The following is a 288358-nucleotide window of genomic DNA, read 5'->3' on the forward strand; positions in this document are numbered from 1 at the left end:
TATTTCAAGTCATATTTTAAGTAGACAAATGTCTTACTACTAATTTTTACCAGTTAGAAGAAACGGTTTCGGATTGTAAGTATTATAATGAAGTGGTAGAAAGTGTTGAATCTCAACTGGAAGAAATTATTGAGCAAAGATTGGAAGAGGAAGCAGAACGAAATTAACAGCATAAGGAAGAATTGGAGGAGAAAAATCTTTAGCAAATTGAGTTGGAGGCGAAAAATAAAAGTGACAATCTGTGTAGTCAGGGCTGTGGTGGCTCAGTTGATATTGAATGAGGTGAACCGAGTTTGAATTCCAGCGATGGCTGGTTGATATGAATTCCCGGCTCGCACCGACTCGCGCCGACTGCAGTGCTGACGCTAAGTATTCTCAGTGGTACACGGATTATGGGTTAGACTCTCCTTACCGTCAGGCTAACATGAGAGATTTTAGTGATTTTCTTCTCCATGTAACACAAATGCGGGTTATTTCTATCAAAAAGTCCTCCAGGGAGGCAAATATTATTTGATCCATTTCCTTTGTCTTCTGGATTGGGTTCAAAATTACAAGACTACGGAGCTTATTAGTAGTCGTAAAACCAAAATTAGGTCGGTTATTCAATGACGATTTTAAAATAAAATTCAAATCTGTGTAGCCAGAACTTAAAATTAAAAAACTGTGAACAGGAGCTCTAAGAGTAGCGAATTCGAACATTTTGTAAACTCCCAAAAATTAATAAATTACAGAATGAAATTAGTAAACATGTTTTAATAAATTTGCATTCACAAGTGTGTTAATCAAATAAATATATGTGATCTCGAAACTATATTATCTGTCTTATTCTTCTCTGTTTTACTACATTTTGATTTTGATTTAGTTCTAAATTACGAAACAAAAATAGTTAGCACAAATAAAAATAGTTAAAATATAAACAGTTAAAACAAAAATAGTTGTTTCTTTATTATAATGTAATTCAATGATACCTTAATACGCTACAGTTTAAGATGAACTTATTTAAATGAGTGTTTTAATTTATTAACCGTTCTACAATTATTATTTTTCGTTCCAAATTATATTAATATAGAATGATAAATTACAGTTAAAAAGATATTCGTTGAATGATTAAGAAATTCGATCAGCTTCCTGCACAATGTGATGCATGCAAAATTGTACTAAATATATCAGCCTGTTTGATAAGCAAAAATATTAAATTACGGTGCACTCAACAAATTTGTAAACACTATACCTTTATTTTAAATGTTATAAATTTTGATTGCTGAACAAAGTTATTTAGGTTCTCTAATGGATCTTAATAGAAGCATCAGGGAAATGAGAGGGCATTAGACGTGGGGACACAAACGTAAACAAACAGAATTAACACAACAAACGTAAACAAACAGGAAGTTATTTTAAGTAAATAATTTCAACCATCGTAGAAAAAACTAGTTCATTTAAACGATAATTATTCCGAAACAATCATCGGAGTTGGTGAGTGGCAGAGAACAGGGAGTTATTTTAAGTAAATAATTTCAACCATCGTAGAAAAAACTAGTTCATTTAAACAATAATTATTCCGAAACAATCATCGGAGTTGGTGAGTGGCAGAGAACAGGGAGTTATTTTAAGTAAATAATTTCAACCATTGTAGAAAAAACTATTTTATTTAAACAACAATTATTCAGAAACAATAATCGGGATTGGTGAGTGGCACAGAACAGGGAGTTATTTTAAGTAAATAATTTCAACCATCGTAGAAAAAACTATTTTATTTAAACAACAATTATTCCGAAACAATAATCGGAGTTGGTAAGTGCAGAGAACAGGGAGTTTAGCCCCAAGTATCTTAAAAAATATGCAAAAAAATAAGAAATCTTTTAAAGCAAATCTAAGAAAAGATTTCGAAAAAATAAGAAATCTTTTTTAAGAAATAATTATTCTAGCTATATTTAAAAATAATGATAATTTAACTCACAAATATATCGAATCATTGACAACTTATTTTAATTTATTTCCATCCGGGCAATTAACTAATCTTTCAGACACAACTGAAAAAATTGATTGAAGAACAAAGATCCTAATTGATAATAATTATTTTTGTCTTTAGACGTACTTAAAGTAAGAGTGAAAACAAAAGTTGAAGTCGTTACTGAGAAAGTACATTTTTTTCCTGATCTTTTAATATGTCATTAATGCAACAAGTCGACACTTCCCCATTCTGATGTCAATTCCAAAGATTTTTTTCTACTTTTAAAATGAAGGGCAGTTCTTTCCAGACACAATAACCATTTCTGTTTACTTTTCATGCATTACTTGTTTCACTATCTGGCTATAGGGGTTATCGTTTTCTTTGCTTTTTTAATGAAAATACAATGGCACTTTTTGGTTAGCCGGAAGCACGCGAAAAGTCGCCAAAAAAATGAAAACTTCCTTCAACTTTATTTATTTTTATTTTTTTACTTCATGAAAATTAAACAAACCAAGTAATATAAAATTTTTTAAAGTCAATTCCTACTTAGGTTAGCAACGAAAAATTTTACTTCCGTTACTTTTTTTTAAATAGTTATAATTTTTCTCCCATATAAAACTGAAATTAATTAATTAAATTTAATTATGAATTAATATTGAATAAATTGTATTAACATTAAGTATCATCCACTACAAGTTTAAAAAATGTATATAAACTTGAATGAATGAGTAAAAAGTATTTTATTACCGATTGAAAATTTGAACAAGATATATAAATATATACAAGGAGAGTGGGAACTAATAGCAGAAATTGAAAAAAACAAGGTGTGTGGTATCAGACAACTATAAAAGTATAAATGTGGTGACGTGGACCACACGTGCTACCACGTAATGTTCCAAAAATTTATCTGACACAGCGAATATAAAATAATAAAATATTTAAATGTGCACAATAAACTATTTTTGTTCAAATAGAGTTAGAAATTATCACTGATGTTATCTTTAAAATGTGTGAAAACTGAATCGCTTAAAGTAAAATTTAAAACAATGACTAAAGTTTAACCATTGAGAAAATTCAATTTCGTTTTTTGCTCATCCCTATTTTCTTTTTGTCGTATGCCTGTTCAGACAGTGGGGGTGCGATTCTTCCTGTTTTTCAGTGGCGCCATCTATGGCCAGGAATTCGACTTCTGCCACGCCATTCACACAGCCACAATTCGTTTATAGGGCGGGTTACATTCACACACAAAGGAGAAAGGACATCCATGCCTAGCCCGGGATTCGAATCCAGGGCCTTTCTGATGCAAGGACTGTTCCCTGCCCCCTACACAGGCCAGTCGGCGCTCATCCCTATTTAATGAATGAATTAATATTTGGAAAAACTCCACTACAAGTCATCAAGTGTCCCCCAGTACAAGTTCAAAAAATGTATCTGAACTTAAGTACATGAATAAAAAGTATTTTAATAACGATTGAAAATTTGAACAAGATATGGGGAGAATGTGAACTAATAATAGGAATTGTATAAAAAAAAAATAATTTAAAAATAGTTGAATTTCTTTGCGACCGGCTAATTGAAAAGTATCTTACTGTTTTATCTATGGCAGGCAATCAATATTTGTAGTGAAATTTTAACACGATAAGTAAATTTATAGTTGGGTGGTCAATTTAATATTCTTTCATTGAATAAGTATTTAAGTACCAATGAGTAGTAAGAAATGTATTAATTACCAATTTTTTAGTATCAGTTTTAAACTGATTCAACTAAGTATCAGCTACGAAAACCTTGATACTTTTAGTATTAGATGCACACCAATCTTAATTTAGATCTTAAATATGATATCTGAGTTTTGCTATCGAATTTCATTATTCGTCATGAAATTTTAATATGATTAAGCAAAGTTAAAATTGGGAGCTCATTTTAATATTCTCTCATTGAATCTGCAGTAAAAAGTGTATTAAGTATCAATTTTTTGGTATTAGTTAACTGATGCTAAAACAATTAAGCATCGGTTATGAAAACCTTGGTACTTTAAGTGTCAGATGCACATTAATCTTAAATAAAAGCGTGGGTGATATTATTATTAAGCAAAAATTTCTTTTGATTTACAAAATGTACAAATTGAATTTATAGGCTGAGCTTGAATTTTAATTCACTTATATTGCAGGCTTAAAAATAATTTTGGGAGTAAAATGAAGTGAAAATTTCATTCAAATCGATAATAAAATTAAAAACATTAATTAAAAAAAAATAACATATTTAACAAGTGAATCAAGGGAGAAGAACGGTTTGTGCCTTTGAAAGCACATTCTGAGAAAAAACGAATTTGAAGGCCAATAGGCACCATTTTTTCATACCACGGCTCATCTGCACTGTGTAATAACTCTAGGGAAGAACAGATTTTTTCGTTATTGATTCGACACGACTTTAATAGTTCTAAAAATGAAACAGAAAAAAAAAGGAAAAAAAAAAGGAGATTGTTAAAAAAAAAGGAGATAAACCGTTCTTTCTTCTAGATTTTCAAGTATTACATGTAGAAATTCGAAAACCTGCATTTCGAATTGAAATCAATCAATGGCAGTTTCATTATTATTATGATAAAAAGTCAACTAACAAAAGAAACATACAGTTAGTTTAAACAAAATTTGCTCAAACAACTATTTCAGTTCGAAATATTTCATTGTATCATGTATAATATCCATCACAGTAAAGTATTAAAAACATTTATTCCCTTAATGTTTGAAATCTTTTAATATAACTGTATAGACTAGCATGAATAGTTAAGCATAAAACGCATTTTAAACAGTAATATTTTTGAGAAGTTATAATAAGCAAGCACACTAAATGAATCAATAGAATTTCACAGGCGTTATATATTCTTCTAAGAAAAAAAATATGTTTGATGCTTAAAACTATCAAATTAAATAACATAAAAACACAATAAAAAAAAATTTATAATCAAAGTAAATATTATAAAACTTATGTAAAATTAAGCATAATGAACTAAAAAGGTAATCTAAGCATTAGCCGCCTTTGGCGAACAGCTTGTCACCTTTCAAAATTATCTTGTACAACATATAAACTTTAATGGTATTCAAGCCGAATGCACAACCCAACTGTAACACCATAATTAGTTTCAAACAATTTATTAACCAAATTTTCTCACCTTCTAGATGTTGCCCAAGGCTTGGCCCGGGTGGAAGTATTTTGATTTCAATTTTATCTATTTTCAAGAGATGTTGTAATAATTTTCTATCCTTTGAAGTTCATTAATAATTTAAAATCTGTCCTTCTTAAATCACCATAAGTATGAGTTCAGGATATTTCAGCGTAGCAGACAGCAGAAATTTTAAAATTATTTCCATATATTAAAGAGATGTTTCAAAGAGCTTTCTTTAAAATTAAAAATGTAAAGTGAGTATGAGAATGTCGATGTTCACTACTTTCCAGGGCTCGAAAAAACTCAGAAATTTTACCCGTCCCCGAGGACGGCTTGTCCAACAATGTACCCGTCCTCCTCCTTTGAAACTAACCCGTCGCTTCTAAATAAATAAAAATGTAATTTTCTCTTATTTATTACTAACAATTATATAAATTGCACAATGAATTAGTAGTTACTAGGATTACAAATACTAGGATAACATTATACAGTAATAAAAGAAGTACTAGGTTACTAATAGTAAAACCTAGTATTTCTTTAATGAAATAATTTATTTCTTTAGTGAAATAATTTAAATAACAAAGGTCAAGTTATCTGTCAATTATCATGTCAATTTATGCGATGGTACTGCTTTTTTTAAATGAATCAAATATGACGTTTGCCAGTTCCACAATCAAACCAATGATTTACAGAGGTTTTTGCACAGAAATCTTAAAGAGGTTTTTCATTTAGGTAGATGTTCATAATTGCGGTTGACGCTTCTTGTTTAAGACCAGTATGTAATGTGGTTTTTGTAAGTTCATTGCTGAAAAGCCCCTTTCAACCGCTGCAGTACTCCCAGACAGAGAAAACATCAATTCCACCATGCGCAGTATGTTGCTGTATTTCGAGATTAGAGGGTCATTTTAGAAGTGAGGAGCTAGACTCTTGTAAGATAGCAAAAATTGAAAATATATCACGAACATTAACGGGAAAATGGCCGTCCGCGCGGACGTTGGATTCGAGAAATTTGTTGTCCGCGGAGAATTTTTGACCGCCGAGGACGGGCGGTTTTTCGAGCCCTGCTACTTTCAGTATTTATTTGTAGAATAGATGCAAAATGTTGATGCACATGTCATAGCGCTCTGGTGCTTGTTAAAATCTAGTTTTGATAAGATCTTAACAGCAATTCGATAAGAATATCATAGAAATTAAAACCAAATTATAATTCGAGGCAAAAAAGAGCATATTTTATAGAATTATCTTTAAAAAAGAAACAAGATCTGTAAAGCGACTATAAGAATATCCATATTCAACAGAGATGATCAATATTCACTACTTTCAGTATTTCATTGTAGCATAGATAAAAAATGTCGATGCACATTTCATAAAGCTCTGGTGCTTGCTAAACGACGCCAGTTTTCATGAAATCTTAATGGCGATTCGATAAGAATTTTAGAGAAATTAGAAACAAAATTATAATTTGAATAAAGAAGAACATTATTTAAAGAGTTTTCCTTAAAAAAGGAAGAAAAAAAAATCTGTAAAGTGTCTATGAGAATGTCGATATTTTCCGGAGATAGCCGGTTGCTACTTTCAGTATTTCAATGTAGCATAGATACAAAATGTTGATGCACATTTCATGACACTCCGGTGTTCCGTTTGCATGAAATTTTGCGACTGCTCTAATAATAACATCAGAGAAATAAAAAGAAATTAGAAGTGAATATAAGAAAGAGTTAAATAAAAGCTATTAAAAACAAACTATTTAAAGAAAATATATTTAAAAAAGTTTTTTGGTATACGTATAGTTTTTAATACGAACAAAATTCGCTATCATTTGAAATTTTAAGAAACAGTAACAGACATATTCCTATCTACTTTTATTTATTCAATAAATAGCATTTCGTTATGGCGATTTCAAAAACTACGATTTGCGAGTTATACAAAATCAAATATTTATTTATACATGATATTTATTTGCATTATGTCGTGTCTAGTTGACCATGGAAGTATATAAGCTGTCTATCAGGTTTTTAATAAAAATTCCAATTCAAATTGAGTTGATAATATCTTTTAGCAAAACAATGCTACGGTAATATTGCTTATAATTTCTGTAAAGTAGGTATTTTTTGTCTTACATAAAATCCTTTTGAAAATAAAAGCTTTCCTAGAATAAAAATTATAAGAAAGTATTATACCAAGAAATTGTATCAAAGAATCAAGAAACAGCAAAAAGCAAACTGGTGGTTGCCTTTAAGGTTTAAATAACAATATTTGCTTTCTTGGCATAAATATTATCTTACCATCAATATTGAGAATAAACTTCCTTATTTTTTTATCTTTCAATACGGTTGTTTTTATTAACAAGAGTTGAATTTATTTTCAGGCAATTTTATTTTATCATCCACAAATAGTTATTTTTTTAAAATTATATTTTTTGACTGAAAAGTTGAAAAAGTTTATTAAAGCATTTTTCGAGAGCAAAAAATGCTTAATAACATCCATTACAACATTGCCTTTCATCTTAAACGAAAACACAATTCCAAAATATTTAATTTTATCATAATTGTGTGGAAGTACATAAATAAACATATTTTGAATACTACAATTTATAATGAATAAACAAACTTTATAAATAAAATTAAAAAAAATTGCGACAGCCAATTCACCGTTCCATAAACCATACTTCACAAACTGATTCACCGTTTCTCTGATTATTTAGTCAGAAAATTAATTTTTCATAAAGCAACAATTTCCTGATTATACATACATATACATCAAACTTCGTAATTTATATGATAGGTTCCTAAAACTTTAAAAATAGCAAAATGTTGAAATTTATAGCATTTGAAAAATGAGGGTAAAAATTGGCAATTAGGTTCCCCCTCTTTGGCAATTTTGTCGCCAAAATCAACACCAAAAAGTAATAGATTTTTGATATATTTTTAAAAAAAATATTTTTAACACAACTGAAATGCATTAAAAAATGGAATACTGATGCTAATTTATCAAATAAGATAAATTTATCAAAATTTATCAAAATCTTTTTTTCAAACATAAAAATACATCTCGAGTTTCTGCAAAATTGAATGAAATTTGTCGTTAATCGAAGGAGTACTTAAATTTACATTCTGAACTCTACACTCTAGTTCAGTGTTTCCCAAAGTGTGATACGCGTACCCCCAGGGGTACGGGAACAGTTTAGCGGGGTACTCGTTCTTATGCGAAATATCTTGCAACATACGAAAATTTCAAAAAATTTTACTTAAAAGCAAAGCTAGTCATAAAAATTTAAGATTACGTAGTTTTCTATTGGCTATTTTTTGCAGAGTTAACAATGATTAACTAAATTATGTTAATAAAAATAAACATATTTCAAAAAAAATACAATCATTTTTTTATTAGTGATACATAGTGTTACGAAAAATTTAGAAAGGGTACGCAAAAGTTAAAAGTTTGGGAAACACTGCTCTTGTTCAATCATGAACGACAGCCTTATTCAGGCATATAATTTTTTTTTAATCTTCTATGCAGATCGGGTGAAAAATGGACATCAAAATTATGAGAAGTATTTTGCTAATTGTTTTGTAGAGAAAATATAGGTTTCTTTGAGTCTTGTTTTCATTTTATAATTTAGAATTTAAAAAAAATCATTAAATTAAAAAATAAAAAAGTGAGATAGGATAAAGAAAAAATGCGAAATTGGATACTTTTTAATTTATTGTTAAAAGTACTGGTGTGGGTTGAATAATAATGTCATTTAGTTTTGCTGCCACTTTTAGAAGGTGTCCAGTTGAAAAACAATAACTTAAGCAAGTTTGTCTTTTCATGATATTATGGAACTTAAGAGTTTAAAATTACGAAGAAAGTGAAAATTTTTTTAAAAAAACTAATCTATTTAGTATTTCTCAAATATCGGTGCATTTCCTAGAATTTCGTTAAAATATAAATAGATAAATGAATTAAATAAAAAGAAAAAACGCAAGCGTGTTTGCACTCTAGCTTTACACAATGTTTATAAAATTAAAAAAACAAGTTTATTTAGAAATATTTTACATGGACTTAAGTGAGTGCTATAGAGGATTTGATGCTTGGCTTTGTAATAATCAAAAAGAATATAACGTTTTTAGTTCATTTAAACAAAGTAATTTAACTTATAAGATTTTTAAAACACGGCCTTGTAATAATCAGAAAGTATACAACGTATTTATTTTATTCAAACAAAATAATTTAACTTAAAAGATTTTAAAACTTAAAGTTAATCAGTGGTATCTAATTTTACATAGAAATGAATCAACAAGCTTAGAAGAAAGTGAAACTTGTTTAATATGTTGCTCGTAACAGGTATTATGACATAGATATCAATTATGATAATAATATTTTACATCTTTAGATTTTATACATATTCAAAATACTTATTTCATTTTAAATTATTTTCGAATTAAAACAGCTTTCAAAATCAAACAATACTGCTATCGATTAGATAATGATAATAATAATGCACAAATGTGACAATTTAATTTTTCTTTATAATTGAAAATCAATTTGCGAACGTCATTAGATAAAAAAAAATTGAATAAAAGCATACTGAAATGACCCGAGGACAATGCCTTGTCAAACTTTTATCTTATCTCTACTCGGTCAATTAAATCGCATTCATTGCATGAAAATTACGCTATTTATTTTTCTCCTGACTTAACTATTATAAAATGTTTGTTGGCAATAATAAAGCTGAGAGGAAATTGAAAGAGATAACACCCTTGCAATGATTGATTAAGCAAAATTAAAGCTTGAATGAACTATTCAGCTTTTCTTTCAACTTCAGGCTTTGAATATTTGCATAGGAAATAATATTTCGGTAACGTCGTCGTACAGGCTGGCCATTCACTTTTAGTGGAGAGCTTCAGGTAGTTGGAAAAGAAAAAAACCTTTTTCATAGTCGAAGAGTTTTATTAGTTATGTCGCGACAGAATCTTGAAGAGTGTCAACAGTTGATGAGATAAAGTTAAAGGTCGTGCGAACGTCTGATCAAATCAGTTTTAACGATATATCGAACTTGGAAAAGAAAATGAAAGTAAATTTCGTTCGATGGTTTATTCGAGTTCCTTTTTTTAAAAATGACTGAGACATTACTCTTCGCTCTAATACTAGAATAAGATCCCTCTGTGTAACTAGTAAGTTAAGGGGGGACCCCACCCTCAGATGGTAAAATATTAACGTTTTTCTTGAATTAAGTAACAGAGACAATGCAGAGACTCCTTGTTTTTTTAATGTTAATTATCTACAATTTAAGTCTACTTCAAAAATTTTTCCTTTGCAAAATAATAAAAAATAAGTTGGCGGCAGCTCCGTGTGTGGCTGGTCATCAAAAAGTAGCGCCTCACTGGCCTCCTAAGTTTAGAAGTCCTGAAACATAGGAAAACGATTTTGTTGAGATTTTCTGAAACATAAAGACATTATCTGAAAAGTATCATAGCGGTTTTTTGATATTCGCAAAATTACCAAAATAGCGGCAACTTAAAAAAAAAGTTAAGTTTTTCATTAAAAAATGTTCATTAAAAATACTAATATTATATCGAAATATAAAAATATCAAAAAAATCTTATGCTACTTTCTAAAGAATATATTTTTACGAAATTTAAAATAAAGAACAGCTTATTTCGTTGTATAGATCATGAGCAAAACGTTAGGCCAGGTCAAAAAACAGCGTTTTGAGAAAAACACGTTTACAGTTTTGACTTATGGTAGGGGAAAAGCGTTTAATTTCATATATATAATGGTCGATAAATGAAATGCCTACAACAAGTTTCTATATACAGTCAACAGAATGGATGAGACACAAAAAGAATGTCGCCCCTCCTAATCCGGCCGAACGGGCCTTTCTACCTGCTTAGCGACGACTCTCTATTTTTCGGTATAACTTCCAAACAAAGTTAGGTACCGAGAATTCGTTCCAGACTGACATTAGAAAGGGTACAAAGATTCGAAAAATGCAAGAATTTTTTTTCTTCGAATTTTTGAAATATTCAGGGTGATGCCCTCCCTTAAGGGTAAACGGTAGCTTTGACAGATGCGAAATTTAATATCTAAGCTGGTGCAAAACCAGCCATTCTTCACGTTGAAGCTTGATTTTCGAATTTTGCATTAAAATTTTTCTTGTGAGTTCTGGAGCTCCAGAGTAAACTAACAGATGAAACAGCCTTCTCCTTCCTTATGAGAAGCATCGAGGCAAGAAACTTTAAGAGAGCGTAAGTCCAGGAGTAAAACAAGCAACAGAAATACTATGAATTAAAAATTAAAAAAAATGTTATTTTTTGTTTATTTTAGTTTCATTATGTTAGATTTATCAATACATTGGTAATGTTTGGTTCAGAGCATTTTTTTCGCTTTTGCAGTCTTTTCTATCTTTTGACTAGATAATTGAACATTTTATGATGAGATGGCATCTTCATTGACTGAATCGCAATTTTTTTTGCCTCGGTGTGGAGTACCCATGAATGAGTTTCAATCCTTTCAGTTTGTTTTAAACTATTGAACAACCGTTAGGTTGTTGTTCTGAGTACTTTCTCGTCCGGACATAATTGCATGATACTCATGGCAAAACTAAACATTGATCAATACCACAGCAACAACAGCCTGTTTAAATCCTTTTCTAATGGTTTGGAAAATTGTGCTTTTTTATCACTAAATTTGGAGATTTTAAAGATTAAAAATAGTATTGAGTTAGATTATATTTAACAGAAATATAACATTTTTTAAAAACAATTATCCAATATCAATATATATTTACTACTTACATTTATTTATTTATTCAGAGAGTTCATTTGTTGTTGCTTTCAAGTTAAAAGCGTAAATCTCGCATTTCTTTTGACACTGATCAACAGGGAGGGGTAAGGTGGTGAGAAAGAGCATGCATTTTTACCCCACCGATTTTCAGATAAAACGATACTCGTACTATAAGACAATATTTCTTTTAAACTTCTGTACGTGGTTTATAAATAGTGAGGTGTAAGGAGGAAAATTAATGACGGAGAACCTTAACTTCTGATTGATTAATCCAGCAGATTGATCAAAGGCGAGACACCAGCCGTGAATTCGAAAAAAAAAATTGGCCTTAAAAATAATGCGAACACGTCACGGAGAATGTGACGAATCGAAACTATGAGTTTTTGAAGGCGGATCTATAGTTTGTTTATGGAAAGAACTCCCCTTTCCACAAAGTCTAAGGCTGTCTGCTGTTGTGGAAACAAGAAATAGAGCATTTTAAAGTGGGACCTTCTCTCACTTTCTCTCATTCTCTTTCCCTCGCCGACCCGTGACAAAACCTGTCTTAAATATATATTGACTAATCCATCTAATAGTGACTAGTAATCTGTGACTATGGCATCTAATAGTACATTCCATACTCATCACCACAGTGTCAGATGAAAGGCGAGGAGAGTTCTTCCCATAGACAGACTATACTGCCATGCAATTGAAAAATCAACGTAAGAGACAAAAAAATTCAAAATTTAGATTTTTATATATTTGGCATCAGTGGCGTAAGCAGAATTTTTTCAAGGGGGGTGTTCACAATTTTCTGAAACTACTAAAAGAATTTCGAGTATGTAATAAAGCACTATTATTTTCCTAATTTAGACAGCTAGATAATTTGACTTTTTATTTAGACAACACGGTTTAGTTAAATTTTGATTTGATTTTTTAAGTTTAAGAACATAATGTAATATCTTCTCGCATGTAATATCTTCTGAAAAAAGTCCAATGTCATATGGGTGGGAAGTAACACTTTGAGGGCCACTTTCACATTCATCAGATTTTGATGTGCTAGAAACGTTTTCTTCAACGGAAGCGTCACATTTCTGTTCAACAGAAAAACTTACATTGGTACTAGATGCTGTCACCTCACTAATTTCAGGTCGTGATTTTTTCTCAAAATAATTAAAAATTGTTAAATTCTTGCGTTTCGACATCCTAAAGATCCAAGAACAGCAAATATATATATTGGCACAGAAATATCCGCTATGCTACGATCTTAAAGCTTCGAGCTGGAATGAATAACTTCAACGAGATCAGTATCTCCAATAGTATTGTTACTGATTTCTTCACTAGTCGAAATAACGACGACGACGGGTTTAACGATTGAATAAACTTTTTGTTAAGACAAAACAAATCAGATTTAGCAACGAGCTCCGAAAGACAAACGGCAGAGATAACTCTTAGTCTGACTAACTAACTCCACTGTTCTCCGTTCCCTCTTTAATATAAATTTTCCCCGCAACTCAAAAATTCTCGAATTGTCTCAAACACGACAGAACGTGTAGGATTCCAGATGCATCGCGTAAAGACCTCGCAAATGAAAGCCAGTCTCGAAAACTATCGCGACTGGCAGGACAGAAAGAAACCAGTCCGTAACAGTATCACGTGAATTTGGTTTCAAAAGTACAACCCTTTTATAGTAAATGTCTTTTTAGTGTTCTGAGAAATACCGTGAGAAAAAAAAGTAGGCATAAGGCAAATAAAAATATATAGTCTTAAAAAATAATAACCCGCATAATTTCTACTAAAATTTTCATTTTTACCATTTTATCTGAGCTCAAGGGGGGAGTTTAAACCCCTAAACCCCTCCCTTGCGTACGCCACTGTTTGGCATCTTCGAATGGTAAGCTATAATATTGCAAATTTTTTTTTCTTCCTAAAATAAATTTTGTTTTATCTGTTTGTTGAAATTATATTTTAAAGTTCATAGCATTAAGAATAGAAGGAAAATAGTTGTCAAGCCACTTCTCTCGGAAGCATATGTGAAACACTTAAGTTACTTTTTGAAATGTACTGACCAACGATTACTGCAAACCAGAAAAACTAAACACTCATAATTCATTAACTACAGCTTTAAAGACTTAAATCGAGCCATAATATAAGCTAGTAAAGTCAGTGAAATTTACTTCTTAATACGGTTCAACTAATAATGTAGCAAATTTGCATGACTATATGATCTAATGTGCACCATTTTTTGAGCTGAGGAAGGATATCGTCAATTGTCAGAGTTATAATTGCGCATTTTTCTCTTTTAACGAATATTTATCAAGAATCTTCACTATCTTTAATAATCACTTTGGTTTAATCTTCTATTACAACGACAATATCCAGAAGGAAAAAAAAAAAAATACACTGCAGTCTGCAATCATTGAAATTGCTACAATGCCCTAATCGCTATACTGATAACATAATACCATTAAGTGGCGAATAAGACATGTTAAAAGAGAAAGAAAAGAAATGATATCTTGTAGTTATCAGATGACACAAAGTATAACGAAATAAGGTAATCATGAATAAAGAGTAACGAAATCTTTTAGAAAAAAAGATAATCGGGATGGAGAACTAAGAAAAGAGTTGTTCTTCTTCATTATAAATGAATTTTTCATTGGATAATTCGTTAATTATTGCTTTCTTATCTCATTTGCTTTCGAGAAAGTTGTATGCTTGCAAGTTTAATCCTCTAAAAATTACTCTGCATACCTACTTCTGACATTTTTTAAGGTAGGGTTGCAAATTATAATTTTTTTTTTCCTGCTGAGGGATGGTAGAGAACATTGTTTATCAATTACAAGATTTCTTCTAAATCAATTCTATAGTAGTTGGATTTGTTGTTTTATTTGGCAAAAATATTTAAGCTTGTATATTTTGCCTATAAAAACTTTCCCTCATTATAGCTAGAAGTGTACATTTTACGTATATCGCTTAAATCCATCTTCGAAAAGATAATACGATTTAACAGTTCCACTGGTTATAAATTAAAAAAAAAATCATGGATATTTTTTTCAGAAAAATCCTTTCTAACACTATATCATAAGACTAGTTATTTATAATTGAAATTTTAAAGTTGAATAAATAGCAAAACGAGATAAGGGAAATTTTCACACTCCTTGTTATTTTTGAAAAAAAGTGAAAATAATAGTTTTTTAAAAAAATGTGGATTTGTTTATAAAAAATATATGAATAATAGAAACTGTAGTCAAACTGGCCCAAAAGATGTATTAATTTTTATAGTTCTCAAATAAAATATTTAGGAGAAATTTTTGATCTTTAAGAAAAGACGAGAAATGTTTATAATTAAGAAAGATTTTGTGTTTTATAGAATCTTAGAATTAATAGGTCATTGTAATAGTTTCTCAGCAAATATATTGCAGATACTACCGAACTTATTATTTAATGTTACTTGTTTCATTTTATTCATTGAAGCAACCCTAGCAATCGAAATTTTAAAAAAAAATAAGTAAGTTAAAATAATTAAAACATTACAAAATATTATTAATTTAATGCTCCCATTATATATATATATATATATATATATATATATATATATATATATATATATATATATATATATATATATATATATATATATATATATATATATATATATATATATATATATATATATATATATATATATATATATATATATATATATATATATATATATATATATATATATATATATATATATATATATATATATATATATATATATATATATATATATATATATATATATATATATATATATATATATATATATATATATATATATATAAAATCATAAATAATTATATTTTGCTCTGAAGTTCTCTCTTTTTTTTTCTTTGCCTTTTCGAAAATTGAATACAGCGTAAACCCTTCGGGAATTGAATAGAACTAGCTTCCCGAAATTGCGAAATTTACAGTTGAGATTAATATTTAAATTATTTAAATAGTGTTTCCTAGCAATAATTGTTTTAAACTAGTCCCTAGAATATAAAGCATTTTAAGTAAAGCTTCCCTAATAATATTAAGTTGTGTGAACTTTTAGTGCGATGAATTAGTTGAAGTTATCGAGACTAAATAAACATATTTTGCTTAATTGGTCATTTAGTTAGCTGTAAATCTATCTCTCACTTATTTATTGTTTTGTAATTTTTGAAAACGAACTAGGTTTCTCTACTTGCTTAGTTAATTGTTATTAGGGTTAATAAAATTGTAATACATTTATTAACGAAAATCATTAAATTTTTTAAAATTGAAATTAATGAAATTAAATTTCTTAAAAATTTATTTAAAATGAGTTCTTTAGTTATAATTGTTATGAAACATCTAATCAAAAACATCGCATCCTAGGGTCATTTCTTAAATAACATATTAAGTATTAATTTTTAAGCATGATAACTTAAAATAAATGACTGAAATTTATCAAATTAAAATTTTTTTAATATTTTTATAAAAATTATAATTGATTATAATTTTTGTACGAAGTTTTATTCCTTTGTCTTACAGTTGCAAAATAAATAAAAACTCGCTTTTCTAAATTACAATTGAAATGGTTCCTTAAAATATTAAAAAAATTTTTTCTGATATAATTATTTTAAACCAGCTTTTCAAAACTATCCCATTCCAAGGTAATTTCTCTAAATAATATATGACTTTTAGATTTATTAAGTGCGTTAAATTAAATGAAAGTTTAGGAGCTTTATTAAATTTTTTTAAACTGCTATAAAATTTATAATTGAATATAGTTTGCTATAAAATGTTCGCTCATTTTTCATTACTTCAAATTCTTAAAAAACTCAGTTTTTCCTTCTGTTAATTTTACATTTAAAAAAATTAAACTTAAAACTAAAAGCAATTCTTCAGAAATAATAAATTTCCTGGAATGTTTTTTAAAGTAAATATTTATTTAAGCAGTTTTACTTCAAATGCATAATTTTTTTAAAATTTGAAATGGTTTTAATCTGATGATAAAAACATTCTGAAAATAACTTTTAAATATTAACCGCACTTGAAAACTGCATTAAAATTGGGAAAAATCAAAAAAATATACACAAAGAATATTACCTCTTTAATATGTGGGGGAGGTCACAAGTACATATATCCAAGTTCAACATTTCTATTTACGTTTACTCAAACAAGGGTTGATATGGGATCTCTACAACAATTTCTAGAAGTAGCCACCAGCAAATTTTCTGTAACTGTCGAAATAGCTTTTATCTGATTTTCTTCATTTTTTTTATTTCTTCTTAAAATGTAGTTTATGAACGAGTTTTTAATGAAAGCGTATTGTTGTTTTATACTTATAGCCCGAGGATGAATTATGGTCCTTTTCGAGAAATTGAATTTAGTCAAAGGAAAAAAAGGGCCGTGCACTTACAGATTTTCTTCGTTTTTCAGAATATTCTATTAAATTAAATTATTATTCTCCAGTCTAGTTTTTAGTCTAGTCAAGTTCTTAAGGAGTCTATTTTTAGTCCAGTGTTCAGAAGCGAGGCCAATAACTTCAATTTCTATTTTAATCGTACAATGCCTTGGAGCTGATACAGGATCCGTGAAAAAAATTTCGTAGGAGTTTTGTGGATAATGAAATTGGTATTTAAAAGCATTAATGTCTAACTTTTCTTTTTTACTTGCATTTTATTTCTTGAAAAAATATTCTTGAATTAGAAATTCAATGAGAAATGTTTATTAAATAATTCAATACTTTACAAAAATATACTTTGAGGAGCTGTAAATTAAAATACTCTAAATTTTATTTCATTTATTTTCCACATTTTAAATTTTTTTAGCCCTGACATAGCATTTCAAGCTGTACTTTAGTATAGGATGTCCAAAACGTGTGAAAAATTCAAACGTCTCGAGCAGTACACATAGGACCAAAAAGATGTATTTAAGGATTCCAAACTCCTTCTCCAATCTCTTGGATCGAGCAGGAAAACTTTCAAGACTTAAATAGAAATCCCTATTTTTTATTGCAGATGATTTGGATTTTCCAGAAAAAAGTACCCATTTTGATTTAAATATCGTTATATTTAGCTTTATTTTTCTCCAATGCACTCCTAGGGAATGACTTAGGTCATACAGGCATCTGAAGGGCAGAGATTGGTTGGCCACTCTTTCAGGGGCACCATATTAGATGGATCAACGTTGCTCCCACAGTAAGTCTGAACCAACTTCTTTTTAAATCGAGCCACTCAGTTATTTAATAATAACTATGGCAAAAATATTTAAAGAGTTTTCAAAGTAATCAAAAACTACATAAGACTTTAAAAAACAAGCTTGTGAATGAAGTTGTAAAAGCTACCGCGAAGAGTGATTGGATTTAGGTTCTGTTCTAATAGAATCAGGAAGGAAATTTATGTTAATGGAATAAAACAGTTTGGAATCTTTTAATGTTGATTTATAAATTAAGAAGCAAAAATTATTTCGAAACATTCATGGCATTGGTGAACGGCGGTGAGCAAAGGGTGAAACCCCCTTCAGAAATTCCTCAAGAGGCAGAGTTTCAATGAATTGGCCAGACAAAAATTTGCTTTCAACTTATTTTGCTTGCTCATAACAGTCCTCTTACTTTTAATTGAGCCGCGCATTGCAACATGCAATATTTCATTCACTCGTAATGAAAAGCGACAAAATTGATTTGGTGTGGGCGACTACTTCCCTATTGCAATTATTTTACAATTTATTTTATTTTACTTTCCCCTTGCAGACACCTTGCAAGGGTGGGGTGCATGCAGTCATAACTTTTGGTGACGGGACACCTGCCGTACCTGCTAACCTTTCCAAGAAAGAAAAAAAAAACCTTTCATTACATATACCTTGAGATTAGGTTCAGAATTTATCAAACTAAATTCTAAAGATCTCTCACTGATTTAAAATTCTTTATTAGTATACGTTGTATAAATGTTATTACAATATATATTTTTTGTATAGTTTTTTTTGCATTTTTTGTTAGAGCATTTTTATTAAAAATAAGTTATTTCTTTCTGAATAAGAGGGAAATTACTTTGTCAACAGCTTCGAAGAGATCTGTCATTTATATTTCGTTCTTTTAATGCATAAATAAATAAATAAATAAATAGATAAATAAATAGATAGATAGATAGATAGATGGATAGATAGATAAATAAAATAAATAAAATAAATAAAAAAAAATAAATAAATAAATAAATAAATAAATAAATAAATAAATAAATAAATAAATAAATAAAAAATAAATAAATAAAAAAAATAAATAAAAAAATAAATAAAAAAATAAATAAATAGATAGATAGATAGATTGATAGATAGATAGATAGATAGATAGATAGATAGATAGATAGATAGATAGATAGATAGATAGATAAATGAATAAATAAATAAATAAATAAATAAGTAAATAAAAGAAAATAACTATAGGTATATTGATATGAATTTATATAAATACATTGATTTGAATAAATATGAGTTTATTTGTATCTCGACCAGCCCTATTTAAGGGCATACGAGAGAAGATACATACACAAAACATACATTAAAAATACTTATATCTCTAAAAGTTACATCAACAGCGAGTATAAAAATCAGAATATCTAAAATAATGATCAATATAATTCTATTAAACAAGTGTAAACAAATTAAAATAGTAAAGTAGTAAAATGGTTAAAACACAAAATCATCCCCAAACCAATAAATGTTAAAACTTTACAGAAGCATGTAAAACAGTAATGAAATATTAGAAGTTAAAATTCGGTATAAAAGTCAAAAAGCAGAACAAGTTAAGAGTCAAAACAATCAGTTAAAAATTTATAAAAACAATACAAGCTAAATCCTAGAGATGTTTAAAACGATGGTAGATAAAAACACAGGACACCAGCAATAGTGTTCGCAGGCTCCGAGCAGAGTTAAATGTGGTTCAGAATGTCCTCCAATGTTGCCTTTATAATTTTTTTTACAATGTTTCTACAGACCAACTTAGCAAAGCATTGATGCAAATTTTGTCCTGCAAGATAGTTTCCACGGAGTGTCTGGAAGTGTGGACAGTTCATAATCAAGTGTTCGATTGTTTGATTGTCCCCTCAGTAGGTACAGTTTGGGTTTTTATTGAAAAGTCTATTTTGGTATTTTCCAGTAAGTAATTGGTTCAGGTAAAAGTTGGCCTGCAGTCGTTTGGTGGAAGGGTCTTTAAAAAAATATAGGTTTGTCGATCTCTCTCGGAGCTCTGCCACTCTGATTTCCATCTATTTAGGTTGTTGGATTTGATGATTGTTTTGATCTGGGCCTTGGAACTTGGGACCTCTAAATTGATTTAGCTGGGACTGACGGCTTCCTTGGCTGCCTGATCCGCCTCCTCGTTGCCTAGGATACCAGATTTGAATAAATATACTGTGCGCAAAGAAATAAACGAATCACCCTGAATAACTTTGATCAAATGATCGTATCATCACGTTTTTGGACTCAATCCTAATGGTAATCCTAATGGACCTCAAACATGCTATTTAATTAGTGAAGATAATATTTTAAGCTACGAAATAAGACATAAAAGCATAATTGAATGATAATTATAAATATATAAAATTGAATTTCAAATATACGACTTTTTTTGAAATTTAAACTTCGGGAACTATTCGACCATTTTGCTTTGTAAACTTTCATTATTTAAAATAATGTAAAAAATTGCATACCTTACAATTCAACATTTTTTTTACTATTGTTAAGTAAAATAATAAAATTTTTTTAAATATTTACTATAAAAGTTATTCTTCGTAAGGAATTATTTTTGGTTAAATAAATTTTATACTTGTGTGCAAAAATTATTCAATGCGATTGACCCTTGAACAAATAAAGACGATGCAACAACTCAAAGCCTGAATGGACGAAGTATGAAAAATATTATTTAAAAGCTTTCAAGTGAAAAGAAAAGGCATTGACTGTCTTACGAACTGTTCTCACCAGTTGTCTAGAACAGTGGTTTCCAAATGGTGTTCCACGTGACCCTGGGGTTCCATGGGAGACTCGCAAGGGTTCCGAGATTTAAAAGTTTATAAACCAGTAATGAGTTTTGAAACCTGTCATTTAATTTGCGTGTCATAACTCGACTTTTGAGTAAAATAACACTCCGCGTTCCTGATAAAACAACCCTTTTTGAGTAACAAACGAGTAACAAATGAAATTTCTGGGCAAGAGATAATCAATACCGATTGCAATACATTTGAAACATTACCATCTACGAAGACGAAATCGAAATTCAAAGCATTTTCACGAATTAACCATGTATTTACACTGAAGAGCCAAAAAAAAAACTGGTACAGGCATGAGTATGCAAATAAAGGGGTATGGAACCAAAGTACAGAGCTGCGATCGGCAACGCGTATATAAGACAACGAGTGTCTGGCACAGTTCTTAGATCGGTTACTGCTGCTACAATGCCAGGTTATACAGATTCAAGTGAGTTTGAACGTGGTATTATAGTCGGCGCACGGGAGATGGGACGTAGCATCCCCAAGATAGCAATGAAATTTGGATTTTCACGTACGACCATTTCACGAGTATACCGTGAGTATCGGAAATCCGGTAAAACATCAAATCTACGACATCGCTGATCGACATCGCTACGACATCGCTGACAAAAAGATCATGCAACAAGATGTTCAGAAGATATCCCCACCCCCTCTTACTCCCACTGGTTTATGGACAACCCTGCAGGATTCATGGTGTCAATTATCTCCAGCACTACTTCACATATTGATCGAATCCATGCCACGTCGTGTTGCGGCACTTCTGTGTGCTCGCGGGGGCCCTATACGATATTAGGCAGGTATACCAGTTTTTTTGGCTCCTCAGTGTATAAGCAACACACCATGTATATTAGAATTTCAACCCATCATGTATTTAAGGATACTCCATGCATTAGAGCAAACACCATGTATTTAAGAACAAACCATGTAATTAAGAAATATGTATTAATAATTTTATAAATTGATATAAATTTTTAATCTTAAGTAAAGCCGTTTAGAAAATGCTAACATAACTTCACTACGATCTTATAGGCTTTCTTGAATAAAACAAAAAGTTTTGAAATAATTTTTAAAATGCGCAACATTTATAAATTGCCAATATCATTAAATAAAGTATTTATCAATGCGCAGTTTTTCTGTTTCCTAGGTCAACTTAAAAGAACTACGCTTTCTGAAATACGCGATGGCTTAATACCTTTTTATTGCCCTGATTACAAATATTTTTGGAAAATACATTGCTTTAGTGCGCATGTATCATCACGTATACTAGACAATCATTACGGATTGCAATACAATCGAAACATTGCCATCTGCGAAGACGAAATCGAAATTCAAAGCGTTTTCACGAATTAACCATGTATTTAAGCAACACACCACGTATATTAGAATTTCAGCACACCATGTATTTAAGAATACTCCCTGTATTTAAGAACGCACCATGTATTTAAGAACAAACAATGTAATTAAGAACGCACCATGCATTTAAAATTTTATAAACTGATAAAAAATTTTAATCTTAAGTAGAGCCGTTTAGAAAATGCAAACATAACTTCACTAAGATCTTTTTAGGTTTTCCTAAATAAAACAAAAAGTTTTGAAATAATTTCTGAAAATGCGCAACATCTATAAATTGCTAATATCATTAAATAAAGCATTTATCAATGCGCAGTTTTTGCATACTCATTTGGTAGTGTAACGCTTTCATTCAATTTTTCAAAGTGACAAAAAAGATTTAGTGTGGGCGCTCCATTTCCAATCGCAATCATTCTGCAATTTATTTAATGTCTTTTTATTTTTATTTTATTCGTTTCTTCGAAACACCTTGTTAAGGTGGATTCAGTCGTAGATTTTGATGAAGGAACACCTGCTGTTCTCGGTAACCGTTCAGTTTGTAAGATGGAAAAGAATACTTTCATTACATAAGTTTCGAGGTCAGCTTAAAAGAATTGCGCTTTCTGAAGTACGCAATGGCTTAATACCTTTTTATTTTTTTGATTGTAGATATTTTTGGAAAATACATTGTTTTAGTGCGTATGTATCATCACGTATGCATTTCTAAGTTCTCTACAATTTCAATTAAAATCATTCTTTGAGAATAATTACTCTCAAACAATGAACATTGGTAAATTTTTTTTTTTGTGAGCGTTTGCCGCCTAAGTTGGAGATGATAATGTTTTGATGCAATCTATTTTTTTTCACAAATTTATTTCAGGGGTCTGTCCAGGCTAAATTTACTACCGTTTATCGGTACCTTCACAAATTCAACTTAAGGAAAAACTGTAGTCTCACAAAATTCTTTCTCTTAAAAATTTATTTTTGTATCCTGTAAAAAACGATAAATCCATATTTTTACCATATTTTTGTGTTGATTTATTAAAATTTTTTTTTAATTTTCACAAATTATGTCAAAATTTTTACAAAATGGTACCTCTCAGAAAAACCTAAACAGATCCCTGATATGCAAGCTCAAACCATTCAAGTTTCACCGTTATTATCTTTTCTGATTCATATGTATGCATGCTCCAGTACTTGGTTAAGGTGTCGCTCTCAGCACTAGTTGGAGATCTGGGGATAGTGAGTTCGATCCTGACAACCGATGTTTATACACAATAAGGATCACGTTTAATCTTTCGTGGCTGTGGTGCGGAAGTTTGGAGAGAGGGATACCAGCTCAAGTGCTGTCAACGTCATCTGGGTGAAAATTACGTGCCATTTCTACCTAGAACGTTGATAGATAGAACTCTAAAAACGGGTCTAGGTGCTCGCCTATGGTTGGATGGTGTGTACAGGTATATGCGCTCGTTGTAATGCCAAGCATATGTCTCTTAAATAGAAGACGATTTAAAAATCATTTTTAATTTGAGAACTGGCCTTAGTTGTTCCAGTACATTAGTATCGCATAAATTTAAATTTGCATAAAAAAAATTATAATTATAACAATAAAGCTTGGAATAGGGCATCAATGCACTAAGAAACTGACAAGTTTTCAAAATATGATTTTTGATTTTTATGCATTTAGATCTCCATCAATGATAATGATGATTATAAAAAAAATGTAGATTATTACATCACTGTAGAGAGATAGGTTTGTAGTAGATTATTTTTAGCACTCTGAACGAAACAATAAATGAAACAATTTTCAAATTGAGGAGACATTTGTTTTATTTCACTAAAAAATCAACAAAATTTTCGCTAAATGTGCAATAACGAATACTGATGGCAGAAACGCTTTAAAATTTAAGCGATTTTTTGTTTTAGTTCAAAGTTTAATTCAGCAAATAAATATCTATCTTAACTACTTGTAAAGTGATTTGTGAAGTGACTTGTAAAAAGATTTATGCATCAGTTTACTTCTCAAAAATATATTTTATATTTAGGTTTTTAAATTTAATCTTTTAATTTTCGACTTTTAGAAATTCGATTTAGGTGCAGAAAATCTTGAATGAAAGCAATATTTATCAGACAATGTACGTCTACAGGATAAAAAAAGTTGGGGTTGTTTTTAAGGTAAAAATTTGCAATTCATAACTTAATAATTACTTCGAAACTCATAAAAAAAATTTAACATACAAAAACAAATATTATTTCCTAACTTAATCTTCTTAACAAATATTTCGCCCGATTTTCATGTGTCTCTTCGTGATGTTTTTTTGTAAGTAAAATATTATTAAAAAACGTTTTTTTTTTTTTTTTTTTTTTTTTTTTTTTTTTTTTTAACAAATTGCTTTGCTGAAAATCAGAATATTTTTTATATTTTTTATAATACGGCTTAATGCTTGTTAAATTAGAACATATTTAATATCATATAGGAGCTCCTCTAAAAATTAATTTGATTCCATCGAAAAATATACGCAAACATACCTTAGAGCATGGCATAAAAATCATTTATTCGGTTATATTTAGCCTCCAGTTTGTAATTGTTACAAAATGCGTGTTAATATGTGATAGTGGTGCTACCTGTTGAAAAAGAAACATAAGTCCCTTTATTCGAAATAAATTGCAAATATTGATTTCTTTTTCTTTTCTTTCAAGAAATTAAACGAAAGCAGAGGGTTGAAAATAAATAAATTGAAGTATTCAAGTTATTACTTTTCGCTTTAATGTATTTTTACTGTGGTAAATAGTTGGTACTGAGAAAGATTGAGATCTATAGTTTTGAAAACAGTTGCAAAAATATAATTTTGAAACAGAATTTTCGGTAAATAGTTGCCATTCGAACGGAAAGCATTACCAAATAAATAGTTTAAATACCATATATTTTGTTAAATAAACTTAAATTATGTTTTTTTTTAAAAAAAGTTCCTTTAATTTTTTTTTACCAGAAATGTATCGATCCGTACAGTAGTTTTACCATAAATTTTCTCTTCTTGTAAGATAAATGTTCCTATAATGAAAAGTGTAATCACTGATGGAACCAGGAAAAGCCAATTTAATAATAATAATAATAATAATAATAAAAACACTGAAACATATATATTTATAAAAAACAAATTCCATCTCTTAATTCAAGCTTATGTAAATGTAAGCGGAAATTATATTAAATAAACTTACTATTTTTCTTAAGTTTGCCTCATAAGTAAAAAATAATGAAACTTTAGTAAGCATAAATTTTATTATTAAATTCGATTAAAACTCCTATTTTATTCATCAGAAAATATTTTGCTTGCTTCAGCCATATATTTTTCCGTTGAAAAAATTAATAACTAAATCATAATAAATTTTAAGTTTTAGTATCCTTAATCGTAGAATGGATGACTATTATCACCATGTCTACTTCACCCTGTCACCATGTTTACTTCACCTGCTGTCACCATGTCTACTTCATTGTCCTTTACATCTAAATTATAATTAGGGTTCAAATAATATTTCCTAATTGCTTTCATAGAAAGTAAAATATATATTGCAAGCTTTTAAAAAAAATAGAAACCAATTAATTTTAAGTTCTACGACCTTAAAACTGGTAATTTATATAACATTTAGTATATCAACATAACTGCTAAGTCAAGGAAGCAATTTACTAAATAAAACATTTAATTTAAGACTCCTGAATAGTATTTTAGTTCTTTATTGCTTTAAAAATTAAACACCAAATCTCATTTTAAATATTATAATTAGCGCACAATTTTAGCAATATTTATCTTCACACAATTTTTTTTTTTGCTTTTAAAAAGACTGTTTTTTTTTTTAAATTTATGAAAATAAATGAATTCAATCATCTTGAGCCTAAAGTAGACAAACAACGGAATAAAAATAGCCTAAGATCAAGCAGACGTAGAAAAATCATTGTTATGCTGTTTTATTATTTTTATTTTTATGCCGACGGGATGGAATCATATATTTTGGCGTAATTCGAGCTGAAGTTTGTGACCGAATCGTTGGTTTGGGAGTACAGTAATAACCGTGCTTTGTATGGTAAAATATTTGATTAAACTTTCAATTTTAGGGTGAAAATGAATAAAAATTTTCCACAATGAGTTGGTATCCAGTAATTTAAATTCTAAAAAAATAAGTTAAGGCTATATATAGCCTTACTTTAACATCAGCTTTTAAAATCTTTAAAAAAAATTAGGTCTGGAGACTTTTATTATTTACCAGAAATATAATTATTATTTACCTGAATTATGAATTAAATATATATAATTTGTTATTTCGTAGACTTTTGTCATGTAAAATCTCCATTTACCCACATCAAATGATTCACTAATTCAAGGTTCATGTACCCTAAAAAGACTTGGACCTGCTATAAAAAATGGTGATTATGTTTTTAAATTATTTTTGATCACTTCTTGTGAAGAACTCCATATATTTCGAAAGAAAAATATTGATTTTTTAAAACCCTTCCCCCCAAGAAGTAAAGCGAAAACAATTAAATCCTTTATGATGCGTTAAGCAACCCTTAAAAAAATCATTAAACAAAAATTTTATGCAATTGTTTTCTTTTATCAAAAAAAAAATTGCAACACCCTCATTTCTTATTTCATGCTAATAAAACATGCACTCAAAGAATCATGTTAATAAAATATAATCTCTTCAAAACTCCAAAAATGAAACAAAAGATAATTTTTTCTTTATCTTATTAAATGTTAAATTTTATAGTGCTTCATTTTTATTTAGGTGAGAGATAAACATCATTCATATATGTATCTATATCTATCTAAATGTATATATATATATATATATATATATATATATATATATATATATATATATATATATATATATATATATATATGTAATACAAGAATTAAATACTTTTGTATTAATAAAAGAACTAAAACTCTTTCGTTTTCATAAAATGTCTTTGTTAAAGAATAAGCGTAGAGAGATTCTATTTTGGGAATTCAAGGCTGAAAACATACCATTGAAATATAAATAGATTTATATTTCAAGGGAAGAGTTATTTTTAGAATCGTTCCCTTTTTCAATTCCATATAAGGAAGCAGAAATGATTTTCCTTAATGCGTAAGGTTACAAGGAATGTACGAATGTGCCTTTTTACTTCAAATCTATGTTGGTATAAAACGTAAGAACGCATAGTTTTGCGTGTCCTTTTCATAATGATGTGATCCTGATAAGCTGTTCCGGGATTGTCCGGAGTCCTGTCCACTCCCCCTCCTTTGCAGGAGTGGGGACGTGAACTGTTAGCAATACCAGCCTACATTTAATAAACCTGTTTAGAACGTATGATGGCTTATGACTGCAATTATTTCAAGCTAAATACAACACTGATAACAGGGTTGGAGCCCTGTTATTACATATATATATATATATATATATATATATATATATATATATATATATATATATATATATATATATATATATATATATATATATATATATATATATATATATATATATATATATATATATATATATATATATATATATATATATATCAGCAGTATAATTACTAGCAATGTTTTAAAGAAATTGTAGTGCCGAAGCATAAATTCACCAAATATGGTTACAAATATAAGTGAAATGAGTCCTAAATTCTGCAAGATAATTTATAATCGAGTTAAAAAAAATGCACACAGGGTAAAAAATAGTTTTGTGCTATTTGACAAAAATGATTTTAAAATATGCGTCATTAATAATTATAATCGATAATTACATTAATGATTGTGCTGAATCAGCACTCCTAATAAGTATTGCAGTATAAAAAAAATATTGTAAAATAAATAAACAACTAAATAAAGCTTTGCAGTAAGTGTTAAATCATCAAGATAATTTGTTGAAGGGCTAAAAAAACAGATTTCATAGTTTCGCATCATTAATTCGACTAAATTTTTTTTTAAAAATATCAGTGTGATTAGTAATTATTCTCAAAAAGTATTGTTATAATTGTGTTGAATCATGACTCTGTAGGTGGACATCAAAATACTGCATGCAATATTACTTAGTCAGCCAATATTGATTAAACTATAGTAATTACTAACACAAGTACTTTCGGAAAATTTCGTACTGCTCATGCACGTCACTTAATTATGTTTTTTTACCAGATCAGTGCAGGTAAAACTGCCAATAGAAAATAAGTTAAAAGGTATGCGCGAGCCATACTAAATATTTATAATTTTATCTAAGAAAAGTTAACACTCTCTGTTTCTAGGAAAGAGGTATTAAAGTCACCCCTTTACAAAAACTGGCTGACTTTCGTCCCTATGACTTGTTGGTGACTAGTGATAGCATGAAATAATGCCAACATGCGGAAATAGTTTAAAAGTTACGATCAAGCATAAACTTTTACTGCGTTTTTATGCTTCTTGTTTACAATCTATAATTTTCTACTAAATCCATCAATAGCTAATAGATTTAATCATGTTAAAAGCTTAGTGTGTATTAAAAATTAAACATTCTTTTTCGGTCGTTTGTCACAGAGGTATAAAACTAACTTTTGAATTATTTCACATGCTATTCAAACGTTTTTGAAAATGCTTGAAAGCCTTTGACATCCCCAAATCATTAACTAGAAACTGGCTGAGTGTATTCTTTTTTAGGGAAGAAAGTGTCTCAGCAAGAGGAAGGTAGTAAAATGTAAGTTTCTTTGATAAAATAAAAAAAGCAACTTTATTTGTGAGGGTAATAACATCTATAAATCTTTAAACGAAAACTGCTAGATCACGAACTTTGAACTTAGCGATGGAGTTTCGTTTCTGGAAAAGATACGAAATGGCTGGGTGCGACCAAATGTTCCATCTCAAAAGGTTGGCTTTAAAAAGAAAAGGGTTTGTTCAGAATAAAAATCTATATCTGTCTATCTATATCTATTCATTTTAGTATTACGAATGTTACTTCCCAGAAAATTGGACGAGATTTATATACGTCTGCCTGGTGAACGATTAAGATTGATAAGGTTTTGTATGAGTTGTTCAAAAAAAAGTTGGAAAAAAAAAATCAAATGAAGTATATTGAGCTGTCAAAACAAAAGTTACTTGATTTCTAAAGCACTACAGTTGGTCTTAAGAAATTGATTCTGAAGATTTCGAACTATAAGCACATTTTTATCTGTTCCATTGTTACATTTTTACTAATTTTATTACAATGTTTCATTCATGAGAGAAATGAACTAATTAATTTTGTACTGTTCTAACTTAGAAGTTCAGAGAAAGGCTGGAATGGAGAATTTACTTTGGGAATTTGTACATAGGTATTACATATATTTTAAAGGGGCCCACCTCTTAACAAAATTAAGTATACTAGCCAGCCAATGCCGAGATAAACGCAGCACTTCAGAGCACTTTAATTTTTAGTTAAATGTGCACGTCGTATGCATGTATACCTACCTGACTCAAGACGTTGTTTGGGCGTTTGATTTACTTTATAGATTACTTTAATTTCTAATCTTTTACTTTTTTTAAAATAAAAATTTTTCACGTTAACAAATCTTATTAATAGAAATATAACTTAATTTCTTTCATGTATTGCATTTGTTTTGTTCTAAGACCTTATTTGACATTTAAATTACAGTAATGATTCAATTTTTCAGAAAAATGATCGAAATAATTACCATAAACAGAGATTTCAAAAATTAAAAACGAAAAGAAGGACGATTTAAACGTATTAAGTGACACATTCTTTATACTTTAAGAAAGTTTGAATATGCGGGAAAATAATTGCTGGAATTAAAAACTAACATTTATCTCTCCATTCCCTGTTATTTTTCCTTTGAAGTTTGGTCACTGTTTCAACATCAATTATCATAATTTATGTTTAAGTTCGTAATTGCTGTGATAGTGTTTCTCTAAATCAGGGGTTGCCAAACTTTTCTGATCGTCGACCCCTACATAATTTTTCGAAATCTCCATCGACCCCCTTTAAAAGTAATTTTCTGTTAATTAAAATAAAACTATTAGATACTGTGTTTGTACATTTATTTTATCATTTTGAACATTTATTAAAATAAAAGTACATAGTGTAACATAGGAATGCACAACCTTTTTGAGTGAAGGGCCACTTGAACAGCAGGTTGGCTAACGAAGGGCCGCACGTATTTAGACATGTTAATGACAAATATAGTAATGTTTATTTAAACATTAGCGTTCTATTTTTTTATCAATAAACTTAGTAATATATTTGTAAAAAATTAAAGGTGTTCCATTATTAGAATTAATTCAAAAATAAAAAAATTATACTTCTTTTTACAAAAAAATTGCTATTTTTATCATATAAACAATAGATTTATCAAAATAAATAAACATTGAACAAAAGAAATGTTTTTTTTTATCATATCATGCAATAAGAAAATTCATTTTAGAATTAAATTCTAATAAATAAAAAAAAAACTGCAATGCCCACAGAATGAAAGTAGGAAAAAATTTAGTCATAATTAAGTAATATAAATTCAAATTAAATATTTTAATTGAAGAAAATTTACAGGTTTTAAACAAAAGCCTAAAATAAAAACAAAACTGTGATAGTTCAAAATAAAATTCAATGCTTATTTTGTAATGTACTTTATTATTTCATTTTATTAATTATTAGATTTTTTATATCGTAAACATTTTCCTTTTTTTTATCGAAAAAGATCACTTAAGCAACAAAAAATTGAAATCTAAACTACAAACAATGAGCAGTTTAAAAATTCACGTTTTTCGCCATTTTATGAATTTCTCAAGTTGCAATAACATTGCATTTAAATTAGGGATGTAACTAGTATTTGGCACCTTTTGTGAAAAATTCAGTTGGTTGAATGATCAGTCAAATATTCGGCAGAATACTTTTTAGAAATGTATTTTTCTAAGTTTTTTTTATTTTTGAATTTTTATAGATATGCATTAATTTAAAAATAAAAAAAAAATTATAATCAGCAAGTCAATTTTGTCATTTCGTTACTTGGAGAATTGAGAAGGATTTTTTTTACATTTTTTGCTGTTTTTATTATATCTAGCATTTTAACAGAACGTCTCATACTATTGATTTATTATCACTCTTTCCCTGTACTGTAATATAAATAACCAGTAACTTAGAAAAGTGTGATTTTCAGTATTAAAGTTTTGTTTCAGGAACGAAGAAAAATTAGTTTTTTCTGTTTTTCTTTTTTAGGCATTTTTATTATGACTCCGCATTTTTTTTATGAATAAAGTTACTAATAAAATTTATATTATAGCAATTTTTTTTTCTTCAAAAATTATGGCAATGAGAAAAATTTAAATTGAGATTTTCAGCTTAAGAGTTTCATTAAAAAAATTAAGAACGTTTTTTCAAACTTTTTATTTTCTTTAAATAAAAAAAAAAAATTTTTAGACGTTTTTGTTATAACGCAGTAATTTTTAATAGCATTTCTGTTGACTTAATTCTTTTTTTCTTGACTTTTTCTGGTAATTTGAAAACTGAGATGTTCAGCTTTAAAATTCTCTTTCTAAAATTAATTATTAAAATTAAATTATTAAAAATTTCTAAAATTAAGATTGACTTTTATGTTCTCTGTTCGCTTTTCGACATTTTCAAAAACGTTCTTGATTGGCCTTATTTTTTAGAGTTAATTTATGAATACTTTTTTCCAGGGAATATTATTCTGAGCATTGAAATTTTAGTTTCAGAGTTGCTATGCTGCTAAAAGATTTTGCTATTTGGCCCCAAGTGTACGGCGCTCAGTCGATTTTTTTTCTTCCTTTTATTTTGCCGAATATTTGGTTTTTGACCAAATCACAATTCATTACCACATTCGACCAAATCATATTCGTTGCGGAAAAAAAAGAAAGAAAAATAACTAGGATTTACGATAAAACTGCACCGAAATACCGTATCAAAAAGTAATTAATTAATTGCGTGATAAACAATCATGTGCCGTAATATCATAGTTAAATAACTGATCGTCAAAATCATGTGGAAAAGTATAGAAATAGTTGGGGGAAAAATTACTTATATTTATGCTGAACTCAGCACGAATAAAGCGTGTCAAATGCACGGTTTAAAATTTGCATGTCGTAATATAATAATTTGAATTTTTTGTAATACGTGGGAACGCATAGCAATAACTGCCGAAAAAAAAAATGTTGAAAAAAAGGAAGAATTGCAAAAAAGAGATAAAAATTCACTTAGATTTAAGATGAAATCGTCACAAATAAAGTGCACCAAAAAGTGATTATTTAAATGGGCAATCTGAAACTTGCGTCGTAATAAAAATTCGGCATTTTCGAAATCACGTAGAAAAGCGGAAATAACTGTTTAAAAAAAATCATTTATATTTACGATAAAATCGTTTTAAAGAAAGCGCATTAAAGAATCTGTAAAAATTGATTGTGTCAAAACGTGATGACTTAAAAGTGCGATTAAAAATTGCCATTTTTAAAAAAAATTTCATTGTGTTTAGAAGCTCTCGCGGGCCGCACTTCAGTAGTCGAAGGGCCGCATTTGGCCCGCGGGCCGCAGGTTGTGCACCCCTAGTGTAACAAAAGTTTTATGAAAAATATATTAATGTTGAAATTTAATACCTTAATATTTATGAAATAATAAGTAATTAGAAGTAAGTAGAAATAATAAGTAAAGTAACTACGGATTTATTGCTTCTTAATCAATGGTGTGTCTGGTGTTTTTTTTTTTTTTTTTTTTTTTTTTTTTGCAAGGTTCGTTATATTGGGTCAATATATTGGTCAATTTTAATCTTAAATCACCTCGAAACTCCACATTTAATTTATTTCTGTTCTTAGTTAAGATTGAATTTACGTGACTGAAACCGGCTTCAACCAAATAAGAACTTGGAAATGCTATCATAAATGGCTGAGCTATTTCGTAAAGTTGTACATATTTTTGCATTATATTTATATTTGTCCAAAATTTGCTTATTGTTAAATTTTTAAAAAGCGTCCTTGCTTCAAATCCCCATAATAATTCAGCAAGCTCATCTTGCAGGTTGATGCCCACGTTTTCAATTTGAGCAGAAAATGGCACAATAATCCAATCAGGGATGTCAATGTTTTCCAAATCAACAAAACGCAGTTTAAAATCGTCGCCCAATTTTTGAAGATTACCTGTATATATTTCCAAGTCTTCTTTTATTTCTAATTGTCACATATCTGAAAAATACTGATAATCCTTCGACCAATCGACCCTTCCGGTTCGGATCGACCCCCATTCGACCCCCTGGCTAAGATCGACCCCCGCTTATGTTAAATAGACCCCTGGGGGTCTATATAGACCACTTTGGCGACCTCTGCTCTAAATGGTGAGAGTACAATTTTCTTTGACAAAAGACTTATATAGATTGCCAGTTCTGGTAATTACGTAACCTGCTGTGGTTGGTAAAAGTAATAATTCTAACGGAACATTCCTTTTTCCTAAAGAAGTTGAATTTAATTTATTACGGTACTCATAAATCTTAATTCAAATATTAAATTAAAAAAAAATTCATTGCAACCATGTAACCATAGTAATAGGTTGATGGAATAATGACAATCGATTAACAATAACAAAAGTATATAATTTATTTTCAAACGTCGTTTTCAAGTCGCAATAACAAGGTAGCAACAACGAGATCTTAATTATATGATTGTTGATACAATATAGTAATTAAGTCAGAAATAAAACAGAAATATTGTAAAGATAAGCTTCAAGCATGTGTTAAACAATTAATAATTTTTTTAGGTATTTTATTTTCACATTAAAGACAACAAGAGGTCTAACAAGCCTGCTTGGTATCACTCATCAAGTTTCAGAACATATTTCAAAATCCAATCTCACTTAACATGCTTACCAGATACCAAAACATAGTTGTCTAGCATTCTTGTTTGAGCAATATGCTAGTACAAAGACCAAGAATATCAGGCCACTAAACAATACATTGACAGCAAATGTATGCATCCTACAATATTGAAAAAAAAAAAAGTAATAAGTATGTACAAACGTTAAAATTGTGAAATAAATATCGATATTTGTCTCTAAAAAAATGCAGAACTTATCAAATAAAAATATCAAAACTCCATTTGTTTAATTTAAAAAAAAAATATTTGGATGATTGGGGGAAGGTCTTTGGACCACACAAGTTTAAGAGCCATTCTGCTGTAATAGGTACAAAACAAAATACGCTCTTCTCTTGAAAATAAAAGAAACAACAGATTTCCAAGAGAGCAACAGATTTCTTAGATTACGCAACCGTTATTTACCAGATCTGAGTAACAATGAATTACAACTTAATGGCGTGACTTAGGAAAATTGAAAGACTTTTTTTTCTGCTTAGTGCATATCAGGTACTTAGTATATGACCAGTCCTGTTTTCAACAATCTTAAAACTATAAATGGTTATTTTCAACCATTTATCTTACACAAATCAGTTATGTGACCTTGATAGAAAATAACAGCGCCTAACTTTTTTCGGTGAAGTAATAATCCAAACCCTTTTCTCGGTAATCCAAGAATTCGCCAAAGAAGATTTGCGGTTTTTCATCGTTTTCATATATTGTGATGAATGTTTACATGCAAAAAGGTGAAATATAATTAATCTCTTATATGATACATCGTGGTGTTTTTGTTTTAACATTTGCGAAATACCAAAACTGGGCAGGGTTGATTTGCAGGGTGAGGGGCAAGTTGCCGCGAGGGAAGCAAGTCAGGGTCAATTATTCAGAATTTCTATGATATATTGGAATATATTGATACATTTAAATAAAGTTATTCTTTCAGTTTCGGTTGTTGATATATTTTCAAGATTTTTAAGAAGCCCTTCCTCTCCTGACCGAACTCAACTGTCGAAGGGGTGGAGACGAGGAAAGAAAATTCAAAATATGATTTTAATCTTTTACACTTAAATATGAATGTTGACTCTATTTGGCACTATCTTTAAATGCATGTAAAATATATGGCCGTCATCCAATCAGAATTTGAGACATAAGGGATTATATGACATATTTGAAATTTTCAATAAATTTTTTTCGCACAAAATTATGCCAATGCTATTTTGCAATCAAAAATTTGTGAAAGATATTTAAATAGTGAAGAGTTATTAGCTTTTTTATAAGTATCTTTATTTTAATGCAATTTACGTTAAAGTAAGTTTTTAGCGTCATCCAAAACGTATTTCATCTATTTAAACTGTAATAAGATTTTTAAAAAAGATTTAAAAAAAATATAAAAACTGAGAAAAGTGGAGTTTTAAAGCTCAAAACCACAAATCGCATTGTTTTATAGCTGTAAAGTTTGGAGAAAACAATCATAAAAGTTCTAAAAGTTATCGAGAGCTATTTCTCCTAATCTAATATAGCTACTCCTTTATTTTCTACCTTTTTTGAAAGGTATTTTGCTAGCGTGAAAGTGTTAATAATACAATAATACTATAGCACCAAAAAATTTTTAAGTACAAAAAAATATCTAGAGAGCCTAAATTGAAAACTTAACCTAAAATACAAAATGGCGAGGGTAGAGGCATCTTACGAAATACTGGGCGATTTTTTCTGTAGGCTAACACTGGCAACTTTTTAACAGAGAATTACTAAGGGGGAATCAGTAAAAATTATAAATAAGACAATATGTTTTTGAAATCATTTTATTTTAAAAAATAACAATAAATTTAACTTTAACTTTCTTCATTCCTTATTATAATGCATTTTATTTAGTAAAAGTATTGTGCATATGCACAACAATATGGGCATATCTTTGAAATATTGATTTTTTTGCAGCACGCTTATTAACTATATTTTATGGATGGCAAGGAAACATAAACAAAAAATTATGTGATTGTAAGATGAATAAGAAATAGTTTTACTAAAAAAAATCTTTAAAAGTTGACTCCCTTGTCTTTTGAGTAGACTCAAAATCACATATTGACGAAGTGAAATTTTTTAAGACAACATAAGGCAATAGGCGAACTTCAACAATAAGTGGTAATTCACAGATCCCGGTGTCCCGACGAGTTATTTCGGCACAGAGTTGAGATGCAGCATATGATAAAAAATAAAAATGGCTATATTGATACAATATTAGGAAGCAATCTTTTTTGCCGATATAATCGCGTGAGCTTATGGCCAGATTACATCTTTTCCCTATTCGCGATCGCAACGCTCGAGTACGCCGTCTAGCGGGAGCCTGTAAATATCAGACATTAATTTATCACGTTTTCATTTAGTTCCATCAAAGTCATTGACTGAATCAGACGCCATTTTTTAGCAGCAAATAAGAAGCAAAATTTCCCTAAGGAAAAGGCCGAAGAACTTGAAAAAAAATCTCCAGAATATTAGTAAATCTTTCAGGAACAGAACATGCCAAACATTTGAAGAAAAATTCCTCAGTAATTTTTTATTTCTATTATCAACAAACTTGCAACTGATGACTTCCGATTTCGGATACTGTTACAGATGTGTGTATTAAGGTAAAATGCATTTCTTCTGTCTTCAATTCATTACGAATTAAAGTGAAGTCAACATTGCTTTCGTCATTCCAGTGAATAAATATGAATTCAGAACATACAGAATTGTAATAGTTATAGCATATTCTTCTTCGTTATAGAATAGTATATATTTTTGTATCCATATAATTCGGAAAACAACAATAAAAAATTATCCAAGTTACTTGAAATAGTGCCATTTGTGCTGATTTTTAATTAATTTGAATCGTTTTCTTGGTAAGTTTTTTTTAGTTTTGAAAGAATAGATCATTTCAACTAGAATTCAGCTGTTCTGTTTTTAAGATACATATTCAAATTCATATCAATTATAAAATTTTGCTGTGTATGTTATCTAAAAGTAATGAAGGGATAAACTATGTATCTATTATTTGAGAATAAAGTTTTCAAACAAGGAACTTATCATTTTGGAATTCTCCGGGAATTATAAATCAGGTAAGTGCAATGATTTTTACAATAAAAAATTTACTTGTAAATATTTTTTTTCATTTGATGATGGTTCTCTACAGAATGGTTTTTTACGTCTGATTAAGAACTATAAGAATAATAAAAAAAGAAACAATGTGGAAGTTTTTATTTCAATGTAAAGAATTCTTAAAATCGTTTTTTTATCCTAAGAATTCTTTATTTTCCGTTTTTTAGTTTATAATTTTTTGATAAAAATTGTTCTCAAAATACTTTTTTTGAAAAATTAAATGATATAACATTATGTGTTTAAGTATACTTCTTGTATATTCCAATGTTTGAAGTAATATGATTCAGAAAAGTATGGAATAAAAATTCGGTACTTACATATTAACGCCACCGCCGCTACAGATTTGGCGGTTTTTAAGTGCCGCCAATCTACACTTAAAATTTTTGCACAATTCATAAAATAAAACACTTTATTTAAAATCAAAATAGTCGATCGGATTTCGGTGGAAAATGAGCCGATATAGAGTTTAGCATAGATTCAAAACAATCATATCGCCATATGAACTCTGATAAATAAGATTCCAAATGAAATAACATTTCCAAAACGTACTTTTACCAAGATAAAGTTTCATGTTGTGGGAATTGGTACATTTTCGTTTTTTTGGTAAAATATTTCCCTCCTGAAAAAATAAAATTGCATCTTGTTTTTTTTTTTTCAAATCCCAAAGACGAATTTTCGTAGCACTAAAAATGGCGACAAAAAAGAATTGTTTTTTTGTTTTTGCTTCGTCAGCATTCTTTATTTTACGTTTCTTCGTTTCTAAATAATGATTTTTATTGAAACTTGAAATTTTTTGATAAAAATTGTTGTCAAAAAACTTTGTTTACAAAATTAAATTTCATAAAATTATGAAGCTTATGTATACTTTTTGTTCATTTTAATTTTTGAAGTAATATGATTCTTAAAACTATAGAATGTAAAGTTTAAATGGGCCTTTCATGTTATATCATTAAATTTAGTAATACTATTTCTCGGTCATTAGGTTTTAACTCTTATAAGAATATACATATTTTTTTCTGTTAATGTACAAATATTTTTCCGATGTGTTTTGGATATTCCTTCTCTAATAAAAAGAGATACCATTTTGTTTTCGGTTGTACAAGAAAGAATATCAAGCATTTTTCTTTTTTAAATTTAATAAGCCACATTAAAGAAGGAACGTTGCAATGCTACACGCTACATTAACGACGTCTCCAGAGTAACTGAATGATGGTTCATATAGAAATCGCAGGTAAGCGTCTCATACAACAACGCCCCCTATAGTTCGTTGCGATCGCGAATTCTGTTTTCCTGCTTTTTAAGTTTTAAATTTTTTTTATTCGCGTTGTGTGTGTGGGGAAAAAAAATTGAAATATCAATTGCTTAAGCTGTCATAAGCATGAAGACGTAAACATGCATGCTTACAAATTTCTGAAGGAAATTTCTTTTCTCGCGTGGACTACGAAAAGCTGAAACAAACTGGGCTAAAAGCTTAGAGAATTGAAAGGTTAAAAGCGAATATTTCATGTCAACAAACTGTTATGCTCTAATTGTACTTATGCAGGTTCAGGAATACTAATTTTATCATTGTTATTGTTATATATTGAAAAATAAGCATCACTCGTGTTGTTACACTTCTTAAGTGTAATAAAAAAGCCTTCTCGAATTGCAGAATAAAACGTATGGGAGTAATAAAAGACTTTGTGGTTGTTGTTTCTAATGTCACTTGCCACACGGGCACGCCTGCTTGGTGAAACCGAGCAAATTTTAAGGCAGAGTGTGCGTTTCTTGTTTTTCAGTGGCGCCATCTATGACCAAGAATTCGTTTTCTGCCACACCATGTGTCCCCTCCGTTTATAGGGCGGACCCATTCATACATCCATTCCTTCATCCACAGATCGTAATTTTAACTTGAATCAGAGAACGATCGATCTCCAATCCAGTACCCCCAGAGGTATTGATTTGTTATGAGAACACGGAGGACTTTTGCGACTCGACAGACTTAACGTGCATCAGTCACTTTACTACACGGGGAGTCTTCGCCCGGCGGGGTTAAATAAAAGACGTAATATTGAAATGCGTATAAGAAGTTCTGTTATACATGTTGTTTTATAAAGCAACATACCATTGTTTTGTTTCTTCATGCTTTTTTATGGCTTGTAATTTATTTCTATTTATTTTCTTATATCAATAACTTCTTATTTTACGAAAATTTAAATTTAATAATTGATTTCTTAATTTTAATAATTGATTTCTTAATTTTAATAATTGATTTCTTAATTTTAATAATTGATTTTAATTTTAATAATTGATTTTAAATTCTAATGATTTTGCGCTAGATCACATTTCAAATGAGTTTAACTTGATAAGAGAAGCGAGCATTGTTTGCAAAACTATTATATGATTGCATTACCATGATATGGGGTTGGGGAGCGTTCGAGAACAGGGAATCAAGCCCATTTCTTTGAAAGAAAATCATACATAATAAATATTTTTTTAACAGTAAATGTTTATTCATTTTTTTTGTACCTCCACCGCCCAGATTCTTTAAACCAGCATTCAAGCTTTAAGCTTTGAGGTTAGTCCATGTGTATCCAATTTTAAAACCCACGCAATGAAATAAATAAAGTAAAATAAACATAATAAATGCTGCTGTATACTATCATTTTCAAAATTGTTTGAAATTTTCAAGAAAGGTCAGGTTTACTATATAAATTACTTGTAAGCTGTAAACAAAATCAATCTTACGCTTGAATTAAATTGTTGTTCGGCTTTGTGAACACGATTATTCGTATGAACTTTAAAACAAACAAGTGTTTTTGTAAATGATAAATATTTTTTTAAAAAAAAATATGAGCCTTGTTTGTAGCTAACTACTTAAGCATAAAAAAATACTAGGCGCCCATTAAAAAGATGCTCTCAATGAATTTTAATTTCATGGAATCGCCTTATCTGGGCACAAAATATTTAAATAACGCCATAAACACTTTTCGTTAAGACCAGAAATCTTAAATTTACTGTCGTAATCCATCATATTTTACGACGCTGTTATCTTTTTTTATAAATGCTTATAGTCTCATTAGAAAATAATTGCAAAAATGCTTGAACAGTATTATGGAATAAGTGTGACCTCTGTTTTTTTTCTTCGTATGCAGGATAATTTTATTTTTGAAGGAAGTCTTCCCTTTATTGAAATTTAAACTTATGTAATATGCATGTTTAATTTTTTTTTGCCATGAGAAAATGTTTTTCGCACTAAATCACGTTTCTGTTTTTATTTTAATTTCATTATTATTATTTTTTTGAAAACAAATTGCACATTATAATGGGTGCTTTACCCTCCTGTCAAAAAAAGAAAAAAAACACTTCTTTAATTTTTTCTTTTAAAATATATAAAAAGAATATTCAAATGTCGAAAGCCTCATTTCAGATAAAGAGAATTGAAAATATCTATGAGCAAATGACTTTTATAATTGCATAGATGCGAGTCATCGTATGTAAGTCGTGGCATTTGTAGATTCAATCAGGTTCGACACACACGTGTGACGTAGCTTAAAGGTATCCAATTAAATCTGATTTAAGTCCCACAGTTAGAAATAATCACTTAATTTCTATTCAAGTTGCAAGCACTCAATTGACTGTTAAACAGTAATCGATTCACGCTATTAGTTTTACAGATAAGGGGAAAAATACAAAATGTAAAAAAATTGCATTATTGAGGGGCTCTAAGTTTCAGTCACTTGTAATCTATTGAGTAATCCATGTAATATTTAACTGTAATCCATTGTAAATCTATTGAGGCAAATTTTTTTTCTTTGCACTCCTGACACGTATCATCTTTTCTCAAAATAATTTTTAAGAAAAACGTTTTCGAATTTTTTGAATAGCTAATTTTATTTTTAAAATAATTGTAATGTTTTATTTCCCTTTGAAAGTATTTTTTTAACATGACTTATATTTTTGCATTTTTTTCATATGGCTTAAATTTTTGTATTTTTTTGTTCTTCAAAAGTATCTACTAATGCTTATGCAACATAGAAAAATTATGTAAAAGTTTCTACCATCTTCTAGAAAAAATATTTTTCAGGCAAGCAACAGATGACATTGAATTATGGAAACAATGCTTATAAATCATCAATCCAGGAAACGATTTGAAAATATTGAGTAATAAATTTTTATTTATAAAAATCAATCAAATTTCTCCTTTAGTTCAGGAGATAAAATAATAAACACATGTTACCGAAATTATATTCTTATGCACGGAGAAAATATTTCTAAACAAAATCACCGTACTTTATGGTAATGACGTTTCTGGCAAAGAAAAACAATATCTATTTTTCTGGTTTATAAAGCCAGAATGTATAGTATTTAAACCAGTCCCTTTGATAATTTTTCCATTAATATGGTAATGATTTACCGGAAATGTGAAAAAAAAATAATATTTATTTTTCTGGTTTATAAAGCCAGAATGTATAGTATTTAAACCATTCCCTTGATAATTTTTCCATTAATATGGTAATGATTTACCGGAAATGTGAAAAAAACAATATTTATTTTTCTGGTTTATAAAGCCAGAATGTATAGTATTTAAACCATTCCCTTGATAATTTTTCCATTAATATAGTAATGATTTACCGGAAATGTGTGGGTGTGCTGGCTTTCTAACTATAGTTCTTATTACCAAACAGAACTGAAAAGTAAATTTAATAGAATAAATGGTTTTTATGTCTAAGATATCATGTTAAAATTACTAAATTTTATCTCATTGACCAAATTTTATCATAGTTTACCATATTTTAATGTTAATTTTTCAAAATCATTACCAAAGCTCTCCGGTAAAAATAACCGCCGAGCGCTTCGGTGCTCCCCTAGTGCAAGAAACACGGTAATCTTTGCCATATTCTGGAAGATTTGACTGCACTTATTTTCTCAGTGTGGTGCTCAAATTTTCAGTTACTTTCTTAATAAAGCTAATATTATTCTATATAATAATAATAATAAGGAACTACATTTTTTTCACTGAGGTTAGCTTGGTTTTTTGAACCATAATATTGAATTTCAACTTATGTGGAATCCTAATCAGATGGGAATTGGACTATGTTTCTGTTTAGGTTGTACCATATTACCGTGAAATCAAATGGATGAATTATTATACTGATTTATAGCATAATTCTACCATTTTAAGTTTCAACAATTTTTAATGATATTATATTTATTCTACATTTTCTAACAGCGATAAAAAGTCATTAGAATTTAATGTTCAATTTTCATGCTTCAAATAATGTTCTTTTAAGATTGATTTAGCACAAAAAAAATTATTCCAAAAACAATTCACAAAAATATTGATGGTGTAATTATATATTTAGGTATTTTAATTCATTCAGTTTGATTTTTTAATATCTGAGCAGTTGTTATTGAATCATTTGTATTTTAATCACGTTCCAATGCGTATGGTTTGCAATGGAAGCAAAGGGTTAAATGTTTTCAGAGATGGCATAATCTGCCACTCATTAAATTCAATATGAGAATATATTATATTAAGACATTGAATACTGAATGTGTTATCTATCAACTTGTTCGGGAGATTATTCTCCCTCATATCATTCTAAATGTTATAAACAAGTAATAATAATAATCTTTGCATCCTAACATGTAATTTTCTGATGGATAAATAAAAATGCTTTTCTTTTAATGAAAACAAGTGTTGAAAAGTAGTGTTGAGATTAAAGTACTAAAATGAGTTCAGCAGCGCGATTTTAAATGAGCTTCAATGGCTGATAAAAACACACCCCGGATTTTTCAATTTAAGTCAGGTCACGTTTTGGTATATGTTTTAATACGCCAGGTCAAAATACACCCAGAGTATCTTTCTAGCCAAATGAGAATACAAAATGTCTTCCTGACATGAATTTTCAAGAAGCTAATTATCTCATTTTTTTGAAATAAAAAAGTTTTAATATTGAACTTGATTGGAAGCTGACAGTTCTGTATTGAAATTCTTAAGAGCCGCTTAAGAAAGGTGTGATACTTCAAAAAGTTTAATTATTTATTCCACAAAATGCGTAGATCAAATTAATGTTGCGCGCATCACACTTCCATGGTAGTAAATTGTGAACATGTCAACATGTTTCAATTTGAAGGATGCTTAAAAGTGTTTTTTAATGGAAAATAAAATGAAATTTAGGACGAGAGCGGAGAGAATTAATGTTCTTAAATTGCTATTAATGGTGCGTGAATTTGATATTTAAGACATGAATAAATTTCTCCATCTTGACTCTTTAATAAAGTAGATCATATGGCATATTTAAGACTTTAAAAAGTAGTAAATTTGGAAAATTTAAGTGTCGTGAATAGTGTAAAGGATTTGGGATTTTTGAGACTCATTTTAGTCGAATAGTTTGATTCTTGTTAGTTGTTTCTTATATACAGAGTACCAAGTAAATTCTCATATAATTTCACGCAAAATAATCCGCAGAAATGTTAAAAGTATTATGATTTTACTTAGAGTGCAAGGAGCAATACAATGTACAAAATTCTTATAGAAAATGGATCGTAATTATTCCATTTATTAGTTTTTTTAATAAGCCTTATTTTTTTCTAAAATTCAATTTGTATTCATAAAACCCTTTTTATGACATTTTTTCCCGTACTCACTCTATTACTCTCCGAAATTGTTTGAACAGCGCACTTTACATCTTTTATGTTTAGCAGTTATTTAAAAATAAAGTATTCCCGCAACAGCCCGCTGTGGGCCAGGGGGGTCATGGAGGTTAAGGCTCTACAGTTTTGTGACCAACGGCATGATTAGTAGTTATTTAGTCCATTCAAAATTTTTATGATATAAATAGCTAAGTACTAGAATTTTTACTTTACGTGTGATAGTATATAAATACTGCATGCAAACTTATTGGACAACCTGTATATTAAATATGTGCTGAATGATGAAAAAATAAGCGTACAGTATAATTTTCATTCTATTGACGATAAAGAAGTTACTTAGATTTCTTTAAAGGAATCTGAATAATTTCTTAGAAAAACTGAGTGATTTAAAAAAAAACCACACACACACACACGCACACACACACACAAATTTAAAAAAAAACTGATTAAAATAATGTATTTCGTCTTTAAAAGTTTTGAACCATTTCGAGACTTTCCTATTATGATACAGGAAATTAGATATTAAACCATCGATGTGAGAATTTAGTATTCTATTGACTATAAAATACAAAATTCACTGCTACAAATAAGTCTACTGACTATGCACTGACAATCTAGTTTACTGCCACAAGTATGTCTGAATAATTCCTTAAAAAAAGATAAGAAAGCAAAAAAAAAAAAAAAAAAAAAAAACTAATCGATTTAAAAAGTCTATTAAAGTAATGCAGTTCATTTTAAAGGTTTTGAATTATCCCGAGACTTTCTATTGGAATACAGGACAAATAAATTAGATTTTAAACCATCAATATGAGAATTTAGTATCCTACTGAATATAGAATCAAAATTTACTGTACAAGTGCGCCTGAATAGTTCGTTAAAAAATAACTAAGCGATAATCTATTAAAATAACGAATTTCGTTTTTAAAAGTTTTGAACTATTGTGAGATTTTCCTATTGAGATACATTACAATGAAATTAAATTTTAAACCATCGATGTGAGGATTTAGTATTCTACTGACTATAAAACACAAAATTTACTAGTAAAAATATGTCTAAATAGTTTTTTAAACGAATTTAAGCGATTTAAAAAGTAAATTCAAAAATTGCACTTCTTATTGCAGGATGTAAACACTTTCAGGATTTTACTATTATAATGCAGGACAGTGGTCTTAGAATTCAGATAGTCGGTGCAAGAATTTAGTGTAATTTTTATTCTACTGACTATAAATTTAAAATTGACTACTGTGAGTATGTGTGAAGGATTCTTAAAAAAATGTCTATGTGATTTAACAAGTAAATTTAAGAAAAATAATTCTTTTTTCGAGTTTTGAACTCGTTCAAAACTGAAGAAGGGGCCTAGAACTTAAATCATCAATATAAGAATTTAGTTTAAATTTATATTGTACTGACTTTGAAGTACAAATTGACTGTACAAGCATGTGTGAATAATTATTTCAAATAAATAAATAAACGGTTGTAAAAGTAAATTAGCAGATTTTGAATCTTTCCGAGATCTTCCTATTGAAATACAGAACAGGGGGCTTAAAATTTACACCATCAATGTCACAATTTAACGCAATTTTTATTGTCAAAATTGAATTAATTATTGTCAATAGAATGTCTAACTTTTACAAGCATGCCTTAATAATTCCTTTTAAAAAACTAACCGTTTTTGTAAAAAACACTTTTTTGTACAGGTTTCGACTTTTCCTTGAGATTTTGCTATTAGGATAGTGAATAGGGGGCTTAGAATTTTTGAGCATCCATGTGAGAATTCAGTATGATTTTTATTCTATTGACGCTAAATCAAAATTGATTACTGCCATCTTGTCTGAGAAATTTATTAAATAAAAGTAAGCGATTTAAAAAGTGGATTAAAAAATGCACTTCTTTTTTTTACAGAGTTTGAACTCGTTCGAGACCTTGCACTTGAAAAGCGAGTCGAGAGGAACGAAAGTTTGGATGACTTGGAGGTTGGGAATCACCCCTGCTGAGTGGCATCAGTTGGGTCACGTGACTAAAACCACCCCATCCATTTAGCGAATAAGCAGAAAGGAGGTGCAGAAAGTGAAAGGAAGATCTTTCAGTAGTTTCTTTCGAACCTTCTTCCTCGAACGAAGAGGAACTTTCTTCAGTTTCCTCCAAGCACGAAAAATCTTCTCATCCTCGTTGCCTTGGAAACGGCATCACTTTTCCCTCTCTTCATAATGGCAGGGATGCTGTAGGTAAGGATAACTTTTTTTTAAATTCTATTTCAAATTTCAGGAAAAAAAATCAATTTAATTTTTTATAAGCTCGATTTTATGATAAAATTCAGCTTGTATTTTATTTTAAAAAAAATTAATTTTAAAATTGTAATTTATAAATATTGTATTTTATTGTATTGAAATAAAAATTGTATTTTAGTGTATAAAATTTTTCTTCTTCTCATTTTTGAATTCGAAATCATATATAGTAAAATGTTGTGTTTAAAAGTTTTAGTGCGATAATAAATAGACATTTATAAAAATAAAGTTTTGATATTAATTGAAATTTATCTGAGCTAAAAGTATTATCTTTAAATTTTATTAGATTTTATTAGCCCAGCTTTTTTTCCGAATTAGACTCTCTAGAATAGAATTATTTAGATAGTAAAGTATCGACTGTTGCCTGCTTTCAAAATAATAAACACATAACTTAGTTTCTTCATAAATATTTAACTGTAAAGATAACTTTAAGGAAATATATTTTTTTGCGGGGAATTTGAAAATTATCCATAAAATACTTCTAATTTACATAATAAAATTCTTAGTGTAATGGAATATAAATTTTATATTTTAAAAAATGGAGATCAAACTAAAACTTGTTGCAGAGCATTTCTTTCCCGTCATCATATCTTAACTTATTTTTTTACTCTTGTATTTTATGTGATTCGAAATAAAATACCCAATCGCGTAAAATGCAGTCACTAGTCTATCACAGCGATTTAAACAAAAATTGTTTTAACGTCACGTCTGCACACCTGCGCTCGTCTCGGTATAGATTGAGTTAGGTTGTGAGGGAAGAGGGGCTTTTAACTATTAACCCATAAATAGGGTAAGATTTTCTTTTTTTAAATTTTTTTTTTAAGGGATTAAAATATATTTTTACAATAAAAGCATGAACTACCAAAGGAAACATTTCTGCATGCTGGATCTTTGATGTTGCTATGTATATACAATATATAGCGTTATTTTTCACTCTTTTAATTTAGTGATGCAATATAACATTCACTCAATAAGAGATTCATAGATTGCATTAGTTGGTTTAAGTTTTCACCAATTTTAGCCGACCACACATCATTTCATAAATATTGAGATTATTTTATATTAAGGTATTGACTATTCAAGCATATAATATTTTTCTTGAGCAAATCACGGTTTTTTATTTTTACTTTATACAAGTTTCTTGAAATTATACGGTTCTGAAATTTTACATTTTTTCCAAATATGAATAATACTAATTTTACAATAATAAATAAGTTTTTCAAATTTAAGGGGTAATTTTAATTTCAGAAACTTATTCATAAATTTTAAATTTATATTGCAAAGCAGATCGCTAAATGAACTTCTAATTAATTATTTCAAAAATTAATTAGGTTAAATATTCATAATTCATTGTTAAATATTCATTCAACATTCTGTGTTTAAACTGCCTAATTTAATTTAAAATCAATTTAAAATTTAATAATTTTAATTTGATTTAGAACTTTAATTTCATTTAAAATAATTTTTAAATTAAGCAATTTAATTTAAAACAGTGTTTAATAAATAAATAATTAATTCCAAATTAAATTAAATATATTTCTAACATTGTAATATTTCTAACATTAATCCCAAAAATCTTTGGAATTAAAAATGGAATATTAAAGGAAAAGTGAAAGATTTAATGGTATCAAAAACTCAAAACGTCACTTAAAAAACAAATAAAACTACTTTTTCTGCAATACTTACTTTTGTATAGTACCATGGTCATAAAAATTTGATTAATACGCATTATTTATTTTTATTATTATGCTTACATTCAAAAAAAATAAAATTATTTACATACTCTGATCTTCAACATAATTGTAATGTTATGATGCTTGCATTATCATTCAAGCATGACTTACTAATTATGTTAGTTATATCCCTTATTCTTTAACAAATCAGCTTTTGTAGCAGAAAATGATTGTATATATGTAGTTTAAAAAAATAAATAAATAAATAAATAAATAAATTAATGAAAACTAAAAATAACAATTTTATAATTTCTTTTTTATGTTTGTTATTTATTATTATTTATTTTTTTACAAATTTTCTCAAAAATGTCCACTTTTATAAGGTTTAAATTTAGAGTGATAAAGAGATGGAAACTCTGTCACATCTGATCATTTCTTATGTTGCTTCCGGATAATACTTTTCCGCAAAGCAAACTTAAAATCAATCTAAGTGGAAGACAAATTGTCGATTATTAGAGTATTATTATCATCTCGGTGATTATTTAAGGGTTTCGAGGTTTTCTTCTCCAAGCAGCGAAATTACACGTTAATTTTATTAAAAAATTTCTGTTTATCGCAATGACGTCTGCGATGAAGACGAAAGAGAGCTCTAGTTTATTTTTAAGTTGAATTCAAGAAGAAAATGTGAGCGTTTATTGACTCAAATGCACTACGCTGATAGGCTATTCGTAGATACTGATACTTTACTGTACCGATTAAAGAGAAAAGAATTTGCATCACTCAATATAAATAAAAATATAAGCATTGTATTTATTATTATCATTAGGCTGTTATGTCAGAGTTAGAAGCATTTATTACAAATTTAAGTGTGCTTAAATGATATGTGAACACTATTTGTCATTAACGAATAATAATAATTATATGATATTTTACAGACGCTCTCTCTAAACAATAATTCCCTTATGCTTTTTTTTTTTTTTTGAAAAAAAAAAGATGGAGATTAGATTGTTTCATGAAAACCAGCATTTTGCAAGGCATTGATTTTTATAACGCCGAGCAATAGGAATGAGTATTAATAATAATAATTAAAAAAAGAAAAGAAAAACTCTCTTTTACACGAAAATTTTTTACATCAGGCGTCCAAGCTCGTTTGTATGTGTTTTGAATCTTATTTTATTTTATAATCATTGTTGAACTGCCGATCCAACTTTGGGTTTACGACTACTAATATTCAACTCCGTACCCTTATAATTTTGAACCCAATCCAGAAGGCAAGGGAACTCCTGTAGCCATTACCGCTCTCTGAAACTTATTCGAACGATTTCGATTGAACTTAGTTTCTCTATTTCAATTTTTTATTCACATTTTAACCTTGAGAAGGTCGTCGGACAGGGGATAGATCGCTCGCCTCCCAATTAGTTGCACCTTGTTCGTATCCTAGTGATGGTTGGTCAATACGAATTCCGCATCCGGCTCGCACCGATCACAGTGCTAGTGCAAAATACTCTCAGTGGTAGAGGATTCATGGGTTAGAGTCCCCTTACCGTCAAGCTAACCGTGGGAGGTTTTCTGGGTTTTCGTCACCTTGTAAAGCAAATGTGAGTTAGTTCCATCAAAAAGTCCTCCACGAAGTTAAATTTCTCCCAATATTTGATATAGGATTTCCTTTGACTTCTGGATTGGGTGCAAAATTACTAGCCTACGGATTTGAACCTAAGTAGTTGTAAATCCAAAAAAATGGTGTCGGTTGTTCAACGGCGGTTATAAAATAAAATAAAAACGTATAATCTAAGTTGATGTTTTTAACTAATTCTTGCACGATACCTTGAACTTGAAATGAATATCTCTAATAATGGTACTTTTCGGTTAGCCAGACACACGCGAAAAGTCACTAAAAATATAGATCCCTGCCAATTTATTTTATTTTTTAAAACATTGAATAAAATGGACGTTCACAAATTAAGTAAAATAAAGTTTGAAAAATGTTGAATTTATGGTTTCTACTAATAATTATAATTCCATATGGTGTGTAACTTCTACATTGAAAATCTCTAGAAAAAAAATAGCTGCCTCCTAAAGCGTTTCTAAAACCAATAAAAATTGTTGCTCAAGACTATTTCTAAGTGTTTCGCCATGATATCAATAAAGTATTTTATAAAAATTGTTATCCTGTCAAAATGGTAGGGAATGACTGCTCGGTTTCTACTAATAATTAAAATTATAGAAACTTTTACTAGTAGAGTAAAACTTTTGTCTTGCTAATCGCCAAAAGTTTCAAGAATTCTCTTAAGACTGCTCCAAATCCATTGAAAATTGTTGATCCAGACTACTTAAAATTGCTCCCAAAACCATCGCCGTGTTTTATATGTAGCTAAACAGATAAGTGATTAGAACACGTTTTTTCTAACGTTTGTACATACACTTGAATTGCAGGTTTCTTTTTGTTTTATATTTGCTCTAATCGATGCATTCATTCTCTATTGAGGATCTTTTAGACAACAGGATATTAGCGCCTTGGAGAAATAGTTTCAAAATCAAATCTAATTAACATTCGCATCACTCACTGAAATTTCAGCCAAGCAAAAACTATGTTAGGAAATATATTTGGAGACAGGTCATCGCGAAAAAGAAAGTCTTCTGGCAACATTTTCAGATACCGGTTCCGAGAGCGACGCGGCCGGTATCTTTTAATAGTTCTAAATTGACTTCTTAATGGTGGGGATATTTTTACATGGTTAACATTACTACAGAATATAAAAATAAATAAAGAAATAAAATATCTGTCAAAAATTCAAAAAAAAAATTCTCTTTTTTTTCACCAGGTAATTGGTATTCTGATTCGCTATTGGAAACCTTGGCCTTCTGACAAGAGGCACTAACACAACGGAGTAAAAGGGTATTTTGCATAATTGAGACTGTGATGCTTTTTTCCCCCCCTTCATAATTTTTGCAAAAGAGTACAATAAGCCGTTAAAAGACAGGAAAGAAGAAAATGTAAGGTCATTAAGAAATCCGCTTTTTTTTCTTCTTCTCGCTATTCGTACTTTCTTTAATCAAATGTTATTTAAAATAGTTAAACCTGTTATACATAAAGAACAGTGCGGTTAGACCTTATTTTATTTTCATTACTTGTCCCGCAGTGGACTGATCGTAAAAACGCGGTTGCAGTAGAACACCGAAGTCAAACATCACTGGCTGCGGTCAGTTAGCTGGTAGGTGACCACTTTGATCAGCCTGTGTAGGGACCGAGGATGCGCAGTAACTGTCCTCGTTAAACTGTTCTACAGTAAAGTGCTCGACATCGCACGCAGGTCGTCGAGCTACCAAAGCAGGGGAGCCATCCCCTCTGCAGAGGATCAAAATTGCGATGGCATGTCTTCGGATCATCCTCAGGGATGTTTCCCAGACCGTCGATAATAGCCAATTGTGCAGCTCTAGTGTGACGTAAATAAAGTACCTACCAATCTACTCTCATTACTTATTTTACTAATCAAAATTTAAATAGCCGCATATTGCCAAGCTGCAGATATTAAGCCTGTTTTAAAAGGTCATTTAAGTATCTAATTGTAAGTATTGTCAAAGGTTACTTTTGTTACTTATTTTATTTGTCAAAATTTAAATGGGAGCATATTGCCAAGCTGTATATATCAATTTTTTTCCACAGTTCTAATAGAAAACCTTAAAAAAAAGTATTTTTATTTAATTTTTCAATCTGGCAGGGTGAACACTTTTGGTTAAGGCAGGCATTCAAACTAGTCTATGTCATGTTTCCCCCCTACCAAAATTATAAAGTCAATCTGAAAATAATTTGTAGATTAATTAGGAGTTTTGATAATGTGTAAGTTTTTTTGAACAAAATATTCCAAAACACTTCATAATAAATTCATCATAGATGAGCGATTGAATGTATTATTCCCAACTCGTTATTCAATCATTACGAACAAACATTTCGATTCTTTCACGGTGTTCTATAATTATCACCCTTAATATAGACACTTAGAATCTTGGTCCAAAATCAAGTGAAACAAATAAATATTTCAGATATCACATAATTTTTTAAATGAGTAATAAGGAAAACGTTATCAAAACGTGACGATTGTCCTCGAAGTTATGCCAATTAAATGAGAGAATTGGAAAATATATTATTAGAAATAAAAATAGGCTTGATGAAAAGCGATAGCCAAGAAAACTTATAGTTTTATTTAATAATCAAACTGAAATTACTGATTTTAATGTAAAGTAACTAAATGATGTTGGTCTATGAAAGGTAAAAATATAGGAAAACACTTTACAGGTCACTTTGTTAACTGAATTGCTGAACAGCTTTGTTTTATTTCTTATTTTAATTTTAAATTGGTTTTATCTACGATACAAATAATAAACAGAAATAAACGTAATATAAACGCATAGACAATGAATTTAATGAAAGTCTAATGACTAATTAAAGTCTTAATTTTATTTTAACAACATTTTAACAATAGATTTAAAACAATATAACTTAGTTATACTTTCAAACAAGTTCTAATTTGGAAAACTGCAGTTACGTCTACTCAAAAGAGTTGTTATTGCAAACTATTATAAGTTCAGACATGTAGAATTTTAAAAATCATACCATTTATTGAAATTCCTTTAGTTCTTGCTATCATTCACATCAGTTTAATCACTCATGAGAGTTGATAAAATCAGAAGAATTTTAAAATGACGATTCTTAGTCAGATTTTCACGATAACCAATGAAATGAAAGTTGTTTTCATAGGCGAAGTTTCAAAAATTGAGAAAAAATTTTCGGTTTCATTTCCTTATTTGCAAACGATTTTTAGATAATGCCAAGCATAAAGATAATGAATTGGAATCTCTTGCGTTCAATAGCATATATCATTTGCGTACATTAATTTTTGTAACTGTTTTAACGTTTTGAAGTAAAGTAGACGAATAATCTTCCTTTTATATTTTTTATGTTTAAATAAATATTATTTTGAAAGTAAAAAAAAAAAAAATAATAAAAGGATGTTTCCTTTTAAAAAGTTAAATTATTTTTCAAAACGTACAAGTTTTTGAAAAAATATCTTGTTCAATAATATTTTTTATTTACTATATATATATCGTGTTTTAATGAACACAAAAGTACATTTTGTTATGTAAACTACGTTTGTTTTAATTTCTCGCCATTTTTTTTTGTTTTTATGTTTATGGTGAATAAAATACATCTTTATATGGATGTTAATCTTTACCATTAATCTTTTTAATTAATGACTAATTAATCTTTTTAATTAACTAATAAGAGAATAAATACGGAAAAGCTTTATTAATATAGATTTTTTTCTGTTTAAAGTAGAATTTATCCCATCACAAGATAAAACAAACCAGACAACATGATTAAATAAAAATTTGACAGAAACTGTTTTTTCGACTAATAGAACTAAAATTTAAAAAAATATGGAATTGATTAGAAAATTTTATGCTTCTAGATAAATGCACAACATGAAAAAAATTTGAAGCACTAATATAACTCCGCATAATCCAATCGTAATTCGAAATTTTTATAGAAATAAAGCATAAAACTCAACTTTGAAACTACAAATCACAAAGAATTACTATTAATTTTATTATGCGCAAATATAATAGTACAAAAGTAAATAAAACTATGATAGAGAGACACACGTATAATAAACCGTAGAGTAACAACTATTCACATCTACTAATTCAACTTCCCGTTTCAGTTAATCATCGCTAGAGCGCGCTGTAGGCAGTTGGGCTAGGAGAAACTTCAAAAAACACGTCGTGAGGACGTCAAAGTTAGTTGTCCTTGACTATTATGTTCATGGTAACTATCTTAATATAAATTTTGAATGCGGCTCTTATCATAAGTGCGATTGATTTTAACCTAACTTTAATTTTTGACACGGATTTAGTCTCGCCTGTAAAATTTATGAAAATAAAAATCAGATTTTGAGAACTCCGAGAAGATTCATATCTTCATTTGTGATGTGCTTATTATTTGAATCTTAACTTACTGTTTATAAAGTTTAAAAAATCTTCTGATTTTAATTTTTAATTTGAAAACAATATTTCTGTACCGATTGTAAAGATATTGTCGTAGAAATGCATAAAGAATTTATATTTTAATTATAGAATATTTAAGACGGGGACAAATTTCTTTTTTAAGTGTAGCGAAATGCATTTTGTCAACTGTTCCCGGCCTAATGTCTTGCTGAGCTTTGCCGCGATAATATGCTTATTGCTCGTTGAACAATGAGTTTTTCGATTTTATTTATTTATTTTGATTAAATCGGTGGAATATTTTTATTCGTTTGCTTATTTTTTTCATTTAGTTCGATTTTTTAGAAGTTTTGCTTATTTATTGTTTTTTTAAGGATAATGATTGTTAATGGATGCAAAGTACATTTTGTTTTAGTGCCTGAAATAAGTTACGATTTGATTTAAATATTTCAGTTTTCTCCATTCACCTCATTCAAAATTCTTAAGTTTATTTTAGAAATGAATAAAATACATGCATGTTTAACCATTTTAAACTGATGGAAAAATAAATACATTCGATAAGGATTTTGCTGATAATTACTACAGAAATGTTCTGTGATATATATATTATCAAAGTATTTTCTTTTCTCTGCTTATAGAAGAATTTATCATAAATTAAAATGAAACAAACAGAAGTAAAGGAAAAATATGACAGAAGTACCATTTACGAACAATAGAATTAAATTCTGAGATAAAAGCTCTGGAACTATTTAGTATTACTTATGATGTTTGTTTTCATAAATTATTTAAAAAAAAATAGGTGAACTATTTTAAGCTGTTGTAGATAGTCTTTACCCAACTCTTTCATAATATTCACCTAGATTTAAGTTCAGTTAATGTTGGCAAAAGTTTGTTCCATTCATTTTAACGGTAAAAACAATATCTTTTGTCATAGAATGATCTTTTCCATTCATTTTTGAGATCAAAGGTCCTTATCAGTTCAAGAATATGGAAGCTCTAGAGTTGTAGGTGCGGACGTTCTTTCTTTTTCATTCTTAAAATGGAGCACACATATATAGTTTTAGAGAATACTTTGGCAACCATAAGCAAACATCATCAAGGTTCGACTACCTTGGCTAAGTTTGAGAAGATGAGAGAGTGGCACCCCTTTGATTACTATGAAGATCAGCAATATATGTGATTTTACTCATATATGTTGTAGTATATCATATCTGAAAAGCATTTTAAAATTTATACACAGTTAGAAATTTCTCGAAAAAAAAATGGTTAAATAACAATTTATTGAATGGTTATTTTACCATATATAATCAAACCAGTCAAATAACTATAAATAAAATAGTAATCAAACTGTTATATTTGAGAAAAACTGTTTTTTAACTGCTATAACCTAATACGGTTAAGCAACCAGAATTTTATCGCACCAATTAGAACCACCTAATGAAGCTACTTAGTTTTTTACAACTGCGTACATGTCTTAGCCGAGTGGGCTTATCAGTCAACCTCATGACCAGCAGAACTAGAGTTCGAGTCCTAGTAATGACACCACAATATTTCATCCATTTTCTTCACCAGATGAGGAATTTCCAGTGTCCGGCACTCTCCAATGACCCCTAAGTCTTGTTAGATAATTATTTTTTTTTACGTTTTCGAAAAATGCTAGTTGTAAATGGTAAAAAAACCGTATAGTTTTCTATTCAAAGTTTTATAACCATACTTTTTGTAACCACAACTTATCTTACCACTGCAAACACAACTTATCTTAAATCAAAATTTTAAAAAATTTCCCCTGCTTGCCCTTCATACTAAAATTTTTAACTCGAGCATTGCGTTTGATTACGAGCTTTAACTGTTTCCTAAATATTGCAAACAAAACATACCTCCCGTTTTATCGCAAATCAAAAATTTGATCTCTATCAGGAATAAACAACACATTACCAAACAAACACATTAACAGACACATTACCAAAGAGAAGAAAATACTGCAAAAAAGTGCAAATTTGAAAAATTATTGCTTGGGAATGAGCCGTGATTGGAGATTTAACCTTCAACGCAGAAAAAGACATCGGTGTTTCCGGTGTTTCATAACCATAAATTATTATAAATTATTATATTATAATATATGGTTATAATATAATAATTTATAATTATAATAAATTATTATAATTATAAATTATTATATTATAACCATATATTATTTTTCTCTTATTCTGATCTAAATTAATACAAAATAAAGAAAAATATGTTTAATAAAAATTATGCGTCAAAGAGTTATCCTCCTAATCAAGAACTGTTAGTTGCGAGAATATTTCTTAATGTCATAATGTATTCTTTGAGTTTCTTTCAAATGTACGCCAGGAATCGCAAAATATGAAACAATTCCCCACTAGTTATTCAAACATAAAAATAGAATGAACTCGTATTCTATTATATTGAAATGTTATTTTTACCCTATTAGACTCGTGTTCAGGGTAGCAGAGGTCGTTGCTTGATATTAAGTTCAAATTTATTTATTTATTCTACAACTCGAGATCGCCCCCAAATTTATTTTAATAAAAGTCACTCTTCAAACTGTTCATGCCTTATTACAGAGCCACTCCCGTTTTTGTCAAATGTATATGAGTAAGAGGTGAATGTAAGGCATCGTAGTGTATTTATTTAAATATTTTTTTTTCCTTCTTCTTTTGGCTTACATTTAATTTGTGTTTGGAACTTTTAAAATTCTCTGCTGAGGTTTTTTTATTGCTCAGGACTTTGCTGCTTATTAACTTTGTTTATTATTTTAAGTAGGTGGACATTTAATGTAAAATTGAGAGCTTGTCTTTTCTGTCTGATCAAATTTTTTTTTCCTGCTGACTAGAAAGGTTGTTGACCTAAAGCAATCCATTACGCTTGAAAAAAATAAATAAATAAAGTAATGTAATTTTTTTAAAAATCCTTAATTTGTTGGCTTAGCTAAACAAATAAGATATTTATTTCATGGTTGACTTAGAAAGCAAAGGTTATTAATGATCATAGGGTAACATGATTTGGATACTTTTTGTCTGAAGTAAATTTACCATGTTTAAAACTCAGGAAAATGTGAGAATTTTTAGATTAAATGAAATTTTCCTTTGTTAACATATAAGTTTTAATATAGGAAACTGTAATGAGGTTTTAAATTTCCAGACATTGCATTTGCGTGAGATAATTAAATATGCAGTCTTGAATATGGATTATGTTATATTGAATATGTATTATTATTTAATTTTGCCCAAAAGTGTATTAAGGGTTTTATATACAATGCAGAAAAAAGTAATTTAGCCGTAGGTGACGGAGAAAAGTTTTTACTACAGGCGACAAAAGCCAAATTAAAAAGTAAATAAATTGGCGAGCTTGACCAAATCATTAAATTACAAAAGAAGCTAGTCTTGAACCTACTTAAATGCAGTTTTATGCAATAATTACTAGAAAATGTAAAATGAAGAAAACGGCGCACACTATAAAAAATTCCGGATCAAATTATGGTATAAAATACCGACACTTAAACATGCTGGTACTTTTCACTGTAAAATCAATTTTTACTGCAACATGTTAGGGAACAAAACAATCTCTTATACTGTAGTTTTAACTGTAATATTTACTGTAAAATCACTGAATCACTCTAATTTAATAAATACTTCTGTGAAAATTACGGTGTAATATTTTACGGTAAAAATGGATTTTACCGATGATGCCTGTGTTTTATACCGTAATTTGATCTGGAATTTTCACTGCATACGACGACACATTTCTCGTCACGTTTTGCCCATCTTAATGATCACTCAATTTCAAATTTCGATAATCTATATGTATTCGAAACGAAAATGACAGATACAGATTTGAATTAATTTTCAAAACTCAAAAGTAACAACACTGTTCCAAAGAATTGCTTTCAGAAATTATAATTTTGTTGGAGATGAAAATATCTTGAATGCATTAATGCTTTAAGGAAATAACTTTTGGTATTATTCGATAATTAATCTGCGTTACAAAAAGGATGGTAGCAACGGATTAAGATGTAGAGATATCACAAACAACAATGCTTCGATGCGCTGACGCTTTTGTTTTACATATTTGTTTTGAAATAAGCGAAAGTTTAATCGACGTAGCACTTTTTTGAAGTTATTTCAGGTCACGGGACGAATTCTAATATTTCTGACTCACCTGAAAGTGAGAAAAAAGAAAGTTTTGTTCATACCCAGAAGCCATTCTAAAATCAAGTGAACGGGTCAATGAGTTTGAAACGATTGAAGCTATGTAGAATATTCATTTCAGTCAAAATGAATAGGCTATTCGATTTCATTTCAAAGCGTATATGATGAGTACATTACGAACCTGCAAATGGCATTTTTGTAAAAACTGATTACAGTGCATTTAATTATTTTTTAAATTATTTTTTTTTACATTCTCTTATGTCTTTAGTTATTTACTTCAATTTTTACATTATTTTTTAATGGTATCGAACGAAATGATAACATGTTTCTTCGGTATACTATAATTGCCGATTTGTATATTTTAGAATATTATGTGAAATTTTTGCATGATAATTTTTTCCATGATAATTCAAACGCATCAAAAATTTTAACAGCATCTATAATAATTTAAATTCACAAACTTAACAACAAAAATAATTTGAATTCGTGAACTGGCGTAAAAAAAAACGTTTTATTGGAAAAAAAGTATTGCAAATAGCTGCTAAGGTAAAGGAAGTTCGTAAACGTTATTTAAATGTCCCGGATTTGGGTATTATCCTATTATTTTGTCTCAAGGTTAATAAAATCGTAAGTGTACCACTGTCTAACTCTGGTGACAGGTATTGCCAAAAAAAGTATTTTCTTTACTGTAGTTACGTATCTTTTAGTTTATGGATCGATAATTTTTGCTCGTAAAGGTCATAAAACAATCCAAACTTGAAATGTCTTTTAACAAAGAAATCCTGTTGAATTTTCAGTATTCTTAATTAATTGAATCTAATTTTTAAGCGTGATATTTGGTGTAAAAAGCACTGATAAATTATGCTTATAATGGTTAGGAAATAACTGAAATTAGTATTGTCATCTGGTGCTAAGCTCAGATTTCAGCTATCAATCTATTTGGAAACTGATTTAGATGGTAAGATCTGTCACTGAAAACTACAGCGTTTTTTTTCTTAATGCAGTAAAATATGAAAAGTGCATTCATTCGGATAAAGGAATTGAAATGAAATTTCATTTTTATTTTGCTTAAAGGAAAATCTTCCCTCCCCCCTCCTTACGTAAGAACACTACAACGTTTTTTTCTTAACGCAGTAAAATATGGAAATTACATTCATTCAGATAGAGGAATTAAATGAAATTTTATTTTTATTTTACCTAAAGGAAAATCTCCTCCTCCCCACTCATAAGTAAGAATATTAAGAAGAGGAAAGGAAAGGATTTATTTAGTCACGAAACAACAGCAATTTCTCCGTTCATAAATTTAAGCAGAATAACAGCTTTTACTTTTTTAACGGTTTCTTCTTTCTTTCTTTGTGAAAGTGAGAACTATGCTACCACAGAATATCATTTTGCCTAGAACACGTTCGTAAACTCATATAAGAAGAAAAAAAAACATTAAATCTCTTTTATCCGAATCCTCCTCTTCTTTTATTAAGGGTTTTGGTGTCAGATAATGTAATGTTACCCGAAGTAGTTTATTCCACGAAAGATGTGTATTGTGGTCAAAAAGTAATAACAAAGACCTTTTGAGGCATAAAGAATGGTCAGTTATTTTTGCCTTTGAAAATTTAAGAGATATGCAATCACGCATAATGGCAAGTTGAAGGGTAACGCTTACGGGAACGGTTAAATGTTTATTATTCTTATTCGTGTCCTCGCATTTCGAGTTATTCAAACAATTCTAGCAGAATAATATCATTTTGTCATGATATAATGTAAACATGGTGTTACGATACCTGCCCATATTTAGGAATATTATACAGATTTATATGGAAGTGGAAACTCCATAATAAAGGACTAAGAGTTACTGATGAAAAAGTGTTAGTACTTTTATAAAATACATAGAAAATCAATCAAGTATGGATTAATTTAAAACGTGGCTTTAGAAAGGAAAGCATACCTATACATTTAAAATTAATAAATACGTGGATGCCTTCCTGTCTCGCTTGGATAAATTGCGGCATTTGCTTATGCGACGATTCAGCAGCCAATCAGGTTCGACACCCACGCATGACGTCACTTTCAGGTATCCAATTAAATTTGATCCGATAATTGATTTAGCGAGATAATAAGCCAAGCCTAAAAGCTGTAACATTGACACGTTATGCACAACCATGTGAATACGCGCAAACACGTGATTTCAGCGGTCTTTTTCTTTTCGAATTGCAGATACCCCATTGTGATTGAAAAGAGGCAATGGTATTTGACAAACAGAAAGTACCTTGTTTTTAAGTATCTTTATACTTAAGCATATTGCTTATAAAATACTGTATATTTCATTGTAAAAATAAAGTTTTTTATTTAATGGGAAATCAGAGTCATTACTTTCATAAAATTTAATTGCTGCTTCAAATTCAATAAAAGATGACATAATTCTTACCTGTATAAGACCAAGATCCGAGAAAAGAAGTTTCAACAACAATTTTCAGTAGAATATTTTGACTGATGTAGTATAATTCATCATATTGGTTTTTTCCTCAGTAAAATTTGAAATCGCGATGAATTTTTATGTAGAAATCTGATGATAACCAAGCATTGTTAGATATTTTTTTCCCCTTATAAAAGGTAAAATACCAAAAAAGGTAACATTGTTGTGGAAATGCCCAACTGTATTTTACTATAACTACGTTTGTAGTTGTTTGATAAAAATTTATTTTCAGAATTTAGATTTTTTCTTTTCCTCGCTTGGTACTGAAAAAATACTCCTTACAAAAATAAATAGAACTCCACAAAAAATAAGTAAAAACATTTATTTTTTTGCTGGTGCTTCTGCATCCATTAGCATTTATTATAGAAATAAATTTTCTGTTTGTCTAACTGTGCAGCTTTCAGAAAGAATTTTGTGGCAAAAGAACTCCGCAGCGGCCATTGTTTTGCATTCATTTGGAAAAATTATGTAATCGTTTCATTAGTTGATTAATAAAAAAAAAACTGTTATCAAAATTTTTATTCGATTTTTGCGCTAAAAAATTCTGAAACGAAAAAATTTTTTTTTTTTACATTTTTCATTGGTCCAACCCTTTTAAAGCTCATTTTAACGTGTTTTTCACTAGAAATCTATTTCTTGTATAAATTTTAGAGCACAATTTTACGCTTACATAAAGAATGTGTTTCGTGCAAGAACTTAAGGCATGTTTTAGGATAAATACAAAAGTTATCTGTGCAGCTTTCTTTCCTAAAATGTCTTAGCAATTTACGAAGAAAAACACATTCGAAAAAGCGTTTTCGTAATTTGCGAAGAAGCGCATTCGAAAAAGAGTTTTAGTGACCAACCCATTGAACGAAAAATGAAATTAGTTATTATCAATGCGGTTAAAGGTCAGTGGATAAATGGAAAATTCTAAAAAAACACTGATAGAGAAAACATTCGAATTATTGAACCGTTACTTGACTCCTTTCAAAAAATTCAGACAAGTTCTTTTCTTTTTTTTTTTTAACATTTCATCCAAGGTCCCTGGGTGTTAGAAACGAAAGAAAAATGAACATTTCGTGAGAAAAAGACGAGGTTGAGAAGAACTCAAGTCTGAAATTTGCTTTGACACCTTGCAATTAAGGTGGCGGTTACGGTTAATTCAGAGAATGTAATCGTCTGTTCTCGTATTTCTCAGCTCTTTTGTTCTGTTGATAGCAAACTCTACTGGTGGGCCATTTTTTTGTATGTATTTGCAATTGCTGACCAGAAATTACACGGATAAATAATAATCAACACATCTGAAATTGATTTTTTATTCCACCGTTCAACAGAGCAAACTCTTAAGCCACACAAGCTATTGAATTCAGAACATTTTGTTTCTTGTCTGCTCTCTGTAATTATTTCCCCGACTTTCTCTTCATAATAAAGCAACGTCAAAAGTCGAATTTATTGTTTTTTCTTCTTCTAACTGTTTTGATAGTGTGGTGAAGAAGATAAATATTGCTTGTATTTTTTGAATTTTTTAACACCACGTTCGATTTTTATTGCGAAAGTTGACGCAGCAAAATTTTTTATATCGCAAACACTGTTCTAAGAAAGAGGACATGGTAACTAAATGCTAGTAAAGGTCGGTCAATTTGCCATGCTGTTTTGCTTACCTTAAGATAATACAGTGAATTCTCTCAGGAGCAACCACTCTTGGTCGGAGGTTGGTCGTTCTTTGAGTTACGTACACTAACTTCAAAATGTTATCGAAGTTGCATGATTTTTAGAAAATGATTTTAATTTTAGTCAGTATCATTTTTTTTCCTTTTTGGCGTGGATATGCTACTTGGCGTCATGAAAACCGGATCGATTAATGAAATTTAGCATCAATAAAAATTATCCCTGTTTATATAATTATGCGTGAAAACAAATTTACCAATTATGAATTAAGTTTGCATTTATTGTAAATCATAAAAATTAGTTTTATTTTATGTTATAAAATGAGAAGAGTTTTGTTTGTTTAAAACGTTATTTTTTTCTAATTTAACCTTCAACTCGAAAAATTAATCATTGATAGCATCGTTTTTCGTTTACATGACTACAACATGAGGTTGAAGATCTTTTTCAAAGATCGTCGAAAAGAGCGCTCTGAATAAAAGCCTTATATTTTGAATACATTTTAATCTATTTGATCACATTTAAATATTTTGAATACATTTTAATCAATTTATTTGTTTTGTTAATATTTTTTGTTTTGATATTTTTTTGTGTTTCCTTATTTGACCTTTTTCGCATTTGCTACAGAGGTTTCCCGGGCGCTGGGAAGGGTTTTCATGGTCTTTTCTAAAGGTTTTTTTAAAAAATAGTCTATAGGTCAACACAATGTCTATAGAAAAAAACTTTGTGCCTCCCAAGAGTGGTCGTAAAGATATGGGGTCACGATATAGAGTTGGTCTTTTCTAGAGGTTTCAATGTATTATCTTTTTCAAATAAATTTACGATTATTTTCTATACTTGCTCTTACTTTTAAGAAATCATTTGATAGTTTTTGAACATCGCAAAAATAAAATTGCGATTCGACTTAATTGTCAAAATGATACTCTACCTGATAATTATCTAATTTTAAATATAGTTTTTCGGTAAGATAAATTGGCAGACATTTTTTTTCTTATAAAGGTGGGCTAATATATTTGCAAACGTTTTTACATTTAAATATAATTTCAATAAGTAAGACTTAAGAAAAACACAATTTAAGATTTTTCTTTATAATTAAAAACTAGAGCTGTCGAGGCTTAGGGAGCAGTGAGCACCCCGGTGATGCAGTGTTCGAATCCCGGCGCTGACTGTTAATGCGAATTCTACTCTCAGCTCACATTGACCTCAATACTGTCAAAGGTATTTTATAGAGCCGCGATGGCTCAGGGGATAGAACGTTTCCCCTCCAACCGGGTTCGATGAACCGGGTTCGTATCCCGGCGATGACTGGTAAATACGAATCCGCATCAGACTTGCACCGATCACAGCGCTGACGTGAAATATCGTTAGGGGTAGACAGATCATGGGTTAGAGTCCCTCTGCAGTCAGGCTAACCGTGGGAGGTTCTCGCGGTCTTCCTCTCCATGTAACGCAAATGCGAATTAGTTCCATCAATAAGTCCTCCACGAAGTCAAATTTAACCCAATACTTGATCCAGGTGCTCCCTTGTCTTCTGTATTGGCTTCAAAATTACGAGGCTGCAGAGTTTAGTATTAGTAGTCGTAAACTCAAAAATTTTGTCGGCTGTTCAACGACGGTTACAAAAATAAAGGCATTTTATAAAGCTTTTGTTAAAATATTAAAATTTGTTAAAAGTTCGCTTTTAGAATAATGGCACTTATCTGCTTAAAAAACAGGCGTTCGTTTTTAAATAACAGTGTGAAATAAGCAGTTTTATACTGGCACACCATCTGACAGTTTTAGTTTTTGAAAAATTAAAGACATTTTTTTTTTTTTTTTTGCAGTGTTTCAATCCAATAATACAGCGGTTACAAACAAAGAAAGATGCTATATAATAATAAAAATATATTATTGTATTTCAAAAATGAAATATAAGATAAATAAAAACTCATGATTTATTTAGACAGCTTGAAGGACCGGTGCATATAGGGGGTGGGTTGGGGTTCATATTCAGTCGCAACAGGGGGCTGTCGGCTTGTGAAACCGTAACAGAGTATCAAGATTAAATAAAATAAAATAATAAAGTGATGGCTGAGAGTTATTTTGACCCCTTTTGTGATTACAAGATGGTTCAAAACATTAATGGGTTAAAATGATAAAAAAAAGAATTGTAAAGTAAATATTGCTAAGCTCTGTTTAGTTTTGAAATAGTTTTAAAAAGTATGTCAAAGAAGCTTCTTTGTAAAACTTGTTTTTGTGAAATTATTTTAGCTGTCATTATTTGATATATATATATATATATATATATATATATATATATATATATATATATATATATATATATATATATATATATATATATATTAGTATAAAAATAAGTTTAAATAAATAAAATATTAAATATTAAGTAAAAATAAAAATTTATAAAAATTAACTAAAAAATGATTGTTTTCAAACTTGTTAAATGTTTGTTCTCAAAAAATGCTAAAAATTACGCAAGAAATGAGCATTTAAAGTATTTCGTTTATACTGCGCATGCGCAATAAAAATTTAAAGATTTCTTTTCATATTTTTGCCGTGAATCGTATGTGGCAACTAATGAAAAAAAGTCTAATTTAAATGTCTTGAAAAGTTAGGAAGTTTTAAACTATTTGCTTAGTAGTTTTTGTATTTTTTGAAAGAAACTAAAAATGATAAAGGGTTTTCTTAACAATAATTTACGGTTATGAAATACAGCGTGGTGTCTTTTTTGCGATTGAAGTAAAACACGGCTCATTTCCAAACAATAATTTTTAAGAATGCTCCCTATTTTGCAGTTAAAATCTAATAGAAATAGTTTTTCATCATTGAATTTTATTTAATTTATAAAATAAATTATTGATAAATTTTTGAACATGAATAAAAGATAATTTTCGAACTACTTTTGGTTGAATTTTATAACTTAAAACAAATATAATTCCGATAATCCAGCAACTTTTTTAGTAGGTATTAGATTGTTTCTCATAATTAAAATTACCAAAATATATTTTTGTTTGTCATTAGAGCTTAATGTATACAAATAATTGCTAAAACGAAAAATTCTAAGTCTAATTATATCAGTGCATTGTTTTCTGTAATGTATGTGATTTGCGTAGAGTATAATTAATACTGATGCGTTGATGATTTATTTTATCCCATACAAAGAACAGGTATGCATAAAAAACTTTATAGGTTCACATTTTAAATCCATTTCTAAGAAGAGTCATTCTGCAATAAGTCGTTCAATTTTTTTTTCAATCCTAAAACAGGTTTAGTTAAATTAGTTTCTATGACAAGAATATTAGATATAAATGCCTTTAATGAAGATTTACGTTTGCGTTTGAATGATTTCAAATGGTATAACCCAATCACGTATTCGTTGAAACGAATATACTCGTCGAATGTTTAAACATTTGAAGCATCCAACAAGTCATGTCACCCTTTCACTCGCTTATCTTAGGAAAATGATCACAAGATCATAAATTATGCTATAAATTAGCCTCCATTGATCCGTGATTATTAGACTTAGTTTTTTTCTTCTTCCGCCGAACAAAAAGGTTCTAATCTAAAGATTTATATAACGCAGACTGTGGGATTTCTGTCAATGTGCTTCGATATTTGCATATTCTATTCATATGTTTTTTACTAAGTTTAATTTAACATTACATAATGTTACATTATATATATATATACATATATATATATATATATATATATATATATATATATATATATATATATATATATATATATATATATATATATATATATATATATATATATATATATATATATATATATATATATATATATATATATATATATATATATATATATATATACATATATATATATATATAATAATAATAATAATAATAATAATAATAATAATATTTTTTTTTCCTAATGCACTAATGCATAACCACAAATTCGGGTAAGGGGATTTTGTTTGGTTGGCTGAATTGTAAATAATAATTTAATTAGTGCTGAATCATATTTTAATTGTTCTTTCAGACAAATTTTGTAATTTTCACAGATATAAAACTTAGTTACGAAGTAAAATTATTTAGATTAATCTTTAGGTTGTAGAAATTTATGAGATAAACGGTGCTATGGAGATGCATGCTGTCATACCTATAACTTATGACGGAGCTTCACTTTTTCGAGCAATGGCACATCTATCTATCTATCTATCTACATGTATAAAAAAGCCGCGGTGGATCATGGGTTAGAGTCCTCCTACAGTCAGACTAACCCTGTGAGGTTTTCGTGATTTTTCACTCCATATAACTCAAATCCGAATTAGTTCCATCAAAAAGATCTCCACTATGACAAATTTCTCCCAATACTTGATTCAGTTGGTCCCTTATCTTCTGGATTAGGTTAAAAATTTCCGGGCCATGGAGATGAACATTGGTAGTCATAATCTCAAAATTGGGTCCACTCTTCAACGATGGTTATAAAATAGTATTATAGTATATGATACTCAAGCTCGAATGAAGTAGTTTAGCACTCAATGAAGCTTAGGTATGAGTTTTTTTTTCATTTTTATCTAATCTCATGACAGGGAGATGGAAATAATTTTAATATTTCTTCTGCCTACCATACTGAATTTCCGAAAACTAATACTTAGTAGTAGCTTGTGTGATTTAATGATTGAGAGACAGATTTTTAATTATTACTAAAATTCTATACACGAAGACCTTTAACAATATCGTGGACTTAAAAAGATTTTAAATTGAAATAATAGTACTTACGCGGGGCAAAGCTACAGGCAACAGCTAGACGGTGAAAAATTTGGTTAATATGTTTTTTAAAACTGATTTAGGTCTTAGGATTGGAAGAGGGATTGAGGAATTAGAATGTTTCAGCTATGATGTGCATTTGACTTGGTTAACATTAGATTTTACAGGTTGCACAAAATAATTCTGAAAGGTGACCTAGCTGATCGCCAAATGCTGTTAGATAGGTTAAAATTTTGCTTAAGCTTTTGCTCACTTTTTTATTTATTGTTAGAGTTTATAATTGTTTATTAGTTTGATAGAATTTTCAGAATTTTAAAAATAAATAACGCTACGAAAATACTGCTATTTATTGCAAAAATACTGAAGGATACTGTAAAACTACTGCTATTTAGGTTTTTTAAAGGCTTTAAAATTTGATCATGTATTTCGTGCGTCTTGTAGCACTTGTAATTTCGGAAATTTCAGTCAAAATAGCTCTTAGTTCAACTAAGACGAAATATATCGAGACTATAAATATATCGAATATATCGAAATATATATAGACTTCATCGAAATATAATTTATTTTTTCTGAATTATTTTCGCTATTTTCAATCCAATTCGTTTTAGTGGAAGGCTTTTTGAATGATATCAGCATTCATTTTCGTAACTTAATATAAATTGGATTGTGAACATTTCATCACTTGGGCCTTCACTGTTGTTGATAATTTTTTTTAGAAAGGAACTTAAAATTAAAGAGATTAAAAAAAGAAAAAAAACTGCTTTCACTTTGTTTCTATTAATTGTTAAAAAGAGACAAAAATAATTTATTTAACCGAATTTTAGATGCAGAAAAATTGGTTCAATGCTGAACCATAATATCGGTACCTTGAACCTCAATATCGGTGCCTTTACAATAATAATATCGGTAACTTTAGCAGTAATATCGGCCTTAATCTATTATATAGGTACTGTATCGAATAATATTATTCCTGTTAAATTGAACCTTGTTTCTGTCTGAATTTAACCATAGTATCGTGCAATCAAATTAAAAATGTACGTTGAAGCAGCTCAACTTATCATCGCATAAAAATTGCAAAAAATTTGAACGATAATATGGGTGTACGTGCACCAAAATTTCTAACACTTTATATATTCTTATTAAATGTCTGCCAAAGTCAAAACTGCAGACGATGAAAAAAAAATTTAACCCAAAAGGCGTGACCCTAAAATCGTTCTCTCGCAATACTAACAGATTTTTATTTAACTGCAGTTCTTTCTAGACTCTATCACCCTCAGGCTACGCTGTTTGCGTAAGAACTTGACACCTTGCTCCTTGCGCGTCCTGCTTATTTCTTCTACAGCAAAACTTTCATCCAAAAACCCACGGGGATTCTATTTTATTGCTAAGAAATGTATGCTCTGCGCCATGTCTCTTTTAAACTGTTCAACAAAGCGGGGAGCAATGTAACAAAACTTCCATCTGCTGAGCAACTTGGAACACCCAAGTATATATACCTGAATAAATATACTTGCTACTAAGAAAACACTAGAATAAATATACGCAGAATTCATTAAAAATATATATATTGCTAAAAAAATGCTTGTTTTATCATATTTATAAGAATATAGCCATAATAATGGTTAGAATATAGTCATTCGCCATATTTTTCAAAGAAATCTATTTTCTGCTGAAAAATATAGTCATTGAAATATATATACAGAAGTAAAAACATAATAATGAAGTGGTACTCATATAAATAAAGTAAAAACAATGTAAAAGGCGCATACAATGTCACATAAAAGTTCACGTGTTCAAATTTTAAAATCATGGAAGATACGAATAGTTAATTAATCGATTCAAATTTTATTTTCAAAGAAGATTAAAAACATTCTTTACTTTTGCTCAGACCATAAAATGTCTATTCCCTACAAATTTTGAGTTATTTTTCTATTTTCTATTAATAAATATACCTTTATGAGCTATAATAAAAATTTGAATGAAAAACTTTAAGTTTTTGTTTAATTCTTTTTCACTGTCTTAATTTGGTTGCTTAGCAACGGAGGAAAATTAGGCATATCTCTTTTCAATTAGTTTATGTTATCGTAATTTACTCCATTTACGGAGGTGACAGTGCTTGGCTACTTTTAGGGATTATCGCAAAATATATGTAGCTTCCCAGCTCCCTAATTTTTGATTCAAGTTTTTTGAAATTTTGTCAATTCCCTTCTATTTTGAAGATCAGGATTCCAATTTTGTTAAAAAGTATATGTTTTTTCAGAGAATGCATGTTTTTACGTTTGATTTCGTAACTTCATTAATAGTTACACTAATTAGAATATTTGAGGTCGCCCCGTTGAACCCTTAACATTGAGTCCTAAAACGTGAAGGTCCAATCATTAGATCAAAACTTATTCTGGACTGTCCGTTTTTATTTTGAACTCCAAACTGCCTGTTATTGACCCAAACTGTATTTGCGAACTTGGATTCAATTCTTAAACAAATCTGTTTACACTGCATTTTGGAAGGCGTCGTTTATTTAATTTTTTTTTACTCAGTGCCAACCACTCAGGTGTGCAATATTAAGGTCAGTGACAGTTATCAAGATGGATTTGAAATCGTGACAAACAGAGGGAATTACGCGAAGAAAAAAAAATTCGCTGGAAAGAATTTTTATTTAAAAATGTCGAATGATTTTTTTGTCCTGAATTTAAAAAAAATGAAAAAAAAAATGTTTGTTTTTCAAAGTTCTTGAGTTATCTTAAGTGTATTTTCTTTGAAAAAATTTATTTACTTAAAAATATGGCTTGGTAGATAAATAGTAAACCTAGTTATTTGTCTAGAGATATTTTAAAAAGAAATAAAAAGGTTTTGTTTTCTTTAATGTTTGTTTTCGAAATTCGGATTATAGTAAAGATAAATTAAGGGGTTTAGGTCAATATAATAAAAATGCACATTTTCAAATTGTTTAGGACAATGGTGTCTGTGAAAAATAGCGTAATTCTTATGCCTCTGTAAAACGTAAAAAGGAAATGGCCCAAAACAGTTTTTGTTAATGGGGCTTTCTCATTGGTTAAAAAAATCATATGCTCGTTTTTAACTTTTTATGAATTAAAAGAAAGAAACATACTGATCTTGAACTTAAATGCTTAGCTACTAGGAGGTTTTTTTTCTCTATGATTATTTTTTAACGTTTCTTCCAATTTTATAAGGATGCATCTCAAAACCTACAAAGGATAATAGAAAAAAATTAATGACGTTTTTTAAGAACATCTATATACTGGGGAAACTCGTAAAATATTTTTAGATTTTGGTTTATAATTTTTTTTAAAAAAATAGTAAAATGGAGAGATGTAAAATTTTAATGAAGTTCATTTTTGATTTTTATAAATTCAGAAAAAATTCTGAAAACAAATCAAAGTATGAACATTTTTTTAAATTCGAAATAAACCAAGAAATTTAAATATGGGAGCATAATATTTTTAGCAATATTATGCTCTGAAACACTGAAAAATTCTGAAAACAAATCAAAGTATGAACATTTTTTTAAATTCAAAATAAATTAAAAAGTTTAAATATGAAGGTATAATATTTTTAGCATTATCAAATATTTAAAAATATCAAATTTTAAAACTTTGTATATTTTTATTTTTTTAAATGTACTCAATACAGATTTATTAGAATTTTCCGTATAGGTTCTGTTAAGTTTTGTATTAGTTCAAAGCAATGCGTGTAGTTTTTCTAAGAAAAGTCTCAAAGTTTTAAGAATGTGCCCCATTACCCCCAAACTTTTTTTTTACACTGCAAATAAATCAAATTTTTTAAAATGAAATAGTTACGATAATTACAGTTTTATTGTTGTACTTTTTCTTCAATTTTTTAACCATTTGAATTTCTAAATTATTTTAAACTTTGTATACCCAATTTTATTCAAAGATATACGATTTCTGAATCTCTTTCAAGGTCATCAAATTTTGTTAAAATAAAAAAAAATGAGCGTTTTAACTATTTATGTTAAAATTTTTTTAACCCTTAAACTTCTAAATTTTGTATATTCTTTTTTAATTAAAACGTTTAACAATTTCTAAATCTTCTTCCATGTTAAAATTTTTTTTTACGATAACCGTTTGAACTACTAAATTTCGTATACCCATATTTAATTAGGATATGTGAAATTTTTTTTCTTCTATATTATCAAATTTTGTTAAAATAGAATATAGAACAAGTAAAAGTTTTTGCAATAGTGTTTATCTGTAATTTTTTAAAACTATTTAAACTTCTAAATTGAAGTAAATTATTAAATTTTAAATAATTGATACAGTTTTAGAAATTGCATATATTTAATTTAAAGATCTATCTCAAAATCTTCTTAATGTTAATACATTTTGTTAAAATAAATTTAATATTTCACTTTAAATTTTCTTAATTATTAGAACTTATGAGTTTCGTAGGCTTTTCGCAGTTACATGATTTCCAAATTTTCTACCATATTATGAAATTTTGTTAAAATAAAATAACAAGGAAAATTAAAGTTTTACTTTAGTATAAAAAATAAAGAAATGATTAATTTTTTTTAACTATTTGAACTCTAAATTTCTCCTACCCATATTTAATTAAAAGATATATGATTTCTAAATCCTTTTATGTACGATTACAAATCCTTTTACGAACCCAATCTGAGTCGTTTATCAATCAGTTTTCACCAAAGAAAAAGTAAGAAAGTTCACGGTTGTCAGGCTCTACCTTTTCTTTAGAGAAAAATCCAAGGTTGATTGATCCTTAAAAGGTAATTTGTCTTTGGAATCTGGACTGAAGATGATCAAAGCAATGACACCGGTATCTATTTTCCATTTTACAACAAGCATAATGGTAATCGCAACAAAAACTTCACCATTTGGGACAACATCAAGACACAGAAGATGTGCCTAGAGCCTTTGCCTATGTTTTTCTTTCCTGGTAAAGAATTCATACCTTAGATTAATATAACTCTAAATTACATTGCACCATTTTGGCTCACACAAACGCAGTGTTTTAAGGTGGATTAGATATCTATGTGCCTTAGGGCCACAGTGGCGTAAGACAAATGTGACTTAAGTTATTCTGGTTTTGAGGTACGGAATTACAAGTTGTTTGTGTTAATTACAGCCGTTAAAAATGTTTTTTTTATGGCATCTTCACTCGCGTGCAAGAAAGCAAGCCTTTCTGCAGGGTCAATGTGTATTATTTTTCTAGTTTAATTCGTTATTTTTGTTGGTAGTGTGTAATTGATGATGTGACATGTTACACTGTTGGTTGTTTCATAATCTCCTTTTCAGTACGTCGTTTATACAAAGCTTTTAATGTCGCATCCGTAACGAGTCAACTACCTACATCTTGACGCGTATATTCCATTAAAGTAGGGATTTTATTATCAGATCAAAGATTTTTTATTAATTTTTATAAAAAGAGGTAAGTATTTAATAAAATTTATTTTCTTAATTTATTTCTTTTAATCGTAAAAGAATTTTCCAACAATCCTTTTTTAAATTGAAATCTGATATCGCAGTTTTGTTTTTAATTTAGTTCATGCAACATTGCTTTTTACTGTACTTAAATTGTTTTTAAATAGTTATCTGAAACAAATTTTGAATTAAAAGCTTGATTTAATTCGTTTTAATGGCAATATTTTTTTCAGGTAAATAAAGTTATATTACACCGAACTTCAACATAGCGAAAACTTCAATACTGATGGTGCTACGGCAGTGACCAAAATTCAAGCTAAAGAACTAGGACTAAAATATTGGCGGTGTTTTTAGCTGCAGCGAGATTTCGCTGTTTGCCAACGCCGCCTCACTTTCTTAACTTCCATGGCTAATCGGACTTACCTTGAAAATAGTTTATCAACGATTTTCCAAGTTGCAAACTCAACTCTTTCCACATTAGAAAAGAATTGCACAAGCTCAAGTCATTCTTTTCAAAACAGGACCGAGTCCTGGGTGATACCTCTTGTTGTGATATGTACTTTGAATGTTGTTGCCATTTTGATATTTGAAGTTTACGTTTTATATAAATCTTGCGGTGGTCGCCGTCATCTGTTTCTAGGGCAAATTCTTCTTCTTGGACTCCTGTTAAGTTCTTTGGTTGGATTTGCCTTTGTTCCTACACCGAACTGGTTCACGTGCGCCTTAACTAGGACTGGAGTTGGAATCGCTTCTGTTATAGTGTTTGCCACACTTCTCGTAAAATGTGTCTTCTTGTTAAGTTTACATATTGGTGTATATCTGAGTGCAGCATATCAAGGTTTGCTTCTATTCTTCGCTGTCGCAGTCCAAATTGTCATTGCAGTGCAATGGTTAATTTACAGACCAGCTTCTCTTGTAATCGTGGACCAGCTAACTTGCAATGCTAGATGTGCAGCTCCATCCTCTGACATTGTAGCTTCATTAGCATACAATATGCTACTAATGTTAGGGGTTGGCATACTAGCTGTGCGTGCTAGAACAGTTCCAGAAAACCATCACGAATCTCGGTTCATCGGCATAGCCATCACTATATGTATTCCATTGTGGGTTGCTTGGATTGTTGCATCCAGCGTTTCATCAATACAGCATCATGATCCATGCCTCGCATTTGGTATTGTCCTGACTGCCAGTATAGTATTTTTAGTGATGTTCCTGCCCAAAGCCCGACAACTGTCTGTAATGGGACGAAACGGTTTTTATACAGACGATGGTTTTTCTTCAGTAAATCAGTCCATCTACACACCATCTTTTTTGCATTTGAAACCACCAATATTGCCTTTTGTCAAGCAAGGAACCCTCGTAAAACCACTTACATCAAGTTTTCCAACTCATGCAGGTGAGTGAAGTTTTTAATTCTTTGAAAATGTTTATAGTTTTGATGTAGAACTCAGTTTTCAGCTATAATTAAACTTAGTTTTCAGCTGTAGAATGTTATAAATCATCTCGATGCTTCTTACAAAACATTTTTCTACTGAAAATCCCCTTATTTCAGATATTTACAGCAGTTTTTAATATGTAATTTAAAAAGTTTTCCCCCCGATGTTTTCCACACTTAACAAACAATTTAAACAAATTGATTCTTTGTTTAAATTGAACGAAATTGCTTCAGAGCAAAAATATTTGCGATACGATTAAAATGTATTAATTCTTCGTTTTAACGATTTAAAATATTTGAATTTTTTCTGAATTGAATTTTTGAATATTTGAAAATATTTGAATTAGTATCTTTTTCAAAAAGAATATTTATATACTTTTTCCTAATCTCCTAATCTTGACTTTTTATATTTATTTTTCCTAAAAAAATATTATATATGTATATATATATATCCTGGGGGGATAGTGAAAGGGCGTACAAGTTTTACTCAATAAGAAGTAAAATACGAAAAAAATAAAATTAAATTAAAAATGAATAAATAGGCACTCATGAAATACAATAGGGGAAAGAGAGGCTAGGTTAGATATTTTTTACAAATTTGTCAAAAAAAAATTTTAATATAATTTTTAATATTATTTTTAACAACTACTTAAGTTATCTTTTGTTAACAATAATTTATTTTGGTTTATATACGGAATTATAAAGTTGTTTATTTTTCCATAATATTTTTTTAAAAAAATAGGCTATTTTTGTCCACACTAGTTCCTCTGCACGGGATTAGTGCGCACGAGTTATGAGGCGGGTGCGGACAAAGCTGATAACTTAGTCGTTTATTTCAAAGGTATATCAAAAGAAAAGGAAATTAATTTCAATCTGAACCTTATTGGGGAAAGATATTGAAATGTTTGAGTTAAAATACTAATTTGTTATAGAGATTTCACTACACTGAGATAGATATTTTGAATGTACATAAGTACATTTAAAAACCGTTATTCATTTTGATTTATTTGAAACCTTGGAACCACTTTTAGATTGAATCAATATTAATAATCATAGTCTTAATTTAATTATGAAACGGCTAAAAGGGACAAAACTGGAGCAATGTACTTAAACCTTTACTGAAACAGTGTAAACAAGTCTCTAAAAAGATGAGACGTTCATTGATGTTCTAATTTAGTTTAACGTATGGCAAAAAATAAATATTTAATAAAAACGTTGTTCTCTTTTTGACTCATCTTTTAGCAAAAGTGATAAAACATCTTAAAATTTTGTTAAAACCTTTAAAAAAATGGATTAAAATAAATTTTTTGTTGCTAAATTTTTTACTGAGTTTTAAATGACTTTGGCTCCATTTAGACATCTGTTGTTTTTGCCTAATCCTGGTTTATTGAAACCAGACAGAGCAGAAGTTATTTTTATAATAGGTAAAAATCACCTAAATTATAATATATGATCGTCTTTTGTTTATATTTTGTAAATAAAATATGTAAATAAAAGAGTAAAAATAAAATCTTAAATTTACTTTCGTACCTTATTAACCTTCTTTTGCAAATTTCTACTGAAATATTCGTCCCATCGTAAAGACACGGCTCCCAGTAGAACACCGTAGTCAAGCATCACTGACTGCGGTCACTAAGCGGGTGTGTGACAACTTTGATAAGTCTGCGTGGGAACGGAGGGAGCGCGGTATTGGTCCTCTTTAAACTGTTCTACCGTAAAATGCTCGAATTCGAGCGAAGGTCATTGGGCTACCAAAGAAGAGGAGCCATCCCCTTTGCAGAGGATCAAAATTACAATGGCATGTTTTCGGATCATTCTCATGGATGTTTCCTAGATCGTCGCCAATAGCCCGTTGTGCAGCTCTAGTGCGACTTACCTACCTATTGAAGTATTCACAGTGTTATTGTGGAACTGCACTCAGTAATGTATACCAGTTTTGCAAATCAGCGATATCTCACGGAGAAAATTTGACCAATAAAGGAAAACGATGTTCATTCGGGCCCCATGCCCTTACTAGACCCCTACGTCATTGCACGAGGCAGAAATAAAAACAAATAAATTAATACTTAAATATTTTTTCAGAGAAGAGTAGAAAGAAACAAAAAAATCACAAAAATTTTTGTTAGAAACATTCAATCACGTAGAAACCTTTAGAGAAAGCTATTATTATTTGTTTCTTAATAGTGAAAAAAATCAGCAACTATAGATATTAGTCGTAAATTTTAATAAATCACGTTTCGTTAAATATGTTTTTGAAATTTGCCAAGAAAAAGACAAAATGTTTTATTTAATTTAATTTAAAAAAAGATTCTTAATATTTTTGCAAAGTGAGTTATTTTGCAGTCAAACCCTGTTATAGTGAACATGATTCATAGCGAACTCCCGGATATAGTGAACAAAATGTTCGTTCCCGTGCCTTGCTATACACATGTAATAACATTTTTTGTACATATAGTGAACCAAACGTAGAGAGGAAATTGGATATTATGGAATTTTTTCTGTCTTCTATGGATTCTTTTCTTTATTTTTCAGTAATTTTGAAATTTATACCTAAAATACATATGCCGATTTTCAAAACCATCTATTGCGTGGAATGAATCATAAGCATTTTTTTTTTGTTTGCTTCTTCTATCTCAGTTTCCCATCCCAAAATAAAGGCCACCCCTAAATTTTTTGTGCGCAAGACGAAGAGAAATTTAAAATAAAAGTTAACACATTTTTTATTACTACATATTGTTTTTTAATCATTTTTGTATTTATTTTTATTGGTCATTTATTTAATAAAAGGGAGCAATTCGGAAAAATGAGTCAAAATTGTTTGCAGTAATGATATAGTGAACTCCTGGTTATAGTGAATTGAAATTTCGGTCTCTTGAAGGTTCACTATAGCGGGGTTTGACTGTATAAATTTTGTTTATTTTCCTTTCGAACAGACTACTTTTTAAATTGCAGTTAGTATTATTTAGATAAGGGAGAAAAAAAGGAAGATAAAAATTTATGAAAAATCATAATGGCGTAGAAAGAGCATAATAATTCCAAAGATGCAAATTTTCTGATGCTGAAAATTTAAAAACAATTGATTAGAAATGTGCTAAGTGCTAGGAGTAAAATTAGCTTCGTAAGTACCAATCCCAAATATTAATGCTACTATTAAATAATAAAACATAATATTGAATCCTTACTTTATTTAAATGTGAACTAATGGCTGTAATAAATATAAAAAAATATTCTCCTAGCCAATTTGATTCTGAATTTAACTATTTTAGTACTATTCTATTCCTGAATATTTTTGCACTTTCATTTTTGTCCTTTATTAAATATTCCCATCATTATAATAAATCAATCCTTCCCATTTCACGCCATACTACTCCATCTAATTGAATCCAATTTTCAACCGAAATTATCACCGTGACAAATAGAATCTAATAACACATTTGATGTACCATAATGACCCAACTCAAATTCTTTTATTATTTTTCTCAACAGAAATATTTTTCGCTGCGAGTCTTTATGGCAATTACAGCAACATAAAAGCGTAATTTTTCTTCTTATTTCGCTGCCTCAACCATATGGATCTATCCTTGTCCAATAGAGAGCACGATCATAACCATAAACTATCTGCATCATTCTATTTTGAAAACATCCATCAAAATTATGCGACCGCTCCTATGCTTTCTAACCAATATTCTACTTAGCCTGTTTATATCCTCCATTTTTGACATATTACTATGATTTGCATGGACGGAACTCGCATACTCATTCTCCTGACAGCTGCTTGCCTCCTAAATAGACCAGGAAATTGTTGGTTCTCTTTCTCAGCCCTTTATTCACCCCTTTTCATCAAAGACACCACATGAACTAATGACCCTGTATTTCTTTTAATGGCATCTATGAATCTGTTTTGATTTAGTTATTCTTACGAGGTTCATGTACCTTTGCTTTTTTGCTTTGAATGTAATATTTTTGCTTTAGACATAAGGTTCCATACTCTTAGTAATTAGTCGTATTTCTCAATATTTAGTTGGTTTTTTTTAACGCTTAGAACTTTAATCGTAGTTGTCATTTTGAACCTTAAATTTTTGACAACTAATAAAAAAACGTGGCACGTCTCTGAAATTGAAAATTTTTAGCTTACTTTCTTAGAGGGAGCAGAAACTTTTTTTAAACGTCTTTCGTAACCATTTATAGACCCTTATTTATGGAAGTCACCGTAATAACTGATGACTCTAAATTTTATTTAATAGCATGTCTTAATTTGCTTTGATTTAGTTATTCCTATGAGATTCATGCTACTTTGCTTTTTTCTTTTTATTTAATATCTTTGCATTGGTGGTATAAGATTCTGAAATCAAAGTCATTAGAAGTAGTATGTTTTTAAATTTATTATTAATATCATAATCTTCATTAACAGAGCTTATCATTAGTACAGAAGCGTAGTTTTCATTGTTTTAAACTGTAGCCTTACTGAGGCTTCTTGCCTTTTGAATTTGATTAAAGAGTTTTTAGTTATCTTTAGAATTTTCAATTATTAAATTTACTACTTTTTTAATGACTTCACATGAATCGATGTTTCTATTTCTCAACAGACATCACTGAATATCCTTTTAGTCAGTTCATAGAAGCTCGCGGATTTTGAATTTTTTATTTCAAATAATTTTGCAGTATGAATTCGGAAGAAAATAACCGATCGTGTTCTTATAAGATGACTGAGAAATAATTTTTAATGCATGAAGAAATTAATTTTTCGAATGAAAGTGTGATATTTTCAAACTATTTCATTATTTTTTCCTATAACATTCCAATAATTTTATTTTAAAATTTTAATAAACTCGATGATTTAAATACATATTGCGACATCCCGTAGCTGTCGTAATATTATATCGATATGAACTATATTTCTTAGTTGACTCAAGTGCTATGCTTACATAATACTACTAATATATTCATTACATATTTCTCATTCTTGTATAGTAAGCATTCAGTGTGCAAAAAAATGTGTAGAAAGGGTCAAATATCTGGTAAAATATATTCATCGGATTAAAAAGCGAAACTGAACGCATTCAATGTTTATAATAGCTATCCAATGATACCAAACTCGATCTGTCACCCCCTCCCCCCAGGGTAGGTCATCGGACATGAAATTTTAATTATGAACATTATGAACCTACATTTTTTACTATAAACCCATAACTACTATGAACCATTACTAGGAGACCATTGGGTTATTAACCCACAACTTTAATTCTAGAACACGCTTTTTGGTTTTAGAAGCTCTTGTTGCTGTTTCTAATGCCACTTGTTAATACCAGCAAGCCTGTTGGGTGAAACCAAGCGAATTTAAGGCAGAGGTCGCGTTTCTTGTTTTTCAGTGGCGTCATCTATGGTCAAAAAATGACTTCTGCCACACACACATCACATCCCATTTATAGGGTGGACCCATTCATTCATCCACAGATCGTAGTTCTGACCTGAACTAGAGAATGATCAATCTCCTGTTCAGCACCCCAAAGTATGATTTGTTATGAGAACATGGAGGACTTTATGACCTGACAGCTTTAATGTACACCAGTCACCCTTTACTACACGGGGAATCTTTGGCCTGCGGGGGATCGAACTCAGGACCTCTTAACATGAGCCCAACGCCCTACCAACTAGGCTATCCCTGTACGGTTTTGGAACTTGTAAAAATAGATCACTCATCAATCTGTTTCGACAAATTTCTTGTAGAACTTTTGCTTTTGGAATTGAAAAATTCCTTAAAGATCAAGATTTAAGACATCAGAATGGTAGGGCGTTCCGAAATGGGACTTTAAAAATGTTTCTCAAACTTTTATAGTCGTGTACAGAAGTCTTTTACATCATATAGAATTTAATTCAAACCATATTAAATGAATATGTAATTCACATACTATTTTCAGGAGTTATTAAATCGGTACTGGGAATGAATAGTCGCATCTTATACATACAATAATATCTTGCTATTATAATTTATTTTAATCTTCCTATTATTATTATTATTATTATATAATTTTTAATTGTCTGTTTCACATTTTTTTCCTAAAGCAACTTTTAGAATAAAATGTGCTGAATTCTGCACACTTAAATTTATCCCAAAACGATGTATGTACTTTCAACAAGATTCATTCTCACTAACTGTGTACGTCATCAATCTTCTTATTTAAAATCTTAAGTCCAAAAAAAAAAGGAGCTTCAATTCCACGAGAAAATCTAACTCCAGGGTCACGATTAAACTGACTGATATCTCCAGTTTTCCCATGCATCTGATGATGACATTAAACAAACAGCTGTCAGCACATCCATCTTAAACTCTATAAAAGCAATTCTTAACGCTCTTCTTGATCAAAACCTACCCTTTAAAAAAATGCTTTCGAAATCTAAAACCCTTGCCTAGGCCTCAGATACCTGTAAATGACACCTCACAATTTATACGATGTGCTTTTGGAAGCGGAGCACAGTAACCAAAAAGGGGTCAGTAACCAGTTCACTTGGTATGGCCTAATACTATCGATCATAGTGTCAGATAAGTATAACGTGATGTTACCACATCCAGATGTCTAATAATGATTTATAAACACTTCCCCATTAACCTTTCTTCTTTTCGCACTCACGAATAAGAAGACTGAAATTACTGGCATATTTAAGGATCTTTTTTTCCGTGGTTCATTTAAGATATTAAGCTGTTGCCATGGTGTGTAATTATAATGGGCTGGCTGTATTTAGTGCATCTTTTCTTTGTCCAAAGTTTCTTCTTCGTTTTGTCCACGAATAAATCAAAGTACAAATCGTGATTTGTAACAAGTTTATTAACTTTTTGTTCTAAATTAAAGCTTGTTGTGATAAATAATCAAGTTTATTTGATGAATTGAGATTTTTTTTCCCTTTTTTCAAAAGTGTATATTTGTACGGATATCTTTATAAAAATAATAAATTTTTTTCTGACTAACTTTAAAAAAATGGGGTTCTTTCATAAATTGTACTTAAAATAATGAATTTTGTTCAGCAAACTGTTCAAAAAAACTTTTTTTAATAAATTGTACAGAAAACAATTAATTTGTTTCAGCAAATCGTTCGAAAAAAAGAGATTTTTTTTAATAAATTGTACAGAAAATAATGAATTTTTTTCAGCAAATCTTTCGAAGAAAACACTTTTTTAATAAATTGTACCGAAAACAATCAATTTCTTTTTTATAATTTTTACTTTCGTGCAATCATTGGTTATGATTGCCTCAGTCTTGTTCACCAAAAAGAAATATAACGAACTGATAGTGTGTTTATTACTCCCTATTCTGGCAACATCTTTAGTTATTAAATAAATAAAAATAGTTTCCACGCTGAACCGTATTATTGCTATCTCAGTTTAATAATTGGAATAAATTTCCTGCAACCTTAATAATTGATGCAGCGTTTTGAAAGAGCAACCAGCATTAACCAGTAATCAGTATGCAAGAATAATCAGTGTTAACATTTAAAAATGTAAAAAAAAATTAAATTCCTTAAAAAATATTGCAATTGATAGTGAATTGCAACCGATACTACTGATTGAAGGAGAATGAATTGTGCTGAGGAGAAATACAAAGTTATGCAAGAATAACCAGTGTCAACTTTTCTAAGCTTTAGGAATTAAGGTATTTTGTATTGTTATTTCTTGTCAATATCATGGAATTCGCATAAGGTCAATTAAATTTGCATGAAGTTAATTTTAAACTCCTTAAAACTCCTTCCTGTTTATACTATTGAGTCTATAATATTTGTCTCTGAACAAAATTATGTTGATATTTCACAAAGCAATATAGCAGATTGGAGAAATACTAAACATTTAAATTTAAAATTTTGCAAGGATAATCAGTGTCAATTTTTCAAAGTGTTAGGAACTGAAGTTTATATTTTTACGAAAATATTATATTAATATTTCTAGTCAATATCATAGAATTCGCATAAAGTTAATTAAATTTGCACAAAAATTTAATTTTAAAATCCTTAAAAAATATTGCAATTGAAGCTGCCGTGTTTATATGATGAAATCTATAATATTTATCTTTCTCAAAATAATATTGCAGATAGGGGAACTGCTTAATATTTAAATTTAAAGTTATGCAAGAATAGCCAGTGTTAACTTTTTAAAGTGTTAGGAACTAAAGTATATTTTTCAAGAGCATATTGAGTTGATATTCCTTGTCAACGACATGGAATTTCATTTATTTTTTATTTTATCACCGTCGTTGAACAGCAGACCCAATTTTGAGTTTACGACTACCAATGCTGAACTCCGCAGCCCTGTAATTTTTAACCCAATCTAAAACACAAGGGAACACCTGGATCAAATTTAGTGAAAAATTTGCTTAGGACTTTTCTGGTGCAACTAATCTCCATTTGCGTTACATGGAGAGGAACCACGAAAATCTCCCACGGTTAGACTGACGTCAAGGGGACACTAACCTATGATCTGTCTATCATTGAGGATGTTTTGCGTCAGCACTATGGTCGGGGCGAGCCGAGTGCGGAATTCGTATTAAACAGTCATCGCTGGGATTGATTCCCCTGTGTCATGGAATTTGAATAAAGTTTATCTGTGTATATAATGTTGATATTTTCAAAATAGTTTTTCTGATTAGAGAAATTCTTGCACATGCATGTGATGTTAGGCAAAAATAAGCAGTGTCAACATTTCAAAATAATAGAAATTTTTGAATTTCTTGAAAAATTTTTGTCGTATGAAAGATATGAAAAAAATCCTAAAAAATGAATTTTTTAACCATTTCTTAGAAAATTGAAGTCATTTGCTCTAGCTAAGGAAAATCCATTTTAAGTCAGTGAAATAATTTTGAAATATTTACATTAAGATATTATTTATACATTAAGTCACAATTATTGAATATTATTTTTTAATTTTATAAATATCTTAATTCGCAAAATGAGTTATATGTTTCCGCTCCAAAAATAAAGAACTCCGAGTTAGCAGCTATTATGTTTTGTCTTATAATTAGTTTTATCTTAAGGCGAGCAATAATTATCTCAAAGATGTTATCATGATCATCGAAGTTTCCCAATTATATCCTCTCTTTTTTTCATCTGCAATTTATTTATATATTTTTTTCATTCAGCGATTGTATAGGTTTATAGCACAGAAAGAATTGAAGCAATGTGTTTTGGAATCACTAAAAATATTCGAATTGAGTAGAATGTTCACCCTGTGGGAAAAGAGGAAGAATAAGTAATAAATAAATTGGATCATTATTCTCCCCACGTCACGTGATAAGGTGAAGAAGGCTATAATTAAATATCATAAACTGGTTTTCATTAACAACATTATTTTTTTTTCAACTTAGAATAATAAACACATATCAGTTTGTAGCTTCTATTTATACATGCAATATTGATCTGGATCAGTTTTATTGATTTAGTAGGAGGACTATCCTTGTCTATTTACACATGATCTTACAAATGTATACATGCAATATTGATCTGGATCAGCTTTATTGATTTAGAAGGAGGACTATCCTTGTCTATTTACATATGATCTTACAAATGTATGCATGCAATATTGATCTCTATCATTTTTAATAATTTAAAATGAGGACTATCCTTGTCTATTTACACATGATCTTACAAATGTATACATGCAATATTGATCTGGATCAGCTTTATTGATTTAGGAGGAGGACTATCCTTGTCTATTTACATATGATCTTACAAATGTATGCATGCAATATTGATCTCTATAATTTTTAATAATTTAAAAGGAGGACTATCCTTGTCTATTTACATATGATCTTACAAACGTATGCATGCAATATTGATCTCGATCATTTTTAATAATTTAGAAGGAGGACTATCCTTGTATATTTACATATGATCTTACAAATGTATACATGTAATATTGATCAGGATCATTTTTATTGATTTAAAAGGAGGACTATCGTTGCCTATTTACATATGATCTTACAAATGCATGCATGCAATATTGATCTCAATCATTTTTAATAATTTAAAAGGAAGACTTCTTAACTATTTACATATGCTATTACCTATGCAATGTCTATTTATGCATGCAATATTGACCTGGGCCATGGACAATTTTTACTGATTTAAGAATATATTTACAAATGCTATTACATACGTAGTATTTATTTGCAAATGCAACAATGATCAGTTTCAGTCTTTTAAAAGGAAGATTTCCTGTCTATTTATATATGCTACTACATATGTAATATCGATTTATAAATGCAATGGTGATCCGATTTATAAATGCAATAGTGACACCCTCCTATCTATTTACACATGCTATTACACATGTATTATCAAATTGTATATGCAATTATGATCTCTACCATTTTTATTAATTTAAAAGGAAGACTTTCTCCCGTCGATTTGAATATGTTACTAAATATGAAGTATTTATTTATCTATGCTATATTGATCTGAACCATATTTATTGATTTAAGAAAAAGACTCTTTCCTATCTATTTATATATGCTATTGCGTGTGCTATTTTGTATATGCAATAATGAACTGGGGATTATTTTAATCGATTTCATCAATAAAAATATATTTAAAACCCCTATATACATTCATATGTCCTGAACCAAGTTTAAAGATTAATACCCCTCTCTGGCTGATAAAGTAAAACACAGAAGTTTCAGTTTAACGGAGGTTTAAAACTGGAAAAGTAACTCCTGTTTACGGTTTAGAAAAATGATGGAAGATATTATCAGAAGAAAATAAACATAGAAAGAAAATGCATTATTTATTATTATTTTTGAAGGAAATGTGCAAACAAAATATACATCTCTAAGTTACGAATTTCTTTTTTTTAACTGCTTTGCATGTGATATCAAACGTCAAGACGTGATTTATTTGTTTACATGTAATAGATTCTTAGGAAGCAGGTGAATTGTGTGCAGCAGTTTAAAAGAAGATATAGAGAAAAAAAAAGAGTAAATTCTTAAAAGATTCTTGCCTTTCTCTAACTTAAAATATGCGAGTGTCATCTGTCTTGTCTATTGAAAAGATGTTTCAATAAATAATATGAAATATATGAGCTCTGAGTTTTGAAAAATGTCTTTGCGACAAATTGTTGTAAGATTTTTTTTTGTAAATGTTTCCATCAATTTTAAGGTTATATCTTTACATTTTTTCTATAAGTACATATTTATATTTTTGTCATAATTTTTATTACTAAGTGTTTAGTTTTACGAAACAAGCGAGTATTTTATTCAAATTTTTTTGCTACTTAGTATTAGGTTTTTCGAAACAACATTCGTAAATGAACATTCTTGTCCTTTTTTCATATTTTTATTTCTTAGTACTTCAGTCTTCCAATACAAATGTTTGTTTTATTCATATTTTTTTATAACTTAGTATTGGGTCTTTTGAATTATATAACAGCGTATTTTAATCATATTTGGAAAACTTAAGAGTCATATTTTCCGATATATACATGTATTTTATTCATTTTTTTTACTACTTGGATAATTTGGAATCGTATTTCCCGAAATATACAGGCATTTAATTCATATTTCTGACTACTTAGATTACTTGGAGTCGGATTTTCCGATACATATATGTATTTTCTATATATTTCTTACTACTTAGATTACTTGGAGTCGGATTTTCCTATACATATATGTATTTTATACACATTTCTTACTACTCAGATTACTTGTAGTAGGGTTTTTGATATATTCATGTATTTGATTCACATTTCTTATTACTTGGATTATTTGGAGTTGGTTTCTCCGATATATCTGTTTGATACTTATACATTGCTTTTGTTTGTGATCATTTACAATAACATTCCATTCGGTTGGAAGTTTTGTAAAAATTTTTGATACTCACCAATATACATAGATATTGAAAGTTTTTTAATCACCAAATATTTAATGCAAATACAGATAGATATATTGTAATATCTACTTTAAAATAGACTTTTTTCTCAGTTAGTAGTATATATAATTCTTGTAACTTTAACTGTATAAATTATTAAATTAATATTTTAAAAATAAATGATGTATTGTTGAAAATACAATTTATACATTATTTATACGACTTGCATTTTTAAATAGCACATTTTTTTATTCAATTTGTTTTTGTTTCTAAAAACGTAAGTAGGGATATAGTTTGTGGTTAATGCTTTGAATTTTTATTTATTTAAAAAAAAAGGGGACAACAGATTTTGTAGAATTATGCATTTTGAAATTGTTTTACTTCTTTCAAAAATGCTTCAGTCAATTTTCTAAAGAAGTTTTTACTGTAAATAAAAAAAACTTTCCCTACGGGTTTTCAAAATCACTATTTTCTTTCCTCTTCTTTCAACAAAAACTAAATAACTTCATTTTTTTGAGAAAGCTATCTCCTTGACCATCTGAATTCCATCTTTCTAGCGCGCGAAATTTCTTGAAAAGAAAGAAATCTTCAAGACAAAAATTAAAAAAGAAAAAAGAAGAAATATACCACGACCTCGAGTTATTAAGGCGCCTCAAAATGGGTGAAAACAGTAATCATATGCAAGGGGATTAAACCCTATAGGAGGCCGGTTCAAGGTCTGTGTCTCAGAGTTCTCGAACGTTTTTCATTATTTTTTATGCTTTAACTAGACTTAAGGAAAAAATCGAGGCCCCCTTCTAACACAAACACGGATCTTGAACTGAGAGAAACATTGTCCGCAATCTTTTGTTTGATTATTTATTATTTTTTTTATTATAATTTTATTTTTCTTGAAATTATTTAGAATTTTGTTTTATTGTTCTCACGTTTCTCTGTAATATACGCCTGCTATCAAAAGATTTTTTTTTTTTACTTCGACTAGGCGTGGGGGTTTCCCCCTAGGGTTGCGTGCTCTTTCATTTACTAATGGGAAATAAAAAATTTTTTGGTCTGTTGAGCAATTATCTTAAAATTGGCATTGCTGAAAGAATTTTTATTGCAAGCGAAGATTTTAAATAATTTAGCCGGCCGTTTCTGAACTACTTTATTGTTAATTTTGGTATTTATTTATTTATTTATTTTGCGTTTTAGAGCAATGGTTATTGGTTTACAGTGCGAAAATTAAATATTGAGTTTTCCAAAAAAATAAAATAATAATAACAGAAAATAAATAAAATAAATTAATTAAAAGAATAACAGTGTTTAATGTTTGATTTTTCCCAGAACCTTGGGCAATATCTTAAAATTAGCATTGCTGAAAGAATTTTTATTGCAAGCGAAGATTTTAAATGATTTCGCCGGTCGTTTGTGAATTATTTTATTATTAATTTTGTTATTTATTAGACGTTTTAAAACAATGGTTATTGGTTGACAGTGTGAAAATTAAGTATTGAGTTTTCTGAAAAAATAAAAATAATAATAACAAAAATTAATAAAATAAATTAATTAAAATAAAAAAATAAAATAACATTGTTTAATGATTGATTTTTCCCAGAACCTTGCATTATATGATTATAAAAGAGATCTGATCCCTCGCTCTCTTCCTTTTAAAATTCTAATGCTTGCTACGCATTTATTTTTGTTATACCTAAAATATTATCAGATTGTAGGATCAAAGTTGAAAATGGATTAATTAAATGGTTCCAAAATTTTTATTGCAGATTCTGATAACTTTTACGCAGTTATAGGGAATTCCTTAATTCATTTCGTTCACCAACCCTGTAACTGTATATATTAATACATTTTATAAGTATTTGCTTTTTGCACGAAAATTGTTAACAGATTCTGGCATCTTAGCTAAAAATTATTCAATTAAAAGATCCATTTTTTTAATTGTAGAAGCAGATTTAGTTGTCAGTTCTATAATGAAAAAAGTTAATCATGTGCTCGGTAATAGTTGCAACTGCATCCAAAAACTTGTTTTTTATTAACTTCAAGTTTAATTTTTGATGGGATAGAGATTATTCAGCAATAGAGATTATTTGCGATAGAGATTATTTGCGATAGAGATTATTTGCGATAGAGATTATTCAGAAATAGTGCCAAATTTAACTCTTAATATAGCTTCACAGTTTTCAATATATTTTTTGATACTCATTTCGTTAACTGGACAAAGTTTTACGTATAATTTATTAAAAGTAAATATTACTAGCTTGCCGTTCAATAACTGTAAAACGATAAAAGAATGTGTTTATTGTAAAATGCTGCACAATTAAGTAATATAGAGCGTTAAATTTCTAATATAACAAATGTATAACCTTTAAAAATATTTAATTCTGAATTATACTCAAAATCAAATAGCGTAAGAATAAGAAAGCAATATTCAGAAGGTATAATAAATAAATATTGCTGGTAAATGCCATTTAATAAGAGATGAATAATTTGCAAACAAATATTTTTCGAACTTTGATTATAAAATATTTAAACAATGTATGGATATGTTTGTTTCATTAGCTATAATATCACGTGATTTATTTTGTCCACTGAGAGTGCATAAAACGGTAAGAATTCACTTATCATTTTATGATGCATAGCAAAAATATTGGCTTAAGGAAACAATGTGAAGGAATTAAACACCAATCTGTATGAATAAAAGCAGAAAACTTCGGTTTGATGACAGGTCAAAAACTAAAATGTAAACATTTCGTGTATACAAATAACCAAAATATACATGGTGTTCCGTAATAAAAGCCCTTAATACATAATTTTAGAATCTATTTTCAAAATGAAGGCACAAAAATATGCATTTTAATGGTCGTAAATATTTAAGGTTGGAAAACAAAAACGTTATCGAAGTTTAACGAATGACTATTGATAAAATTTGCACTTTTACTCGACTTTAAATGTTTGTTTATTTTAGTAATTTTAATATTTCCATACCGTTAAAAAATGTTTTCTAAAATTCAGTTCTTTTAAAATTTTACGAATTGATTGAAACAACTGAAAAATAAATATCTTTTCTTAAATAAAATAAAACCCCGAAATAAGAAGTTTGATTGATTAGGATATTTACACGCATCAAAAAATCAAGGAAGAGTAACAATAAAAAAAATACGCGATATCTTACTCAGATTTTTTCAATAGAAAGATATATCACAAAACCTTTATAGATAATACTAAATATCTGATATAAAGATTACATATGAATTAGGAATTCTTTATCTTGGCCTATCTTATAACTTATCTTGGTATATTTTAATATTTATCTTAAATTCAATCTTCGCCAATATTGCATGAGTGATTCTCTAAACCAATAAGAAGTATTGAAGTTTAAATCAAGCAATAAATAGCTTATTCGCGATGCATGGTTCATTGCCGTTGTGGTCACTTTCACTTTCATTAAGTTCTGTCGTTTTCTAAGGTTAAGGTCGGAGGAGGATATCAAGTGTGACCCGGTCTTTGTTGTTTGAAGTCACTTATGCTTAATATGGGGATCCATAATCTATTCAACCACCTTCTCAATTCGATCTAAAAATGAAGAGAGACTTCCTTGTCGCATCGGCAGAAGAGCTTTGATCTGGGATTAGAGGAAGAAGATCTTCAAATCTGGGAAGTTATTTCTTCAGATTGGAATCAGGAGAGTTCAAAAAAATGTTAGAATCAATCAATCAAAAAAAAAAAAAAATAAATCTTTGTGCTTTTTAAGGGGATATAGTTTTTTTTTTGTCAATCGAATGAAATCTGGAAAAAGAGTATTTTTTTATTAGGCTATATAAAGGCTATGCTTAACGCATTGAGCACCACTTCAGATTCATCACTGACTGCCATTGAACTTTCCATTTAGGCCCAGTCTGTCATCAGTGATTGACAGTGGAAAGTGATATGAAACTATAAAACTAAACTATAAGCCATGATATAAAACTAAAAAAATATTACTAAGTTTTAAATAATTACAGAAAATTTATTTAATATTTACTTAATTTTCTTAATTGAAAATAAAATTTTTATTTATTCCAATTTGTTAATAGGATGTGCCACAAATCTCGAAAAAGAGTATTTTTTTATTAGTCTATATAAAGGCTACGCTGAATGCGTTGAGCATCTCTTCAGATTCATCAGTGACTGCCATTAAATTTTCCGTTTAGGCCGCGTCTGTCGTCAGTGATTGATAGTGTAAAGTAATATAAAACTAAACTATAAGCTATGATATAAAACTAACAAAAATATTACACTGTTTTAAGTAATCACAGAAAATTTATTTAATATTTACTTAATTTTCTTAATTACAAGTCAAATTTTTATTTATTCCAATTTGTTAACAGGGTGTTTCGCATTACTATACCCCAATACGAGCTCTTCACAATGCTGCATCACAATAGGAGCTCTTCGCATTGCTATACTAAAGTACAAGCGCTATGCATTGTCATACAGCAATGCAGCGCTTCGCAGTGATCTACCACAAAACGAACGCTTCGCAGTGCTATAACACAATACGAGTGGTTCGAATTGCTACACCGCAATACAAATGCTTCGCTATGCTATACCACGACAAGACTGCTTCATTGCTGTACCACAATACAAACGCTTATAAGCAGCGCGCGTACCCTGAAGTGGATTTCTTTAAAAATACGCGTGACCCTCAAATTATTAATCAAACTAAAATGTTAACAAATAAGTCCGTCAACTAAGTTCCATTTTACTAAAGTAATTTTGTTTAAATAAAAACAGAAATTTCGATTAAAATTTTACATTAGTTTACATAAAAATATTAAAAGGCAAAATTCTTAACCCTTTTCACGCTAGTATTTGTATTACAAGTCTATCATATTCAATCCGTTCCTCCGCCTGTTTTGTCTGATGTAAAGTTGCAAATCTGAGGAGAGGTCAATTTGTAAATCAAGAGTCCGATAATCAACTGTTGTTTTGAATAAGTTTCATGTTAGGAGTAATTATTTCTTAATTGTTTAATCCTAATTGTTTAGTTGATTTTTTTCATTCGTATATAAGTTATTTATAAATATACCCCAGTAGTTACTACTACTAATCGAGGAATTTGAGATATTCTAGAATCTAAAAGCTAATTTTAGACTTTTCTTTTAAATACAATTTTAAGTGACGATAAACTTCTCATTGGTTTTATTTTTAATACACTTTCTGTAATATATATTGCCTTAATTGTACTATAGCTTTATCCTCGAATATGATGGCTTTACAAACAATGATGCGTACAGCAAAAATTTTTTGAATTTTTATGCATTAAGTTTCTTTTTCTTCATTATATGTGGTCATTTTCCTGCCTTCTGTAAATCATCAAAAACATAAACTAGATTATTCAGTCTGAGCACTTTTAAAACGCCTCGTTAATAACAAAAAGTAGAAGTGTCAGATCTAAAAGTTGAAGAATATGGAAGTAGAAAGCTATAAAATTATAACATGCCATTATCCTGGCACTTGAATACCATGAAATAATTGTAAACTGCATAATATTCGTAAACTATACTGCTCTTTATAAAATATTAATTAAGGGTGCTAAATGAATATTCAAAAAAAAAAAAAAAAAATTAAGATTTCGGAAATTAAACTTTTTCCAAAGATTTGTATTTTCTAAGAATTATTGACTTACATTTTTAATTATGTTTAAATATTGTTTTTGAAATACTTTTTATACGAGGGTTGTTTTTTAATTAAGGTCCGTTTTGTTGTGTACACTAATAGATGACGCTTGCGTCGCAACGAGCACTTGCGGCATGTTTCGGCATTCCTTTGGAGCAACTGTGCTCAGTTACAGCTGTGTTTGTATCCCGTGTGGTCAGTTCTGTGTCTTTAAAATGTTCAAATTTAACAAATCACTCGCCGCGTATGAGGTACGCTCAGTGGATGCGTTTTTAGTCTGCAAAAAACCTATCAGCTGCATACATTCACCGACAGATTTCTGAAGCTTACGAAGCTTCCTACTGGCATGCTGACGGGAAAATTTCGCTACTCCATGACAATGACTCTCTCCACAGCTCAGTCCCGAGCTTTATTGGCTCCTTCGGCTGGGAAGTTTTGGATCACCCCATATCAGCCCAGACCTTGCGCTAAGTGATTTTCATCTTTTCCGATATTCTAAACATCGTTTTCCCACCAACCAGTACAACAATCACGAAAACGGTCGTAACCTCTTGGATATCGGAGCAGGTTGCAAGTTACTATGAAGAGGATATTCTAAATCTATTTGTAAGGTATGACAAGTGCTTAACCTTTTCCTTATGGCTGGTACGACATGTGGACCACATGTGATGGTAGAACATGGTACACCGGAGGCAAAGAGTTAAGTAAAATTGACAACTGTTTTGAAAAAAAAGAGAAACGTATGCAGAATCAAAGAATAAATTTGCTTCATGAAAATTTTCTTTCATTTTTTTTTCAAACCACCTTTATTTAAAAAAAAGCCCTCGTATAATAATATTTCTTTAAATCTCCATTTTCAAACTTTTATGAATAACGGAGCTATACCTGTAAAAATCCCTTAATCAGTAAATAAATAGCAATAAAGCTACCGTTTAAAAACTGTATCATTTTAGTTTAATGATCGAAGGAAAGAATCGTCACAACAACTATTTCGGAACTATTTTATCGTTTTTCTCTAACCATTACATGTCTAATCATACCTCCATTAAAAACTATCTGACATTATATTTCCTACTTATTTTCTTGCTAATAGCACGTTTTGAAGGAACAGCTACATAACTATCACAGTTTTATTTACCAATCGAACGATTTATTTTAAATGTTTTCATTTTTCAAAGGTTTTTTAGCCAATAATAAGTGGTAATAAGGATACGCAACTCTCTTATATAACTATTATTTTTTTTATTTTCTGACTAACTAATTCCAAGCATAAAGACTATTTTTTTTACAGAAATACTGAAAAAGAAGGCTGGTGAGCATAGTTCCGATATAGATTATCTCATTATAACAGTTACTGATATCTGTTATTTTTTTGCATCGTAATACCCGGAACATGTTTCTTTTAAACATAAATTTTATGATCATCCTCCACTTCCTAGTAAAGAAATTCTTGATTTAGCTTAAACGAAAATTCTTATCATTCTTCATGCAAGCTTGAAACTAATCGGAATCAGCCCTTCTTCCGGGTTGAAAAAGATAGACTATGAAAAAACAAAGCCACGTTGTAAATTACTTGGGAGCCCAACCCATCTCTTCCAGACAAACCCTTGCTCCAACAAAACCAGCCCAGTTAACCTCCGCCAACAGTTAACATATAATTCTTCCTTAGAAGGTAGTTAAGGTCAGTTAGGTTCTTCACTTGAAATCGCGACTACATACATGACCTTTAAATACAAGCATAACTGCATACATAACCTTTTGCAATATTAAAGTTAAATGATCCCTTTTCAGTTTATATAACAATAATGATCAACCATATCGTAGGTAAACGCAATATACGAAATAAGAAAATATTCCAGAAATAGGTTGGATTTTAAGTCTAAACTGCAATCTACCATTAACGTTTAACTCGCTAATCTCTGTTATTTTCTTAATAACTTTTTTTTGGAACCAAGTGAAAAATACTCATTTTTGCAGAACGCTATATTTTGTGGTGTTCTTTCAATGGGCATAATTCTTTGAACTCAGAAAGTGTGATTATTTGGGATTTTCTTTTCTTTTTTTTAAAAAAAAAAGAACATAAACATTTAGAGTTACTTAGACTCTGAATACTCATACACGGAATAAAGATTGCAGTTTATCATTATTAATCAAGGACAAAAAATAGAAACCACTAAAAATACCAACCCCTCTTCACTTTAGAGAAAAAAAATATTCAAAGTGCCAAGCTTTAAAGACTATGGAACGTTTGAAGTGGCTATTCTGGTTGCAATAGTTTAAAAAAAAATGGAAAATTTAATTTAATTTAATATGCTATACCGAACTGTGGTGACTCAGGGGATAGAGTGCTCACATTCCAATGAGGTGACACTGACTCTAATCCCAACGATGGCTGGTAGATATGAATTCCGCACCCGGCTCTCACTGACCCTAGTGCCGGCTTAAAATATCCTCAGTTGTCGATGGATCATGGGTTTGAGTCTCCTTGTAGTCAGGCTAGCTGTAAGAGGTGTTCGTGATTTTCCTCTGCATGTGAAGCAAATGTGAGTTCCATTAAAATGTCTTCCACAAAGGCAAATTTCTCTCAATACTTGATCCAGGACTTTCCTTGTCTTATGGATAGGGTTCAAAATTACGAGGCTGCGGAGTTGAATATTGCTAGTTGTAAGCTCAAAATCGAGCCAGCTGTTCAACGATGGTTATAAAGTAAAATGTGCCTTACAAATGCGGATTTTGGAGGACGTTAAAAGTGTTAGCGATAAGACGCTTGACGGTTATTGACCATTAAACAAATTGCTCACTTCTTATAAAAAAAAAAAAAAAAACATATTTAATAGTGTTTTCTAGTAGTCAAAAAGGAATGCAATGGTAAACGCTGTTAAGCACCAGAGTTCTGCTGTAAGCACCCGAATTTACTTTCATACCTCATGAATTTCTTCCTTTTTCGTCTTGAAATATCTGTAAGAATCTGCTACTTTTCAACTGTCTCATTATGAACCAGATCGAAGACTCTTAATGTATTAGTTGAATACTATATTTTATAGCATTCTAGGGCAAGAATAACTTTTTTACCGTCTTAAAATTTAAATATTTTAAGTCAGAGCGCGATTCAGAAATCTAGTGGCTGTAAGAGCGAAACAGACCATGAGGAGGGGGCACTAATGCACGCAATCTTGATTATTTTTATTTTGTAAGAAATGCTTTTTAAATATTTTGATTATAAGTGAATTACCCTTCATTAATAGAATTTAACTTTAAATTTGTTAAGTTTATAATCCTGTTAATTTAGAATACGGTAGATAATTCTTAAGGGGAAAACTTGTGTGTAATTGTATCATAACTCTTATTGCTGATAGGAAATTTTTGTTCATAGCTGAAAATATTTATTATGTTCTAAATGTAAAAGAAAAATTAATTACATAAGACTCTAAAAATTTTATTTTTTGCAATTTTAATTAAATAAAAACAGTTGAAATTTGGATTTCCATAATACACCCGTTTTCTGCTTTAATGCTATTCTCTACTGAACTACATAAGTAAATTTAGGCTTTTCTTTGAATAAAAGTAGGTATAGAACGGATACCATTTACTCTTATCAGTTTATAACTGCAAAGAATACTCTATTTTAGAGACATATTGCCAGTTAGTATACTTTCCCTTTGAATATACAGTCATATACTTTTCATTCAACTATCGTTTTACTACGTTTTTTTTATGTTATACAACAAATACTTATTTTTCTTTCAATATTCGTTTCACAACTTTTTTTAATGATATACAACAAATACTTCTTTGCAACATTCGTTTTACAACTTTTTTTTATGATATACAACAAATACCACTTTTCCACATTCGTTTCACAACTTTTTTAATGATATACAACAAATACCACTTTTCATTTAACATTCATTTTACAACATAAAGCATTCGTTTTAGAAAAAAAAATGCAAAAATCTAAAAGTCTCTAAACTTGTATTTTGCATCATAACACAGTTGAAATCATATATGCTTGCGCATCGAAATTTATTAATTAACTAAACAGTGATGATATTTTCTAATTAAGTATAAAGTAACTTAATATATCTATTAAGGGTTTTACGTATTCCATTCTTAAAAAAAATTATTCCTTTTTTGTGTGCATAGATTAACCTTTAACAATAAACACGATTAATGAGAACACTTCATCAAATTAGTTAACTTCTTTCCTACATTCATTTTAATAAAGGCATTAAATCAAACATTTAATTCCAATCATATTTTTTTTGAAGAAAATATGCTTTTTTTGTCATGTTTTTACGATAAATAAAAGCTTTAGCTATAAAAGCATCACTTGCACCTGTGTAACGGGGATGGGCGATCGCGAACGCCCACTTTGACATCCGATGTCAAGCCGCTAATGATCGTGGATGGTCTTGGGATGGTATCGTGGGAATAATAATGAAGTATCTTCTGATAGTGATATTGAGAAGTAGCACGTTTTTTCTTCACCTCATGATCCTACTTGCGTATGCGTGTCTCAACATGTTCAATGATGATTCCTCTTAATTGAATATATTAGTTGAAAATCCACAGAAGCCAGTTTTTTGCAACTTTAAAGAAATAAAAACATATTAGAATGTTGTAATTTGTCTGACACCTCCAATAACCTAACTGGATTGTTAAAATCATTTAAATTGCTAGGTAATAATAATTGTCAAAAACTGTTTATTATCCTCTAAGTAAAATTTTTTCATAACATAGCAGCTATGAATCTTCATTACTTCAAAATCCTTTTTTTTAAAGTACAAGGAGGTTCCGTCATCGGCTCGCCGATCCCCTTAATTGTTTCTCATCATTATTTCTTTCTTCTGAAACTTCAATATTTTCTACTAAAACACAAAACATTTTTGTTTCAAAATATAAAATTATTTTAGTTTTGTGTCGGAACATTTTGGTAATACGTTAATCAGAATGAAACAGACAATTACCTGAATTGGAAAAATAATCATCTGAACTTGTAAATGTAAAAGAACACAGAAAAGAACTCACCTGAAGAACACAGAAAGTGTGACGCGATAAAAAGAAAAGTAATAAATTACAAGTAATTTTACTCCTTGACGAAACTTAAAACAATTCAAATCGGCTATGGTTCTTAGCACTCGTTATTAATTACTTTTTATTTTTAAAAAATTTAATATAAATGTTGTGAGTTACATCTGGCAACACGTAATCTATTTCTTTCTATGTCTCTCTCTTTATTTTCTTCTTTTTTTTGCTACGTTTGATTGACATCTACTCGACCGCTGGTTTATAAAATAACGAAATGAAGATCTCGTGCGGGAAAAATAAATTTTCTATAAATATGGATATAGTCTGTATTAAATGCAAAAAAGTTTTAAAAAAATCACAAAAAAGCACTTAAATTTGCAATAGCTTTCAAAAGAATGTTATTTTTTTTAAAAAAATCTTCCGCTGAAATTATAATACAAAATGGATGGTCTTGTCAGCGCATTAAATTTCAACTCTGTAGTTGCATTTCAATAGGCAGTAGTTCGACGAACATGTTTTTTTTTACTACATGTTTAATAGTTAATAATTCTCTGACTAACAGTGGATTCACATTTTTTTTATTTCCTCGAACTCTTTGTACACTTTTCTATACACCTTCTTGATTTTAATTTCTATAAAGATTTTGAGTAACAAAGCAAAATGTAACGTACAGAAGAAAAAAAGTGAAACAAAATTCGCAAACAAACCTCTTAAAATTTCAATAACTTTCAAACGAATGGGAATGTCAAATAAAACTCAGTGTTCATAAGCAAATGTACTGCTTATTCAAATAAAACTCTGTGTTCATGAAGTTCATAATCAAATTTATTCAGAGAAACTACATTTGTATTTGATTTTGTTATTTAAATTATCATCTGTAGTAATTAATTAGCATATTTGTGGACATCTCTGTGAACCATTAATTTTTCCATTTAGTGAAAATCATTAGAATAAAAGTTATTCATACAGATATCTGTTTGTACGTGCACCGCTTGCATAAAATCCATTATTTCGCATTGCAATAACCTCGGCTTACCCAAATATGTATAATATGACGCTGTTCGTTGAAAAGTTTTTAGCATAACTAGAAAAGGAATCAAAATTTTTTTAATCTTATACATCTGGCAAAGATAGGTAGAATTTTCTTCTCTGCGCAGCCGCGTTTTTCCTGCGATTACGTCATTTGATTTGACTTTCAGGATTGCTTTGACAGGGATAAGTTTTTTTCTGCTTTTTTCAATTTAATTTTTTAAAAAGAATCAGCCTTTTCAAAGAAATCTCACCTTTTTTGAATTCAAAGGGAAAAATATACGCTTTGACTATGCAAACAAGATTCAAAATTACATTTACATGAATAAAAATCACACGTCACGATTCGTATTCACGCAATTTAAGATCGCACATCGTGTTTCGTATTTTCACGATTTTATAGGAAATTTTGCGTTTCCTATTCACGCGATTTTAAAGCTACTATTTTGGTCCGTGTTCAAATGAATTAAATATTCATCGAAATTTGCGGAACATGATTTTATAATCAAACATCGAAATTATTGTTCACCCGATTTTAAAATTAAACATCGAGGTTCGTGTTCACCCGATTTTAAAATTAAATATCGAGTTTCGTATTCGCCTGATTTAAAAATCACACATTGAGATTCATATTCATATAACTTAAATAAAAATAAATAAATGAAACATTGCATCGATATTTTTATTGAAACGTTGATAATATTCTGTGTTTAAATACTTCAGACATACACTTTTCTTGCTCAAATTTCAGGTATTTTTTATTATTTAAAAAAGTGTTTTTGCACATAACATTTTTGGATTTGTTTTCTCAGCTTTGGTTTTTTACCAAACTCATCCCTGTGGTGTGAATGAATATAGAGTTTTATAAAAGTTAAAAGCATTTAAAAAGAAAAATCCCTGATTTTCAACTTTTGCCAAAATGAGGTGGCGACGAAAGAGTTGACTCTAGTTACAAGAGTGAATCAAATACCTGCCGAAAGTTTTTTGAGATTTTGTGTTGGCAGAAAGTTTATCATTTTGTCTTAGTCTTGGCACACCTGAATAACTCCCTCTATGTAAACCCTTTCGTCAATTCATCTGTTAATAATATTTCTCAATGTTAAAAATAATAATTTCTGAAATCCAATAGATGGCGCTCTGCGCAGTAATGTTAAAAGGAATAATTGTATTCAGTTTCCTCTATGGCACTATACCATAAGCATCATTCCTTGTTTTCGTTATTAATCGAGTTGTTTAAGAGTGAATTGTTTTTCTTTTGTTCTTTAAATCTTCAAATGAATCCATTATTCAAATCAGATGCACTCTCCTTTATCAATTTCTTAGTCCTAGGTTAGTGCGTCAATGTTAAATACAATGATTTCGGGGTTTTAAAGCATTACAAACGCCTTTAACATAATATATTTAATAGCAAAAACAAGGAATGATGTTCATGATATAGTGCCATAGAAGAAACTGCGTACAATTAATTCGTTTACATTACTGCGCAGAGCGCCATCTGTCGGATTTTAGAAATTATTATTATTAAAATTGAGAAATATTATTAACATCATTTTTGTGTTCTATCGTGAATCCATTGTTGTTATTGAAGTAAACCATTGTTGAAATTACTAATTTCGTTTGCCTTTTGGTCTTTTGTTGATAAACTCATTTTATAAGATTAATTGAGGGATTCGTTTCATAAGCTTAATTAAATATTTTAATGTGATGTGGAATTCAACTTTATGTTCTATAAAAATATGAGTTTTCAGAAAAATCAGAAATTTCTTTCGGCATTACTCGATTTCGCTTTCGAAAGATTTCACAAAATACATATTTATTCATCTATGTCTTTTTTATGAACATTTAGGAGAAATTTTGAATTTTCATGCGTTTTCTTCATTTTTAACTATTTATGAATGGTACAGTGCATTGAATAAAAAAAAAAAAATACAGAACTGAATTCGTCATAAATCTTAATACAAAAAGCTTTTTGTTTTGACGAATGCTATGATATTAAATTTTGTTGACGAATAATAAATTATAGCCGTCTCGCTGTCATTATTGGTTTTTGCAATTTCATGGTTTTGTTTTTTGTAAGAAAAAAAAAACAAAAAACAAAATTGAAAAAATATAAATTTTATGGGTAAAAAGGCGCTTTGAATCTGACAACTAAGTTGGATTGATAAATGCGTATTTTTTCCATAGATATATTTATTTCACTATTTATTTTTTCATTGTAAGAAAATATTCGCTAAGATAAATGTTTCTTTTGAAAAAGACCGAAAATTCTAGGTATTAAGTCGTTATCAAAGGTAAGGGCTTTTTCGAGTTGCCCCCAACGTTAGTACATACAATTAATAAGTAATAATCAGTATTGACAGTTTATCATTAAGTTTCAATATCACGATTTACTGTAAAAAATATAAATATTTAATAAATATTTTATTACGATATTTTTTACAAATTAGTTAATTTTAGTCAATAATTTTTTTACTCACATAAAATTTATCATCACTCACAATAATATCTCATTCACTACTAATCGTTATGCATAGTTGCGGTATTGTCTTTTTGATATGTTAAGCAATCGATAATGATAATGGTATTATAGTTATCGATATGTATTGTTATCGTAAATAATTGCGATATTGTCATATTTGATACAGTTTTGAGTACTATCGATAGCCGGTGGCCTTTGTAAATCCGGCAATGTTGCTACTTGCTGGAGAACTTGGCTCCTATGACCGATAAGTACTAAATTATACTCAACGCTATACTTTGTGCGCCATTGAGAATAGCTCAAAAATATACTTTTAAAATAAAACTTAACTTAATCATATAACTAATATCATATAAGTAATATTTGTTTTAGTACGATAGAAAAACAATCTAGGCATTGCATTTTCCGAACTTGAAAAAAATTCTATATGAAATAATTGTTTGACATCTACTGTTGCATTTTCCTACAGCAATTAAGAGTTACTGCAGTAGGTCAATGGAAAGTTGTAAGTTCGAAGTTTTTAACTATACTAACGCATAAGATCTAATTTTTTTTCTGAGTACAATTCCTGAAAATGGCCCAAATGTACAAGTCTGTAGAATCCCTAAATATCGCATATATTGCTTAAAAGTAATAAAAATATAATAATAAAAAATAAGTACCATATATTTCGGTGTATAAGTTAACCCGTTGTATAAGTCGACCCTTTATTTTAAATTATAAGATAGTAAATTTCTGGTATGTGAGGAGCATAACTTCTGCCGGTAAGTCGATAATTATTTCTATAGATGTCATGTGTCAAAATTGTATAAGACGCGTGGAAAAATATGGATTCAAATATTATTGTAAAATCTTTTAAAAAGTGTGGAATTTCGAATTTTTTGGATCGGTTTTAAAACGATTTCTTTTATAACTTAGCAGATGAAGTAAAATCTATTGCAGATTGAGATCTGTATGACAACACTGCTAACATTAATGAATTCGATTCAAATAGATGTTTTGGATTTTTTAAAGTTTGTTGCCTTATGGTATGGTTTAAAATGTTTCATAGAGTTATATTTTTGAAATACTAACATAAATAATCTTAACTTTTTCAATTCTTTATTTTTTTTCTGAACGTTATTTAAAGTATTATTTCGATAAAAAATATTTATATGTAAGGAAAATATAATGAGAGAAGATGACTAATTAATTCCATATAACATATTAAAAATAATTTTTGAAAGAGGTAATTTGTAAAGGTAAATTGATAGATAGTCATTCCTATCTATCTCCTTGCTTTTAATGCATCGACATTTCACGATCAAAGAATGTTCGACTTAATTTCCTGTCTATGAGTCGACACCCTGTTTTTTGTAAAATTTTGGGGATTAGGAAAGTCGACTTAAACATCGGTATATACGGTAAATAAAAAAAAATATTTATAAGTTCACATATTTTGCTTACTATTTTGTTTAATACTTACTTTACCTTTTTTCAAAAACAAAATTAAAAAAAGTTCAATTATCTTTTTGTATTTGTTTCTATTTTGTTTAATATTAAAAATAACTCACGACAATACTAATTCATCAATTACAATACTATTGCATCAATACGTATATCTCGTTTGTATGTCCGTGAAAGCTTACAAATATGTGAATAAATAAAATAGATAGATTTAAAGACTTACTAAGTTTGTTGATATTTGTCCTGCCTTGAGTTGTTGTCCCTAAGTTGTTAATATTTGTCCTACCTTACCTTTTTGAAGAAAAAAATGAATAAAAAAATTAATTAATTAATCATCAGCGTTTATGCTTTTTATTTTCGATTTTGGTTAGGGATGCTTTATTAAAATTCAATGAATAACAGAAGATTGCTACTTAAAAGGCGAATTTATGTAGTACATAAATACAGGTAAATCTATTTGTGTCTTCCGGTTGTCTTCAGTAAAAACTAAAAGATACGTTTTTGTTCCTTTTTGTCGCGTGTATGGTGTTTACTTAGCTATTCAAAATAGCCACATAATCATTTTTATTGCCATCTCTGGACGATTCTTTTAGTCAGGATCACCCCGGGAGAAGAAAAAAAAAAGAACAGGGTCGTTCAACCAGAATAACAGTCATCATCATCAGAATCGTCAGTGGCGCGCTGATCTAAAAGAGTAGTGCCGGAAGTAGTCACCAAAGAAGTGACTAAAACAATGCATAGAAGAGAGTTTTTTGGAGCTCCCTCCACCCTTGTTTGCTCCCTGGGGTCAAGGAGCCCTGAGTGACGTCACAGACTGGAGGTGGTCGTCTGACGTTCGTGACTAGTAAAGAGCTGGAGATTACCTCTTTTTCTTTGTTTTACTTCTTATCTTGATGGATCCACTTAAGAAAAGGAACAATTTTTCATTCCAATGGAAAAGTGAATGCTTCATGGACATTTCGAATATTTTGTTCTATTTTTCACTCTCCCCTGATTTCTAAAATCGCGTGCTCATGCATCACCAATTTTATGCATATGTCGAAAAATATTTCAAATTATTCGCTGTTTACTTCATTGGAATTCAACATATTTTGAATACCAATTAACTTCGTTTGTTAATAAAAGGCAAATTTAAGAACAAAAACATGAATTTATTTCTTACATTTCAGTTAAATCAGTTCTAACAAAGCACGTTTAAGAAACAAATATAATCAAAAACCAGTATTTTTGCAAAAATTTCAACTTTAAAAACACAGTATTCAAATGATATGACAAATTAAGTGTTAGATATTTTTAAAAGAAATAGTGAGTACTATTTAAAGAAATTAATCGTTATTTTTGAATAATAAATTTGTATTTCATTATTTATTGATAAATCATTCGTTAGCTCATCAACAAATAAAAAAAGTTCATAATTGTTTATAAATAATTTAAATAAATTAAATTTTTTAAATTTTTAGGAGATTAAAAAAACTAGATTAAATAAATAATCCCAAGAATTTTAAGCGGTATGATATTACCTGACTAAAAACTTCATTCGCTTCAAAAATATACAAATGGGAAATAACAGTCAACGTGTTTCAAACGCTTAAAAAATAGGTTCCTATTTTTGAAACATGTCGAAACAGGTCGCTTGAAGCATGTCGACTGTTATTTCCTATTTGTATATTTTTGAAACGAATGTAGTTTTTAATCAGGTAATAAAAGACTAGATGTTTCATTTTTGTGTATTTTTTATACCGAAGTTTGAAGCAGAAAAACTTTTAATTAACCTTAAATTTAATTTACTTTATATTTTTTTATCTTTCAATATATAAATTTTCATTACTTTAATTTAACAAAAAATTTTTTATCAATTACTTTTTCTTAAAATATTGTTAGTTGCCCACTCGAAAAAATAAAATTGATGCAAATTTATGAATTAAAAAATAAATACACTAGGTTTCAAAAAAAAAAATTAATATAGTTTTTGTTAATAAAAAAGATTTGTGTTATGTATGTAAAGTTTATTAGTTTGCTTTTATCATCAGTTTCTAAAAACATCAGTATGTTTGAAAGAGTACAAATACTGAGTACTTTCATGCAAACGAAAAACTGTACTACTTATAGAAACTAATAACAATGAACAAATTATATAAAACTAATTACTAAGAAAAAAACCATAATTTAAATGTCTGGTGTAACATTTTTAACACTTTCTGATCAGTTTTTCATAAATGCAGTTACGATAATATATTAATAGAGTCAAATATGAAAGAATATTCTTTGTTACTTGCATCTTTAAATGTGTTTTGAGTAAAACTGAATTGTCGAAATTTTTATTCGATTCATTTGGGATAAAATTTGGAATTTAAAACAAGGAATAAGAAGGCTATGATTCTTATTTTTAGATTCCTAGATTTTGTTCCAAGAATGTGAATTTTTCTTCTTTTTTTTGATCACGAAAAAGGAAAAAAATGCGCATTTTTTTTAATTTTTAGTTGATTATTTATATTTCTTTTGCAAGAGAAAGTTAATAACTGTAAAAGACAGACGATACTAAATTTTACAATGGGAAAACAGCTAAACTATTTATTTTTGCGCAAGTAAATAGGTACAGTTGTAGTATAAATAATTATGTATCACAGTTGAATTTTTGCTCCATCATAAGTTTACTGTACGCGAATTGACAAAACATACCGTAGATTATAAACTAGGCGATTGCAAGTGGAATTGGCAATGGATTACGCGTAAATGTGGTGGGAGAACGAAATTACATTAACCTAAACAGTGAAATATATTTTTTTTCTCCTCCCCGACTCGCCATGATGAATAAAAATAACTCATTAATTCATTTTAGTAGAGAATTAAAAAAGAAAATAACCTTTTTATTCTTAGGATCACGTTACAAATGAACTGTATTTATATTTTATTAAGCGCAATAATTTATATTTTATGAAACGATCTAGTGTTTTGATATAACGGATTTAATTTTTTAAATTTTTTTTACAAGAATTGTGTTTGTGAAGAAATAAAAATAATTTATTAATGAACCAATCACAAAAAAATAATGTAACATTTTAATACCATGTTTTATTGGAACGCTTTATAATAGGGGATATATAATACATTTTATGTTGTACTACAGTAACAGCTCACAAGTCGTGAGCAATTTAAAATCTAAATTTAAATTAAACTCATTAAATTAACGTCATTTAAGAACGCGATTTGAACGTGAAGAGTCCTACATTGTAGAAATGTTTGGTCAAAACATTGCGTATTTTTCTTTCTAAAATATTCTTGTTTAATAAAACAACATATATGTATATATATATTGTTTAATTAAGCAAATATATTTGAGATCTTGGTTAGCAATATATTTAAGAATTTAAGATTTAAAAATTGCAAGTTACGTTTAATTTGAAAGCTCAGTTTGAATATCTCAAGCATAATAGCGTGATTCATAGAAGTCATGCATTAAAAAAAGTTATTTGCTCAAACAATTGCACATTTTTCATTTTTTTAAAAAAAAATATATTTTTTTTTATTTAAATAGGTCACAACAAGATATTTCTTAAGCTACAAAATCTTCGACATCTACAGTTTTAAAATTTTACCCCATTTAAAAGTTTATCTAAAATTTTACTACGCAGTGTCATTTAATAATGTTATCCATAGTTATAAAAGTTCTACATTAAAAAAAGTAATTCTTAAGTAACAATATATTATACAACGATAGTTAGCAAATTGCTCATAGTTTGAAAGCTTATCTCAAGTCGAGTTTTAACGCATTTTTCTCAGAATCAATAATAATTGGAATTAAAATAACTGATTTTTCATAAATTTCGTGAAACCAGCCTTAGCAAATTTTCCCAAATAAAAAATATACAATTCAATTTATCATCATTCGAAACTAAATTTAGCAACTAAACTGAACTCAAACTCATCCCAAAATTAAATTTTTCATACATGATATAGCAGTGAAAAATGTTAAGACCTCTTTTATCGAATCCTTACTTCACTTCCTAGGTGTTCTTGCTGGTTGTTGAGGCCAAATCATCATCAATTACTCTATAATTCTCCTGTCCCCGGATGTACTCAATGAGATCATAAACATATAATTTGTAACTTGCTGCTACCGATTCACATTTTAAGCAGAACTTATACGCCTGATATCGCTCCAAAATCAACGCCATTCATTGTTTTTATTCATTGGTTTTTTATCCAACTAACCATCAGCTACAGATGTGGTCAGATTAGAAAATTAACATACTTAGTACACTACTTATAAAGCCATACGTAGTTGAGAGAGATAGTATAGTGTAATTTTGAAGATGTAAGAAGATATTGAGTGCTGGTAATATTTTGATTTTGTGTTTCTTTTATTGTAAACAATCTGTCTCTTATTCCCCGTAATAGCTGCTGTTCTCTATAATTTAGTTTGACGGATTAAGCATTGTATAATTGCTATCTGTAGGTAATCAGGAAGCTTTTTAGACTGCTGACAATTATTTGTTTTTATTGACTTCGAACTTGAATAGCTTGTAAAAAGGTGAAAGCTGCCAATTATAGTTATTTTCTTTGATCGATATACTTTCATTACTATACTATTTTTGTATCAATTTTTACTATGGAAGATAGGGAAATTTTGAAGCTATTATATTTTAATGGAACACTTGCAGGTGCAAATTTATTTTATAGATGATTGGTATTTCTTTTTGTTGTTATAAATCAATGCTCCTTAAACAAATAAGACTGGTTTCCAATCTCTTTTTTGAAACTCAGCTTGTGCGTTTTTCAGAGTCTTTATTTTCTTAAGTTGCCTACGTTTGCTTGACTGCAAAACATCCTAATTATCTTCCCTTACTTCATTTTATTTTTGCATTTTATTCATGTTTTTTATTCTGCAATAATCTCTACATTTATTCCGATCCTTTAAAATCGTATGCATATTTTTAATGAAAACATTTCATGGGCTATTAAAAACAACAATGAACAATTGAAACATAGATAATAAAAACTAACTTTAAATACTACTATGTAACTAAATAAATAATCTCCTGAAACTGAAAGGGTAAGCTGTTAGTTGATAAAAACTTTAATCGATTCAAAAATATACAAATTACAACTTCCAGTCTTCAAATCGGAAATAATTTCAACTATGCCAAAATTATTTCCACCCTAGTCCCATCAGCTCATCTTGATGTCCTGGAATCTTGTTTTAGACATATGAATGCTGTTTGCCTTGTTAACGACATTAGTTTCTTCCCCGCTCCGTAGCGCGTGGAAATGCATTTTATCCTGATCTGCCTCTCTCGACCACTGTGGTTTTTCTTGGTTTGTTTCACACTGTCGGTGTCGGTTCAAAGCAGAACACCGTAGACAAGTATCACTGTCTGCAGTCAATAAGCGGACGGGTGATCACTTTGATAAGCCAGAGTAGGGACTACTGAGGATGAGCGGTATTGGTCTTCGTTAAGCTGCTCTACTGTAAAGTGCTCGCCTTCGTGCGTAGGTCATCGGGCTACCAAAGAAGGGGTGCCAGCGCCTCTGCAGAGGATCAAAATTGCAATGGCATGTCTTCGAATCTTTCTCAGGGATGTTTTCCAGATCACCGCCAATAGCCCATTGTCTATCTCTAGTGTGACGTAAATAAAATACCAACCTACCTCACTTTTGTTTTTCAATTTTCCGTTGGAAGCTTTACGTTTTATATTTCAGCCATTCACGTCTGGCAAGTTTTAAAAAACGGGGATCTTTTATTGAGCGCTTGCAAAATGTCAACTGTTATTTTTAGTTGTATATTTTTGAAATGAAAGAAGTTTTTGATATAGTAATTCTAAAATGTAATGCTAATAACGTTTATTTTATTCTTGAAAATTCAACAACCTTTCTTTTGCTTATTGCAATTAGTTAACTACTAGAGGGTCTGTTTTGGCCAATCAATCAACAGAGTCAAGTATACTCGTATATTTGCTTCTGGCAATAAAAATTTTAAAATTAGAAAACCGATCCAAAAAATATATCCTATATAAGAATTCTGTGGAATTTATTATAGTTTTACTATATTTCAATGGAGCTATATTTACTATATTTTAATATGTTTGGAAAATATCTTATTTATTGAACTTGAAAGAATAAGACACTTTTCAAGCATACGAGCTTTAAAACAGTTGAAAAATAATTTTCACATTAAAAAAAAAGCAATAAAAACCAAATTAGCTGTAGAAATTGTTAACATAAAACACTATATAATTGAGGTTCATAGAGCGCATATAATCAACAGTTATTTTTTTCCCTTCCAGTAGAGCGTGGTTATTTTGTACCTCCTCTTCAACATGCTTCTCGTTTATGGCGTTACAGTCATCATCCAGCAACTCTTCAAATTCAACCACCCCTCCATCCGTCACCAGAAGATATCTATTTGCCAAATGAAAGATACCTTTTTGCTCCTCCTGCCATGAAATTGTACAGATCTCCACTTTATTAAAAGAACATTAGAGGTAATTGTTTTTTTTTCTTAGATTTTTATTTACTTGAAATGAAATATCTGAAGGTTGTTTTATGAGTCACTTTCGCCAAAGAAAATAATAATAAAAAGCAACAGTTTATTGTCCTAAACTGGTATCAAACATAGTAAACTTTAGGGTCACGCTGTGTACCCCCTATGGTACCTATAATACATTCCATCGGTAGGTTACACTATTCTATGTTAATATAATACCTGGTCCAATTACATCATTAAAGGTTAAGTTATTATTATTAATTTATTTCCCAATAACATTATTATAGGTTAAGCTAAGTTATTGTTTTAAACTATACACACCATTATACTGTTAATAGTTATCTGGATTTAGCAAATCTCATAAATATTTAAAAAATATATGTATTAAACCTTCTTAAAAATTTACAATTTGGAAATATTTTTCATCCTCGGTGGTGAAAATCGTTAAAAAAATCAATGAATAACTCTCAATTTTGCAAATTTTTATGACCCTCAGTAATTCAATGATAGCAGGATGTCCGTAGAGATTTTAATTTTAGTCAGAGTCATTTTCTTCGAGCGGAAATGCTGCTTGTGTTGGGGTTATGAAAACCGAATCAATGAATAAAATTTCGAGTCTATAAAAATGATTAATACAGTTATAATTATGAGTAAAAACAACTTTTCTAATTATGAATGATATAACTATTTAAATAAATGAACAATTATGTATTTTTTGTTTAAGTTTACATTTAATTTATATGATAACAATTAGTTAGCTTTAAAAAGTGAGAAGAGGTTTATTTGTTTGAAATGCTTAGTTTTATCTAAAAAAAAACTTTTTTTTTCAAATTTAACTTTCTAAAAATAAATCATTGATAGTATCGTCTTTAGCGCACTCTAATTGCAACATGAGGTTGCACAGTTTAATCTACTTACAAATTTCTATACTACTTATATATTAATATATTTCGTTCGGATATTTTTTTGTGTTTCCTTATTTGACCTTAACCGCATTTGGTACAGAGGTTTTTTCGGATACTGGGAGAGGTTTTGATGGTCTCTCTGAAAGGTTTTCTTCAGCACAAAATCTATGGTAAAAATTCCTTGTCTCTCCCAAGTAGTTGTAAATAGAGGAGGTCACTATACAGAGGTGGACTTTTCGGGAGACTTCACTGCATTTGTATCGAAATTTTTAATATAATAAAGACTCTAGAGAGATACAATCGTTTCCAAATTGAAGTTATGTACAGGGGTTGTGCAAAAATATGGAAATACTTCTATACCTACTCTATGTAAACAATATTTCTTTCAGCAAATGTTTTGGGAGATTTTCACATGGCAAAACTGTTGACATAGTTTGGAAGATCAGGCTTGAAGCTTTTAGAAATGATGTCCTTTTAAACCGTGTCAAATTCGGATTGATCCAAAGTGAGGAAATTAAGTTAATACTTTCTTTCTAGCTTAAATACCAACAATTTTTAAATCATTCTATAGGATTGCGATATTTATCTAAGAATGATTTTAGAACTATAGTGGTCTAGGTCTCAAAAGCTTTCAACTTCCTATACTTATTTTGCTCGATGCGGTTTTTGCACTGGTAAAAAGGACACCAGTTCTAAAAACTTTAAGCCTAATCATTCAAATTGTGTCAGTAATTTACCACGGAAGATCTTCTAAAACATTTGCTGCTTAAGGAAAGGCTGTTTACATAGAGATAGAATGCCTTTACACAAATCTGTAATTATTGTATATTATAAAAAAATGATTTTTTTAAAGAAAAGGGTTGGTGAAGGAAGCCTCCTAGTAAATCAAAAGAATATTAAAAAAACTTTTGTCAGTAAAGTATAGTGTTGATAAATAGTAATTACAACTGAAAAAACTATATTGTGCATTAACTAAACTAAAAAAAACTAAACATTAACTAAACTGAGGGAAATTATAATATTAAAAAAAATCTGTAACTGGTTTTTAAGATTAATTTTTGCATAAAAGTGATAATCATAAAATATTTTCGTCCAATTATATATAAATTATCGAAGAGTTTTGATTTTTTTAAGGTTTTTAAACTTTCAAATTTAAAAAAAATAGCTATTGAGGGCTTTGGGGCTTAAAGAATTCTGAAGTTAAGGAAATAAAGGGGGGAACTTGCCCCCCCCATGCTATGCCAATGAATGTCAGAGTTATCTTAAAAATATTGAAAAAGTATCAAAAACGCTTTTTAGAGCAATTTTCATAAGCAATCTAGCATCTAATGATGGTGTGAAGAATAAGCTTTCGTGAGCAAAATAATCGAGAATAGTAATTCACAATTTCCTTTCCTTTTTTTTCTAGCCGCAAACGTCCTTAAACATCCACAGAAATGTCATTACATTCAAAAACTTTTCGAAAGGTCATAACTTATCCCCAGTGAGGTATACTTAGCTTTTATAAGCAAAACTTAACACAAAAAATTCAAGATTTCAGCAAATTGTTGTTGACCTACTAGTCAAGATCCGGACTCTTGATTTCAAAGTCAACAATCAGGCTCAGATGGGTCGATGGGTTTTTACATAGAAAAGTGCACATAATAGGGTTAGAAGTGCAGAATATCTTGAAAAGTTTACTTATTTACCTCAGTTTTATTACCATAGATGACCCTACAGGTGAAAGGATTTGCTGTCAGTGTATTAGTTACATGACATAATTAACATCAATAAATCTGCTCTAACGGAAATAAAGGAGAAAGTATTTAGGTGTATCTTCATTCATTCTGAATACTCAGAGGAAATTAAATATTCTAATGAATATAGTTTGATCCTTATCTATTTGCTTTGTTTTGTCGGCAGTGATGAATCTCCTCGAGAGTTAAGATTATAAGTATTAAGTGGCAGTTCAATTTTTAGCTTATGTTTTTTTTTTGTCGTATGCCTGTTTAGGCAGTGGGGGGTGCAATTGTTCCTGTTTTTCAGTGGCGCCATCTATGGCCAGGAATTCGACTTCTGCCACGCCATTCACGCAACCACGACCCGTTTATTGGGCGGGTCACATTGACACACAAAGGAGAAAGGACATAGAACACACACAGAGAGAGAAAGAAACATCCATGCCTTGCCCGGGATTCGAACCCAGGACCTTTCTGATGCAAGGACAGTTCCCTGCCCCCTACACAGGCCGGTCGACAGCTTATGTGTTAGAATCATGCAATAAAATGTGTTTGTCTTACGCTGAAGGTAATACAAACCTTATTTTATGCCGCTTGGCTATACTTCGTTTTAAAGGAAAATTTTCCCGCATGCGCTGTGAAATTCAAACATCGTTAGCATCGAGGGTGACCGTAAAAACCTCTAAGCTCCTGGACACTTCCCATTTGTAACGCTATATCGGATAAAAGTATAGGGGGAGAACGTTCAATAAGCATATTTTTCTAAAAGATCTAACTTCTCAAGGATAAAATGTACAACTAAGTTTGAGAATTCATCCAAATCTGACCACAAAACACGGGAAATAGGATTAGAATTCAGTAGAATAAACTGTAAATTCGTTTAACCTGTTATCTTTTTAGACAATATTTGTCGCTGTAACTGAAATGTCTAATTCTTTTTATCGCATGTGCAAATATTTGGCAATATATACATAAACTAAAATTTACGTTGAATCGAGTGCTCATTAGAACAGAACTGGACTATATATAATTGAACAAAATTTTTGAATGTTAGTTTCATTGATCAAATGTATACTATTTTTCGACAACATTTATTAATATATTTTCCTGAAAATTTTAATTTTCTTTTTACAGTTCCATGTGTGGCTGAGGTCAGTCGATTCGTCCATATACCAAGCACTTGTTAAAAAAGCATGGTTGTTGTTTGTATACTGATATTGTTTTCATCATTTTTATATTGGTTTATTGAATAAATTCCATATGCATCTGTTTTTTCGTTGAATTCAATTCACTTTCGTACATATTGGCAAAATTACATATCGGCATTATAATAATACCAATAAGTAATGCTATATTTTTAGAAAACATTTTTAACAGCAATTTATTATACGTTGTTTTAACACATAATTTTCCGCCCGTCATTAGAAAGCGATTGACTTAGTAACAATTTACTTCCGCGTCGGAATGCGTAGAATTACATTGATTGTAGCAAATTTGTCGTTTGCGTCGAGTTTTTCTCCCACCAGTCATCAGTCCCGCCAGTCAAATTGTTGACCATTGACAAGTTAACTGGTCCTTTAATGCCGAAACGTTGTTGACTAATGACGAATTAAATCTTCATTGCACTTGCAATGCCAAATTAACCCATCGTCGGTCAACAACGTTTGGGCATGAAATCAATACTTAGAATGTTTCACTTTGCATCCATATTCAATTGCAAAAATTGCTTGTGACATGACATAGTTTCTGCGCTAAATTGCCTATCTTCAAAGTGTTAAAATTTTTCTCAACTTTTTTAGATGTTTGTACCATAAATTCGCATTTTCAGGTAACAGTGAGTGAAAAAAAAATCAGTCTGCAATCTTATGTCAAAATTAAAACGGAGTTCAGCAATTATCTTTTGAAGAATCAATTTTTTCACTTTAACAATATGATTGGAAGACTCATTAGTCTGAACTCAACAGAACTATTAAAATTTCATTTTAAATTTACGAGACAGGAGAGAGACTTCAAAGTTCTATAAGTAAATTAAGAATTAAAGCTTCTAAATAACAGGCTATTATTAAGATCTACATGTGTTCTGAAGAAATTACATCTTATGATTATGTTGTACTTTGCTTTATAGATGATATAACTGGAAAATTGTGCAAAAGATGTTCCAAAATTGGGCAAAAGAAAGAAATCCATAGATATACCCACTCTAAGTGGCTTCTTCTTTTGAGGATGAATCAGTGCAAAAAATTATTATATTCGAACTTTCTAAGCTATTTTGAGTCATAAGTTCGCATTTTCCCCAAACAATAAATGAAAAAAAATTAGCCACTATACTTTCAAGTCAAAATTGACATGTATAGCAATTATTTCTTGAAGACTATGTTACTGTGAATGACCGAACCGAAATTGGGGACTGTTGACTTCCACCGGTGAATATTGGCAAACACATAGTCACTTTGGTAAATGTTCGAAATATATACTAGGTCCAGTTAAGTGCCACTGCCCGGTATGCCCTGCATCATTTTTTGTTTTAAGGCTCAGTGCTCCTGCCCGGCATACATTTGAACGGTATGCCCTACATCAATATTTTTTTAAGGTCAAATGCCACTGCCGAGTATGCATTTAACCGGTATTCTGAACACTGATGTTTTTCCTGATTTATCCTCAGCAGATATTAAAATATCGAATAAATATAATAATATCAAAGAATAAATTAATAAAAAATCAGATATAACAAATATTTTAGATATTCACCAAAGCGACTACGTGACTGTTGACATTCACTGGTGAAAGTCTATATTCTCCTGATTTCGATTATTCACGGTAACAACTACATTATTCAATCTTTCCACTCAGATCACAGATAAGCCTGAATACAATAAAACTGTCCAAATGCTTAACGAAGCTGAGAGTTCAGAGCTGAGAACGCGACTTCAAAATTTTAAAGGTAGATTAAAAAGTATATCTCCCCAATAATAAGCCATTATAAAGATTTACATCTGTTTTGAGTGAATGACATTATATGATTATGTTGTATTTTCAATTTCTTTTACTTCAGAGATTGATGTAACTAGGCATTTTCTTAAATTGTTCAAAAGGTGGAACTTCATGGGTACATGCGCTTTCAACGACTTTTTTTATGTGAAGTACAAATTATTAGAACTTTTACGACATCTGCCACATCCAAGATCAACCATTTAAAAAATATGATTCGTGATAATGTACGATGAAGAAAAAGAAAATGTGAAACAATAATTGTGATCTTATCATCTGAAAATGTTTTTATATGATGGAAATGTTTCAAAAATTCATCAAGCGTTTCAAAATCGTCGACATTTTATTGACGTGGCAAAAGGAAACTTTCCATATGGAACATGGCCATATTTATGAAATTTTTTTTAAACTAACTCTCCACCGAAACAAATAGCATTGACTATAACCATTATTGATATTATATAGACTTAATTTTTTTCTTCTTCAGGTATTAGCAGCATATAAGATATTGCTGTAAAATAAAAATAAAATAAAAAAAAACGCTACAACTTCAGTTAAAAATTTTATTTTACTTTATAACCGGTGCTTTACAACTTATCCATTTTCGAGTTAGCAGCTATTAATATTCTTCTTGGTGTTCATATTATATTCATAGCATTGTTATTTCAAACACAACCCAGAAGACAAGGCAGCTCTTTCATCAAGAATTGGGACAGACTAATTTTAAGGAAGTGAATTTTGATGGAACTAATGCACATTTGCGTCATATGGAGAGGAAAGCCACGAAAACTTCCCACGGTAAGTCCGACCACAGGGGATACTAACCCATGATCCGTCTACTACTGAGGATATTTTACGTCAGCACTGTGGTCATTTAAAGCCGGGAGCAGAATTTGCTTTAACTACCATCACTGAGATGGAACCAAGTAGTTAGTTGAATGAAAAAAGATAAAAATGTAGCAGAAAATGGGTGAGATTATTTTTAAATTAAATGTAAAGGTGTGTTATTAATCGGTTAAAAATAGAATATCTTTTAAGTGGAATAGCAGAAAATCACTAAATGTTACGAAATATTGTTTAATACTTACCATACAGAATGACTTCTAGAAAGTAAATCCGTAGCTAAGAGTTAGTATGATATTTGACAGAAAGTGTTGAGGCCGTTTAGTAACTTCGGGGTATGAACCTGAGACCTTCTTTGTGACCATGTTTCAGTGTTTAAATTACACGGTATTTCTAATTCACTGCAACTTTTACAAATCATTAAAATAATTATAAACGCGAGTTATTATAATAATGAGACACATAAACAAAACAGAATGGACTCGTTCTTCTGAATGATATTTAGAGTGAAGGTAGAGGGTTCGAAGTCCTTATCAGCCGTTCTTTGGAATGAACACTCAAGCCTGCATGCGCATGCTCGATCAAATACGTATGTCTTTCTCTTAATATGGAATCGCCAATAGCCCAATGTGCAGCTGTAGTGCGACGTAAATAAAAAGTACCGTACCGTACACTCAATATAAAATAGTCCTGCAGTGGACTGATCGTTAAGACACGGTTCTCATCAGATCACAGAAAGTCAAGCATCACTGGCTGCGGTCAGTGTGCGGGTGGGTGACCCACTTGGATCAGTCTGCGTAGGGACCGAGGGTGTGCGGTATTGGTCCTCGTTAAACTGTGCTACCGTAAAGTGCTCGATTTCGCGTGCAGGTCGTTGGGCTACTGAAGCGGGGGTGCCATCCCCTCTGCAGAGGATCAAAATTGTGATGGCATGTCTTCGGATCATCCTCAGGGATGTTTCCCAGACCGTCGCCAATAGCCCATTGTGCAGCTCTAGTGCGACGTAAATCAACAACAACAACAACAACAACAATATAAAATAATATTATTGTTCAAACTCCAATATAAATAAATATTTGGAAAGGATTGAGTAATGCTTTCATTTTAAAAAGTGGATAATAAGTGATTTTATTCCGCAATTTTGTCTACATGTAGTTATGATTTTAATAATCTTGAATACGAACAATGAGCATGCTCATATTTTTCATCAGTCCAATCAGTGAAATTCAAGAACTTGGTAGTGTCAACGAATTATCCAATTTTTCAGACAGAAAGTTTCCTCCAAGTTCTCGGATTCAAGAACTTAAACCATATAAAATGCCTTTAATAAGGCCTTTTTCGCGAACAGTAAGTGATTGAATAACTATTTTCAAAACTCAAAGGTAAGTAGATCAGCGTACTTTGATTGGTATTACACGTTTGTATTTCAAACTGCTAAAACATTACATAAAACTCCGAAAAAAAATGCTGAAATTTCCCGTTTTATCTAACATAAATTATTGGATTTTCAATTGCGGTGGCAAACACCAGAGTTTAGATATTCTGATCAGACTAACTTTGTAATGTTGCAGTCATCTACACACCAGGGTTATAACCAAGTTGAGGTTTTAAAATACATGATTTCGTCCGCAATTATTTATATTGAGCATATGTTTGATATTCAACAGTCTAAGCTAACAATCTAAGGTGCTTAAAATATGAATAAAAATTAGTCTAATTTTTAAGGTATTTACTGGAAACAAATGAAAGGGGGAAAATTTTGCTTAAGAGTCTCAAAATTGTTTAATCTACACTTATATTGTTACTGATAAGGTATGTTTTTCCTAATATTTATTCCACTGTAACTATCTAATAACTTGTCAATGATTTTATAACTTGTAAAATAACTCTATAAATATTAAATACTTTTCACTCATCATTTTGCTACTCAGTTTTATTATTCACGTAATTCAAGATCTATATTTTTTACATGTATTACTTGCTCAGACTGAAAAATACATCTCCAGACTAAATAATTATATGTCAAAGATATGAATAAATAATTACATCACTTTGTTACATCACTTATAATGTGATGCAGCAATGTACCCAGGTTAAAATTATTGCTGGTATTTGTTTGCTAGACAAGAATGAAATGCTGTACCCTAGCAAAAAAAAAAAAAAAAAAAAAAAAAAACCAGCATGCAGTATCATACATATTTGTTGGTTCCAGCAGAATTACTAGCATGCCATGGTGTGTATTGGCCCACTTTATAGTCCAGCATACAAAAACTAGCTTGTGTAGCTAGATTATCTTGCTGGGCTAGCAGCAATCAAGATCACCACTTGCTAGATTTTTCTGCTTTTCTAGCAATAATTCACACGAGAAACGAAACTCATTATAAGGAGAGGAACGACAATTTTTAATAATGATAACCACTCCCGAACAAAACTATAAAATGCACTTTTTTTAAAAAAAATTTCTAAGCATACAAAACGCTTTAGCGTCTTAAGTTGGAGCGTACCAGCAAGGAAATCTCATATTCAATACTCGAGTATTGATAAATCAAAAAATATATTTTTTGACGATAAAAACAATATGACGCTTATAGTATCAAAATATTTTTAAAGATTCCCATATTATGATTTGCTGCAGAATAACTGCCAAGTCCTAACAACTTCCGGAAAGTGGCCAATAAGAAACTAAGAAAAATAGAAAGTCAGGGAGGGAACATCCATTTAGTGTCTTCGCGACTCAAGTTGTTGCGACGGATTAAGATAAGAAAACATCATCACCGTTCCTTTTTTTTTAACTTCCTGGAGTAAAAAGGTGTACCAATTTGCTAGCACTATTCTTTATTCTGCATAAACAAAACTTTAAATAGACCAAATTGTTATTCATTTTTCAATCATCTGCAATCGTTTGCTAAGAAATATAAATAATGATGTAGCAGACTTGCAATCAGTCAAAATTCAAGAAATGTAAATACAGAGATATATTTAACTAATTATTTTAAAATATTTAATGCTTTCAGTGTGAAATTTTATTATAGTATAGTATGCATTAATTATTAAATATTCTGAAATATTAAGCGAGCTAAAAGTAGTCGATTATTGATTTTTTAATTAGTTCAAAATGCCAAACTTGTTCACAAACATATTTTTAATCTTGATCACTGTTCTAGAAAAACTCTGTTAAGTATGAACAACTAATTGAACGTTATTTTGTAGGCACATTCTTAACAAACTACAATGTTTATTGTTTATAGTTAGATGACATGCTTTAAAATAGAAGTTCACCATGCGCGAAATATTCATTTTCATCTTGAACACTATTTATATAGTTTACTAAGTCTGTTAGAGACATGATCATTAAATCAGTACTAATTGTTTCGATTTATTAATCAAAATTATTGAGTACACTGAATATTTTTATAGCATCTTCTTAAAAACATCATGCTTTGATTACTTTTCTTATTGAAGGAAAAACTCGATCTACGATACTTAATATTTTATGTAACTTTTTTAGTTTTATAAAAAAAAAGCAATTTTTTAATTTTTTTTAATGGCGGGCACTTGGAACTATTGTCCATTGGCCACAGAAAGTGCCAGAACTGCTAGCTCTCTTTTCGTTTCCCAGTGGGCCCCTGTGGCGAAGAAACCGCGGTGGAGCAGCGTCGCCCACGTCGCACTACCATAACCCGTTCATAGGGCGGGTCGCATTCACACACAAAGGAGAAAGGAGATAGGACACAGATAGAGATGAAGAAACATCCATGCCTTGCCCGGGATTCGAACCCAGAACCTTTCTGACGCAAGGACAGTTCCCTGCCCCCTACACAGGCCGGTCGGCTAAAAAAAAAACAAATTACAAATACCTTTGTAGCGACTGACGTTCACCTAAAATCGGACTTCGTCATATGTTTACAATTGTACTTAATTTAGCTTCATGTTTAATTTCATAATTCTTAGCCTACTGTTTAACCGGTATACAGACACTCACACACACATTGTTATTGAATTATTGTTAACTTTTTAAAAAAACAAGAAATATATTTTATGACAGAAGCTAATATATACCGCTACAAGAGTTTTTAAGGATTTCTGGACACCATGTGGTATTTTGCACACTAAGTTTTATTTTGCCCGTGCCAGATCTTCTTAGCAGCAAAACTTTTGCCACAAGATTTTAATCAGTTTACCTTTCGTTCATGAAGTGTCTTCCGAGTTCTTGTGCTTTACCTCTAAAAAGTATATCAAGGTTAAAAACGTCTTTCTTTCTTGCACATATTTCACGACTTTCTAATCAAAACAAGATCAACAAAAAAAAAAGTAAATGCCAAAGTTTTTTAAATTATTTTCTTAGCATTCTTTTCTGCCTCTATTGTTTTGAGACAACTCTTGATGGATGTTTTGTTGATACTATTGATAAAAACAAGAACTGCAACAAAAAGCTTCTTAAACTGTTACACTTTCATTCTACAGTGAAAAATAAACAATGAAATATATTAACTTTCAAGAAACTGAAATAAATGGATTCAATATCCTTTTCTGCTCTTTAAATATAGGGTTGTTACCTACAAAATTCGATATACATGATTGCATGTGTTTTTTAAATTGCTGTTGAGATTTTCAATGTGAAAAAGTTTATTTAAAAATATTTTTTTGAAACTTAATAAAATTCTAAGTCTATTATTAAGCATTAAGTATAAGATACAACTAAATATATTTACTATTTAGTAATGTAACTAAAAAAAAATCGTAATCTTATTTAAATACTTCCAGGAAAAGTTCATTTAGTAAAAATAAACATTTTTTTTAGACCAAAGAACAAGATTTCTGAAAACAACTTAAAGCATAATTATCCAAAGAATCTAGAAAGGTAAACACACACAAAAAGATAATAGATTTTAAGAATTTTTAAGCTAAAACGAGATTCTAGAATCTGAATCATGTAAACGCAAATCGAAAGGTAAAAAAAGAAAATTAAATACACTTAAACATTGCTTAAAAGTATACTTATAAAATAAACATTTTTAGAATTAATTAAAAGTTACGATTTTTTTTTCGAGCTATAAAAATATCACATATAATTCCTTTATCTGATGCTAGGAAACTAAGCCCCGCAGTAGACTGAGCGTATGGACACGATTTCCAGTAGAACACCGAAGTCAAGCTATACTGGTTGCTGTCAGTAAGCGGGTGTGTGACCACTTTGATCAGTCTGCAAAGGATCCGAAGGTGTGCGGCATCGGTCTTCGCTAAACTGTTCTACCATATAGTGATCGATTTCGTGCGCAGTTCGTCGGACTTCCAAAGCGGGAGAACCATCCTCTCTGCAGAGGATCAAAATTTTGCTAGCATTTCTCCGGATCCTCCCCATTGATGTTTCAAATACCGTCGCTAATAGCTCATTGTGCAGCTCAAGTGCGACGTAAATAAAGTAACTACCCAGCTATGAGACGAAATTTATATTTTTACATTTTGCAGAATACATGTGTTTGTTATCTCTTACTTATACAAAATACGCTGTTTCATTTACGAATGAATTTTGCACAATATTTCTTTGTGATAATTCCAAAACTGCGATTGCAAATGCGCAAAAATTTTTGAACAAGAATTTCGACAATCAACATATTTCAAATTTTTTTGCACCAAATCTATAATATTCCAAGCAAATATTTTTTGAAAGATTCAGTCTTGCTTTGTACATTTCATTTGGGTTGCAACGATTAAAAAAATCGCATCAAAATTAAGTTTTTTCCACTCGAGATGAAATTAAAATGTAATATGGACGGATCATTTTTAAAAAAATTTTAAGATTTGGTAATTAGAGGTGAAGAAAATTTTTTGCGAGAATATGTTATTTCTTCAAAAAAGAAAAGAAATTTTGTTTTCAAACTGTTGAAATGTTTTTTATTCAGTTCCCTTTTCTCTTTCTTTTTTTTAAAAATTCTTGTCGATACGTGTTTTCTTCATGTAACGAAATTTCCTGCCATAAAATCTATGATTTTACATATTAAAATAATTCATATATAATCTTAATATCATTAATAACGTTTAAATTTAATTTTAAATTAATTTAAATTTAATTTTAAATTAATTTAAATTTAATATTAAATTAATTTAAATTTAATTTAATTTAATAGGAGGTTCAAACATCCTCAGCTCATTTCACTCGCTAACCTCCGCAATTAGTTTTCATTCATCACTGTTTCAAGAAATTTTCTACAAAAAAAAAAGAGATTTCAATTACTTATATGCAAAATTAATAGAGTTTCATAGGAACAGAAATACAAAAAGGAAAAAAAAAACACGAAGAAAATTAAGAAAAATTTATTTATTGCGCATAAGCTGCAAGTAAATAGAACTCATAAAATAAGTTCTTCAAAATGTAGAGAAAACATGGAAAAAATTACAGAACAATGAAAAAAGGGAGAAAAAGGAAAATAATAATAAAAATAACAAGAAACTGGGAAGGAAAAAGAAATAAAAATCCAAAAAAAAAAAAAAAAAAATGAATACAAATGCGGAAAATAAAAGATATAATCTTTTCATTAGCTCACACGATTATATTCGCAAAAAAGAGTGTATTCTAATTCTGTATCAATATAGCCAAAGCAAAATATATTAATGCAATAGTGTGAGAAGCACTAAAATACATCTAAGCAATAAGTTTTAATTTATTGCGCATAAGCTGCAAATAAATATAACTCATAATATAGGTTCAAAATGTAGAGTAAAAAAGGGAAAAATTATAGAACAATGAAGGAAGGGGAAAAAAATAAAAATAATAATAAAAATAAAAATTAGAAACCGAAAAGGAAAAAAAAAATCCGAAAAAAGGACAAAAATTTTTAAAAATCCGGAAAATGAAAGATATAATCTTTTCATCAGCTCACACGATTATATCCACAAAAAAGAGTGCTTTCTAATATTTTATTAATATAGCCAAAGCAAAATATATCAATACAATAGTGTGAGGAGGTAATATAAGGAAAAAACAGAATAAAATCTGAAATGATATCAAAAAAGCGAGCAGCGAATTCAAATGAACTTACATGAACGGGAAATTTTTCAAAACTAATTAATAATAATTAAAGAAGTTGACAATTAATAATTGTCAACTTCTTCAAATTATCCAGTATAATATTACATTGCGCACATCCATTTCGGGCCCATTCTTGGTAACTAACAAATCAAACGCACTTCAGTAATGCTGTAAGAACTCACTTAAATTTAAAAATCCTCCAGTTACGCTTTTATCTCAATTTGCGCTTTTGTTTTCATTTTTTGCAATCTGGCAATCTTGTTGCGAAAACATTTTAAATCATTTTTGAAAAATTTTCCGTTCATATAAGTTCATTTAAATTCGCTACTCGCTTGTTTGATATCATTTCAGATTTTATTCTGTTTTTTCTTTATATTTTATTTTCAGTTTTTACGTGATATATTTCTACTTATTGGGTTCTATTTTATTTGCTGTAATTTTTTTGTAAAAATTTTTAAGTGCTCCTCACGCTATTGTATTGATATATTTTGCTTTGGCTATATTAATACAATATTAGAAAGTACTCTTTTTTTGAGTATATAATCATGTGAGCTGATGAAAAGATTATATTCTTTTATTTTCTGGATCTTTTTAAAATTTTTGTCCTTTTTTCGGATTGTTTTTTTTCCTTCCGGTTTCTTGTTATTTTTATTTTTATTATTATTTTTTTTCCCCTTCCTTCATTGCTCTATAATTTTTAATTTTTCCCTTGTTTACTCTACATTGTTAACATATATATATATATATATATATATATATATATATATATATATATATATATATATATATATATATATATATATATATATATATATATATATATATATATATATATATATATATATATATATATATATATACATATATATATATATATATATATATACATATATATATATATATATATATATACATATATATATATATATGTAACATAAAAGGCATCTATTATTCTTTTTATGTTAGTTTCTTTGCTATAAAACAACTCCTAATTTATTACTAATTAATTATTCAAGTCGAACTACTTTCTCACACTTTTAAAAGCCACATCCTGTTCTTAAATCTATTTTTGGCTCAACTATGCATTTAATTAAGAGCAGGACATATTTCCCTTTGCTCTGTGTGGGAAACTCTCGATCTCTTTCATAAACCAATAGTAATCCTTGGGATTTCCCTTTCCCCCTCAAATATAATAAAATAGAGGGAAATTCCTTTGCTACTTTCTCTAAGATAAAAATTTAAGCACGCAGTTTTTGAGTGCGAATTTGAGCCCCGCCTTTGCTAGAAAATGTCTTGAATATACCATGTGAAGCTAATAAAATATTTTTTGCCTTCCAACTACTATCTGCGTGGCCTAACAACACTCACCATGAATGCTACTCTTACATATATATATATATATATATATATAAATTTTATATACTCACTTTAAGTTGTCTTTTTTTGTTACTTTCGACATCAACTCGAGAGATATAAAAAATTTTTCGACAATAATGGATAAATAATCAGTATTTGAAGCAAAAAAAAAAAAAAAAAAATAAAAAAAAGAAATTATAATGTCGGAAAACTTGATTTGAAATTACAATAACTATAAATTAAACTGGAATTTCGGGGGGGGGGGAACTTAAGTTTATGAACAAAAACGGCCATTTCGGCACGTTAACTTTCAACCCAGCTGCTTCATTTCAATGGGCAATAGAAAAACCAGCAAGGTATTTTTTACTACAAGTTTAACAGTCGATAATTAATCGAATGCGGAATTTTTTATTTCATCGTAGTCCGTTTATACTTTTTTACATGTCTTCTTAATTTCAAGCTTCGAAATCTTAGTTTCTGCACAGTGTAACCAAATAAAACACGAAATTGACAACCTAAACAATGACGGCTTGGCGGCACTTAAATTTGTAATAACCTGGCGAGTAACGTTTCGTCGGTTACTTAGTTTGCCATGTCATTCACAATATATAGTATCAGACATGCCATTTTTTAAAAAAAAGAATCATAAAACTAAATAATTAAAAAAAAAATAGATAAAATTATATTCGACTCAGACAAATATCCTAAATCATCCATTTAAATAAATAAATGTTTTTTTATATACCTAATTATGGTAATAGTCATGACATTGTTAAAAAACACTTTCAACCAACTTTGCTTCGTTAAACAAATATAGAATATTCGAAATAGCTGCTTCTATTTTTTTCAAATAGTTTTTACTGATAAATTGGTGTTGGCGTGCATAAATTAACTCCAATTGTGCAGTTAAAAAATTTCAAATAAGTTTATGGCAGCAATTTTCGGATTTATATTTTTATTAATTGTCTGTTATAACTATTTTAGACAGTAATTTAATATATTTAATACGAAGCATAAAATATGGCATCGTAGAATTTGTTTCTAAAAAGTAATTGCGAAAAAGAAAACGTTTAAGTTTTATTTTCGGGGTTGCTGTATTTTCAATCTCTTTTTAACTAATTTCATTGAAATGCAATTTTTTTATCAAAGTGTGGACTAATCATTTTAGAAAGATTATTCCCATAAGGGTCTCTAACTACAATAAAAAATATTTTCTGGCAAACAGCAAGTGGTTTTGAATTATAAAAATTTCTCGAAGGCGTGGGTAGAGAGATTTCACTTAAACAAGACACTTAAAAAATTAATTTTGTACCCTAAAATCTATAAATAACTTTTTTACATAAATATTTTTGAATTGAATAGATCTGTAGTAGTAGGTATTAATATTTTTAAGATTAAAAGTCAAAGCTCTAGTTTTTTCTATGGAAATTGGAATAAAAATTTTAGCTATAAGAGATGATTTACTGATTGGCAATGTGATTCGTACAATTTTTTAATGTAAGTATATTTTACATGAGACTTTCTGTAAAATGGTACCCATACAAATTGCATTTCAGTCTGTTAATTTTTCTAAAAACTGCATTTAAAACTTGAGATTTTTTTAGCGAAGCTAACTCGAAGTTTCCGGAACTATCATTTTGATGCTAAAATGGTCTCCAAGCATCGCTAAATCACCAAGAGCGCAATAAATCAGCACAAACAAAAATGTCGACAAACGGAGTTTTCCATAAGAAATACATGAGGAGTTATTTTCTCTCTAACTTGCGTAAGAAGTACGCGACATTCTTGCAAATTTTCTAATGAAACTATTTCTTTAGGGCCAGTGGGATATTTGCCTCATTCTTTTAGAATATTGAGAAAATTATACCCGCATTTACAAATTCGTAACAAAACATTAATTGATACTTTAATTTTAAGAATTCTGTTCCGCAAAACATAATTTTTTTTTTAAATTTCAGGTTCGGGAAGCAAGGTAAAAAAAAATCGCAAAATGACAATGATCATATTAAAATTTTTGTATTCAGTATAATTATTCTGTAGGTTAAAATAAAAGAATTGCGATAAGTTTAGAAACACGATTAAGGTGCGAAAAATGATGGAATTTTAAAAATTAATTACCGTAAAATCATTGAAATACTCTATTTAAATAAATATTACTGTTAAAATTACGATATGATATTTTCTGGTAAAAATTGATTTTATGATAAAATGAAATTTTCGAATGATGCACCTAATACTGAGTAATGATGCACTTTATACAGTAATTTTTACTGTATACTGAGCTGACAACCAAAGAAAAATAATATTTTATTTGTTCAATAAATTAATTTTTTATGAATAATAAACTGGCTTCTTTGAAAGTATTTTTTTTTTATAAGGAAAAATTCCACGCTTCGGAATAATGAGAAGTGGTCTCTAATCTTCTAAAAACGAAGGCGTAGAGAATACCTGACAGGTGTAACTATGGCAATGAAGTACAAAGGTGTAGAGAATACCAGACAAGTGTAACTTTTGTCAATGAAGTACGAAAGTGTAAAGAATATCAGACAAGTGTAACTATGGCAATGAAGTACGAAGGTGTAGAGAATATCTGACAAGTGTAACTATGGCAATGAAGTTCGAAGGTGTAGAGAATATCTGACAAGTGTAACTATGGCAATGAAGTACGAAGGTGTAGAGAATACCAGACAAGTGTAACTATGGCAATGAAGTACGAAATCATACTGGGCTATTATCCATATGTAATTATGATCACACAAGACGAGTAATTAAAATGATTGACTTTGTAATTTAAAAAAAAACTTAATCAAATATGAATATGCTATTGAGCCTTCAACTCCTAATCGATTCTAATAAATCATAATCATACTTAAAAGTATGAAATAATCATATTTTTCATTTTGCAGATTTGTCATTGCATACAATATCGGTTTTGAAAGAAATTTAAAAATATATTTAAATAATTAAGGTGATAAAACTATAATTCGATAGTAGAATTATTTAATAATATAATTTCTGTAGATATCATCATTACTTACAAACCTTTTGTAATAGTATCACTTTATTTGCTACGAAAGTTTTTCACTGATACTCCTCATCTTACCAAATTCTGAAATGCTCATCTGAAAACAAGATCTTACATGTTTACCGGGCAGAGTTGATCACGTTATTATGAATCTGATTTATTAGACAATTTGTCATATTACAACAGACAACCCGCGAAATAATAAACCAATTTGATCTGGTAAAAGAACGTGATATTGAGTTTGTTTTACAACTTCTAACATGAAATTCACTCGCTGATAATGTCACGAATTTATCTGACGAAAGCGGAGAAAATGCTATAAATGTGGTCGTTCATTAATTGGTCCCACGAAGATTTTTTTTGTTGTTCTCTTTACTGCTCACATTATTTTTTTTTCTGCTTCTAACCGAAGTGTTACCATAAAAGTATTTTATGAAAAGTAAAAGGTGCGCCTGTTCAGATGAAAAGGAAAACGTAATTTTTTTAAAGCAACAGACCTTAATGTGGCCCCTTAATCACGCAAGAAGAGCTACTCACTTGCACGTTAATCGCTAGAGGGCACTGCTGGTCTTTCATGCTGTGTTGCCAGCACGCCCAACTTAATAAAACACGAGCATCTTAAACATGGCGTGTAATTTCAGAAAAAAATGGTGCAATAAGCAAACGCACCACTCCTATTATCGTGTGAAGAATCAGATATCAGATAATGTTTTGTTCTATTCTAGAACTTAACCGCTTCTTTAAATGATGAGATTTATGTGGTATTTTGATAATTCACATAAATTTTGTTCTCTTTTTCTGAAGAAAATTGAAAAAAACCTGAAATTTATCTTTAATTCTAAATCACGTTTTCAATGCGAAGGCTTTTATGTACTCCGGAAAGTAAATCTATATATTTTGAGACAACATTGTTGATTGTTTTTGTTGCCATAAAACTATACTTAAAAGAGATTAAATATCGGTTTAATGGGGTCAAACGCCACCTACTGAGAAAAGATAAAATTAAATTAATGTCAGATTGTAAATGAAAAATAACATTCGATTACCTTAAGATTGATGAGTGGCGTCTTTATGGTTAATAAATTTTTTCTCCAAAATAAATAAATAAAGGAAAAGAAAAACATTAAAATGTTTAAAATTATTAGTATTCCTTTTAAGTATAGGACTTTACTGTTTTTATCACAATTATATTGTTTTTAAAATCTGCTTCTCAATAGCATTTGAATTTAATAAGTCTACCAATTGCTTAGATTTTAAGCTTAATTGCTTAGTTTTTTATTGTTTAATTTAAATTTAAAAATTGGTTTGTTAAGCACATCAATTGCTTAAGAAAATTATAAAAAAAGAAAACTTACATTTATCTTAAATTCTAAGTCACGTTCTAATGCGAAGGCCTTTATGTACTTCGGAAAGTAGATCTATATACTTTGAGGCAACATTGTTGATTGTTTTTGTTGCTATTAAACCATACTTAAAAGAGATAAAATATATTTAATGAGGTCAAACGCCACTTACTGAGGAGAGATAAAATTAAATTAATGTCAAATTGTAAAAGAAAAATAACATTCTATTTCCTTAAGATTGATGAGGAGAGTCCTTATGGTTCATAATTTTTTCCTGCAAAATAAACAAATAAAAAACAAAAACTTCAAAATGTTTAAAAATATTAGTATTTTTTTTGAAAAATAGAAATTTATTCTTTTTTATCACAATTATGGTGTTTTTAATATTTGCTTCTCACTTGCACTTGAATTTAGTAAGCATATGAATTGCTCGGTTTTGAAATAATAAAAATTATTTTTATTGTGGAAAAATTACCTATCTAAAATTTAGAATCAATAAAAATTTATGAAGCAATAAACTCAGTTTTAACGTATAATTTTTTTTCATAAAATATACTATAACCATAGAAATAGCCTGAACCCAGTTTTAACGTATAACTCTTTTCATAAAATATATTTTAACTAGATAAAAACGTGCACAATTGCAAAGCGTTTAAACTTCTTCATAGATTATTATGGTAGTTTCGTTAAAAATATTTTTCTTACATTTTATTCAGAAACTTTTTGATTTTTTTGCATTTATGTCTTTAAAAACGCAGTGCACTTTATAATACCGCTTTTTTACTAATTGAAATTTTTTCAAAACTTTTGTACAGAAAAAGTTGTTTATCAAAATTTTTATCAGAGCAGTTTGATTTAAAAGCTCAGAAAATTATATTTTTTGAAAAAGAGTGATATTTTCGTGATTACTATTTCAAACTTCTATAAAAAGCAGACACAAGGGAAAAATTTGTGATAAACTTTTTTGCAAAATTTTTTTTTATAATAAAATATTATATCAAAAAATTATTTTTTAAATTGGCAATTGATAGTGCGCCAAAAAAAAGTAAATTTTGAAAATGAATAAAACAAAAAAGACAAAAATTAATATAATTGTATGCCATTTCCAATGAAAAAAAGTCATGCCACGTTTGATTTTCACTAATTAATTATTTTTGTAACGAATTTTTTAACTCTAGCTTTTTTTTTAACCAAATACTTTAATGCTAATTTTTTCAAAATTTGTTAACAATTTGTTTGTTTGTTAAAATTTGTTATGATTTGTAGCCGATATTTTTAAATTTTACACATAAAACATAACTTTTTAACATTTTTTTATTTCTTTAAATATTTTTAAAATGCATATAATTATTAAAATGCTATAGGCTTTTTAACATTATACTTTTTTAAAAAAATGTTTTTAAATTAGCTACCTTATGCTTTAATTTTTAAAAAATTCTTTTGGTAAAGTAATATTTAAAATTAACTATTAAGGATGCAATAAAACTTATCGTATCATATATACATATATATGAAATTGCACAACTGTTTTTTAAATGTGCTACGAGTATTTTCTCGTAAATTGCTCATTTCAGGTTTAAAAATACATAGTTTAGAGAAAAACAAAAGCAAAATTTTATCCGATTCTAATTTGTCTTGCTCTTCAAATGAGATAGAAACAGAAAACTATTTTCAAAACGATTCTGCTTATGAAAATCTAAAAATCAAGAAAAAAAAAACTTTGCATTCAATCTATTTTGACAATTCTTTCACTCTTGTTTCTTATTTAAATTTTACGATGTGAACTCCAATAAGAAATTAGAAAAACATTCATGCCAAATTTTTTTTTTTTCAAATAAGATTTCAAAACCCAATATTCACATTTATCACGTTATTGCTACAAGTAAAACTATATATGTATTTTTTTTATCATTAATCATCTATGATTGTTGATAGAAAATGCATTGGAATAACTTGCTCATCATAGTCATCAGCCGAATGTCTATCATTCACATAACATCAAATTTGACAAGGTCACATTTTGATTTGAATGATTCTTCCGTCATTTTGAATTGATTGTTACATTTACGAATAAAAAGAATTCTTTAAATGAGATATTTTTTCATTGATTCGAAAAATAATAATTGATTTCATTTTTTTTTGTGTCAGAAATTTAATGATCAGTACATATTGAGGAAGAAAAATGTTTCTTTTTTTAAAACTTGCTTTTTTGTATTGGGAGTTGAGCTTTCACTTTATATAATAAATCTTTAGTTTAATAACTCAATGTCATCAAAAAAACTTTTTTTTAAACTTATATAATAATACGTAATCGTATTATTTGTAAAATTATGTAAGAATACGCAATTTGTTTTACAGTTTCAATAAATATTATCGAGTATTTTGCATTGTTATTTTAAGCATTAAGTATCATTGTAAATATTTTAATTTTTGATAAGTCATTAGTATAACTAGTGGCTCTAGTTTTTTCTAAGAAGTTTTCAATTTTTAAAAAAATAGAAATAGCTTTTAGAATGGGTTCAGCCAAAGTAGAAAAAGATTATAATTTTTTACTGCTGATTCTGACCAAACCATTTGATGAAATGATGATGTTTAATAATGATAATGATACTATTATGATAAGGTTTTTGATAATGTTTAATGGTAGCATTCGATGAGTAATTTAAAGCTTTTTAATTTTGGTACCTTTCCGAAATTTCTGTATCATGCATCTTATAGAACTCATCAATGGTCAGATCGTAAAGACACGGCTCCCAGTAGAATAAAAGCAGTCAAGTATTACTGGCTGCTGTCAGTAAGCGAGTGTGTGACCACTTCAATCAGCTTGCTTAGGGACCCAGGGTACGAGGTATCGGTCTTTTTTTAAACCGTTCTACCATAAAGTACTCGACTTCGCACGTATGTCATCGGGTTATAAAGCGGTAGAGCCATCCCCCGCTTTGCTATTTTATTTATAACAATAGCATGGAGTGCTTGTTCTTTAATTCCTAAGCTGCTACCCTATTGGTAATTTGTTGACAGCCAGAACTGGGGTTCGAGTCCCAACGTTGACATCACAATATTTCATCCATTCCCTTTAACACATATAGATTTCGTCCTGCACTTTCCAATTTGTATCTTACACTCTACAATGTCCATTACTTTACGAAAAGTCTATCTCCTATGTCCAGCTAAATTTCTTTTTTAATGGTTTTGAAACCCTGCTAGTTGTAGAAGGTTAAAAAATGTGTAGTTTTGTATTTAGTTTTTTTAACCATACTATTTGTAAACGGTTTCAAAATCGTTAAGGTAAAAAACGTTATTCACTGTAAACTTTACAGTTAAACAAATGAACTGACAGCTACCTATTATTTTACCATTATTTTAAAATAAAAATTCCAACAGTGTAGCTATCAGATGTAAGTTAGAAGTGTGAAAATAATACTAAACATTCATGTTAAAAATCAATTTTATTCACTAAAGCTCAAAACAAAAGAGTTTCAATAGTAATAACACGTAAAAATACGCATTACAATATGAGAAGAGACTTTCTCTTTTTTTGCAATTCAAAAAATGGTGAATTTACTTCTCCATAATTTATCTAATTTTCTGTTTCTATGAATGGTATTTAGTAGAAGAGAAAGTAAAGTTGCATTTTAAAAATTTAAATTTATCTTGCCAATGAGGTCGACTTGTCCTCGCGGTCTTAATTGAAATTATGAATAATATTTTGATCTTCCTATTAAACTCTTTTCCTGAAATTTGCTATCATTATCACCTCCATTATTTTGCAGTTATTGGCAGGAGAGTATTTTATTAAAAATTAATGTGGTTTCGTATTTATAATAAATGGTTTTATCTAAAAATTCGTGATCATACAAAGTCAATAACAGTGGTATACAAAGACAGCTTTTGATCAAAATCTCTGTATAATGTTAATACTAAAAGGTATGTTGAAGTTATGAATGATTAAGATCCTACTAATGTAAATAATAGTTGAATTTTAATATTTGCACTGGTAGTATTTAATCAATATTATTAAAAAGGATTAAATAGTAATGATTTTAAAAAGCATAGCGTTAACTTAATCAATTTTACACCTAATAGCAAACAATCAGGAAATAAAATAGTTATTAAATATTAAGATAGTTAAGAGATTAAGATTAAATATTGTCAAAATTGTTAAAATTTTTACCATACAGACTGGTGAATATTGCATGCATGGGAAAGATTATTGAGTCAATTTTTGAGTGCAAATGGTTAACATGGTTTAATAATGAGGAAAGTGACATAATTGATTATTGATGTTCAAATTTTAAAAATACAGGTTGGTAAATATTGCATGCATGGAAACGATTTATACAGTGGAATCTTTTGAGTGCAAATGGTTAACATAGTTCAATTATGTCGTTTTCCATCATTATTTATCTTCAGTTTTTTAAAATTTATGTTGGTGTATATTGCATGCATGAGAATGGTTGTTTTTAGTGCAAATGAACATTGTGAAGAAATTATGAACATTGATAAAATTAATAACTGATTTTCAAATTTCTGAAATTCAAGTTGGTGAACATTGCATGCATAGAAAAAATTATTGAGAGTCAGCTTTTGAGTGCAAATGCTTAACATAGTGTAAAAAAGAAGGAAAATTAAATAATAGGTGTTCATATTTTTTTAGAATTCAGGTTGGTGAATATTGAAAACTAAGAAATGGTTACTGACTGTCATCTTTTGAGTGCAAATGTTTAAAACAGTTTAACTTTGATGAAAAATGACGCAATTGATTTGAATGCCCTTGATGTAGTCTAATAATAACAGTGATGATTACTTCACGAACACAATCAATGTGGTTAAGCAGATACTAACGAAAAAACTCAAACTGTGGGTTGTTCTACAATAGCTCAAACCATAATAGAATATATGATTAGTAGAGGTTAGAGTGGTTAAATGAAGAGCCATTTGATTTCTTTAAAGAGTTCATATCAGAAATTGCAATTGCAGGTGGTGTGCCCCTTCTGAAGCTTGGATAATCATACGTCCAAATTCTATCCGGGAATCCACGACAGAAATCTAAAATAAATATATTATATTATATTATATTATATTATATTATATTATATTATATTATATTATATTATATTATATTATATTATATTATATTATATTATATTATATTATATTATATTATATTATATTATATTATATTATATTATATTATATTATATTATATTATATATTATATTATATTATATTATATTATATTATATTATATTATATTATATATTATATTATATTATATTATATATTATATTATATTATATTTTGGACTGGGCTGTAAATCGATGTATCGAGACATATCGATTTAACGCATATATCGGCAAGACGGTACAGCGACTTTCATTCAAGGCGATACATCAGAAATCTGATTTAAGCCGTCGAGTAAAGACAACGAGATCGAAACGATATAGCGATATAAGACTCTTCTCTTACGTTCCGATGTCGACTTGCGCTGTGGAAGACGATGTTCGTTTCGTTATGTTGAAATGGCCTTGATTGGTGAGCTGTAGAATCAGAATCAGAGTTTTGAGAACATATATCGTAATCTCGCATGTTCGTTTTCGCACCTCTTAGCTTTTTTTTTTTTTTGTAGCGACTTGATATCGTTTCTTGTAGATTATTTTCAGTGGGACTAACTTCGTGATCGCCGATGTTACCTTGTTCTGAAGGCAATCTATTATTGAAAAGAATATATAAAGAGGAGTTTCTTCATTAATTAGATAAGTTTTTTTTTTAACAAAACGTTTTTTTATTTTTAAATGTGAAAATTATCGGAAATATAATTTAATGCTCCCATAAAGAATTAAATTTGTTAGGTTATTTTTTTACTTTCTTTTCATTTATTAAAAACTTTTTGGATAAAACTCCCAATAATTTAATAGGTTTTTATTACTGAGTTTAAATTTATAAGTCTTGTTGTTTTTATTTTTAGAAATAAAGTTAAAGCAAAACTTATTTTTTGTCATTTGGATTTGGACATAAATCACTCAACTTTGTTTATTCAAAAAAATCTAAAAGGTTTGCGCATTTTATTCATTTTTTTAAATCATTCAGCACTTCGTTTTATTAAAGAGTATAATAATTTTTTTTATAAATATTCTTTTCATATTATTTGTTAATTAGCTAAATATATTATCGAATATCACAATTCTTTTGTTTTTATTTTTAAGAAATTAAGCCTTACTTTGTTTTTCGTTCATAATTAGGTCATTATTCAATTTAATTTAATTATTTATCTGAAATAATAACAATAAAAAATACTGTTTTAAAAGCGTTTTTTTTTTCTAAAATTTATTTAGCACGTTGTTTTAAACATACAAATAATTTTTAACGAACTTATTTTTTAAATTTTCTTTCTATACTGTTATGTAAATATATTGATAAATTTCAATTTTATTTATTTTTTTATTATTTATTTTTAAATTAAGAAATATTTCATTTATTTGCGTGATCATTTTTAGAAAATGTAACAAAACTTGCATTGACTTTTTCATTTAGAAAATGAACATTAAGATCGAACTTAATAATTATGTAATTATTTATGCATAATAGTACAAGAAAATATTAATTTGTAAAAAACGCTTTAAAAAAAAGTTTTTAACACTTTGTTTTAAGCGTATTATGAATTTCTAAACAAACATTTCAATAAATATTTAAGTAAGATTTGTACATTGTAGTAAATTTATTTAATATCTTTCCTAAGCAAAACATCTTCAAATTTATAAATTGATTTAAATCAATCTGAGTATGGAGTTTTGATAGAAATCTGACTTTCTGTGCCTTACAAGTAAATGAAATTCAAAAATACTATATCGTGATACATCGCTATATCGCGATGCAAAACTGACGATGCATCACGATATATAATTTCTAATATCGCCCAGTCTTAATTATATTATATTATATTATATTATATTATATTATATTATATTATATTACATTACATTACATTACATTACATTACATTACGTTACGTTGCGTCACGTCACGTCACATTACATTACATTATATTCAGAATAAGACACAAATACATAAACAATGGAAATCGAAGAAAATGTATAATACATAAAATTCCAAACTGCGACAGTGTCGAGCTGCTAATGTCAAAGCTGAAAGATTATTTGAAGATAAATATTTTAAGATGAAATAAAATAAGTTATTACATCGTAAGAGAATTAAAAGTATCAGCACTTCAGAAGAAAACCAAAATCATTAACACGAAATGACTAAGTAAATAATAAAGCACTACTGGAAATAGCAACCTAACTAACAAAAAGGAAAAATATTAAATAAGAAATTAAAGTGGAAGCACTGGTATAACTGACGGCATCGTGAGGGGGACTTTACCATACTGCCAGTGCGGAAGCAGTTTCAGCGATTGGCGTTATATTACCACTAACAATCATACCCCCTACTACCCGAAGAAAAAAAACAAAATAAACCAACAGCAAGTTAGATGAAGACTATATACTGTAATATAAAGAAGAAATCGAAGTTGAAGTGCATAAAGTCACCAGATAGGAAACAAAACTTATCGAATGAACTTTAAAAGTTAAAGGTTCGAACATCAAACAAGTATGTGGATTCGAGAATGTGTAAGAAGATGAAGGAAAAAAAATAAAAATAAATGAATAAAATATATAAATAAAATAAAAATAAACTTTATTAACATTAAATTTAATAAATTAACCTTAATGAAACGATTTTAAACATATGTTTGATATGATTGGAAAGAACTGCAAATTTTTATTTTGAATTTTTTGTTATCACTTTTGGAAACATTGAACTTTTTAGTCTGCAGTGCTTGAGGATAGGTTGAAAGTGAAACTAAGGAACTATTTCTAAATAAACGTTGACAAAATAACTTATCTGATATATGCAATGAAACAATTGTAATTTTTATGTATGATATATACGAACAATACATAGATATGTTGTGAGTATTTATTTGCATTTTTAATACATTAATCAAAAATTTTAATTTTTAATTTTTTGTTATTGATATTTTATTTCAGTTATGTAAATATTCAAAGTCTGCGGTATTCGAAATAGAGTTGTAAATAAAATATAGAAATTTTTTCAAACTTAACAAATGATTGCAAAAGAACTACAGTAAAATTTGTACGCATTAAAATAAATACATTTTTATTGTATGCATTAAAATATCACTCATATAAAAAGTATTTTTATTTCATTTAAATAAATAAATAAATAAAAAAATAAATAATCAGGAAGACATTTTTAAAAAGTAAAAATGATCGTAACGTTACATCTTTGCTTTTTGTTTATTTTTAGTATTCATTAAACGCAAGCTTCGCTTTCTCCTAACTTTCCCTTTCATATTCATTATAAAGAGAAAAAAAAAGAACTATTCTTCAATTGTTTCATTGTGTTAGTAAATGAATGCATACTTTTAAATATGTTCTCTCACGCAACAACGATTTAAATTTTTTTTTATTGCTCTTCGCAATCATATTAGTAAATAAAAGATGTTTTCTTGTTTGCTCTTTAATAAATCCAAGTAACTAAATACGAAGAAGATATTTTATTTATTTTTAGTTTATTAAAATATTAACATTATTATGCTTTTGAATTATGATGATTGATTAAATTAATTATTGTTTTCAGTGAATACAATAAACAATTCTTAGATATAATGTTAGGCGATGGAATATAAATCATACTATTTTACTTTTTAATTTTACGCATAATAATTTATTTGGAAATGTAGGGATACGAGTTTTTAATGCTTATTGTACTTCAGTTGGCATTAGACGAAGTTAAACGAAATTAATAGAAAACTAATTAAATATTTGTGTGCCATTCATCTGATGGTATATACTCTCAATTTTCTGAGAAAAATTCAACTCAATTATTAAAGCATTAGTCATTAATTCCGCTTAAACATGAAAACGTTTGTCTTATTTTTTTAGTTGATTCTAAATCTGAACAAGAAAATAGAATTCAAAAATGAAAACATACATGCTATGCTCTACTAATGACTAACGTTTTAGACTCTAATCTCTAAATCTGCCGTGGAAAATTCATGGAATTCGTGGAAATAAATCAGAAAGTTAGTTATTTTAAGATGGTATTCTTGAAAAATTAAATTTAAAGATGAAAATATCAGTCATGTTATAGACTTTACTGTCCAGTTCTGCAGTGGAAAATTAACTTGAAGATTAAAACGTTAGTCACTTTAGGACGAAATACTCTAAATTTGCAGAATAATTCACTTCAAATATAAAATGCTATGCTCTACTAATGACTAACGTTTTAGGCGCTAAACTCTAAATCTGCCGTGGAAAATTCATGGAATTCGTGGAAATAAATCAGAAAGTTAGTTATTTTAAGATGGTATTCTTGAAAAATTAAATTTAAAGATGAAAATATCAGTCATGTTATAGACTTTACTGTCCAGTTCTGCAGTGGAAAATGAACTTGAAGATTAAAACGTTACTCATTTTAGGACGAAATACTCTAAATTTGCAGAATAATTCACTTCAAATATAAAATGCTATGCTCTACTAATGACTAACGTTTTAGGCGCTAAACTCTAAATCTGCCGTGGAAAATTCATGGAATTCGTGGAAATAAATTAGAAAGTTAGTTATTTTAAGATGGTATTCTTGAAAAATTAAATTTAAAGATGAAAATATCAGACTTTACTGCCCAGTTCTGTAGTGGAAAATTAGAAGATTAAAACGTTAGTCATTTTAGGACGAAATACTCTAAATTTGCAGAATAATTCATTTCAAATATAAAAATGTCTGTGGCTTTAAGACGGTACACTTTAACTCTGAGGTGGAAAGTTCACTTCAAGGATGAAAACGTCAGTGAGTTTTAGAGGGTATGCTCTAAATATGCAGTATAAACTTTATTTCAAAGATGAAAATGTTAACTATTTTAAAATGCTATAGACTTGGAATTCATTGTCGATATGGTTGCTGGCCGAATTCTTTTTAAACAATTCATCATTTGCACTGAATGTAGTCTGCACAGATAACCAACGACAACACGTTTTGTCTTCTGCCTAACATTTTAAACTGAAATGAAAATTTCTGTGAACAAGAAAAGCCTGCTCTCAAAACAAAACCTCTAAAACTTAGAATTCCAGAATTACTTGCATTTCCTGCAAAAAATAATATAATTCGAGACACTCTACAGATGCATCAGCAACTTTTAATTCGTTTATTTTTATTTTTTTTATATAGAATTATTTTATCTGTAGATTTGCTTACGTTTCTTAAGACTTGGATTATGATGAAGAAAATATCGCCAATCTTATAAAACCCATTGTAGGCTTTTTACACAGTTTTACTTCGTAAAAAATTTTTTAACATCTGATAAGAAGACTTTTGTTACGAATATTTTAAACTAAGCATGTGCAAATCATTTGTTTGCTTTTATGATCTGATGGATTAACCAATTCATTTCATTTTGAAGTAACCCCAAAGTGTTTTGAAGCAACTCCAATCAATGAATCAATTCTAAATACACAATTGAATTAAAAAAAAATTATATTTAGCTCATTCAAACTCTAAGAGTGAATAATTTCATACGAAAGGAAAAAATTTACGAATTTCGATTTAATATAACCTCTTTACAACCACAATTTATCCTTACAGATAGTCCATTGAAAATTGGTCTGGAAATTTTAGCAACATTAAGAGTAGTTATTTATCTACCCATCCTACAACTGTTTTTAGACAGGGAAAAGCATTTGCATGCGAATCTTTTTTTTTAAAAAATTAAGGGAAAAAAGCTATCCATGTGTTCAAGGTCTTCTGTAAGTTCTTTTCTTTCAACAAGCTAGAATTAATTAGGAGTTAATGAACTTCTCAACTCCACTCTATGTCTACAAACCTGCATTCATGTTGGATTGCTTGATAAGTGTTCCATTGGTACTGCTGGGCATCACAGCTTGTGGTTGAAGGTGATAAAAGGATGGAGTATGGATCACAGAATGGCTGCCTACTGTGGACCCAGAGCCCATGTTGCCTCTTGGAGACGCCAACTGAATTGCTTTTGGAATGAATATCAATAAAAAGACGAGAATAGCTGTACAAACAAGCCCAAAGGCTTCAGCAGGTGCTCCGTACCTAGAGAAAAAAACAAATAAGATCGATTAGATTAATCTTTCTTTCTTCAATATTAATTAAAAATTCAATAACGTAAAAAAGGAACAAAAGTTGATTTTAGTTCACAACATTATGTTTGCTTCAAAAAGAGACACCGTTGTATTTCAAAAGTATTGAAAGGATATTATGAAAAATATATGGATATTATTTCGTTTCGGGCAACCTTATAAAATTTGAGGACTATTTTCGATCCCGATGATACTCATTTAACTGTAGTAATAGTTATGTGGTGTAGTGAAGTGGTAGTATTGCTGATATTGAGGTAATAGATGCCGTGGTAATAGGTACTTTATATAGCAAAATTATCGAAATTTTCATAGTTTGAAATATCAACTTGAGTATTGAAATAATGCGAAAACTAACAAGTAGAAAATACAATGGTGATGTGTGGTTCACTGTTTTTGCATTTATGTGAAGAATTTTTTTAAATAAACAAATTTTTCTTTTTAGCAAGTTTATTAAATTTTTGATTACTCAGCTTTTATTTTATTTTATAATCGTTGCTGAACAGCTGACCCAATTTTATGGGTTTAAGACTACTAATGTTCAACTCCGTAGCCTCGTAATTTTGAGCCCAATCTAGAAGACAAGGGAACTCCTGGATCGAGCATTGGGAGAAATTTTCCTTCGTGGAGCTAACCCGCATTTGTGTTACATACAGTGGAAGTTCACGAGAACCTCCCACTGTTAGCCTGACAGCAAGGAGACTCTAACCCATGATCCGTCTACCACTGAGGATATTTCACGTCAGCACTGTGGTCGGTGCAAGCCGGATGCGTTCGCCTCATTGGAAGGCGAAAGCTCTATCCCCTGAGCCATCGCTGCTCTGATTCTTCAGTTGTTATATTTCAGCCAAAATATTGAAGCTATGTAAAAGTCTAAAAATTAGAAAAAGCATTGAAAATCATTGCATAGAAAGACACTGAATGTCTATGCAATGATTTTCAATGCCCTTTGTTTTAAATGTTTTTATTATATCTTCCGGTCTTTGAATAAAAACTTATATTATTATTTTTTTTACTAAGCGTATAATAAAAAAACTGTATCAAAATTTTTTTTTTGTCTAATTACATATTTAACTTTTTCTAGTATACATTTTTTAACGATAAATTGTAATGCTTACATAAGAACTTAATTACACACACTTATAATTGTATTCAAATTTTTGAAGAATTAAGTTCCAACAATAGATACGCTTCAAGCACTATTATGGTGTTTGTTAACGTTTTGTAAGGCAGTGTAGCTGCTATATTATCGTGATTGTTGCTGAGAATTCATTAACTTTATAAATGATCATACGTAGGATTTTAAAAGTTAATGCGAAGATATCGTGAAGTGAGACTAAATAAGAATGCATATTAGTATTATCCTTAAACGTATTATAGTTAGAAATCCTTAATTATGTTTTATTATAGCTAATTGGCTTCCTAGTCTCTATAAACAACTTAATCTTTCAATGTCATTCACATTATGCAAAGTTGTAGTTTTCATATTTAGTTGCGTGTTTTTAATTTTTTTTTGAGAGTGTTATTTCATGTTACAGAACACCTATCTTATAATGTTTAATTTTTATGAATTTTTTTTTCTAGAGTAGCGATTATTTCTGGCGATAAATGTAGAAAAAAAGCATCAATAGCCAACTAATTCATAATCAGATGAAAATGTTTGGATTTAGTCTCTATGATGAACAACATATCCTGAAAAGCCCCCACAAGGTTCACTCCGAAATGACAAGGGTGAGTTTTGATTTTTTTCTGTCAGTGTAGAATTTTATTTTATTTTAAAGAGTGCTTTTGTGTTGAAAATAATTTTTGGCATCTTACAATGATTTATAGCCCTTATAATTTAGGCTAAAAAAAGGGGTCGATAACCTACTAATTTATAATCAGACTAAAATTTCAGGATTTAGTCTCTATGATGTGAACAACATATCCTGAAAAATCCCCGCGGTTCCTCTAAGGGCTTCATTCCGAAATGACCAGGGCGAGGTTTGACGTTTTTTCTGTCAATAAATGTAGATTTTTCTTATTTTATAGAACGCTTTTGAGTTGAAAATGTTTTTTTAGCATCGTACAATGATTTATAGCAATGGAAAATTTGGCCAAAAAAAGTAGTCGATAGCCTACTAGTTTATAATCAGGCGAGAATTAAGGATTTACTCTCTATGATGTAAACAACGTATCCTGAAAATTCCCCGTGGTTCCTCTAAGGACTTCATTCCGAAATGACCAGGGCGAGGTTTGACGTTTTTTCTGTCAATAAATGTAGATTTTTCTTATTTTATAGAACGCTTTTGAGTTGAAAATGTTTTTTAGCATCGTACAATGATTTATAGCAATGGAAAATTTGGCCAAAAAAAGTAGTCGATAGCCTACTAGTTTATAATCAGGCGAGAATTCAGGATTCAGTCTCTATGAGGTGAACAACATATCCTGAAAAATCTCTGCTGTTCCTCCACGGGCTACACTCCGAAATGACAAAGACGAGGGAAGGGGTCAAATGGGAACGAAACTCAGACATAACAATGACATAGCATTAAAAATATCTAGAGAAGTTAGGTATTGCTTTGTAAAACCTTTGCTTGTTCTGGGTAGAATAAAACCAGTTTCAAATCGATTGGACTAATAGTTTAGAAGATATTCATGTTTTGTACAAAAAAGAAAAATAATTTGCCTTGTATTACGCACCTGATGTTGCTATCCAAGCAAAAAAAAGTATTGTTTATTATGCATTTTTTTAAAAATTCAATCGAATGAAAAAAAAACTAATGTTAATAGGATAAGTAGTTCAAAAATTTTAATAATTTTTATTTATAAAAAAATCGATTGGACTATTAGTTGAGAAGATATTGATGTTTTGTATAAAAAAGAAAAATAATTTGTCTTGTATTACGCGCTTAATATTGCTATCTAGGCAAAAAAAGTATTGTTTATTATGCATTTTTTAAAAAATTCAATCAAATGAAGAAAAAAAACTAATGTTAATAGGATAAGTAGTTCAAAAATTTCAATAATTTTTATTTATAAAAAAATCGATTGGACTAATAGTTGAGAAGATATTGATGTTTTGTATAAAAAAGAAAAATAATTTGTCTTGTATTACGCGCTTAATAATGCTATCTAGGCAAAAAAAAGTATTGTTTATTACGCATTTTTTAAAACATTCAATCAAATGAATAAAAAAAACTAATGTTAATAGGATAAGTAGTTCAAAAATTTTAATAAATTTTATTTATAAAAAAATCGATTGGACTAATAGTTGAGAAGATATTGATGTTTTGTATAAAAAAGAAAAATAATTTGTCTTGTATTACGCGCTTAATATTGCTATCTAGGCAAAAAAAGTATTGTTTATTATGCATTTTTTAAAAAATTCAATCGAATGAAGAAAAAAAACTAATGTTAATAGGATAAGTAGTTCAAAAATTTTAATAATTTTTATTTATAAAAAAATCGATTGGACTAATAGTTGAGAAGATATTGATGTTTTGTATAAAAAAGAAAAATAATTTGTCTTGTATTACGCGCTTAATAATGCTATCTAGGCAAAAAAAAGTATTGTTTATACGCATTTTTTAAAACATTCAATCAAATGAAGGAAAAAAACTAATGTTAATAGGATAAGTAGTTCAAAAATTTTAATAATTTTTATTTATAAAAAAATCGATTGGACTAATAGTTGAGAAGATATTGATGTTTTGTATAAAAAAGAAAAATAATTTGTCTTGTATTACGCGCTTAATATTGCTATCTAGGCAAAAAAAAGTATTGTTTATTATGCATTTTTTTAAAAATTCAATCGAATGAAAAAAAAACTAATGTTAATAGGATAAGTAGTTCAAAAATTTATTTTAATAATTTTTATTTATAAAAAAATCGATTAGACTAATAGTTGAGAAGATATTGATGTTTTGTATAAAAAAGAAAAATAATTTGTCTTGTATTACGCGCTTAATATTGCTATCTAGGCAAAAAAAAGTATTGTTTATTACGCATTTTTTAAAACATTCAATCAAATGAAGAAAAAAAACTAATGTTAATAGGATAAGTAGTTCAAAAATTTTAATAATTTTTATTTATAAAAAAATCGATTGGACTAATAGTTGAGAAGATATTGATGTTTTGCATAAAAAAGAAAAATAATTTGTCTTGTATTACGCGCTTAATATTGCTATCTAGGCAAAAAAAAGTATTGTTTATTATGCATTTTTTTAAAAATTCAATCGAATGAAAAAAAAACTAATGTTAATAGGATAAGTAGTTCAAAAATTTATTTTAATAATTTTTATTTATAAAAAAATCGATTAGACTAATAGTTGAGAAGATATTGATGTTTTGTATAAAAAAGAAAAATAATTTGTCTTGTATTACGCGCTTAATATTGCTATCTAGGCAAAAAAAAGTATTGTTTATTACGCATTTTTTAAAACATTCAATCAAATGAAGAAAAAAAACTAATGTTAATAGGATAAGTAGTTCAAAAATTTTAATAATTTTTATTTATAAAAAAATCGATTGGACTAATAGTTGAGAAGATATTGATGTTTTGTATAAAAAAGAAAAATAATTTGTCTTGTATTACGCGCTTAATATTGCTATCTAGGCAAAAAAAAGTATTGTTTATTATGCATTTTTTTAAAAATTCAATCGAATGAAAAAAAAACTAATGTTAATAGGATAAGTAGTTCAAAAATTTATTTTAATAATTTTTATTTATAAAAAAATCGATTAGACTAATAGTTGAGAAGATATTGATGTTTTGTATAAAAAAGAAAAATAATTTGTCTTGTATTACGCGCTTAATATTGCTATCTAGGCAAAAAAAGTATTGTTTATTATGCATTTTTTTAAAAATTCAATCGAATGAAAAAAATACTAATGTTAATAGGATAAGTAGTTCAAAAATTATAATAATTTTTATTTATAAAAAAAAACATTTATAATTTCACTGATATTTTTTTCTTCATAAAGTAAAACCTTTATGAAGAAAAAAATATCAGTGAAATTATAAATGTTTTTTTCACTCTCCTACACCAATCAAATGTTTCAAATCACTCTCCTACACCAATCAAATGTTTCAAATCACTCTCCTACACCAATCAAATGTTTCAAATCACTCTCCTACACCAATCAAATGTTTCAAATCACTCTCCTACACCAATCAAATGTTTCAAATCACTCTCCTACACCAATCAAATGTTTCAAATCACTCTCCTACACCAATCAAATGTTTCAAATCACTCTCCTACACCAATCAAATGTTTCAAATCACTCTCCTACACCAATCAAATGTTTCAAATCACTCTCCTACACCAATCAAATGTTTCAAATCACTCTCCTACACCAATCAAATGTTTCAAATCACTCTCCTACACCAATCAAATGTTTCAAATCACTCTCCTACACCAATCATAATTAAGCAAAATCTAAGAAGAGAGGTAATAGTTTAGACAGAGGACCCTATATTACTACAAGAGAATCCATTCGCGGGAAATGTCGCATTTTTTTGTTGGCAACAGAATATTGCTTTTAGAATCGTTAATGACTGAGTCTTTTAACTAGATTAAGGTTAAAGTTAAAACGTATTTCTCATAATAACTACAGTTTTGGTATTGCACTTGTTAGTTCACCAATTTATACCGCGTTACAATTTTTCAATAATACTTTTTATATTCGCACTACATAATGAGAAATTGACTGGGACATTACTAAGAAGAAATCATATCTAAGAACTATTTTAATTGGAATAGCCTAAAAATTCGTAAAATGTATGTTATCATCAAACACTGTTAGGTGTAATGTTATAACATTGAATGCTATTTGGAAAACGATGTTCCTTACTATTGTCATTACTAAAATATTAGATAAATAAAAATTAAATAACAATTAAATTAAAAATAAAAAAATCGAACAAATCTCAACTCTAAATATACTGTAATACTGATATTATGAAGTCGAATTTTTAAAAATAAAAAATAAGTTACATTATCTGCCGAATGCTCGATACGTGTTGCCATTGATACAATTTTTTTTAAAAAAATACTAAAAACTAATTTATGTCGAAAAAATAATTACTGTAAGATTATGGTGTATATTTGAAATCGTTCTTAAAATAGAAATTGTATGGATGAATAGGTTAGTGATAGCAACTTAATAAACAATTAGATACCTTTATGAAATATTATAGCCACTGAGGTCTCTGTTAACAAAACCATTCTAATTGCGGTCAGCCCTATTGTTATAGGACCATCCTATTATTGTCAATAAATAATTTATTGCAAATAATGTAAAAAAAATGATATTTTCACTTAAAAATATCTAGCTTAAAAAAATAAACTGAACATAACATGATTCACTAGACTTAAATAATAAGATATTTATGTACAATAAAGCTGTCCAAATGGTTTCTTTTATTGAATTTTTTAATCTTTCTTATAATTTTTCACTGTTATAAAAAACTCCGATTAACAACGATAAGCCTAATAAACTTAGACAGCAATCACTTTTAAAGGCATACAAAGGGAAAAAAAAATCCAAAAATTTTATTTTTTTGGTGATAAGTACCAAATATTGTCCAGTTTAATGGACGCATTGTTTCAGGAGGCTTGCGTGGATGGAATTTACTAGAAATAAAGAAAACATAATGTCTTTATGCTTAGAACCGCTCTCAAAAGACCGTACTTTCTGTTTGCACTACCTTCTCCATGATTTCTAATTTATTATAGATATTTTAATTAAATGTTTCCCCACTTTTAAAAATTGAAAGATTTTGAGCGAATGGGTGTTAGAGACAGGAATAACATGGTGGTCTTAAGTTTAGAATCATACTTTAAAAAAAAAGAAACCATTGGGAGGAATAGGTTAGTGATAACAGTTCAATAAATAATGATTACAAACCTTCTGTCAAATATTATTGCCACTGAGATCCATGCTACCCAAATTACCAATGATATTCCGATCGAAATACCAATGTAAAGGGCTTCCCTATTATTGTCTTTAATGGATCTAGCCCGGATGGATGCTACAATCACCAGAAACAGGAGAAACATAACATATGTCAGATACGTAATTCTCTCCAGCGGTGATTTTTCGCAAACTATTGAATGTTCTCCAGCGTATGTCCAAGAGCTTGTTTGAGGAGGTTGATAAACCAGCCACTGGATTACAATGGCAACCTGAAATATTTTATTGAGTTAAAATAGCCCAAACATGTACAAAAGATATGTTATTGAATTAAATGTAATGTTATTGAATTTTTCATGACGCTTATACATGTCCCAGCACGCTCAAACTGGTTGTGATAAGTAAAGGGTGTAATTCTTCAACTATCTAAAACCAACTGGAGAATAAGAACAGGATTTTTCCAGAATGTGTTCTAGAGCATTGGTGGAAACATCTTTAGTTTGTTAAATGTCCCAAAAAAATTATCTCTTTTTGGAATTTCAGGTATCGGAATAAAAAAAAAGTTTGGGGAGTACGCCAGTGGTTGAGAAACCATTGGTTCATTTGAGTCAGCCAGGAAGTGGGTTACGGTCACAAAGAAAACTGAATGCCAAGCCTCGTTACGATACTGATATTTCCATTTGTCCACGATGTTGCTTTGAGATGTTTGTGCTAGTACATGAACACTCAAATGATTGACTAAAATTCAAGAATTCAGCTATACGCATCATATTTTCATCAATAGTGGATGTTGATGACCTTTTAACCACAGATTCATCACTGACCTCTTCACAACTTTCATAAAATACCTTATTCAACTAGAGTCTTGGCACTCCAACAAATTATCATCACCAAAAGCTGTCCTTTTTATAGAAAAAGTATTGTCTTTTTTATGCAAAAAATTTCCACTGTGAATCTGTCTAGCGTAGGTGGCTTGCATAAGCAATAAAGACAAGTTTCATGAATATGCCTGTCCTTACTCCCCGGATAGCTGGAGCCGATCAAGTGACTACGCATGCGTATGTTGGTCACTTTCTTTACCGATTCCAACCGGTTTCAGCATGCTCGAACACGCACAAGTTCCACATTAAATTCAGTGTTATTAATTGGAAGAATTTTTTAAGGTATAATAAATATAAAACAAATATAATGTCAAATAATAATAATAATAATATGAAGTTCAATAAATAATGTCAAATAATAATATAAAGTTCAATAATGTCAAATTTAGAATGTAGTTTGAATGAATGAAAGTTGTTAATTTAGAATATCGACCAGTATATGTTTTAGAACGCTTCTTTTAAATAGGCATCCGCCAATCGTTAAATGGTTTAATTTTAGACGCTTTTTCACAGTGAAAAACTAAATAGTTTTATTTATAAGTTGTTTGGAAAGTTATTCTGTTCATAAAAATGAAAGACAATTTTCTTATAGTGAATAAATGTTTTATTGAATATTTGCTATTCCGGTCCAATGCTTTTTGCCATCTTTCTGGCAGTAGCATGATCCCACTCTCATAAAATAATTGTTCTTTGCTGATAATCAAACTTATACAGATGATTTCTGACCTCTGTATTTGAAGTTAAAGGTTTCACCGGCTAAAACAGGAACCGGAATATTGCTGCAGACAACCCATTTCTCGTCCCCAGTTAAAGTACGCTACAAAAGTGGTTAATTTTCTTGACATTTGAGAAGCAAATCATAGACGTCGAAATGACGGCACAAATTTCTTTCCGTAAAGAACACAAGGAACCCGTATGTTCAGTTTTGAAATTAAATTTTAGGCATTTCAAATGATCGTCAACTGACGAATTCATTAAATTTAACATCTCAGCGTTTTATTGTGTCTTATCAGCTTCCACTGGTGTGGTGCATCTTCGTACATCTTAATTACCAGATCGAAATTTTGCAAACTGATTTCAACACTGGAAAACTGTCAGTGTATCTTCTCCATACAAATTGGATAGTATGTTTTACTTGAACAGACTTTACTTTTACTTCGGCATATTTTTTACTTTTTCGAAAGAAAAAATATGCTGAAAATGCTGCTTTTTACTCTCCGATATGAAAGGGCACCAACCAAAAACAATTGCATAGAATCAATCCAATTTTTCACAAGTACGCCTTGCTATATTAGCTGTCAAAATATATAATGATTATGTGGTTTAAGTGTGAAATTACTTTCCAAACAACCCAATAAATATCGACAATTTATTGAATATTATATTTATAATACGTACCACTTGTAATTTCCCCCCTACCTCAAGTGTACGTAATAAGGCTGTGGACATTTTTTTAAAGCAACAATAGCTGCTATAAATATGAAAGATACTATTTTATAATTCATAAAATGTAATACCTACCTCGACAGCGATAATGAAAAACAGCAACAGAGCCTGAAACGATGCGTTGAAGTACACTCCATGGTTCAACTTCAGCAAAAATACACACTTCACCAGCAGTGTTCCAAAAACAATGGCATAAGCTATTCCAACACCGACTCGAGTGATCCCGCAGAAGAGCCAGTGTGGATGCGGTACATAGATTAACCCTAATGCAGAGCACAAGAAAAGTCCTAACAGCAAAATTTGTCCAAGAAACAAGTGTCTACGTCCACCACAGGATTTGTACAGTACAAAAATTTCAAATATTATTATTATAGCTATGTTGAAAAACGAGAAAGCTACCAGTGGTATGACCCATGGCTCGTCACGAAAGTTTAAATAGAACGGCACTTCCTCGTTTTTTGTTCCGTTTTTAAAATCGTCAGGAAAAGAAGAGTTTGTATTGGTTTCCTGAGAAGTTTCGTTTATGAAGTCATATATTTCACTTGATGAGTCCGTAACGTTCGTAATGTACGGAAGAAGTGATGAATCAGTAATGTTTGAATCAGTCCAGTTAGCCATGATGAATTACACCGTTTGAAAATAAGTGTTTTGAAGAAGGCAGAGTTAAGGCAGCATGAGTAGCATGTAGATAAGAGAACCTGAAACAACATAAAAAATTTATTAAAGTTATGATATATTTAAATACCAACCATTATATAGTTCATTTTTAATATAGTTCAATATAAAGGGAGCTTGGTCTGAAGTAAGGGCTATCCTTCGCGGAGGTTCATCCTTCGGACTATCCTTCGGACTGAGGACTATCCTTCGTGGAAAATTAGAGGTTTATCGTTAGATTGTTTTAATAGAAACTGGAAAATATTAAATGACAGATCAGCAAGCACATTCTGAAAAATATAATTATGAAGCATCATAACTACACTTAATTAGCACTAACAACTGTGTGTGGGAGAAGTTTAAAACGTTGGTACCATCTCAACAGACTCAGAGTGGTGCCCAGATATCACGAATTCTCACACTTTTATTACTTAGAATCAATTTATTAAAAATAGAAATTGATTCATTGGAGATAACTGTGTTTGCTTAACTTGGTAGGCAAATTCGATATCTCATGACGAATTATTTTACACTATTTTGTTCATGGATATATTTTCCGACAGTGTTCGAAATAAACAGCAATCATTTTATTGATAAACATTTATGATCACATTTCGCTACCAAAAAACGCACTACTTAACATTGTTACATTTTGTTTGCATCATTCTTTAACCCGACTTTACATTCGCTTCAATTGCTCTCTTCTGGATTGATTAGTTAGTTATATGCAATGTGCGATGCTCTCCTCGTACCAACCACTATAAATCTTAATGAAAGTACTGCTATTGCTACATATTTCTTACGCTATCACTCAAGTCCTTTATTATTTAGAAGAAACCTTATGTTATTATTAGTATCGGAAACATTCTTTAAATTTGAATAAAATATTTCCATCACTGCTGATATGCTTGGCATTGGTAGTGTTAAAGGCAAGGCTGTCAAAGAGGAAATCTAGCAGACATAGCAGTCGGAAATGTTTGCATGACTCCGACTCAAATCAGCTGAAAGTTGGGTCCTATAGGTCAAAATATGGAATGATGTTTCTGACCTTATGACAAAAATATATATAAATATTTATAATCAGCATCCTCAACTTCGCTAAGATCCATGCTAAGATCACTAAGATTTTCGCTAAGAAGGAGAGCATGCGATATACGTGATTGTAAAATCTGTAGAATCGAAAGTCCTGTTGCACTGAGGGTCACTGAGCAGTACCAAAGGTGCATGGATCTGGAGAAAATTTCCTTTCCCTAAAGATCTACGTCTAAATTAAGAGAGTACACTCCAGTGAGTGGTGCTGCCATCTATTCGTAGGATTCTGAGCTAAGACGTGCTTTACCCCTTACAGTGCTCTCTTATCAAACGAAAGAAACACTTTTCTGACTTAATTCGCAAAGGGGCAATGGCTGCTAGCTTGGCTTGTTCAAGTGTCATTAGAAACAACAACAACAAAAATATTATGAATACTCTGACTATTATTTAAGTAGTATTTTTTTACTAACTTACGTTATCACATTTGAGCATTTTAGAATCCACGTTTGCTTGAACTATTAAATTATACAAGTACCAAATTCAAATTTATTTATCTTGTCGTAGCAATAGAAATGGTATCGAGTCAGTTGGAAATTTATTCAAAAAGAATTGAAATCGAATTCCATTTATTAATTGTGAGAGTTTTCTAGTTCCAGAATTTTATCTAAAGAATCTTTTTGAATTAAAATGTTCATAATTATGCGAGTTTCAGTGCGTGGTGATGATATCTAGCTCTGTTTTTATGATTGTTTTACACAACTTCAATATTTTGTGCAAATATTTTTTTTCTTCAACTGTTACATGAAATGAATTTTAGATAGTAATGAAATTTTAAGTAAACAGAAACTTTTAATTTTTATCGTATACAAAAATAGAAAGAAATGATTTGAAAATTATTCCTAGTAATATCAGTATTTATATCAGTATTAGTATCAGTAATATCAGTAATTCGGTTTATAGGGTGTAAGTCGGAGTAAGACTCGAGCTCTCAAAAGAGTTAAGATTTGAAGTCAAACATTTTAACTACTGACTCTACAGCTTTGATTAAAAAAAAGTAAAAAAAAAAAAAAAAAAAAACTCGATGGATTTTGAATCTATAACATCCCTTAAAAATTAAGTTTGTGGTATTGAATTTTTATTTAGCTCACCATACATTAAAATACATTTATATAAACGCATCCGTAATGATACATATTCATTAGCACTAATTTATGAAGGCTACAGATACTCCAAAAACTATTATAATTGAAGCAGGATATGCCAAATAAATAAATAGTACACTCTGGCTATGATTAATTTCGGAACATAATTTAAATGCTGCCAACGTTTTCAAGATGAGTTGGACCACAAAGAAAAACAGAATAATTATTATCATATTTACTCTAGCTTTAAGTAATAAAGTAATCTACGCAAGGTGATGGAAGGATCCGAATTAGGCTTTAATTATTATTTGACCTATCATTACATCGCATCTACGATTAGGTTGCAAGAGTAGTAGTGGACCTTTTTTTTAAGGTCAATAACTCGGAACTGCTAAGGAAATATTTCAGGAAATAATTTGATTTGGGACGAAGTCGACAACAACAATAAAACTTCTGAAAATGCAATCTCTAGCTAGATATTCAGTGCAACGACGAAGGACACGCAAAAAAGAACTAATTACATACCAAGACTACTTTTAGTGCTTATTACCCAGTGGGTAAAGTGCTATTTCGTCTTCCTGTCAATTATTTGAAATCACGGATAAGAACACCCCGTTGTAATAATAAAAAAATGCGTTTCTATTGAAGAATTGTTCGTTAGTAAAAATTCCTTTTTCTGGCTGTTATTTGAGCTGGGAGAAAATTAAAATGTGCATTGTTTTATTTTGGAACAATGCGCTTCGATTAATAGTCATTTCGCGGAAATTTGAAATTGTTGTTTATCGTTGTTTCTTAAGTTTGAAAATAATAACTTTAAAGGAAAGTAATTGAAGAAATTTTAGTAGTGAAAAGGTTTGATTAGGAATGTATTGTATAAAAACGAATTACTGTACTGTAATTCGTGCAGAGGACTTCGTTCACGGTTATGAGCGAGGCAGAATTAACTGCATTTTAAAATTTTACAAGTATTGTAATTACAATTTTATTAGCGAGCATATCCAGCTCATGACTAAAGAAAATGCTCATTTCAGGAAATCAGAAATTTTACCATTTCAGACAATTGTAATTTTAGCTTACTTTCTTCAAACACTAAACAAAAATGATTTTAAAAATACGTTAACCGGATTAGAAAATTAAATTGATCTTTTTGTGGTTCATCGCAATTTAGAAAATAATTTTTCCGCTATAAATGAAATCAGTCCCCCCTTTCTGTTTTCAATGTTGATGGAAGTAACCTATACTATAACTGGAAACAATTGTAATAATTAGTTAAGTTATTTTACGTAGTAAACAGGTTACTCGCAATCATAAATTTATAATTCAAGAACTTTATATGAACTGTTATTTATTTTTATATAAAATTAAACTTTTTGCAGGTAAATATGTGGTTCAAGGAAAGTACTTTATGATGGATATAAAATAAATTTCATACAAATTTAATATAATGAAGCTTTTATGGTCATTAACACTTTGTCGCAGATGGGACACCGGGGTCCCTTTTATATCTATACTAGCTGTAACCTGCGAGAGTTGCAACGCTTTCAGTCTAAATTATATATAAATTTTTCATTTAATTGTGGAAATGTGATTTGTGATTGTGATTTGAGCTGCGAATTTTATTTAATTGTGAAAAAACTTTTGACAATTTCACGGTTCTCTGTAAACACGTTTATTCAAGTGCTTTTGAATAAAAAATGTTCTTTGTCTACACAAATAAATTAGATAATAATGCGTGCACAAATTAGATGCTCTTCCGACACGTGAGTAGGCCACATACAGCAGTCCGAGGGAGAAGCATAGATTTTTCAAATTTAGTCTACATACTTGCCATAACTATTCTCGTGGTTTGTTGATTGATATGGCAAAGGCGAGACGCACCAGAAACTGCAGAACGCTTAAATTCGAATGGCATATCTGTCGGGATCATTGGGATACGTGGTAACAGAACATCTTCTCTTCTAAATTTACCATTTAGAATTTTAATTTCAAGGATATTGGTCATTGTTCTTTTCACTGAAAACCGTGTACCATTGCAAAGTCTGGTTGGATTGATGTTTCGGAGAAGAATGATAGGTACTCCAGTTTTCAATGTTAATGCGTGTTGTGGCATACATGGTAGATTAAGTGAATTCAGGAATTCAGTTGGGTAGTTGACAACCTCGTTCTGATCTATTACTGCATCGATGAACATATATGTTCCTGTATTACCTGTGGAATTTCTTTTAGAAAGCAATTATTGATGCCATACACATGTAGCAGTTTTTGGCTGCTAATAGCAAGCTCACTGAGCAATTGAAAATTTTTTTAATTTCGCCTGATATTTGGAAAAACGTTGTGAATAAGTTCTTCTGTGGTAGAAATAATTTTACAAAAGTCTGATAGTCTAAAAGTCTATTGCCATCATAACATCATCAATATCTAACAATGGACATCTCTTATTTTTTTACTTTATTTTCAGTCTTAACTTATTAGAAATTCTTACCTGAATTCGAAAATCTGATTATTTTTTCTCCAAAATGTTTGCTTACTTAATTATTAAACATTTAAATTGCATCATTAAACATTTATTAAACATTTAAATTGCAAAAAAGCATCCGTAAGTGATGTAATCAGAAACGATCCCTGATTGGTTATGACGTCACACGTGCTGAATGGAAGCATGCCACCTCCATCCGTTAAGGCTATTTCATTTTCAAAGCTCTTTTAGAATTGATTATATCGAATGAATATCCCTTGTAAAAACTTATATATTAAATAAACATTATTAAAACTAATAGATATTAGTAAAAACTTTGTGAATTAAATTCACGGTTTTGAAAGTGTGTGCAAAGTTGAAGGAAGATTTTAAAACTTAAAATTGTTTATTTATTACTAAAATAGCCGAAGAAATAATTATGCAGCTCCTCACAGTGACTCAGCACTTCTAATTCATTCATAGAAAATATTATTTTACTCCACTTTTTTCAGGCTAAAATAATGCTCCAATTACAACCGAAATACTTAATTAAAATCAGTCGCAGATTGGATAGAAGTAGTATACATTTAGATATAGGGTGGATGATTCTTATAATTCAGTATTGCATTAACAATAGAACAACCAGAGTGGTCCTTCTGATAGCAAATCCACTTCGAGAGGCGCTGAGTCCTAGAATAACTATACCAGCTTACTTGATTTTCCAAACTTTTCACAACTTTTTGACATCTTCAAAACCATTGAAATAAAATTTCATTATATTATATTATGAGCGTATAAAATGACAATTTACCAAGGACCATTTTGAGTCAAAGTGACAGCTATAGAGATTTGAGTGTATTTTTTTTTCCTTTTCGATTTAGCACAATGCTTCTCCTCCATTGCTTATTTCTATTTTTTTAGAGCATGTGCCTAACTAGATCTACCCTGTATGACTTTTTTCAAAGAAAATCCTCCTCCTGCTCTACAATCCTTCATAAATGTCAATTCTTTCTATACAGATTACGCTCACAAGCTGCTTATAAATGACTAACAAGTAAAACCATCTGAGCAAGGATAAATTTATGTTGAAACTCTAATTCAGGGATGGGCAAATTTTTTTGGTCGAGGGCCAAAAATCAAGAAAAAAATGTTTGGGGGGCCAAGTAAAAACTTCAAAATTTAAAAAAAATAAAAAAGCGATTTACAAGTTTTAATTTAAATATTTAGTGAGATGAAGGAAATTGCGATTTCATTATTAAAAGTTCCTTATATTAAGGTTCGAAGTGAGATGTGCTTATTTTAAGGAACAAGGCTAAATGCTTTTCTGTTAGTCTACTTCTGAAATGATTTTTTCTAAGGTTCATAGTTGAAAACTCTTGTTCACATATATAAGATTAAGAAAACATAGCACTGATTTTCTGGGCATGAAATATTAAATTTTGGAAACTAGCTTTTGGTAATGATTTGTAAAACTTCGGCATATTTAGAAACAACTGCTTCAGATGATTGTTAGATTGTCCGCTCTTTGGAGCGCAAAATGCTCAGTGAGTCAAATGTGAAGTACAATTTACCTATATTAGATTCCATAAGTCAGCTCCTCGAAAAAGACAAACGCTAGTTGGAGCCAATCTACGGCCATTCTATAAAGAACTTCTACTTTCAACATTTAACCAATTGAAGCTGTCTGTGCTATTTCCATCAATTTATGTTTTGTAGAACAAAAATAGAGAAAGTAAAAATGTCATCAGTACTTTGTCAAAAAAGGAGAAACAGAAATAATTTTAAACATACCTAGTCGACAAGAAAATGGATGTATATTGTTTATATTTGCCACTAATCAACAAATAAAAATTCTATCCGCGGGCCGGATAAAAGCTTCTGGCGGGCCACAGTTGGCCCGCGGGCCGTAGTTTGCCCATCCCTGCTCTAATTTGTATTTTATATCAGGGAAAACTAATGAAATTCAATAAACAGCTTTTGCTATTAAAAATTATGCACATTAAAAGTTAATTCAGTAAATGAGAAAAAAAGATTATTAAATTTGGATTAAATTTCTGAGTATTTTGAGAGCAGTTTGATATATTTAGGGAAAAGCAAAGGCAGAGTAGTTTGTTGAACAAGCCGTAGTGCTCCTTTGTAGGAAAGAAATGTCCCACTGAAAATCTTTTTACGTCATTGTTTACTCTTAATGGGTTAAAAGGAATTTCAATAGTTGTTACACGCGATAGCTCAGGAGATAGAGCGTTCGCATTCCAATGAGGCGAACCGGGTTCGAATCCCAGTCGATATGAATTCCGCATCCGGTTTGCGCCGACCACAATGCTGACGTGAAATATCCTCAGTAGTAGACGGATCATGTGTTAGAGCATAGGTTCTCAACCTTTTTAACGTTGCCGCCCCCTTAAGGAGCAAAAAATATTTCAACGCCCCCCTTTATAAAATTTCTGTTATTTTAAGCATGGGGACTGAGGGATGTGTGCTGAATTATAAGAGGCAAATTTTTTAAGCATTTTTTTTACGCTTTGAATTTGTTTGGTTTTTTAAAAAAGAATAAATTAACTCGATAATTTTCTCACGGCAGGTAATCGCCGTCTATTTGTTATGATCAAAATAAATACGTTTAATGAAAAAAAAATACAACTAAGAAACCTATGCTTAAAAAGAATAATTTATTCTAAATTAGGTAATTAAAATAACACCCAAAATAATTTTGTCACACTAAAAAGTAGTATCAACGAAACATTCAAGTAACTATGTTAGTGGGATGATTGTACTTAATGGTTCAGAACCAATTCCTTAACGCTCGGTTCAATACTTTTAGTGAGATGAAGATGCCAATACCCACGTTTGCACAATTTCGAGTCGATTTCTTCTTTTTGTGACAAGATCCGTAACAGAACTGAATCCGCATTCGACAAGTTAGGAGGCAGGGAAGGCAATTAAAATTTTTTTAGCGATAGTCTACAGTCCAAGATAGAGACGACTGTTACCTTTAACACTAGATTGTCCATGGAAGTCATTTTGACTGCTTTTTAATTTCAATTAGAAAAACAATGATAACACAATTTCTTAGAATTTTGTGACTTTTTGTACAACATATAATTTTTTTATTGTTAATATTTACAAATAACTTGTTATATAACTGAAAACAATAACGAAAATATTAAATTTAACTCTAAACAAATTTCTTTATACATTAGTTATGCTTTCTTTATTCATTAGTTATTCTATGCAGTCATTTTGACTGCTTTTGAGCAATATAGGTATTTCAATCTTTTTAGTGTTAAGTAAAAATTCTGTGAGACGATCACCATTTCAAAGTTTCATTAGTTAAAAGTTCGACCAATTCCTCGTAAATCTGAACCTCTGTTGTTTCGATACTTACAAAAGGGTTCATAAACCAATTAAGGGACTTCGAGGGAACAAAACATCTTTAAAATGGTCAGAAAAGTCCATGTGCAAAGAGTCAAGGTGTTGACAATATTCTTGTGCATGTGCATCATCAGAGAGAATTTTGCCTGTATGGCTGAATTCATTCCAACCAAAACTCTTCTAAAACAAAATCAGTTTTTTTAGAAAGGCGAAAATAACTTATTTTGTAGGGATCGAATTGAGCTCGTCGCCTTGAAGTTGTAAATTAATGCCATTAAATTTTACAGATAAATCAGCCAAAGTCTTTCTTAAATTCTAGCAATCTCACTCTTAGAGCTACATTTATGTTTTCGAGGAACTCAAGCACAGAGTCGAAAAGATTCCATTGACACAGAAGCTTTTGGAAAGTCAGCGAATCTCGGTGTATATTGCAAGCGATTGAATTCTTCATCGTTTTTCTTACACAGTTGTCTAAATAATCGATCTTAGAGAGCATTACTGCGAATTTTGTTTACAGCAGATACGGCATATTGCAATGATTGATGCAAACAGTCACTGAGATTTTTTCTTACTAAATACTGTCTGTGAATCACGCAGTGAACAGCTAAAATATCTGGTACCTCCCTTTCCAAAAGGGCTATAAACTCACGATGACGACCCACCATTGCAGGAGCCTATCAGTGGCAATGGACATAATATTCGCAAGAGGAATATTTTTCTCTTTAAAATAATCTTTGACAGTACTAAAAATAGATTTACCTTTGATATCTACAATCAAGCTTCCAGCAAAAAGCATATCTTGAATGATTTTCCCTTCCTTTACAAACCGGACCTATGCCTACAGTAAAGCCTGCATTACCTGGCAAGGTAAATTCATCAACTTGAAGGGAAAATTCGTTGGACATCAAAAGTTTGCTTAAAGAAATTTCAACGTCTTCACCCATCTCATCATTTCGTCGCCACACTGAATCTTATAGAATAGTTTTGTGGATTATCTGATCTGATCTTATGAATCTTATGGATAGATAGTTTTTTGGAACATTGGATGATGTAAAACTGTTTCTAAAACTTACTTGACAACCGGCACTATCAACTCTACTCCGATGATTTGAGCTTTCCCAGATTTAGCAATAAATTTTGATATATTATAAGAAGCGATCAAACCATTGTCGCATTTTTGTGATGACGTTACCAGTAACCCTGAGACCGAAGGTGCCTTCAGAAACGTGAAAAAAGACGTTCGTCAAAAATGACAAATCTATATCTAGTTTTTTTGCAAATGCTCTTGCTAACGGTAAGATTTCCTTACCTCATTAGATAAAACTTTATTACAAAGTAGACACATAGGTAATTGAGAGTTCAACAGTAATTGAACAAATCCCAACTTCAAGTACGTGACACTGTATTGATGACACTTCTTTTTGTCAACCGACATTGTTGGTGTCAGCAAAATACAAACGATGAAAGAAAATCAACCATTTCTCAAAATTAATAAATAATTCATGATACTATAAGGAACTAATTCGCGTACGTACCTGGCCAAATAAACTATGAGATCTAATCGAAACTGGGGAAAAAACCGCAAGAAAGCTAACGAAAACCATTATAAGAAACACGGGTCCAATCAAACATTCATACTGAAAGCGCATGTACTGTAATTTCCACCAAATGGCTTAAATGAATCAGAGGCAAAAACTACTGGCTCATGCGCTGAGCTGTGTTGGTTCGGATCGAAGAATAGGTGTCGTGTAAGTTCCTTTTATTGCTGTTTCAAATAGTGTATAGGATAATCTTTATTTATTATATTAATTTAATCTTTTTTTTCTTTATTACAATTTTTTTTTATTAAATTAATCTTTATTTAATAATTTTATTTGTAAGTTTTAAAATTAAATTTGAATGACAAAACATGCTCAACGCCCCCCTTCCGCCCAAAACATACCCAACGCCCCCCTACTGCCCAAAACAAGTTCACCGCCCCTCAGCATAGTCCCACCGCACCCGTTGAGAACCAATGTGTTAGAGTCTCCTTGCCGTCAGGCTAACCGTAGGAAGTTCTCGTGGTCTTCCTTTCCATGTAGCGCAAATGTGGGTTAGCTCCATCAAGAAAGTCCTCTACGAAGGCAAATTTCTCCCAATACTCAATCCAGGAGTTCCCTTGTTTTCTGGATTGGGTTCAAAATTACAAGACTACGGAGTTAACATTAGTAGTCGTAAACCCGTAAAATTGGGTCGACTGTTCAACGGCGGTTATAAATAAAAATAGTTAATACAATATGGCTAAATTATAGAAATATCCCATCAATTAGCTAACCTTCAACTACATTGCACTTTAAAAAAAAAGAAAAAAAAGAAAAAGGAAAAAAAACAAAAACATTTTAGCAGAGGGTTAAAAATCAATTATTATATATCAATGTGAACGATCAGGAAAAAATACCTGAATCTTGAGTACTTAAATATGGAAGTAATAACTAAGTTTATAATCCTAAAAATCTCCCTGAAAGGGTAATATTTTTCAATATGTAAGATTTTTAGCATGGCTGTTTCATGAAATAAGCCGATTATAAATAAACATACAACTAAGCATTATAAGTATAAGCATCAAATAAGCAACGCGAACGATTTTTAGAATATGGCCAAATTTAGTTCCGTCAACTTTAATTTTGAAATAAAAGTTTTTCAATTTTCCTGAATTTTTTTTTATAGCCCGTAACTCTTCACGATTTTTTAAGGTCCTTTATTTCGAGCTTTGTCAACAAAGTAAGATTGCTACCAAAAAAAAAAAAAAAATACTTGCCTGCCCCCCCCTGGCTTTTTGAAACAACAAATAATAAACGCTGTCAATGTTCTTTCTTCCGACGCAAAACAAAAACGACAGTCATGTCTACAACATATTTGGGGAGAATGTTTTGTGGACCGGAAAGTAATGTCGTTTCGGCGCATTAAATATCCGTTTGTCTTAAAATCCAATTCATTCGATTGAGCGAATATACTAACAATTTTAGCTATCAATGGGCCAATACATTGGTCTGTAAACCAGCTGGGAGACGGCTATGTTATCAGTTGGAGATTTTGAACTAATTTTTGTTTAGATTAGTTGGACTAATTTTTGTTATCAAGAATTAAAAATTATGCAATCAATTTAGTTGCTCTTACTCCATTTTTTAAAATAGTCCCAACACAAAGGTATGAGCAATATTGTCTTTTTAGAGCAGGGGTTTCCAACTTAGATGAGGCCGGGGGCCGCAATTAAAAACGCCAGTCAAATGGCGGGCAGCAACTTTATCAAAATTTTCTAGAGGACTCTTTTATGTTTGAAGGAACATTAAATATTACTGTCAGATTTTTATCAAGTTGTACGAAACAAAAGTATTGAATTGCAAATTAAAATAAGAAGTAGATTTTTAAAAATATTTAATTGCATTTTAAAAGATCTTGCTACTATAACTTCAATGTGCACGTATGTATTAAACAATTAATGTGCAACAGATTTCAAATTGTTAAGATATAAAACTTTGAAGTATTTAAAACCCATATAGATTTTTCACGAAAATTGCCCGCAAAGAAATGACAACTAATATATTTTAGTTCGCTGGCCATAAAAAAAGGCTTCGTTGGCTGGATGCGTCCCGCTGGCTGTCAACTGGTAACCACTGTTTTAGAGCATTGAAAATATGAGTATTAATAATTTTGAACATTATATTATTTCGAGTATTAATTTCTCGAATAGAAGGTAATTTTCCAGGTATTATGTTTATAACATAAAACGTTTATAATAAAACAAGTCTCAAGACTAAAAAATGATTTGAAGAAGAATAAATTGTTTTAAGAAAGCAGATGAGAAGTTTTCGGCTTATTTGATGATATTACTATTTTTTGAAAAACCCCAATATTTCAGTCACTTTATTTAAAATTGTATAAGATATTTTTGAAACATATTTTAAGATAGAGCCGGTGATCGAGACAGAGAGCTCGCCTCTCAATGAGGTGACCCCGGTTTAAATCCCAAGAATAGGTGGAAGATGCTAATTCCGCACCCAGCTTGCTCCGACCACAGTGCTGAGGTAAAATATCCTGAGTGGTAGACGGACCACGGGTTAGAGTCCTCATGACGTCAGGCTAACTGTTGGACGTTTTCGTGATTTTTATCTCCATATTGCGAGTCCTCCACGAAAACATATTTCTCCCAATACTTGATACAGCAGTTCCCTTGTCTTATGGATTGGTTTCAAAACTGCAAGACTATAGAGTTGAACATTGGTAGTCGTAACCTCAAAATTGGGTCGGCTGTTCAGCGAAGTTTATAAAATAAAATATTTTAAGATAAACTTCATCAAAAGGGAATATAATACCTAGAAAACAAACTGAGAGTATATGAACTGGATTCCTAGAAGTTCTACGCATAACTTTTATGTGCAAAACCATAAAAAAGTTGTGAATTTTAAAATTCTTTAAAAATATTAATTAAATGCAAGTTTTAAAATCCCAACTACAAGCAAAATAAGCACGTGGTTTCAGATAACTTTAAATAGACATCAGTTAACATTCATGTTGAAATTTGAGCTTGTGAAAATATGTAACCATTAAGGAACTTGCAATAAACTCCTGAACAGAATCGTCTACAGTTTAATTTATAAAAATGGCTAATTGTAAACCAATAAAAAAAATTCATTTTGCATAAATTCATTTTGTCTGTCTTAAATTGACTGATTGAACTTTTTAAACGATTATTAAGATGAAGAGTTAAAATTGCTTCATGTAGTCGATGTTTAAATTTCATTATCCTTCCGCAAATGGTCATGGAATTATTAGAAATTCAAGACAGTGTTACGTCACATTAATTCTGCTCTTGAAGAACAGAATTAAAAATTAATTAAATTAATAAATTTAATAATTTTTCTAGCTCTGAAGATTATATTTTTTCGAAAAAACCCTCGAAGCATCATACATCTTAAATCATATTTATGAAAAAACAAACTCGCTTTAGTTTCAACAACATTGTGGAACAGAAAATAACTTTAATCATGTATTGTTTGTTTACAATTTTGCTTGTTTGCTAGTAGAAAATATGTTCTAAAACCATTTTCTAAAAGGTAAATAAATCTAAATCATCCTTTCCCATTTTAATCATACTTAAGTCTGATTTTTTCATTTTTCCATTGTACTTCTGTTATAGATCTTATTCTGTTATTGATTACTAAAATAAAGATAAATTCAAAACTCACAATCAACATTTAAAATCCCATTAATAATGTGATAAACATATCTCTTTGTTTTTTAGATAGCTTTTCTTACTAAAAACAGATCAAATACGATGAAATAAATTTGGCAGATTAAGAAAACAATTTCGGTTTTGATATGTATTTAACGTATTTTAATGATAACATAAACGTGAATTAGAATGTTTTTCTTAAACAAGTATTGACATGTTTAAAATCCTGACAATTCAATAGGATATGATGAATCGATATATAATCTAAGTCAGACAGTTGAACATAATTATACATTATATTATATCAATATAGATTTATCTAGCTTTATTTCAAATCATTAAATAATCGATCAAAGTCATATTACTATATTACGCAATTTTAAATGACAATAAAATTAAAGGCAAAAAAAAGAGCCTTCTGATTTTATACAAAAGACTTTATTTATCAAAAAGAGAGATCTTACTCAATCTTTGCTTTTTAACTTAAATTGTAAGTAGCTACCGAATACTGATATTAAATATATAAGGTATTGTCAAATTTCAGCACATTATAATAAGTTGCTTCTAATAAAATATCAAATCATATGCATGCAAATCTTTGGCACTTGGTATATCTGGTTCTTAGAAAATATTATTTATAAATTTTTGAGTCATGCAATGTTATCATAATTTTGTTAATTTGTCCTGGCTGGCTGAAATAATCTCAAGTATTCTCCATTCAGTCTGGTTTTTTTAGTTGCATTATAATAACTTTATATGCTTATAGGCTAATTAGAAAATGCACAGAGTGAATTTGCTTACAGGCTAATTGTAAACTAATTGAAATAAATTAAGACGGATTGAACAGTAGATGGATATTCTTCATTTAGCCTTATGGTATGTGGGTTCATTTTTATTTTATAACAGTTGTTGAACAGCCGGCCCAATTTTTGCGTTTATGACTTCTAATGTTCAACTCCGTAGCCTTGTAATTTTGAACCCAATCCTGAAGACGAGGGAACTCTTGGATCTAGTATTGGGAGAAATTTCGCCTTCGTGGAGGGCTTTTTGACGGAACTAACCAGCTTTTGCGCAACATGGAGAGGAGGACCACGAGAACCTCCCAAGGTTAGCCTGACGGCAAAAGGACTCTAACCCGTGATTCGTCTACCACTGAGGATAAATCACGTCAGCACTGTGGTCGGTGCAAGCCAGATGCGGATTCGTATCGACCAGCCACTGGGGGGATTCGAACCCTGTTCACCTCCTTGGAAGACGAACGCTCTATCCCCTGAGCCATCACGGCTCTTTGTGGGTTCATTGCAAAAAGTCTAAAAACTGCTGCATTGATTATAAAATCAGCTTGTCAATTGATTAGAAAGCCTGTTAATTGGAACGGTCTGCCCGGCTGACTCGAAGCATTTCCAATTAGACACTCGTATTGCAAAATGATGATGATTGTAGTTTGCAAAGTACCAGATTTTTCAATTAGACTACAAGATATATAATAAGATAAAACTTTTGATATACATATTTTTTAAAATAACTGCAAACAACTTTAGATAACTAGATGTTACTTTTCATGGCCATAAAATTTATTGTTTTATCTTTCTACGATAAATTGATTCAAAATTTAATCATAATATTGAGAAAAGTAGCTGAAACCTTAATCGTGTAAGGTATTAAATCAAACCATATTTTTGTTTTAGTTAAATAATTGTAACGTGTGATCAAGGTCAAAAAAAAGATTTATTCACAAGACGTTTGGTTCATTTTGGTACAGGATGGATGAAACTATACCATAATATCGTGAGAAGTTGCTGAAACCTCAATAAGATGTTAATTAGCATAATTTTCTTTTCGCTAAAAAGTGCTTACTCGCACCAAAATGAAATTCAGACTGGTCTTTTACTGAAGTTTCAGAAAATTTAAATGATAATGACGCTCAAAAAGTTTAATAAAATTTCTCAGTGATTTCTGTGCTTTTCAGAGATCTGTTGATTATAAGATACTTACTGCACAGGCAATAATTTACTTCCATTGAAATTATCAAATTGAAAGTCCATAACAATTTTTTTCATTAATGCGATCCCTCTTTGAATAACTGTAAATAACTTAAGACATCCAGAATATACATTGCTCAACAGCAAAATTTATAGGTTTTTCAGAAAGAGTAATTATATATTTTCTGGCTAATGACTATATTATTAATGTTTGTGTTGTTAAACTAGTGGGCTGCTACGCAATATTATTTCGTTCACAGAGATTTATGTTCTAATTCAGTTGCAGCAATATGTTTTTCTTTACGGAAGTTCACTGACACATTATTTCAATAGCAAACGCGTCGAAGAATAGATTTATATGCAGTTACAGTTACTGTCTTCATTAATTAACGTAAAAATGATTTGTAACTTCGATGACAACTTAATCGTTAAGATGGGTGGTTAGATCTTGAGCAGTTTGCCATCTTAGGGGGCGTTTCATTCGAAAGATTTTGTAAGAGTGGAATAAATTGGAAGTGTGTTGCTCTAACATTTGAAATATATTGAAAAATAATTTCAAAATTGGAAGATTCTATAGGGTGGTCGTGTTGCCAAAAGTAAATGCGTAGCTGTATTTAGGTTTTTTATCGAAAAGATGCAGTAATATTTGGTTTTTAAGTTTGGGCAAATTTCGAACATTGAGTACGTTTTGAGTAAATTTCAGCATTTATTGTTATAAAATAATTTGCTTCTGAAAAAAGTGTCGATAGTGGAAAACGATTAACATGACACATGTAACTTGAAAAAATGATTTAAATGAAGTACGTCGTAATATACACGTAAAACGATTTATATGAAATACGTGATATAAACTAAAAATGATTTGCATGATACAGTGGAAAACGATTAATATGACACATGTAACTTGAAAAAATGATTTAAATGAAGTACGTCGTAATATACACGTAAAACGATTTATATGAAATGCGTGATATAAACTACAGTGGAAAACGATTAACATGACACATGTAACTTGAAAAAAATGATTTAAATGAAGTGTCGTAATATACACGTAAAACGATTTGCATGAAATACATGATATAAACGAAAAACGATTTACATGATACAGTGGAAAACGATTAATATGACACATGCAACTTGAAAAAATGATTTAAATGAAGTACGTCGTAATATACATGTAAAACGATTTACATGAAATACGTGATTTACACGAAAAACGATTTGCATGATACAATTGCATACTTGCAACTCAAGAAGAAATGAAGTGATTGTGCCTAACTATGTGATTTAAATCAGATTTAATTGAATACCTGTAAGCGGCGTTACGGGTGTGTCTCCATCTCGATTAGCTTCTGAATCGACAAATACCATGATTTACCAAAGATGACGTCACTTGCAGACATCCTATTAACAATAAATGACTTGACGATTTCGGAAATTATGTCATTTATAAAATCGTTTATTTAAACAAAGAATAAGTTACGTTCTTTTTCTATGAGTTATGTTTTTTGAGAAAGTGTTAGTAACATGAATAAATGCTTTAAATAAAAAATGAATATCTTGACACGATTAACATAAAATATTTTACCATGAAAAAAAAAAAGATTTTCATCAGGAAAAGATTATAAAGATTTTTACCAAGAAAAGATTTTTCGATCTTATATGTCCTCTATAGCGACTGTGAATTTATTGTGTTGGATAATTTTCTTTACTTTTTTCGTATAGTTTCACTTTGACATAAAAAAAAAAAAAACATTTATCTGCTAAGATAATAGCGCCAAATAAAACATAAAACTTTGATATCAAACAAAACCATTTTTTATAACTCTCGTTACGCTGATTTGGAATTGCTGACTTCAATGACCAATCAAGTTATTCGACCCCCCCCCCCACCTCGAAAAACTGTTTATGCTGTTTTTCATGTAACGTATATTTTTTCTTTTAGCAGCGAATATTTATGTTAATGATGATGAAGTATGCATGCCTATGGTGATATATATATATATATATATATATATATATATATATATATATATATATATATATATATATATATATATATATATATATATATATATATATATATGAGAAAAGAGATAAAATGAGGAAAATTTTAAAAAAATAATGCATCTTATTTACTACGCACAAGCTGCAATTACATAGAACTCATAAAATAAGTTATAAATTAGAGAAACTATGAAAAAAGATAAAAATATCTTTAAAAGAGAAGAAGGAAAAAAATATTATTAAAAAATAATATTTTTAAAAAATATTACAAAATTTATAAAAAAAAAGAAAAAAAATTATTATAGTGCTTCTTATACTATAATGTATTGATATATTTTGCTTCGGTTATATTAATACAATATTAGAAAGACTCATAGTTTGCGGATATAATCATGTGATTTGATGACGAAATTGTATATATATACATGTCATTTATCAATTTAGTTGGCTTATAATTTTCCCTTAATTTAAAATAGTCGGTACTTTGATGAAATGTTCAGTAATTTTACGCTTAGCTGATGTATTAAAAATGATCAATAAAAAGTAACAAAAGCAAATTTTTTTAAAAATTCTTAAATTATGTCGCCTTTACAATATTTTTTATTTTATTTTGTATGAAAAGTAACAACAGCATATTTCTAAAAGTAAAGATGCTTGTTTTATTTTCTAAATTCTAGAAAAATATTTGTCTGAAAACATTATGCCAGCATCTTTTAGTTAACAGAATATGATATACTATTAAATAAAAACAAACTAGATGTGAATGGATAAAATTTTCCTTAATTTCCTCTGATTCGCTCAACAATGTAATTGTCACTTTCCAGAAGAAATACAACTCATAATCAACCATTCTTCTACGATTTTGTGCGAGTTGGAAACCACGGCAGACGAACACGATTCTTGCAATGGTCGAACAAAACCTTGAATTTAAGTTATCGTCTGCAAATATCTAGAAAGATGTATGTTTTTCATATTTTCTTCATACACGTTTATATCTCTATTATATACTTCCACTGTCACGAAAATGACGGGGGAATAAGATTCGAAATCAAAAGACCCATAGATATCGCATCTGTTCTTTCTAGTGTTGAAAAATGACTGCCTCTTTGTTTTTGTTCTTCTTTTTACTCCAAACTTTTCTGTTATTCGTTTGGCAGTTGAGTTAGCGATTGTATCAAGCTTCTTTTTTTTCTTTTAAATTCGGCCAATATAACATAGCAGTTGGCAACACTTGCACGCTCCATTACGAAAATGATAACATTTGAATTTATGGAATAATTTGAGGTAACAAAAAAATGGTAACATATTCATAAGATAATCATAAAATTAACTTATTTATGGTTTTTTTCCCTCTGGAAAACGGAAATTGAGATTTTGTTTTTGATAAAAACACTGTCATTTAAATCTTCACTAGCAGCAATACATTTTTCATATAAGAGCACATTTTAGAACATTTATATGCAAATTACTTCAGGTTACATGGGTTTATTTTTGTATCCTCTTCATATTTTAATTTTTTTAACTATTTGAGATTTGGATGCCTCAAGTTTCTCTGATAATTTTCTTTTCGCTGATAACTGCATATGACTTAAGTTATTTGTAGCTATCTTAAAAAAAATGTATATCTTATCTTTTTATGTTAATAAATTGAATCAATTTTACTGAGGTAAATGTTCAAAGCTCTTTTGTTCATCTCTTGCGAAGAAAAAATGGAATCTTTATTATAAATACTTGTATTACAGTTAAAATATTTTACTAATTTAGATACGAAAGTGCTTAAAGAAACGATTAAAATCAAAATCGATAGCTAAAATATATATATATATATATATATATATATATATATATATATATATATATATATAAATTCTACTTTAAAGCATACTTTTTTCTCATTTTGTAATTTTGAATCTTTAAAGTTTCCCCTTTATCATTTTTAAGAAAACGAAATTTTTTTTTTATTTAGTGATTTTAAAAGGTTAAAGTTTTGCCTTTATCACTTTTAACATAAGTAAAAACACTCAAGATAGTGATGTTATTAAACTGGAGTATGTATTTGTTGTAAGGTAATGCGAAGTGTAGTTTTACTTTATTATTTGCAAATATAAAACAGACTCTTCATAATAAATACTTCCATTAAAATAAGATAATTTCTTTTATGATAATTTAAATTTAGGCTTTGCTGATTTGTTTCAAACTAACTATGCAAATGCATAAAATTTTGCAAATGCTATTTTCAAGAATAATAGTAATGTTATATAATATAAGTATAAAAAATATTTAATCAGGAAAAAGTTTTTTAAAGGTGATTTATTTTGCCTTTCACAAGCATAAGATGGACTTTTTATCACACTTACATTAAAGTTAAATTTAAAGTAAAAATGCGAGTAAAATAGTTAAACGTATGTTTTTAGCTTTATGTTTTCAAACATTAAATCGTTCGAAATTATTCTCCTAAAATTATTTAATGGAGAAAGCAATCTTTAAGTTATCTATGTATTAAGTCATTATAATGAGGAGGCATAGGGATCATTCAATTTATTTATATGTATTTTTTTCCCTCTTTAAAAATTAATACTGAAATGCAACTTGTTAAAATAAAAATGACACACTTTAATTATGATAAGTAATTCTTTCATAGGATTTGTAGTAATGGCTGTTCAACACGTTAATAGAAAAACAACGAAAATATTTAATAGCATTAAAATAATTAAGCCTAATCCAACGTGATCCAATGTTCAACTTCCTCCTACTATTGATAAATAAGGGATTTATTTTTTCACAATAATTCCAGATTAAATATTAAATGAACTAAGTTGAAGTGATGGTTTAAATGTCTATTAAAATAAATTTCAAACTCTTTCAAACAGTACTACTAAAAATACTTTTTCTATTTTTTATTTAATGAAATATCCTTGCGGAAACGTGAAACGAAAAGTAATTATCAAAGCATGACATTGTATATTTAATAGATTTTCAAAAACTGGTCTAATTTTCAACATTTTTAATTATTTTTCGTTCGATTCAATATTGTATGAAACTTTAATCTAATTTCGTAATACGTAGTTTAATGACCACTTTAAATGAGATAACTTAGTGCTGTTTTTCGAAGCTCTGGCGGCAAGGAAAATAAAAAGCCATAGTTCATGTGTCTTACACTTGAAGCAATGCTATGATTTCTAACAATATATATATTTTACATATCTGGGCTATAGAACAGACAGATAATCTAAATAACTTATTAACAAAATAACTTAAATATTTTAAAGGTTATTAAACTTTTTTTTTTAAAATAGCCAATTTGGCTATATTTTCTGACCTAGATGAAAATTATTGAAATCACTGCCGTATTCACAGTTTTTGCAAACTTTTATGGGCTCCCACGTAATGCAGCAGTTTTAAGCAGCATTTCATAGTACGGTGGAGCCTTAGAAAAACAGCCTTAAACGTTTAGAGGTCGGGTACGATTCTACCACTAATAAAGTCTGTGTAATTTTACTGTCACTTAAAAACGTCACCATGCTATAATCAGTTCTTTTATATATATGTGCTAACTGTTAGGATACTGTAGTAACCAAATCATTAGGATACTGTAGTAACCAATCAACAAAAAGTCAATTTTATTAAGATAAAATTGAAATAGCAAAGAGTACTGTAGTAACCAAATCATTAGGATACTGTAGTAACCAATCAACAAAAAGTCAATTTTATTAAGATAAAATTGAAATAGCAAAGAGTAACATTTGCTATCATTTTAAATATTCAAGAAAAATCTCTATCAAAACAGGAAAAGTTGGGAAATGGTGTGTTTATTAGGCTTTAACATAAATTTTTTATGAAGATTTTTAGTATTATTTTAACTATTTAAGGCTGTATTTTAAGAAAGAAGAGTATATTAAATAATAAGTTTTAAGTCGTGTTCACGTGTAAGCAAAAGCAATTTTTTTTTATGTATAAAAGAGAGAAGATTATAAAAAAGTATGCATCCAGTTCATGTATCAATCAAAATGAAGATAAACGCTCATATTTTAATGGCAAAAAATGCTAGAATAATAATTACAAAGCTTTTGGCAAGCGTTATAAAACTATCTACACTATTCCCCTTTTCTACATGCATCTAAATACAATTTTGTTAAGTGAGCTTTTATTTATAAAATATAAACAAATATAATAAATACATTTTAAATAAGTAAATATAAAAAATAAATGTAAGTTATATAAATAAATTAAATATAATAAATATTATAAATAAATTAAATATAATAAATATTATAAATAAATTAAATATAATAAATATTATAAATAAATTAAATATAATAAATATTATAAATAAATATAAATAAATATTAAAAAATTTAAATCAATATAATAAATAATATGGTTTTGATTTGTGTTGCAACATCAAAATTATATTTAACGTGATTAGTTAGCTGCACATTAAAAATTTGAATTTGTTTTTATTATTTTTATTTTTAATAGCATAAATTTAAGTTCTGACCAGACTTACAGAATGTTGTCATTCATATTAGCAATCAATACGTAAATGTATTAATCACGTGAGTTTTGTTTCATTTCTCTGAGATTTATTTAAGTTAAGAATGAGAAAATGTAAAAACTTTTCTGCCTTTTTGAAAATTTTATTTTAAGGTCTAGTAAAATCGTTAATGTATGTTCTCATTTATTTAATTTCACATACCTCTAATTCACATAAAACTTTCAAGTTTTGTATAAAATGCCATAGATGGCGACACTAAAACGCAAAGAATAAATATTCACAAGAGTAATGAATATAAATAAAATATTATTTGAAAATATGTTTTTTGAAATACAATTATATATAATTCCTTGGAATTATATTCATTATATTGCAATAATAAAAGTTTTTATTTGATAACATTGTTTAAAAATCACTTTTAATTTAGAGAAGAATATTTCTATTTTCAAACGGTTATGACTTTTGAAACGTTCTGAGTCTTAATCTTATAAAAAAGTTATTGAAGTTTCAGTACTAGTACTAACTAGTACTAGAAAAGTTTCATTTCAGTACTAGTACTAACAATTTTTTTAATACTTTTTGCGTTAAAAATAGTTCAATTTATATTGCCTAAATGCTAATAACTTTGATTCATTATTTATTAAAGTCCACTTAATATCCATACTCTTTTCATAAATAAATATAATGTTACACTTGATATTGATGCTTAATTGTTTTTTACATTGAAATTATTTTAGCATTAAAGCTGCAAACGGGTTATTTGTCAAAAAAGTAATTGTGTTTTACAATTCAAAATAATAAATGTTAAGATAACATTTCAATAGTCCTTTTTTCTATTTAGTAGATGGCAGCACGAAAGATATTTTAGTCCGCATATAATTCCTAAGGTTTTAATTTATATGAGCTCACTAGATGGCGAAACTGAAACTGATCAATATATTTTTTCTAAAAATTGATAATAATTAAGTTAAGGAAATAAATAAAAAAATTATAATAAAATATAATGATATAAATTAATTTAAAATATAATTAATAAAATATAATTAACACTTCCGCCTAATACTAAATGACTTAAAAAATGGAAGCAAAGTCTTTAACTGCGTAATTCAACAAAATCGAAAAAATTAATAATCCTCGCGAGCTCCTCGATAAATGCTCCTCAGCGAAATGTTGTGAACAACTGATATTTTGCAAAAATTGCAATAGCATTATTTTAAAAGGCACATTTATTGTACATTGAGATAACCAGGTCTTGAAAGAGAATTGAGAAAGCCATGTAACAATTTTAAAAATTCGAAAGTACGATATAATTTTATCACATATTCGATATTAGGTATATAATACATATATTATATTGTCGCTAACGATGTTTTCCTGCTAACAAACAATGAGTCAAAGATTATAATTATTACAAGTAACATAATATAATATCATGATACAAATATAATTTTTAACTGCGATGTATATTGTTAATTTATTAAGAAAATCCGAGGAATAGTTAACAATATAGTGAATCATTTGATTGAAAATCAGTTTTGAGAAAACTTTATCGAAAACTAGTGAAAATCTGTTGATTTGCAAGATTTTTGCCCAGGGCGTTCTAAGATCAACTCCCTGAAGTCAAATATCTGTCAAAAATAAAGCAGAAAATTCAAAACTTAAATAAGTGCGCATTACAAGTCACTAACTAATATCCAAGTAAAAAAAAAAAAAAAGGAAATTAAATCGTTATCAAAATTTGTCGAATTATTATTGAGCTCAATTATAATGAATTGAAGAGCGGTTGTAAGAAATTACTTTCAGCATTATTTTTACTAGTCGATTTTATTTTTGTTACTTTGGTTATGATTCGTTAGATTTCGAGAAGAGTTTACCTTTATTTATTCAGCTTGTTTTTTGATCCCTAAAATTTTTTCTTTGCTTCTATTTTATCAAGGCCACTACAAATATATATTGAGGGTAATTATTACAAAAAACTGCTTCCAACTACATCTCCAACAATAAGTAATTGGAATCTACTAAAATTTGTGGATCTTATAGATTTTAAAATTTGTATGTTTTTTAAGGTTTATTTTTATTTAGAAAACTATCGTTTGTTTCGTGAGGTCGTTATTGCAGACGAGATTTTAAGTTAAGAAATCGGGCACAAACATATTTTTTCTTTGATTATATAAGCTTAACTTTTTTCTTTTTTTTTTGCCAACGTAACCAGAATCTTTAAATCCGAAACAAGGAATTTAGATTAAATGAAATATAATTAAGATGAGAGAAGAACAATAATTAACAGCTAACGATATTTTAAAGCGAAGTATTCTAATTTTTTTTATTATATATATATATATATATATATATAATAGAAAGTTATGCTCCAATTCGGAGTGAAGAAAAAAATGTATGTATGTGTATATATTCGTTTACTTAAAAGAATTTCTGTGAGAAATAATAATGTAAGATAAAAAGAAAAAGAAAAAGTTGTATGACTGTACACATCCTCTGTGCCGTAAGGGTGGAACATTACAACAGGAAATTAAACAATTACGAATGAAGCACGTTAAAGTACTTCCTTCCTATCCACGATTTTCTCTTTCGTAAAAATTTCGATACCAGAAGTAATAACTAAAATTCGTCTTTGATTATTGCTTTCAAAAGTCATTCATTCGTCTGTAAAAGTTAATTGACGCACAATCGAAATTTCCTCTTACTCCAGTTTCTATAATTACAAAAAATATACTCAATATCAATTTTTTTCAAAAAACTTTTGATAGAATTAATAAATGGATTTATTTATTAAATTGATCTGAATGAAAATAAACAGCAAATGAGCGATAATAAAAAAAAAGAATATTAGAACAAAATAAGGAATACTTACAAATAAATAAATAAAAAATGAAATTGAATAAATTAAATCTTCCTTCATTGAATTCGTTAAAAATTGATTCAAGTAAAATAAATTATCAAGATGCACTTATGACTATAAATTAAGGATTATGCTATCTGCGCAAATAAAGGTTCAGAAACAAAACAAATGTTCATAAAACCCACTTATTAAATAAAAGATAAAGAACAAAAAATATGGTGTAGGTATGATACTATTTACAGAGACTGCGATTTTTGCTACTATAGGAATTATTTATAAAAACTATCTCATTCACAAAAACTTTCTATTACATAGTTGGTATGATAGTCAATATATTGTATGTCTCATAGTTAATACATGTATGCATTGCATGCTGAGTACTAAATTATTGAGCTGATCTTGGGGAAGATACTTCACTCAGCAAGCGATGCTCATCGAAGTTCCTGTACACAAGCAGGAGGCGTTTGAAGGGTGAGCCGCAACTTGTCGGCCAAGCATGCTCTATCGGATTCAGGTCTGGTGAGAATGCAGGCCATTCCATACGGGTGTTATCCTCAGATTGAAGGCATTGGTTTACGATGTTTGCTCGGTGAGGACGCGCGCTGTCATCCGTAAACACAAATTCTGAGCCAATGGCAACGGTAAACAAAAATACAGTGCGCAAAAAAGGAGGGAAAAAAATGGATCTTCCTAAATAACTTTTCAACTAATGTTGCAAAATCAGACCCAAAAACGTATTTTCTCGCAATAAAATATGTTTTGATTTCTTACTCTGAAAATGAAGGGGGTAGCTGCAATCTGGGACATATAGTTCCGATAGTTTGGTCAGGAGAGCGATTCAAAGTTTGAACCCCTTAATTTTAATTTTTCTTTTTGCGTATTTCGCAATATCTCCAGAACTTTTTAAGTGAATTGAAAAATTTTGCACGCAATTATAGATTTCGTTTATCCAAAGATAATTCCATCCGAAAAAGAAATTTAAAGAAATATTTATTATTTTATTTAACAATAGTCGAAAATATTTTTAATTGTAAGTTATTCAATCTTTCGCATCATTTTAAGGAATGTAAATTTTTAAAAAAGTCGTATTTTTAAGGTCTTGTTGATTCTATACAAAGACGGAGTACCGCAGTTATCGAAGCAAAAGGATATGCAGCGAAATAATAAAATTTTGCTTCATTTTCTGATTTTAAGATGATTAATTTCGATAAAAGTAAAAACTGAATCATCTAAAAACATTCGCTTTTAGCTTTTCAAATTCTCGTTTCGTGTTTGTTAAGTTAAAACTTCTCAAATCTATTATTAAGTTCTCCCCATGTAGGATGACTTAAGCTACAAATTACTAATTTACATCATTAATTAATTTATGCTTACAGAAAAAGTTCGAACAAAAAAACATATCGTTTCAAAACTTATGCTTGTAGAAAAAGTTCGAGCAGAAAAACATATTGTCTCGATGCTGTTGCTTTCTACTGTAGGTTGTATCCCTCAACTATAACAGCTAATTATTTGACATTGGCTTAGTATTCTAGAGTTATTTTTTGTTTTGTTGTAAAGACACATATTTCACCTCCTTAAAGAAATCATAATAAATTCGAAAAGATATTAATAGCATTTTTTTTAAAAAATAATTTCATTGAACAGGGATTGGTCAGAAATTCGCCCAATAGGAAATATAAGTACTAACGTTTAATTACGGCATCGCATTGATTTATTGTTAAACAATTGAAAATATAACTCAATTTAAAATTAATTTTATTTTTAAACTATCGAAGGATAGTTTTAGCTTAACAGCTTATTTAGTTAAAAAAATATCTTTCTTATTCAACGACCTCTTACAATAATATTCTTATCTATTCGGATTTCTTCTATCATAACGGATGCCAGCTATAAAATTTCCTATAAATTAATTACGTAGTCTGGCAACGGTTATTTCGCTTCAAATGGTAGACAACAAACTACGGCATAGCATAGATTTGTAGCTGAACAATTGAAAACATAATTCAATTTAAAAATAATTTTATTTTTAAACTATGAAAAGAAAGTTTAAGTTAAACAGCTTATTTTGTTAAAAAAATTATCTTTCTTATTCAACGACCTCTTACAATGATATTCTTATCTATTCGGATTTCTTCTATTATAACGGATGCCAGCTATAAAATTTCCTATAAATTAATTACGTAGTCTGGCAACGGTTATTTCGCTTCAAATGGTAGACAACCAACTACGGCATAGCATAGATTGAGCTGAGCAATTGAAAATAAAATTCAATTTAAAAAAATTTTTTTTTAAACTATAAAAAGAAAGTTTTAATTTTACAACTTATTTCTTTTAAAAAAAATATCTTTCTTATTCAACGGCCTCTTACAATAATGTTCTTTTCTATTATTCGGATTTCTTCTATCATAACGGAAGGCTTGCTATAAAATTTCCTATAAATTAATTACGTAGTCTGGCAACGGTTATTTCACTGTAAATGGTAGGACGATGAAGCATTTCCCCATTTGCTGTTTCCGGAACTTCCAAATGACTCAGAAAAGAAGAAACTCCTTAATGAAGCTCTCAAGATACACGAAACAAGTGTGTTTTCAAATATTTTAACCGCACTTAAAATGACCGTTGAGAACAATCTTCGAGATTTTCTCATATGACATTTAATAGCAGCTGTTCCTTTTTATTTAATTTGGTTGTTTTTTTCATTCGGTTATCATGTTTTTTCCCGACCGTGTGAAATAGAACTCTTAAAAGAGTTTAAAAGCGTTCGTATTTTAAGTGATGTTTGCGTTCTATAAAAGGATACGAAATCAATTTTTTGTGTTCGTAAATGATCTTGAGAATGAATAATAAAAAGGAAATCGGAATAGCTGAATCTTTAAGTTAATTAGGTCGGTTACACATAGCCAAATAAAGCCATTTTCATTAAAAGTCGATTTCACAGTGGCGTACTGAGGTATATGGATTACTAGGGCAAATTCCTTAGTAAGATGCCCCGGTAAAGAAGGGCATCACAATAAAGAATAAAAATTTATTTATATAAATTATAAAAACACTTACTGAAAGATATAAATTACTAAAAATATAAACTATCATTTAAAAAATTTTTTAATGCTAATTCGGTTGAAAAACAATTATTACCGATCTTTTTCTCAAATATTTCTGAGCTTTATTTTAATGGCTTAAAATCTAATAACTAAATTCGTTAGAAAATCTTATTAAATAAATCATAAAATATTTTCTTCGCATCAGAACCTGTTGAAGCATGTTAAAAAGTTCAATTTCAGATAAAAAAAATTATAGTAATAGGCTTACAGTTTTAGTGAATAAATGGCTTTGATGTGAGTTAGTAAGTAAAAAGCCTATTAAAGTTAGTAAGTAAAGTGCCTTTTTCTTTAATTATTGGAAAATGGAAGGATTAAAAAAATTTCTTACAAGCCAATTGTTGTAATCTATTGCCGAGAAATTATTTTATGAATCAAAATGTAGCAATTGAATTAAAATCAACTATTTTATTAATTTACTGCGAAACAAAAAAACCTTTACTCGTAAATTTGAAATTATTTTTGTTTACATCTTTGCATGCTGAAAAAAAAAACAAGTCAAATTTACAATTTTCTAAATAAAGATTGTCAAATTTATATCTCTTAATGTTTTTCGAGATTTAAATTTACCTTAGTCGTCAATTAGGGGCTTTCTTAGACTAGATGTCAAATTTATATCTCTTAATGTTTTTCGAGATTTAAATTTACCATAGTCGTCGATTAGGTGCTTCCTTAGGCTAGATGTCAAATTTATATCTTTTAATGTTTTTCGAGATTTAAATTTACCTTAGTCGTCAATTAGGTGCTTCCTTAGGCTAGATGTCAAATTTATATCTCTTAATGTTTTTCGAGATTTAAATTTACCTTAGTCGTCAATTAGGTGCTTCCTTAGGCTAGATGTCAAATTTATATCTTTTAATGTTTTTCGAGATTTAAATTTACCTTAGTCGTCAATTAGGTGCTTTCTTAGGCTAGATGTCAAATTTATATCTTTTAATGTTTTTCGAGATTTAAATTTACCATAGTCGTCGATTAGGTGCTTCCTTAGGCTAGATGTCAAATTTATATCTTTTAATGTTTTTCGAGATTTAAATTTACCATAGTCGTCAATTAGGTGCTTCCTTAGGCTAGATGTCAAATTTATATCTCTTAATGTTTTTCGAGATTTAAATTTACCTTAGTCGTCAATTAGGTGCTTCCTTAGGCTAGATGTCAAATTTATATCTTTTAATGTTTTTCGAGATTTAAATTTACCTTAGTTCCTCGATTACTCTAGATGTCCTTAGGCTAGATGTCTCGAGCTAATGTCCTTTTCTCCCTTCTGACCACAGCTGCGTTTTTAGGAATAAAGTTGACTCATCAAATATTTAGTACTAATAACATTTACACTTCAAAATTAAAAAAAAAATGTTAATGAAAGAATGAAAAACAATTAATTGATAAATATTTTTTTTATTAAATTTAAGTTCATAACTTTTTCAAAAAAATCAGGAACCGATCAAAGAGTCACGAGGCCTTGTTCTGATGGATAAAGTCAATTCCTATTTATCATAAAAACTTAGTATATTTATCATAATTAAAGTTAAGGACTGAAGTTCAAAGGTGAATTTAAAAACTGTGCACCTTACATAAATTTTTAAGTGGGGTTAGGTTTTGAGGATTTTGTTGGATATCTTTTGATGGATTTTAATTAATATTGCACTTTCTTTTACAATTTTTGCACTACTTTTTTTAATGGTATAATTAGAATATTAGTTGAAGCACTTAATCAAATTACATGTTAAGTGAAAAATGAATTTCGTAAAAAAAAAAATGAATTTTACTACATAAATAAACATATTGTTTCACTAAGTTTTTCACTAAGTGAAATAGGGTACTGGAGTATCTAAATAAGTAGATCAAAACAGATCTTCTAAAACTACTACTAAACTCAGAGGAGCTACAGCCCATAGAGGGCCAAGGCCTACTGTGCCCATCTCAGTTTCTTTCTTATTTTGGGCACCGGGTTGCAGGAGCAGATGTTCCGGTTGGGTGGTCAACCGAAACGGAATCCCAAACCTATACCCAAGCATGATTGGTACTCATTTTATCTACTTACTGAAGGGATGAAAGGCTGATTCAACCTTGTTTGGTCCGAGGATCGAACCCAGGACCCGTGGTACGAGATCGCTACCACACGGCCACCGAGCTTCACGATCTTCTATTAATTTAATATAAAAACTTTCCATAATTGTAAAAACGAATTAAGTATGAAATAGGATTGGTATGGGTATTAAATAGACCGTAAAAAAACTACAAGAACATTATTTGCTACATAAGATTATAAAATATCTGAATAATTCATTGGTTAAATTAATTCATCATTAAACTAAGAGGTCCATTTGCATAATATTGAGTTAAACAGTAACAGTTTTATATATATCTGAATCAAAACAATTTTTTTTATGTATATCTCCAAAGTACTATTAGTAGTATATTAGTAGTATGTGTACTGGCTCTTGGCAACAACTGGTCTATAGGAAACCAAATGAAAACATTTAAAGCTTTTTTATGTTTAAAATTAATTCAATGTTTTGTTTTATATGACAAGTCGTAATTCTTCCCTTTTGTTTGTCTCTGTCAACGTCATTATTTTGAGTTGTTTTGAAGTTAACCTTCACACAACACCTATCTTGTGGTTAAAGAAAACAGAAGACATCTTTATTCACGCTTGGATTCATTTCTTAAAAGCAAAATAATGATGTAAGCGGCTTTCAAAATGACTAAACATTTTTAAAAATTATTTTTTTTATCTTTATGTGATGGAACCCACAATCATGTGCGTAATTTCACCGTTTTTACTTATTCATTTATTTACGTCATCATGCAAATAAATGCCACATGCATTTTAAGAAATTATTTTTGGTGACATTTCGAATAATATTATTTCCCTGCATTCGATTATTTTACCAAATTAACAATATTCACAAACTATGATTCTTCATTTCTCATATTTTTTTTTCTCTGAATGGAGGATAAACGCCACATACATTTTAGGAAATTATTTTTAGTGACATTTCGAATAATATTATTTCCCTGACATTTGTTATTTTAGCAAATTTACAATATTCACAAACTATGATTCTTCATTCCTAATATTTTTTTCTCTGAATGGAGGATAAACGCCACATACATTTTAGGTAATTATTTTTAGTGACATTTCGAAAAATATTATTTCCCTGACATTTGATTATTTTAGCAAATTTACAATATTCATAAACTATGATTCTTTATTCCTAATATTTTTTTCCCTGAATGGAGGATAAACGCCACATACATTTTAAGTAATTATTTTTAGTGACATTTCGAATAATATTATTTCCCTGACATTTGATTATTTTAGAAAAATAACAATATTCACAAACAATGATACTTCATTCCTCATATTTTTTAAATGGAAAATTTTTAAGATACACTGGAAAAAAATTTGGTGCCTACTGTTGCCACCTTTTTTGGTAATGAGCTAAATTAAATACATTTGTGAATACAGAACTCGTTATCATGCAAAAAATTATATAAATTCGACAAAATAAAAAAATTTTGAAAAAATTAATGCGAATATATTACTAAAAATGTCATTGTTTTTTAAATTAAATGTTTTTGCAATAAAGTAATAAATTGATTCTAATGCGCTTGAAAATATGTGTTGTCAGTAAATAAACTAACAAAAAATTAATAAATAAATAAATAAAACTATAACAGTGCAAAAGTAAAAAAAAATTAAATTATGCAATGTGAAATTTTTTTCAGTTTACCTCAACGCCAAAAAATTAGAGCAACTATGCACTGTTCTGCGTAATTTATAATCAATAACTAATTCCATACTACATTTGCATACATATGTAATAAATACTATAGATAATTCCGTGTACATTTCTATAATTTTACCTCTTTCAATAATTTCCATAAAAAATAAAACAAATTTTTTTTTCAACTATTTTGTTTTTCTAAACTTATATTTTTTAAAAAAATTTTATTTCTAGTTTCTTTTGTAAATAAATAATTTAAAAACTAATCTTAAAAATGAATATTTTGACAGCATCTTACTAAACGTTTAAATTGAAATAATTTATTAATTGAAATTAAAAATATTTATCTCTGGTTGGACAAGATAAAAGAAATTGATAGTAATCATATTAAAATCACTTTCCGCGGATTCGAATAGGGTTTGAGACCATCAAGTGTCTATGCAAGCTTATATTATTTTTCTTCGATATCTTTACTCTTTCATTTCAACCAATGGAAGCATCCTGTTCACTTACATTCGCCTTTTATTTCATTTGAGTTGTGTGAGTACATTAGCATCGAATACTTTTTTGAGCTAATTGTAAATATATTTTTTTGTTTCTGTTTCATTTCATATCGCGATTAAAATTTAAAATTTTACTTCTATAATTTTAGGAACAAAATCTTGAATGTATAAAAAGTTATGATAGAAAAAAACATCTTCAAACATAAGCGCGAAAAATATTTTCTTTGCAGGGGATATATTGCAGAGAATCCTCATATATTCTTAAATAAGATGCCTTGATCTAGTTCAAAAATCCGACTTTTTGCACAGCACCAGGCTAATTTTATTTTTATAAACGTCGTTGAGCAGCCGACCGAATTTTGAATTTATGACTAACAATATTCAATAGTCGTGTAATTTCGAACCCAATCCAGAAGACAAGGAAACTCCTGGATAAAGTATTGAGAGAAATTTGCCCTCGTGGTGGACTTTTAAATGAAACTTCCCCACGTTTGCGTTATTTGAAAAGAAAAACTATGAAAACCTTTAACTGTTAGCCCAACAACTAAGGCGACTCTAACCCGTGATCAGACTACCACTGAGGTTATTTTACGTCAGCACTGTGGTCGGTGCGAGCTGGGTGCGGAATTCGTATCGACTAGCCATTGCTGGAATTTGAACTAGGTTTACCTCATCGAGAGGCGAAAGCTCTATCCCTTGAGCCACTACGGCTCGCACCAGCCTAATTGGAATATTTACTAGCAATAGAAAATTTCAGTATCTTTAACGTTCTTGATATTTTTAAGGCTTAGTATAAACATCCTTTTTATATGCTTATAGGCTAAATAGGAAATGTGGGAAAAACTACTCAATCAGACTTAATTTGCTTAGACTTATTTAACAAAATTTTGATAAGGCCTTTACTAGTTTGGGCTTATTGCAAACTGCTTGAAATATGAGAGGCTAATTGAGCAAAAATGATCTATTTTCTAATTAGAAAAAGTATGTATGTTCACTGTAGTGTCAAAGGCTGATTAGTAAATAATGGAGATTTTCCAAATTAGTCTAGAGCAGTCTTTCCCAAACTTATGACTTTACACTTCCAAAATTTTTCGTAACGCTGTGTACCACTAATAAAAAAAAATTATGTATTTTTTGTTATAAAAAATAGCAGAAAAGTAAAAAATCGCAACTGGCTGTTGACACCACTAATTATTAACTATTTACTCTTCAAAAAATAGCCAATAGAAAAATACGTAATCGTACATTTTCATGGTTAGCTTTGCTTTTAAATAAAATTTTTTGAAGTTTTCGCTTGTTGCAAGATATTTTGCATAAAATCGCGTACCCCCGCTAAACTGTTTCTGTACACCTGGGGGTACGCGTACCACACTTTGGGAAACACTGATCTAGCGCATTCCAAAATGATAATTTTGATGCAAATCGAAATTTCGGTGGCACCATGCAAATGAAGATCACCTTCATTTTCGTCACTAGGCCAAATTATCCAATTCACCGTCGGCATATATCTACTTGATACCTTACAAATTTAACCATTACAAATTTGTAACCTTTCTTCGTTATACTCTACCAATTTCTCCCAGAAAAAAAAAACATGTAGCTTTTGTTTTAAAAAGTGACAGTGGGATTATTTTCTTAAAGAATGATATAAATAAATTAAAGTTTTGAAGGCGTTAAGCCAAGTAGTGATTTTCCTGTAGCTATTGCCTGCCACCTCCGCATATTTGCAACGCGTGTCACAATTTTCGTCGCCCCTGCATCGGTAACCAATCACAGCACTTACTTTTTAAACACAAGTCATTTTCCTGTATATTATGACAATGATCTAACTAAGCAGTTTTAAGAATGACTTCATGCTTTTTATTTTGAGATTTTAACAATTTATAAACGATGACGCTATACAGTGATTTATGTATGACAAAATAATCGGAATCGTTTTAGACTTAATACGAGATACCATACGTTAACATCTAAGAACTGAATAATGTTTTTTTCTCTTTTTTGTAAATTAAACAATTAAAAGTATACACAAGTCTACTTATGTTAATGTTAAAAGTATAAAAAAGCATTACAAAAAAATTGTAAAACCATAAAATATACCGAGAAATACATTTTGAGAAACATTTTTATGTAAATAAAGAATGGACATTCATTTAAATTGAAAGGGGAACTGTAATTGAAAGGAAATGGCGTTAAAAGGTTTATTTCCTCGCCATTTTATCTTAGATTTTAGATTAAACATTTAATTTGCTTTTTCTTAATTTTGTATTTAACAATTTTTTTTATGATAGAGAATCATTCTTTATCCTTATAGCAGAAAAGAATGAAAATAAAAGCATTTTTTAATTAGATTAGGGGAAGGAGATCTTGAAAATTTTCCACAGATTTTTCTCAAAAATTTTTAGCAATAAAATGATTGTGAACTGTTTTTTTAGATGTGCTCTGTGATATTGAAATATATCGTCAGAAAATAGTGATATTCTAAAATATATCGCGATAATTTCAATATAAATAATTTACATAGTTTGTTAAATTGGGAATGTTTTCTTACCCAAATGAAAAAAAAAGGTATTTTTTCTAAAACATTTTTCAAAATAATAATTGTAAACATATGCGAGTAAATATGAAAATTTATTAATGCATAAATTGAGAAATGGAAAAAAACTGGTTTTTGTATCAATATATAAATTAAACCACTTATTTTTATACATTAAATGAGTATTTTTTCGCGTTAAACATGATTGCTGATCATTTTCCAGAAAATGAGAAATAATACAACATGAAAAAACAAACAATAAATACGGATATCTTCAATACATGAGATACTGAATTTATTCTAGTTAATTTGTTTTTTCCATTTTTTATAATAGTTCAAATCTTTAAATGGATTTTGTTAGACAAAGAAAAACCCAGTTGCTTGAAAAAAAAAACTGGAAATGCATTAAATAATCTTAAATATAATCTTAAGTATTGCTATTCTTCAGTAGTGCTAGTTATCCTACTAAAGTGTCATGAGAAATACAATATGCATTCGAATGTATAGTGATTCACATATACGTTCGTTAGGCGTAAGAGTATTTATAAAAATATTTTTTTTACTATTATTAGGGTATTGGAATGTTTGATAAGAATAACAAATTTATTCAATTAAAAAAACGTTTGAGAAAATCAGTAGGTTAAAAAGTTTATTAGTGATATTTGGTATTGATATTAAATTTTTTTTTGTTTTAAGAGAAACGTTTGAAAGTAACAAAACAGTTAGCTATGCTGTTTTGCTTACGAGATGAGTTTTATAATTTGAACAATTAACACCAAGTGATAGAAAAACACATAAAAATATTTGAATTCAGATATCTACTTGATTGGAATAAACTAAAAGTATTCTAGCTGATAGTTAATTATCCTAATTGCTGGCTACTAAAGATTCTCAACTAAGAATGCAAAAACTCCATTCCGAAGAAAACCACAAAACATTTTTTTCTTTCTTTTCTTCTTTTTTTTTTCTTGAGAAATTAAAACTAAACCTCCCTGTTTTATTTTTACCGGATGTACTGCATGCTGCTCACATGGAATTATTGCGCCTTTCTAAGAATTTTAAAAATATCATTGCATAATAACTCGCAGAGTTTGGAAAACACCTAAATATTACGAAACTACCAGCATGTATTTTACTTTTTCAGAAACTGAAATAATGTATATTTAAAAAGATTTGTTAAGACTCCGGTGATTCATTATAATTTGCTTTTAGCATTTAGAATAAAAAATTAAGTGACCATAAATGAATATTATTAACTTAAAACTCTTTAAAAATTAACAAAACATGGCTTAAAATGTTAAAATATAATAATATTTATGTGATACATGTTGAAATATAATAATATTTATGACTATGAAAGAATATTAGTTGTTTAAAACTCTTTGGGTATAAAAATTAACAAAAGATTGCTTGAATTGTTAAAGTATAATAATATTTATCTGCCACACTTGGCTACAATTATTTTTCAATCTGTTGAATAAAAATAATAAATGAATAATTGTAAATTACCCTAATTAAACGTTGAACACACAATGATTAAATTATCACCAAATTGAAACAATGATTAAAAGAACTTGATTAAGATAATCTAACTATTTGATTATTATTATTAAATGTCTTTGCAGTTGAAATCAATATGACATCACTTTAGTTGAGAGAATTATAATATGCTTTAAGATTGCTTAGGAATGATATGTAATCAGAAAATATTTATAATTCATATATCCCTGGTACACTGGTTTATACCTGTATTTACCTGAATTCGTATATATTTGGTTATAGGTATTTATATTTAGTGATAGGTAGTTTTCATTAATAAAATACAAGAGAAATTTAAAAGTAAATATATAATATAACAGCTTAAAATTACAATTAGAAAAACTTTCCTAACATTAAACCTAGACCATTCTTGCATCCATTTGCACAAACATTCAGCCACAACTCTCAAACAATTACGACAAATTTCAGGAGAGGCGTTAATTTCAATTCAAAACATCAACTAGATCAAGTGGAAATTATTTTCCGCGAATAAAACAAAATCGTTCGGATGAAGAATTTGATCATTTTCTCCATTTTCATATATTTTTTTTTCAATGAAAAAGATCATACATATTTTTTAAAGCTGTCTTTCACTAAATTGCGTGAAATTTTACAGAAAAAATAAATTTATTGAATCTAAATTATTGAATTAGTAGTTAAGCAGGCGTTTTTTAACAAGGAAGACTTGGGCAAAATGAATTTGTGATCGGAAGTTAAATTAGTTAGTGTTAAAAAATGTATTTTTCGTTAATTATAATATTTTTTCATTTGACAAAGCTTAATATTTTTTTTAAAAACAAGATGGAATATTAACTAACAAAAACATCTGTATCTAAATAACAGTCATTTTTATTTTATTAAAACCCTGTGTAACATGGTATGACGACTTAACACAATGTTAAAGCGCTTATCGAAACTTTCGATAAAGATGTTGTTCGAAATTGGAGATTAAGCTAAAAACTTTTCTTAAAATGATATTTATGAGTTATACAACATTTAAATGTCAAAAAAACGAACATCGTAATAAACAAAGAGTTCAAGGAAATTCTTTTTAACAGTTTAAATCTAAATGCTTGTAGTTCATTAAATTTTATTTAAATTTTTTAAAATAATTTTAGACATATTAATAAGTTTATTTATTTTAATTATTGGGTGCTTGCAACTTAAGAAAAAATCAGCTGGTTATGTATAACGAGGCGGCGTGTTAACTTTGCAGCTATTACATTTTGTTTATTATCATGCTGAATCAATTTTTGTATCAGTTTTAATTGGCTGCCTGCAAGCGACGTCACGTAGCGTGTCGAACCTGATTGGGTGCTAAATCGTGGTATAAACAAATGCCACGATTCAGCAGCGTGCCAGGTTCGATACCCAAGCGTGAGTCACTTGCAGGCACCCAATTGTGAACATTATTTCAGAGATAACAAGAATTCAATACTTAATTAATAGTTTCTATTTAAAAGCACGTCTTTGCTTTAACTTTACATGGAATATGCTCCGTTAATAGTTCAGGCAAAAAATTTTTTCATGGAAATGTCATAATAATCATGTTATTTTTTATCTATCAACGTAATTTCAGAGACGTCATGAGTTCTCTTTTACATTAAAAGGCTTAATTTTTGAATATCATAACTTTTCCTTAAAACAATTTTTATTGAACATGCATTTTCAGAAGAACATGTTAATGGGTCAGAAATTTTTCTTTCACATGTAGATGTCATAATTTTACTATTTTATTTTATTAATTATCAATATGATTTCAAAAATAATTACATAATTAATAAATTTGAGTTCATTTTTAATAATATGTGTTTCTTTAAAATACTTTAGTATGCAACATGTGCCATAAAGCCAGATTTTTTTTCTAATGTTTATTTTTTTTATTTAAGAAAAAAAGCCAATGATTCTGGCAAGATTCTTTTCTTACAGAAATGTCAAATCCATGAACGATAATACTTAAGAACGATAAACTTTCACGTCATCGTAACGCTTTAAGCTTCTCCTCCCCCAATGAGCATGAGTGCCCTCTAGCAACATTAAAGGGAAACGATTAGCTGATACTGTAAATTTTGATAGTTGATGGAAAATACTAAATAAAGATAGGTTTCTGTGGGGTTTATTTTCAGATTGTAGAGTGCGCAGAATTAAAAAAAAGAACCAACCTTAATAACTTTTGTTCTAGTGATCGTATCTTCACGTTCTAGGACTCATTCCTAATCATTCGAAGAGGTAACCTCAAATATGCTAATTAATTAGCGCTGGTGATATTTTCAGTTGTAAAATCAGACACAAAAACATACTTTCACTAAATAAGCATACCTTTTTTTCGGCGAATTTGGATTTCTGACCTCGAAATGATAGGGGTTAGATCTGGGAAATATGGTCCAATAGTTTGATCAGGAGAGCGGTTCAAAGTTCAGGATCTTAGCTTTACTTTTTGCGTATTTCGCTACATCTTGAGAAATTTTCGAGCAAATTGAAAAATTTTTGAACACAATTATAAAATTTATTTATTCAAACATAATTTCATGAAAAAAATAACTTTTAATAAATATTTATTATTTTTAATTTTGTTATTAATAATAATAGAAAAACAATTAATTTGTAAAGCACACAATTTTTTTATCATTTCAAAAAATATAATATCATAAAGCAATATACAATATTTGAATGAAATCAATAGAATAGTTCCAGCGAAATCGAATTTTTAAAATACGACTTTATTACTTTTCGGCTACCCCCTATACTTTTGGGATCAGAAATCCAAATCCGTCGAAAAAGAGGTACATTTATCCAGAGAAAGTAAGTTTTTGTGTCTGATTTTGTAACTTAAAATATTGTCTGCGCTAATTAATTAGCATCCCCACTTTGAGGTCACCCCCTTCGAACCATTAGGATTGAGTCCTAAAAAGTGAAAATACGATCATTAGATAAAAAGTTATTCTGGGTGATCTGTTTTTCATTTTGCGCATTGTACATTTAAGTGGTAACACACTTTTTTTTAACTTATATTTTGGTTCCATCATTCGTAAAAAAGTGTTTGTCATAGTTTCATTTGCTCCTCTGTTTATCGGTTTATTTGAATTTGTCATATGATAAATTCTACTGTAAAAACAATTTGAAAAAAGTAAAATTTTACAATACAAATTTCCCCCCGTATTTTTATGTTTTATTCGCTTATAAAGATCAATGATGGAAGTTGCTCATATAAATTCATATTTTATTCAACATTAAAAGAAATTTGAAAACAAGGGAAAATGGTGAGAAATTAAAATTAATTGCAATTTTCTTTACAAAATGTACTTTTGTTTGCATTAACACAAAGCTACTTAAAGAATAAACTTCTTAACTTTTCATTGGACAAATGACCAAATGATTGCCAAGGACTTCATAAATTTAATTAAAAATACTAATAAAAAATGAAAAAAACGACAAATTCATTTGTCTAAGTAGTAGTTCAACTGTTTACCAGCAGGTGGTTCTGTAACCGTTTAGGGGAGAGAATTGCAACTTAGCCCCGCTTTGAAATAAAAAAAATCATTACTTTTTTACATGCTCAAGCATCAACATACATGCTCAAGCATGAGCAAATGAGCATGCAAACATACATGCTCATTGTTATATAACTGTAGATAATAATGTTTAAGACTAATACTAAATAATACTGTTTAAGAACTTTTTTCTCAAAAAAGAATTCATTATTAATGCCTATTTCATCGACAATGCTACTAATTTATAAAACATAGTTATAGTTTCCACACTTTTACAAATACAATTGTGAAGACAAGAAAATGACTTTCACATTAATTTTTCAAAAGCCTACACCATTTGATGAATTTTTCTCGTTTGGAGATTTTTACTTTTTATAATTTATTACTTCATTGTTTTAGAAATGTTCGAACATGAAAAATAATGCAGACAATAACATCCAAAGCATGAATCATGCGTGAAACTTGAAATATCAGACATTTCTGTCCTTCAAAAAACCTGCCCTTCAATCCGATGAGAATTGTTTTAGATATATTAGATCCAATGTCTCAACTACTACAGTATAGTTGAATGCACGATGTAAAATATATGTTTTTATTTCGAATATTTTGTCGTCGCACGATATCATACACAGCCTACTGATTCATGTCTATTAAATTATGTAATTTCGAACACGCACGAAGAATAAATATTTCAAAAACTTTTATGAGTAAGGTAAAATGTTTATACAAACAGTCAACGAACCAAAGAACCTTTCTGTTTTTTCTAATGTCCAAGATAAAAATAGAAAGGAAAATTGTTTAATTGGAGACATTTTCAAATGATTAGTAAGTATTTAATTTGTTTTCACCAAATGTTAAAACACATTAAATCTCATGTTTCATATATATTATACGAAATATGCGTAAATAACCTACAAAACTTTTATACGGCTTATATAGTTTAGCCGCATGTTTCACTGTATAATCCATAACGTGTTTCGATGTACTTTATTTCATTTAAAGTTAAAACTTTAAAGAAATCATTGATTTTTTATCCAAAAAGAGGTTTGAAGTACCTTAATTTATTCAAAACTGATTTTCTTTGTAAATACGTTTCATGGTGAAGCGATTTCTTCATTCTCCACACTTTTCTCCCTGGCGTTTCCATGGTTTCGGGAAATCTATTCCCCCCCCCCGCGCAGCTGTAAGTTAAGTTGGAATATGCTTACGTCGAGTAAAAAGCAAAATTTGTCGAAACCATGGTAACGGAGATTTCGAAAAATTTGAAGCGGGGATAAGTCACTTTACCTTGAGATGGCCTATTTTATTTGCAAAGACTTATATTAATTAATAGTAAATAATAAATTTGTTACCCAAAAAGTGTTTTGTTGTACCTTATTTGTTTAAATAATACTTTAATTAAATTATAGACTTGTTTTAACAAAATTAATATTTTAAAGCGAATTATCAATATGTTATCCAAAAAGGTTATTCTGTATCTTGTTTTATTCAAAACTAACACTACGAAAAAAATTATCTATTTGTAAGCTAAACATTTTAATGTAAATTTTTTTTTTCATATATTTTTTTTTCATATTTTAATGTAAATATTTTCAAGTAAATTATCGATTTGTAATTCAAAATGTCTTCTAGTGTTCCTTGTTTCATTCAAAAATAATAACTTAAAGGAAGACCTCGATTTATAAGTCAAAAATATTTTGATGTGCATTACTTTGTTCAATGAGTTTTTAGGAAATCCGATTAAGAATCGTTCAATAAGTCATTAGAAAATTAAGTAAGCTCTTTCAATAAGTCTAGAAAATAAAAAAAATAAAGAAAAACACTTCTCTCTGTTTATTTATTTCTCATAAAAAAATTCTAGAAATAACACTGGTTCAATAAGTGATCAGAAAATCCGAAAAATAACCCTAGTAGTTTTCAATAGCTTTTACAAAGAGTTAATCTCTAGATAGTAGTTTAAGTTACAAATTTATCCATCACGTTTAACAGTAAAAATAAAACTTCTGCTTATTTAGACACATTAGCAAAAAAAGGTGATTAATTTGGTTAATAAACATTTCAATTTTAAAAGTAAAACCCCGAAGGAGATCAAAGTTAATCACCATCACAATTTTGTAATTTTAAATGTTAAGGAAAATATTATTGCTACTGTACAATTTGTTATTTAATATTTTTGATTATCCAAATTGTAATTAGCAATTTCAGAAACAATTGTATTCTGCGGCTATTAGAAAAAAGTGTTACTAAGAGGTGTAAAAGGGAGAAAAAGTGTAATTACCGCATAAGTATAATCTCTTGTTTTTTTAAAAATAAATTCATGAAAATGAGAAAGTTACCTTTATAAAATTATACATTACATTGACGTCAACGTTTCACGAATTCCAAACATAGCTTTCTGTAAAAAAGATAAATGTATAACTTTCTGAACGTATTCTTTTTTACGAAAAATTTAATGCACATGATTTTTTTAAACTTTATTATCTAGTACATTAGCTTTAAATGTCGCTGATTGTTTCATTAATTTAAGAATGTATATTGGTTCTAATATGACAATCTTACACTAACAACCATTTTGCAGGGAAAAAATTAATATATTTTTTTGCAAACTTAAGGAAATTTTAATTTTAAATGACATATTTTTTTTATGCAGGAATATGTTTTATTTGTGCATAATGGTTTATAAGAATTCCGAAAATGGTAATTACTGTTATTTTTCTTTAAATTCCATGGAATGTTATGAAATGGTCATAAGGCGTTGCGCTAAAAAAATTTTATAATAATATACTGTACAGTGCACAAAAAGAAACGACCACTATGAATAACTTTTGATTTAATGATAGAATCTCCACATTCTAGGACTCAATGGCTCAAAAGAGTGATTTCAAATATGCTAATTAATGTTATAATTTATATAGTTAATGAATATGGTCAATTTATGTAGTTATAGTTAATGATAATTTAAGTTACAAAATCAGACACAAAAACGCAGTATCTCTGAATAAACAAACCTTTCTTTCGACAGATTCGGATGCTTGACTCCCAAATTAAGGGGGGTAGCCAAAAATGGGATGATATTAATCAAGAGAGAGGTCCAAAATTTGGACACTTTAATGTTAATTTTACTCTTAGCGTATTTCGCCATATCTCGAGAACTTTTTAATTGAATTGAGAATTTTTTTGCACACAATTATAAAATTAGTTTATCCAAAGATAATTCCAATTACAAAATAGTATTCAAAAAATATTTAATATTTTATTTATTAGTAATAGTAGAAAATGTTTTAAATCATAGGATATGCAGTTTTTTACATTAATTTAAAGATTGTAATTTTACATGGTAAAATGCAAAATTTGAGTAAACTCAGTCAAATAGCTCTGAGAATTTTAAAAATACTTTTTCTTTAAATAATAAAAAGCGTATTCAGATAATTAATTTGTAGCCATGCATTTTTCTCCTCATAATTTGAAATTCAATAATAAACGAAAAACATATTTCTCTAAGGAAAATGTCGTCTAATTAGCCATAGTGGAAGATTTTTTCGAGTGACGCTTTGAATATGACTCAAGTGTGACTTTCAAGTGACTAAATTAAACAACGAAGAATTCCCTTGACAGCCCGACAGAGGATGCATGCTTTTAAGATGGCAATCATTTATGTTAATGCTACGGTTTATGCTGGTTTGGAGTTGTATACTACTCTACCATATAGTAATTAAAATTTAAAAAATAAATTTTTTCTTATAATATATCAAATGTTACTATTCATATCAGAACCCCTACTTCTTCAAACTGTGCAAGACTGTTGGTCTTCTGCAGATGAAGGGTCTCCAGGGGCAAGCTCAAAGAGGAGTCAAATTAGTGAAATGTAATTCGAAATAAATTCGAGAATGAAATGTTTATCTTTTTTAAATAACGCGCGTTTCATTTTCTATTTATAAGTCTCATATTTTCTTTACTTTTTTTTTTATCCACATTACCTAAGTATTTAATAAGATGTCATAATTAGTGTAGTTTTCATTCAGAACAGTTTTCATTTTTTGCAAACTATTTTTACTTAAATGGTGGACTCGGGCATCTAACGAATAAAAAATGGCGTTGAAATTAATGCTAATTATTAAATAATGTTGAAATAATGAATTTTTTCTAATTTATATCGTGGGTTCGATCCCCATCGACTGATGCACTAATTCAGATCTACAATGATAAATCTGTCGAGTTACAAAGCTCTCCATGTTGTCATAACAAATCATACCTCTGGGGATACTGATCCAGGAGTTGGGTTCAAAATTACCAGGCTACAGAGTTGAACATTAGCAGTCGTAATAACTATATTAGTAGCAAATATATTGTTAACATTTTTACCAAACCGAATCAAAATTTATTAAGTTATAGAGTAACGTTGTTTTAAAAAAAAACCATTTAATGTTTGCAAATTCTTATTCAATTTAGAGTCTATAACAAAATGACGAGCCATGAATTTATGTTTTTAAATAATCTAAAACTAAAAAGTTCTATTCTAGTTCGACATCATTCTGAGAGTGGGCCTAAAATCTGAATTTGTCGCCGCTCGTTATAAATACTTGCTACGCACCTGGTTTTAAGGCAGAAGAATTTTTTAAGTTGTTTATTTATTTATTTGTATTAGTAAATATTTATGCAAATAAAAATATTTATGCAAATAAAAATATTTATGCAAATAAAAATATTAATTTATGAATCGTGATTGTGTTTTTCAAATCGACTGAATACTCGTTTCTCATGCACAAAGCGGAAGATACTTGAATAGAAGTGCCACTCATGGAAAATGGAATTGCCACTCATGCAAAAAAATGAAATTTTATTTATCCTATTTAATGGACTTTTACATAATACTAAATACACAACATTCAGTAGGTATCTAAATTTTCTATCAAAACAATGCACTTCACTATAAAACTATAAAATAGCCAAATGCCGGTAACGTTTGAGATACCAAATACCTTCAAAAAAGTAACACTAATATATGCGATTAGTTTTTGTTAGAATTTGTAGTACATATCTGTTAAACATAAAACAATACTGATTCTTTTTTATTCTTTTTTGTAATAAAATATAAGTAATAAATTCTACAAGTAATAATTTTATTCATGTCTAATTATAAATATCATAAACAAAAATTAAAAAATAAGATAAAATAGCTAAATAAAATAAACTGCATTTGCAATATTTACCTGAATTCATACTCAATTCATTAGCAAACGATTCAATCCATAAGAAGCACACAGCAACTCAACACAAACAAAGTTATCCAAAAGAGCAGACGATACCCACTAAACTAATTCCACATGCGAATAGGCAATCAGAAAGCGGAACTATTGATGACTATGCATTACAATGCGTAGGATTTCGCATTAACTTCTTCCACCCTTTGCGTAAGAGAAAGGAAGAAGTAAAAATCACCGCATCTACAAGCAACAAAAGAGTATAGGAGTGTTTTCCGAAGTTAATAATTCCTTCTTGCGACATTCTTTTTCCCCACGTTTGGGTGTTTACGGTTTTTTTTATTCTTCTTTACATTTTGGCAACGAGCCATTTTCATAGCTCTCTGGAAAAGAGTCTGTTTTTATAGAATATGGCAATATTCTCATGAGTTTTTTTTAATGATTTTTTTATGAGTGGTAGGCGTCCTATTTTTTCAAGATACTCTTAACCCTGAGAGTGGGAAAAGGGTTAATCATGATCATTAAATAACAGTATACATCAAATATATGACAAATGACTATGATTAAATAATATTCAATTGAGGGTTTTAGTACTGAAATAGGGTTTAGTCGTAGAATCCAGTAAAGTTATGCGGAGTGGAAATTTCAAATAAGATTGATCTATTTCTTGAAGTCGTATGATTTCTATTGTTAGAAAAAATTAAAAATATATTTGAAGATTTGCTTATAGTAGATAATTTTTTTACGCAATACTCTTCACAAGGGAAAATATTTTTTTTTAAAAAAAAAGATTAAAATTCGTTTTTATTTATTTTCATCCTATTATCAATATTGTCTCTGTATTTTTGGAAAATCTTCTAACTTTTATTATTTTAAACTCCTTAGCCTTCTTGCGCTTAGAAAGAGCAGTCAAATTAATAAATAAATAATAATAATAAAAAAAAACAATTGAAGCATAATTTTAAGTGTCATTGTAATACTTGAATTCTTTTTTCTCAATTTCAAGGTTGATTAAAGTTTTAGTCCGTGTTTAAAATGGATACGATTCCAAGCAGTTTTTTTTATCGATATTAAGATTTAACGAATGCAGTTTGACTTACTTGAAATATTCCTCTCAGAATGCGATTGTTTCTTTTTTCCCTTTTTTTTATTCGTAACGAATATCCAATTTAAAAACTCTGTAATTAATTTCTAAACACATATATAAATAATGGATAATAAAGTTTATTTAACATAAAAAATTATTCAACTCTCTTTTTTTTCTTTTCTTTTATTCATTATAAAGATTTGAAGAATTTTTGTGTACAGTTTGACTTATCTAAAAGAGTCTTTTTATAAAAAGACTTCTTTTGTAATGAAATATTTTTTATTTAGAAAAAATCTAAACAATTTTCAATCACAAATATAAATAACGGATAACAATACTTGTTAAACATCTAAACAGACATATTAGACATAAACAGACATGTTAGAAAAATGTAATTAATTGTTAATATTGTTCGTTTTTAGGAATAAAATTTGAAAAATAAAAAAAATGAATCATATTTACATCAATTATATAAGCAAAAATTCAGGGTCCTAAGTAATTCATTTTCCTAGCGCCACTCAAAAAGAGAATATAAGAGTCCTCCAAAATGTTTTATCCTGGGCCCCTCAAAGTGATCCGATGATTCTGTTCGTGGGTTTGTGTCTAGGGAAAATCGGGAATGTTGTTGACCTACGATTGTCCTAAACAAGTGTTCCTACGCTTACCAATAGTATAATTAGAGGCAGATCGAGTGATAAGTCAATGATCTTCAATCGGTTGATCAAGAAGTAACACATGTTAGAATGTTTACTTTCAATCGAAAAGATTAAATTCAGTTGTATATGTAGGAAGGTGAACTGAATAATTCATAATAAACTATGATATAATAATCGAATTCATTTAATTTGCATCCATAATGCCACGACCAATACAGTTGGTAATGGCGCCTAGAGGGGGACATCCACGGTCCCCCATCATTGGAATTATTGTTTAAGGACACTAAACTCTCAATGGAGGCATTGTTTAAGGACACTCTGTTATGGAATTAAGTTACAAACTTCTAAAGATTTCCTTCAAACAATCAATTTCATGACGAAAAATATAATTTTAAAAGAAATTAAGCAATGGAGTTTCAGATCATGAAAACCTTTTGAATATATATCAACACAAATATTTCGTTGAAATAATATTTTTTTTTACTTAAGATCAATTTTCGCTTGAAAAACAGGAAAATGGATTTATATATAATTACAGTTTACTTTTAAGATCGTACGTATCTTTCCAACTCATTTTAAGTGTATTACAGTTATGTTTTTGGGCATCTGATAGAGGAGTTTGCCACGGGCGGTGAGTTATGTCTTTGTTCGTCACTGACATTTAGGGAAATACGGAGATTTTTACCATGCGGCTCATAGAACGAGGGGCGAATTAAGCTATGACTCGAAGCATCTAGCAAAGAGGACATTGGATCATTCACTAAAAACAACAACTTTATTCTTTTTATTATTTTTTTTAAAAAATTAAATTTTTTAACAGAACATAGCAAAGTATTCTTTCTGGAGATTTTTGTTTATATAGTTGAAATAGTTTCATTCTTTCCTGCAATGATTACATTAGATTTTCAGACATCTCGAGCATCCAAACGCTCTTCCACAACAAGTGGAGTTTAAGAAAATGCAATCTTAATAATCAAAGAGACTAACTTTAATATTCTTATTAATAATTGCGTACGATAACTTAAGTTACGAAGACAGACCAAAGAAGCGTACCTATACAAGGATTTCTTTAGACGTTTTCAGCTAGCTATAAACTGGAAAGTTTGATTCCATTGTTTCTTTTGAAGGAGAGCGGTATATTAATATAATTTTTAATGCCTCGTGCATATCTTTGGGAATAGTTGTCCGAATCAAAAAATGTTTGCAACTATTTATAAGACTATCTGTCTCTTCTGACATAGTGAGTCCTCTCTAAAGACACTTACTTATTACAAAAGTACATCAAACCACTATTATTATAGTAAACCACTATCATTACTATTATTACAGTATTAAATAATTTGCCTTCAACTACTATTCTTTAAGAGGACCTTCCTCTCCCGACCGAATTCATCTGTCAAGGGGGCGGAGACAGGGTTGGAAAACATTAAATATGCTTTTAATACTCTTTATTTAATTTTCACTAATAAACTGATGATTGATATTTACTCTATTTGGCAGAACAGATGCAAGTAAAATACAAAGCCACCACCCAATCACAATTTGAGATATAAAGCGTGCGGTATTTTAAATTCTTTATAAATTTTTACTGACAAAATTATGCCAATACGATTCTGAAATCAACAGTTTCTTATAAGTAATTAAATAGTATACATTTTCCTGCTTTTAGTGTTTTGTACGCAATTAATGTTAAAAGTATGTCCTAAATCGGTTTTCATAAGTTAAACTGCAATAAAATTATATTTTTAAAAAATCTAAAAACTGACAAACGTGTAGTTTTAAATTTCGTATTCAAAATCGCGAATAGCATCATTTTATTGCTTTAAAGTTTTGAGGAAAATTTCATTGAAATTTCAAAAAATTATCACGAAAAATTATCTTAATCTACTAAAGCGATCCCTTTATATTTTCTACTTTTTTTTCAAAACGTATTGTGCTGTCTAATAATTCTATGTCGTTAAGTACAAAAAATACCGTGAAAGTAACAATTAAAAATTTTGCGTACAAACCAAGATGGCGAGGGTTGAGCCCTCTTCAGCAATAAAGAACTGAAGCTCTTTTATTGCAGTTATTAATGTGCTGCCTCAACAAATTTTCAACTGAAGTTCGCTATGCCGGATAGAATAGGACCAAAGAAAAAGTCCTGCAAAAAATAGCTTTAATTTCTTTTTTGTTTACTTTTATGTCGATAAAAAAACAATGAAACTTTAAGTCATACTTTTTTTACCACCTCTTGCATTCATTTTAAAAAATGAATTATTCACAGTAAAGTTTAAGCAAACGATGCAACATTTTCCTTCACGTAGCTAAACGTTATGATAATTATACCGCTTTATGTGATGCCAACTTATCTTGATGAAATAATCATATTTATTTTCTAAATACAGCTGCTTTTGTCATATAATTTCCCCCATTTTTTTCTTTTATAGCTCCATAATATGACGTCAGATTTCAATGCGTGATTTTCGCACTTTCTTCAGTTGGCCTTGTAGGAAGAAGTTTGAGGCGAAGGTTGGCGAAAAAGAATTTTTTGTAAAATTTTTTTTATTAGTTATATACTTTCTACGCTTTCGCTTTCATACCTTCATAGAGTAGGCGAGCGAGAGTAAAAAAATTCACTTTTTGGAAGAACATACAGGTGTTGTAATCATTGTTGTATCTAGAGGTCGTGTAGTGGAAGAACTCTAATATTGCCTCGTGAGAAAAAATAATTAACTGTCACTTGAGAATGAATGTTGCAAAAGACCTTATGGTAGGTATTAGGCGGGAAATATGCAAATTTATATTCAGTTTTGAGGACGAGTATTATCTGAATACCGTTACGTTACATTGTAAAGAAATTTATTATTGTTTACGGAAATGAATTTATTTCATTATCGTTTGCATAAACCTCCTCAGACGCTGTGTGCCATATTTTATTAATTTTTTTTCTATTAGTATGGTTCTAGATTTTGTGTAGTAATACTGTTATACTCTTGTTGGTTGAAGTTTTTAATTACAATGAAAAATTATTAAAAATTTGAATCAAGTAACTTTAATAGAGTTTTACGACAAATAAATACTGTATTATTTGAATATAGTAGATTTTTATTCTTGACAAAAATGTAAAAAAGAAAATGTACTATTAAAGTATCTTACTACTTGTAAAATATACAAAAAAGGAAATGCATTATTTGTGAAAACTGATCAGTTTTAATTGAATTATTTTTATCAATTTTTTTTGGCATTAATGAGTATACTAAGCTAGATATACACTGAAAAGCCATTACATTATGACCACCCTCCATCTATAACAATGGACTTGCCCAGGTTTTCATGGTTTCTCGCCCAGGAACAATGTTTTCATGGGGCACATTAGGACCCATAATCCTCATAGAACAATTCCTGACTTCTGTAAGCTACTTGAATACAGTTGCAGACCAGGTTCACCCATTTATGGCAACAGTTTTTCCAGCGGGGGATGGTGTTTACCAACAGGATAATACACCATGTCATAAGGGTCGAATCGTCGAGGAACATTCCAGCGACTTTCAAGTCATGTCTTGGTCCCCAAATTCACCTGACCTTAATCCAATAGAGCATTTGTGGTCCTACTTGGAAAACCAAATTCGTGCTGCCACGCTACCCCCTCGCAAAGTGAGGGAATTGCAGGACCAGTTGGTGAGCGCTTGGTTGGCTACCTATCAGCACCTTGTGGAATCAATGCCACGGCGGGTGCTAGCAGTTTTGAGGGCTAAAGGTGGTCCTACATGTTATTAGCAGGGTGGTCATAATGTAATGGCTCTTCGGTATTATATATATGTAGAAATCAAATTTTCTGCCCTTTATTTAAAGTTGAAATCCTAAAAGGTTAAAGGGATTTAGATAAATTAAAACTTTTTTTTTTAAAGTTTTCACAGCGAAAACAGCTTTAAATGTTTTATTTTATTATTTTTTTATTATTATTAATATATTACTAACATTTATTTATGAAGCGATCTTTAGTGTAAGAGGTTACAAAAATCGCTTAGAATATAAAGGGAATTCTATTTAATCAAAATCGTTGTAAATGTTAAAAAAAAGACCCAAAAATGTAAATATGGAAACAAATTTAAAAAATTCTATGTGTTTTTATATAATCAATTTTTGTATATAACGAAATTTCGTAAATATCGGAACGATTGTGACATATTAAGTTTTGTGAACGTGAATTCGAAATATGCGCGATTACACGATCTATACAATACATAATGACCATTTTACACGAAAGTTATGCAAAAAATATTTGCTGAAAATTATTTGAAAAATTGTACAAAAATTTTTATATTTTAACCTGAGCAATTAGAATGGTAATATTAACAAACTAAAAACTGATAGTTGAAGTTTCATGGATTAGACTAGATAACTTCTTTCAAAGCCTGTTCTTTACATCAAGCAGATATTTTATTTTATAATCGTCAATCAGAAGACCCAATTTTGGGTTTAGGACTACCAGTGTTTAACTCCGTAGCCTTGTAATTTTGAACCCAATTCAGAAGACTAGGGAACGCGTGGATCAATTATTAGGTGAAATTCCTTTCGTGGAGGACTTTTTGATGGAACCAACCCGCATTTGCGTTACATGTTGGCAACGGAAAACGACGAAAACCTCCTACTGTTGCCCGGGGTCAAGGGGACTCTAACCCATGATCTGTCAAGTCAGCAAGGTGGTTGTTACGAGCCGGGTGTGGAATTCGTTTCGACCAGACCTTCGCTGAGATTTTAACCCGGTTCACCTCATTGGGAGGTAAATGCTGCATCCCCTGAGTCACCTCGGTTCATCAAGCAGATTTGAAAACCAAGTAAATTCTAAGATAAAACCAAGTAAATTCTAAGTAAATAAACAAATTAGTAGCTAGTTTGGTAGACAAACACTTAAGTAAAAATTATCACGTAGAAACACGTACCATTACACTAGATTTTTTGTTGCATTTATGCAAGTACTCAATCTTACTTTAATCGGATGAGGGGATTTCAAATATGAAATCAGTTTTGTTTGGAAAGCTACAGATTTGTTTTTCTAAAATTATATTTTTATTTTATTGTTTGTCTGTATTTACAAGTTTATAAAGGACATTTACGTTAATTGCACTTGTTTGCTGCTTTGAAAATAACACATAAAACAACCAACATACGACTTTAACGTATCGAATCATAAACCTAAAAATGTAAAGAAAGTTTTCTTTTTAAAATTTAAGTAAAAAAAATATGTATATATAAAAATTTCTCAATTCAGCGTGTTTTCTAAAAAAAATATAAAACTTAGCATTCCTGGCAAAAGCAAATTCTTGGCAAGTCGAAAGCTCTCCCGGCCCACTGTTGTAACAATATTTTGAAAATTGCTGCTAAATTTTGGTAGACAAAAATCCGTATACATCAAAAAAGAAAAAGAAAAATTACATTTATTCGGATAAAGTACGTTTTGTTTCAAATTTCGTAACTTTATTGTCTGTAGGGGAGAGTGGGGTCAATTGTAACATTTTTTACTTAACTATTTTTAACTAACAAAAAATCCAATATATTATTAGTATTAATTGACAGACGAGTAAAGTAGACTATCCTCTACTAGAAAAAAAATAAATACCTTATTTTAAATGTTATTATATTAGTTATTAACAATTATTCACAGTCGTGCACTTGTTACAATTGTCCCCACTTGCGGGGTCAATTGTAACAGTTCATAAATTCAACTAAAGCCTAGTTAATTATAAATATTATCATAGTTGTGATATATTTTTTTATTGATCAAAATAGTAGTGATATTTCAGGAGTAAAAATAATAATGAGCAGAGACCTGAAGGGTTAAACTTTTAACTTTAAGGGGTTAAAAATTTTAACTTATGCTGTGAAAGGTGACAAATAAAATAATGCACATGCAACATAATATGAATGATATAGGAAACAATTGGTGGTTCTTAAAGAGTTAAGTAATGGTTTGTAATCATAAGATTATTTATTTTCAGCTGTTACAATCGTCCCTTTACTTATTGTTACACTCGTCCCCAAGACGCCATTTCAGCTTCATTTGTTAAAAACATTGCTAGTTAATTAACAAAACTAATTCTGTTTTATTGAAATGTTAATTAAGGTGTCCACTTACATATTCGGTTAATAATTTTTATTTGTTTAAGCAAAATTACTTTGTTACAATATAATAATCTAATACCAAAAAAAGTACTTACGTAGCTTGAAAATATCTTTTGTGATGTAACTCTTTCAAAAGTACATAAAAATGGTTGCCAGCAGGGGTGTACATATAGATTTATTAAATACACCTTGTGCGCCACCTAGGAACTAAATCTAGGACCCGACACTCGAAATTTTAGCTCTGTTACAATCGTACCCTGTTACAATTGACCCCACTCTCCCCTACTTATTTAGCATATTTGAAATCACTTTCTCGAACCATTAAGATTGAGTTCAAGAACGTTAAGATCCGACCATTAGATAAATAGTCTATTAAGGGTGGTATATTTTTCTTTTTTTTGTGCTCTGCACATAATAGTTTTTTTTAATCATAAAATCAGTCGCTGCTCTTTTATAATGTTACTATGAGATTGCTTGCGGAAGTTAAGGAAAAAATAAATAAAAAAACAACAAAAAAACAAAAAAAAACGTTATATAAAACCCAACAACATAAGTATTATCTTAAAGAATGAAAATTACGTGACTCGTTTAGTATGTTTAAAATTCATATTCATTCTTTCAACTTAAATGAGAAATAATTCTTATTTTGTGTTTGGAAACAGAATTGCGCCGTAAAATTTTTATATATGGAAATAAACTTAGAAGAGTTTAAAGATCAAGGATTTTCTTCAACCTTCATATAAGCCAGGTGAAGTTTGTAATATGTGCTCGTGGCAACGGGCAATTAGAGAAATAGTTTCTAAAGGCATTTTTTGAAACTTTTTTTATACATGCATGAATTTTGATTAATTTTCAAGTGGCGATTATTTGCAGTTAAAATTGGATCATATTTAATTTATAAAAATATTTTGAGCTCATAAATAATACTTTCCCCAGAAATAAACTTTTTTTTTCTTTTTACATCAAAACATACATTAAACATGAAATTAAATGTATTTTAACTTTCAATACATTTGTGAAAAATATGCTGCAGTAAAAGATATACTGCATTATAAAAATTGGAAGCATTAATCACTTACATACAATGCTATGTTTGTAGCAAAATATATTATATGTATTTAAAATAAATGGATTATATACATCTACTTATTTTTTATAATTCTAAAATTTTAAAGTAAAATACTAAACAATTTTTACTTCAATGATAAAATTGCGAAAACTTTTCTTTTTATTTTTCAAAAATGTGGTTATATTTTACTACAAGGGTTCCAAATTGTTTGTTCAAGGGTTCCAAAATAAACATCTTAAGGCTGCCCTCGTTTTACACAAATTTATTATTTTGAATGTTTGGATTGTTTATTAAATGTTTACTTTTATCGATTCTTAAAATACACGAATGCAGGTCTTGTTTTAAATTATAAGTCCTTTCTCTTACAGCCCTTTTTTTTAAAATTTTATTTTAAATAGGAATTCTCGTTACTCATAGTCAGTTAATGTATTGTGAAAATTGCGGTGTAATATCTCTTCGAATTTGATGTTTAACAACTTAAAAAAATTGTGAGAAGGAGCTCTTTGTTTCAAAATAACACCAAAGCCTTAGCTTTCATATATGATTTAAAGGCTGCAAATGAATTTAAAAACCTTAGGTGGAAAAACATGACACCAAGCTCGCTCACATACACACAATATAAGAAGAATTTTGCGTTTCCGAAAACGCCAATACTGTGGTTGCTGTGGCACATGCCCAAGTTTAGTAGAGCTAAATCATGTCCATAATTTTGTGCACCCTAAAAAAGTCCAATAACATCACATGATTGTCTCTCATATCTTGTCTGGTAAGCCCCAAGTAAGCAAGGATGTGGACAGGGGACGCATGTTCATTGTAGCACATGGTGCATGTATCAAAGCACCTATTTAAAGGATCTTAAGTGACCACTGAGAAAGCGAGTGAGGGTGATCTGATCTAGTCGGCTGCATACTAGTGCTAGAGAGCCTCCAGGCTTAACACTCCTATACCAGTAAAAATCCCTCTATTTCTGCAGACCACCTCATCGTGGAGCAGAAAGGGCGAAGTACGTCGGGAGATTACTACTGGAAGGGCCATCCTAGGCGTGGAGGCCATTCCATTATGCCCAGCTAAGGTCTGCAGACATGAGAGCTGTGTCAGACTTCTACCCTTGGTGCTCCGGTCTCTGATCACAGAAGCTGCATCTTTTTCCCATCCATGAAAAAAAAAATCTTGTTGATTGTTTCTTGATTGTAAGCAATCAACTTTTGTCATCTGACGGTTTCTAAACGTATGCTAAAATTGGGAAAAATAGTTCATGAATGGAGTAAATGCATATGAGCTTGGTGTAAACTTTATCATTAATTTTTGTGAAGATTTAACTACACCCTTTAAAATGTCTAATGCTCGATTCGGTATTTACTTGAAATAAGATAAATGTTCACACGATTTTGAGAGTCTTCCACAACAAATTGGAAGAGTTATTACACCACAGTTATTGCAGTGTACGTAAAATTTTAATTTAATAAATACAAAAGCATTCTTAATTTTTAATGAATTCTCATATGAAGGTATAATGAAATAAAAAACAAATGCATTCTTATTTTTTTATGAATTCTCATAAGCAAGTACAATGAAATAAATATAAATGAATTCTTAATTTTTGTGGATTATTACCAATTTTAGTGATTTAAGTTTTTTTTTTCTTAATGACTTCGAAATTCGTGAACCTTATATCTTTAGTATCTAATGTTTTTGGTGTCTGAGGTTGTGGTGATACCAAATCCTTTGGAGAAATCTCTTGTAGTTTGTTTCCGAAATTAAAAATAATTGTTTCAGGAAAAAGGTTTAAGAATATTGAAGTTATTAAAAATGCCAGAATTGAAGGCTTACGGCAATTTACGAATGTGCATTACATCAGGTGAAGTTACTTTGAGTCATATTAAATTGGTATGTATTTCACATGATAGTTTCAAGAGTTATTAGAGCAATCCGGGAAATATTAGCAGCTCTTTGTACAATGATTATGCTATTCATCTCGGGCCTATTCTTATCTCACTTTTTTTTTTTTTAAACTCCTTCCTTCTCGCTCCCGCGAAAATAACGGTGTGAGGTTTCGCCCTCTATTTCTCGCTCTCGTGATATTTCCGGGCTGGAGTGTTCAGTAGTAACACGCCAATAAGAATAAAACCAATTTATTTCTTTTGCCGGAAAACATATTATTTCTCATTTTGCACACCAGATGGCAGTACCAGGATATTTTTAAGTTAATTGTAGATATTTAGTTTATTTTAAACTAGATGTCAGCACTGATCAAATAGCACTAAAAAAATAGACACTTTTATGACCATTTTCTTGAAAATTAACCGACCGTTAAGGTTAAATATTCCAGTTTTTTTTTTTTTTTTGCTTTAAAAATTGTTACAATAATGTATAATGAGAGAGGAATTTCTTTCTTTCTCTCTCGAGATCTTTATTTTATACACCTGAGCTTGAGAGAGTTATTGAGAGAAAGCTATTAGATGTTGAAAAATATATAAATCTTATCATTTATATTCAATTTAAAAAAAAAAAACAAGATACAAAAGAGTAAAAAATGTTCCTATTTGAACTTTTACAGATCTCGTTAACGAATCCTCCTTTTAATTCTTTTTATTGAGGCACATATTCGGTATGATGAATAAAGAAGATTTAATTTTTTTTCCAAATACGCGCGGAAAGTAGCAAATTTCGTTACGGACGCACATTGACAAAATATTCTTTGATAAAACTACGATAATTTTATATTTAGTTAAGAAAATATTTTTTGTTTTTGCTAAAAAACAATGATGTATGGAAACGACGCTTTCCAATATTTATAAATAAATGTAATCATCTTAACAACATCCATCCTTAGCTCCAATAATGATACAGCTTAACTATCTAAGTCAATTTTAACAACAACATAAAATATTATAAATAATTAAGTTAAGTAACTAGCTGTATTATATTAACAACCCATTTTAACATTTATTCGATTTCAGCGGATTGAAATAAATCATGGTTTCTGATTTCATACAAATAGCAAGTAAGTATTTACATTTAATGCTAACTATTTGCGGTACTTACAAATTTGCTGCTCATGCAAAACCATAATTAAAACATTCCAAATATGCGAAGCTTTCACGTGCGCAGAGGAATTTAATTAGTTACTTAGCTCTGAGTGAAAAGCCATCCGATTCGCCAATCAGAGTGATTTCTAAATATACTTGATAGTTTTTTCTTCTTCTTCTATTTCATTCCAAATTATCTCGATTGGCCGTTGTTTTTATTGTTACACTGCCGCTTTGTTTAACGCAATCGCGTTTTGCTTTTTTCCTTTAGACTGGTCTAGCGTTGGTTTGAAATTGGAAAAAAAAGAAATAAAACGTTCCACAGGTAAAATACCAAAAGTCAAATTCAAGTGCGTAAGGATTTATTTATAATTTTATGAAGGTTCTTCTCTTTACATCAACTATCACGAACATAGAACAAAATAGCGAGGGGTGGTCCGCAAATTACATTTGTATATATTTATTCTGGTTTTATGTATTTAACTTATCAAAATTAAAACAGTTTTTTTTTCGTTTAGTTTTACCTAAATTATCAGCTACTAATTTACAAAGGAATTTGAAGCTTAACTTCAAAGTGTAAAAGTCATCTAATACCTGACCGAGAACAAAATAGCGAGGGATGGTTCACAAATTACACTTCTATATATTTATTTATTTTGATTTTATGTATTAATATTTTTTTGAAAATTAAAACAGTTTTTTTTCGTTTAGTTTTACCTAAATTATCAGCTACAAATTTACAAAAGAATTTGAAGCCTAACTTCGAAGTGTATAAGTCATCTAATAACTGACCGAGAACAAAATAGCGAGGAGTGGTTCACAAATTACTTATACAATGTATACATTTATTTGCTTTGGTTTTATGTATTAATCTTTTCTGAAAAATTAAAACAGTTTTTTTCGTTTACTTATCAGCTTTCAATTTAGAAAGAAGTTTATAGCTCTACTTCGAAGTGTATAAAACGATTTAAAAGAATGAATCTTGTGAAAAAATATTAATTTTTAGTGTCCTTATTGCAGCTGAGAAATTCAGTTACATCTCCACCGAAAACATGATATTTTGACAGCCAAATTCAGACAAAGTTACAATTCATCTGTGAAATGATTTTCATTATTTATCACAATTTTATAAGATTTTTATGTCCAAAAATATGCCTAATATTTTTGTTTAACTAGTTAGTCTACTCCCCTACTCGTTACCGTTAACCAATGGTTATTCAACATGGCTCTTGCCTTTACCATTAATCCTCCCGCTGTTACTACGCCAGATATTTTTTTTAGTTAATTACAATTAATTCATTTTCCTCTTTGAAATGATTTTAAATATTTTATGTTCTGTGATGTTTTCACATGGTTTTGTTAGCGACACATGTTGTTTTTTTAAATACAGATTAAAAAAAAAATTTAACGACTTCTTGTAAAAAAACAATAAATAATAAAAAATTATAGCCATTTTAAATTCTTCAGCTTGACTATGAATACACTATCGTAGAGGTTTTAGAGATATTTTTTTAAAATTAATTACAATTAATTTGTTTAACTCCTTGAAAATGATTAAAAAAACTTTATGTTTTGTGAGTCAATGTAGCTCAGTTAGAACAACAAATCCAACTGCCCCGGTTTTGTCTTAACCGACTGTTCATTAATATAAAATATCTTTAAAAAAATAATAAAATAGCTGTTATTGTGAAATGGCCATTAATAAAACATTAATTTTCGGAGTGTTTTAAAGCGGGTATAACTTCACGATTACTTACAATCTTCTTATTAATAAAAATGAAATAAAGCTTCCTATTTTCCAACGACGTATCTTTTAAAAAAAATAATTAACGACTCAGTAAAAATAAAATGAAAACTACATTATCATAATTAAAGAATCGCCTTCGAAGTATTATTAGAGATTTCAAAAGTGAAAACTTGATTGACATTCATACATCCTGGCTTTTAATTAAAGCTTCGGTATGTTCTGAGTCAAAAAGGAAGAGAGACGGTTAACAGTTACAAATGTATATGTGAATATTTATATCTTTTATTTATTATTCACGTGGCCTTCGGTGTTAATAGTGAGTGTCACTTTGATTGTAAAGAACTTTAACGGATATATTGCAAATAAATTAATAGCTATTAAATGTATGCAAAGGTTAAAAAGAAAAACAAAGTTGTTTTTAGTGAAGTTGTGTTGCAATAATTACGCTAAGTAGTTGCTCAAATTTTTTAATTTTAAGAGTTAAGTTTACATTACGATTATTATTTGATAAATGCGTCTGCACTATGAAGTTGTATTTTTAAATATTAGCTAGATTTAATTTAAATTCCTCTGAGTCTAGCTCATTTATAACAATAAAATGAAGAGTTAGTCTGTGTGTGTCTCTCTCTGAACTGACTGAATCGTTTGTGCTAGTCTTGAAACTTGGACAATAGATGGAAGTAGCAATTTCAACCTTTGTTCCTAAAAATCGTTCAAAAATTTAATTTAAATCGTTCGTAGAAGACATTGGAAATGGAGTTTTTTATTAACTTCGAACTTGCTATTGATGGAAATTAAATTGCAGGCGATTCTTTTTTTAAATATTTTTAACATAACACTAGTGAGGTTTTTCTTGCTTATAGCTCTCATTAATCTAAAAAATAGTTCTTTTCACGTTTTCTAATATTTCATTACTTTTTATTCATTACGTCAGATAAACTCAATGTTCAACGGGAACGTCATAGCATAGGTGGATGATCTAAATGAAAATTAAATATAATTTGATATTCACCAATTTAAAACTTCTCGAGTAATCTGAAACCACGTGATCAGTTTTCTTTATAATTGGGTATAATATGAAAAAAGCACAACTACTTCCACTTACTAGGAATAACATTTACCTTTTAGTTTAATTAAGAAACTGAGCTTTAAATATGTTTACTAAATTCATAAACTTCGGTAAAACAACAATATAAATTATTTCCAAAGGAACTAGACTAATACAATTCCAACCTGGCGAATAACGACTTATAACAAGACACTTCGTTTGATGCTTACTTGTTGCTAGAAATCAGGATCGCAGAAAATGCTGTTTACTAGTTAAATTTAGTAGGAATAACAGGATCTGTAACGTAGACTATAGTATACCCAATTATGTGTAGAAAGTGGATATTCTGTGTACGTCTCTCTCTGAACTGACTGAATCGTTTGTGCTAGAGTCTTGAAACTTGGACAATAAATGGAAGGAGCAATTACAGCCCTCGTTCCGAAAAATTATTCAAAAATTAACTTTAAATCGTTCTTAAAAGATTTAGAAAATGGAGTTTTTTATTAGCTTCGAACTTGATACTGATGGAAATTAAATTGCAGACGATTTTTTTTAAAAATATTTTTAACATAACACTAGTGAGGTTTTTCTTGCTTATAGCTCTCATTAATCTAAAAAATAGTTCTTTTCACGTTTTCTAATATTTCATTACTTTTTATTCATTACGTCAGATAAACTCAATGTTCAACGGGAACGTCATAGCATAGGTGGATGATCTAAATGAAAATTAAATATAATTTGATATTCACCAATTTAAAACTTCTCGAGTAATCTGAAACCACGTGATCAGTTTTCTTTATAATTGGGTATAATATGAAAAAAGCACAACTACTTCCACTTACTAGGAATAACATTTACCTTTTAGTTTAATTAAGAAACTGAGCTTTAAATATGTTTACTAAATTCATAAACTTCGGTAAAACAACAATATAAATTATTTCCAAAGGAACTAGACTAATACAATTCCAACCTGGCGAATAACGACTTATAACAAGACACTTCGTTTGATGCTTACTTGTTGCTAGAAATCAGGATCGCAGAAAATGCTGTTTACTAGTTAAATTTAGTAGGAATAACAGGATCTGTAACGTAGACTATAGTATACCCAATTATGTGTAGAAAGTGGATATTCTGTGTACGTCTCTCTCTGAACTGACTGAATCGTTTGTGCTAGAGTCTTGAAACTTGGACAATAAATGGAAGGAGCAATTACAGCCCTCGTTCCGAAAAATTATTCAAAAATTAACTTTAAATCGTTCTTAAAAGATTTAGAAAATGGAGTTTTTTATTAGCTTCGAACTTGATACTGATGGAAATTAAATTGCAGACGATTTTTTTTAAAAATATTTTTAACATAACACTAGTGAGGCTTTCTTGCTTATAGCTCTCATTAATCAAAAAAGGAGTTCTTTGCACGTTCTCTAATATTTCATTACTTTTTATTCATTACGTCAGATAAACTCAATGATCAACTGGAATGTCATAGCATAGGTGGATGATCTAAATGAAAACTAAACATAATTTGATATTCACCAATTTAGTATTTCTCTAGTAATCTGAAACCACGTGATCATTTTTCTTTATAATTATGTGTATTAGAGTGGATGCTCAATGAAGGCACTTAAAGTGCAACAAACCTAGCGATCATTTCACATAAACAATAAAATTACTAGAAGTAAAAAAAAAATTTAAAAAAAATGCTGCTTTCTTAACTAATTTATTAAGTTCATTCATTTATTAACTTCATTTATTAACTTAAGATCACTTCGTGTATCTTAGTAATCTCAATAGTTTTTAATTAATTTAAATTAAGTTAATGTGCTTCAAAATTTAGCTATCCGTGATGTTATAATTGTGAAAATAATTCAATGTATCTGTTCACTGTATCTGCTGACACGTAATTAGGTTAAAACATTAAGTCATTTTGAATTTTAAATAATATAAGGATTATGGAAGTAAAAAAAACAGTTATTAATAGTTAGTTTTGATTTTTTAAAATTCTTAAATATTATATATTTTTAATCGTGACGCAGATTTTCCAGTTATGTTCTCAAAGAGTTAAAAATTAAACAACATCTAACTTTAATAACATAGATTTATGTTTCAATTAGTTCTTTAAAAATTCAATTACGCATGTATTATTTTAATTAAATTATTTGTTTTCAAATAATCTAGAACACTTTGAATTATTTAATTTTTCAGTTATAATTTGTAAAAGAAATACTGTTCTGAATAATAAAGCTAATTTTTTATGCATCTAAATGTATTCAACAATAATTTTTCCATTTAATTAAAAGAATGAAAAAAAAACTTAATCTCTATATTTATGGTTTTAGGAAAATTTTTATAGGACACAGCTGTTATTTATTTCTATTATAAGTCTTCATTAGTTTCACAGCTGTGTGTATTCCGCCAGGAAATAAACATGACTCTTTAGTAAGTCAACTTATGCAATTATTTAAAATATGCGCTGGAATAATATTTTCGGTGAATCACCGGTTTGAGATTTGTTATTAACAGAAGTTGGTCAAATAGTTAAATGTATCTAGTATTAAACGAATTAAAGTGGCATAGTATGTTGCGAAACGATTCTAAACCTTATAAAGAATCTGCGGTTGCGAAAGGATGGTTTGATTTTCGATTCCTAATTATTTCGTAGAAAATTTGTGGAAGTTAAAAAGGATTGTAATTTGTAATAAAAGGAAGAGTTAGTGTGTCTGTCTATTCCTGTGTCTCTTGTTTTCAAATCCCGAACTGTTTGTGGTGTAAGGGACAACTTTAGTTCTCAATCCGAAAAACCATTTAAAGATTGCGATTAGTCTTTTCGGGACAAACGTTTGAAAAATTATGATAGAGCGAAATGAATGATTACCTAGATTTGAAAAATATACAGCTATATTTTTTTTAATAAGCGTTTTATATTTTTAAAATTTTTTATAGCGGGTGCAAGAGACAACTTTAGCCCTTGATCTCAAAAACCATTAAAGATTCCAATTAGTATTTTCAGGACTGACGTTTAAAGAATGAAGATAGAACGAAATGAATGATTACCTGGATTTTAAAAATAATCAGCTATATTTTTTTTTAAAAAAAAGTTTCTTATATTTTTAAAAATTTGGATTGCAGGTTCAAGGGATAATTTTATCCCTCGATCCTAAAAACAATTTAAAGATTCTAAAAAGAATTTTCAGGACAGACGTTTGAAGAATGATGATAGAACGAAATGAATGATTACCTGGATTTGAAAAATAATCAGCTATATTTTTTTTCTTCAAAAAAGTGTTTTATATTTTTAGAAATTTGGACAGCAGGTGCAAGAGACAACTTTAGCCCTCGATCTTAAAAAACATTTAAAGATTCCAATTAGTATTTTCAGGACAGACGCTTGAAGAATGATGATAGAACGAAATGAATGATTAACTGGATTAAAAAAAAATCAATTTTATATATATTGTTAAAAAAAAGTGTTTTACAGTTTTAAAATTTTTTATAGCGGGTGCAGGAGACAAGATTAGCCCTCGATCCTAAAAAAAAATATTAAAGATTCCAAATCTTTCCGGTATAGACGTTTGAAGAACGATGATAGAACGAAATGAATCATTACCTGGTTTTAAAAAATAATCAGCTATATTTGAAGAAAAAAGTTAAAATATTTAAAACTATTTTAATATTAATGTTTAAATTTATTTTGGTTAGAATTTAGAAAAGAAACTAAATTTAAATTCATAAATAAAAAATGGCAATTACAGCGCGTCAAATAGTAACTCTGGTGCAGCTTTTTTGCTGGCTCCCATCCACATGATATTTTTTTACGACAAATTTAACATTTAATGGGTTTTGAACTAATGATTATATGTTATTTTTTTATTTCACCGCATACCCTGTTCAAAACTCGTTCATAAATTCAATTTTACAAGCGTTATAGTTTTTACTTTTTACTCAGCTGGATAAAATGTGACGTCAGGTTCAACACATAAAACTGCAATGGCGCTTATGTTTTTTCTTTCTTTTTTTTACATTTTTTTTTGTTCAGGTGAGCTTATGAGTCAGCCTGGATGGAATGCGAGGTCTACGTCACCGAGTTATTAATTTCTAAAGTTATTTGAAACCATGTGTTTTCTTATAGCTACGCTCTTAAAGATTATTTCGGAGCAATTAAGTTACTTCAAAACAATGTTCATTGAAAAAAAAGAGATTGTGCATAAATATATATTAAGTGCAAAATTAATTCGATTGTGGTAAATTTTGACTATTATGAGTTGCCTACGAGCATTAGCATCAAGTACAAAATTAAATTAAATAATAGTTCGATTGTGGTAAATTTTGACTTTTATAAGTTGCCCTACGAGTATTAGCATTAAGTGCAAAATTAAATTAAATAATAGTTCGATTGTGGGAAATTTTGTCTATTATAAGTTGCCTACGAGCATTAGCATCAAGCAGGATGATACTGAGTATAGTTTTGTTATTTAAATAAGTTGAATTTCTAAAAAACGTGTTTTGCTTAATTTAATTACGTCGCAGAGAAAGGAAACAAATAATAATAAATAAAAGAATAAGAATTGTATAAGCGTGTTGTTATATGGTTTTTAGTTCTGTGCATGATTTCGTAGTGTTGATCAAACCAATTTATTATTTACTTTTTTTTTACCCAGTATGAAGAATGAGTAATCAACTTCCAAAATATAAAATAAGAAAATGATTACTTAATGCAACATAAATTGTTCGGGGTTATAAAAAATATACCTTAAGTTTTATTTTCTAATTATATTTAAATGCGTTCAATGTTTAAACACGAAGTTGCTTTGGCATTTAATGCTAAATATTGCTCACGGTCAAGTGCTTAAGAAGCAGAGTAGCCTTTGCTTTCAATTCATAGAATTGTTCGCGACTAAACGTTTAAAATCAAAGTTGCGTTTGCATGTAATGAAAAGTTATTTCGCGCTGCCAGATGCTTAAAAACAAAGTTGCTTTTACATTCAATGCAAAGTATTGCTTGCGAACAAATGATTAAAAAAAAGTAGATTTTGCTTTAAATGAAAGTATTGTTTGCGGCCTAATGCTTAAAAGCAAAGTTGATTTTGCATTTAATGCTAAATATTGCTCACGGTCAAGTGCTTAAGAAGCAGAGTAGCCTTTGCTTTCAATTCATAGAATTGTTCGCGACTAAACGTTTAAAATCAAAGTTGCGTTTGCATGTAATGAAAAGTTATTTCGCGCTGCCAGATGCTTAAAAACAAAGTTGCTTTTACATTCAATGCAAAGTATTGCTTGCGAACAAATGATTAAAAAAAAGTAGATTTTGCTTTAAATGAAAGTATTGTTTGCGGCCTAATGCTTAAAAGCAAAGTTGATTTTGCATTTAATGCTAAATATTGCTCACGGTCAAGTGCTTAAGAAGCAGAGTAGCTTTTGCTTTCAATTCATAGAATTGTTCGCGACTAAACTTTAAAATCAAAGTTGCGTTTGCATGTAATGAAAAGTTATTTCGCGCTGCCAGATGCTTAAAAACAAAGTTGCTTTTACGTTAAATGAAAAGCGTTGCTTGAGTACAAATGCTTAAAAAAGTAGTTTTTGCTTTAAATGAAAGTATTGCTTGCGGCCTAATGCTAAAAAGGAAAGTTGATTTTGCACTTAATGCTAAATATTGCTCACGGCTTAATGCTTAAATGCAAAATTGCAAGATATTGCTCTCCGCCTAATGCTTAAAAGCAAATGATAATTGAAAGCAGACACTAAATAAACCTTTTAACTGGTTTAAGAGACATTGAAGTTACCCATCTTTACTTCAAAAATGCTGCATATTTTTAATTGCTTCATTTCTTATGGCATTTGTTAGTAGGAAATCTATGTAGGCAAATAATTTTGTATATCAATACAAAATCTAATAATTTACTCTTAAATTGCACAGATTGTTTGGTGGATAGTGTCACTATGGCTTTCATCCTTGTAACATAAGCTGGGTGATCGCTCCTTCTCCGATCGTGTTTTAAAGGTTTGGAAGTCACCATGATTCGCAGTTTAGAAGTGTGGAGATGTGGTAACCTGGTGATAACTATATCAAAATATGCATTTTCAGTCATAATTGTTATAGCGTAGAACAAAAAAACTCCAGCATTTGTCTAATTAAATATCCATGCAGAATGAAAGTATGTACGAAATTTCATGCAGTTTGAATTTTTTTTTTCTCTTATGATCTTATTAATGAATAATTTTGATTATTTATAGGAAATGACTGAATTAATAATAGGATAATAATAAGGAATAAGAAATATAAATTAATTTTACTAATCTTAGATAAACATAACTAACACGCGTTATTGTTTAAATGAAACGTAAAATTTCATTTCCGTTTGCCACAGCATTTTTAATTATGAAGTAGGGCATTTTATAGTTCACATATTCAGTTAAAATACATTTCATTGAACAATAAATCAATTTGCCTTTGGAATTCTTACTTTATGCTAATCAACTTCTCAAAAACGAATCAACTTTTCTTCCCTTCATTGTTGTTAGATTTCATTATTTCTTTATTAAGTTTAAATTTTTCATACTGAATTTTTCATACAAACGAGTACAATTGTTTTAAAGCCACCTTACACTCTGCATATAGTAATATAACTAATAAAAAAATCTGTATATTTTTTTAAAGGTGATATTATTCTCATTGAAAATAAGGTTAAAAAATTTTTGCTTTTTTATAATGACATGATTTTTGTAATTTACCGTTTATATATTTCTTCATAGATGGCAGCACCATACATTTTAAAAGCGAGCTTTATAAGCTTAGAATCAAATGTTATGAAATGGTGGAAGTCAGGGCAGAAAAATTTAATTATTTAAATTAGAAAAATAATTGTTCCCTTTATTAAAGAGAAAGAAAAGGGGAAAGAAGGAAATTAGTTTTATGTAATTAGCTTGTTTAGAGTTCCGTAAATGGTATTTTAATTTGAATTTATATTTTTCTTTACTTTTCCGGTGAATTTTTTTTTTTTTTTACCAACTCTTTCAATAGATTACGAATTTTTACTCATATTAAGTGTGGAGAATAAATTTATTTTATGTAACGAAATTCTTTGATTTAAATTTATGTTATGCAATTCAATTTTAATTTAAAAAAAACATTAAACATGTTATATAAAGTCAATTACTATATTTTTCGAAGATTTTAATAAAAAAATTGCTTGAAAAAATTATCTACCGAATCCAGAAAAGTTTTAAAGTAGTAAATATGTGGAACAGTTTGATTTTTCTATCACACACCTAATTCCATTTTTACATGTTTTTGTGTTTAATAAAAAAAGTGAGGAACAAAAATGCTCACAGTGATAATTTTTTTTTTTTTTTTTTTTTTTTTTTTTTTTTTTGTAAAATTTAAATTTTTGTAAAAAAAAAAATGTTTTACCTAGAAACACTTTTTAAAAACATCTGCTTACATAAGTGAAAATTTATTTGCCTAATTATTCCGTTTTACCTTTTCAAATATGAAATATTTCTTTTCTGCTACATTTTAGTATTCACACGAGATTGAAAAATGTATAAGGTCGCGAAAAACGTTTTTTAATATTATTCTCTACAAAATCAAAAATGGAAAGTTTTCTTCCTTCAAAAAATGATACAAACTGTTTCAGACCTTGAACAACATTATCTTTGAGCCTGGCAGATAGTTTGTTCATTTATTAGGAGAGAAGGAGCTCAAACTTTTTTTTTTTTAAATTATAAAGTATTTTGAATTTAGATCTTGAGCAAAGATGTCTTCCGGTTTTGCAAAAAACTTCGATGGAATATTGCTGGCACTTCCAATAAAACCAAAATAACACATTGTTAGAACAGAATTTGCTTAGTTCCGTCAGTTTTCCAAGAGCATTTTGAGTTCTCCCTATCCGAGTGTTCACGCTGTTCCGCTTGACTCTCAATAGTATGGAGGTAGCGGGATTGAATCTCTCTTTAACCCTTTCAGATATACATTTGTGATGAGCAATAAATAAATAAATAAGGATCATGTAAGACGTACCAGAGGCAAGTACAATCTTGCCATACTGGTGCCTTTTTTTCACCTTCAGTCAATTGTGTTTTTAGAAATGTATTGCTTTAATTTCTGTAGCATTTTATTCTAGCTTTAATGCGATCTTAGTAATCAAACAAAAATCAGAATTACATTTCTACTTTCAGAGATGGAAGGTCTTGATTCAGAAACTGAAAGAGGATCTAACAAGCAAATTATATTTTTCTGTTGGTTAAATAATTGGGTTTTTGCAGTTAGAGCAACAACAGTATTTTGTCTGATCTGAATCGAAATTTTAGTTTCATTTTGATAAGCGCATCTATGCTTTTTGCTCGTTAGAATTAATGTTTTTTCGGACTTTTTTTTTGATGGCAGGCACTGAACTCTTACGTCCTTCGACTAGGAAGTTGCCGGAAGTGTTGTTCATTTAACGGTACCCAGTGGGCACCTGTGAACCTAAGTCACGGAGGCGAGCAACATTACCCAAGCCACATTGCCACATATACCCGTTTATAGGATGGGCCACAATCTCACAATGCACAACAGAGAACAACACACAGAGAGAAACATCCATGCTCTTAGCAGGATTCGAACCCGCTGCCATTGGCTTCGCAGTCAGACACGCTAACCGTCTGGACCGGCTTTTTTGGACTTAGGACCGGGACTTTACGGGATACCGACTGGAACCTTAGTGTCTTTGACTTACAAGTCAACAACTTGTACTTCACGTACAAGGAAATTTGGATGAAACTTTATTGTTGTTGTTGTTAATTTACGTCGCACTAGAGCTGCACAATGGGCTATTGGCGACGGTCTGGGAAACATCCCGGAGGAGGATCCGAAGACATGTCATCACAATTTTGATCCTCTGCGGAGGGGATGGCACCCCCGCTACGGTAGCCCGGCGACCTTCGCGTGACGTCGAGTACTTTACGGTAGCACAGTTTAACGAGGACCAATACTGCACACCCTCGGTCCCTACGCAGATTGATCCAAGTGGTCACCTACCAGCACACTGACAGTAGCCAGTGATGCTTGACTGCGGTGATCTGCTGGGAACCGTGTCTTAACGATCAGTTCACTACGGGACAATCTATCATTAGAAGGAAGCAGCAAAAAGGAAAAAGTTATCTGTAGTTACGACAAGAAACGAACCCACTGCCTTCAACGGTCAAAGAGTGTCAGTTAGGATCGCCGAAATATGGAGTCGAAAACATATTAATTTCATTAAATCAATTATACTGAAAGTTAATCAACAAGTGAAGATACTTGACGCTGTTTGTCCTATTGTGCTATCTCTTCTACTTGACGAAGATTTATAAGCCTATTTTGAGCACACAAGCCTGAAAATTTATGTGATTGTAATAACCAATCAACAAGTGAATTTATTAAAAATACTATGTAATGCAAACGAATCGAAATTGAAATTGCAATCCGAATTTGAAATTGAGTTTAAGAAAGTGATGTTTTGTGATTATGATAGTTTGACGTTATGGATTGTTATTTATAAGTTATATAAAAATCGGCGTAAAAATAATATCTAATCGTAAAATTGGTGAGTTTTAGACTTCTTTACTTCTTTTAATTTGATATAATTGTCTTAACCTGCATTTTTCATACGTGGCGGGCAATCACAAATGCCATTATATTATCAGATAATCGTTATTTGCAAGCTAGAAATAGGGAAAAAAAAGTATTTTTTAATACATAAACTGTTTGTATATTTATTAAGTTTTAGTTTCGTTACATTGGTCATAAGGTTTTAATAAAATTAATATTGATGGAATTAATATTGAAGTAATTAAAATAGCGCTGTGTGGATTCGTTTAAGTTATAAAAATAAAATGAAAAATCATTAGTGCTTGCGATATTTCCTAACAGTCTTATTAGAAAATGTATTTATTTCGACCTACTTAGGTTTAAATTACGTTTAAATTTCGAACAAACATGTTCAGTAGGAAATAAGGAATTTTTTACTGGTGAAAATTTTGTTTGTCAAAACTTAAAAGACCAAAAGTGTTAACAGTTTTCCATAAACGAAACCTAGTCAACTATTTTAAGCTGACATCTTATTTTTTAAACATAACCCGTAAACTTGCTGTTTAAGTTTTGTAAATGTTGTCCAAGTCACATGAATTCGGAAATTATTGTTCAAATTTGTATTTTTAGTTTAAATATTTTTGTTCTAAAAATGATTTTAAGGCTTCAAATTAAATATTTTTATGTTCTCTTTTTAATTTTCCAAATCCATAAAAATATTACTTAAGCATAGCATCTGTAGGTATATTTAATTTTTTTGTTCAAATGATTATTTTTGTTACCTTTGTGGGTATGAAAAGGATATAGCAGGTTTAAAATCTACGAATTATTAAGTTTAAATATTTAGCAGTCATGTTTCAAACTTGGAAAATAAATAATAGTTGCACAACTTTTTTCTAGATTTTCGGTTTTTGTATTGGACTATGTTTCCGAACAAAAACGAATATATATTCGTTTTGTTTAAGCACTTTCAAACTCCCTATGATGTTTTGTAATTCTTATAACAAAGTTTGTTTCGTTTAAAGTAGAAAGATATATATTTATGATATTTTGGGACAATGCAGATATTACAAATATTAGAAAAGAAACATTTATTATAAACAGGTATTACGCAAAAAACAGAAAAACAAATAACAAGAATAGTTTAAATACAGGCGGTGCGACTTGTAATAGTTAATGATACAGGCGTGCAGACTCGAATTCTGCTTCATCCATTATTTGCTTAGTACTCTTTTCATTTCTTATTCTATCCTCCAAAAACTCCAAAATAGTTGCCTGCGTTCTGTAGAATTTCCGAGAATCGCGACATTTCTGGACCCTTCTGTAATCTTGGCACACCAGATGGCGCTGGTCAAACACAGTACCGTTGCCACATAAAAACTTAGTATCTTTCATGGTTCCATTCTTGTCTGCGGAACACACGTGATACATCTGACAATCTGCCTCAATGTCCGCATAATAACCACCATTAATTTTGTTTTTGCATGTGAATCTCGTTTTTGGAAAGTCCAGTTCCGAGTAGGTTGGATAGTCCTGAAAGGAAAAAGACATTTTTGATAAGAAATTGAATGAAGAATGCTGTAGTTAATTATATACTTATGTTAAATTTATAGGAAGTGAGAGCTTGAACTAATAGTTTGATAATTAACGAATTTGGTTAATTATATTGATTAATGATATCGATCGATTAATTAATGATACTGTTCAATTAATCAGTGATACCTTAAAGATATATTTGATTAATTAAGGTTTAATTAATGCTGAACATGATAAGTCTTGTTTGAATGAGTTTCGAAATTAACTCGTATATACTTGTACATACTTGGATGGGAGGGAAAGATAGACAATTGCATAAACCCTGATCTGGAATATGTCATCATATGCAACTAGTCTTGTTATGGACTGACAGTTCGTACATTAGTAAAGAAAGTTTTATTTATTTAAACTAACTTTATTTTATGTATACTCACCATTGAAATTAAAAACAAACTTTAATTTTGCATTACCTATGTTTTGCAACAATTATTAAAAAAAATTAATTCAAATAGGAGTGGAAAAAATCAATATGGCGTCTATGAATATGCCGAGCTCACCAAACATATTTAGTACTATAAAACAGCTATTTACAGGTTTGAGTGCAATTTTTGACGGTAATCATTAGAAATTACAATTTTAACATAAAATTAAAGTAGTTCAGATAACAAAAGTACTGGTTTAAATAAGCACGAACGCATAGGGCCACATAAAGGAAATGTGGCCCTATGCGATGTTTTCAGAAATAGGTTACTATGCAATTCTCAATTCTTATGATGTGCTATATCTAATCTACAAATTTGTAATTGGAGGTCAGAAACACGCTCTAGAATCTTGAAATAAATTAATAAACCAGAAATCTATTTTTAAAAAAAGCATTTTTTTATTATAAACATATAATTTAAATCTTTTTAAGAATAAAATAATTCTTTATACTTATAGTTGCCAAAATGAGGTTCTCCAACTTCAAATTTGTATGTTTTCAAAATAAACAAACATTAGTTAATACGCTTGCTTACTATTATTTAAGCTTAAAAAGACGTGTATGTTATTAAATCCAATTTTTTAAAATATCCAACACATTTGAACCTACGTTGACCTAGTGTGACATATACGTCTCGAGAATTACGAGAGTTCTTCTTTTCTGAAACAGAACTGTTTTCACACCAAGCAAATGTTTTTTATTCTTTTCAAAAATTTAGTAGTCGACAATAGACAATATTCATTTGGCTAAAAAATAATCACTTTTTTAATAGATTTTTTTGTGATGGCATTTGAAAAATTTAAGTGTTAATGGGTTAAGAAGGTGGATCAGGTATGTCATTTCATATATTAGGTGTTGCGTACTTGCCACTCTTAGTCTGTATTTTTATAAATCTTTGTCTATCATCAAGTTGACTAATCCAAATCCGTTATCAAACCTTAAACATATGTTATTGAAAACTTCTAAACCTATTTGATTGAAAATTGAGAGGAGGTGAAAGGTGATTACTAGAAATACATTCGTAGTTCATCTAGCAACCAAAATGTTATTGTTGTTTTAAATCTGTCTTCTTCAATAGCTGTTTGTCCGGTTTAAAATTTTTTTTTATTGTGCTATGTTGACCCAACATTAAAATCCATCATACCATGTTGGGTATGTTATGTTGGCCCAACTTAAAAGAGCTGCCAATTCCTAAATTGGTATCTTGGGCAGATCAAGATGGTCCCAATAAACTGTATGTTGGTCCTTGATAGGAATTCAAGATTTGAACCATCATATTTATGTTCGTCCATCAAAGGAAAACCATCAAGATTTTCTGCCTTGGGTTTAAAATTTTGACTAAACTTTTGACAAGAATTTCTAAAATACATATTAAGAGCACTGATTACAATGCACTCTGTATAGTGCGGGGTTGTTTGTTCGAAAAATCGAACTGGGGTAAGAAAGACTGAACTAAAACAATGCACGATTTTATTCAAAACTGATTATTAAAATATTAGTTTCCAAAGTTTTTGAATGTATTCACCGAAAAATTTTTTTTCATTTAGTTTTGGAAAAAAAATATTCAACTGATAACTTTGATATTTTTATATTGTTTTAAATAGAATTATTTACGTTTTTTTCATTTCTTGATGATTTTACATTATTTAAAATGGCATACTAAAAGCTATAAATATGAAGTTTCGATTTTTTTCCAATTTGTTTATGAGCTACAAAAACAAATAGCGTTTCGATAACAAGCGTTTCGAAGATTAGTTAAAAATTAATAAAATTGAAAAGAATAATTAAAATTAAAGAAGAATAATTCCTGCTTAATTTACAGGAATTATTTTTCAACATTTTTTTATAAGTATTTCTTGCTATTTTAAGACACTTCAAAGGACTTTTTAGGTCAGTAAAGGTCATCATCATTCTCGGTAGCTTTTCATGTAGTTGAACACACGTTTTTTTTTCGAATTAGGTTTTTAGTTTGTGATGAATTAAAGATATTTTCACTTTAGTATGTTTTTATTTCATTTAACGAAAATCGAATTTTTAATATACACGGCTATAAGTTTCAATAAATTGTGACGATGTTATATATTCAAGACGATGTTATATCGAGATCGTCTTTAGCAGATCATAATCGAAATCTACAAATCTCATAAAAAAATCAATCAAATCAATATTTTTAAATGACATATTATTAACTTGGAACGGAAAAGAACTTCGTAATTTATTTAACAAACTAATTAAATACATTTCAAGACCTGTCGAATTATGCAAAAATAAATTTTAAAATTTTTGCTATTGGATTTTTAATAAGACAGTCAGAATGTCAGAGTGCTCTATCTGAGTGTGAGACAGTCAGAATGTTCTATCACTCTAAATCACGAGCATAAATTAATATCATTTATTTGGACTATTAGTTCAAGATAATGACCTTAAACACTGACATTGAAAAAAGGAGGACAATTTATAAAATTGCTTGCGGTTAGATCTGTGAAAAACAAGATTGCTACTAGATAAGTGAAATTGAATTTTTTTATCTTTAAAAAAAGCTAGAATGTTTTGAAATATTTTTCTTTAAGGAAATAGTATCGGAAACGTATGTCTATATACATTTGTTGTAAAATTCGTTGAAATATATTATTTTAATGGGAATGTCTTACCAGATATATTGTATTTTAATTGCGAATTAATCATTTATATTTCCTTAAACTTTCACCGATGATCGCGTATAGGTGTCAATCGTTTATATCACATGCAAAATATAAACTTGATGCAAATATTTTACACGCTATTATGAAATATGCGGTATATTGTGTGTAAAATACTTTGTTTTAAAAAAAAACAACACTATAAATGCGTCTTATTTTCCCCTTTTTTATTCCTTCTTTAAAATTTATAATTGTGATGATTTGATGTGAATAAAACTCTTCTAGATAATTGCTGTTTGCATAATTCAGTGATTTTTTTTTGAGTAAATTCAACTGAATATTAATCTAGATATATAATACATAAGTTATAAACGTTTCTAATCTATCAGAGTGCCTTTATATTAATAAATTATTAATGTATAGAAAGCAAAGCAGAGATTAAATAAAAAAAATTAATTATTAGTCAATTGTAATTTATTGCATTATTCATATAACAAAGATGAAAACAAATGAATTATAAAATAATCGAAAAAAGACTTAAGTTCTTTTAATAAAAAATTTATCGTGCGTGTTATATAAATTTTTTATCGTAGTTAAATGATTATTATTATTAAATGTTAGTATCAGAAAAGCAATTTCTAACGTTTCATGTCAATTTTTGTGGAATATTGATTATAGTTGATTATTTATTATTATTTAAATATCTATTATTTTCCGGTAGTGAAATTAATTGCCATGATTTGTTTTTATGCAAATAAATAGCTCACAATAAATTAGATAATATTTATAAGCTGATATGCATAAATAAAATTCCAAAAACAAAAACAGTAAATAAACTATATTAAATTCAAGTTTTTTTTATCAATATATGCAAGTCTATTAATAGTTTTTTTCCTTATTAAGATTTAAAACAGCAATTATCTGCTATATAAAAAGAGGATAAGCAGTTATTGCTTAATGTTGATTATTGTAGAATATTGATTATTTTTGAATAACTATTATCGCAAAACCTCAATTGTTTTTAATTATTTATTCTCCCTTAGAGAGTGTTGTTTGCAACTTTACTTTTATACAGAATAACTCACAATCGATACATTTTAGAAGCTGATAGGTATAAGTCCAAAAACAACATAACTATCAATAAAGGATAACAGCCAACTATTTCATATCAGCGTTAGCCAATTAAGTTTCTGTTTATTGAAATGATTTAAAACAATGTAATTTAATTACTGTTTGCTCTGGATTAGGTGGATCGTTATTTTGAATGCAGATTGTTGTGAAATTTTGAAAAATGTTGAAAATTCACTGTCAATTAGTGATAGTTGTTGATGAGTTTTCTTTAATATTGATGATACAATAAAATTTTTATATTTTAGAATTGATATCGGAAAATTATATTGAATAGAATGCCAACCATTATACGGATACAACCAACAAACTCTATTACAATTTCAAGCATATCAAGCATTTTTTTAAGACTTTTAATTTTAATATTTAATTGCTTGTGTCACTCACTTAATTTAAATGTGTAGTTTTAAATCCGAGTGTCTAAAAGTATAAAGAAAAACTATTTACTAAAATGATTAAATTTGTTCAAAGTTCATGCATATTTTTTGTATAAATTGTAATTGTTTTTTATAAATTGTATCAATTTTTTTTTAAATATCTTATTTGTATCAAAGAAGTAAAAATTTTTTAAAATTTTTTTCTATTCCTGGTTTAACAATTGATTTCATTTTTACACTAAAAATATAATAACTAAAAATTACGAGTTAGATTCAGCTGAATTCTTAAGTACTAAACAATGGTAATTAAATAAAAGAACAAAAATCACATTTAAAACATACCTGTGAATATATATAGCATACAACTATTGATAATATTACGGGCAATCCTTGCCATTGTTTTATAAGCGACATTTGAATAATTTTATTTAACTTAAAAGCTTTGTCTTGATTAAAACTTCGCAAATTCAGAAAGAGCGGAAGATTCTGAGGTGATATTTCGAAAGTAAAACTTGTCACAAAAGTCTGAGAAACGAAGACTGATTTCTAAAAGGGTAATGAATCATCTTCAGGCTGTGAATCTAGGTCAAGACAACTGGTTTTACGAACGCTCCCGAATAATGTTAAATGCTTGAAAAGGCCTGAGACAAGTAGTTTTCAAAGTGACTGAGTTTGATTCGTTTGAATGGATTGATATGAATAATATTTCAGTTATGACATTTTGTGGTATCATGTGCACCAAATTTGCAGTCATGGGGTTAAAAGTAACGCTGAGAGTTTTATTATTTTGAAATATTTTTATTTACTGCTCGTAATATGAGCCAAGTAAACATGTAGAGTATATTCACAAAAAAATTTCTTTTTAACACTAAAATTAATATATATATATATATTATTAATAATCATGTTTTCATCCAAAGTTCGAAAATAATACGAACCAAAGAAAAATGTTGGGGAAAGTATATTCACAGAAGATACTCCTTAAATATAGGATTAAAACATAATTAATAAATATGTTTTATCCTGATTTTAAAAAGAGTACGAACAGAACATAATACGAACCCCCCCCCCCCAAAAAAAAAGAAAAGGAAAAGAAACATTGTTGGGGAAAGTATATTTACAGCATATACTATTCTTGAAATTAGGATTAAAAAAAAATTTTTTTAATGCTTATGTTTAAATCCTAATATTTAAGAGAGTAAGAACGAAACATAATACGAACCAAAGGAAACTGTAGCGAAAGCATATTCACAAGAAACACGTTTTTTTAAAAACATTAAGTTTAAAACACAAATATTGTTTTTTATTGTTCTATCTAATGTACACGTGATCGGATTTAATCAGTAGTGACCGACGTATTTTCTAAAACTCAAAAGCACGCAGTATTAACTCAAAAAACATAAATGTTAACAACCCGCGAAGTCCAGAAAAAGGCATCCTAAAACCAGTGTAGCTCTAATTATTATAATCTTGGAACTCTGTTATTTAAAGACTTTTTCATGATAAAACGAAATATATAAAACATAAAAAAGGCATTCACAGGGACTTGGTTAAAAGTTATTCATTTCAATGACAGACTCTATGACAGAAAAACTCAAACAAAATTTTTTCTTAAACATCATCCGTGTTCGCACCACAGCAAATATTTTCAGAATTCTATTTTCAAATACAATCTTCACTTGGATTTTAGATAGATCATGGTTTGAGTCTACCATTTCTTTCAGCTAGAGTAGGGCACCTTTCCTCAATAAATCATGATAGCGTCTGAAGTTAGTTTGATTTAATTTAAAACTAAGTCCATGTCCTCATTTTGAAATTTGCCTCAAATTGATTAACCGAGCAAAATAATTTAGTTTTAGTCGCATTTGCACTTTAAGTATAAATAATGAAGTTAATGCTGTTATATGTAATTGCATACAAAATTTGAAATTAGAGTGACAGTCAATTATCCATTTGATAAATGTCAAATTTTAAGTATGGGAATTTAAAGTATTTAGAATATGGATATTTTAAAAGTTTTTCTTAAGAGAATTTACCATTTATCACCGCTACCATACATTGTCGTATTCAGTCCCTACGTCATCCGTACGTCTACCGTAGGGACTGAATCAGGTCAGTAACTTTATCTAGTTCAGTCTTGTAAGCAAACAGGATGTTGTCTTAAAGGTTAACATTATCAGAAACATTTTAGAAGTTAATTTCACAAACTTGCACAGCAGAAGTTCTATTTTCAGGACATAAATATTATTTATCAGTGCAACCTTCATAAATTTCTTTTTACTTGCCTTTTTTAAAATTGTATTATAACACTGAGAAATATTCAGGATTGTGTAAGTTCATTTATAGCCATGCAAAGATAATTGCAATTTTAAGATGCTCTATAAGCTCTCATACTTTAATTATTTCTTCGTCTAGGCAACTACATTTGTTTTTGAAGTTCCAAAATACTAATATTGGTTGTTTATGAAAAATTATATACATTCTAATATTTTTTTTAAGACAGAAAAGCAAGAAAAAAAATATGAAATCAGGATACACTTTATTGCTAGGCGTATAGATTTGGGAGTTATGGTATCTTGCTAGCCATGCTTTATTGTTATTGCTACGTTGCATACTTAAATGTTAACCTATTTTTAGATGCTTTAAAGCAATGTCTATTTTTATTTAATTATGAATAGAGTTTCTAAAAGTATAATTTGTTTGGTTTTTCAATATTAAGAAAGAAGCAAGGAATCTTTATATGGCAATAAGAGAAAACGCTAGCTCATTTAAATATAATACAAGTCAATATTTTATTTAAATGAAAAAAATACCTTTTTTACTTCAATATTTGCTATTTATGTATTATCGTATGCTTAATAATCAATACTTAATGTTTTAATATCATATACTTAATGTCTTAAGCAAATTAATAATAATGAAAATAAGAAAAGGATATAGAAAATTAAACGAATAAGTTAAAAAAACCTCTTTTTTTATTATTAAATTGCATAAGTTTTCTTTATAATAGAATTATTTTGATTATGCCATATATTTATCAAATTGAAATAATATAAGCGTGAACAAAGAACAATTTTTATACTTCTTAGCGAATAGTTTTTCTTTCTCCGTTAACTTATCAGTGTTTTGTAAAAATGTTTTTCATTTTAAGTGTGATGCTGCCATCTATATTTCGATCTTTCAGTTATGACGACCATTCTTCTGAAATAGAAATAATATTCTCATATAATTGACCTTATGTTTAAATAAGTTGATAAATTAAAAAGAAATATAATTGTTCTTTATTGAACCGCAAATTATTGACTTAAAAAATTTTATTTCTTTTTTCATTAGCTGATGTTTAAAAATCCATATATCCAATAAATTTTGTAATAATTATTTTTATTTCTTATATTTATAATGATCATAGAATTTCAAATAATGAGTATAAAAACCTTTATCTTTCTTAATGTAAAGTGCGCAAAGAAGAAAAGTGGACCACCCTGAATTACTTTTGATTTAATGATTGAATATTTACGATCTGGGACTCAATCTTAATGGCACTTCAAATATTCTAATTAATAAATGCAGACAATATCTTAAAATAAGTTACTGATTACTGACTGCAACTGGAAAATATGGTCCCAATTGTTTGGACAGGAGAGCTCTCCAGAGTTCAGACCCCTTAACATTAATTTTACTTTTTGTGTATTTCACTACATCTCTAGAACTTTTTAAATGGATTTAAAAATTTTTTGCACATAATTATAAAATTAGTTTATCAAAAGGTGCAAAACATTAAATATTGAGATGAGTTGGCTGGAACGTCAAAATAATGTTGATCCAGTTCAGTTGATTTATTTAAAAAGAATAAGGGATATGGCTGCTCAAAAAAGAGCATCTTCTTAGAAACAAAAGTCTTTGCTGGATTTCCTTTGCAATGGAAAATATAGAAAAATGTAGTAAAATCAGTAATTGACAAAAAAGATTATAAAAGCTAAAATATGATAAAAAAATTCAAAATGAAACAAAAGTTAAAAAAATAAATACAAAATATTTAAAAATTAAAAAAAAAAGCTTTCGAACAGAGCTATTTTGGGTAGTACTGCCAGTCCTAAACCTGGAAAAAGTGTGAAAGGAAGTTAGTGCATAAATAATAATCATTCATTTAAACTAGATTTTAAAGAACTTCCCAATATCTGAACCACGTTCAGTCCCGAGCAGCTCGGATAATCGGCGCTTAATATATATATATATATATATATATATATATATATATATATATATATATATATATATATATATATATATATATATATATATATATATATATATATATATATATGTAGTATCTAAAATACTAGCTTAATAAAATTAAAAGGATCTTTTGAGACTAAACTCAAACAGAATTATATCTATCTGCAGATAAGCTTATCTGGTCTCTGAGAACATTAAATTTCGCTTTCACATACTTAACTTGGCTCTTCGCGTATACATTTAGTCCCGTTGAATAGCGATGAAATCTTTATTTATAAAATGAATCCACCCCGCACAATAAGAAGCCAAATTCCCATGAAAATCAAGACTATGTTGAGATATTAATTCATCTCCATCTGGTCTTCAGATGTTACAGAACGCCGGTCCTAACAAAGAAGATATAAAAAATGGTCTGGATTATTTGGGTCACATGACATGAAGGAAATTATATGTAACACGTAAAAAAGTGTACACTTATCTTTTAGAAATGAAACTGTAAGCATCTATCCAGGAGCTCTGCTCCGTGTATATATAATTTGTAAATAGATTCCTTATTCTTAATCTCAATAAAAGCATAGAAAATGCATTATGTTGTCATCCTTATATAAAGGATATTAAAATATGACTGCGAAAATTGGAATCAACAAAATAATGATTCATGAATGAAAGCGACGGCTAAAGAGTTTACGAGGAAAATAGAGGAGGAGCACTACATATATATATTATATATATATATATATATATATATGACTTTTTCTTATTATAAAACAATATCTCTTGATTCCCGTAGTTTGTTTCTGGGATCTTTAAGGTGTTTCTTTATACTGCAAAAAAAAGAAAAAAAATTCAAAATTTATCAAATATTTAGTGACTATTATTGGTAATATTATTATACATCCTTTGTTTATATTTTATAGATATTTCTTCCCGGATATTTTAAATTTATAGAAGATAACAATATAAGACAACAAGATAAGGATTACAATATCAACGATTTTTTCTTATTATAAAACAATGTCTCTTGATTCCAGTAGTTTAGTTCTGGGATCCTTAATAAAACACTTCTTCCTTCGGCAAAGGATGCCAGAGAAAGAAAGGTACGCAAAACGGTATGCAATCATTAAGCAAAAAAAAAAAAGGAAATAAGGGTCAGTCTAGATGATCTTCTGAGACTAAAAGAAAGATATTTCGAAAAGAATTATCTTGGACAAAGGTCACCTGAGGAATGAAAGAAGAAAGAAAGTCATGAACAATAAGGGAACAAACATGGCCCAAAAAATGTTGTTTATATGAAAGAAGCAATAAATCTTCAGGTTGCTATTTGTAGCTGAAAATCAAAGCTTCCTTCTCAGGCAGATAAAATTATTGTAAGAATATTCCGTAAAACTTAGTTTGAAAATAATGATGTTGGAGATGTAAGTCAGTAAAACAAAATATTAGAGAAAAATAATGCTGTGTAGGATTGAAATATATAAATAGTAAATGATATGAGTAAAAAACTTACATTTCACAGTTATTTTAGTTATAAATTTGTGCCAAAACAAGAAATATTGCAATTTGCATGTTGATTTATGCATGAAATTTTTTGAATATACTACAAATAAAATTTAAAACCACTTTAAATGAATGGTAAATAAACTGCAGAAATTTTCTCAGGAGGTTACAACAAAGTAAAATATTCTGTAAAATATTTCAAAAATAGTGTATAGTTTTTTTTTCTTGAAAAATAATTTTTCTTGTTGTTATCAAAAATTCCCTAACTTAATTGAAATCTATTAAAATTTTGGCCAAACATTTGAATTTTTAACTACAATTTAACTTCAAAAAAATATTATGTTCCATTTTAATGTGCTTTTATGTTTATTTAACATATTAACACAAATGAAGAAACAGATAGAATTAATATCCTATAATATTTTAGTTCATATAGTAAGTACATTGTTTTGTTATATCAACTAATTATATCTTATAAGAAGAATCTTTTCCCAATTCTATGAATCTAAGAAGATTTAATAAGATACGTAAAAAGCATTTTTTATAATATTTTTAAAGTAAAAAAATATTATATAAATAGATAAAGTAATACCAGTTACAGAAAGCTCTAGCTTTTTTTTTACTCAATTCCTCTTCAATTACTTTCAGACTAGCTAGAACGCTCAAGTCTCTACTCGAGCTATGTACTGATAACACAAGTGTAAATCGTATCTTAAACTGCTACAAGCAAAACTATCTCCGTATTATCACCAAAGGAAATTTACCGTCAATCAAATTTTTGACTAATGCTCTCTACTCTGAGAAAAATATCTGGTAAATTTATCGCACTTTATGGTAATTACGTTTCTGGTTCAAAAACATAATTCTGGTTAATAAAATCAAAATATAGGTATTATTAATTTTCAAAATATGGGTATTATTCATTTGGTCCATTCTATCCCCTTTTTTTATTTGGGTTTTTTAAAAAATAAAATTTTTTCTTTTTAATCAACCTGAAAAACGTAGTAATTAAATTTTATCTTACTTCATTATTAATCAATTGTAACAGCTGCAGTAAACAACAGTTACTGTGTGAAATTTCTGAATCATGACGAAACTGAAATCAATACTTATTTAAACAGATGAAGTTGAAAAAAATCTTCATTCTAAAAATTTTGATTCAGAAACAATTACATTTTAATTTTGATTTTTGTTATAATAAACTCTCAAGTAAAGAAAGTTAATTAACTCAGGTAATCAAAGTAACTACTCGAAATTAGCACATTCAATGATTAAAGGCGTTAATTAAATCGTCGGAAAAATCAATGGATCTTAGGAATTACTGTTGAGGGCAAATGAGTTTGATTTAAATTTAAGATGAATGATAATCGCTATTTAATATTCATTCAAAATTTTCAAGGCAGTGATTTAAATGACTCTCATTTGAAGTAGAAATAATAAAAACAAATTATTATTATTATAATAAATTATTATAATTAACGCAGCAGAAACTTTGAAGATAATATTTAGGGAAGAAATTTTTTGCACTATTCAATTTTACAAAAAATTAGAGCATATTTACAAATTTCATTGAGAATGAATCATCTAATTTTGAAATTTTGAGAGTAAGAAATTTCAATGTGGAAGCCGTGGTGGCTCAGGGGATAGAGAGTTCTCCTCTCAATGCGGTGTCCTAGGTTCGAAACAATGCGGTGGCTGGTTGGTACGAATACTGCTACCGACTCGCGTCGATCACAATGTTGACGTAAAATATCTGCAGTAGTTAGCTGGATTGTGGGTTAGAATCTCCTTACCGCTTGGCTAACCATGAGAGGTTTTCGTGGTTTTCCTCTCCATGTAACGCAAACGCTGGTTAGTTCTATCAAAAAGTTCTCCAGGAAGACTAGTTTTACCCAGTAATTGATCTAGGAGATTCTTTGTCTTCTTTGTAGGGTTCAAAATTACAAGGCTACGTAGTTTAACATTGGTAGTCATAAACTGAGATTTGGACCGGCTGTTCACAGCCAGTAACATAATAAATAATAAAATTTCAATGTGAATTTTATAATGTATGCAAGTTTATTAAAGTGGTATAAACGAATTTGGCTTTCATATCATTACTACGTTTATGTTAATTCGCTTCTGCATGTAGGGCGATGGAAAATTGCAATCGAAATTTCAATCATTTTCCGACTATCTGGAGCACTCAAATATATAATATCCGTGCTTTAAGGCAATGCAAGTTTCAATTGTTTCTTGACCGTATTTCAACATTTATTGTGATACAATCGTCAAAAGAAATATATCGTCAATCAATGTACCTGTTGCTTTTATATTAGCTAATTAATTCAAAATTTAATTGAATCTTGGATGCCAGAATAAGAGGAAGGTTTTCTCTGACATTTATTGCTGTATTTTCATACTGTGAATTAAATTTCAGACCTCATTAAAATTAAATAGAGTTCTACTATTTTAATTGAAGCTGTATGTTTAAAGATATCACTAGCTTCAATCGCTTTCTGACTGCTACAAGTATAATTTATATTAATATAATCGCGAATTATCGTTAATGAAAATTTCGACTCGCTAAAAGGATAAAATTTCAAGCACAGCTTTATATTAGATAGCAATACATGTTGTAATTGTTTCATGATCTTTGCAAATAGAATTTATTGCGATATTATCGATAACTGAATTTATCGTCAATCATAAACACCCGCCTCTTTACGCAGATTTAAATTATAATTATATTTCTGTGCACGAGTACAGTGGAAGTTTCAATCGTTTTTTGACCGTTATCTCATGGGAAATATCATTCTTAGAAATTTCAACTGAACTTCTGTGTCTAACGATATCGCTTTTGTTAAACATGCATCAAAATTTTGACATCCTTTACGACATGAACCAAATTACAGATGCAAAACTAAAAGGTATAAAAAAAGATTAAGAAAGAGAAAACAATTCAATTTTTGACAGATCAAAAACGCGAAACTAAACGGTACTATAGTATGCTATAATATAATACCAGACTGATTTTGAATATTATGGGATAATATTATGGGGATATGTTGGAGCATATATGTATATGCAGTATATAGGCACAACAATTTTTTCATTTTCACACAAATAAACACCTTTAAATTACATACATACTTAGATATAATGCCACTTCGTGGACCCCCTAATTTCTCTAAAAAAAATGTTTGCGCATTATATTTTGTAAATAACTTCGATCATCCACTGGTGATTGGCCTAGCATAATTTCCAAAAGTGATGTGCCCTATTTATTTATTTTTTTTCTTGAAAAAAAAAAGAATTAAATATTTTTTATAAACAATTTTAGTTGACATATTAAACGAAGTTTATAATGTTTATTAATTTAAATTATTTTTTAATGTTGCTTTCATACTAATGATCTTTAGTTCCTTAAACAAATTATTCAGCTCGCGAAGTTTTAAAATTATGAGTTGATAAGGTTAAAAATCATTTCAAATAGTTTCATTTTGATTGTAACAGTTGTATATTAATATTAATTTGACAGCTCAATCAAATAGGTTTTTTAACCGAAAAGACTATTTTTCTGTATCCTAAAGTTATGAGCATCACTGCAGTTTATTAATGATCATTACTATTTCATCGTCACGTGCATGAAAAATCAGTCAAGAAAAGAAACTGAGTAATTAATGAATTCAGTGTTATTTTCAAAATTAATTCTTAATTCTAAACGTAAAAAAATATTTCAATTCAACGTTTGCTACAATATACGTTAGAGGTCGGTTTGTTAAATTTGTAATTTCATGTATTTCAAGATTAATCGTTGCGTCAAAAATATTTCGTAATTATTTGATTTAAAAAAAAACAAAAAAAAAACAAAAAAAGGTTTAGTTATTTTCTTCTCATTCCATCCTTTGTTTAAAATAATCTTTTTCTACTGAATTATGTTAATATTAATCACTACCTAACATTCATTTAAATTCCATACTTTTAATTGAAAATAACGAGAAAGTAAATATTTTCTCTCAAGGCATCAGACGCGATAACTTTCAACTCTACCAAATTTTCTTTCCCTCCAATAAGATAAAATGCATATTTTAAAATCTTCCTATCACTATCATTCATTAAAGAGCAATCAGTTATGGTAGCCGAAATCACCAAAACCTCGCCAAAAAAAGAAACAAATTCCTTTCTCGGAAATTTTTATAGAATCATAGTTGAAAATGCTTCTTTAAAGAATTTTAAAATTGCTTTCAAAAGAGCTTAGTTAAACATAAAAGCTTCGTCAATGACTAATAAGTTTAGATTGCAATTTTCGGGCGTTGTTTTCAAAAACTCCATAACGAGTTGGCGGTCGCCAATTTTTTTTCCTGCCTCTTTTTCGCTTAGTTTCGAGAAAGACAATCGTGATAATTAATCATCGGGAGTCATCATGAATTCAGCTCTTTTGTTTAGTATTTTAAACAAGATTCCGGAGCGTTTGTGACAGCATTCTTCCAAAGAGACAGATTTCGACAGCAAAAGCTTTTTGGTTGTAATTAATGATTAATATAGTTACGTTGGTTTGTTAACGGAAACTTACCGCTGCTACTGTTTGCCGCTTGATTATTATTATTATTTTAGTGGTATTCTTTGTTTTTCCTAAAGATGTTATTGATTATTATCTTTTTTAATTTTGTTTTCTGTTTTAAATGAAGTTAAGAAATTGCATTGGGAGTATTATGGGTAACCCTTCTGCTTACTTTTAAATTTTTCTTTTCAAATTTATTAGTTTTAATAAATTAGTTAAAAAATAAACTTTTGTATGAATACTCATTATTGTCAATTAGGAAGAATAAGTATACTTTAGACTTTATTATAATTAGTGAGTGTTTTCATATTTTATGGAGAAATTTTAAGGTATTTTGAATATATATTTTAACTATGTTTTTCTCCTGAATTAGGTTTGAATTCATTTTGATTTTTCTTTTATTTATTGATGATGCTAATAAAAATATGATTTTTCTTTAAAAAATAAGTTTTCCTTTAATTTTTTTTATATATGTTTTGGTTTGAAGATTTTGATTTCTATTTTTAATTCAGGATATTGAGAATGATCTGGTTTTTTTTTATTATTAAAAATGATATTTTTTTTAAAATGAATAAGTGAAAATGTTTCGCATGTTTCTTTTCACTCGATCCTTTTTATTTCGTTAATTTTAATACAAAAATTAATTTGTTGTTCAGACGAACTTTTTTTTATGTTTTAGAAAAAATATTCAATGTTTTAATGTTTTCGAATTAAACAGAATAATAATTAAACAGAAAATTTAAGAAATTACATTTTACGAATATTTTTTAAATATGTTTTAAACGTTAATTTGCATTTGATCCAAAAACTCCTGCAAAAAAATAGAACATACAATTTGTAATAAATAAATAGTTGATTTTCGTATTAACAAACACCTTAACCAGCGGTTTTTTTATTAATTTTATAATTTTAAATAATATCTAGACTTAAAAAAAATTTTTTTAAATTATATTTCCTTTGAAATAAATAAATAATATCTAGACTTAAAAAAATGCTTTTAAATTATATTTCCTTTGAAATAAATAAATAATGCGTGTTATTTTGTTTTGTGAAGTAGCAAATTTAGCTATAAATGTAACTTAGAGCCAAATCGTTGATACTTGCCTTCAATCTAGTTTAATATCAAAGATAGTCGTTTTCTACACCTGGACAAGGACATCCTCTCCCATGAGAAAAACCAGTTTAAACCTCATTCTTTTTAGGTAGATTGAAACAAACATTAAAGTTTTGTTGATCGGTAATTTTACACAGAAACTGCGTTACGTTACAGCTATTATTTTGTAATTGCTGTGTGAGACCGGCTATTATTTTAGCTATCGGCTATTATTTTATTATTTTGGTAACCGGCTATTATTTTGTAATTGGATACGGAAAAAAATCAATTGAACTATTGATTTCTTGCCCAAACATTTTTAACCAATAACTAGTTGACTCGACATCGCAAGTGTAATGATGAATTAACTCGTCACTGGTCAACAATGTGTTGATGTTGAAAACAAAGCAGTGAAGAGAGCTCCCATTTCGTATCGTCTAAAGATAGCCAAATATGTGTGTTTTTCAACTTAATCTACATCAATTGTTCAATTCAGAAAAACCTTCTTTATCACAAATATTTAATCACCTTTTGAAGGGAATAATCTCTTTAAAAAGTATATATCATAATCATATGTGTAATTAACTAATTATATTATTTAATTTTATAGTATTGCTGCTAAGTCATTAAGAAAAAAACAAACAGTAAATGATTGACTATTAATGATGCTTGAAAAATTTAAATTTTTGGTTTTCAGAAACCTAATTTTTTAGTTATCTTATTTTTTTAAAAAAAATTTTTCTAAAGGAAAAAAATATGAAATGTAGCATAATTAGGCTGGTTGAAAGATCGTAATTTTCATCTTGAAGTTTTTTTACATAGTTTATGTTTTAATAATTTTATGCAAAATTTTCGGTCGGAGAATTATATTGGTAAAAAATAATTTTATGCAATAAAGAATTATTTTACTATATACAATAGTACAATACATTACTTAAACCCTAATATTACTCTTCAATGTATATAATTGAAAGAAAGAATAGAATTATTGTCCTTTACCACTATCTTGCAAAATTCTATTTATCAATTTTTTATTTTGAATAATTCGGATTAAGGTTATAAGTAAAGGTTCAAGCTGGACAATCGTATTGCTAAAGACGCAAGAACTTTTTTTGCAAAATAAAGATTTGTATTGGTACAAGCAAGTATTTAAATGAAATTATGATCAATGACATTGTTACCATTTTGAATGTAAATTACATTGAAATTCATTAAAGCTATTGTTTTTCTAATATTCTTTTGTCTGCTATTTTGTTTTTCTTTAATTTTATTTTATGTATCACCTAGCTATTAGCTTCAGTGCATTTTATGATTCTCTAAATCTTTTATTTTTTGATTAAGAGAAATGTGTTTCAATTTTTGAAATAAAATTTAATGCGTTAAGACATTTCTCAACTTCGGTCGAAAATAAACGGTGAAGGCAGGCTTCAAACAACATGCCGAATTTATAGCTCAACAGTAAATAGTAAGAAATGGTTGTAAAAAATATAGGTGATATATAATAGCGTTCTAAAAACATAAAAAATAAGAAAAATTCTTTTGTAACGACTTTTATCCGAATAAGACCATTTCGTATGAAATATGCTGCTCTCGAAACTATAAAAAAATTATGACTGAATCCAAACTTCCTGAAATGCTGTTTTTTTCATACAAAAAAATTATTACTTTTTATAGTTAAAGAATACTTTTACTAAATTCTACATGTTAACTATTACATCAAAAAGTAATAGTATATTATGTTCATAAATTTCATCACAATGAAAATGTATATGGTCGAAATATTTTGACAAATACGAAGTTGGTTCAATGATTTATATTGGTAGCTTGAGAAGGAAAATTATTATTTTTTATTGTTCTAGTATTATTGAAGGAGCTTTTAAAAAAATATAATGTGTCAGGCAGAAATAAAATAAAAAAAGGAGAAATATGTAAGATAAATTATTTAATAATTTTATGCTACTCTTCTTCTTTACTGCTTTTTTTTTCTCACAAAAATCTACTTGAGAATTCCTAGATAATGCCTAAATGATAATAAAATATTTTTATTTATACTGTCTGGCAGATATGAAACAGAAAAAAAGTATATAGCAAAGTTTTTAATAGTTTTATTCATTTATTATTTACATTAGTAAGAAAAAAAATGTAGTTTATACGATTTGTGTTTAATCGTTGAAAATAAGTTCAATTGTTAGATGAAAGATATTCGTAGTCTTTAGAAATAATTTAGGTTCATCGCAGAAATAAACTTTTAAACAGATTTTCTTCTGTATTATATCTTGTAGACTTTTGTACCGATCCATTATCAGATTTTTAGACTTTTTATTCGATTTGAAAATCAAGAAGAGTTTGTAGATGATTTTTTTTTTGCTTTATTACCGGTATTGAATAGCGGATTCAATTTCCAGTTTACGACTATCAATGTTTAACATCAGAGACTTGTAATTTTGAATTCAATCTAGGAAACTCCTGGAACAACAAGGAAACTCCCGGATCAAGCATCGGGTCAAACTAACCTTAACTGAGGACATTTTGATAGAACAATTCCGCATTCATGGAGGGGAAAATCACGAAAACATCGCGTCCGTTAGCATACGGCAAGCTGATTCTAACCCTTGATCCGTCTACCAGTGAGGAGGATATTTTACGTCAGTGTTGTAGTCTGTGCGAGCTGGGAACAGAAGTCGTATCAACCAGCCACCGCTGGAATTCGAATCTGGGCCAACTCATTGAGATGTGAACTCTTTATCCTTTGAGCAGCTCTCAAAGCTGGTTTATGACTTTAGAATGGACCCTGCGTAAAAACCACATTCCAGAGGTCCAAGGCCCTAGGCCCATCAGGCAGGGAGACCGCCACCCAGAATCATTGCGTGTGGCCCCGTGTACCTACCCTATCCTTCAACCCTACTGCCCCCTAAAGCCCGTCTGTCTAGGCTTGAAAGGAAGGGGTATTAGTAACATTATATTAAATCTAGAATTAACTAAACTTAAACTAAAATCGACATAATTTAAATTATTACCAAAGTAATTAAATTGAATTGTTCTTTTTTATTTTAATTACTTTATCTATTTATTTTGATAATCAGATGTGGTTTGTAAATTGTGTTTATCTTCTGAAAAAATTATATTTATCCTCTTAACTACTAGGTCATAAGTATAATTTTTATTTTCAGATTTTTTGTACTAACAGACAAAACAGAAAATAGGCTTTATTTATTATTTTTTTTTAGCTTTTTCGAAACAAAATTTAACAAGATAAAACCCTTTTTTGCATGCAGCAATTCATATATCATTTAGGATTGAACTGCAGCAAAGATTGTATAGTTTTTCCAACATCAGTTGACGAATTTCGTAACTAATTTTAGAACATGAGAAAAAAAGTTGTCGTTTCTCATGCAGAGAGTTGTAGATTTCATATTTATTCCTCCTACTATTTTCTTGCTGATGATAAATATCAAAAGAAAGAAATGAAATAATAGGAAGAAATGCATATTACATTTTAATTCATTAAGTACCAGTGAAAAATAATGGGATTCTCTATAAATAATAAAATCATACTTCTAATAACATTTTACTACAAAACATAAAACAGGGGAATTTTGATTTATAAAAATAATGAATTTAGATATTTTAGATAATGAATTACGATATTTTAGATAACGAATTTAGATATTCGAATTCGTAGATTAGATTAAAGTAGCACTTTTTTAAAACCTTTTTAATAATTCACGTTTTAGATTACATTTGAAAAACACAATGAATGGGATAAAATTTTATCTTATTTAATTTAAAACAATTTTTAAGAAGAAAAAAAATCAAACAACTCAAACATTTGTTTAAATACTATATATACATCTCATAAAACAAATCATTCTAGTTAATGTATATATCAACATAAACAGCGCTGTCTCATCCTGCATATTTATTTTAACTAAATAGAAAGAAATTAAAAAGAGTTTTAAGTGAAGTATAATTAAAACGCAGCCATCATTCAATTGCAAATAGCTTACTGGTATGCTATAAAATAATATACTTCAAAATATTTCGTAAAAATTTATAAAAGACGTCAAAAGCCATCTTTACTGTAGGAACTTCTTGAATATTTGCATTTATTTTGAATTTTAATACTTGCATTAACTCAGCTTTGCAAACACTGGTTCATTTTATATTCCAAGTCTATTTGCATTTTTCACGTAGCGGAATATTTTTACTACCATGATAATATTTACGACGAGTTTATAACCAACCAAATGACACAATTCAAAAAGACATAAATTTTAAAATTCATTCAAATCTCTTGGGCTGTGGAAAAGGCTTTTAGACCGCTGCAGTTTTGTTAAAAAATTTTTTTTAGAACTTTTTTTAAAAGTTCACTCGAGTTATAAATATTCTTTATCATTACCTCTCTTCTTTCAAAATTACAAACTTTTATGCATGGAATAAGGTGGACTTCGGATAATAAAGAGAATGATGGAGGAATATTTCGTATGGACAAACTTAATATTCTTCAAACTTTTTATTTTATCCGTGCATGATTAATAAAATGTATAAATTGAAATAAGTTCGTGAATATCCTTCATGAATATAGTTAAGGAGTTAAAGCTATTGAAAGCTATATTTTTGTACTTTAAAGGTTTTTGAGTTTTATAACAAAACTGTATGGAAAACTGTTTTAATACATTGTGTTTGGGGTAGATAAACTGTTTTCTTTTGATTGTCGTGTCAATATCCAAGAAAAAAGTGCATTTTAATCAAGATATGCAAATTGAATTTATGCTTTAATACTTCGAATTTGTAAGCACATTTCATGAAATAAATAGTTTATATATTATATAATTTAAGGAATGAATTTATATTTAGTAGCTGAATATGCCGTTAATATCATTAAATTTAGATAATTTAGTTATATAATTTATTATTTATATAATTCATTTAAATTATCAATTCATATGACAGTTTTAATATTTATAGGAAATACAATACAATACCAAAGAAAAAGTGCATTTTAATCAAGATATGCAAATTGAATTTATATGTTAATACTTCGAATTTGTAAACACATTTACATGAAATAAATGGTTTATATATTAGATTATTTAAAGAGTGAATTTATATTTAGTAGCTCAATATGCCGTTAATATCTTTAAATTTATATAATTTATTTACATAACTTATTCATACATATCAATTCATATGCCAGTTTTAATATTTATAGGAAATACCAATACTTAATATCATTTCATAAGCGAATTTAACTTTACTAGTATATAAAAAACTCCATTTTTCCAACACATTTTACACTTATTATCATTTCAGAAGTGAATTCAAATTTACTAGTATATTTACAGAAAATAACTCATCCATTTCCTCTTATTATCATTTCAGAAGTCAATTTAAATTTACCTGCACTGTTTGCTGGAAATTATTAATATAAATAAATTCAAAAATTGTTGATAATTTTTGATAAATTCAAAAAGTTCGGAACTTTTAAAACAAATACGAGTAGTCAGAAATGTAGAAAAACAAATTTTAAAACATTAAAAAAAATAATAAAGCATATTTTTAGTGAAATAAAATAATTTTCAGCTTTCTGAGAACTAGTTCGAAATAAAAATCTGATTTGATTGGGCTACATGTGCAGTTCGATACCAAAACCTTTTTTTTTCAAAGCCAATTTTTCTTAAAACCAAATGATTTTTTAAAGAGAAATCGTCATGTATTGCTGAAAAAAAACAAACATATTTACTACAGATATTGGAAGTTTCAACTGGTATGGAAATTCAAACTTTTGTACCTAATTATTTAAATATGTTTATTTTTATATTTTGTAAGTAAATATATTCAATTCCATATAAAATAGAAAAAAATATTTATGCTAACAGCAAAACTCTAAATAAGGTTTCCTTAATCGTTTATAATATTGCAATAGTTTTTTGTATAATGTTTTTAATAAATGAAGTGGAAACTGTGCTAAATAAGTTAATACGTGGCAAGTATTTGTCTTCTCAATATACACCTTAGAGCTATTACATTATGACCACCCTGCTAATAACATGTAGGACCACCTTTAGCTCTTAAAACTGCTAGCACCCGCCGTGGCATTGATTCCACAAAGTGCTGATAGGTAGTCTGAGGTATCTGGTACCAAGCGCTCACCAACTGGTCCTGCAATTCCCTCACATTGCGAAGGGGTAGCGTGGAAGCACGAATTTGGTTTTCCAAGTAGGATCACAAATGCTCTATTGGATTAAGGTCAGGTGAATTTGGGGGCTAAGACATGGGGGAAAGTCAGTGGAATGTTCCTCGACGATTCGATCCTTATGACATGGTGCATTATCCTGTTGGTAAACACCATCCCCCGCAGGGAGAACTGTTGCCATGAATGGGTGAACTTGGTCTGCAACTATGTTCAAGTAGTTTACAGACGTCAGGAATTGTTCTATGAGGATTATGGGTCTTAATGTGCCAAAGGAAAACATTTTTCCTGGGCGAGAAACCATGAAAATCTGGGCGAGTCCATTGTTATAGATGGAGGGTGGTCATAATGTAATGGCTCTTCGGTGTATCTAATGTTCTTAAAAAAAGAAAACATTTTATGTATATAGTAAGGTAAATATTTTTTTAGTTAATTTGCACTCATCTTCAAGCTCTGCTGGTACAAACCTATCTTCTGTATATTTTTATTAAAAAAAGCATTGATTACTCTTTAAAAAAAGCATTGATTACTCTTAGTAAAGAATCAGATGAATTTTTTAGTTATCGGATTTATTTAAATGTTACCAAAGTAGCATATTAAAATCAAAGACAAGATAATGAAAAAATAAAATATACTTGGTTTTAATTTTTATTCTAAGCGCACAAAAATACTAAATTTGTATTAACAAATTGCTTCAAATTTGAGTCTTTGAGGAATTTAAATTAAGAAATCATTTATTATCTGGAAAAAATTTTCATTCTAAAATTCAGTTTGATTGTAAAAGCATTTTATATTAGTAATTTGCTTGTAAGTAATTTAACGTTAATTCAAACAATCTTAGCTTTTACTTTTTGTAGTTCTCGATAAAAATTGCTTTTTAAAATGTTTCTATAATCAGGATTAGTATTCCTTTAATATAATTTTACTAATATTTTTTTAAATAAAAAAACACCGAATTCAACAGTATAATTGGTGAATTTTAAGAACTAAAAAAATGTTCAAAATAATAAATTGTCAAATTTTAACACAGGCATTAGATTTAAAGTCGTAATCTAATTCAAACACTATCAGATTCAATGAAACAATTTTCTTTTTTTCTCTTCCTTTTTCTTTTTTTCCTTTCTTTTTTTCAGAAAAATAAAATACAGTTCTCTATCAAAAACATTCTTTGAATATTTGAAGCAGACATTTTTCATGGTTTGCCACTTTTCCTATCAGCATTCTTTTTTATTCTTTTTCAACAGAGTATTTGATAACTACAATTATAATTTTGTTTGTGGAAGTCCCTGAAAATTGAGTCATCATTGGTATCAAAAGTAAAATGTTAAAATGGCAACCAATCGCAACGTAATAAAAAAGGTGACGCAAATTATATGATTGCATTTTTTTTCACCTTAGCTTTAAAAATTTACAAACTTATAAACATAAAGAACGTAAAAAATTTATTCAAAATTTGTGGCTTGCGATTGTTTTACATTTAACTATTTCAATACAGATAGTACAATTTTTTTCTAAGAGTTTGTCAATTTTATAGCTATCAAAAGAAGAGCATTCAGAAAGTAAAATGTTAAAATGTCAAGTAATCAAAAGATAATAAAAGATAAAAAACAAAACAAAGCTAACTCAAAAGATATGATTAATCACTTAATAAAGATACATTTTTCTAAATTAACTCTAAAGAATTTAAAAAACTCAAATTTAAAAAACTATACGAAATCATTTAAAATATTCAGAATTGTCAAATAATTTTAACTAAAGCATCAGCACTAACTAATAATGTATTTCAAACAGAGTCACTACTACGTCACAGTTTAATTTGTTTTTAGCAAAGCTTTATTTATTTAACTCAGTTTTTAGCATAAAATCGTTCTTAAAGATAGTTAATCTATCTTTCTATCTAACCATTAGTTAATCTAACTATTATAATGCTAAACTTAGAGATTTATTTCAGAGGCAGCTTTACATGCTCTTTTTTAAAGATAATTTTAGATATATGTTATTCAAAGAACGGTTTGCTTTTCAATATTTAAAAGTTTATATTAAGCTTAGTAGTAAGCAAAATAAAACCATAAAAATGTTAATGTTAGCTAAAATAAATCTTAGCTCATTTACGATCTTTCGTATCCTTTTCCAAATGGTCCCATTGGAGAATAGTTAAAAATAGTTCATTAAGGTTATTATGAGAAAAACAGCTTTTCAAACAAGCGTGTAAAGACGGAAGTTTATTTACATATAACTGTCCATAAATTGCATTTACCCACTTATTCAAATAACATAAATTTCTGACTTCCTTTCACTTCATCCATATTTCTTTTGTTACTATCATTGTCGTCTGCTTTGAACGCATTAATTTTCAATAGTTCTCGCATTTTTATGTGATCGGGCTCATTTTACTGCACCCACATAATAATTACGGCCCGTAAAGCTGATAATACCGTGTTTCTAATTTCTATTGTGGAATTACTTGCCCTGAGATTAGAGAGCTTCAAGCTCTCGTTAATTAAAAGTATCGATTTTTGGAGCATATTTTTGTAGAAAATGAAAATCGTCTGCTTCTATATTCTTTGTTTATTTCACCCATCATAATAGAGAAGGAGCAGCTTGTTAAAAAGATTTTCTGTAATGATTATAGCCAAGCGTTGATTTATTGATTCAAAAGAATTGCCCAGAAGTTGTATTGTTTAGTTTATTAAAGAATATTCTTTTTAAGTTCGGCAAAGTTTCGAAAGAAGAATGAAAAAGTATTAATATTGGATTATTATTTTTGAAGAATATATAAAATTTTTTCGAACAACTTGATTTAATATTTATTAAAAATATGCATGATATTTGGAAACTTGATACCCTAAAGATAAATGAAAGACAGTGGATTGCAATAAAAAACTTTTTATTCCAAATTTTAGAAAAAAATATTTTGAATCAAAATAATTCTTTTGTAAAACTGGATTTATTATTTATTTTTCCTTGAGTAAAATATAAGCATTTATTATTTATATAGAAATGATTAAAAACTTTTGCTATCAAGTTAAAATTTATGTATTAATTAGAATTTTATTCAAATATATTTTAATTTTGTTATCCTTCTCATTTATTTTTAAATTCTAACCCGTAATGTATATTTCTTTTTACAGCGAAATCGTATTTCAACTCAAACATTTGCTATTTGAATTTACTTTGGTATTAAATTTCATTAAACATTAATAATAATATCATATTGTTTGATTATTTCATATTGAAGCCCGAGGTGTAAAAAATGTTTAAACATTCTTGGATTAAAAAAAATTGTGTGATTTCGACAATAAATTGCTTTGATAAATACTTATAGTTTTATTTTGAAACTTTAAGATGTTTGGTAATACTTTAAGCAACAAGCATGCTTTTTGGTCAAAATCATACACATATAAATTTAGAGCTTTTGCAAATATAAACAGTAATGCTTGGATCTATGCAGACATCACTCATATAAATAGGTATTTTTTTGAAACTGAAAAAATTCCATATTCCTGGCAGACCCCACATTTGTTTTATTTTTGGGTAAGTAATTTTAAATTATACTGTAATACTTTGAGAGACAGTCACCTTAAACCATGCTAAAAGAGAAAAGCATGTGTGAAGATATTACAAGTATGTAAAAAGTAGTTTATGCAATACAGTTTATATGTATTCATTAGTTTGTTCTTGAAAAAATGTCACAACAGCTGTTTGAAAAACATAATAAAATGTTATGCCAATTTTTTAAAATTTATTACAATAAACCCGCATGGATTCTTTCAGTTTAGAAGGATTCTTCACAAGTATATGGCGTAGAGAAACTGGGGTACACGCAAAGATAGATGTACTCAGCATTTTCTGGTATATGATGTTTAATGACTGCAGGCATCGACATCCTGTATATATACCAATGTTAAATTTGTTCTGGCCATAGGTTTATGTGCGTGTGTCTATCTTTACAGTGTTGTTGGCATAAGGGGAATATAAAGTTTATGTTCAACTTTAAAGACAGAGGGACAAAGATTATGAATTCCGATGCCTACAACACTGCAGAAACGTATCACTGCTGCTGTGACAGACATAGGTTGAAACATTTTATTGAACTTGTAGACTGCAGTGGATTACCATTGGAATTTATGCTGGGAGACCAAGGGCGTACACCAAGAACATTTGTAGCATGTATCAGAAACTTTCTGAGTAAACTGTAAAAAATTAAGGTATAAAGTATCGGAACTTTAGTGCAACTTCCGCAAAATCTATTTTCACAGTAAAATATAACGCCGTAAATTTCACAGTAATATTTGAATGATTCAGTGATTTTACGGTAATTATTACTGTTAAAAATTACGGAATATAATATTTTTTATTTCATAACATATTCCTGTCAATATGAATTTTACGATGATTTTTTTATATTATTTAAGAAGTGAGTTTATATTAATAGCTCAATATACCATTTATATCATTAAATTTATATAATTTATTTACATTATCAATTCATAAATGAGTTTTAATATTTACTGGAAATACAATACTTAACATCATTTCAAATGCGAATTTAAATTTACTAGCATATAAGTCCATTTTGTCAATACATTTCATACTTATTATCATTTCAGAAGCGAATTCAAACTTACTAGAGATTTACAAAAAGAGAACTTAACCAGTTTCACTTATTATCATTTCAGATGTAGTATGGATGAGAAACTTTGTGAGTACACTGTAAAAAATTGCAGTATAAAGTACCGGAACTTTGGTTCATCATCTGTAAAATCTGTTTTCACCGTGTTATATAACGCCTTAATTTACACAGAAGTATTTGAGTGATTCATTAACTTTACGGTTATTATTACTGTAAAAATTACGGTATTTAAGATTTCTTGTTCCGTAACATATTCCGGTAAAAATGTATTTTACTGTAAAAAGTTTCGGCACTTTGAGTGCCGATACTTATTACCATCGTTTTATCCGTAATCTTTTACAGTGTACATGCATCTTTCCTGGCATCATCAATTTTGTATGTCGTATACTTATAAGTAAACAATCTTTTTAAACTGCATAAATTATTTGAGCTAAAACTGTAATATTCCAAACCTGATTCAATCATAATCAAACTCTTATTAAATTCCGCTCTCGAAAGGAATTAAAAGCATGCGTTATGAAGAAAAAAAATCATCTGTGATTTATTATAAAATCTGTTATATTTTTACCAATTAGATTTATATACAGTATTAAAGGATTATATTTTCCAGCATATTTTTATTTCATTTCCATAAATGCAAAGATAAATTAGAATCTCATGCTTGGATCATGCCTCTTATAAATAACTAACATAGTTCGGAGGAAAATAAGATGTGGTTTCTTGCGGACTAAGTGGAATTTATGGTAGTGTCATCGTATCACCAATGTCTGTTGGGAATCTTATCCGTGGATTTCAGATTCTTTTTTTTTTTTTTTTTTTTTTTTTTTTATCTTCGTAAGTATCTGTCGCGTTTTCTTATATGATTAAAGGATTACCAATTGATCTTGCTTAAGATGTTTCTCGTATACTGTAGGCATTATCAACCAGCCTTATTTTTGTAATATTTTATTTACTTATAAGTGAAATATCAAATGATTTGGATTCTGAAGTCGTCTGTAATGTATTAGAATGTAAAAGAAAATTGTTAGTTTCTTTAGCTAAAAAACAAATTTTAGTACATTACACGTGCTTCTTTTCTTAAGATAAGCTGTTGTTTTAATGAGTGGCGGTGTTTTTGAACACTCTGCTTATAAGAAACCATAAGGAAAAAAGAGCTTGTGCAATTTAAATGTTTTTCCCCCTTTATTTTGAGATACATTTTATTCTATTGATGTAAACAAAATTATAATAAATAAAAATATTTTATCCAAAATCTTAATTTAATATGCTATGAAAATTTATAGATAAGTTCATTTTTAATTCTTAAAATTAAGTTTCAATAAAAATTTTGAATTATAAAATTTCCGAAATCAATAAATTCTATGACTTTTGATTGTGAATAACTTATTTGAAATAGAAACCGAAGTTCATTTTCAAAATTTTTTCCTTTATTGAATATTGTTATGACATTAATCAGTTTTTTAAAATCTTTTATCTGTATTTCACTTGAGAATAAAATCAGCAATTATTAAATATTAATTTAACAATGTTAAAGGGCCGGTATAGCCTGGTTGGTAGGGCGATGTTGGCCCCCCGTAGGTTTAAGACTCCCCGTGTGAGTAAATGGTGACTGATGCGCGTTAAATCTGCCAGTTCACAATTCCTCCATGTTCCTATAACAAATCTATACCTTTTGGGGGGGGGGGATTCTGAATTGGAGATGGATCATTCTCTGGTTCAGGTCAAAATTACGATATGTGGGTGAATAAATAGATGTATGAATTGGTCCGCCCAATAAACGGCTAAATAGCGTGTGTGTGGCTGAAATCATATTCTTGGGCATAGATGGCGCCACTGGAAATCAAGAAGTGCTTCTCTGCCTTAGATTAACTTAATTTCACCCAGTAGTCTTAATGGTATATGGCAAGTGACATTAGAAACAACAACAATTAAAAAAAATATTTGTTTTGAAGATATTTCTCCTTTTAAATTAGGATGCACTTTAAGCTTTAAATTTTGAATAATCTATTAAAATTAGAAAACTGCTTTTTAATTTCAAGAATTTGGTTTTGTTATTAACATTAATTAAATCGATTGTATTTTGAAGTGTATCTCAGCCTTCATTCAATCAATAGATCATTTATTTAACAAATATTTAAAAATATAAATTTTGTTGATTTAATATATTTCTTCCAAATTCGGATAAATTTTTTGATTTTGAATATCGTATTAGAAAAAAATCCGAATTATTTGTAATTTTTTAAATTTCTGCGTAGAATTATTTACTCTAACACAAATTAAAAAGTTTTCATATTTCTGTTTTTCCTATTAAAAGTATGATCGTTAAGTTTTAAACTAAATATCAATATGAGAAATACAATTGATATTTTTGTAAATAAATTGTAGTTTCGATCTTTTTTAAAAAACTTGGATAAACTTTATTCGATTGCAAATGTTATATTAAAAATAAGAAGCAACATAATTTTTAGAATATAATACAGAAATGTTTTTATTAAAATCAATTACTCAAACCGTATGCCAGCATACGATTTAATAATAATTTAATAATTATCGAAAGTTACTAAAATAATTCAGTAAACATTTGAAAAAGAGTTTTTTTTTCCAATAACAGTTTTCTAATATTCTTTCAAAAGTTGAATGAACTGTAACATTAAAGTTTGAATAACAAATCTGAAACGCAAATAATTTCATTTTTAAATGTATCATAAAGCTGCTCTTTTTTTCATTAAAAAATTAATTTTTAAAATATTAAATATTGTGTAAAGAAAAATAAATAATTAGAAAATAAAATTAACTATTCTAAAAGAAGATGCATTTTTAAAATTCGATATTGCTCAAAATTTGTACTTATCTACTTCTTCATGTAAAATTACATTTTTTAAAAAGATGTAATAAATGTATACCTTGAAATTCAAAATTTTTGAGACTTTTCTTAAATGAGATAATAAAAAATAATGAATATTTACTAAAAGTTATTTATTGTATGTAATTATCTATTGATAAAAGAATTTTATAATTGTGTGCAAATTTTTTTTCAATTCACTTAAAAAGTTCTTGACATATGGCGAAATACACAAAAAGTAAAATTGTGTATCTGTATTGTGCATTGTAAAATTGTGTAAAGATATACCAAACTGTGGTGCCTTCTCCTGAGCAAACGGTCGGGACCATAGTTCTCAGGTTGTGGCTATCCCCTAAATCCAAATTCTTCAAAAAAGGTATATTAAAAAGGTAAGTTAGGTATTAAAGGCATATAAAAAGGTATATATATATATATATATATATATATATATATATATATATATATATATATATATATATATGTATATATATATATGTATATATATATATATGTATATATATATATATGTATATATATATATATGTATATATATATATATGTATATATATATATATGTATATATATATATATGTATATATATATATATGTATATATATATATATGTATATATATATATATGTATATATATATATGTATATATATATATATATGTATATATATATATATATATATATATATATATATATGTATATATATATATATATATATATATATGTATATACTCAAAGAAAGTACGATATATGTATATATATACTCAAAGAATGTACGTTTTTGGTTCTGATCTTGTAGCAATGTACTGTACATTGTTACAAGATGTATTGTATGTATTATGATCGTCTGTACTAATCAATTAGCATATTTAAGGTTATCCCCTTGAACCATTTAGATTGAGTCCTAGAATGATCATTCGATCATAGAATCATGAAGAAGCTATTTAGGGTAAAGAACCGAAATCGATCATTGTATTAAGCAACAAAAAAAATTCAAAATCCTGAAAATCAATTAAAAAATTTTTGTGAAAAAAAAGACTATTTGATTCGAATAACACAGAACCTGAAAATAATATTTTATAGATAGCTTTTCGACATTTCTTTTAACCATTCAATTCTAATGAGTAAAGGTTCATTTATTTATAAATTAGATTATAATTAAATTAGACTTCATACTAAAATTTATATTTTTGTGTTATCATTCGTGATTTAGCTTGTAGTAAGAATTTATCAATAAGAAAGTTTTATTAATTTCCAAGTATGATAATTTCTATTTTTACAAGAAAAACTGATTGTTCATATAATTTATCATTTCATAGCGTTCTTTATATGTATTACTTGCTTACGTACGCAGTCTTCCTTATCATATTTAATTTTCAATTTTGTACATCTCTCCAAATATTTGATTTTCTATTTAACACCTTTTACCATTTTAATACATATGTGTTTCATTTAAAAAAAGAAAAGAAATAAGAGCTATATAAAGTGAGGTGGGAACTTTTTGGGAGAAGAATTTTGAAAATGGAACAAGTTCATTTGGAGTTCTAAAGTCGCCTTTGAAGTTCTGAAGTCTTTTATGATTTTAAAACTTGTTGTTACACTTTGATGTTTCATTGAATTATAGTGTTAAAAACATCACCTAAATTGATTTACCTTTGCCATTATTTTGAAATTCATTTAAACATTAACCCTTAAAAGCCTCGGATTTATACCCCTGTAAAAATGGACTTATTCCACGTTCAAAAATAACGGCGCATATTTGAAGTACTATTTTTAGAATCATACCAACTCGGTGAGCAATATTTATTCACAGATTATAAAATGAATTTTTTAATAAAAAAAAATTATTTGAAATATATCTGTGAGTTGATAAGTCAATAGTTGATTTATTAATCTCTATTAAATGTCCAAAACTAATCTGCACGGTAAGTAAAGATTAAATAATTCACTGATTGTGTAGAATTTTATAAAGTGTCTAATAACAAACCGGCAGAATATGAAAATTCATTGATTTTGTATCAAAAATAAAATTTAGCTTAAATTTTGTTTGCACAATTTTATAATTTATGTATTTGAATAATTTTTAATGGCAATCTTTTGTTTTGCACAATTTTAATTTTTAAACTATGGTTTTTTAATAACTATCTTTTGCTATTATTTCGAGAAAGCACATTGAAACTCTTTAAAAAAAAAGCCTTTATTATAAACTTTCTTCTGTCAGAACGTTTTTGTCATTCAGAAGAATGTATAGATATAGTATACAATGTATCGGAATTGTATACAATGTCCAGTTAAAATAGATAATACTTTTAATCACGCTTTGACTAAAAACGCAAGACAATCTAGTAAAAGCATAGGTCTATATTATGCCATCTATATTATTTTGGTGTCTCATATATTATCTATACTATAACATATCATGCATTTTTTTTATTTAGGTTCAAATATCATATAATCCGTACGTCAAGAATTTAATTTTAAGCATTAACTATGTATTATAAGTTTAATTCATATTAACGAAGAACTGCGAATGCTCGAAATACTAGACAAAATGATAATTAAAATGTCATACTAACTATTTGCCAAACAAATATCTTTCCCATTGTGTCAAAATTGAAGTTAAATACACTTCTTCTAAGTTAAGCAATGTTTTTAAAATTATAAGGATTCTTTAGAGAAAAGTAAAAGAAGATTATGGTTTCATTTAATAATCTTCGGAAATAGTTCCATTAGCTCCACTACCTCTTCAAAGAGGTTAAAATTAATTAAATTTAGGGTTCAAGTATTGAAATTTAAAGGCGTGTTCATAATTTAATTAAGAGAAAAGTACGAAGTACCTAAATTAAGTCAATTCTTTGAAGTTTGTAGAAATTGGATAAATTTGAACTCTTGTAATTTACTTCATGTTTTATTGATCTTCGCTTAAATGGGTTTTATGCTAGGGATATTTAAAGCAAAAAGATATAAAGGAATTTATCTTCACTCGAAAAAAAATTAGTATTATAGTAAGAGTTTATTAATTAAGACCGTAATTTTGAATATGACGTCATGAAAGAGAAATTAAAATGGTTGAATTATTCGTTAAATGTGTGAGAAGTACAGCTATTTAATTAAGCCACATAATTTTGCTGTAGTGTGCAGTTTGTATAAGTCTACTTACATTTGTGAAAAGTTCGAAAATATTTAAATCGTAGAACGTGTATCTGTCTACGATTTCAATATTAAACCTAACTTGTAATATGACGTTCTGGAATGGAAATTAAAATGGTTGAATTATTCGTTTAAGATGTGAGAAGTATGGCAAGTAAAACAAGCCATACAATTTTGCTGTAGTATGCAGTTTGTATAAGTCTACTTAAATTTTTGAAAAGTTTGATAATATTTAAATCGTAGAACGTTTATCTGCCTACGATTTTAACCTAGCTTGAAATATGACGATATGGAATGGAAATTAAAATGGATGAATTATTCGTTAAATACGTGAGAAGTAAGTAAAACAAGCCACATTGTTTTGCTGGAACGTGTAGTTTGCATAAGTTTACCGACATTTGTGAAATATTTGATATTATGCAAATCGTAGAACGTTTTTCTGTTAGAATAATTGGTATAATTTAATTTATTATACAGTTACCAAACAGTTATTAGTTAACAATGTTGCATCAGTGATTAATAACTGTTTCGTGTGGGTGAGGGTGAAAGTTTGTTGTCACAATTTTAGGCAATCAAACAGAATTTATTTCATTTTGTAGCTAAATGAAATCTACCGTTAATCAAAATTTTGACCAATTTCTGACTAGCAAGAGTATTTAAATTTCACCAGGAGCTCTGCCCTTGATGACACTACAAATTTTAATCATTTCCCAAACAAAACAAGTATAATTTATTTTCATAAAAAATAGATACGAAACAAAAATGTTGGAATTCCATAAAACTGTTTTAAAAACCCTATTCTCCAAAGGAGCCAAAAGGAAGAACATAATTTTTTGCCACGTTTATACTAAAAAAGAAGAATGCATAACTTTAGCAATAAACTTTGATTACCATTTTAAGTAAATTCAAATTGTCTTAAATTGTCATTGCCGTCCAAGCGTTACAAAATGTAGTTTTTTTTCCTTCCTTGCAATTTTTTAAAAAGAGAGAAAATATTTAATAATATTAAAAATACCTTCTCGTGTCAAATCTGCGAAAAGTATTCTATTTTCTTTAATGTATTTTTCTTTATTATTATTCATGTTTTATTTTAAGATATTATTCTGAAAATTGGTGACAGCCTTCGAAATTCAAAAAGTGTTTGTTTTACACTAAAATGATGAAACATCAATCACGATTTAAAGTTTTTCGAAAGCTAAAATCTTTTAATAAGTATAATAACTATAAGCAGTTAAGTTACAGTTCATAAACATTATCAGTAGCATTATAACTTTTATTACTTTAGAAACTTGTTTAATTTTCATTAAGGCTAATTTTAAGATGCTCACTTCTGTATCATGCCCTGATACAGTTGGTACCTAATATCTCCTGAATATACCTGAAGCAATGAGAAATTGTTTTCCGATAGAAAAAGGAAATAATTGATAAGCTGAAAATAAAGCAGATTGTTTAAACTTTTGCTTATTTTAGAATGCCAATTAAACGAGCGCGACAAGTGCATCACGCATTATACTTGTGATAAAAAGGCGGGAATATCGCAGCGCATGAATATTTTTGTAAAACAGAGCCCGAACCTTCAATGACTGAGTCATGACTATCTTCTCAGAGGCAGAATAACAGAAATGTGATTGCAAGTTTAATGTATGGTGCGTATGTTACTTTTGTTGCTTATCATCTTAAAATTAGAACAACTCTTAAAATATAGTTTTAGCATCTTATAACGATTACAGCGTTATCTATCGGTTAACTTTCAAACTTTTTATTTCACAAAACAAATTTACGTATTCTTAGATGAAATATAACGTCAGTTTAAAAATATGGTTCCTTTTTACATCTTTTAAAAAGTGAAATTTTATTTAGAATCACCCGAATATCCACTTTACTACACTTCTCCAAGCTACTGCGATTTTTTTTCTTATTTTCTTTTAGTTCACAGTTAACTTTTCCTCTTGTTTAATTTTCACATGTTTTGTCCCTTTTTTGCCACTCACAAATCACGCACTCGAAACAAGTTAGCTGTATTTCGAAACTTTTTGTGAAGTGATGGTTTTAATACGCAATCCAAATATACTAAGTGACCTAATAAATCAGATTACTCAGACACTGTCGATTGAATTGCATATTACATATGATTGGAACCAACCGCAGTCTCCTAAAAAGTATTATTAGATCAAAACAAGGGCTTTCACTGTGGGCACTATCCTCTGTTCCTAGGGGGTTATGAAGACTTTAATAGCACTAACAAAGTTTTGTGCTAGGGCGTTTTTAGAAGATCAAACTCCAGAATAAATTAACATTAAGTATACATTAAAAATGATAAATTTTTGGTTTTTGAATCGAAGAATTATTTTTAATTCCAACTCAGCATATAATATTTATTCTTAAAGTAGTTAATTTATTAATATTGTTTGTGGTAAAAATAGCGTGTACCGTGAGTTTCGTATGAATTTGAAACTTTTGTGTTCCCGAGGTCCTTTTAAACTTCCTCTAAAGGGCTGCTGTATTAATTATACTCTTATGTAAGTTAATAAAGAACTATTATACCTATGGAGAGAGCCTGTTAGCGTCTACGTGCACGTCAAATGGATGCCAAGCTCCATGTCAGAACGTTCGCCAACATCGCCAACTCTTGAAAAGACATTGCACGGCTATATGTTTACTTGCTTTCTTAAATCGTGTGGAATACGTAAAACAAAACTTATTGAAATTAAAAACTATTATTTTGTTCCCAGTGAAATTAGAAAGTTGCATCATGTTTAAATAAAACTTTCTGTTTGCCTTTAAAGTAACTGACGAAAAAATAACATAATTTGTTTTTGCAGACGATTTTCTTCTACAGCCAAAATTGTAAAACAAAAATTCTAAATCTTGCATTTAATTTGTTAATGGCACGTCAGCATCAGACCCACAATTTTGCCGCGGTCCAATCAAATCCAATGCTCTTGCAACGTCATATAGTTGTTTCTTTTTCAAGAACGAATGTTCTCCTTATTTATTGAAATGTGTCTATAATTCTTCTAGTAAAACTACAAGACTCTAAAATTTTTTTTAATAATTCTGAGATATATATTATAAAATATAGCGCGAATTAAATTTCCGTCTGACGTGTTTAACTTTTAAAAGCTTTTATATTGTTTTGAAAGCATATTCGTATAATTTAATATCGAAATAAAATGGAAATATATGCAGTTGCGGATAGTTACTTAAATCCTTTACTTCAATGACTTTTTCTTAGCTTTCAACGGACTATAATTTAATACAACATGCTTTTAAAAAATATGTTTAAGAAGTAGAAAGCATTTAATTTTCTGTCCATTTTTCTCTCAATTTCTACAAATAATTCGACATATAACATATTTTTATTTAAATAGAATTACAAAACGCTTCCATTTTAAATACATTATCATTTGGTATTCTTAGAACAACTTTAGGGCATAGTTATAAAAGTATATCAAAACGAATGTACTAAAAATTTATTCGAGAACAAAATATTTATTATTATTGTTTTTCTTTTTTTTCTTGTTTAAGAGCTTTGAAATGTTTTTGACTTACAAAATGGATGGTGGTGGAAAAATGTTTGGAAAGCTATGGGTCAGAGTATCTTCGCTAACTTGATAACCGTTGAAGATTTCCGAGAGTTTTCCTTCAAGTTGCTCATGTGCGAATATTCATACTAGGTCCTCCATAAAAGCAAGTTAATCTCAACGCTTGACCTTGGAGTTATATTACCTTATTAGTTAGAATTAAAAATATATAATTGAAGGTTACAAATGACTGCCTGTAGGCTATATAAAGTGAGCTATACTAAAAAAATATTAACCAATAAATATTTTTGAACTTTAAAATAGTACCATAAGCTAACACGTGCTCAAAATCACATTTAAAGCGAAAATTGCCAATACCAAAATATATATAGATAGATTTGTCTACTGTGTAATCCTAGGTAAGGGAATAAATAAAAGCCTAACAGCAGAATTGGCCTTTTCAATAAACTATAAAACAACAACAGTTAGTAATAAATGAGATATACGAATTCCCTTTGGAATCAAATAAAAACATTAGGCTTTCCGAACCGTACATTCTCCGATTCTTCATACTCTAACTTTGATTGTAACTGGACAGTATAAACTTTTATAATTTTCCTTTTTTCTTATTCCTTCTTTTGCTCCTTTGGCGGTAGAAACATACTTAAAAGCAAAGATTTTTTTTTGTTTTTGAAAACGAAACAAATCCGCTCTTTTTCAGTGAAAAAGATAGCGAATTTTGAAACTCTCGGTGTGCTATTATCGCGAATGAAAAAGGTGAATGAAACAAAATATAATGGATATACTTATAGTTTGGGAAGAAAGAAATAGCTGAAAAGTTTTCGTATTGCTTCAACGAACTAAAGGTTTTGCACGATTTTTAAACTAAGAGTAAGAATGAAGTTAGTCATGTACACGTTATTTGACTTTCATAAGACTGTACTAAATTAATTTTTTTAAAGCAGTGTGCGATGTTTGTTTTACTGACAAAAAATTTAATTTGGATGATGAGGCATTTGTTATATGGAATAAAGCCTTATAGAAAATGAAATAAATTAAACAATAATGTATTTCAGATACATGATCTGCAAGAGCTGTGGATATAGAAATGTTCGACTCCAACTCCAAAATTATCTGAGAGCTCAATTCCAACTCCAGCTAAAACTCATTTAAAACTTTCATCATATTCTCGGAAAATAATAATAATACTTCAAGGTATTTATTAATTTTAATTTATACATGCATGATTAGATATGCACAACATATTGTAAAAAAAATGGTTGAAGAATTAAATTTTACGAAATGAAAGTCACATGAAAGTACATGAAAGTCAATTTACCAATGTATTTGCAATGTATTAAACAAATTGTACGTAACAAGTTAGATATTAATATTTTACACGAATGCATAGAAGTTCTTTTTATGTATTTTAAATAAATTTTTCAAACTAGCTAAATAATTTTACTCTTGGAGTTTATATCTTATTTTGTAGTTCAGTCAACATAGGTTCAATAAGCGTTCAAATGGGATAAATTGAACATGTGCTAAGTTATAATTTAAATAATTGTTACAATAATTATTTGAGCAATATATTTGCTCACATATTAAATGTCTAAATAATGCCCCTAAGATCAAAAACTTCATTTTTTTAAAACATATAATACCTAATTTTTAACCGACTGATTTCAATGTCAAACAAAGTTTTACAACTTCTATTTCTGCAATTTTTTTTTCTACTAAGTTCCCATAATCCTGGTATTTTTCTTGGAAACTTGACAACATTTTGAAAACAATAAACCTCTTGTTCTAAGACTGTTTCGAAAACATTGACATACATAATTAGTGTTCCTACATCCTGATCTTAGAAGGACATGCTATTTGCCTTATTATGAAACATTTTTAGCAGATGATTTGCTATTTTTGTTGACACTCGTCTTCCAGGTAGTAAGGCAGATGCAGGCCAATTTTTTAAGGGCACCATATTAGGCGTGACAACAATATGTTTCTCTCAGAGTAAAGACAGATAGTACAGAGAATGAAAGAACACACATGCCTTGTCCGGTATCCGAACCCAGGGCCTTTATGACGTGAGATCAGCTACCTGATCCCTACACATTCCAGTCTGACTTCGTTATATAAGATTAATTTTACTTTTCTCAGAGTAGCTTTATTAATTAAGAGAAAAATTACTTTTGTTTGAGTAGCGTCATTAAGAAAAATATAAGTCTTATAGGGTAAACTAACCAGTGAAGGAACACTTAAGCTTCGCTTGCCTTTCAAAAAATCATATTAATTTCAAAATTCGTAATTTTGGTTAAATGACAGTGTCAGCATATTTCTAACTAATTGCAAATTATGTAAAATTTTTTTAGAGAACTTACATAATATTGTTTTAAAGTTTTGGAGGTTCAAATAACAAGTAGTAAGAAGACCCAGTGAAGGAACAGCTCTTACCAGTGAATGAACACCCAGTAAAGGAACACTTAATTTTGTTATTTTTTAATGCTCTTTATGAATTTGTAAGTCATACAAATATTTAAAAACAAGCCTATTCTTGAAATTATAACATATAAATACTTGGAAAATGTTAACTTTTTTTTTGTAATCATGAATTGAAAATTAAAGTGTCAACATATTAACACGTACTGTTAATTCACTGGGAAATCTATGCCCAGTAAAGGAACATGCCTGTTCCCTCACTGGTTAGAAGTTGTTTTTCGTATTTTTAACATACTTTAATTAAAGTTTATCGTTTATTTTCATTAACTTAGAAAAAAACCCAGTAAAGGAACAATTGTTCCTTCACTGGTTTTTCATCGCTTGGTGATCCAGTGAATAAACACCCCCTTATCTCAGTACTTTATTATGCTATGATGGGTAAAAAAAAAAAAAAAAACGTAACTTCAATAACTATATTTTGTATTCGCTTTTTCACAGTGAGAAAAATAAAACTATTACGTGCGATTAATTCCACTTCAAACATATAAATACAAACACTCACCTTATAAGTTTTTCAAAGAAACAAGGTGTTGCAGAGATAATAACAAATTCAAAAATTTTTCCAGAGAAGTCTATTTGACCAGGTAATCCAAAACATTGCTAGATGACTTCCTATTGTTTGGCAGTAAGCTATTGTTACCAATCAATCCAAAGAAAAACTTTCAAATTCTTATTTTTAGTCAATATATATGAAATGTTCCTTCACTGGGTAGTGTTCCTTCACTGGTTGGTTTACCCTATGTGTAACTTAATTAAATAGGATATACTACTTTCACGTGAGTAGCCTTATTAATTACAAGAAATATTACTCTGCTATGAAAAATATCAATAAGAGAATTTTTTATCTTGTATGAGTGGTTTCACTAATTAAGAGATAAATTGCTATTAATTCTAATATAGAAATAAGAGAATATGACAATATATTGCATTAGGCCGACCAGGTGATCGAGTGGTTAGCGTGCCTGACTGCGGAGCTGATGGTTACGGGTTCGAATCCTGCTCAAGGCATGGATGTTTCTTTCTCTCTGTCTGTTCTATGTCCTTTCTTCTGTGTGATTGTGTGAATGTAATCCGCCCTATAAACGGGTTTGTGGTTGTATGACGTGAGCGACGCTACTCCGTGGCTTAGCCATAGGTGCTCACTCGATAATGATAAGAGAGTAGCAATTATGGCATTCCTGAGGCCAATGGGATATAGACCCAAGTGCCCGCCATTAACTAAAAAAATATATATTGCATTAGTCTAACTTTGTAGAGCCAACAATTTTAATTACAAAATCAGACCACAAACTTTATGTTAATTTTTTGCACTATTTTTATAATTTGCAAAGACGTGCTTTCTAAAATTGAACCAATCTTAATAGCCGTTAATACATTCTTGCAAACTCACAACAGTAAATTATTCACTAAAATGTGTTATTTCTTTTGCTAAAAATGGCATCGAAAAACTGTCTTAACATGTTTTGAGGTCAAGAATAATGTTTACCCCAACTTTATGCAGGTTACACAATTCACTAAAAAGTTTTTATTTAATTTCACGTGAGTCCTTAGTAAGTACGTCTTTTAGAGGGTTTTCTTTTCTAGAGGTCACTTGTTAAGCTTCATTTTAAGCATTTTTTTCTAGTGAAAGAAAGAATAACTTATATAATAACTTACTGTTTTTTCAGTCCCCTTCCAGTTCCATTTTAATTTTTTTCTAGACCAAAATAATTATAAATTAACATATAAGAATGATAACTAAGACGGCAGTGCAAACGGAACACTTATGGACGAGCATAGCTCAATCTTCATATTGTATATTCTGAAATAGACCAGACCAAAAATTAACTATTATGTAAGAGTGTAGCTACTGTAAAAACTTTAAAAAAAAATAGAAGTAAGTTATTTTTTTTACAAATGCTATTGCTAATTGCTATTGCAATTGCTATTTGAAAAAAAATATTATGGCATGTCAATAATTTTTAATGAAACGTACATAAAGTTGAATCTTCGGAAAAAGTTCAGTTTTGTATATTTCAATCATAGTCATATACATTTTCCACAAACATCCAAAGTGACATCAAAATCGATTGACTAGTTTTTATGTAATTCAAACACCCAATAGAAATAAAATATCTTGATTCTGGGGAAATCTTGCTTAAAGTTTTTATAACGTTTGTATTTGGAGTTTTGGCACTTACAGCGATTCTTATGCGTCTGGAGCTTACTTGTTCTTTATGTATTGAATTTTAGTAATAATTTAAAATTTATCTGGAAGCCATAACATCAATAAAACCACCGTAAGTATGAGTTCGGGATATTTCAAAATAGTAGGTAGCATAAGTATTCATATTATTTTCATTTCTGTTGCAAGATGGGATAGAAAACTCTTCCCAATGTTCCATTGCCTGCTGTACTATATATATATATATATATATATATATATATATATATATATATATATATATATATATATATATATATATATATAAATAATAATTAAATTGCGATTATAAAATTTTCTCATGGGGAAATTTTATTTGCTGATGCGAGAATAACAAATTTTACATATCCTCATACAATTATAACTAATCTTTAAGTTACATGATATAGATCCTTAAATTTGATACCCATTTACGATACTTTACTTTAAAATTATCAACTTAGCATACTTTATGCAATTGTTGCATATTTTAAAGAATTTTTAATTTATCATAACTATTATTCATAAAGAGTTTGATGAGAGGAATTTTCAAGCGTTATACTATGATCACTTATTTAAAAATGTTGTACCATCATTATGTAAATTATCCAAAATATATTCAGATAATTAAAATAGATAATAGCTTAAATTATTAATTACACCAAACTAAAAACTGTATTAGTGAAATAGATGGAAGTTTATATATTTAATGAATTTAAATTTCCAACAGACTTGTTTGATTACTTAAATGAAAGATTTAAATAAATTCTGGAAGACATTTGAAATATTCAAAAATGTTTGATGAAATATATTTTAATGTCTTCCTTAACAAAACTATTCCATATATTTGGAAATTTGTGCAGTTAAGTTATATCGATTCTAATGCAGTAGACCACGCATAAAATACAAACTTAAATATAATATTTTTCATTAGATAAATTTTGCAAATTTTATCACTCACGTAGACTGTCTGGGGAAATGAATATACATGTTTTTCTTTATTGTCTAGATCATTTCATGAAAAAAAAACCAGAATAATAAATGTATAAGAAAGTTTTACAGTTTGTGAATATTATAAGATGAACTCATATTTTAATAAACAAATAAAATTAGAAGCTTTAGAAAAGAAAATGTCCTCTTAGACTGCTAGGCAAGCTTAGAGAATTATTATTATTATTTTTTTTTTTTTGAGAATCGAAATTTAAGGCTCTTCGTGTAAAAAGATGATATACATAAATTCTTAGTTATTTAAACAAACAAGGTAGATTAGTTTATAAAATATATTCAAATAAATAATTCTATAAAAATATTATATTTATCTAGTCAACTCAAAATAAAACTTTTCAATTCAAAATTATGAACTATTTTTGAATCTACAAATGCATGTTTAATGAAAAAAAATGTGTTTTTTTAAGAACACAATTCTTTGTATTAATTCTCAGTATACTGAGGCAGAACATAACATTTATTGGATTGCAAGTAGTTCTACATTAATAAATTTGAGCAAAAATTTTGATTTTGAATCAAATTTGATCCCTTCTAATTCAAACGCTGAGTTTTTCTATATTTTAATTTATAATAAATTTTAGGATAAAGTGAAAATGATTTTTGTTTAACGATAAACCATCTAGTAATTTTTAACTGTAAAAGTCTATTTAAAAAATCATTCATTGAGTTAATTATTTTCGAGAAATTGGGGATATTGCATTTAAATTCTTTTATATTTAATGCTCATTAAATTTAATCATTCTTGCTGTTGGATTATACTTAATAACAATTTACAAATATTTTTTATTCTTTAGAACAATTTAATATGTCAGAAAATACTTAAGAATAGTTTGTACATAACTGGGACGACTTAATTATCTCTGATATTTAAAAAAAAATATTTATTCCTGAGTTTAATTACATTTGCTTTTAACTGTCTTAAACTATACTTACACCACTATAGCATTATTTAATGGCACAATTTTTTGTCGAAACGAGAAAATTTTCTCTGAAAAGTCAAGAATCTCTACGGAGTAAAATAAAGGGGTGGCCCAAGGGTCAGTTACTGTAAAACATAGATAGTTCTTTTTCTTGACCCTTAAGGCTATACACACATTTTTCCCTTAAAAGCACTAGGGACAAGATCCTGTTTTTGGCGTAATAAGTTTGGGTGTCAACGATAGGTGAATATACGTTATTTTTTTTTAAAACTATTTTTTCCTTTTTAACGAAAACTATCAAAAAAGAATTTTTAGAAAGAAGTCTTAAAGCCATTTTTGGAATTCTTCGAGAAGAGTTTGCAATATAAGATGGTAAATTGAAAAACAACATTTTTGTTTGATGGCTATTGTTTCTTAGTACGTAACAAAATGTTTTGAAAGAGATAAAATGTCTTTCGCTTTTCGAAGCATTTTTTTCTTCTTCTAGAGTTCTGGTTCATCGAATATTTTTGATCTCTTACTTTAAATCGTTTTTCTTTTCTTTCATCACGTTTAATACACATATAGATATATCTGTATATTCTCGATCGTGATGCGTGAAACTGAAAGATTTTGGTAGGATGAAATAAGTATTACTTTTTCATAAAAACAAGTTTTTCTTCCAGAAGCGTGTGTTCTATAAATGTTCCATAACAAAGAATGTATTTTAAATTTCTAACAACCAGTAATCTAACAGAAGGGTAGGTTGGGATAATTTGGTTCCGTAGCTATTTTTTCAGTCAAAATTAGTTAAAAAAAATTTATGCTATATGTATATATATATATATATATATATATATATATATATGTTCAAAATGAAGAAAAAAACAAAAAAAAATAATAGACAAATGAAAAAAAAAGGGGGGGGGAGAAATAATAAGTAAAAAAATAGCAAGCAACAGTTTAAAAAAAAAAAAAAAAAAGTTGAAATTTTATTTAAAAAACCTGGGTATATGGGACTTATTGTTTTTCTTAACTTTCTTCGTGTTTTCTTGTATTTATTTATTTATTATATATATATACACATGTGTGTGTGTGTGTGTGTGTGTGTGTGTGTGTGTGTGTGCGTGCGTGCGTGCGTGCGTGCGTGCGTGTGTGTGTGTGCAGTCGAACTCGTTTATAACGAGCACAAAGGGACGGTAACATGTACTCGTTAAATCCGAGTGCTCGTAATAAACGGGTACTTAAGACAGGCGTGCAACCAGAAGAGGGGGGGGGGCTTGGGAGGTCAAATGATTGAATTTACTTAAAATTTAATTAATACTTACTTACTTTAATTACATTAATTAATTTAATCGCGTTTCTTTTATTTCACGCACATTTCTTATCATTTTGAAAAAAAGATAAGACAGAAAGACTAGAAAGATGAGAAAAAAGATTACAAGACGGAAAAATATTGCTCGCTAAAACCGGGTCTTGCTCGTTAAAAGCGACTTCTGTTCCATAGACTTAACATTGATCCAACCAAATATTCTCGTTTCCCTCGGTAAATCCGAGTTCTCGTTAAATCCGAGCTCGTTATAAACGAGTTCGACTGTATATATATATATATGTATATATATGTATATATATATATATATATATATATAATTGCAAAGAAGAATAAAACAAAATAGAAAAAATTTTAATGGAAAAACGTAAAGATCTTCATCAGGACACATCCTTTACTAAAAATGCTATATTTCCGAATAAAGGATTATTATCCTAAGATGAAAATTACTTTTTAATATGTCTATCTATCCATCTATCTATCTATCTATCTATCACTTAACTAGTTTTTCTATAGAATAACTATTACTTAACTAGTTTTTCTATAGAATAACTGTTACTTAACTAGTTTTTCTATAGAATAACTGTTACTTAAACTGTTGTTAAAGTATAAAATCTTTAAATTGGTTCCAGAGGCTTTTAGTTTGTTTTGAACAGTTTATAGATGCTTTCCAGTGACGTGTGTGTAAACGTCATTCCGTTGTGTTTAGACGTAGCTATTAATTAGAACAATAATAAATTATATCACCTGCTTTTGCTTATTAGGTATTAATTAATCGTACGCTATAGGGATAAAATGTATTTTTCGAGAGATTTCGGTTATTTATGATTATTTAATTTGTAAAATAACTTTGAAATTGTTTATTTTTCTCTTTAACGGTGTATTAGTTATTTCGTTGAATAACTGGGCCGAATATAAAATTTTTCATCCATTATATACTTTTATTATATACTTCAGATGACACATATAGTTTTTCCATGAAATAATTCTATGAAATAAATGAATATTCTATGAAATTTATTCTATGAAATAAATGAATATTCTATGAAATTTATTCTATGAAATAAATGAATATTCCATGAAATTTATTCTATGAAATAAATAAATATTCTATGAAATTTATTCTAAGAAATAAATGAATACTCTATGAATTTTATTCTATGAAATAAATGAATTATACACTTTAATCCCCTCAAGTTATCTTTACCATCTAACTGCAGGGCATCTAAAGTTGTGTTTTTTCTTCTTGAAATTGATTGCTACTAAAATTCTAGAATCTACACTCAGCTTTCAATGACCTGTCAGGGTCAACCCTAGCTATAATTACAACAAAAGGCTAGACGAGAAAAAGTTTGGCGTTGAATTGTTTATTTATAAAATAAATATTTCATTTTACAGACGATCTTATGCATACCTCCAGTGCTCAAATACAAAATAATAATAAACGAACAAGCCTGAATAACTTTTGATCTAATGATTCGATCTTCTCGTTCTAGTATTCAATTTTAATGGTTTGAGGGCATGACCTCAAATATTCTAGTTAATTAGTGTTGAAAATATTTTAGGTTACAAAATCAAATCTAAAAACGTACTTTCTCTGTGTAAACGTAAGTTTTGTTTCAACGCATTCAGGTTTCTGATTCTCAAATACAGTATCAGCAATCGGTGAAATAGTTTGATCATTAGAACGGCCAAAAGTTCGGACCCCTTAGCGTTAGTTTTACTTTTTGCGTATTTCACCACATCACGAGAGATTTTTAAGACAATTTTTGCATACAATCATAAAATTCGTTTAGCCAAAGATAATTCCATGCAAAAAAAAATTTTAATGAGTATTTGCTATTTTTTTACTATTTTAATACCAGTTGACAAATTTTTATATCATTTTAAATAAAAATTATATTGCAAGGTTTTAAATTTTTTTCAAACATTTAAATATTTTTGCATGGTAATATACAAAATTTGAGCTAAGTCTGTGTCATAGTATACAAGAAAAATAATTTTTAAAATGCGATTTTCTCAGAAACTATTTTCCCGATTTCGCTCAAATTTTGTATTTTTGCCATTTAAAATTACATTCTTTAAATTGATGTAAAAAGTTGTATACCTTGCAATTTAAAAGTTTTTAGACAATTATGTAATAAAATAATAAAAAAGAATAAATATACTAATTAAAATTTTTTCATGAAATTATTTTTTCGCTAAACGAATTTCATAATTGATTCGCTTAAAAAGAACTTTAGTTACGGTGAAATACGGAAAAAGTAAAATTAACTTTAAGGGGTCCAAACCTTGGACTGCTCTCCTGACCAAACTGTTGGGACTGCATTTCCCAGATTGCTATTATCCCCTATATATTAAGGATACTGAAAGAAAACACAAATAATTAAGATCAAAAGGATAAAACTTCTTTGAAAAAAACGCGCTAAGAAGCAGCAGAAATTTCAGAAAAAAGTATCAATACAAAACAAATGAAATAAAATAAAAATATGACCACCGAAGCCGACGTCTTCAGGGGGTACCGGCCCCGGTAGCCATTAAAAACAAAACCATTTCTATTTGAGGGAGAAGCAAAAGCTTAAAATATCTCCCTCAGTACCCCGATGGTTTTGTATAGAGGTCCAGGAAAAACAAGATACATTCAAAAGAATAAATAAATTACGAAAAGAAAATCAATAAAAATCATCAGAAAATCATCATATATTAAGGGTCAGAAATGTGAATCCAACGAAAAACAGTTGCGTTTATTCGGAGAAATTAAGTTTTTGTGTCTAATTTCGTAACTTAAAGTACTAATTGGTTACTAACAGTTATTAATGCCCTTTGAACCATCAAAATTTTGTTCTAGAAGATGAAGATTTCTATTTTGCGCACTGAACTTGCTAGGTCCTGAACTCCCACTTCAAACAGCTCAACTGTAATTATACAGATAAAAATGGTGTCTAGGTATCATAAATTTCTGTGCTCTAAGAGATGTGAAAATTTTTTTGCGCCGCCTGGCGAAAAACTGCACAATTCATGTTCTAATCTCGTAAACGACACGAGAGAGGGGGAAAAAGTGAATTGCATAGTTATAAATTTAGTACAATTAATTATCCTTCTCTTGACTTCTGGATTGGGTTCAAAAGTACAAGGCTACGAAGTTGAACATTAGTAGCCGTAAACCCAAAAATTGGGTCGGCTGTTCAAAGACGATTATAGTATAAAATAAAAATTAATTATCCTCTTTGTCAAACGTTAATGTTTAGAAAATGACGGTTGAAACCTGCATTAGTTAGCTCGTGATTGATCTAATGTAACATAACGATATTATAAAAAATACTTTTCACAAAAACATTTAACTTTAATTTACACACCTAAATAGTTATCCCTAAATGCATTTAATTTTAATTTAATCAGCTAAATTGCCATCACAAAATACTACAATTTTAATTTACACGGGCTAAATAATTATCTCAAAATACATTTAGTTTTAATTTAATCAGCTAAATAATTGCAACAAAACCCCATAATTTTAGTTTACACAGTTAAATAATTATTACAAGATGCATTTAATTTAAATTTATACTGCTATTGTGATTCGTTTTTTTTCTTTCTAAGTTAATATCAGTTTTTAATGGAATAAAATATCGCGCACAAGCAAGTGTTCGTTTTAAAAAATTTTTTAGCTTTACTTTTTTAAAAGTTATCTCATTTATTTAAATTAACTATCGTCCACAACCTTGTAACTCGATTTTTATTTTCATCTCATACCATTTTAGAAATAGGAAAGTTAACTCTGCTCCAGTTTTTAACCAAGTATATCCATGCAACTCCAGTTTTTAAACCACATGTAAGTGGTCACAACTTGGAGCTCAGAGCCACTTATATCTAAATAATACATATTATGACCATAGCTGAAGGTATTCGACCGTTGAGAGAATGAAAATACGGACCCTACTTGTAAGAAATATGTTTGTTCATGATATTTTCTATTATTATAATTTATTATGTTTATTTAATAGAATTCGTATTTTGTATTATGGAGTTAATTTACTATTTTTTTTTCAAATTGTTCTTTTACTACATTTAGCATGGTATTTAATATCTAAAAGTATTTATTTAAAACTCAGTTAGCAATAAATAGTAAAATATCATACCCTTTTGGAAATCTATTTCTAGTAAAACGAAAATGTTTAAAAAAAAACTATTTTTTCATAGGGGAGTTTGGGGTTGAAAAAGAAATAGCTATAATTTAAAAAATGCAAATTTTAGGAATAAAACTAAAACACTCTTCATATTTTTTGAAGGCAGCCTATGACTGTATGATTGGTTCTGTATGAGTTCATGGAGAAGAGATTTTTTTTTATTCTAAGTACTCTTCTTTTCTTTCTGTCAGGTTCTGGGAGTGACAGTTCTTATTACATGTGAACCTCTTCAGCGTTTCAGACCACAAAACACTTCCAATATAAGAAAAAATGGGGGTGGTTTTCTAGTCCACATAATCTAAAGTTATTTCGGATTTCGTTTTTAAACTATAAAAGATTTCGGCATTTTCCTTGTCTTTGGTCCATTTTTTTGAAAACTCGGATGGTAATAGTTAGAAATACATATATGGATATATATTTAAAATGACAAAATATGAAATGAAACTTGAAAGAAAGCTTATTGATAATTTGAAAATATTTAAAAGCATTTGCTTCATAAAATTTAATGGTATTTCAACAGTCTAATTTTCTTGTAGTTTTGAATTTTAATTAAGGATTGTTAAATTAGATCTTTAAATTTTTCTAAGGAATAATAGTTTCTTTTCAAGTTTATTTAGAATTTATAAATCAATGACCAATGATTTGAATGAATTAAAAATGACCAGTGATTTAAAATAACAAAAATAAAAGTGAATTAAGATAGAAGTTTAAGGGTTGCTTCGAAAATATAGTTTTTTTCTTCACTAGTTTAAATTTAGTTCTAAAATCTTTCCCTAAATGGCGATGATAATTGAGAAAAATGGTAATTTTTTAAAAAAATAACTCATAATTAATGGGAATGGCATAGTGCAGTCAAAGTAAGAAATTGAATGACCCTTGTTTAAATATAATCATTAAAAATTATTCTCTGCGTTGTTTTCATAGCGATTAAACTATAAGTTGTAATACTAACAATAAACTGAACTATAGTCGCCGTGGTACCAAACTACTTTATCGAACGTCATATAATGGTGGCGAGATTGACTTACAGTCACCGTAATTGCAGCCTTAAGTGCGAATATAGTACTCAATATTATGTCATCTTTACTCGAATATATAATTATTAAATGTTAGATGTCCTGTTTACGTATTGTTCTATTTTGATGTATTAATTTTGAAGCTGTTTTGCCATCAGTCCCTATATATAGGTTAATAAATACTTCCAGAATGAATCAGATTTTGGGTTTATGATTTTGGGTTATAAAACAAATGTCAGTCTTTAACTGTTAAATTAACTGTATTTTTCTCAAGCCTTTATTTTTGAAAACGTTTTAAAAGCAAGATATTTTTTCCCATTCCTTTAGGTTCCTTTATAATAATTCAATGTTTGTCTGGTCAATGCTTGTCTCATATTTTTAGAAAATACACTCTATAACAAAAAAATCGACGCACCAAGAAGCAATATTCCGATTGCTTTGAAATTTCGTATGCATGAATGTTTTGAACAGATATGGCTGGAATGATGCTGACTGGGGACGTACAGTCTTTAGCGACGAATCCCGCTTCCAACTGTGTCCTGACGGTCATCGAAGACGTGTTAGGAGACGCACAGGGCAGAGGGGGGATCCTGCATTCACTATTGCAAGCCACACTGGCCCTCAACAAGGAATTATGATCTGGGGTGACATTTCCTTTGATAGCCGGACCCCTTTGGTCGTCATTAGAGGTACACTTACTGCACAGCTGTACGTCGACGACATCCTAAGACCTGTTTTTCTACCGTTCCTTTTGCAGCGCCCTGGGCTGGTTTTTCAGCAGGACAATGCCAGACCACAAACGTCAACTGTCTGCAAGCTTGTCAAACTCTTCCTTGGCCTGCCAGATCACCAGATCTCTCACCCATCGAGCATGTCTGGGATATGATGGGAAGGCGATTGCATCTGGCACGGAATATTGATGACCTCGTTCGACAATTGGATCGAATTTGGCAGGAAATACCGCAAGAGACCATCCGGGAGCTTTATCGGTCTATGCCACGCCGTGTGGCAGCTTGTATCCGGGCTAGAGGTGGGTCAACACCTTATTGAACTTGTTACTGTAACTCTGCAATAAATTATATAATTGTTCTGAAATTTTAATATATATAGTTGGTAACTGTATAGTTGGTAACTAGAATTGCTTTCACGACTCTCAGATAAGATTGATCTGATAAACGCCTAGGCAGACTTAAAACACCAGATCATTTCTAGTTTAAGAAAGACTTTTATGTCCGAAAATTCAGCCAAATTTTGGCTACTACCGATCAACGGCTGACAAAAAGCTGATCACAAAAGTGACGAACTGGAAAATGCATAGCTGAAAACGACTAACTAGAGAGATTTATTCCTTAGCCAACCACAATTTATTTATTATTACTTTTTTTTTTGATTTTTCAAGTTTAATAACCCTTTGGCGCAGGTAGTTGGCGCGAACAGCTACCCCTATTTCTCATCTTGTTAGATACAAGGCTAGTTCATCGTTTTATTTTCCTGTTAAAGGGTGATTTTGTTCATTCATTTTAATTTTGCGCCACTTGTGTTTTTAATATTCCCTTTAAAAAGTTCAAGACAATTTCATTGGTTCTTGATTACAAACACCTAATAAATTTATAAATAAAAAAAAACATGATTATACTTGTTGTCTATGATCTATTTGTTAAATCTGACACTACTTACTACTTGTCAATCAAATTTTTAAAACAATTTGGAGTTTAACAAACTTCTCTCCTTTTAAAGCATATTTCACTAATTCTAGGAATTTCAGAAAATCTGAAACACTTATTTTAAAGATGTTCAGGGTGGTGTATCAGCCAAAAATGAAATAAAAGATAATGAAGGAGGAAACTTGTTTAGCGCAAAACCAAACTATCAAAACATTTTCATTTGTGTATGGTCCCCAAAGAAAGTTGGCTGGAAGGAATACATTTTTCCCTACTATCAAACCGCGAAAGTATATTTTCAGGGAAAATGTAGAAGAAAAGGATTGAGAAGGGGGATGTTGGTAGGGGTTGTTTGATTGGAAATGAAATATTCAAAAGTTCTCAAGGAAATAATAAATAAAAAGAAAGAAAAGATTCAATTCTTTATTTTATTTTTATTCTTTCAAATTCGGCGTCAGATGGAATTTCATCTTCTGCAACCGTGCCCTTTCTCTCTGCAATTCGTTTGTCATTTTATAAATGCATTATGGTTGAGAATACAAGATGAATTTTGTTTGATTTTTGTCTTTTGAGCTGTTGAATTCATTTGTAAAGCATTCTGAATTTCTGGTAAAGAAATTTCTGGTAAAAGAATGGTATTCTGACTAGAAAAAAAATTGATGCAACGTGGAATGAAATGATATGTAAATTGAAAATAGGAATCGAAACCACATGATCTGTTTCCTTTATAATTTGTTATTTAAATTTGAATTACGATATAAAGGAAATACTTACTTTTTTTAAATATATTTATTTATATTTAGAATATAATGAGATTTTTTATTGCCAATGTTTTCGAGAGTATGTGAATTTTTTCAGAAGTAAGCGATAAAATTATACTGAAAATCTAATTATGATAATTCACATTCGGCAAAAAGAAAATGTAAGAAACTCGCAAATTTGTGTTTCAAAAATATAATTATAGATATGATTTAAAATATTTTTCGATTTCAGATTTTCTGAATGTAAATTTTTCTATTTAATGCAAGGTATTTTTTAAAATAATGTAACGGGTAAGTTGTTATTTTTGTAATTATTTCAGGAAGTATTATATATTTTTTTGAGTTTGTGAAATTTTCAGTAATCTGTGGCAGATGAATTACAAAGGATAATAACAATTTTAAAAATAATGTACATAAATTAAATTTTTCAAAAAGCGGAAAATTGTCATATTTTCACGAAAGACCTGTTTTTCTAATCAAGTTAATGAATGTATGATAAATAAAAACAACAAGTTTATTTTTAAGTTAATCTACACACAAGTAATATTCGAAATATTATTTTTAAATCATGGAAATTGCACATCCGCAGTTTTTAATATATTATTTTTCTATGTACCTAGAAATTCAATTCCGTACAACTCTAACGAATTTTTCTACTTTTATTTGAGTTATTCAAAATTTATTATCTTCCTCGTACACAATTCACGAAATGGTAAGCAAAATTTATGTTAAAATGTTCTGTATCATTTGATTTTTAAAACGATTTGTGGTATAAATGATATGAAATTCTAAATTTATAATCAATAGAAGACCTTGATAGCAACATTATTGTCAAGATGGAAACTTCTTTACACTGTCTTAAGAAAAACTATTAAATCCTCCAAACATGGCGACTTGGAATAAAATTGTACAGACATTTTGCAGTTACAAAAAAGCAGCATTTTCTGCTGAAAGGAAACCAGTTTTAAGTTCGAAAAAGACCAGTTTTAGCGTTAGATATGTATAACGTTACAAATGCTCGATTGAATGGTACAGAGCATAGAGTGCTCGCATATCACTCAGAAATTTTTGGTTTGAACACTGATTATTTTCCGATGACCTGGCTTCGTTATGAGTATACTCTGTTTCTTATATCTATTCTGTATGCTAGATTTTCATTCTGTACTTTTTTGGCTGATTTGAATTTAAAACGAAAAATACTGGCACTCTGTAAATCTGAAACTCTTAAAATGTAGAACTAAAAGCGAAAACTATAACTTTTAAATTAATAAAGTTAAACGTTTCGCATGTATGTTCGAGAAATAAAAATAACAAAATTTTTCGAAGGAGGGATGAATCTGTAATTTTTTTAAAAAAAATTTGGTATTTGAGAACTATAGACTTAATAAAATAATTTACGATTTTCAGAAATTTTTACATTAAATTAGCTCAGAAAATATGAGTATAGGAATTTCCCCTATTTTAGCATATTTTTTTCCTCATTGTAGCGACAGCTTAGTAAATATAATTTACTACTTTAAGAAATATTTTTAATCAGTCAGACAATATGAATATCGAAATTTTCCACATTTTAGCAATGTGAGACAGCAGCCTTAATAAAGTATTTTACAATTTTCAGAAATGATAATATTCAATTAGTTCAGAAAATGTGAATATAAGATTTTTTATCATTTTACCATTAGAAAAGAACAGCCTTCATAAAATAATTAACAATTTCAAGAAACATTTGTATAGTGTTAATTAAAAAAGTGAATATAGGATTTTTCAACATTTTAACATTAAATGCATCAGCCTTAATAAAATAAATTACAATTTTCAGAAATGTTTCTATTCAGTTAGTTCAGATGATATGAATGTCGGAATTTGTCACATTTTAACGTTGGGTGACAACAACCTCTAAAATAAATTTTTATAATCTTTAAGCTCAGAAAATACGATTAAAAGATTGAATTTCATTTTAAATTGGAAGACAAAAGCCATAGTAAAATAATTTGCAACTTTCAGAAGTGCTTCTATTCGGTTATTTGAGATAATATGAATATAGGAATTAACTACATTTTAGCATTGAGAGGCAACATCAAAAAAATAATAATAATTTACAATTTTCTGAAATGGCCAGAAAATATGAATACAGGATTTTTCTTTATTTTAGCATTGGGAGGCAAAAATCTTAGTAAAATAATTTACAATTTTCAGAACTGTTTACATTTAGTCAGTTCAGAAAATAAAAATATAATCTACAAAATTTTTCTCATTGAGAGAAGCCAACCTCAAAAAACTAATTCAAAATTTTCAACAATGTTTATAATCAGTAATTTTAGAAAATAAGAATACAAGATTTTCCTTCATTTTAGCACATGGAAACAACAGTTTTAATAAAATAATTTACTATTTTAAGAAATGCTTATATCCAGTTATTTCAGAAAACATAAATAGAGGAATTTTCCGCATTTTATTATTGAGAGACAGCAGCCTTAATAAAATAATTTAGAATTATTAGAAATGTTTACATTTAGTCCGTTCAGAAAATAAAAATATAATTTGAAACATTTTTCTCATTGAGAGACACCAACCTCGAAAAACTAATTCAAAATTTTCAACAATGTTTATAATCAGTAATTTCAGAAAATATGAATACAAGATTTTCCTTCATTTTAGCACAAGGAAACAGCAGTTTTAATAAAATAATTTACAATTTTAAGAAACATTTGTATAGTGTTAATTAAAAAATTGAATTAAAGATTTTCCGGCATTTTAACATTAAAGGCATCAACCTTAGTAAAATAAATTCCGTTCAGAAAATAAAAATATAATTTGAAACATTTTTCTCATTGAGAGACACCAACCTCGAAAAACTAATTCAAAATTTTCAACAATGTTATAATCAGAAATTTCAGAAAATATGAATACAAGATTTTCCTTCATTTAAGCACATGGGAACAACATTTTTAATAAAATAATTTGCAATTTTAAGTAATGTTTATATCCAGCTCCTTCAGAAAACATAAATAGAGGAATTTTCCGCATTTTAGTATTAAGAGACAGCAGCCTTAATAAAATAATTTAGAATTTTCAGAAAATGTTTAAAACGAATAGAGAATAAATTATTCAGTGAAGAATTATTCTACTTTACGGAGACTGGAAAATAAAGTTCGCGTTAAGATTTTTGCTTTCGAAGCTGAATAAATTTTCAGAATCTCGGATTGAATGGTGAAAGTTTAGAACCGAATTGTTGAGCACAAAAAAGAAACTGCGATAAAATTGCATTTGAAAGTGAAATAAAATTAGGCATGTGCACTCGAATAGGCGAAGGAATTTTGAAATTTTCTTTTACTTTACTATTTTTAGACACATAATTTGTTATCAACTGGAGTTGGTTTAAAATAAATTGAAGTAACTATTAGGTTTCAGATTTATTTTTTGGGTTAAAACTTTTTGAAGTATAGTTCAGTAAAGTCATTATTTAATAAGATTTCAAGAAATTTAATATTATTTTTATCTTTGGTTAAAGTTTCTTAATCGTTTTATATAATATCTTATCTATGCAATAAAGTAATAACGCTATGAAAATTGTACTATAAAATTAATTTGTTTTTGAACAAAAAACATGAATTAAAAAAAATAACGATTTGAAAATCAATGATTATATGTAATTAAAAACATTGTGTTATCCGATTGAAAATAGTTAAACAATAACTGAAAAAAACGACAATATAATTTAAACGCGGTGTATACAGTTTATAAGTTACTGTTTAAGTCTCCAAAAATATCTCGCTCATTTTATATGATTAGTTTCTTTTGAAACTTAAGGGTTTTTGATCAATAATACCATAGAATATAGAGTATCATACATATGAGGAAAGGGAAAAAGTAAAGCCAAAGCGAAGAGAATGCAGCTTTAAGTTGCGTAAACAGTTAGTATGAGATGCAGTATTATGGTTTTTCAGCAAATCAACATTAAAGTATAGTAAGTTTGAATTTTATAACTAAATTTAGATACACAAGTTATTAAATTAATTACTCGAGGATGAATCCGTAAATAAAGAGGCTACAAGGGTTATAAAATATTATTTTTTAAAAATTACAAAATAACATTGGGAGGCATATTTGTTGACTTTTCTGCATCATTCCTAAGCCAATCCAGCTATTTATAGGAGTGTAGGACCAGTTTGTTCAACCAATCTTACTTGAAATTGTTTTCTTGTCTATTAAATCTGTTCAAGTCAGTGGTTTTTACTGAACTGTATGGCTGTTTTTCCGAAGGCTACGGCGTCATATGAAATGATGGTTTTTCGCGAATAATATGCTATTTTTATAACTGCTGTGAGTTCGAGACAGTCGAGACTGTTAAATCTAGTTTAGCCAATCAAAAACCAGCTTTGTCTATGCTTATTTTGAAAATGGCCTAAACGTCAATACGGAGAAAAGCCACAGCATTGTGAAAAAAAAAAAAGTGATTGTGATCTAATTTTTTAAGATCTAAAAACTTACTCCAATTTTGCATTGCCTGGGCTCATAAAAATTTGCAAAAACTGAGAATATGGCAGCGATTTTGATAATTTTTATCTAGTCTGAAAAATGTACCCAAATTGGTGTTTTTAAAAAGAGTTAACTTTTAAAATATTTAAGTTATTTGGACTGACAACGGACAAATAACTTCAAGGCAAGCTGAAACACATAGTTTAATTCATCAAATTGCTTCAAGTGTAAGGAACTTAAACTAAGGATATATATTCTAAATCTTTAAAAAAATATACACTTTTTTGAGATCTTTTTAGTTGCTGATTTTTTTTAAAAATCATTTAAATCTTAAATAAATTTCTTAATTTAAATAATCTTTTCATAAAAAATTAAATGATATAGTTATTTTTAAATTATTAGATCGCAAATACTTTCCCTTTCATAAAACAGTGGCTTTTATACATAATGACATTTTTTACCATTTTTATTATTTGAAAGGACGCAGGCTAAGGATTGACAAAATTTAATTAAAAAATAGCTGTTACGAACTCATAAAAGTAATAAAAAAAAATCATCCCCTAAAATGTGTTGTTTAACATGATAAACTACAAAAAAACCCTATTTTTTAAATATTAGGTTTTAGGTAAATAATGTATAATAACATTTTTAAGCATTTAAACTCATTTTGAGAAAGTGTTGGTGTTTGTATAAAAATTGGCTTGCCTAATGTACATTTGCTTAAAAGTTTATTTTAAATAATAAAAACGTATTGAGTTTTTATTATTTCAACATTGATATAAACAGTCTTAAGTGCCAATGTTACTCTACTTAGAGTTTTATATTCTACTTAGTCTTACTCTCTCTCTTACTAAATATAATTCGAAGCCTAAAATGGGTAACATTCCTTTTAAATTACATAGATAAATTCTGGGTAATAAAACTTTGTTGTTTATAGCACGTATCGATCTTGAGGTAGGTGAAAGTTCATTTAGGGTAAATCTTAGAAAACAGACGCGCCAACCACTGAATTTTAGATGCATTGAGACCCCCCATAAGCATTATTAATTCAGAGAGGCTACTTAGATAAAACATGGGATGTGTTTCAGTGCTCATGAGAATTACACGTCTTGATTGATGAGGAACATCTTATGATATCTTCTTAGAAAAGAGCTTCTTTGCAATTTGTGTTCATATGGAAAAATTCTAGCTGAGATATGAGTTTTTAATGTGAGTAAATCAGGGGTCTCTTTTTTGGAGTTTTGCAAAGTATTATTTTTATATATATATATATATATATATATATATATATATATATATATATATATATATATATATATATATATAATATATATATATTTGCAAATATAAGGAGCAAAATGGTTTTATGACTGTTATCAACTTTTTACATTTTTATATCTGAGTTTTTGTTAAAATGAATAAATACGTCAGAATATTTTTTATTTCCTTTAACTGCCGATCGAGATGTAAGGTCGTCAAAGAGCTGATCTCATGTAAGAAAGGTCCTGGATTCGAATCTTGCTTTAGGCATGCAATTTTCCTCTCTCTCTTTATTTCTGCTCGATCTGTCCTACTTAAGGCTGCGATCAGAAAGCGGGTGGGTGACCACTGTTGGTCACGTGCACGTTGACGGACTCCCCTCTGCAGAGGATCAAAATTGGGATAAAAATTGAGGCAAATCTGTAGAAGATCAAAATGTCCTCGGAGATGTTTCCCAGACCTTGCCAAATGCCCATTGTGCAGCTGGACTGCGACGTAAATAAAATACCTACCAGTCACACTTATATAGGGGTTAAGCTTGATATGGTGCCCAGAAAAAGAGCTCAACCATAGTACCGCGACATATGTTGCCAAATGTAGAGGGCATTGAATTTTTTTTAAAACTTAAGAGTTATTCAGATTTTTAACGAACAGTGACGTCCCTCCACAATAAATTTGAATAAGACCTTACCCATTTTCTTTTATGCGCATCTTCCATGCGGTTCTTCCACTTAAAAAATTGAGAATTTGTAACTTGTTTAGTTATTTTGAAAGTAACCCTTCACTACAACGCCAACTCAGTCACCGATTCTTCCAAACACACTTTCTTGGATTTTCTATTTCATTGATTATTTGATTTGATCATTCACTTATTCTCTGTTTCTCAAATTCCTTTTAATTATTGTGCTTGCTTATGTTGTAAGTTTCCTCCCCATTCACACATTATTTCAAAAACCGTTTACGGAAAACTTTTCATAGTTATGTGATATTTATAAAACCTTGAAGATCACTAACCAACAAAGATAGCTGAGTTCTTTCCACTCTTTCCTATTGTAAATTATTACTGGTTTGAATTTCTTATAAACAAGTATGGATATATGGACCTATAATTATTATTATTTTTTATTTTTATTCAATTTTAAGTAATCGAGTTTTACTTGTGGTTTTAAAATTATTTTCCACGCATTTCCTTAATAAAAATAATAGTCAAAATAATTAATAGAAGAATTAAAGTAAAGCAAAAATATTAACAAACCTTGCTTTTAATGACAATTTTTCAAAAAGATTTAACTATTAGTAAGTAAACCTCTACAAAAAGTTATAAAGAAAAAAGCAGCGTGGTAATAGTTTTTAAAAGAAACAAATTAAAAAAGTAAAAGCGCCAAAACAAAACAAAACTTAAATTTAATAGAACCTATTAAAGTTCTAATGCTTTGAAAAAAAAAAACGAGTTCGTATGAAATCTGCTAAACCACATCGTGTAAAAAATTAAAATTATTAAAATTCTCGACAATGAAGTCCATCTTCGTGGTGAATTGAGCACCTTCTCTATTTATTCACTAGCAAAAATACTATTTTTATTCAATATCCAAATTTTTATATTAGTCACCAAGCGTATTTTATTATAAACCAGCGGGTGACCGAGCTCCGCTCGGAGAAAACAGGTATCGAAGCTATCTCGAAGATTTAAATTTTCAATTGTGATTTATCAAAACAATACATGCCATAAGAAAATTTGTGAAACCATTGGTGAAAAGATAACCGGTTAAAGTGCACCATTGTAAACTATCTAAACAAAGTTTGGAAAGGGAACTATTCTATACAAAGGTAAAGTTTGAAAAGTCATAGGAAATAAAATGTAATTGATAACAAAAAATTATACAATTAAAGACACTGTTCACAACGAATTCGTAAATTTGCTTCCGTTCATCCGCTTCTTGAAAATTCTTGTCCAGGAAAAGGCGTCGATGAGAGAGGTATTGTCGAGCATAAAAGACGATGTAAACTCCGCAGGAAGACGCGTCATCTTGGTGGTTGTAAGCGTTGCGAGGTTTCACGATGCATCCTTTCAGCTTTTCATTCGTAACAACGGTATTCAAAACGTGTCGCAGTATTTTTCTAAAAACAGCATCGATGGACAGCGGGTTGTCGACTGGATCGCAGACTAATAGTTGACGTTCTCCATAGCTTGCTTCGTAAATTCCTAGCATCCAGTGCTCGCCTCTATCCATTTGAGCTCTCTTGTGAATGGGAATGAGTAGCACGTCGAATCCTTGTTGAACGCCGTATAGATAGTTGGAAGCCTTGTTCTGGTAGCTGATATCGTTGAGAAGAGCCATTCCTTCATAAGCGCCATCCGCTGTTGTAACGTAGAAGCGTGCGACAAATTCAGGGTGAAGTACGGCAACTTTGACGGTCGGGTAAGCTTGTTCGGCGTAATGGAGAAGCATTCTGACAATGACGGTATCTTCTAGTTGTCCATTTGCGGGTAGAATTGAGTTGATCGCTTGTCGTTCCAAAATTCCGGCTCCTTCAAGAATTTCATGTAGAGGTGCGTTCTGCATGTTGAAAATGTAGCTTGAAATCTGATGAATGTTGAAATGTCGGACTTTGTTGACGGTGATTTTAACACAAAAGTTAAACTTTTCTCCACTTTGATAAATGTAAACTAATGCGAACCTTACAATTAAATTATTAATTCTTTCGTATATTATTGGTTTAAATTGTCGAAAATTAATATTTCAATTGTAAGGTTCGCATTAGCATACATTTATAAGAGTGGAGAAAAGTATCTATAGCCATTATGGCGAACTAATAAAGTTTGAAAATATCCTATCTGTAACTCCGAACTGCTCGACCGTAGCGCTTCAAAACCGGCGCCAATCGATTCCTCGTGGCCAAAAACCCCAGACCCCCAAGTTTACCGGAGTTTATTAATTCTGGGGCGATTTTCGACTTGGCAACCATTCCTCGTAATATAGTATAAGATAATAAACTTATTCTAGTTGACGTATTTGTAAAGTTATTCTTTAATTATAGAAATTAAAAAAAAATTCTTTAAAACAATGATAAAATGACTGAAATCAAGAGAATGTTGACTTTCCATGGTGAATATCGACAATCACAGTTTTGCTTTTGTGAATGTCCGAAATATTTGTTGTATCCGATTTGATATTAATTTATTCATTGATATTATTATATTTCATTGATATTTAAATATCTGCTGAGGATAGATTAGGAAAAACAGCATTGTTCAGAGTACCAGTTAAGTGCATACCTGGCAGTGACGCTTAACTAGACCTAGTATATATTTCAAACATTTACGAAAGCGACTACATGAGTGCTAATATTTACCGGTGGAAGTCAACAACTACCAATTTCGTTCATTTACAGTAATATATATACATATATATATATATATATATATATATATATATATATAAACGCAAACATGCTTGTATTATTTCTGTTTTTATCGATCTAAATATTATAGAATTTTGGGATTTTAGCTAAATTCTTCATAATATAATATTTGAGATTTGGAACACAACAAACTAGCCATAATAAACTAATTTCAGTTTTATTGAAAGAAAAATGGCAAATAATTTGGAAATCTCCGAACTTTAATACCAAACTCAAGTGACAGTTTTTTGATGCTACAGTTTAATCTGTGCTCATACATGGAAGCGAGTAATTGAAACTTGAAGAGTAATAAGAAATAAATCTCAATAATTTTCCAACTAAAGGCCTCAGATGAATTTTAAAGATATACTGGCCAAAGAAATTTACAAACAGCGAACTCTATTATACAACAAAACAAATTCCACCAGAATAGACATGAAAAATCAAAGATGGCTCTGGATTGTACATCCGTTAAAAATTTTCCCAAAAGACCCAACTAAAGCAGCTTTATAATTGGTGCCTAATGAAAAAAAGGAAAAGAGGCCGGCCGAAACTAACCTACCAACAAATGGTAATAAAAGAAATAAATTTTTTGGGATGGCCCAGTTGGGTGAGTGCAAGGGAAGTAGTTCCAGACCAGCAAAGATATGGAACGCCAAACTTGAGCCCTTATGAGCCTCCTGGTGTAGATAAAATTAACTCAAGTAAGTCAATCTACAGTTTGTTTAGGAATATATATTTATCTTAAACTTTTTTAATGAAATTGATTGTATATACGTTGTACAAAAATAATAGTTGGAGCAAAAGCTCAACTTAGTTTACCCTGTCACAAAATAAGTAAATTATTATTCTTTGTTTGTTTCTATTTGCTTTTAGTTGAAATGTTAAGTAACTGTTAGTCAAATATAGAATTTTATTTCTTTTACCCTTAATGAAACATAATTGTTTTAAGGAATTGATTCAAAGAAATTGTAAAAATGTTCATGATCTAATTTTTCAACAATGTGAGATTTAATCGGGCTTTGTAATAAAAAAAACTTATATATTTTTTCAGAAACTTAAGGCATAAATAATAAAAGCAATTATTTTAATTAATTAAATTAGATCGTTCGAAAAACAAATCAATTTTTAATTCAACGTCATTAACTTAATCTATTTGTGCAATTAAAAAAAATCGCAAAATGAAAAACAATATGTTTCTAGCATTGGATCCATCCGAGAGAAAATATCGAAAATGGGGGTGTAGATCAGGTAAAGGCATTACTAAGTGATGATGGTAGCCTTCAGTATTCGAAAGAACATCTAATCACAGTCTCAGCAGCTGAAAGATCGCTGAAGCGTCCTGAGATTTCGAAGGAGTGCTTTACCCTAATTGGATAAAACACCTTCTCTCTCTGTCTATGCGCTTCTAGCTCTAGAATCTAATATTCTGCCATTAGCTCTGATGAAGTGCCAAAGCCTGGAGCCTTTCTATTTTAGTTTTAATCGAAGCCCTTGGCTTCCATTATTTTGATTGCTTATGCCCTTCTAGTAATTGCGCGTATGGTTTATAATTTCGTGAAGTTAGAAGGAAAGTGACTTACACGTTTGTAAATTATTTTGAGCTTTCTTAATGTGTTAGATAAAATGGTATGAAATGGGATACTTCCTTGAAAATGATAGTAAACAATAAAAATTACAGAAGAGTTTTTTTTAAAAAAAATCTTTGCTTAACTTAATATTTGTTAATATTCATTGGGAATAGTTGGTAGCAATTGAAATTCAAGATGATGCGGAACATTTTCAGGATTGAATAAATAATTCTTCCGAGCCGCGAGGGCTCAGGGGACAGAGCATTCGCCTCCCATTGAAGTGAACTGGGTTCGAATCCCAGTAATGGCTGGTCGAAGCGATTATCGCACTCGGATCCCACCGACTTAAGTGTTGACATTAAATATCCTCAGTGGTAGACGGGTCATGGGGTAGATTTCCCTTGCCGTCAGGCTAACTGTGTGTGGTTTTCATGGTTTTTCTCTCCATGTAACGCAAATGAGGGTTGGTTCCATTAAAAGTCCTCCACGGAGGCAAATTTCTCCCAATACTTGATTCAGGAGTTCTCTTGTCTTCTGTCTTGGATTTCAAAATTAGAAGGATGCGGAGGTGAACATTGGTGGTCGTAAACTGAAAATTGGGTCTACTGGTCAATTACGGTTACGAAAACAATAATTATAGAAAATAAAACGAGAATTACATAAAGTTTCAATATGTAACAAAGTAACATTCACTTGTTTTGCATTTTGCTATGAAAGTTTCAGAAGCAACTTTTAAAGACATCTTTTGTAACTATTTAGTTTTAGTGTTTTCGATATTCTTGTCGTCTTGCCATACTGTGTCGTTTCTTTAACAAAATTGTCAGATTTGGGTTTAAAAAAAAAAAAAAAAAAAAAAACTTAAATAAGTTTGTTCATAAAGTATGGTAAAGGTTCATCTCCAAGACCTAAAGTTTGCAAAGAACAATGTTCAAAGATATGGAAAACACTTAAGAAGTGTCAGCAACAGAATTGAGGATCATTCATAAAATGAAGTTAAATCAGTTTCTGAAACTTTCACACTCGTTCAGAGCATTACAACAGGTGGAGATTACTTTGAAACACATTACATGCGCTGTAAAAAGTTCAGGATCAAATTACGGAAAAAAGTACATGCACTCAGGGTGCCGGTACTTTTTACTGCAAATTTTTTACCGAAACTGATATCTGATCTGATATATACCGTATCAGAAATACCATAACTTTTATACAAATAATTTCCGTAAAATCACTGAATCACTTTAGTTAAATTCTGTAAAAATTACTTTAAAAATAGATTTTTTAGTAAAATGGATTTTACGGATCATACATCCAAATTCTCCGATTTTTGTACAGTTATTTGATCCAAAATTTCCAGTGTGATCCAGTGTGAGTATGTAATTCACACATTATTGTCCGGGATTCTTCTCACTCTCCTATCACGGCATCCTATTTAAAACCTCATTATTTTTTTAAACTTATAAGTTCGTGAAATTAATTGCCTTATCCTTTTTGTAACCGAACTTTGGTTCTTCCCCATCCTTACAAAAGTACGATGCCATCCTTACAAAAAAATTTGAGGAGACAATATCTAATTTAGCGAAGAGTAAGGGAACAAAAATAGTTTCCAGAACTTTCGAAAGTTCGATATATATTTTTTGCTGCTGTTATCTGTTTTTCAGAACTGAAAAAAACACAAAAGAGCTGCGTAAACGTTCTTTTTTACATTGTTTATACAATGAGTTCCTATTTCAAAGTCTATATTGCAGTTTGTTATACTTAGTTTAAAATATCTGAAATAAGGAATTAATAAAACTTAGTTTAGGTTGCCATTTAACAAAGCTTTTAAATGCTGTTAGTTGAAAACTTAGACTTACATTGATATTCATGTTCACGCATGACTAGTTTGAACTAAGTACGCATGTGTGAGTATACGCAATTCTAACATGTAATGTAGACATGCGCGGTTACTTTAGAAAGTTCCTACATAAATGTAATAATTTAAAACTTTATTTATGTATTTCACATTTAACTTTGTGACCTCAGTTCTGAATCAACACGCTTTTTCCAGTTGTCCTGTACTTTAAGTATAAACAGTTTTTAATAATATTTTTTGAAATATATATATATATATATATATATATTAAAAATAATAATTATAATTTTAAAGTTTTAGAAATCAATTCTGCTTCACTATATTTTTTCCACGAAACTTCGTTCAACCATATTTTGCTTTGCGATTCCAGCCTGCAAATTTCGACCTTATATCCTACAATCTTTCTTCCTTTTTTCGGGAATAAGAATACATTTTTATTTGACAAAATATTATTTAAAAATAGCAATAACAATTGACAAGAAAGAGTTACTACAATGTAATAAAATAATTACACATTGCTTGACCATTTTAAAAATAGGACGTATTAGAAGCATGTCCTTGTTCTGCGAAATACTAGGCGCTTATTGTACCATCAAAAGTTATAAAATACTACGGACTATTTACTAATGGTACGATGATACGCATTCATAGGCACCAGGGCAGTTTCATGTCGCACAGTTTATTTTATTACTGCTAATTACATTGTTTTTATGTTGTTATCAACGATAAGCATAACCGTATCTCTTCGAAATATCTATGCTTGTCTTATTGGAGTTTATTGTTTTTGAAACAAGCTATTCTGCCGTTTTATTTTTCAGAACAACTCCTAACAATAAGTGACCTATTTTATAATTGTAATTATCACGTAAAGAACAGTAGTTTTCTATAAGAATGATGCCATTTGTTGAAAACTTGAATAGTTTTAGTGTCGAAAATTGGAATTGGATGTAAGTGTTCGCTAACTTTCATTAAGTAGTGATAGAAAAGTTTCTAAAATGATATTTATTAAGTTATGATGTTCATAAATATTTAATGGGAGGAAATTAAGAGATCATTTTATCGGTGTCTTCAAAGCATTTGCAAGGCACTGAAACATGTTTGTAAAGTAGTCTGCCTCATTATACAAATATTTACAATTACCATTGTTTCATATGCTTACGATCTTTCTTATCAATTTTTTAAAACCATTTTGAATGTCACATTAAAAATCTGAAATAACTGAAATTAAAACAAACAATTAAAGATAAATAAATATAATTCAATATACACCGAAGAGCCATTACATTATGACCACCCTCCATCTATAACAATGAGCTCGCCCAGGTTTTCATGGTTTCTCGTCCAGGAACAATGGTTTCATGGGGCACATTAGGACCCATAATCCTCATAGAACAATCCCTGTAAGCTACTTGAGCTCTGTAAGCTACTGAACATAGTTGCTCTGTAAGCTACTTGAACATAGTTGCGAACCAGGTTCACCCATTCATGGCAGCAGTTTTTCCTGCGAGGGATGGTGTTTATCAACTGGATAATGCACCATGTCATAAGGGTCGAATCGTCGAGGAACATTCCAGTGACTTTCAAGTCTTGTCTTGGCCCCCAAATTCACCTGACCTTAATCCAACAGAACTTTTGCGGTCTTACTTGGAAAACCAAGTTCGTGCTGCCACGCTACCCCCTCGGAATGTGATGGAATTGCAAGACCTGTTGGTGAGCGATTGGTACCAGATACCTCAGACTACCTATCAGTACCTTGTGGAATCAATGCCACGGCGAGTGCTAGCAGTTTTGAGGGCTAAAATTGGTCCTACATATTATTAGCAGGGTGGTCATAATGTAATGGCTCTTCGGTGTAAATCAACAGTATCTTGATAAAAATATAAACCTCTGCCTAAATAATAGTAGAGTTGTGCACATTCCTCATGGATTACGGTTTTCGAACTGTTACGGATTTTCCTTTTTCTTAAAACATAAAGTTCATCCATTATTTAATACTTTTTAAAATATATTATAATAGTCTTTTACAATATGAAATACAGATTAAACTGGAAAAGATTCTTATTTTCATTCATATAAAAGTATTTCTATTACATAGGTAACATTCTAAACCACTATTATCGATTTTGGTACATAAATTTTTAAAAAATATAAATCTATTGGACGACGGCTTATTGCCATGTTTTAATATAAAAATTCCTAAAAATTCCTTAATATAAAAATTTATTGGACAAGTAACGAATTTAATCAATAAAAATACATCAGTTATAACATTTAATTAAAAATTAGTTGTAGTAAAGAATTAAGGAATGTATTTGTTTCTCTAATTGTTTTCCAGTTACTGGCAAGAATTCTTTTCTCTTATTTGAAAGTGTAATGTTTTAGGAAAGCAAGATGTATTTCTGAATTCCAACTAAATAATTGATTACAATAAAATATGCATTCTTTAAACGGGATAAATACTTTGGTAAAAACTCAGCTAAAACAAAGCAATTTCTGTTGTCTGTTTGATATTTAGCGTAATTTTGGTTCATATCAGTCATTGAACATATTTTCTGAACTAACTTTTGTTTCTTTATGGTTGATTGTTTAAGCAATCTAACATCTTGTCAACGATTTATAACAGTACTGTGACAACCATTTGCAGCAATTTTTTGGGTCCCACAATGAAATGATAGTAAGAACACGATTAACAGTAAAACACCGAAGTAAAGCAACACTAGCTGATCGGTCAATGAGTGGTTGGGTGACCACCTTGATCAGCCTGGATCGATCGATCTTCGTTAAACTGTTTTACCGTGAAGTGCTCGACATTACTCACAGTCCGTCGGAATAAATATCTGCAAAGGACCAAAATTGTGATGAAATAGCTTCAGATCATCCTTAGCGAGGTTTCCCAGACCATTGCTAATGTACAACTCAAGTGATACGTAAATAAAGAACTACCTCAGTACCATATTTGAATTTAAGTTGCAGTTTTCTTGATGCTCGATGCTGGCGTTGAACTATACGGTTTTCTTTTGGTGTTCTTTTTCATGATCCACCACTTTCAGAACTATTTTTTAAACCACGTCACTTCGGTTATTAGTAGCCAGGACATATACGGTTTACTTTTAAATTGATAATAATAACATTTCATGAAAGCATCTACCTTCGCACGATTATGTTATTAACGTAAGTCCGAAAATACGCGACGATACATAATTTATTTTAATGCAAACTGAATGTTTATGATAGTTTGAATTATCAATGTTTATGACAGTCATAAAGTTACAATGGGATATAAGTGATCTATAAGCAATTGAAGTTTTTAAATATTACATCAAATTTGAAAGATTCGAATTAACACGGTTTTGGTGACATATTGGTGCCATATCGTACAAAAAAAAAGTGCAACCGGATTCTTTTGAACAGAAAAATATTGTAGTTTATTTTAGTTTTTAATGTTTGTAAGTGTTTATGCACGTAATCGACATCTTCATCATAATCATTCTTGTCATGGTAGTCTGGGGTGCCCCCCTGCCCTCCCGAGGATCCTCTTTCATTATGCAAAAGTACATTGGCCGGAGACTTTTGTTCGCCATTGTATATTCCTCTGTGTTAATGACAATAAATAAGATATTTAAGCAAACTTGAACAATGCGTACGACTCCTTCAAATTATAGATAATCGATGTACTTCAATGAATCTGAATCTAAAGAGGCAATTCGTTTTATTTGGAATATGTGTAACTGTATCTCAAGAAGGTATAAAAAATAACAGTATTGCCTGAAATGCTTTGAAGCGTGAAGGTTACAAGTCACCGTTACCTTGGATGTATCTTTGTGGTGCCATTTTTTAATATGTGCTTTCAATACTTCTTAGCATCTTGTATTAACTTAGCCAATGTTGAGAAAGATCTAAAGCTGTTAGAAACATCTGGCAAGTAGACTTGGTAGTATAATAAGTTGTAATGCTTAAGAGGAATGCATTGATATCTTGTTTAAATTTGAAACTTCAGAATAGCATACTACTTGTCCGAAACAAGCATACGAAGTCTTTCTATGCTTTAACATTATACGATAATAAACTTAAGTTAAATATTTATAAGTCGGAAATATGCATTGTGAGATTAGTGATGTATGAACGAGTAAAATTTTCAAAAAATTAAATAAAATTTGACAATATGTCTCAGGTGATTTTTTCCCCAGACAATCAAGTATATTACGAACCCGAAATATTCCGGTGATACCTCATTTTTTCGTCAGGCTTAGTTTATAACACTGTGCTTTCACTATTTTGAGCATATGAAATGGAGAAAACTTGATTCAGAACTGACAGTTCTGACATCTGTGCTAATTAACTTGCAACTCCATTCATCCGATTGAGATAAATTTGCAAACGAAGGAAGTAAATTTTTGTTTCCTGTTTCAGTCACTCGCCGTGTGTTTTATTTGACCATTCCCTCAAATTTCAAGAAGTGCGAATCATTCACAGTTTAAAATTTTCTCCCAAATTTTCAATGCAGTATAAGTCAGGTAATTTTGCAGATCAATTGCGGTACGATATTGTGTGAGTGTTCATGAAACCAGTCACATAATCTTCCAGCCTATCAACAGCACACTCATCATGAAAGTGTTGATATGAGGGACAATGCCTGATCAGACAGAGGGTAAAATTTATTGGTTCATGCCAGTAGTCAATGAAGTGACTTCAATGACCACATGCTGCAGGTAACCTCATTGATCAACACAGATATAAACCATCTGCTATATCCTATCTATGAAATCCAATCTATTGAAAGAGGTTTTATCCATTATTTGAAAAATGCTATGAATTACAAAAATAAATTAAACAAAATTTTTCTGGGGGAGGGGGACTATTTTTTTTAAAAATCTGGTAAGCTTTGTAGATTTTAATATGAGCAGCATAAATTAGTCTGTATACTGTTCAAATTTCATCTCGCTCAATTGTCCCTGAATTAGTTATTTTACCCACTTTTGTTCCTTTCTTTTACAAAATACTCCCGAAATCCATTGACACTTATAATGCTTCATAATTAAAGTTTATTCCGTCGCCAATGCCAATTCTCTTAATTTAGGCGACATCTGCATAATTTAACACAAAAGGTTAAGAAAAGGAAGCCATGACATAACGTTGACAATTTTCTTTCGAAAGGAGCGGATGGTTACAGGAAGGAAAATGTATCAAGAGAAAAGCGGAAGGAAGTGCAGCTGGCGGAATAATTAAATGTGGACGCTGTGATTAGGTCACCTTCTAAGAAAGTTCTGCCATGCTCAGCATATACAAGGTAAATGAGAGAAAAACTTATTGATGACTGTGAGCATAAGTGAATCTCTGATGCCATTATCAGTAAAGGAAATGTATGGACATTCTATTGATTCTCTGATTTACATTTTGATTAATATTTCATTAGGAAATTTTTATCACGCATCATGAAATTATGTTGTATAATGAAGTTGTAGTATATTAGAACGATGAAATATCATAAAAAAACAGACATAAGCAAGTAAGAAATCAATA

At 29.0% G+C, this 288358-nt stretch overlaps 4 protein-coding genes across 9 annotated transcripts; 1 reads left to right on the top strand and 3 right to left on the bottom strand.

Annotated features, from left to right (window-relative positions):
* The first annotated feature begins 45769 nt into the window (after window positions 1–45769).
* LOC107443664 (metabotropic glutamate receptor 3) lies at window positions 45770–111542 on the top strand. Of its 3 annotated transcripts, none has more exons than XM_087166166.1 (4): window positions 45770–46067; window positions 72485–73647; window positions 107449–107646; window positions 111406–111542. In XM_087166166.1, the coding sequence occupies exons 2-3, from the start codon at window positions 72657–72659 to the stop codon at window positions 107631–107633; spliced, it is 1176 nt and encodes a 391-aa protein (XP_087022292.1). In that variant the 5' UTR covers window positions 45770–46067; window positions 72485–72656; the 3' UTR covers window positions 107634–107646; window positions 111406–111542. The 3 variants fall into 3 exon arrangements, with proteins under 3 accessions (XP_087022292.1, XP_087022293.1, XP_021004040.2); XM_087166167.1 differs by having other exon boundaries at window positions 45914–46067; window positions 107452–107646; XM_021148381.4 differs by lacking the exon at window positions 45770–46067 and having other exon boundaries at window positions 72511–73647; window positions 111404–111542.
* An 18744-nt stretch (window positions 111543–130286) lies between these two features.
* LOC107443662 (metabotropic glutamate receptor 2) lies at window positions 130287–204782 on the bottom strand. 4 transcript variants are annotated; one of them, XM_043041098.3, is made up of 6 exons: window positions 192576–192843; window positions 176763–176839; window positions 147338–147960; window positions 144930–145207; window positions 137759–137994; window positions 130287–131905 (listed from the first exon to the last, which is right to left on the bottom strand). In XM_043041098.3, exons 3-6 carry the CDS (start codon window positions 147878–147880, stop codon window positions 131760–131762), a joined length of 1203 nt encoding a protein of 400 aa, XP_042897032.2. In that variant the 5' UTR covers window positions 147881–147960; window positions 176763–176839; window positions 192576–192843; the 3' UTR covers window positions 130287–131759. The 4 variants fall into 4 exon arrangements, with proteins under 4 accessions (XP_042897032.2, XP_087022294.1, XP_071034504.2 ...); XM_087166168.1 differs by lacking the exon at window positions 176763–176839 and adding an exon at window positions 189702–189760; XM_071178403.2 differs by lacking the exons at window positions 176763–176839; window positions 192576–192843 and adding an exon at window positions 204529–204782.
* LOC147808203 (uncharacterized) lies at window positions 151907–156861 on the bottom strand. Its single transcript, XM_087166930.1, has 2 exons — window positions 156777–156861; window positions 151907–152298 (listed from the first exon to the last, which is right to left on the bottom strand). The coding sequence occupies exons 1-2, from the start codon at window positions 156859–156861 to the stop codon at window positions 151907–151909; spliced, it is 477 nt and encodes a 158-aa protein (XP_087023056.1).
* A 13149-nt stretch (window positions 204783–217931) lies between the features above and the next one.
* On the bottom strand, window positions 217932–223565 carry LOC147808204 (U-scoloptoxin(01)-Cw1a-like). Its single transcript, XM_087166656.1, has 2 exons — window positions 223355–223565; window positions 217932–218384 (listed from the first exon to the last, which is right to left on the bottom strand). Exons 1-2 carry the CDS (start codon window positions 223424–223426, stop codon window positions 218025–218027), a joined length of 432 nt encoding a protein of 143 aa, XP_087022782.1. The 5' UTR covers window positions 223427–223565; the 3' UTR covers window positions 217932–218024.
* Between the last annotated feature and the right edge of the window lie 64793 nt (window positions 223566–288358).

The sequence above is a fragment of the Parasteatoda tepidariorum genome, chromosome 6, assembly GCF_982258835.1.
Source record: "Parasteatoda tepidariorum strain Cologne lab strain chromosome 6, Ptep-v5.0, whole genome shotgun sequence".
NCBI lineage: Eukaryota > Metazoa > Arthropoda > Arachnida > Araneae > Theridiidae > Parasteatoda > Parasteatoda tepidariorum.

Excerpts from the sequence above, each read along its gene's own strand:
- LOC107443662 (XM_071178403.2), bottom strand. The coding sequence starts at position 147,880 with ATGGCTAACTGGACTGATTCAAACATTACTGATTCATCACTTCTTCCG. Across the intron at positions 145,208-147,337 it reads TTTTCATTATCGCTGTCGAG|GTTGCCATTGTAATCCAGTG; the intron begins GTAGGTATTACA and ends AAAATATTTCAG. Across the intron at positions 131,906-137,758 it reads GCAATCCAACATGAATGCAG|ATTTCTGTCGTGGATTCCCG; the intron begins GTTTGTAGACAT and ends TATTTATTTTAG.
- LOC107443664 (XM_087166166.1), top strand. The coding sequence starts at position 72,657 with ATGGCTAATCGGACTTACCTTGAAAATAGTTTATCAACGATTTTCCAA. Across the intron at positions 73,648-107,448 it reads AAGTTTTCCAACTCATGCAG|TAGAGCGTGGTTATTTTGTA; the intron begins GTGAGTGAAGTT and ends TTTCCCTTCCAG.
- LOC147808204 (XM_087166656.1), bottom strand. The coding sequence starts at position 223,426 with ATGTCGCTTATAAAACAATGGCAAGGATTGCCCGTAATATTATCAATA. Across the intron at positions 218,385-223,354 it reads TATGCTATATATATTCACAG|GACTATCCAACCTACTCGGA; the intron begins GTATGTTTTAAA and ends TTTTCCTTTCAG.
- LOC147808203 (XM_087166930.1), bottom strand. The coding sequence starts at position 156,861 with ATGGGTGAAGACGTTGAAATTTCTTTAAGCAAACTTTTGATGTCCAAC. Across the intron at positions 152,299-156,776 it reads TGATGAATTTACCTTGCCAG|GTAATACAGGAACATATATG; the intron begins GTAATGCAGGCT and ends GAAATTCCACAG.